Here is a 285,936-nt window from a genome sequence, read left to right as displayed (position 1 = left end):
TGTTGCGTGGTGTCACCGTGCTCTTCTTGAATCCGCCGTGTAACCATGGACCATTGGTTCCATACAGCCGTGTCACAATGGGCTCCTTGATTCCATGATTCCCCACGGTGTCACAATGGAGCCTTGTTTCTAGGAGGTTCTGTACTGTCACAATTGCCTCCTTGATGCCATCAGCCCCTGCAGTGTCACAATGGCTCCTTGGTTCCGTGAGGAACACAATAGCTTGGCATAAGCATTGAGCAACAGCTGCTGAACACACCTGGCAACATCTGCTTGCATCAAAAGAGGGCTTCAAGCTGACAATGGCACCAGCAGCTTCCATCTGCAACAGAGACCCAGGAAAGGACAGGCTGTGCCGGTTTGGACAAATGTGGAGGAAAATATCCTCTGATAGAAGGCAGGTTACACCCAGCCCTCCCCCACCAGGTTTTTGGAAAAAAGAACTTTCCTGGGAAGAAAGTGAAAGAGATAAAAACTATTTTTTTAACAAACACACAGGAAAAGGATAGCAATGCTAAATATTAAAACCTCTCGCTGTGCAGAGAAGGCTGGGATAATTTGAGAGTCCTTCCGTGTTTCGGTGGGGTCTCCTGAAACATCCATAGACAGCGAGGCCCGTGCAAAGAAACAGGGAGCGATTCTTGAGAGAAGTTTCAGAGCTCTTTCTTCTCCAGCCACATGGGCGGGGCACTGCCAAAGAACTGAGCAATCACGGCACAACTAGGGCCCTCCTCACACAGGGCAACACAAAATAACCAGTGCTGAACAGGGTTAGGGCACATGTGAGCAGGGAGCAGGGAGACCCCCGTGCCCAGGCCATGCCTCTACCCCAGGGTCCCCTCTCCCATGACCTCATGGCAGGGGGGAGGAACCCCAACACTTCCGTAGGTGTAGTCTCTCTCCTCCTCCTTGCAGCTGGCTCATGGGCCCACATTCAGGGCCCCCACCTCGGGAGAAAATTCTCCCAATGTGGTCTGATGTTGAAAGAGTCAAGAAGAGAAGAAGGGGAAAAAACCCCCAAAGTCCCAGGAAAACAAAGTTCAACTCTCCATCTCCCCCCAGAGAAAAGGAGCTGAAAACTGGCTAAAAAGAAACCAAGTTGCTTCCTCTGCTCTTGCTGCAAGCAGGATGCAGAGGAGTGTGTATGTGTGTCCTTGAACAAACGCTCTGAGAAGTTTGTCCGGTTTTTTTTCCTCTCCCCCCTCTAAGGCTCAGTTGAAAGGCACAGAAATGCACAAAGTTCACGTCTGGGCATAGAGCAGCGATAGGGGATACACACAATAAAGTCACCCCAAGACACAGGGACAGAGAATTCAGTGGAAAGACTCCGAGAATTCTGCTCCCAGAGATCATTCATTCCTGCTCACACTGACCCTTGTAGAAAGGGGACATCGTTCCAGGCAGCCTGTACTGAGCATGTGGCTCCTGAGTGGGGTTTGTTGTTTAGGAAACCTGCTCCGGCTTTTCCATTCTTTCCTTGCAAACAGGAAAACTTCTCCTGGGGCTGTGTGCAGGCAGAGCCCTGAGGAGAGCAGGTGGCACATGGTGCGCTGGGCTGGGACAGCCAGCTGCAGAGCTCAAGGGAAGAAGCCCAAAGTGTCACAATGGCTCCTTGCCTTCACATGCAACACCTGGGTCACAATGGTCTCCTTGATTCCATGAGGCCCCACTGTGTCACAATGGCTCCTTGGTTCCATCAGGTTCCGCAGTGTCACCATGGTCTCCTTTGATCCGCACTGTCATCATGGACAATTGGTTCCATGAGGCCCCGCAGTGTCACAATGGTCCCTTGCTTCCATAGGTTTGATGTTGTAACAAAGGACTCCTTGCTTCTATGAGCTAGCCTGCTTTTTGCAGAGGTGTCTTTGGTTCCAACAAGGCCCCGCTGTGTCTCAGTGCACCCTGGCTTCCATGTGGATCTGGAGTATCACAAAGGCTCCTTGGTTCCACCAGGTCCTGCTGTGTCACAATGGGTCCTGTGGTCCCTGAGGCCCTCCAAAACCATCGTGGAGGCTTGCTTCCATGAGGTTCCATTATGTGCCAGTGGTCATCTTGGTTCCAGGAGTTTCCTTAGTGTCACAATGCTCTCCATGCTTCCATTAGGCCCTGCTTTGCCACAATGGTCCCCTTGTTTCCATGAGGCCCCGCTGTGTCACAATGGACCTATGGTTCCGTGATGTTGCGTGGTGTCACCGTGCTCTTCTTGAATCCGCCGTGTAACCATGGACCATTGGTTCCATGCAGCTGTGTCACAATGGGCTCCTTGATTCCATGATTCCCCACGGTGTCACAATGGAGCCTTGTTTCTAGGAGGTTCTGTACTGTCACAATTGCCTCCTTGATGCCATCAGCCCCTGCAGTGTCACAATGGCTCCTTGCTTCCATGAGGAACACAATAGCTTGGCATAAGCATTGAGCAACAGCTGCTGAACACACCTGGCAACATCTGCTTGCATCAAAAGAGGGCTTCAAGCTGACAATGGCACCAGCAGCTTCCATCTGCAACAGAGACCCAGGAAAGGACAGGCTGTGCCGGTTTGGACAAATGTGGAGGAAAATATCCTCTGATAGAAGGCAGGTTACACCCAGCCCTCCCCCACCAGGTTTTTGGAAAAAAGAACTTTCCTGGGAAGAAAGTGAAAGAGATAAAAACTATTTTTTTAACAAACACACAGGAAAAGGATAACAATGCTAAATATTAAAAGCTCTCGCTGTGCAGAGAAAGCTGGGATAATTTGAGAGTCCTTCTGTGTTTCGGTGGGGTCTCCTGAAACATCCATAGACAGCGAGGCCCGTGCAAAGAAACAGGGAGCGATTCTTGAGAGAAGTTTCAGAGCTCTTTCTTCTCCAGCCACATGGGCGGGGCACTGCCAAAGAACTGAGCAATCACAGCACAACCAGGGCCCTCCTCGCACAGGGCAACACAAAATAAGCAGTGCTGAACAGGGTTAGGGCACATGTGAGCAGGGAGACCCCCCGTGCCCAGGCCATGCCTCTACCCCAGGGTCCCCTCTCCCATGACCTCATGGCAGGGGGGAGGAACCCCAACACTTCCGTAGGTGTAGTCTCTCTCCTCCTCCTTGCAGCTGGCTCATGGGCCCACATTCAGGGCCCCCACCTCGGGAGAAAATTCTCCCAATGTGCTCTGATGTTGAAAGAGTCAAGAAGAGAAGAAGGGGAAAAAACCCCCAAAGTCCCAGGAAAACAAAGTTCAACTCTTCATCTCCCCCCAGAGAAAAGGAGCTGAAAACTGGCTAAAAAGAAACAAAGTTGCTTCCTCTGCTCTTGCTGCAAGCAGGATGCAGAGGAGTGTGTATGTGTGTCCTTGAACAAACGCTCTGAGAAGTTTGTCCGGTTTTTTTTCCTCTCCCCCCTCTCAGGCTCAGTTGAAAGGCACAGAAATGCACAAAGTTCACTTCTGGGCATAGAGCAGCGATAGGGGATACACATGATAAAGTCACCCCAAGACACAGGGACAGAGAATTCAGTGGAAAGACTCCGAGAATTCTGCTCCCAGAGATCATTCATTCCTGCTCACACTGACCCTTGTAGAAAGGGGACATCGTTCCAGGCAGCCTGTACTGAGCATGTGGCTCCTGAGTGGGGTTTGTTGTTTAGGAAACCTGCTCCGGCTTTTCCATTCTTTCCTTGCAAACAGGAAAACTTCTCCTGGGGCTGTGTGCAGGCAGAGCCCTGAGGAGAGCAGGTGGCACATGGTGCGCTGGGCTGGGACAGCCAGCTGCAGAGCTCAAGGGAAGAAGCCCAAAGTGTCACAATGGCTCCTTGCCTTCACATGCAACACCTGGGTCACAATGGTCTCCTTGATTCCATGAGGCCCCACTGTGTCACAATGGCTCCTTGGTTCCATCAGGTTCCGCAGTGTCACCATGGTCTCCTTTGATCCGCACTGTCATCATGGACAATTGGTTCCATGAGGCCCCGCAGTGTCACAATGGTCCCTTGCTTCCATAGGTTTGATGTTGTAACAAAGGACTCCTTGCTTCTATGAGCTAGCCTGCTTTTTGCAGAGGTGTCTTTGGTTCCAACAAGGCCCCGCTGTGTCTCAGTGCACCCTGGCTTCCATGTGGATCTGGAGTATCACAAAGGCTCCTTGGTTCCACCAGGTCCTGCTGTGTCACAATGGGTCCTGTGGTCCCTGAGGCCCTCCAAAACCATCGTGGAGGCTTGCTTCCATGAGGTTCCATTATGTGCCAGTGGTCATCTTGGTTCCAGGAGTTTCCTTAGTGTCACAATGCTCTCCATGCTTCCATTAGGCCCTGCTTTGCCACAATGGTCCCCTTGTTTCCATGAGGCCCCGCTGTGTCACAATGGACCTATGGTTCCGTGATGTTGCGTGGTGTCACCGTGCTCTTCTTGAATCCGCCGTGTAACCATGGACCATTGGTTCCATGCAGCCGTGTCACAATGGGCTCCTTGATTCCATGATTCCCCACGGTGTCACAATGGAGCCTTGTTTCTAGGAGGTTCTGTACTGTCACAATTGCCTCCTTGATGCCATCAGCCCCTGCAGTGTCACAATGGCTCCTTGGTTCCGTGAGGAACACAATAGCTTGGCATAAGCATTGAGCAACAGCTGCTGAACACACCTGGCAACATCTGCTTGCATCAAAAGAGGGCTTCAAGCTGACAATGGCACCAGCAGCTTCCATCTGCAACAGAGACCCAGGAAAGGACAGGCTGTGCCGGTTTGGACAAATGTGGAGGAAAATATCCTCTGATAGAAGGCAGGTTACACCCAGCCCTCCCCCACCAGGTTTTTGGAAAAAAGAACTTTCCTGGGAAGAAAGTGAAAGAGATAAAAACTATTTTTTTAACAAACACACAGGAAAAGGATAGCAATGCTAAATATTAAAACCTCTCGCTGTGCAGAGAAGGCTGGGATAATTTGAGAGTCCTTCCGTGTTTCGGTGGGGTCTCCTGAAACATCCATAGACAGCGAGGCCCGTGCAAAGAAACAGGGAGCGATTCTTGAGAGAAGTTTCAGAGCTCTTTCTTCTCCAGCCACATGGGCGGGGCACTGCCAAAGAACTGAGCAATCACGGCACAACTAGGGCCCTCCTCACACAGGGCAACACAAAATAACCAGTGCTGAACAGGGTTAGGGCACATGTGAGCAGGGAGCAGGGAGACCCCCGTGCCCAGGCCATGCCTCTACCCCAGGGTCCCCTCTCCCATGACCTCATGGCAGGGGGGAGGAACCCCAACACTTCCGTAGGTGTAGTCTCTCTCCTCCTCCTTGCAGCTGGCTCATGGGCCCACATTCAGGGCCCCCACCTCGGGAGAAAATTCTCCCAATGTGGTCTGATGTTGAAAGAGTCAAGAAGAGAAGAAGGGGAAAAAACCCCCAAAGTCCCAGGAAAACAAAGTTCAACTCTCCATCTCCCCCCAGAGAAAAGGAGCTGAAAACTGGCTAAAAAGAAACCAAGTTGCTTCCTCTGCTCTTGCTGCAAGCAGGATGCAGAGGAGTGTGTATGTGTGTCCTTGAACAAACGCTCTGAGAAGTTTGTCCGGTTTTTTTTCCTCTCCCCCCTCTAAGGCTCAGTTGAAAGGCACAGAAATGCACAAAGTTCACGTCTGGGCATAGAGCAGCGATAGGGGATACACACAATAAAGTCACCCCAAGACACAGGGACAGAGAATTCAGTGGAAAGACTCCGAGAATTCTGCTCCCAGAGATCATTCATTCCTGCTCACACTGACCCTTGTAGAAAGGGGACATCGTTCCAGGCAGCCTGTACTGAGCATGTGGCTCCTGAGTGGGGTTTGTTGTTTAGGAAACCTGCTCCGGCTTTTCCATTCTTTCCTTGCAAACAGGAAAACTTCTCCTGGGGCTGTGTGCAGGCAGAGCCCTGAGGAGAGCAGGTGGCACATGGTGCGCTGGGCTGGGACAGCCAGCTGCAGAGCTCAAGGGAAGAAGCCCAAAGTGTCACAATGGCTCCTTGCCTTCACATGCAACACCTGGGTCACAATGGTCTCCTTGATTCCATGAGGCCCCACTGTGTCACAATGGCTCCTTGGTTCCATCAGGTTCCGCAGTGTCACCATGGTCTCCTTTGATCCGCACTGTCATCATGGACAATTGGTTCCATGAGGCCCCGCAGTGTCACAATGGTCCCTTGCTTCCATAGGTTTGATGTTGTAACAAAGGACTCCTTGCTTCTATGAGCTAGCCTGCTTTTTGCAGAGGTGTCTTTGGTTCCAACAAGGCCCCGCTGTGTCTCAGTGCACCCTGGCTTCCATGTGGATCTGGAGTATCACAAAGGCTCCTTGGTTCCACCAGGTCCTGCTGTGTCACAATGGGTCCTGTGGTCCCTGAGGCCCTCCAAAACCATCGTGGAGGCTTGCTTCCATGAGGTTCCATTATGTGCCAGTGGTCATCTTGGTTCCAGGAGTTTCCTTAGTGTCACAATGCTCTCCATGCTTCCATTAGGCCCTGCTTTGCCACAATGGTCCCCTTGTTTCCATGAGGCCCCGCTGTGTCACAATGGACCTATGGTTCCGTGATGTTGCGTGGTGTCACCGTGCTCTTCTTGAATCCGCCGTGTAACCATGGACCATTGGTTCCATGCAGCTGTGTCACAATGGGCTCCTTGATTCCATGATTCCCCACGGTGTCACAATGGAGCCTTGTTTCTAGGAGGTTCTGTACTGTCACAATTGCCTCCTTGATGCCATCAGCCCCTGCAGTGTCACAATGGCTCCTTGCTTCCATGAGGAACACAATAGCTTGGCATAAGCATTGAGCAACAGCTGCTGAACACACCTGGCAACATCTGCTTGCATCAAAAGAGGGCTTCAAGCTGACAATGGCACCAGCAGCTTCCATCTGCAACAGAGACCCAGGAAAGGACAGGCTGTGCCGGTTTGGACAAATGTGGAGGAAAATATCCTCTGATAGAAGGCAGGTTACACCCAGCCCTCCCCCACCAGGTTTTTGGAAAAAAGAACTTTCCTGGGAAGAAAGTGAAAGAGATAAAAACTATTTTTTTAACAAACACACAGGAAAAGGATAACAATGCTAAATATTAAAAGCTCTCGCTGTGCAGAGAAAGCTGGGATAATTTGAGAGTCCTTCTGTGTTTCGGTGGGGTCTCCTGAAACATCCATAGACAGCGAGGCCCGTGCAAAGAAACAGGGAGCGATTCTTGAGAGAAGTTTCAGAGCTCTTTCTTCTCCAGCCACATGGGCGGGGCACTGCCAAAGAACTGAGCAATCACAGCACAACCAGGGCCCTCCTCGCACAGGGCAACACAAAATAAGCAGTGCTGAACAGGGTTAGGGCACATGTGAGCAGGGAGACCCCCCGTGCCCAGGCCATGCCTCTACCCCAGGGTCCCCTCTCCCATGACCTCATGGCAGGGGGGAGGAACCCCAACACTTCCGTAGGTGTAGTCTCTCTCCTCCTCCTTGCAGCTGGCTCATGGGCCCACATTCAGGGCCCCCACCTCGGGAGAAAATTCTCCCAATGTGCTCTGATGTTGAAAGAGTCAAGAAGAGAAGAAGGGGAAAAAACCCCCAAAGTCCCAGGAAAACAAAGTTCAACTCTTCATCTCCCCCCAGAGAAAAGGAGCTGAAAACTGGCTAAAAAGAAACAAAGTTGCTTCCTCTGCTCTTGCTGCAAGCAGGATGCAGAGGAGTGTGTATGTGTGTCCTTGAACAAACGCTCTGAGAAGTTTGTCCGGTTTTTTTTCCTCTCCCCCCTCTCAGGCTCAGTTGAAAGGCACAGAAATGCACAAAGTTCACTTCTGGGCATAGAGCAGCGATAGGGGATACACATGATAAAGTCACCCCAAGACACAGGGACAGAGAATTCAGTGGAAAGACTCCGAGAATTCTGCTCCCAGAGATCATTCATTCCTGCTCACACTGACCCTTGTAGAAAGGGGACATCGTTCCAGGCAGCCTGTACTGAGCATGTGGCTCCTGAGTGGGGTTTGTTGTTTAGGAAACCTGCTCCGGCTTTTCCATTCTTTCCTTGCAAACAGGAAAACTTCTCCTGGGGCTGTGTGCAGGCAGAGCCCTGAGGAGAGCAGGTGGCACATGGTGCGCTGGGCTGGGACAGCCAGCTGCAGAGCTCAAGGGAAGAAGCCCAAAGTGTCACAATGGCTCCTTGCCTTCACATGCAACACCTGGGTCACAATGGTCTCCTTGATTCCATGAGGCCCCACTGTGTCACAATGGCTCCTTGGTTCCATCAGGTTCCGCAGTGTCACCATGGTCTCCTTTGATCCGCACTGTCATCATGGACAATTGGTTCCATGAGGCCCCGCAGTGTCACAATGGTCCCTTGCTTCCATAGGTTTGATGTTGTAACAAAGGACTCCTTGCTTCTATGAGCTAGCCTGCTTTTTGCAGAGGTGTCTTTGGTTCCAACAAGGCCCCGCTGTGTCTCAGTGCACCCTGGCTTCCATGTGGATCTGGAGTATCACAAAGGCTCCTTGGTTCCACCAGGTCCTGCTGTGTCACAATGGGTCCTGTGGTCCCTGAGGCCCTCCAAAACCATCGTGGAGGCTTGCTTCCATGAGGTTCCATTATGTGCCAGTGGTCATCTTGGTTCCAGGAGTTTCCTTAGTGTCACAATGCTCTCCATGCTTCCATTAGGCCCTGCTTTGCCACAATGGTCCCCTTGTTTCCATGAGGCCCCGCTGTGTCACAATGGACCTATGGTTCCGTGATGTTGCGTGGTGTCACCGTGCTCTTCTTGAATCCGCCGTGTAACCATGGACCATTGGTTCCATGCAGCCGTGTCACAATGGGCTCCTTGATTCCATGATTCCCCACGGTGTCACAATGGAGCCTTGTTTCTAGGAGGTTCTGTACTGTCACAATTGCCTCCTTGATGCCATCAGCCCCTGCAGTGTCACAATGGCTCCTTGCTTCCATGAGGAACACAATAGCTTGGCATAAGCATTGAGCAACAGCTGCTGAACACACCTGGCAACATCTGCTTGCATCAAAAGAGGGCTTCAATCTGACAATGGCACCAGCAGCTTCCATCTGCAACAGAGACCCAGGAAAGGACAGGCTGTGCCGGTTTGGACAAATGTGGAGGAAAATATCCTCTGATAGAAGGCAGGTTACACCCAGCCCTCCCCCACCAGGTTTTTGGAAAAAAGAACTTTCCTGGGAAGAAAGTGAAAGAGATAAAAACTATTTTTTTAACAAACACACAGGAAAACGATAGCAATGCTAAATATTAAAAGCTCTCGCTGTGCAGAGAAAGCTGGGATAATTTGAGAGTCCTTCCGTGTTTCGGTGGGGTCTCCTGAAACATCCATAGACAGCGAGGCCCGTGCAAAGAAACAGGGAGCCATTCTTGAGAGAAGTTTCAGAGCTCTTTCTTCTCCAGCCACATGGGCGGGGCACTGCCAAAGAACTGAGCAATCACGGCACAACCAGGGCCCTCCTCGCACAGGGCAACACAAAATAAGCAGTGCTGAACAGGGTTAGGGCACATGTGAGCAGGGAGCAGGGAGACCCCCGTGCCCAGGCCATGCCTCTACCCCAGGGTCCCCTCTCCCATGACCTCATGGCAGGGGGGAGGAACCCCAACACTTCCGTAGGTGTAGTCTCTCTCCTCCTCCTTGCAGCTGGCTCATGGGCCCACATTCAGGGCCCCCACCTCGGGAGAAAATTCTCCCAATGTGCTCTGATGTTGAAAGAGTCAAGAAGAGAAGAAGGGAAAAAAAACCCCCGAAGTCCCATGAAAACAAAGTTCAACTCTCCATCTCCCCCCAGAGAAAAGGAGCTGAAAACTGGCTAAAAAGAAACCAAGTTGCTTCCTCTGCTCTTGCTGCAAGCAGGATGCAGAGGAGTGTGTATGTGTGTCCTTGAACAAACGCTCTGAGAAGTTTGTCCGGTTTTTTTTCCTCTCCCCCCTCTCAGGCTCAGTTGAAAGGCACAGAAATGCACAAAGTTCACTTCTGGGCATAGAGCAGCAATAGGGGATACACACAATAAAGTCACCCCAAGACACAGGGAGAGAGAATTCAGTGGAAAGACTCCGAGAATTCTGCTCCCAGAGATCATTCATTCCTGCTCACCCTGACCCTTGTAGAAAGGGGACATCGTTCCAGGCAGCCTGTACTGAGCATGTGGCTCCTGAGTGGGGTTTGTTGTTTAGGAAACCTGCTCCGGCTTTTCCATTCTTTCCTTGCAAACAGGAAAACTTCTCCTGGGGCTGTGTGCAGGCAGAGCCCTGAGGAGAGCAGGTGGCACATGGTGCGCTGGGCTGGGACAGCCAGCTGCAGAGCTCAAGGGAAGAAGCCCAAAGTGTCACAATGGCTCCTTGCCTTCACATGCAACACCTGGGTCACAATGGTCTCCTTGATTCCATGAGGCCCCACTGTGTCACAATGGCTCCTTGGTTCCATCAGGTTCCGCAGTGTCACCATGGTCTGCTTTGATCCGCACTGTCATCATGGACAATTGGTTCCATGAGGCCCCGCAGTGTCACAATGGTCCCTTGCTTCCATAGCTTTTACGTTGTAACAATGGACTCCTTGCTTCTATGAGCTAGCCTGCTTTTTGCAGAGGTGTCTTTGGTTCCAACAAGGCCCCGCTGTGTCTCAGTGCACCCTGGCTTCCATGTGGATCTGGAGTATCACAAAGGCTCCTTGGTTCCACCAGGTCCTGCTGTGTCACAATGGGTCCTGTGGTCCCTGAGGCCCTCCAAAGTCATTGTGGAGGCTTGCTTCCATGAGGTTCCATTATGTGCCAGTGGTCATCTTGGTTCCAGGAGTTTCCTTAGTGTCACAATGCCCTCCATGCTTCCATTAGGCCCTGCTTTGCCACAATGGTCCCCTTGTTTCCATGAGGCCCCGCTGTGTCACAATGGACCTATGGTTCCGTGATGTTGCGTGGTGTCACCGTGCTCTTCTTGAATCCGCCGTGTAACCATGGACCATTGGTTCCATGCAGCCGTGTCACAATGGGCTCCTTGATTCCATGATTCCCCACGGTGTCACAATGGAGCCTTGTTTCTAGGAGGTTCTGTACTGTCACAATTGCCTCCTTGATGCCATCAGCCCCTGCAGTGTCACAATGGCTCCTTGGTTCCATGAGGAACACAATAGCTTGGCATAAGCATTGAGCAACAGCTGCTGAACACACCTGGCAACATCTGCTTGCATCAAAAGAGGGCTTCAAGCTGACAATGGCACCAGCAGCTTCCATCTGCAACAGAGACCCAGGAAAGGACAGGCTGTGCCGGTTTGGACAAATGTGGAGGAAAATATCCTCTGATAGAAGGCAGGTTACACCCAGCCCTCCCCCACCAGGTTTTTGGAAAAAAGAACTTTCCTGGGAAGAAAGTGAAAGAGATAAAAACTATTTTTTTAACAAACACACAGGAAAAGGATAGCAATGCTAAATATTAAAAGCTCTCGCTGTGCAGAGAAAGCTGGGATAATTTGAGAGTCCTTCCGTGTTTCGGTGGGGTCTCCTGAAACATCCATAGACAGCGAGGCCCGTGCAAAGAAACAGGGAGCGATTCTTGAGAGAAGTTTCAGAGCTCTTTCTTCTCCAGCCACATGGGCGGGGCACTGCCAAAGAACTGAACAATCACGGCACAACCAGGGCCCTCCTCGCACAAGGCAACACAAAATAAGCAGTGCTGAACAGGGTTAGGGCACATGTGAGCAGGGAGCAGGGAGACCCCCGTGCCCAGGCCATGCCTCTACCCCAGGGTCCCCTCTCCCATGACCTCATGGCAGGGGGGAGGAACCCCAACACTTCCGTAGGTGTAGTCTCTCTCCTCCTCCTTGCAGCTGGCTCATGGGCCCACATTCAGGGCCCCCACCTCGGGAGAAAATTCTCCCAATGTGCTCTGATGTTGAAAGAGTCAAGAAGAGAAGAAGGGAAAAAAAACCCCCGAAGTCCCATGAAAACAAAGTTCAACTCTCCATCTCACCCCAGAGAAAAGGAGCTGAAAACTGGCTAAAAAGAAACAAAGTTGCTTCCTCTGCTCTTGCTGCAAGCAGGATGCAGAGGAGTGTGTATGTGTGTCCTTGAACAAACGCTCTGAGAAGTTTGTCCGGTTTTTTTTCCTCTCCCCCCTCTCAGGCTCAGTTGAAAGGCACAGAAATGCACAAAGTTCACTTCTGGGCATAGAGCAGCAATAGGGGATACACACAATAAAGTCACCACAAGACACAGGGACAGAGAATTCAGTGGAAAGACTCCGAGAATTCTGCTCCCAGAGATCATTCATTCCTGCTCACACTGACCCTTGTAGAAAGGGGACATCGTTCCAGGCAGCCTGTACTGAGCATGTGGCTCCTGAGTGGGGTTTGTTGTTTAGGAAACCTGCTCAGGCTTTTCCATTCTTTCCTTCCAAACAGGAAAACTTCTCCTGGGGCTGTGTGCAGGCAGAGCCCTGAGGAGAGCAGGTGGCACATGGTGCGCTGGGCTGGGACAGCCAGCTGCAGAGCTCAAGGGAAGAAGCCCAAAGTGTCACAATGGCTCCTTGCCTTCACATGCAACACCTGGGTCACAATGGTCTCCTTGATTCCATGAGGCCCCACTGTGTCACAATGGCTCCTTGGTTCCATCAGGTTCCGCAGTGTCACCATGGTCTCCTTTGATCCGCACTGTCATCATGGACAATTGGTTCCATGAGGCCCCGCAGTGTCACAATGGTCCCTTGCTTCCATAGGTTTGATGTTGTAACAAAGGACTCCTTGCTTCTATGAGCTAGCCTGCTTTTTGCAGAGGTGTCTTTGGTTCCAACAAGGCCCCGCTGTGTCTCAGTGCACCCTGGCTTCCATGTGGATCTGGAGTATCACAAAGGCTCCTTGGTTCCACCAGGTCCTGCTGTGTCACAATGGGTCCTGTGGTCCCTGAGGCCCTCCAAAACCATCGTGGAGGCTTGCTTCCATGAGGTTCCATTATGTGCCAGTGGTCATCTTGGTTCCAGGAGTTTCCTTAGTGTCACAATGCCCTCCATGCTTCCATTAGGCCCTGCTTTGCCACAATGGTCCCCTTGTTTCCATGAGGCCCCGCTGTGTCACAATGGACCTATGGTTCCATGATGTTGCGTGGTGTCACCGTGCTCTTCTTGAATCCGCCGTGTAACCATGGACCATTGGTTCCATGCAGCCGTGTCACAATGGGCTCCTTGATTCCATGATTCCCCACGGTGTCACAATGGAGCCTTGTTTCTAGGAGGTTCTGTACTGTCACAATTGCCTCCTTGATGCCATCAGCCCCTGCAGTGTCACAATGGCTCCTTGGTTCCATGAGGAACACAATAGCTTGGCATAAGCATTGAGCAACAGCTGCTGAACACACCTGGCAACATCTGCTTGCATCAAAAGAGGGCTTCAAGCTGACAATGGCACCAGCAGCTTCCATCTGCAACAGAGACCCAGGAAAGGACAGGCTGTGCCGGTTTGGACAAATGTGGAGGAAAATATCCTCTGATAGAAGGCAGGTTACACCCAGCCCTCCCCCACCAGGTTTTTGGAAAAAAGTACTTTCCTGGGAAGAAAGTGAAAGAGATAAAAACTATTTTTTTAACAAACACACAGGAAAAGGATAACAATGCTAAATATTAAAACCTCTCGCTGTGCAGAGAAAGCTGGGATAATTTGAGAGTCCTTCTGTGTTTCGGTGGGGTCTCCTGAAACATCCATAGACAGCGAGGCCCGTGCAAAGAAACAGGGAGCGATTCTTGAGAGAAGTTTCAGAGCTCTTTCTTCTCCAGCCACATGGGCGGGGCACTGCCAAAGAACTGAGCAATCACAGCACAACCAGGGCCCTCCTCGCACAGGGCAACACAAAATAAGCAGTGCTGAACAGGGTTAGGGCACATGTGAGCAGGGAGCAGGGAGATCCCCGTGCCCAGGCCATGCCTCTACCCCAGGGTCCCCTCTCCCATGACCTCATGGCAGGGGGGAGGAACCCCAACACTTCCGTAGGTGTAGTCTCTCTCCTCCTCCTTGCAGCTGGCTCATGGGCCCACATTCAGGGCCCCCACCTCGGGAGAAAATTCTCCCAATGTGGTCTGATGTTGAAAGAGTCAAGAAGAGAAGAAGGGGAAAAAACCCCCAAAGTCCCAGGAAAACAAAGTTCAACTCTCCATCTCCCCCCAGAGAAAAGGAGCTGAAAACTGGCTAAAAAGAAACAAAGTTGCTTCCTCTGCTCTTGCTGCAAGCAGGATGCAGAGGAGTGTGTATGTGTGTCCTTGAACAAACGCTCTGAGAAGTTTGTCTGGCTTTTTTTTCCTCTCCCCCCTCTCAGGCTCAGTTGAAAGGCACAGAAATGCACAAAGTTTACTTCTGGGCATAGAGCAGCAATAGGGGATACACACAATAAAGTCACCCCAAGACACAGGGACAGAGAATTCAGTGGAAAGACTCCGAGAATTCTGCTCCCAGAGATCATTCATTCCTGCTCACACTGACCCTTGTAGAAAGGGGACATCGTTCCCGGCAGCCTGTACTGAGCATGTGGCTCCTGAGTGGGGTTTGTTGTTTAGGAAACCTGCTCAGGCTTTTCCATTCTTTCCTTGCAAACAGGAAAACTTCTCCTGGGGCTGTGTGCAGGCAGAGCCCTGAGGAGAGCAGGTGGCACATGGTGCGCTGGGCTGGGACAGCCAGCTGCAGAGCTCAAGGGAAGAAGCCCAAAGTGTCACAATGGCTCCTTGCCTTCCCATGCAACACCTGGGTCACAATGGTCTCCTTGATTCCATGAGGCCCCACTGTGTCACAATGGCTCCTTGGTTCCATCAGGTTCCGCAGTGTCACCATGGTCTCCTTTGATCCGCACTGTCATCATGGACAATTGGTTCCATGAGGCCCCGCAGTGTCACAATGGTCCCTTGCTTCCATAGGTTTGATGTTGTAACAAAGGACTCCTTGCTTCTATGAGCTAGCCTGCTTTTTGCAGAGGTGTCTTTGGTTCCAACAAGGCCCCGCTGTGTCTCAGTGCACCCTGGCTTCCATGTGGATCTGGAGTATCACAAAGGCTCCTTGGTTCCACCAGGTCCTGCTGTGTCACAATGGGTCCTGTGGTCCCTGAGGCCCTCCAAAACCATCGTGGAGGCTTGCTTCCATGAGGTTCCATTATGTGCCAGTGGTCATCTTGGTTCCAGGAGTTTCCTTAGTGTCACAATGCTCTCCATGCTTCCATTAGGCCCTGCTTTGCCACAATGGTCCCCTTGTTTCCATGAGGCCCCGCTGTGTCACAATGGACCTATGGTTCCGTGATGTTGCGTGGTGTCACCGTGCTCTTCTTGAATCCGCCGTGTAACCATGGACCATTGGTTCCATGCAGCCGTGTCACAATGGGCTCCTTGATTCCATGATTCCCCACGGTGTCACAATGGAGCCTTGTTTCTAGGAGGTTCTGTACTGTCACAATTGCCTCCTTGATGCCATCAGCCCCTGCAGTGTCACAATGGCTCCTTGGTTCCATGAGGAACACAATAGCTTGGCATAAGCATTGAGCAACAGCTGCTGAACACACCTGGCAACATCTGCTTGCATCAAAAGAGGGCTTCAAGCTGACAATGGCACCAGCAGCTTCCATCTGCAACAGAGACCCAGGAAAGGACAGGCTGTGCCGGTTTGGACAAATGTGGAGGAAAATATCCTCTGATAGAAGGCAGGTTACACCCAGCCCTCCCTCACCAGGTTTTTGGAAAAAAGAACTTTCCTGGGAAGAAAGTGAAAGAGATAAAAACTACTTTTTTAACAAACACACAGGAAAAGGATAGCAATGCTAAATATTAAAACCTCTCGCTGTGCAGAGAAAGCTGGGATAATTTGAGAGTCCTTCTGTGTTTCGGTGGGGTCTCCTGAAACATCCATAGACAGCGAGGCCCGTGCAAAGAAACAGGGAGCCATTCTTGAGAGAAGTTTCAGAGCTCTTTCTTCTCCAGCCACATGGGCGGGGCACTGCCAAAGAACTGAGCAATCACAGCACAACCAGGGCCCTCCTCGCACAGGGCAACACAAAATAAGCAGTGCTGAACAGGGTTAGGGCACATGTGAGCAGGGAGCAGGGAGACCCCCGTGCCCAGGCCATGCCTCTACCCCAGGGTCCCCTCTCCCATGACCTCATGGCAGGGGGGAGGAACCCCAACACTTCCGTAGGTGTAGTCTCTCTCCTCCTCCTTGCAGCTGGCTCATGGGCCCACATTCAGGGCCCCCACCTCGGGAGAAAATTCTCCCAATGTGCTCTGATGTTGAAAGAGTCAAGAAGAGAAGAAGGGGAAAAAACCCCCAAAGTCCCAGGAAAACAAAGTTCAACTCTCCATCTCCCCCCAGAGAAAAGGAGCTGAAAACTGGCTAAAAAGAAACAAAGTTGCTTCCTCTGCTCTTGCTGCAAGCAGGATGCAGAGGAGTGTGTATGTGTGTCCTTGAACAAACGCTCTGAGAAGTTTGTCCGGTTTTTTTTCCTCTCCCCCCTCTCAGGCTCAGTTGAAAGGCACAGAAATGCACAAAGTTCACTTCTGGGCATAGAGCAGCAATAGGGGATACACACAATAAAGTCACCCCAAGACACAGGGACAGAGAATTCAGTGGAAAGACTCCGAGAATTCTGCTCCCAGAGATCATTCATTCCTGCTCACACTGACCCTTGTAGAAAGGGGACATCGTTCCAGGCAGCCTGTACTGAGCATGTGGCTCCTGAGTGGGGTTTGTTGTTTAGGAAACCTGCTCCGGCTTTTCCATTCTTTCCTTGCAAACAGGAAAACTTCTCCTGGGGCTGTGTGCAGGCAGAGCCCTGAGGAGAGCAGTGGCACATGGTGCGCTGGGCTGGGACAGCCAGCTGCAGAGCTCAAGGGAAGAAGCCCAAAGTGTCACAATGGCTCCTTGCCTTCACATGCAACACCTGGGTCACAATGGTCTCCTTGATTCCATGAGGCCCCACTGTGTCACAATGGCTCCTTGGTTCCATCAGGTTCCGCAGTGTCACCATGGTCTGCTTTGATCCGCACTGTCATCATGGACAATTGGTTCCATGAGGCCCCGCAGTGTCACAATGGTCCCTTGCTTCCATAGGTTTGATGTTGTAACAAAGGACTCCTTGCTTCTATGAGCTAGCCTGCTTTTTGCAGAGGTGTCTTTGGTTCCAACAAGGCCCCGCTGTGTCTCAGTGCACCCTGGCTTCCATGTGGATCTGGAGTATCACAAAGGCTCCTTGGTTCCACCAGGTCCTGCTGTGTCACAATGGGTCCTGTGGTCCCTGAGGCCCTCCAAAACCATCGTGGAGGCTTGCTTCCATGAGGTTCCATTATGTGCCAGTGGTCATCTTGGTTCCAGGAGTTTCCTTAGTGTCACAATGCTCTCCATGCTTCCATTAGGCCCTGCTTTGCCACAATGGTCCCCTTGTTTCCATGAGGCCCCGCTGTGTCACAATGGACCTATGGTTCCGTGATGTTGCGTGGTGTCACCGTGCTCTTCTTGAATCCGCCGTGTAACCATGGACCATTGGTTCCATGCAGCCGTGTCACAATGGGCTCCTTGATTCCATGATTCCCCACGGTGTCACAATGGAGCCTTGTTTCTAGGAGGTTCTGTACTGTCACAATTGCCTCCTTGATGCCATCAGCCCCTGCAGTGTCACAATGGCTCCTTGGTTCCATGAGGAACACAATAGCTTGGCATAAGCATTGAGCAACAGCTGCTGAACACACCTGGCAACATCTGCTTGCATCAAAAGAGGGCTTCAAGCTGACAATGGCACCAGCAGCTTCCATCTGCAACAGACACCCAGGGAAAGGACAGGCTGTGCCGGTTTGGACAAATGTGGAGGAAAATATCCTCTGATAGAAGGCAGGTTACACCCAGCCCTCCCCCACCAGCTTCGGGAAAAAAGAATTTTCCTGGGAAGAAAGTGAAAGAGATAAAAACTACTTTTTTAACAAACACACAGGAAAAGGATAACAATGCTAAATATTAAAACCTCTCGCTGTGCAGAGAAAGCTGGGATAATTTGAGAGTCCTTCCGTGTTTCGGTGGGGTCTCCTGAAACATCCATAGACAGCGAGGCCCGTGCAAAGAAACAGGGAGCAATTCTTGAGAGAAGTTTCAGAGCTCTTTCTTCTCCAGCCACATGGGCGGGGCACTGCCAAAGAACTGAGCAATCACGGCACAACCAGGGCCCTCCTGGCACAGGGCAACACAAAATAAGCAGTGCTGAACACGATTAGGGCACATGTGAGCAGGGAGCAGGGAGACCCCGTGCCCAGGCCATGCCTCTACCCCAGGGTCCCCTCTCCCATGACCTCATGGCAGGGGGGAGGAACCCCAACACTTCCGTAGGTGTAGTCTCTCTCCTCCTCCTTGCAGCTGGCTCATGGGCCCACATTCAGGGCCCCCACCTCGGGAGAAAATTCTCCCAATGTGCTCTGATGTTGAAAGAGTCAAGAAGAGAAGAAGGGAAAAAAAACCCCCGAAGTCCCAGGAAAACAAAGTTCAACTCTCCATCTCCCTCCAGAGAAAAGGAGCTGAAAACTGGCTAAAAAGAAACAAAGTTGCTTCCTCTGCTCTTGCTGCAAGCAGGATGCAGAGGAGTGTGTATGTGTGTCCTTGAACAAACGCTCTGAGAAGTTTGTCTGGCTTTTTTTTCCTCTCCCCCCTCTCAGGCTCAGTTGAAAGGCACAGAAATGCACAAAGTTCACTTCTGGGCATAGAGCAGCAATAGGGGGATACACATGATAAAGTCACCCCAAGACACAGGGACAGAGAATTCAGTGGAAAGACTCCGAGAATTCTGCTCCCAGAGATCATTCATTCCTGCTCACACTGACCCTTGTAGAAAGGGGACATCGTTCCCGGCAGCCTGTACTGAGCATGTGGCTCCTGAGTGGGGTTTGTTGTTTAGGAAACCTGCTCCGGCTTTTCCATTCTTTCCTTGCAAACAGGAAAACTTCTCCTGGGGCTGTGTGCAGGCAGAGCCCTGAGGAGAGCAGGTGGCACATGGTGCGCTGGGCTGGGACAGCCAGCTGCAGAGCTCAAGGGAAGAAGCCCAAAGTGTCACAATGGCTCCTTGCCTTCCCATGCAACACCTGGGTCACAATGGTCTCCTTGATTCCATGAGGCCCCACTGTGTCACAATGGCTCCTTGGTTCCATCAGGTTCCGCAGTGTCACCATGGTCTCTTTTGATCCGCACTGTCATCATGGACAATTGGTTCCATGAGGCCCCGCAGTGTCACAATGGTCCCTTGCTTCCATAGGTTTGATGTTGTAAGAAAGGACTCCTTGCTTCTATGAGCTAGCCTGCTTTTTGCAGAGGTGTCTTTGGTTCCAACAAGGCCCCACTGTGTCTCAGTGCACCCTGGCTTCCATGTGGATCTGGAGTATCACAAAGGCTCCTTGGTTCCACCAGGTCCTGCTGTGTCACAATGGGTCCTGTGGTCCCTGAGGCCCTCCAAAGTCATCATGGATGCTTGCTTCCATGAGGTTCCATTATGTGCCAGTGGTCATCTTGGTTCCAGGAGTTTCCTTAGTGTCACAATGCTCTCCATGTTTCCATGATTCCCCACAATGTCACAATGCTCTCCAGGCTTCCATTAGGCCCTGCTTTGCCACAATGGTCCCCTTGTTTCCATGAGGCCCCGCTGTGTCACAATGGACTTATGGTTTCGTGATGTTGCGTGGTGTCACCGTGCTCTTCTTGAATCCGCCGTGTAACCATGGACCATTGGTTCCATGCAGCCGTGTCACAATGGGCTCCTTGATTCCATGATTCCCCACGGTGTCACAATGGAGCCTTGTTTCTAGGAGGTTCTGTACTGTCACAATTGCCTCCTTGATGCCATCAGCCCCTGCAGTGTCACAATGGCTCCTTGCTTCCATGAGGAACACAATAGCTTGGCATAAGCATTGAGCAACAGCTGCTGAACACACCTGGCAACATCTGCTTGCATCAAAAGAGGGCTTCAAGCTGACAATGGCACCAGCAGCTTCCATCTGCAACAGACACCCAGGGAAAGGACAGGCTGTGCCGGTTTGGACAAATGTGGAGGAAAATATCCTCTGATAGAAGGCAGGTTACACCCAGCCCTCCCCCACCAGCTTCGGGAAAAAAGAATTTTCCTGGGAAGAAAGTGAAAGAGATAAAAACTACTTTTTTAACAAACACACAGGAAAAGGATAACAATGCTAAATATTAAAACCTCTCGCTGTGCAGAGAAAGCTGGGATAATTTGAGAGTCCTTCCGTGTTTCGGTGGGGTCTCCTGAAACATCCATAGACAGCGAGGCCCGTGCAAAGAAACAGGGAGCAATTCTTGAGAGAAGTTTCAGAGCTCTTTCTTCTCCAGCCACATGGGCGGGGCACTGCCAAAGAACTGAGCAATCACGGCACAACCAGGGCCCTCCTGGCACAGGGCAACACAAAATAAGCAGTGCTGAACACGATTAGGGCACATGTGAGCAGGGAGCAGGGAGACCCCGTGCCCAGGCCATGCCTCTACCCCAGGGTCCCCTCTCCCATGACCTCATGGCAGGGGGGAGGAACCCCAACACTTCCGTAGGTGTAGTCTCTCTCCTCCTCCTTGCAGCTGGCTCATGGGCCCACATTCAGGGCCCCCACCTCGGGAGAAAATTCTCCCAATGTGCTCTGATGTTGAAAGAGTCAAGAAGAGAAGAAGGGAAAAAAAACCCCCGAAGTCCCAGGAAAACAAAGTTCAACTCTCCATCTCCCTCCAGAGAAAAGGAGCTGAAAACTGGCTAAAAAGAAACAAAGTTGCTTCCTCTGCTCTTGCTGCAAGCAGGATGCAGAGGAGTGTGTATGTGTGTCCTTGAACAAACGCTCTGAGAAGTTTGTCTGGCTTTTTTTTCCTCTCCCCCCTCTCAGGCTCAGTTGAAAGGCACAGAAATGCACAAAGTTCACTTCTGGGCATAGAGCAGCAATAGGGGGATACACATGATAAAGTCACCCCAAGACACAGGGACAGAGAATTCAGTGGAAAGACTCCGAGAATTCTGCTCCCAGAGATCATTCATTCCTGCTCACACTGACCCTTGTAGAAAGGGGACATCGTTCCAGGCAGCCTGTACTGAGCATGTGGCTCCTGAGTGGGGTTTGTTGTTTAGGAAACCTGCTCCGGCTTTTCCATTCTTTCCTTGCAAACAGGAAAACTTCTCCTGGGGCTGTGTGCAGGCAGAGCCCTGAGGAGAGCAGGTGGCACATGGTGCGCTGGGCTGGGACAGCCAGCTGCAGAGCTCAAGGGAAGAAGCCCAAAGTGTCACAATGGCTCCTTGCCTTCACATGCAACACCTGGGTCACAATGGTCTCCTTGATTCCATGAGGCCCCACTGTGTCACAATGGCTCCTTGGTTCCATCAGGTTCCGCAGTGTCACCATGGTCTCTTTTGATCCGCACTGTCATCATGGACAATTGGTTCCATGAGGCCCCGCAGTGTCACAATGGTCCCTTGCTTCCATAGCTTTGATGTTGTAACAATGGACTCCTTGCTTCTATGAGCTAGCCTGCTTTTTGCAGAGGTGTCTTTGGTTCCAACAAGGCCCCGCTGTGTCTCAGTGCACCCTGGCTTCCATGTGGATCTGGAGTATCACAAAGGCTCCTTGGTTCCACCAGGTCCTGCTGTGTCACAATGGGTCCTGTGGTCCCTGAGGCCCTCCAAAGTCATCATGGATGCTTGCTTCCATGAGGTTCCATTATGTGCCAGTGGTCATCTTGGTTCCAGGAGTTTCCTTAGTGTCACAATGCTCTCCATGCTTCCATTAGGCCCTGCTTTGCCACAATGGTCCCCTTGTTTCCATGAGGCCCCGCTGTGTCACAATGGACCTATGGTTCCGTGATGTTGCGTGGTGTCACTGTGCTCTTCTTGAATCCGCCGTGTAACCATGGACCATTGGTTCCGTGCAGCCGTGTCACAATGGGCTCCTTGATTCCATGATTCCCCACGGTGTCACAATGGAGCCTTGTTTCTAGGAGGTTCTTTACTGTCACAATTGCCTCATTGATGCCATCAGCCCCTGCAGTGTCACAATGGCTCCTTGGTTCCATGAGGAACACAATAGCTTGGCATAAGCATTGAGCAACAGCTGCTGAACACACCTGGCAACATCTGCTTGCATCAAAAGAGGGCTTCAAGCTGACAATGGCACCAGCAGCTTCCATCTGCAACAGAGACCCAGGAAAGGACAGGCTGTGCCGGTTTGGACAAATGTGGAGGAAAATATCCTCTGATAGAAGGCAGGTTACACCCAGCCCTCCCCCACCAGGTTTTTGGAAAAAAGAACTTTCCTGGGAAGAAAGTGAAAGAGATAAAACCTATTTTTTTAACAAACACACAGGAAAAGGATAACAATGCTAAATATTAAAAGCTCTCGCTGTGCAGAGAAAGCTGGGATAATTTGAGAGTCCTTCTGTGTTTCGGTGGGGTCTCCTGAAACATCCATAGACAGCGAGGCCCGTGCAAAGAAACAGGGAGCGATTCTTGAGAGAAGTTTCAGAGCTCTTTCTTCTCCAGCCACATGGGCGGGGCACTGCCAAAGAACTGAGCAATCACGGCACAACCAGGGCCCTCCTCGCACAGGGCAACACAAAATAAGCAGTGCTGAACAGGGTTAGGGCACATGTGAGCAGGGAGCAGGGAGACCCCCCGTGCCCAGGCCATGCCTCTACCCCAGGGTCCCCTCTCCCATGACCTCATGGCAGGGGGGAGGAACCCCAACACTTCCGTAGGTGTAGTCTCTCTCCTCCTCCTTGCAGCTGGCTCATGGGCCCACATTCAGGGCCCCAACCTCGGGAGAAAATTCTCCCAATGTGGTCTGATGTTGAAAGAGTCAAGAAGAGAAGAAGGGAAAAAAACCCCCGAAGTCCCAGGAAAACAAAGTTCAACTCTCCATCTCCCCCCAGAGAAAAAGAGCTGAAAACTGGCTAAAAAGAAACAAGGTTGCTTCCTCCACTCTTGCTGCAAGCAGGATGCAGAGGAGTGTGTATGTGTGTCCTTGAACAAACGCTCTGAGAAGTTTGTCCGGTTTTTTTTCCTCTCCCCCCTCTCAGGCTCAGTTGAAAGGCACAGAAATGCACAAAGTTCACTTCTGGGCATAGAGCAGCAATAGGGGATACACACAATAAAGTCACCCCAAGACACAGGGACAGAGAATTCAGTGGAAAGACTCCGAGAATTCTGCTCCCAGAGATCATTCATTCCTGCTCACACTGACCCTTGTAGAAAGGGGACATCGTTCCAGGCAGCCTGTACTGAGCATGTGGCTCCTGAGTGGGGTTTGTTGTTTAGGAAACCTGCTCCGGCTTTTCCATTCTTTCCTTGCAAACAGGAAAACTTCTCCTGGGGCTGTGTGCAGGCAGAGCCCTGAGGAGAGCAGGTGGCACATGGTGCGCTGGGCTGGGACAGCCAGCTGCAGAGCTCAAGGGAAGAAGCCCAAAGTGTCACAATGGCTCCTTGCCTTCCCATGCAACACCTGGGTCACAATGGTCTCCTTGATTCCATGAGGCCCCACTGTGTCACAATGGCTCCTTGGTTCCATCAGGTTCCGCAGTGTCACCATGGTCTCCTTTGATCCGCACTGTCATCATGGACAATTGGTTCCATGAGGCCCCGCAGTGTCACAATGGTCCCTTGCTTCCATAGGTTTGATGTTGTAACAATGGACTCCTTGCTTCTATGAGCTAGCCTGCTTTTTGCAGAGGTGTCTTTGGTTCCAACAAGGCCCCGCTGTGTCTCAGTGCACCCTGGCTTCCATGTGGATCTGGAGTATCACAAAGGCTCCTTGGTTCCACCAGGTCCTGCTGTGTCACAATGGGTCCTGTGGTCCCTGAGGCCCTCCAAAACCATCGTGGAGGCTTGCTTCCATGAGGTTCCATTATGTGCCAGTGGTCATCTTGGTTCCAGGAGTTTCCTTAGTGTCACAGTGCTCTCCATGCTTCCATTAGGCCCTGCTTTGCCACAATGGTCCCCTTGTTTCCATGAGGCCCCGCTGTGTCACAATGGACCTATGGTTCCGTGATGTTGCGTGGTGTCACCGTGCTCTTCTTGAATCCGCCGTGTAACCATGGACCATTGGTTCCATGCAGCCGTGTCACAATGGGCTCCTTGATTCCATGATTCCCCACGGTGTCACAATGGAGCCTTGTTTCTAGGAGGTTCTGTACTGTCACAATTGCCTCATTGATGCCATCAGCCCCTGCAGTGTCACAATGGCTCCTTGGTTCCATGAGGAACACAATAGCTTGGCATAAGCATTGAGCAACAGCTGCTGAACACACCTGGCAACATCTGCTTGCATCAAAAGAGTGCTTCAAGCTGACAATGGCACCAGCAGCTTCCATCTGCAACAGAGACCCAGGAAAGGACAGGCTGTGCCGGTTTGGACAAATGTGGAGGAAAATATCCTCTGATAGAAGGCAGGTTACACCCAGCCCTCCCCCACCAGGTTTTTGGAAAAAAGAACATTCCTGGGAAGAAAGTGAAAGAGATAAAAACTATTTTTTTAACAAACACACAGGAAAAGGATAACAATGCTAAATATTAAAAGCTCTCGCTGTGCAGAGAAAGCTGGGATAATTTGAGAGTCCTTCTGTGTTTCGGTGGGGTCTCCTGAAACATCCATAGACAGCGAGGCCCGTGCAAAGAAACAGGGAGCGATTCTTGAGAGAAGTTTCAGAGCTCTTTCTTCTCCAGCCACATGGGCGGGGCACTGCCAAAGAACTGAGCAATCACGGCACAACCAGGGCCCTCCTCACACAGGGCAACACAAAATAAGCAGTGCTGAACAGGGTTAGGGCACATGTGAGCAGGGAGCAGGGAGACCCCCCGTGCCCAGGCCATGCCTCTACCCCAGGGTCCCCTCTCCCATGACCGCATGGCAGGAGGGAGGAACCCCAACACTTCCGTAGGTGTAGTCTCTCTCCTCCTCCTTGCAGCTGGCTCATGGGCCCACATTCAGGGCCCCAACCTCGGGAGAAAATTCTCCCAATGTGGTCTGATGTTGAAAGAGTCAAGAAGAGGAGAAGGGAAAAAAACCCCCGAAGTCCCAGGAAAACAAAGTTCAACTCTCCATCTCCCTCCAGAGAAAAGGAGCTGAAAATTGGCTAAAAAGAAACAAGGTTGCTTCCTCCACTCTTGCTGCAAGCAGGATGCAGAGGAGTGTGTATGTGTGTCCTTGAACAAACGCTCTGAGAAGTTTGTCCGGTTTTTTTTCCTCTCCCCCCTCTCAGGCTCAGTTGAAAGGCACAGAAATGCACAAAGTTCACTTCTGGGCATAGAGCAGCAATAGGGGATACACACAATAAAGTCACCCCAAGACACAGGGACAGAGAATTCAGTGGAAAGACTCCGAGAATTCTGCTCCCAGAGATCATTCATTCCTGCTCACACTGACCCTTGTAGAAAGGGGACATCGTTCCAGGCAGCCTGTACTGAGCATGTGGCTCCTGAGTGGGGTTTGTTGTTTAGGAAACCTGCTCCGGCTTTTCCATTCTTTCCTTGCAAACAGGAAAACTTCTCCTGGGGCTGTGTGCAGGCAGAGCCCTGAGGAGAGCAGGTGGCACATGGTGCGCTGGGCTGGGACAGCCAGCTGCAGAGCTCAAGGGAAGAAGCCCAAAGTGTCACAATGGCTCCTTGCCTTCCCATGCAACACCTGGGTCACAATGGTCTCCTTGATTCCATGAGGCCCCACTGTGTCACAATGGCTCCTTGGTTCCATCAGGTTCCGCAGTGTCACCATGGTCTCCTTTGATCCGCACTGTCATCATGGACAATTGGTTCCATGAGGCCCCGCAGTGTCACAATGGTCCCTTGCTTCCATAGGTTTGATGTTGTAACAAAGGACTCCTTGCTTCTATGAGCTAGCCTGCTTTTTGCAGAGGTGTCTTTGGTTCCAACAAGGCCCCGCTGTGTCTCAGTGCACCCTGGCTTCCATGTGGATCTGGAGTATCACAAAGGCTCCTTGGTTCCACCAGGTCCTGCTGTGTCACAATGGGTCCTGTGGTCCCTGAGGCCCTCCAAAACCATCGTGGAGGCTTGCTTCCATGAGGTTCCATTATGTGCCAGTGGTCATCTTGGTTCCAGGAGTTTCCTTAGTGTCACAATGCCCTCCATGCTTCCATTAGGCCCTGCTTTGCCACAATGGTCCCCTTGTTTCCATGAGGCCCCGCTGTGTCACAATGGACCTATGGTTCCGTGATGTTGCGTGGTGTCACCGTGCTCTTCTTGAATCCGCCATGTAACCATGGACCATTGGTTCCATGCAGCCGTGTCACAATGGGCTCCTTGATTCCATGATTCCCCACGGTGTCACAATGGAGCCTTGTTTCTAGGAGGTTCTGTACTGTCACAATTGCCTCCTTGATGCCATCAGCCCCTGCAGTGTCACAATGGCTCCTTGGTTCCATGAGGAACACAATAGCTTGGCATAAGCATTGAGCAACAGCTGCTGAACACACCTGGCAACATCTGCTTGCATCAAAAGAGTGCTTCAAGCTGACAATGGCACCAGCAGCTTCCATCTGCAACAGAGACCCAGGAAAGGACAGGCTGTGCCGGTTTGGACAAATGTGGAGGAAAATATCCTCTGATAGAAGGCAGGTTACACCCAGCCCTCCCCCACCAGGTTTTTGGAAAAAAGAACTTTCCTGGGAAGAAAGTGAAAGAGATAAAAACTATTTTTTTAACAAACACACAGGAAAAGGATAACAATGCTAAATATTAAAAGCTCTCGCTGTGCAGAGGAAGCTGGGATAATTTGAGAGTCCTTCTGTGTTTCGGTGGGGTCTCCTGAAACATCCATAGATAGCGAGGCCCGTGCAAAGAAACAGGGAGCGATTCTTGAGAGAAGTTTCAGAGCTCTTTCTTCTCCAGCCACATGGGCGGGGCACTGCCAAAGAACTGAGCAATCACGGCACAACCAGGGCCCTCCTGGCACAGGGCAACACAAAATAAGCAGTGCTGAACAGGGTTAGGGCACATGTGAGCAGGGAGCAGGGAGACCCCTGTGCCCAGGCCATGCCTCTACCCCAGGGTCCCCTCTCCCATGACCTCATGGCAGGGGGGAGGAACCCCAACACTTCCGTAGGTGTAGTCTCTCTCCTCCTCCTTGCAGCTGGCTCATGGGCCCACATTCAGGGCCCCCACCTCGGGAGAAAATTCTCCCAATGTGCTCTGATGTTGAAAGAGTCAAGAAGAGAAGAAGGGGAAAAAAACCCCCGAAGTCCCAGGAAAACAAAGTTCAACTCTCCATCTCCCCCCAGAGAAAAGGAGCTGAAAACTGGCTAAAAAGAAACAAGGTTGCTTCCTCCACTCTTGCTGCAAGCAGGATGCAGAGGAGTGTGTATGTGTGTCCTTGAACAAACGCTCTGAGAAGTTTGTCCGGTTTTTTTTCCTCTCCCCCCTCTCAGGCTCAGTTGAAAGGCACAGAAATGCACAAAGTTCACTTCTGGGCATAGAGCAGCAATAGGGGATACACACAATAAAGTCACCCCAAGACACAGGGACAGAGAATTCAGTGGAAAGACTCCGAGAATTCTGCTCCCAGAGATCATTCATTCCTGCTCACACTGACCCTTGTAGAAAGGGGACATCGTTCCAGGCAGCCTGTACTGAGCATGTGGCTCCTGAGTGGGGTTTGTTGTTTAGGAAACCTGCTCCGGCTTTTCCATTCTTTCCTTGCAAACAGGAAAACTTCTCCTGGGGCTGTGTGCAGGCAGAGCCCTGAGGAGAGCAGGTGGCACATGGTGCGCTGGGCTGGGACAGCCAGCTGCAGAGCTCAAGGGAAGAAGCCCAAAGTGTCACAATGGCTCCTTGCCTTCCCATGCAACACCTGGGTCACAATGGTCTCCTTGATTCCATGAGGCCCCACTGTGTCACAATGGCTCCTTGGTTCCATCAGGTTCCGCAGTGTCACCATGGTCTCCTTTGATCCGCACTGTCATCATGGACAATTGGTTCCATGAGGCCCCGCAGTGTCACAATGGTCCCTTGCTTCCATAGGTTTGATGTTGTAACAAAGGACTCCTTGCTTCTATGAGCTAGCCTGCTTTTTGCAGAGGTGTCTTTGGTTCCAACAAGGCCCCGCTGTGTCTCAGTGCACCCTGGCTTCCATGTGGATCTGGAGTATCACAAAGGCTCCTTGGTTCCACCAGGTCCTGCTGTGTCACAATGGGTCCTGTGGTCCCTGAGGCCCTCCAAAACCATCGTGGAGGCTTGCTTCCATGAGGTTCCATTATGTGCCAGTGGTCATCTTGGTTCCAGGAGTTTCCTTAGTGTCACAGTGCTCTCCATGCTTCCATTAGGCCCTGCTTTGCCACAATGGTCCCCTTGTTTCCATGAGGCCCCGCTGTGTCACAATGGACCTATGGTTCCGTGATGTTGCGTGGTGTCACCGTGCTCTTCTTGAATCCGCCGTGTAACCATGGACCATTGGTTCCATGCAGCCGTGTCACAATGGGCTCCTTGATTCCATGATTCCCCACGGTGTCACAATGGAGCCTTGTTTCTAGGAGGTTCTGTACTGTCACAATTGCCTCATTGATGCCATCAGCCCCTGCAGTGTCACAATGGCTCCTTGGTTCCATGAGGAACACAATAGCTTGGCATAAGCATTGAGCAACAGCTGCTGAACACACCTGGCAACATCTGCTTGCATCAAAAGAGTGCTTCAAGCTGACAATGGCACCAGCAGCTTCCATCTGCAACAGAGACCCAGGAAAGGACAGGCTGTGCCGGTTTGGACAAATGTGGAGGAAAATATCCTCTGATAGAAGGCAGGTTACACCCAGCCCTCCCCCACCAGGTTTTTGGAAAAAAGAACATTCCTGGGAAGAAAGTGAAAGAGATAAAAACTATTTTTTTAACAAACACACAGGAAAAGGATAACAATGCTAAATATTAAAAGCTCTCGCTGTGCAGAGAAAGCTGGGATAATTTGAGAGTCCTTCTGTGTTTCGGTGGGGTCTCCTGAAACATCCATAGACAGCGAGGCCCGTGCAAAGAAACAGGGAGCGATTCTTGAGAGAAGTTTCAGAGCTCTTTCTTCTCCAGCCACATGGGCGGGGCACTGCCAAAGAACTGAGCAATCACGGCACAACCAGGGCCCTCCTCACACAGGGCAACACAAAATAAGCAGTGCTGAACAGGGTTAGGGCACATGTGAGCAGGGAGCAGGGAGACCCCCCGTGCCCAGGCCATGCCTCTACCCCAGGGTCCCCTCTCCCATGACCGCATGGCAGGAGGGAGGAACCCCAACACTTCCGTAGGTGTAGTCTCTCTCCTCCTCCTTGCAGCTGGCTCATGGGCCCACATTCAGGGCCCCAACCTCGGGAGAAAATTCTCCCAATGTGGTCTGATGTTGAAAGAGTCAAGAAGAGGAGAAGGGAAAAAAACCCCCGAAGTCCCAGGAAAACAAAGTTCAACTCTCCATCTCCCTCCAGAGAAAAGGAGCTGAAAATTGGCTAAAAAGAAACAAGGTTGCTTCCTCCACTCTTGCTGCAAGCAGGATGCAGAGGAGTGTGTATGTGTGTCCTTGAACAAACGCTCTGAGAAGTTTGTCCGGTTTTTTTTCCTCTCCCCCCTCTCAGGCTCAGTTGAAAGGCACAGAAATGCACAAAGTTCACTTCTGGGCATAGAGCAGCAATAGGGGATACACACAATAAAGTCACCCCAAGACACAGGGACAGAGAATTCAGTGGAAAGACTCCGAGAATTCTGCTCCCAGAGATCATTCATTCCTGCTCACACTGACCCTTGTAGAAAGGGGACATCGTTCCAGGCAGCCTGTACTGAGCATGTGGCTCCTGAGTGGGGTTTGTTGTTTAGGAAACCTGCTCCGGCTTTTCCATTCTTTCCTTGCAAACAGGAAAACTTCTCCTGGGGCTGTGTGCAGGCAGAGCCCTGAGGAGAGCAGGTGGCACATGGTGCGCTGGGCTGGGACAGCCAGCTGCAGAGCTCAAGGGAAGAAGCCCAAAGTGTCACAATGGCTCCTTGCCTTCCCATGCAACACCTGGGTCACAATGGTCTCCTTGATTCCATGAGGCCCCACTGTGTCACAATGGCTCCTTGGTTCCATCAGGTTCCGCAGTGTCACCATGGTCTCCTTTGATCCGCACTGTCATCATGGACAATTGGTTCCATGAGGCCCCGCAGTGTCACAATGGTCCCTTGCTTCCATAGGTTTGATGTTGTAACAAAGGACTCCTTGCTTCTATGAGCTAGCCTGCTTTTTGCAGAGGTGTCTTTGGTTCCAACAAGGCCCCGCTGTGTCTCAGTGCACCCTGGCTTCCATGTGGATCTGGAGTATCACAAAGGCTCCTTGGTTCCACCAGGTCCTGCTGTGTCACAATGGGTCCTGTGGTCCCTGAGGCCCTCCAAAACCATCGTGGAGGCTTGCTTCCATGAGGTTCCATTATGTGCCAGTGGTCATCTTGGTTCCAGGAGTTTCCTTAGTGTCACAATGCCCTCCATGCTTCCATTAGGCCCTGCTTTGCCACAATGGTCCCCTTGTTTCCATGAGGCCCCGCTGTGTCACAATGGACCTATGGTTCCGTGATGTTGCGTGGTGTCACCGTGCTCTTCTTGAATCCGCCATGTAACCATGGACCATTGGTTCCATGCAGCCGTGTCACAATGGGCTCCTTGATTCCATGATTCCCCACGGTGTCACAATGGAGCCTTGTTTCTAGGAGGTTCTGTACTGTCACAATTGCCTCCTTGATGCCATCAGCCCCTGCAGTGTCACAATGGCTCCTTGGTTCCATGAGGAACACAATAGCTTGGCATAAGCATTGAGCAACAGCTGCTGAACACACCTGGCAACATCTGCTTGCATCAAAAGAGTGCTTCAAGCTGACAATGGCACCAGCAGCTTCCATCTGCAACAGAGACCCAGGAAAGGACAGGCTGTGCCGGTTTGGACAAATGTGGAGGAAAATATCCTCTGATAGAAGGCAGGTTACACCCAGCCCTCCCCCACCAGGTTTTTGGAAAAAAGAACTTTCCTGGGAAGAAAGTGAAAGAGATAAAAACTATTTTTTTAACAAACACACAGGAAAAGGATAACAATGCTAAATATTAAAAGCTCTCGCTGTGCAGAGGAAGCTGGGATAATTTGAGAGTCCTTCTGTGTTTCGGTGGGGTCTCCTGAAACATCCATAGATAGCGAGGCCCGTGCAAAGAAACAGGGAGCGATTCTTGAGAGAAGTTTCAGAGCTCTTTCTTCTCCAGCCACATGGGCGGGGCACTGCCAAAGAACTGAGCAATCACGGCACAACCAGGGCCCTCCTGGCACAGGGCAACACAAAATAAGCAGTGCTGAACAGGGTTAGGGCACATGTGAGCAGGGAGCAGGGAGACCCCTGTGCCCAGGCCATGCCTCTACCCCAGGGTCCCCTCTCCCATGACCTCATGGCAGGGGGGAGGAACCCCAACACTTCCGTAGGTGTAGTCTCTCTCCTCCTCCTTGCAGCTGGCTCATGGGCCCACATTCAGGGCCCCCACCTCGGGAGAAAATTCTCCCAATGTGCTCTGATGTTGAAAGAGTCAAGAAGAGAAGAAGGGAAAAAAACCCCCGAAGTCCCAGGAAAACAAAGTTCAACTCTCCATCTCCCCCCAGAGAAAAGGAGCTGAAAACTGGCTAAAAAGAAACAAAGTTGCTTCCCTCTGCTCTTGCTGCAAGCAGGATGCAGAGGAGTGTGTATGTGTGTCCTTGAACAAACGCTCTGAGAAGTTTGTCCGGTTTTTTTTTTCCTCTCCCCCCTCTCAGGCTCAGTTGAAAGGCACAGAAATGCACAAAGTTCACTTCTGGGCATAGAGCAGCGATAGGGGATACACACGATAAAGTCACCCCAAGACACAGGGACAGAGAATTCAGTGGAAAGACTCCGAGAATTCTGCTCCCAGAGATCATTCATTCCTGCTCACACTGACCCTTGTAGAAAGGGGACATCGCTCCAGGCAGCCTGGACTGAGCATGTGGCTCCTGAGTGGGGTTTGTTGTTTAGGAAACCTGCTCCGGCTTTTCCATTCTTTCCTTGCAAACAGGAAAACTTCTCCTGGGGCTGTGCGCAGGCAGAGCCCTGAGGAGAGCAGGTGGCACATGGTGCGCTGGGCTGGGACAGCCAGCTGCAGAGCTCAAGGGAAGAAGCCCAAAGTGTCACAATGGCTCCTTGCCTTCACATGCAACACCTGGGTCACAATGGTCTCCTTGATTCCATGAGGCCCCACTGTGTCACAATGGCTCCTTGGTTCCATCAGGTTCCGCAGTGTCACCATGGTCTCCTTTGATCCGCACTGTCATCATGGACAATTGGTTCCATGAGGCCCCGCAGTGTCACAATGGTCCCTTGCTTCCATAGCTTTTACGTTGTAACAATGGACTCCTTGCTTCTATGAGCTAGCCTGCTTTTTGCAGAGGTGTCTTTGGTTCCAACAAGGCCCCACTGTGTCTCAGTGCACCCTGGCTTCCATGTGGATCTGGAGTATCACAAAGGCTCCTTGGTTCCACCAGGTCCTGCTGTGTCACAATGGGTCCTGTGGTCCCTGAGGCCCTCCAAAGTCATTGTGGAGGCTTGCTTCCATGAGGTTCCATTATGTGCCAGTGGTCATCTTGGTTCCAGGAGTTTCCTTAGTGTCACAATGCCCTCCATGCTTCCATTAGGCCCTGCTTTGCCACAATGGTCCCCTTGTTTCCATGAGGCCCCGCTGTGTCACAATGGACCTATGGTTCCGTGATGTTGCGTGGTGTCACCGTGCTCTTCTTGAATCCGCAGTGTAACCATGGACCATTGGTTCCATGCAGCCGTGTCACAATGGGCTCCTTGATTCCATGATTCCCCACAGTGTCACAATGGAGCCTTGTTTCTAGGAGGTTCTGTACTGTCACAATTGCCTCCTTGATGCCATCAGCCCCTGCAGTGTCACAATGGCTCCTTGGTTCCATGAGGAACACAATAGCTTGGCATAAGCATTGAGCAACAGCTGCTGAACACACCTGGCAACATCTGCTTGCATCAAAAGAGGGCTTCAAGCTGACAATGGCACCAGCAGCTTCCATCTGCAACAGAGACCCAGGAAAGGACAGGCTGTGCCGGTTTGGACAAATGTGGAGGAAAATATCCTCTGATAGAAGGCAGGTTACACCCAGCCCTCCCCCACCAGGTTTTTGGAAAAAAGAACTTTCCTGGGAAGAAAGTGAAAGAGATAAAACCTATTTTTTTAACAAACACACAGGAAAAGGATAACAATGCTAAATATTAAAACCTCTCGCTGTGCAGAGAAAGCTGGGATAATTTGAGAGTCCTTCTGTGTTTCGGTGGGGTCTCCTGAAACATCCATAGACAGCGAGGCCCGTGCAAAGAAACAGGGAGCGATTCTTGAGAGAAGTTTCAGAGCTCTTTCTTCTCCAGCCACATGGGCGGGGCACTGCCAAAGAACTGAGCAATCACGGCACAACCAGGGCCCTCCTCGCACAAGGCAACACAAAATAAGCAGTGCTGAACAGGATTAGGGCACATGTGAGCAGGGAGCAGGGAGACCCCGTGCCCAGGCCATGCCTCTACCCCAGGGTCCCCTCTCCCATGACCTCATGGCAGGGGGGAGGAACCCCAACACTTCCGTAGGTGCAGTCTCTCTCCTCCTCCTTGCAGCTGGCTCATGGGCCCACATTCAGGGCCCCCACCTCGGGAGAAAATTCTCCCAATGTGCTCTGATGTTGAAAGAGTCAAGAAGAGAAGAAGGGAAAAAAAACCCCCAAAGTCCCAGGAAAACAAAGTTCAACTCTCCATCTCCCTCCAGAGAAAAGGAGCTGAAAACTGGCTAAAAAGAAACAAAGTTGCTTCCCTCTGCTCTTGCTGCAAGCAGGATGCAGAGGAGTGTGTATGTGTGTCCTTGAACAAACGCTCTGAGAAGTTTGTCCGGTTTTTTTTCCTCTCCCCCCTCTCAGGCTCAGTTGAAAGGCACAGAAATGCACAAAGTTCACTTCTGGGCATAGAGCAGCAATAGGGGATACACATGATAAAGTCACCCCAAGACACAGGGACAGAGAATTCAGTGGAAAGACTCCGAGAATTCTGCTCCCAGAGATCATTCATTCCTGCTCACCCTGACCCTTGTAGAAAGGGGACATCGTTCCAGGCAGCCTGTACTGAGCATGTGGCTCCTGAGTGGGGTTTGTTGTTTAGGAAACCTGCTCCGGCTTTTCCATTCTTTCCTTGCAAACAGGAAAACTTCTCCTGGGGCTGTGTGCAGGCAGAGCCCTGAGGAGAGCAGGTGGCACATGGTGCGCTGGGCTGGGACAGCCAGCTGCAGAGCTCAAGGGAAGAAGCCCAAAGTGTCACAATGGCTCCTTGCCTTCCCATGCAACACCTGGGTCACAATGGTCTCCTTGATTCCATGAGGCCCCACTGTGTCACAATGGCTCCTTGGTTCCATCAGGTTCCGCAGTGTCACCATGGTCTCCTTTGATCCGCACTGTCATCATGGACAATTGGTTCCATGAGGCCCCGCAGTGTCACAATGGTCCCTTGGTTCCATAGCTTTTACGTTGTAACAATGGACTCCTTGCTTCTATGAGCTAGCCTGCTTTTTGCAGAGGTGTCTTTGGTTCCAACAAGGCCCCACTGTGTCTCAGTGCACCCTGGCTTCCATGTGGATCTGGAGTATCACAAAGGCTCCTTGGTTCCACCAGGTCCTGCTGTGTCACAATGGGTCCTGTGGTCCCTGAGGCCCTCCAAAGTCATCATGGATGCTTGCTTCCATGAGGTTCCATTATGTGCCAGTGGTCATCTTGGTTCCAGGAGTTTCCTTAGTGTCACAATGCCCTCCATGCTTCCATTAGGCCCTGCTTTGCCACAATGGTCCCCTTGTTTCCATGAGGCCCCGCTGTGTCACAATGGACCTATGGTTCCGTGATGTTGCGTGGTGTCACCGTGCTCTTCTTGAATCCGCCGTGTAACCATGGACCATTGGTTCCATGCAGCTGTGTCACAATGGGCTCCTTGATTCCATGATTCCCCACGGTGTCACAATGGAGCCTTGTTTCTAGGAGGTTCTGTACTGTCACAATTGCCTCCTTGATGCCATCAGCCCCTGCAGTGTCACAATGGCTCCTTGGTTCCATGAGGAACACAATAGCTTGGCATAAGCATTGAGCAACAGCTGCTGAACACACCTGGCAACATCTGCTTGCATCAAAAGAGGGCTTCAAGCTGACAATGGCACCAGCAGCTTCCATCTGCAACAGAGACCCAGGAAAGGACAGGCTGTGCCGGTTTGGACAAATGTGGAGGAAAATATCCTCTGATAGAAGGCAGGTTACACCCAGCCCTCCCCCACCAGGTTTTTGGAAAAAAGAACTTTCCTGGGAAGAAAGTGAAAGAGATAAAAACTATTTTTTTAACAAACACACAGGAAAAGGATAGCAATGCTAAATATTAAAAGCTCTCGCTGTGCAGAGAAAGCTGGGATAATTTGAGAGTCCTTCCGTGTTTCGGTGGGGTCTCCTGAAACATCCATAGACAGCGAGGCCCGTGCAAAGAAACAGGGAGCGATTCTTGAGAGAAGTTTCAGAGCTCTTTCTTCTCCAGCCACACGGGCGGGGCACTGCCAAAGAACTGAGCAATCACAGCACAACCAGGGCCCTCCTGGCACAGGGCAACACAAAATAAGCAGTGCTGAACAGGGTTAGGGCACATGTGAGCAGGGAGACCCCCCGTGCCCAGGCCATGCCTCTACCCCAGGGTCCCCTCTCCCATGACCGCATGGCAGGAGGGAGGAACCCCAACACTTCCGTAGGTGTAGTCTCTCTCCTCCTCCTTGCAGCTGGCTCATGGGCCCACATTCAGGGCCCCCACCTCGGGAGAAAATTCTCCCAATGTGCTCTGATGTTGAAAGAGTCAAGAAGAGAAGAAGGGAAAAAAACCCCCGAAGTCCCAGGAAAACAAAGTTCAACTCTCCATCTCCCCCCAGAGAAAAGGAGCTGAAAACTGGCTAAAAAGAAACCAAGTTGCTTCCTCTGCTCTTGCTGCAAGCAGGATGCAGAGGAGTGTGTATGTGTGTCCTTGAACAAACGCTCGGAGAAGTTTGTCCAGTTTTTTTTCCTCTCCCCCCTCTCAGGCTCAGTTGAAAGGCACAGAAATGCACAAAGTTCACTTCTGGGCATAGAGCAGCGATAGGGGATACACATGATAAAGTCACCCCAAGACACAGGGACAGAGAATTCAGTGGAAAGACTCCGAGAATTCTGCTCCCAGAGATCATTCATTCCTGCTCACACTGACCCTTGTAGAAAGGGGACATCGTTCCAGGCAGCCTGTACTGAGCATGTGGCTCCTGAGTGGGGTTTGTTGTTTAGGAAACCTGCTCCGGCTTTTCCATTCTTTCCTTGCAAACAGGAAAACTTCTCCTGGGGCTGTGTGCAGGCAGAGCCCTGAGGAGAGCAGGTGGCACATGGTGCGCTGGGCTGGGACAGCCAGCTGCAGAGCTCAAGGGAAGAAGCCCAAAGTGTCACAATGGCTCCTTGCCTTCACATGCAACACCTGGGTCACAATGGTCTCCTTGATTCCATGAGGCCCCACTGTGTCACAATGGCTCCTTGGTTCCATCAGGTTCCGCAGTGTCACCATGGTCTCCTTTGATCCGCACTGTCATCATGGACAATTGGTTCCATGAGGCCCCGCAGTGTCACAATGGTCCCTTGCTTCCATAGGTTTGATGTTGTAACAAAGGACTCCTTGCTTCTATGAGCTAGCCTGCTTTTTGCAGAGGTGTCTTTGGTTCCAACAAGGCCCCGCTGTGTCTCAGTGCACCCTGGCTTCCATGTGGATCTGGAGTATCACAAAGGCTCCTTGGTTCCACCAGGTCCTGCTGTGTCACAATGGGTCCTGTGGTCCCTGAGGCCCTCCAAAACCATCGTGGAGGCTTGCTTCCATGAGGTTCCATTATGTGCCAGTGGTCATCTTGGTTCCAGGAGTTTCCTTAGTGTCACAATGCCCTCCATGCTTCCATTAGGCCCTGCTTTGCCACAATGGTCCCCTTGTTTCCATGAGGCCCCGCTGTGTCACAATGGACCTATGGTTCCGTGATGTTGCGTGGTGTCACCGTGCTCTTCTTGAATCCGCCGTGTAACCATGGACCATTGGTTCCATGCAGCCGTGTCACAATGGGCTCCTTGATTCCATGATTCCCCACGGTGTCACAATGGAGCCTTGTTTCTAGGAGGTTCTGTACTGTCACAATTGCCTCCTTGATGCCATCAGCCCCTGCAGTGTCACAATGGCTCCTTGCTTCCATGAGGAACACAATAGCTTGGCATAAGCATTGAGCAACAGCTGCTGAACACACCTGGCAACATCTGCTTGCATCAAAAGAGTGCTTCAAGCTGACAATGGCACCAGCAGCTTCCATCTGCAACAGAGACCCAGGAAAGGACAGGCTGTGCCGGTTTGGACAAATGTGGAGGAAAATATCCTCTGATAGAAGGCAGGTTACACCCAGCCCTCCCCCACCAGGTTTTTGGAAAAAAGAACTTTCCTGGGAAGAAAGTGAAAGAGATAAAACTTTTTTTTTTAACAAACACACAGGAAAAGGATAACAATGCTAAATATTAAAAGCTCTCGCTGTGCAGAGAAAGCTGGGATAATTTGAGAGTCCTTCTGTGTTTCGGTGGGGTCTCCTGAAACATCCATAGACAGCGAGGCCCGTGCAAAGAAACAGGGAGCGATTCTTGAGAGAAGTTTCAGAGCTCTTTCTTCTCCAGCCACATGGGCGGGGCACTGCCAAAGAACTGAGCAATCACGGCACAACCAGGGCCCTCCTGGCACAGGGCAACACAAAATAAGCAGTGCTGAACACGATTAGGGCACATGTGAGCAGGGAGCAGGGAGACCCCGTGCCCAGGCCATGCCTCTACCCCAGGGTCCCCTCTCCCATGACCTCATGGCAGGGGGGAGGAACCCCAACACTTCCGTAGGTGTAGTCTCTCTCCTCCTCCTTGCAGCTGGCTCATGGGCCCACATTCAGGGCCCCCACCTCGGGAGAAAATTCTCCCAATGTGCTCTGATGTTGAAAGAGTCAAGAAGAGAAGAAGGGAAAAAAAACCCCCGAAGTCCCAGGAAAACAAAGTTCAACTCTCCATCTCCCTCCAGAGAAAAGGAGCTGAAAACTGGCTAAAAAGAAACAAAGTTGCTTCCTCTGCTCTTGCTGCAAGCAGGATGCAGAGGAGTGTGTATGTGTGTCCTTGAACAAACGCTCTGAGAAGTTTGTCTGGCTTTTTTTTCCTCTCCCCCCTCTCAGGCTCAGTTGAAAGGCACAGAAATGCACAAAGTTCACTTCTGGGCATAGAGCAGCAATAGGGGGATACACATGATAAAGTCACCCCAAGACACAGGGACAGAGAATTCAGTGGAAAGACTCCGAGAATTCTGCTCCCAGAGATCATTCATTCCTGCTCACACTGACCCTTGTAGAAAGGGGACATCGTTCCAGGCAGCCTGTACTGAGCATGTGGCTCCTGAGTGGGGTTTGTTGTTTAGGAAACCTGCTCCGGCTTTTCCATTCTTTCCTTGCAAACAGGAAAACTTCTCCTGGGGCTGTGTGCAGGCAGAGCCCTGAGGAGAGCAGGTGGCACATGGTGCGCTGGGCTGGGACAGCCAGCTGCAGAGCTCAAGGGAAGAAGCCCAAAGTGTCACAATGGCTCCTTGCCTTCACATGCAACACCTGGGTCACAATGGTCTCCTTGATTCCATGAGGCCCCACTGTGTCACAATGGCTCCTTGGTTCCATCAGGTTCCGCAGTGTCACCATGGTCTCTTTTGATCCGCACTGTCATCATGGACAATTGGTTCCATGAGGCCCCGCAGTGTCACAATGGTCCCTTGCTTCCATAGCTTTGATGTTGTAACAATGGACTCCTTGCTTCTATGAGCTAGCCTGCTTTTTGCAGAGGTGTCTTTGGTTCCAACAAGGCCCCGCTGTGTCTCAGTGCACCCTGGCTTCCATGTGGATCTGGAGTATCACAAAGGCTCCTTGGTTCCACCAGGTCCTGCTGTGTCACAATGGGTCCTGTGGTCCCTGAGGCCCTCCAAAGTCATCATGGATGCTTGCTTCCATGAGGTTCCATTATGTGCCAGTGGTCATCTTGGTTCCAGGAGTTTCCTTAGTGTCACAATGCTCTCCATGCTTCCATTAGGCCCTGCTTTGCCACAATGGTCCCCTTGTTTCCATGAGGCCCCGCTGTGTCACAATGGACCTATGGTTCCGTGATGTTGCGTGGTGTCACTGTGCTCTTCTTGAATCCGCCGTGTAACCATGGACCATTGGTTCCGTGCAGCCGTGTCACAATGGGCTCCTTGATTCCATGATTCCCCACGGTGTCACAATGGAGCCTTGTTTCTAGGAGGTTCTTTACTGTCACAATTGCCTCATTGATGCCATCAGCCCCTGCAGTGTCACAATGGCTCCTTGGTTCCATGAGGAACACAATAGCTTGGCATAAGCATTGAGCAACAGCTGCTGAACACACCTGGCAACATCTGCTTGCATCAAAAGAGGGCTTCAAGCTGACAATGGCACCAGCAGCTTCCATCTGCAACAGAGACCCAGGAAAGGACAGGCTGTGCCGGTTTGGACAAATTTGGAGGAAAATATCCTCTGATAGAAGGCAGGTTACACCCAGCCCTCCCCCACCAGGTTTTTGGAAAAAAGAACTTTCCTGGGAAGAAAGTGAAAGAGATAAAACCTATTTTTTTAACAAACACACAGGAAAAGGATAACAATGCTAAATATTAAAAGCTCTCGCTGTGCAGAGAAAGCTGGGATAATTTGAGAGTCCTTCTGTGTTTCGGTGGGGTCTCCTGAAACATCCATAGACAGCGAGGCCCGTGCAAAGAAACAGGGAGCGATTCTTGAGAGAAGTTTCAGAGCTCTTTCTTCTCCAGCCACATGGGCGGGGCACTGCCAAAGAACTGAGCAATCACGGCACAACCAGGGCCCTCCTCGCACAGGGCAACACAAAATAAGCAGTGCTGAACAGGGTTAGGGCACATGTGAGCAGGGAGCAGGGAGACCCCCCGTGCCCAGGCCATGCCTCTACCCCAGGGTCCCCTCTCCCATGACCTCATGGCAGGGGGGAGGAACCCCAACACTTCCGTAGGTGTAGTCTCTCTCCTCCTCCTTGCAGCTGGCTCATGGGCCCACATTCAGGGCCCCAACCTCGGGAGAAAATTCTCCCAATGTGGTCTGATGTTGAAAGAGTCAAGAAGAGAAGAAGGGAAAAAAACCCCCGAAGTCCCAGGAAAACAAAGTTCAACTCTCCATCTCCCCCCAGAGAAAAAGAGCTGAAAACTGGCTAAAAAGAAACAAGGTTGCTTCCTCCACTCTTGCTGCAAGCAGGATGCAGAGGAGTGTGTATGTGTGTCCTTGAACAAACGCTCTGAGAAGTTTGTCCGGTTTTTTTTCCTCTCCCCCCTCTCAGGCTCAGTTGAAAGGCACAGAAATGCACAAAGTTCACTTCTGGGCATAGAGCAGCAATAGGGGATACACACAATAAAGTCACCCCAAGACACAGGGACAGAGAATTCAGTGGAAAGACTCCGAGAATTCTGCTCCCAGAGATCATTCATTCCTGCTCACACTGACCCTTGTAGAAAGGGGACATCGTTCCAGGCAGCCTGTACTGAGCATGTGGCTCCTGAGTGGGGTTTGTTGTTTAGGAAACCTGCTCCGGCTTTTCCATTCTTTCCTTGCAAACAGGAAAACTTCTCCTGGGGCTGTGTGCAGGCAGAGCCCTGAGGAGAGCAGGTGGCACATGGTGCGCTGGGCTGGGACAGCCAGCTGCAGAGCTCAAGGGAAGAAGCCCAAAGTGTCACAATGGCTCCTTGCCTTCCCATGCAACACCTGGGTCACAATGGTCTCCTTGATTCCATGAGGCCCCACTGTGTCACAATGGCTCCTTGGTTCCATCAGGTTCCGCAGTGTCACCATGGTCTCCTTTGATCCGCACTGTCATCATGGACAATTGGTTCCATGAGGCCCCGCAGTGTCACAATGGTCCCTTGCTTCCATAGGTTTGATGTTGTAACAAAGGACTCCTTGCTTCTATGAGCTAGCCTGCTTTTTGCAGAGGTGTCTTTGGTTCCAACAAGGCCCCGCTGTGTCTCAGTGCACCCTGGCTTCCATGTGGATCTGGAGTATCACAAAGGCTCCTTGGTTCCACCAGGTCCTGCTGTGTCACAATGGGTCCTGTGGTCCCTGAGGCCCTCCAAAACCATCGTGGAGGCTTGCTTCCATGAGGTTCCATTATGTGCCAGTGGTCATCTTGGTTCCAGGAGTTTCCTTAGTGTCACAGTGCTCTCCATGCTTCCATTATGCCCTGCTTTGCCACAATGGTCCCCTTGTTTCCATGAGGCCCCGCTGTGTCACAATGGACCTATGGTTCCGTGATGTTGCGTGGTGTCACCGTGCTCTTCTTGAATCCGCCGTGTAACCATGGACCATTGGTTCCATGCAGCCGTGTCACAATGGGCTCCTTGATTCCATGATTCCCCACGGTGTCACAATGGAGCCTTGTTTCTAGGAGGTTCTGTACTGTCACAATTGCCTCATTGATGCCATCAGCCCCTGCAGTGTCACAATGGCTCCTTGGTTCCATGAGGAACACAATAGCTTGGCATAAGCATTGAGCAACAGCTGCTGAACACACCTGGCAACATCTGCTTGCATCAAAAGAGTGCTTCAAGCTGACAATGGCACCAGCAGCTTCCATCTGCAACAGAGACCCAGGAAAGGACAGGCTGTGCCGGTTTGGACAAATGTGGAGGAAAATATCCTCTGATAGAAGGCAGGTTACACCCAGCCCTCCCCCACCAGGTTTTTGGAAAAAAGAACTTTCCTGGGAAGAAAGTGAAAGAGATAAAACCTATTTTTTTAACAAACACACAGGAAAAGGATAACAATGCTAAATATTAAAAGCTCTCGCTGTGCAGAGAAAGCTGGGATAATTTGAGAGTCCTTCTGTGTTTCGGTGGGGTCTCCTGAAACATCCATAGACAGCGAGGCCCGTGCAAAGAAACAGGGAGCGATTCTTGAGAGAAGTTTCAGAGCTCTTTCTTCTCCAGCCACATGGGCGGGGCACTGCCAAAGAACTGAGCAATCACGGCACAACCAGGGCCCTCCTCGCACAGGGCAACACAAAATAAGCAGTGCTGAACAGGGTTAGGGCACATGTGAGCAGGGAGCAGGGAGACCCCCCGTGCCCAGGCCATGCCTCTACCCCAGGGTCCCCTCTCCCATGACCTCATGGCAGGGGGGAGGAACCCCAACACTTCCGTAGGTGTAGTCTCTCTCCTCCTCCTTGCAGCTGGCTCATGGGCCCACATTCAGGGCCCCAACCTCGGGAGAAAATTCTCCCAATGTGGTCTGATGTTGAAAGAGTCAAGAAGAGAAGAAGGGAAAAAAACCCCCGAAGTCCCAGGAAAACAAAGTTCAACTCTCCATCTCCCCCCAGAGAAAAAGAGCTGAAAACTGGCTAAAAAGAAACAAGGTTGCTTCCTCCACTCTTGCTGCAAGCAGGATGCAGAGGAGTGTGTATGTGTGTCCTTGAACAAACGCTCTGAGAAGTTTGTCCGGTTTTTTTTCCTCTCCCCCCTCTCAGGCTCAGTTGAAAGGCACAGAAATGCACAAAGTTCACTTCTGGGCATAGAGCAGCAATAGGGGATACACACAATAAAGTCACCCCAAGACACAGGGACAGAGAATTCAGTGGAAAGACTCCGAGAATTCTGCTCCCAGAGATCATTCATTCCTGCTCACACTGACCCTTGTAGAAAGGGGACATCGTTCCAGGCAGCCTGTACTGAGCATGTGGCTCCTGAGTGGGGTTTGTTGTTTAGGAAACCTGCTCCGGCTTTTCCATTCTTTCCTTGCAAACAGGAAAACTTCTCCTGGGGCTGTGTGCAGGCAGAGCCCTGAGGAGAGCAGGTGGCACATGGTGCGCTGGGCTGGGACAGCCAGCTGCAGAGCTCAAGGGAAGAAGCCCAAAGTGTCACAATGGCTCCTTGCCTTCCCATGCAACACCTGGGTCACAATGGTCTCCTTGATTCCATGAGGCCCCACTGTGTCACAATGGCTCCTTGGTTCCATCAGGTTCCGCAGTGTCACCATGGTCTCCTTTGATCCGCACTGTCATCATGGACAATTGGTTCCATGAGGCCCCGCAGTGTCACAATGGTCCCTTGCTTCCATAGGTTTGATGTTGTAACAAAGGACTCCTTGCTTCTATGAGCTAGCCTGCTTTTTGCAGAGGTGTCTTTGGTTCCAACAAGGCCCCGCTGTGTCTCAGTGCACCCTGGCTTCCATGTGGATCTGGAGTATCACAAAGGCTCCTTGGTTCCACCAGGTCCTGCTGTGTCACAATGGGTCCTGTGGTCCCTGAGGCCCTCCAAAACCATCGTGGAGGCTTGCTTCCATGAGGTTCCATTATGTGCCAGTGGTCATCTTGGTTCCAGGAGTTTCCTTAGTGTCACAATGCTCTCCATGCTTCCATTAGGCCCTGCTTTGCCACAATGGTCCCCTTGTTTCCATGAGGCCCCGCTGTGTCACAATGGACCTATGGTTCCGTGATGTTGCGTGGTGTCACCGTGCTCTTCTTGAATCCGCCGTGTAACCATGGACCATTGGTTCCATGCAGCCGTGTCACAATGGGCTCCTTGATTCCATGATTCCCCACGGTGTCACAATGGAGCCTTGTTTCTAGGAGGTTCTGTACTGTCACAATTGCCTCCTTGATGCCATCAGCCCCTGCAGTGTCACAATGGCTCCTTGGTTCCATGAGGAACACAATAGCTTGGCATAAGCATTGAGCAACAGCTGCTGAACACACCTGGCAACATCTGCTTGCATCAAAAGAGGGCTTCAAGCTGACAATGGCACCAGCAGCTTCCATCTGCAACAGACACCCAGGGAAAGGACAGGCTGTGCCGGTTTGGACAAATGTGGAGGAAAATATCCTCTGATAGAAGGCAGGTTACACCCAGCCCTCCCCCACCAGCTTCGGGAAAAAAGAATTTTCCTGGGAAGAAAGTGAAAGAGATAAAAACTACTTTTTTAACAAACACACAGGAAAAGGATAACAATGCTAAATATTAAAACCTCTCGCTGTGCAGAGAAAGCTGGGATAATTTGAGAGTCCTTCCGTGTTTCGGTGGGGTCTCCTGAAACATCCATAGACAGCGAGGCCCGTGCAAAGAAACAGGGAGCAATTCTTGAGAGAAGTTTCAGAGCTCTTTCTTCTCCAGCCACATGGGCGGGGCACTGCCAAAGAACTGAGCAATCACGGCACAACCAGGGCCCTCCTGGCACAGGGCAACACAAAATAAGCAGTGCTGAACACGATTAGGGCACATGTGAGCAGGGAGCAGGGAGACCCCGTGCCCAGGCCATGCCTCTACCCCAGGGTCCCCTCTCCCATGACCTCATGGCAGGGGGGAGGAACCCCAACACTTCCGTAGGTGTAGTCTCTCTCCTCCTCCTTGCAGCTGGCTCATGGGCCCACATTCAGGGCCCCCACCTCGGGAGAAAATTCTCCCAATGTGCTCTGATGTTGAAAGAGTCAAGAAGAGAAGAAGGGAAAAAAAACCCCCGAAGTCCCAGGAAAACAAAGTTCAACTCTCCATCTCCCTCCAGAGAAAAGGAGCTGAAAACTGGCTAAAAAGAAACAAAGTTGCTTCCTCTGCTCTTGCTGCAAGCAGGATGCAGAGGAGTGTGTATGTGTGTCCTTGAACAAACGCTCTGAGAAGTTTGTCTGGCTTTTTTTTCCTCTCCCCCCTCTCAGGCTCAGTTGAAAGGCACAGAAATGCACAAAGTTCACTTCTGGGCATAGAGCAGCAATAGGGGGATACACATGATAAAGTCACCCCAAGACACAGGGACAGAGAATTCAGTGGAAAGACTCCGAGAATTCTGCTCCCAGAGATCATTCATTCCTGCTCACACTGACCCTTGTAGAAAGGGGACATCGTTCCCGGCAGCCTGTACTGAGCATGTGGCTCCTGAGTGGGGTTTGTTGTTTAGGAAACCTGCTCCGGCTTTTCCATTCTTTCCTTGCAAACAGGAAAACTTCTCCTGGGGCTGTGTGCAGGCAGAGCCCTGAGGAGAGCAGGTGGCACATGGTGCGCTGGGCTGGGACAGCCAGCTGCAGAGCTCAAGGGAAGAAGCCCAAAGTGTCACAATGGCTCCTTGCCTTCCCATGCAACACCTGGGTCACAATGGTCTCCTTGATTCCATGAGGCCCCACTGTGTCACAATGGCTCCTTGGTTCCATCAGGTTCCGCAGTGTCACCATGGTCTCTTTTGATCCGCACTGTCATCATGGACAATTGGTTCCATGAGGCCCCGCAGTGTCACAATGGTCCCTTGCTTCCATAGGTTTGATGTTGTAAGAAAGGACTCCTTGCTTCTATGAGCTAGCCTGCTTTTTGCAGAGGTGTCTTTGGTTCCAACAAGGCCCCACTGTGTCTCAGTGCACCCTGGCTTCCATGTGGATCTGGAGTATCACAAAGGCTCCTTGGTTCCACCAGGTCCTGCTGTGTCACAATGGGTCCTGTGGTCCCTGAGGCCCTCCAAAGTCATCATGGATGCTTGCTTCCATGAGGTTCCATTATGTGCCAGTGGTCATCTTGGTTCCAGGAGTTTCCTTAGTGTCACAATGCTCTCCATGTTTCCATGATTCCCCACAATGTCACAATGCTCTCCAGGCTTCCATTAGGCCCTGCTTTGCCACAATGGTCCCCTTGTTTCCATGAGGCCCCGCTGTGTCACAATGGACTTATGGTTTCGTGATGTTGCGTGGTGTCACCGTGCTCTTCTTGAATCCGCCGTGTAACCATGGACCATTGGTTCCATGCAGCCGTGTCACAATGGGCTCCTTGATTCCATGATTCCCCACGGTGTCACAATGGAGCCTTGTTTCTAGGAGGTTCTGTACTGTCACAATTGCCTCCTTGATGCCATCAGCCCCTGCAGTGTCACAATGGCTCCTTGCTTCCATGAGGAACACAATAGCTTGGCATAAGCATTGAGCAACAGCTGCTGAACACACCTGGCAACATCTGCTTGCATCAAAAGAGGGCTTCAAGCTGACAATGGCACCAGCAGCTTCCATCTGCAACAGACACCCAGGGAAAGGACAGGCTGTGCCGGTTTGGACAAATGTGGAGGAAAATATCCTCTGATAGAAGGCAGGTTACACCCAGCCCTCCCCCACCAGCTTCGGGAAAAAAGAATTTTCCTGGGAAGAAAGTGAAAGAGATAAAAACTACTTTTTTAACAAACACACAGGAAAAGGATAACAATGCTAAATATTAAAACCTCTCGCTGTGCAGAGAAAGCTGGGATAATTTGAGAGTCCTTCCGTGTTTCGGTGGGGTCTCCTGAAACATCCATAGACAGCGAGGCCCGTGCAAAGAAACAGGGAGCAATTCTTGAGAGAAGTTTCAGAGCTCTTTCTTCTCCAGCCACATGGGCGGGGCACTGCCAAAGAACTGAGCAATCACGGCACAACCAGGGCCCTCCTGGCACAGGGCAACACAAAATAAGCAGTGCTGAACACGATTAGGGCACATGTGAGCAGGGAGCAGGGAGACCCCGTGCCCAGGCCATGCCTCTACCCCAGGGTCCCCTCTCCCATGACCTCATGGCAGGGGGGAGGAACCCCAACACTTCCGTAGGTGTAGTCTCTCTCCTCCTCCTTGCAGCTGGCTCATGGGCCCACATTCAGGGCCCCCACCTCGGGAGAAAATTCTCCCAATGTGCTCTGATGTTGAAAGAGTCAAGAAGAGAAGAAGGGAAAAAAAACCCCCGAAGTCCCAGGAAAACAAAGTTCAACTCTCCATCTCCCTCCAGAGAAAAGGAGCTGAAAACTGGCTAAAAAGAAACAAAGTTGCTTCCTCTGCTCTTGCTGCAAGCAGGATGCAGAGGAGTGTGTATGTGTGTCCTTGAACAAACGCTCTGAGAAGTTTGTCTGGCTTTTTTTTCCTCTCCCCCCTCTCAGGCTCAGTTGAAAGGCACAGAAATGCACAAAGTTCACTTCTGGGCATAGAGCAGCAATAGGGGGATACACATGATAAAGTCACCCCAAGACACAGGGACAGAGAATTCAGTGGAAAGACTCCGAGAATTCTGCTCCCAGAGATCATTCATTCCTGCTCACACTGACCCTTGTAGAAAGGGGACATCGTTCCAGGCAGCCTGTACTGAGCATGTGGCTCCTGAGTGGGGTTTGTTGTTTAGGAAACCTGCTCCGGCTTTTCCATTCTTTCCTTGCAAACAGGAAAACTTCTCCTGGGGCTGTGTGCAGGCAGAGCCCTGAGGAGAGCAGGTGGCACATGGTGCGCTGGGCTGGGACAGCCAGCTGCAGAGCTCAAGGGAAGAAGCCCAAAGTGTCACAATGGCTCCTTGCCTTCACATGCAACACCTGGGTCACAATGGTCTCCTTGATTCCATGAGGCCCCACTGTGTCACAATGGCTCCTTGGTTCCATCAGGTTCCGCAGTGTCACCATGGTCTCTTTTGATCCGCACTGTCATCATGGACAATTGGTTCCATGAGGCCCCGCAGTGTCACAATGGTCCCTTGCTTCCATAGCTTTGATGTTGTAACAATGGACTCCTTGCTTCTATGAGCTAGCCTGCTTTTTGCAGAGGTGTCTTTGGTTCCAACAAGGCCCCGCTGTGTCTCAGTGCACCCTGGCTTCCATGTGGATCTGGAGTATCACAAAGGCTCCTTGGTTCCACCAGGTCCTGCTGTGTCACAATGGGTCCTGTGGTCCCTGAGGCCCTCCAAAGTCATCATGGATGCTTGCTTCCATGAGGTTCCATTATGTGCCAGTGGTCATCTTGGTTCCAGGAGTTTCCTTAGTGTCACAATGCTCTCCATGCTTCCATTAGGCCCTGCTTTGCCACAATGGTCCCCTTGTTTCCATGAGGCCCCGCTGTGTCACAATGGACCTATGGTTCCGTGATGTTGCGTGGTGTCACTGTGCTCTTCTTGAATCCGCCGTGTAACCATGGACCATTGGTTCCGTGCAGCCGTGTCACAATGGGCTCCTTGATTCCATGATTCCCCACGGTGTCACAATGGAGCCTTGTTTCTAGGAGGTTCTTTACTGTCACAATTGCCTCATTGATGCCATCAGCCCCTGCAGTGTCACAATGGCTCCTTGGTTCCATGAGGAACACAATAGCTTGGCATAAGCATTGAGCAACAGCTGCTGAACACACCTGGCAACATCTGCTTGCATCAAAAGAGGGCTTCAAGCTGACAATGGCACCAGCAGCTTCCATCTGCAACAGAGACCCAGGAAAGGACAGGCTGTGCCGGTTTGGACAAATGTGGAGGAAAATATCCTCTGATAGAAGGCAGGTTACACCCAGCCCTCCCCCACCAGGTTTTTGGAAAAAAGAACTTTCCTGGGAAGAAAGTGAAAGAGATAAAACCTATTTTTTTAACAAACACACAGGAAAAGGATAACAATGCTAAATATTAAAAGCTCTCGCTGTGCAGAGAAAGCTGGGATAATTTGAGAGTCCTTCTGTGTTTCGGTGGGGTCTCCTGAAACATCCATAGACAGCGAGGCCCGTGCAAAGAAACAGGGAGCGATTCTTGAGAGAAGTTTCAGAGCTCTTTCTTCTCCAGCCACATGGGCGGGGCACTGCCAAAGAACTGAGCAATCACGGCACAACCAGGGCCCTCCTCGCACAGGGCAACACAAAATAAGCAGTGCTGAACAGGGTTAGGGCACATGTGAGCAGGGAGCAGGGAGACCCCCCGTGCCCAGGCCATGCCTCTACCCCAGGGTCCCCTCTCCCATGACCTCATGGCAGGGGGGAGGAACCCCAACACTTCCGTAGGTGTAGTCTCTCTCCTCCTCCTTGCAGCTGGCTCATGGGCCCACATTCAGGGCCCCAACCTCGGGAGAAAATTCTCCCAATGTGGTCTGATGTTGAAAGAGTCAAGAAGAGAAGAAGGGAAAAAAACCCCCGAAGTCCCAGGAAAACAAAGTTCAACTCTCCATCTCCCCCCAGAGAAAAAGAGCTGAAAACTGGCTAAAAAGAAACAAGGTTGCTTCCTCCACTCTTGCTGCAAGCAGGATGCAGAGGAGTGTGTATGTGTGTCCTTGAACAAACGCTCTGAGAAGTTTGTCCGGTTTTTTTTCCTCTCCCCCCTCTCAGGCTCAGTTGAAAGGCACAGAAATGCACAAAGTTCACTTCTGGGCATAGAGCAGCAATAGGGGATACACACAATAAAGTCACCCCAAGACACAGGGACAGAGAATTCAGTGGAAAGACTCCGAGAATTCTGCTCCCAGAGATCATTCATTCCTGCTCACACTGACCCTTGTAGAAAGGGGACATCGTTCCAGGCAGCCTGTACTGAGCATGTGGCTCCTGAGTGGGGTTTGTTGTTTAGGAAACCTGCTCCGGCTTTTCCATTCTTTCCTTGCAAACAGGAAAACTTCTCCTGGGGCTGTGTGCAGGCAGAGCCCTGAGGAGAGCAGGTGGCACATGGTGCGCTGGGCTGGGACAGCCAGCTGCAGAGCTCAAGGGAAGAAGCCCAAAGTGTCACAATGGCTCCTTGCCTTCCCATGCAACACCTGGGTCACAATGGTCTCCTTGATTCCATGAGGCCCCACTGTGTCACAATGGCTCCTTGGTTCCATCAGGTTCCGCAGTGTCACCATGGTCTCCTTTGATCCGCACTGTCATCATGGACAATTGGTTCCATGAGGCCCCGCAGTGTCACAATGGTCCCTTGCTTCCATAGGTTTGATGTTGTAACAATGGACTCCTTGCTTCTATGAGCTAGCCTGCTTTTTGCAGAGGTGTCTTTGGTTCCAACAAGGCCCCGCTGTGTCTCAGTGCACCCTGGCTTCCATGTGGATCTGGAGTATCACAAAGGCTCCTTGGTTCCACCAGGTCCTGCTGTGTCACAATGGGTCCTGTGGTCCCTGAGGCCCTCCAAAACCATCGTGGAGGCTTGCTTCCATGAGGTTCCATTATGTGCCAGTGGTCATCTTGGTTCCAGGAGTTTCCTTAGTGTCACAGTGCTCTCCATGCTTCCATTAGGCCCTGCTTTGCCACAATGGTCCCCTTGTTTCCATGAGGCCCCGCTGTGTCACAATGGACCTATGGTTCCGTGATGTTGCGTGGTGTCACCGTGCTCTTCTTGAATCCGCCGTGTAACCATGGACCATTGGTTCCATGCAGCCGTGTCACAATGGGCTCCTTGATTCCATGATTCCCCACGGTGTCACAATGGAGCCTTGTTTCTAGGAGGTTCTGTACTGTCACAATTGCCTCATTGATGCCATCAGCCCCTGCAGTGTCACAATGGCTCCTTGGTTCCATGAGGAACACAATAGCTTGGCATAAGCATTGAGCAACAGCTGCTGAACACACCTGGCAACATCTGCTTGCATCAAAAGAGTGCTTCAAGCTGACAATGGCACCAGCAGCTTCCATCTGCAACAGAGACCCAGGAAAGGACAGGCTGTGCCGGTTTGGACAAATGTGGAGGAAAATATCCTCTGATAGAAGGCAGGTTACACCCAGCCCTCCCCCACCAGGTTTTTGGAAAAAAGAACATTCCTGGGAAGAAAGTGAAAGAGATAAAAACTATTTTTTTAACAAACACACAGGAAAAGGATAACAATGCTAAATATTAAAAGCTCTCGCTGTGCAGAGAAAGCTGGGATAATTTGAGAGTCCTTCTGTGTTTCGGTGGGGTCTCCTGAAACATCCATAGACAGCGAGGCCCGTGCAAAGAAACAGGGAGCGATTCTTGAGAGAAGTTTCAGAGCTCTTTCTTCTCCAGCCACATGGGCGGGGCACTGCCAAAGAACTGAGCAATCACGGCACAACCAGGGCCCTCCTCACACAGGGCAACACAAAATAAGCAGTGCTGAACAGGGTTAGGGCACATGTGAGCAGGGAGCAGGGAGACCCCCCGTGCCCAGGCCATGCCTCTACCCCAGGGTCCCCTCTCCCATGACCGCATGGCAGGAGGGAGGAACCCCAACACTTCCGTAGGTGTAGTCTCTCTCCTCCTCCTTGCAGCTGGCTCATGGGCCCACATTCAGGGCCCCAACCTCGGGAGAAAATTCTCCCAATGTGGTCTGATGTTGAAAGAGTCAAGAAGAGGAGAAGGGAAAAAAACCCCCGAAGTCCCAGGAAAACAAAGTTCAACTCTCCATCTCCCTCCAGAGAAAAGGAGCTGAAAATTGGCTAAAAAGAAACAAGGTTGCTTCCTCCACTCTTGCTGCAAGCAGGATGCAGAGGAGTGTGTATGTGTGTCCTTGAACAAACGCTCTGAGAAGTTTGTCCGGTTTTTTTTCCTCTCCCCCCTCTCAGGCTCAGTTGAAAGGCACAGAAATGCACAAAGTTCACTTCTGGGCATAGAGCAGCAATAGGGGATACACACAATAAAGTCACCCCAAGACACAGGGACAGAGAATTCAGTGGAAAGACTCCGAGAATTCTGCTCCCAGAGATCATTCATTCCTGCTCACACTGACCCTTGTAGAAAGGGGACATCGTTCCAGGCAGCCTGTACTGAGCATGTGGCTCCTGAGTGGGGTTTGTTGTTTAGGAAACCTGCTCCGGCTTTTCCATTCTTTCCTTGCAAACAGGAAAACTTCTCCTGGGGCTGTGTGCAGGCAGAGCCCTGAGGAGAGCAGGTGGCACATGGTGCGCTGGGCTGGGACAGCCAGCTGCAGAGCTCAAGGGAAGAAGCCCAAAGTGTCACAATGGCTCCTTGCCTTCCCATGCAACACCTGGGTCACAATGGTCTCCTTGATTCCATGAGGCCCCACTGTGTCACAATGGCTCCTTGGTTCCATCAGGTTCCGCAGTGTCACCATGGTCTCCTTTGATCCGCACTGTCATCATGGACAATTGGTTCCATGAGGCCCCGCAGTGTCACAATGGTCCCTTGCTTCCATAGGTTTGATGTTGTAACAAAGGACTCCTTGCTTCTATGAGCTAGCCTGCTTTTTGCAGAGGTGTCTTTGGTTCCAACAAGGCCCCGCTGTGTCTCAGTGCACCCTGGCTTCCATGTGGATCTGGAGTATCACAAAGGCTCCTTGGTTCCACCAGGTCCTGCTGTGTCACAATGGGTCCTGTGGTCCCTGAGGCCCTCCAAAACCATCGTGGAGGCTTGCTTCCATGAGGTTCCATTATGTGCCAGTGGTCATCTTGGTTCCAGGAGTTTCCTTAGTGTCACAATGCCCTCCATGCTTCCATTAGGCCCTGCTTTGCCACAATGGTCCCCTTGTTTCCATGAGGCCCCGCTGTGTCACAATGGACCTATGGTTCCGTGATGTTGCGTGGTGTCACCGTGCTCTTCTTGAATCCGCCATGTAACCATGGACCATTGGTTCCATGCAGCCGTGTCACAATGGGCTCCTTGATTCCATGATTCCCCACGGTGTCACAATGGAGCCTTGTTTCTAGGAGGTTCTGTACTGTCACAATTGCCTCCTTGATGCCATCAGCCCCTGCAGTGTCACAATGGCTCCTTGCTTCCATGAGGAACACAATAGCTTGGCATAAGCATTGAGCAACAGCTGCTGAACACACCTGGCAACATCTGCTTGCATCAAAAGAGTGCTTCAAGCTGACAATGGCACCAGCAGCTTCCATCTGCAACAGAGACCCAGGAAAGGACAGGCTGTGCCGGTTTGGACAAATGTGGAGGAAAATATCCTCTGATAGAAGGCAGGTTACACCCAGCCCTCCCCCACCAGGTTTTTGGAAAAAAGAACTTTCCTGGGAAGAAAGTGAAAGAGATAAAAACTATTTTTTTAACAAACACACAGGAAAAGGATAACAATGCTAAATATTAAAAGCTCTCGCTGTGCAGAGGAAGCTGGGATAATTTGAGAGTCCTTCTGTGTTTCGGTGGGGTCTCCTGAAACATCCATAGATAGCGAGGCCCGTGCAAAGAAACAGGGAGCGATTCTTGAGAGAAGTTTCAGAGCTCTTTCTTCTCCAGCCACATGGGCGGGGCACTGCCAAAGAACTGAGCAATCACGGCACAACCAGGGCCCTCCTGGCACAGGGCAACACAAAATAAGCAGTGCTGAACAGGGTTAGGGCACATGTGAGCAGGGAGCAGGGAGACCCCTGTGCCCAGGCCATGCCTCTACCCCAGGGTCCCCTCTCCCATGACCTCATGGCAGGGGGGAGGAACCCCAACACTTCCGTAGGTGTAGTCTCTCTCCTCCTCCTTGCAGCTGGCTCATGGGCCCACATTCAGGGCCCCCACCTCGGGAGAAAATTCTCCCAATGTGCTCTGATGTTGAAAGAGTCAAGAAGAGAAGAAGGGGAAAAAAACCCCCGAAGTCCCAGGAAAACAAAGTTCAACTCTCCATCTCCCCCCAGAGAAAAGGAGCTGAAAACTGGCTAAAAAGAAACAAGGTTGCTTCCTCCACTCTTGCTGCAAGCAGGATGCAGAGGAGTGTGTATGTGTGTCCTTGAACAAACGCTCTGAGAAGTTTGTCCGGTTTTTTTTCCTCTCCCCCCTCTCAGGCTCAGTTGAAAGGCACAGAAATGCACAAAGTTCACTTCTGGGCATAGAGCAGCAATAGGGGATACACACAATAAAGTCACCCCAAGACACAGGGACAGAGAATTCAGTGGAAAGACTCCGAGAATTCTGCTCCCAGAGATCATTCATTCCTGCTCACACTGACCCTTGTAGAAAGGGGACATCGTTCCAGGCAGCCTGTACTGAGCATGTGGCTCCTGAGTGGGGTTTGTTGTTTAGGAAACCTGCTCCGGCTTTTCCATTCTTTCCTTGCAAACAGGAAAACTTCTCCTGGGGCTGTGTGCAGGCAGAGCCCTGAGGAGAGCAGGTGGCACATGGTGCGCTGGGCTGGGACAGCCAGCTGCAGAGCTCAAGGGAAGAAGCCCAAAGTGTCACAATGGCTCCTTGCCTTCCCATGCAACACCTGGGTCACAATGGTCTCCTTGATTCCATGAGGCCCCACTGTGTCACAATGGCTCCTTGGTTCCATCAGGTTCCGCAGTGTCACCATGGTCTCCTTTGATCCGCACTGTCATCATGGACAATTGGTTCCATGAGGCCCCGCAGTGTCACAATGGTCCCTTGCTTCCATAGGTTTGATGTTGTAACAAAGGACTCCTTGCTTCTATGAGCTAGCCTGCTTTTTGCAGAGGTGTCTTTGGTTCCAACAAGGCCCCGCTGTGTCTCAGTGCACCCTGGCTTCCATGTGGATCTGGAGTATCACAAAGGCTCCTTGGTTCCACCAGGTCCTGCTGTGTCACAATGGGTCCTGTGGTCCCTGAGGCCCTCCAAAACCATCGTGGAGGCTTGCTTCCATGAGGTTCCATTATGTGCCAGTGGTCATCTTGGTTCCAGGAGTTTCCTTAGTGTCACAGTGCTCTCCATGCTTCCATTAGGCCCTGCTTTGCCACAATGGTCCCCTTGTTTCCATGAGGCCCCGCTGTGTCACAATGGACCTATGGTTCCGTGATGTTGCGTGGTGTCACCGTGCTCTTCTTGAATCCGCCGTGTAACCATGGACCATTGGTTCCATGCAGCCGTGTCACAATGGGCTCCTTGATTCCATGATTCCCCACGGTGTCACAATGGAGCCTTGTTTCTAGGAGGTTCTGTACTGTCACAATTGCCTCATTGATGCCATCAGCCCCTGCAGTGTCACAATGGCTCCTTGGTTCCATGAGGAACACAATAGCTTGGCATAAGCATTGAGCAACAGCTGCTGAACACACCTGGCAACATCTGCTTGCATCAAAAGAGTGCTTCAAGCTGACAATGGCACCAGCAGCTTCCATCTGCAACAGAGACCCAGGAAAGGACAGGCTGTGCCGGTTTGGACAAATGTGGAGGAAAATATCCTCTGATAGAAGGCAGGTTACACCCAGCCCTCCCCCACCAGGTTTTTGGAAAAAAGAACATTCCTGGGAAGAAAGTGAAAGAGATAAAAACTATTTTTTTAACAAACACACAGGAAAAGGATAACAATGCTAAATATTAAAAGCTCTCGCTGTGCAGAGAAAGCTGGGATAATTTGAGAGTCCTTCTGTGTTTCGGTGGGGTCTCCTGAAACATCCATAGACAGCGAGGCCCGTGCAAAGAAACAGGGAGCGATTCTTGAGAGAAGTTTCAGAGCTCTTTCTTCTCCAGCCACATGGGCGGGGCACTGCCAAAGAACTGAGCAATCACGGCACAACCAGGGCCCTCCTCACACAGGGCAACACAAAATAAGCAGTGCTGAACAGGGTTAGGGCACATGTGAGCAGGGAGCAGGGAGACCCCCCGTGCCCAGGCCATGCCTCTACCCCAGGGTCCCCTCTCCCATGACCGCATGGCAGGAGGGAGGAACCCCAAAACTTCCGTAGGTGTAGTCTCTCTCCTCCTCCTTGCAGCTGGCTCATGGGCCCACATTCAGGGCCCCAACCTCGGGAGAAAATTCTCCCAATGTGGTCTGATGTTGAAAGAGTCAAGAAGAGGAGAAGGGAAAAAAACCCCCGAAGTCCCAGGAAAACAAAGTTCAACTCTCCATCTCCCTCCAGAGAAAAGGAGCTGAAAATTGGCTAAAAAGAAACAAGGTTGCTTCCTCCACTCTTGCTGCAAGCAGGATGCAGAGGAGTGTGTATGTGTGTCCTTGAACAAACGCTCTGAGAAGTTTGTCCGGTTTTTTTTCCTCTCCCCCCTCTCAGGCTCAGTTGAAAGGCACAGAAATGCACAAAGTTCACTTCTGGGCATAGAGCAGCAATAGGGGATACACACAATAAAGTCACCCCAAGACACAGGGACAGAGAATTCAGTGGAAAGACTCCGAGAATTCTGCTCCCAGAGATCATTCATTCCTGCTCACACTGACCCTTGTAGAAAGGGGACATCGTTCCAGGCAGCCTGTACTGAGCATGTGGCTCCTGAGTGGGGTTTGTTGTTTAGGAAACCTGCTCCGGCTTTTCCATTCTTTCCTTGCAAACAGGAAAACTTCTCCTGGGGCTGTGTGCAGGCAGAGCCCTGAGGAGAGCAGGTGGCACATGGTGCGCTGGGCTGGGACAGCCAGCTGCAGAGCTCAAGGGAAGAAGCCCAAAGTGTCACAATGGCTCCTTGCCTTCCCATGCAACACCTGGGTCACAATGGTCTCCTTGATTCCATGAGGCCCCACTGTGTCACAATGGCTCCTTGGTTCCATCAGGTTCCGCAGTGTCACCATGGTCTCCTTTGATCCGCACTGTCATCATGGACAATTGGTTCCATGAGGCCCCGCAGTGTCACAATGGTCCCTTGCTTCCATAGGTTTGATGTTGTAACAAAGGACTCCTTGCTTCTATGAGCTAGCCTGCTTTTTGCAGAGGTGTCTTTGGTTCCAACAAGGCCCCGCTGTGTCTCAGTGCACCCTGGCTTCCATGTGGATCTGGAGTATCACAAAGGCTCCTTGGTTCCACCAGGTCCTGCTGTGTCACAATGGGTCCTGTGGTCCCTGAGGCCCTCCAAAACCATCGTGGAGGCTTGCTTCCATGAGGTTCCATTATGTGCCAGTGGTCATCTTGGTTCCAGGAGTTTCCTTAGTGTCACAATGCCCTCCATGCTTCCATTAGGCCCTGCTTTGCCACAATGGTCCCCTTGTTTCCATGAGGCCCCGCTGTGTCACAATGGACCTATGGTTCCGTGATGTTGCGTGGTGTCACCGTGCTCTTCTTGAATCCGCCATGTAACCATGGACCATTGGTTCCATGCAGCCGTGTCACAATGGGCTCCTTGATTCCATGATTCCCCACGGTGTCACAATGGAGCCTTGTTTCTAGGAGGTTCTGTACTGTCACAATTGCCTCCTTGATGCCATCAGCCCCTGCAGTGTCACAATGGCTCCTTGGTTCCATGAGGAACACAATAGCTTGGCATAAGCATTGAGCAACAGCTGCTGAACACACCTGGCAACATCTGCTTGCATCAAAAGAGTGCTTCAAGCTGACAATGGCACCAGCAGCTTCCATCTGCAACAGAGACCCAGGAAAGGACAGGCTGTGCCGGTTTGGACAAATGTGGAGGAAAATATCCTCTGATAGAAGGCAGGTTACACCCAGCCCTCCCCCACCAGGTTTTTGGAAAAAAGAACTTTCCTGGGAAGAAAGTGAAAGAGATAAAAACTATTTTTTTAACAAACACACAGGAAAAGGATAACAATGCTAAATATTAAAAGCTCTCGCTGTGCAGAGGAAGCTGGGATAATTTGAGAGTCCTTCTGTGTTTCGGTGGGGTCTCCTGAAACATCCATAGATAGCGAGGCCCGTGCAAAGAAACAGGGAGCGATTCTTGAGAGAAGTTTCAGAGCTCTTTCTTCTCCAGCCACATGGGCGGGGCACTGCCAAAGAACTGAGCAATCACGGCACAACCAGGGCCCTCCTGGCACAGGGCAACACAAAATAAGCAGTGCTGAACAGGGTTAGGGCACATGTGAGCAGGGAGCAGGGAGACCCCTGTGCCCAGGCCATGCCTCTACCCCAGGGTCCCCTCTCCCATGACCTCATGGCAGGGGGGAGGAACCCCAACACTTCCGTAGGTGTAGTCTCTCTCCTCCTCCTTGCAGCTGGCTCATGGGCCCACATTCAGGGCCCCCACCTCGGGAGAAAATTCTCCCAATGTGCTCTGATGTTGAAAGAGTCAAGAAGAGAAGAAGGGGAAAAAAACCCCCGAAGTCCCAGGAAAACAAAGTTCAACTCTCCATCTCCCCCCAGAGAAAAGGAGCTGAAAACTGGCTAAAAAGAAACAAAGTTGCTTCCCTCTGCTCTTGCTGCAAGCAGGATGCAGAGGAGTGTGTATGTGTGTCCTTGAACAAACGCTCTGAGAAGTTTGTCCGGTTTTTTTTTTCCTCTCCCCCCTCTCAGGCTCAGTTGAAAGGCACAGAAATGCACAAAGTTCACTTCTGGGCATAGAGCAGCGATAGGGGATACACACGATAAAGTCACCCCAAGACACAGGGACAGAGAATTCAGTGGAAAGACTCCGAGAATTCTGCTCCCAGAGATCATTCATTCCTGCTCACACTGACCCTTGTAGAAAGGGGACATCGCTCCAGGCAGCCTGGACTGAGCATGTGGCTCCTGAGTGGGGTTTGTTGTTTAGGAAACCTGCTCCGGCTTTTCCATTCTTTCCTTGCAAACAGGAAAACTTCTCCTGGGGCTGTGCGCAGGCAGAGCCCTGAGGAGAGCAGGTGGCACATGGTGCGCTGGGCTGGGACAGCCAGCTGCAGAGCTCAAGGGAAGAAGCCCAAAGTGTCACAATGGCTCCTTGCCTTCACATGCAACACCTGGGTCACAATGGTCTCCTTGATTCCATGAGGCCCCACTGTGTCACAATGGCTCCTTGGTTCCATCAGGTTCCGCAGTGTCACCATGGTCTCCTTTGATCCGCACTGTCATCATGGACAATTGGTTCCATGAGGCCCCGCAGTGTCACAATGGTCCCTTGCTTCCATAGCTTTTACGTTGTAACAATGGACTCCTTGCTTCTATGAGCTAGCCTGCTTTTTGCAGAGGTGTCTTTGGTTCCAACAAGGCCCCACTGTGTCTCAGTGCACCCTGGCTTCCATGTGGATCTGGAGTATCACAAAGGCTCCTTGGTTCCACCAGGTCCTGCTGTGTCACAATGGGTCCTGTGGTCCCTGAGGCCCTCCAAAGTCATTGTGGAGGCTTGCTTCCATGAGGTTCCATTATGTGCCAGTGGTCATCTTGGTTCCAGGAGTTTCCTTAGTGTCACAATGCCCTCCATGCTTCCATTAGGCCCTGCTTTGCCACAATGGTCCCCTTGTTTCCATGAGGCCCCGCTGTGTCACAATGGACCTATGGTTCCGTGATGTTGCGTGGTGTCACCGTGCTCTTCTTGAATCCGCAGTGTAACCATGGACCATTGGTTCCATGCAGCCGTGTCACAATGGGCTCCTTGATTCCATGATTCCCCACAGTGTCACAATGGAGCCTTGTTTCTAGGAGGTTCTGTACTGTCACAATTGCCTCCTTGATGCCATCAGCCCCTGCAGTGTCACAATGGCTCCTTGGTTCCATGAGGAACACAATAGCTTGGCATAAGCATTGAGCAACAGCTGCTGAACACACCTGGCAACATCTGCTTGCATCAAAAGAGGGCTTCAAGCTGACAATGGCACCAGCAGCTTCCATCTGCAACAGAGACCCAGGAAAGGACAGGCTGTGCCGGTTTGGACAAATGTGGAGGAAAATATCCTCTGATAGAAGGCAGGTTACACCCAGCCCTCCCCCACCAGGTTTTTGGAAAAAAGAACTTTCCTGGGAAGAAAGTGAAAGAGATAAAACCTATTTTTTTAACAAACACACAGGAAAAGGATAACAATGCTAAATATTAAAACCTCTCGCTGTGCAGAGAAAGCTGGGATAATTTGAGAGTCCTTCTGTGTTTCGGTGGGGTCTCCTGAAACATCCATAGACAGCGAGGCCCGTGCAAAGAAACAGGGAGCGATTCTTGAGAGAAGTTTCAGAGCTCTTTCTTCTCCAGCCACATGGGCGGGGCACTGCCAAAGAACTGAGCAATCACGGCACAACCAGGGCCCTCCTCGCACAAGGCAACACAAAATAAGCAGTGCTGAACAGGATTAGGGCACATGTGAGCAGGGAGCAGGGAGACCCCGTGCCCAGGCCATGCCTCTACCCCAGGGTCCCCTCTCCCATGACCTCATGGCAGGGGGGAGGAACCCCAACACTTCCGTAGGTGCAGTCTCTCTCCTCCTCCTTGCAGCTGGCTCATGGGCCCACATTCAGGGCCCCCACCTCGGGAGAAAATTCTCCCAATGTGCTCTGATGTTGAAAGAGTCAAGAAGAGAAGAAGGGAAAAAAAACCCCCAAAGTCCCAGGAAAACAAAGTTCAACTCTCCATCTCCCTCCAGAGAAAAGGAGCTGAAAACTGGCTAAAAAGAAACAAAGTTGCTTCCCTCTGCTCTTGCTGCAAGCAGGATGCAGAGGAGTGTGTATGTGTGTCCTTGAACAAACGCTCTGAGAAGTTTGTCCGGTTTTTTTTCCTCTCCCCCCTCTCAGGCTCAGTTGAAAGGCACAGAAATGCACAAAGTTCACTTCTGGGCATAGAGCAGCAATAGGGGATACACATGATAAAGTCACCCCAAGACACAGGGACAGAGAATTCAGTGGAAAGACTCCGAGAATTCTGCTCCCAGAGATCATTCATTCCTGCTCACCCTGACCCTTGTAGAAAGGGGACATCGTTCCAGGCAGCCTGTACTGAGCATGTGGCTCCTGAGTGGGGTTTGTTGTTTAGGAAACCTGCTCCGGCTTTTCCATTCTTTCCTTGCAAACAGGAAAACTTCTCCTGGGGCTGTGTGCAGGCAGAGCCCTGAGGAGAGCAGGTGGCACATGGTGCGCTGGGCTGGGACAGCCAGCTGCAGAGCTCAAGGGAAGAAGCCCAAAGTGTCACAATGGCTCCTTGCCTTCCCATGCAACACCTGGGTCACAATGGTCTCCTTGATTCCATGAGGCCCCACTGTGTCACAATGGCTCCTTGGTTCCATCAGGTTCCGCAGTGTCACCATGGTCTCCTTTGATCCGCACTGTCATCATGGACAATTGGTTCCATGAGGCCCCGCAGTGTCACAATGGTCCCTTGGTTCCATAGCTTTTACGTTGTAACAATGGACTCCTTGCTTCTATGAGCTAGCCTGCTTTTTGCAGAGGTGTCTTTGGTTCCAACAAGGCCCCACTGTGTCTCAGTGCACCCTGGCTTCCATGTGGATCTGGAGTATCACAAAGGCTCCTTGGTTCCACCAGGTCCTGCTGTGTCACAATGGGTCCTGTGGTCCCTGAGGCCCTCCAAAGTCATCATGGATGCTTGCTTCCATGAGGTTCCATTATGTGCCAGTGGTCATCTTGGTTCCAGGAGTTTCCTTAGTGTCACAATGCCCTCCATGCTTCCATTAGGCCCTGCTTTGCCACAATGGTCCCCTTGTTTCCATGAGGCCCCGCTGTGTCACAATGGACCTATGGTTCCGTGATGTTGCGTGGTGTCACCGTGCTCTTCTTGAATCCGCCGTGTAACCATGGACCATTGGTTCCATGCAGCTGTGTCACAATGGGCTCCTTGATTCCATGATTCCCCACGGTGTCACAATGGAGCCTTGTTTCTAGGAGGTTCTGTACTGTCACAATTGCCTCCTTGATGCCATCAGCCCCTGCAGTGTCACAATGGCTCCTTGGTTCCATGAGGAACACAATAGCTTGGCATAAGCATTGAGCAACAGCTGCTGAACACACCTGGCAACATCTGCTTGCATCAAAAGAGGGCTTCAAGCTGACAATGGCACCAGCAGCTTCCATCTGCAACAGAGACCCAGGAAAGGACAGGCTGTGCCGGTTTGGACAAATGTGGAGGAAAATATCCTCTGATAGAAGGCAGGTTACACCCAGCCCTCCCCCACCAGGTTTTTGGAAAAAAGAACTTTCCTGGGAAGAAAGTGAAAGAGATAAAAACTATTTTTTTAACAAACACACAGGAAAAGGATAGCAATGCTAAATATTAAAAGCTCTCGCTGTGCAGAGAAAGCTGGGATAATTTGAGAGTCCTTCCGTGTTTCGGTGGGGTCTCCTGAAACATCCATAGACAGCGAGGCCCGTGCAAAGAAACAGGGAGCGATTCTTGAGAGAAGTTTCAGAGCTCTTTCTTCTCCAGCCACACGGGCGGGGCACTGCCAAAGAACTGAGCAATCACAGCACAACCAGGGCCCTCCTGGCACAGGGCAACACAAAATAAGCAGTGCTGAACAGGGTTAGGGCACATGTGAGCAGGGAGACCCCCCGTGCCCAGGCCATGCCTCTACCCCAGGGTCCCCTCTCCCATGACCGCATGGCAGGAGGGAGGAACCCCAACACTTCCGTAGGTGTAGTCTCTCTCCTCCTCCTTGCAGCTGGCTCATGGGCCCACATTCAGGGCCCCCACCTCGGGAGAAAATTCTCCCAATGTGCTCTGATGTTGAAAGAGTCAAGAAGAGAAGAAGGGAAAAAAACCCCCGAAGTCCCAGGAAAACAAAGTTCAACTCTCCATCTCCCCCCAGAGAAAAGGAGCTGAAAACTGGCTAAAAAGAAACCAAGTTGCTTCCTCTGCTCTTGCTGCAAGCAGGATGCAGAGGAGTGTGTATGTGTGTCCTTGAACAAACGCTCGGAGAAGTTTGTCCAGTTTTTTTTCCTCTCCCCCCTCTCAGGCTCAGTTGAAAGGCACAGAAATGCACAAAGTTCACTTCTGGGCATAGAGCAGCGATAGGGGATACACATGATAAAGTCACCCCAAGACACAGGGACAGAGAATTCAGTGGAAAGACTCCGAGAATTCTGCTCCCAGAGATCATTCATTCCTGCTCACACTGACCCTTGTAGAAAGGGGACATCGTTCCAGGCAGCCTGTACTGAGCATGTGGCTCCTGAGTGGGGTTTGTTGTTTAGGAAACCTGCTCCGGCTTTTCCATTCTTTCCTTGCAAACAGGAAAACTTCTCCTGGGGCTGTGTGCAGGCAGAGCCCTGAGGAGAGCAGGTGGCACATGGTGCGCTGGGCTGGGACAGCCAGCTGCAGAGCTCAAGGGAAGAAGCCCAAAGTGTCACAATGGCTCCTTGCCTTCACATGCAACACCTGGGTCACAATGGTCTCCTTGATTCCATGAGGCCCCACTGTGTCACAATGGCTCCTTGGTTCCATCAGGTTCCGCAGTGTCACCATGGTCTCCTTTGATCCGCACTGTCATCATGGACAATTGGTTCCATGAGGCCCCGCAGTGTCACAATGGTCCCTTGCTTCCATAGGTTTGATGTTGTAACAAAGGACTCCTTGCTTCTATGAGCTAGCCTGCTTTTTGCAGAGGTGTCTTTGGTTCCAACAAGGCCCCGCTGTGTCTCAGTGCACCCTGGCTTCCATGTGGATCTGGAGTATCACAAAGGCTCCTTGGTTCCACCAGGTCCTGCTGTGTCACAATGGGTCCTGTGGTCCCTGAGGCCCTCCAAAACCATCGTGGAGGCTTGCTTCCATGAGGTTCCATTATGTGCCAGTGGTCATCTTGGTTCCAGGAGTTTCCTTAGTGTCACAATGCCCTCCATGCTTCCATTAGGCCCTGCTTTGCCACAATGGTCCCCTTGTTTCCATGAGGCCCCGCTGTGTCACAATGGACCTATGGTTCCGTGATGTTGCGTGGTGTCACCGTGCTCTTCTTGAATCCGCCGTGTAACCATGGACCATTGGTTCCATGCAGCCGTGTCACAATGGGCTCCTTGATTCCATGATTCCCCACGGTGTCACAATGGAGCCTTGTTTCTAGGAGGTTCTGTACTGTCACAATTGCCTCCTTGATGCCATCAGCCCCTGCAGTGTCACAATGGCTCCTTGCTTCCATGAGGAACACAATAGCTTGGCATAAGCATTGAGCAACAGCTGCTGAACACACCTGGCAACATCTGCTTGCATCAAAAGAGTGCTTCAAGCTGACAATGGCACCAGCAGCTTCCATCTGCAACAGAGACCCAGGAAAGGACAGGCTGTGCCGGTTTGGACAAATGTGGAGGAAAATATCCTCTGATAGAAGGCAGGTTACACCCAGCCCTCCCCCACCAGGTTTTTGGAAAAAAGAACTTTCCTGGGAAGAAAGTGAAAGAGATAAAACTTTTTTTTTTAACAAACACACAGGAAAAGGATAACAATGCTAAATATTAAAAGCTCTCGCTGTGCAGAGAAAGCTGGGATAATTTGAGAGTCCTTCTGTGTTTCGGTGGGGTCTCCTGAAACATCCATAGACAGCGAGGCCCGTGCAAAGAAACAGGGAGCGATTCTTGAGAGAAGTTTCAGAGCTCTTTCTTCTCCAGCCACATGGGCGGGGCACTGCCAAAGAACTGAGCAATCACGGCACAACCAGGGCCCTCCTGGCACAGGGCAACACAAAATAAGCAGTGCTGAACACGATTAGGGCACATGTGAGCAGGGAGCAGGGAGACCCCGTGCCCAGGCCATGCCTCTACCCCAGGGTCCCCTCTCCCATGACCTCATGGCAGGGGGGAGGAACCCCAACACTTCCGTAGGTGTAGTCTCTCTCCTCCTCCTTGCAGCTGGCTCATGGGCCCACATTCAGGGCCCCCACCTCGGGAGAAAATTCTCCCAATGTGCTCTGATGTTGAAAGAGTCAAGAAGAGAAGAAGGGAAAAAAAACCCCCGAAGTCCCAGGAAAACAAAGTTCAACTCTCCATCTCCCTCCAGAGAAAAGGAGCTGAAAACTGGCTAAAAAGAAACAAAGTTGCTTCCTCTGCTCTTGCTGCAAGCAGGATGCAGAGGAGTGTGTATGTGTGTCCTTGAACAAACGCTCTGAGAAGTTTGTCTGGCTTTTTTTTCCTCTCCCCCCTCTCAGGCTCAGTTGAAAGGCACAGAAATGCACAAAGTTCACTTCTGGGCATAGAGCAGCAATAGGGGGATACACATGATAAAGTCACCCCAAGACACAGGGACAGAGAATTCAGTGGAAAGACTCCGAGAATTCTGCTCCCAGAGATCATTCATTCCTGCTCACACTGACCCTTGTAGAAAGGGGACATCGTTCCAGGCAGCCTGTACTGAGCATGTGGCTCCTGAGTGGGGTTTGTTGTTTAGGAAACCTGCTCCGGCTTTTCCATTCTTTCCTTGCAAACAGGAAAACTTCTCCTGGGGCTGTGTGCAGGCAGAGCCCTGAGGAGAGCAGGTGGCACATGGTGCGCTGGGCTGGGACAGCCAGCTGCAGAGCTCAAGGGAAGAAGCCCAAAGTGTCACAATGGCTCCTTGCCTTCACATGCAACACCTGGGTCACAATGGTCTCCTTGATTCCATGAGGCCCCACTGTGTCACAATGGCTCCTTGGTTCCATCAGGTTCCGCAGTGTCACCATGGTCTCTTTTGATCCGCACTGTCATCATGGACAATTGGTTCCATGAGGCCCCGCAGTGTCACAATGGTCCCTTGCTTCCATAGCTTTGATGTTGTAACAATGGACTCCTTGCTTCTATGAGCTAGCCTGCTTTTTGCAGAGGTGTCTTTGGTTCCAACAAGGCCCCGCTGTGTCTCAGTGCACCCTGGCTTCCATGTGGATCTGGAGTATCACAAAGGCTCCTTGGTTCCACCAGGTCCTGCTGTGTCACAATGGGTCCTGTGGTCCCTGAGGCCCTCCAAAGTCATCATGGATGCTTGCTTCCATGAGGTTCCATTATGTGCCAGTGGTCATCTTGGTTCCAGGAGTTTCCTTAGTGTCACAATGCTCTCCATGCTTCCATTAGGCCCTGCTTTGCCACAATGGTCCCCTTGTTTCCATGAGGCCCCGCTGTGTCACAATGGACCTATGGTTCCGTGATGTTGCGTGGTGTCACTGTGCTCTTCTTGAATCCGCCGTGTAACCATGGACCATTGGTTCCGTGCAGCCGTGTCACAATGGGCTCCTTGATTCCATGATTCCCCACGGTGTCACAATGGAGCCTTGTTTCTAGGAGGTTCTTTACTGTCACAATTGCCTCATTGATGCCATCAGCCCCTGCAGTGTCACAATGGCTCCTTGGTTCCATGAGGAACACAATAGCTTGGCATAAGCATTGAGCAACAGCTGCTGAACACACCTGGCAACATCTGCTTGCATCAAAAGAGGGCTTCAAGCTGACAATGGCACCAGCAGCTTCCATCTGCAACAGAGACCCAGGAAAGGACAGGCTGTGCCGGTTTGGACAAATTTGGAGGAAAATATCCTCTGATAGAAGGCAGGTTACACCCAGCCCTCCCCCACCAGGTTTTTGGAAAAAAGAACTTTCCTGGGAAGAAAGTGAAAGAGATAAAACCTATTTTTTTAACAAACACACAGGAAAAGGATAACAATGCTAAATATTAAAAGCTCTCGCTGTGCAGAGAAAGCTGGGATAATTTGAGAGTCCTTCTGTGTTTCGGTGGGGTCTCCTGAAACATCCATAGACAGCGAGGCCCGTGCAAAGAAACAGGGAGCGATTCTTGAGAGAAGTTTCAGAGCTCTTTCTTCTCCAGCCACATGGGCGGGGCACTGCCAAAGAACTGAGCAATCACGGCACAACCAGGGCCCTCCTCGCACAGGGCAACACAAAATAAGCAGTGCTGAACAGGGTTAGGGCACATGTGAGCAGGGAGCAGGGAGACCCCCCGTGCCCAGGCCATGCCTCTACCCCAGGGTCCCCTCTCCCATGACCTCATGGCAGGGGGGAGGAACCCCAACACTTCCGTAGGTGTAGTCTCTCTCCTCCTCCTTGCAGCTGGCTCATGGGCCCACATTCAGGGCCCCAACCTCGGGAGAAAATTCTCCCAATGTGGTCTGATGTTGAAAGAGTCAAGAAGAGAAGAAGGGAAAAAAACCCCCGAAGTCCCAGGAAAACAAAGTTCAACTCTCCATCTCCCCCCAGAGAAAAAGAGCTGAAAACTGGCTAAAAAGAAACAAGGTTGCTTCCTCCACTCTTGCTGCAAGCAGGATGCAGAGGAGTGTGTATGTGTGTCCTTGAACAAACGCTCTGAGAAGTTTGTCCGGTTTTTTTTCCTCTCCCCCCTCTCAGGCTCAGTTGAAAGGCACAGAAATGCACAAAGTTCACTTCTGGGCATAGAGCAGCAATAGGGGATACACACAATAAAGTCACCCCAAGACACAGGGACAGAGAATTCAGTGGAAAGACTCCGAGAATTCTGCTCCCAGAGATCATTCATTCCTGCTCACACTGACCCTTGTAGAAAGGGGACATCGTTCCAGGCAGCCTGTACTGAGCATGTGGCTCCTGAGTGGGGTTTGTTGTTTAGGAAACCTGCTCCGGCTTTTCCATTCTTTCCTTGCAAACAGGAAAACTTCTCCTGGGGCTGTGTGCAGGCAGAGCCCTGAGGAGAGCAGGTGGCACATGGTGCGCTGGGCTGGGACAGCCAGCTGCAGAGCTCAAGGGAAGAAGCCCAAAGTGTCACAATGGCTCCTTGCCTTCCCATGCAACACCTGGGTCACAATGGTCTCCTTGATTCCATGAGGCCCCACTGTGTCACAATGGCTCCTTGGTTCCATCAGGTTCCGCAGTGTCACCATGGTCTCCTTTGATCCGCACTGTCATCATGGACAATTGGTTCCATGAGGCCCCGCAGTGTCACAATGGTCCCTTGCTTCCATAGGTTTGATGTTGTAACAAAGGACTCCTTGCTTCTATGAGCTAGCCTGCTTTTTGCAGAGGTGTCTTTGGTTCCAACAAGGCCCCGCTGTGTCTCAGTGCACCCTGGCTTCCATGTGGATCTGGAGTATCACAAAGGCTCCTTGGTTCCACCAGGTCCTGCTGTGTCACAATGGGTCCTGTGGTCCCTGAGGCCCTCCAAAACCATCGTGGAGGCTTGCTTCCATGAGGTTCCATTATGTGCCAGTGGTCATCTTGGTTCCAGGAGTTTCCTTAGTGTCACAGTGCTCTCCATGCTTCCATTATGCCCTGCTTTGCCACAATGGTCCCCTTGTTTCCATGAGGCCCCGCTGTGTCACAATGGACCTATGGTTCCGTGATGTTGCGTGGTGTCACCGTGCTCTTCTTGAATCCGCCGTGTAACCATGGACCATTGGTTCCATGCAGCCGTGTCACAATGGGCTCCTTGATTCCATGATTCCCCACGGTGTCACAATGGAGCCTTGTTTCTAGGAGGTTCTGTACTGTCACAATTGCCTCATTGATGCCATCAGCCCCTGCAGTGTCACAATGGCTCCTTGGTTCCATGAGGAACACAATAGCTTGGCATAAGCATTGAGCAACAGCTGCTGAACACACCTGGCAACATCTGCTTGCATCAAAAGAGTGCTTCAAGCTGACAATGGCACCAGCAGCTTCCATCTGCAACAGAGACCCAGGAAAGGACAGGCTGTGCCGGTTTGGACAAATGTGGAGGAAAATATCCTCTGATAGAAGGCAGGTTACACCCAGCCCTCCCCCACCAGGTTTTTGGAAAAAAGAACTTTCCTGGGAAGAAAGTGAAAGAGATAAAACCTATTTTTTTAACAAACACACAGGAAAAGGATAACAATGCTAAATATTAAAAGCTCTCGCTGTGCAGAGAAAGCTGGGATAATTTGAGAGTCCTTCTGTGTTTCGGTGGGGTCTCCTGAAACATCCATAGACAGCGAGGCCCGTGCAAAGAAACAGGGAGCGATTCTTGAGAGAAGTTTCAGAGCTCTTTCTTCTCCAGCCACATGGGCGGGGCACTGCCAAAGAACTGAGCAATCACGGCACAACCAGGGCCCTCCTCGCACAGGGCAACACAAAATAAGCAGTGCTGAACAGGGTTAGGGCACATGTGAGCAGGGAGCAGGGAGACCCCCCGTGCCCAGGCCATGCCTCTACCCCAGGGTCCCCTCTCCCATGACCTCATGGCAGGGGGGAGGAACCCCAACACTTCCGTAGGTGTAGTCTCTCTCCTCCTCCTTGCAGCTGGCTCATGGGCCCACATTCAGGGCCCCAACCTCGGGAGAAAATTCTCCCAATGTGGTCTGATGTTGAAAGAGTCAAGAAGAGAAGAAGGGAAAAAAACCCCCGAAGTCCCAGGAAAACAAAGTTCAACTCTCCATCTCCCCCCAGAGAAAAAGAGCTGAAAACTGGCTAAAAAGAAACAAGGTTGCTTCCTCCACTCTTGCTGCAAGCAGGATGCAGAGGAGTGTGTATGTGTGTCCTTGAACAAACGCTCTGAGAAGTTTGTCCGGTTTTTTTTCCTCTCCCCCCTCTCAGGCTCAGTTGAAAGGCACAGAAATGCACAAAGTTCACTTCTGGGCATAGAGCAGCAATAGGGGATACACACAATAAAGTCACCCCAAGACACAGGGACAGAGAATTCAGTGGAAAGACTCCGAGAATTCTGCTCCCAGAGATCATTCATTCCTGCTCACACTGACCCTTGTAGAAAGGGGACATCGTTCCAGGCAGCCTGTACTGAGCATGTGGCTCCTGAGTGGGGTTTGTTGTTTAGGAAACCTGCTCCGGCTTTTCCATTCTTTCCTTGCAAACAGGAAAACTTCTCCTGGGGCTGTGTGCAGGCAGAGCCCTGAGGAGAGCAGGTGGCACATGGTGCGCTGGGCTGGGACAGCCAGCTGCAGAGCTCAAGGGAAGAAGCCCAAAGTGTCACAATGGCTCCTTGCCTTCCCATGCAACACCTGGGTCACAATGGTCTCCTTGATTCCATGAGGCCCCACTGTGTCACAATGGCTCCTTGGTTCCATCAGGTTCCGCAGTGTCACCATGGTCTCCTTTGATCCGCACTGTCATCATGGACAATTGGTTCCATGAGGCCCCGCAGTGTCACAATGGTCCCTTGCTTCCATAGGTTTGATGTTGTAACAAAGGACTCCTTGCTTCTATGAGCTAGCCTGCTTTTTGCAGAGGTGTCTTTGGTTCCAACAAGGCCCCGCTGTGTCTCAGTGCACCCTGGCTTCCATGTGGATCTGGAGTATCACAAAGGCTCCTTGGTTCCACCAGGTCCTGCTGTGTCACAATGGGTCCTGTGGTCCCTGAGGCCCTCCAAAACCATCGTGGAGGCTTGCTTCCATGAGGTTCCATTATGTGCCAGTGGTCATCTTGGTTCCAGGAGTTTCCTTAGTGTCACAGTGCTCTCCATGCTTCCATTATGCCCTGCTTTGCCACAATGGTCCCCTTGTTTCCATGAGGCCCCGCTGTGTCACAATGGACCTATGGTTCCGTGATGTTGCGTGGTGTCACCGTGCTCTTCTTGAATCCGCCGTGTAACCATGGACCATTGGTTCCATGCAGCCGTGTCACAATGGGCTCCTTGATTCCATGATTCCCCACGGTGTCACAATGGAGCCTTGTTTCTAGGAGGTTCTGTACTGTCACAATTGCCTCATTGATGCCATCAGCCCCTGCAGTGTCACAATGGCTCCTTGGTTCCATGAGGAACACAATAGCTTGGCATAAGCATTGAGCAACAGCTGCTGAACACACCTGGCAACATCTGCTTGCATCAAAAGAGTGCTTCAAGCTGACAATGGCACCAGCAGCTTCCATCTGCAACAGAGACCCAGGAAAGGACAGGCTGTGCCGGTTTGGACAAATGTGGAGGAAAATATCCTCTGATAGAAGGCAGGTTACACCCAGCCCTCCCCCACCAGGTTTTTGGAAAAAAGAACATTCCTGGGAAGAAAGTGAAAGAGATAAAAACTATTTTTTTAACAAACACACAGGAAAAGGATAACAATGCTAAATATTAAAAGCTCTCGCTGTGCAGAGAAAGCTGGGATAATTTGAGAGTCCTTCTGTGTTTCGGTGGGGTCTCCTGAAACATCCATAGACAGCGAGGCCCGTGCAAAGAAACAGGGAGCGATTCTTGAGAGAAGTTTCAGAGCTCTTTCTTCTCCAGCCACATGGGCGGGGCACTGCCAAAGAACTGAGCAATCACGGCACAACCAGGGCCCTCCTCACACAGGGCAACACAAAATAAGCAGTGCTGAACAGGGTTAGGGCACATGTGAGCAGGGAGCAGGGAGACCCCCCGTGCCCAGGCCATGCCTCTACCCCAGGGTCCCCTCTCCCATGACCGCATGGCAGGAGGGAGGAACCCCAACACTTCCGTAGGTGCAGTCTCTCTCCTCCTCCTTGCAGCTGGCTCATGGGCCCACATTCAGGGCCCCCACCTCGGGAGAAAATTCTCCCAATGTGCTCTGATGTTGAAAGAGTCAAGAAGAGGAGAAGGGAAAAAAACCCCCGAAGTCCCAGGAAAACAAAGTTCAACTCTCCATCTCCCTCCAGAGAAAAGGAGCTGAAAATTGGCTAAAAAGAAACAAGGTTGCTTCCTCCACTCTTGCTGCAAGCAGGATGCAGAGGAGTGTGTATGTGTGTCCTTGAACAAACGCTCTGAGAAGTTTGTCCGGTTTTTTTTCCTCTCCCCCCTCTCAGGCTCAGTTGAAAGGCACAGAAATGCACAAAGTTCACTTCTGGGCATAGAGCAGCAATAGGGGATACACACAATAAAGTCACCCCAAGACACAGGGACAGAGAATTCAGTGGAAAGACTCCGAGAATTCTGCTCCCAGAGATCATTCATTCCTGCTCACACTGACCCTTGTAGAAAGGGGACATCGCTCCAGGCAGCCTGGACTGAGCATGTGGCTCCTGAGTGGGGTTTGTTGTTTAGGAAACCTGCTCCGGCTTTTCCATTCTTTCCTTGCAAACAGGAAAACTTCTCCTGGGGCTGTGTGCAGGCAGAGCCCTGAGGAGAGCAGGTGGCACATGGTGCGCTGGGCTGGGACAGCCAGCTGCAGAGCTCAAGGGAAGAAGCCCAAAGTGTCACAATGGCTCCTTGCCTTCCCATGCAACACCTGGGTCACAATGGTCTCCTTGATTCCATGAGGCCCCACTGTGTCACAATGGCTCCTTGGTTCCATCAGGTTCCGCAGTGTCACCATGGTCTCCTTTGATCCGCACTGTCATCATGGACAATTGGTTCCATGAGGCCCCGCAGTGTCACAATGGTCCCTTGCTTCCATAGGTTTGATGTTGTAACAAAGGACTCCTTGCTTCTATGAGCTAGCCTGCTTTTTGCAGAGGTGTCTTTGGTTCCAACAAGGCCCCGCTGTGTCTCAGTGCACCCTGGCTTCCATGTGGATCTGGAGTATCACAAAGGCTCCTTGGTTCCACCAGGTCCTGCTGTGTCACAATGGGTCCTGTGGTCCCTGAGGCCCTCCAAAACCATCGTGGAGGCTTGCTTCCATGAGGTTCCATTATGTGCCAGTGGTCATCTTGGTTCCAGGAGTTTCCTTAGTGTCACAATGCCCTCCATGCTTCCATTAGGCCCTGCTTTGCCACAATGGTCCCCTTGTTTCCATGAGGCCCCGCTGTGTCACAATGGACCTATGGTTCCGTGATGTTGCGTGGTGTCACCGTGCTCTTCTTGAATCCGCCATGTAACCATGGACCATTGGTTCCATGCAGCCGTGTCACAATGGGCTCCTTGATTCCATGATTCCCCACGGTGTCACAATGGAGCCTTGTTTCTAGGAGGTTCTGTACTGTCACAATTGCCTCCTTGATGCCATCAGCCCCTGCAGTGTCACAATGGCTCCTTGGTTCCATGAGGAACACAATAGCTTGGCATAAGCATTGAGCAACAGCTGCTGAACACACCTGGCAACATCTGCTTGCATCAAAAGAGTGCTTCAAGCTGACAATGGCACCAGCAGCTTCCATCTGCAACAGAGACCCAGGAAAGGACAGGCTGTGCCGGTTTGGACAAATGTGGAGGAAAATATCCTCTGATAGAAGGCAGGTTACACCCAGCCCTCCCCCACCAGGTTTTTGGAAAAAAGAACATTCCTGGGAAGAAAGTGAAAGAGATAAAAACTATTTTTTTAACAAACACACAGGAAAAGGATAACAATGCTAAATATTAAAAGCTCTCGCTGTGCAGAGAAAGCTGGGATAATTTGAGAGTCCTTCTGTGTTTCGGTGGGGTCTCCTGAAACATCCATAGACAGCGAGGCCCGTGCAAAGAAACAGGGAGCGATTCTTGAGAGAAGTTTCAGAGCTCTTTCTTCTCCAGCCACATGGGCGGGGCACTGCCAAAGAACTGAGCAATCACGGCACAACCAGGGCCCTCCTCACACAGGGCAACACAAAATAAGCAGTGCTGAACAGGGTTAGGGCACATGTGAGCAGGGAGCAGGGAGACCCCCCGTGCCCAGGCCATGCCTCTACCCCAGGGTCCCCTCTCCCATGACCGCATGGCAGGAGGGAGGAACCCCAACACTTCCGTAGGTGTAGTCTCTCTCCTCCTCCTTGCAGCTGGCTCATGGGCCCACATTCAGGGCCCCAACCTCGGGAGAAAATTCTCCCAATGTGGTCTGATGTTGAAAGAGTCAAGAAGAGGAGAAGGGAAAAAAACCCCCGAAGTCCCAGGAAAACAAAGTTCAACTCTCCATCTCCCTCCAGAGAAAAGGAGCTGAAAATTGGCTAAAAAGAAACAAGGTTGCTTCCTCCACTCTTGCTGCAAGCAGGATGCAGAGGAGTGTGTATGTGTGTCCTTGAACAAACGCTCTGAGAAGTTTGTCCGGTTTTTTTTCCTCTCCCCCCTCTCAGGCTCAGTTGAAAGGCACAGAAATGCACAAAGTTCACTTCTGGGCATAGAGCAGCAATAGGGGATACACACAATAAAGTCACCCCAAGACACAGGGACAGAGAATTCAGTGGAAAGACTCCGAGAATTCTGCTCCCAGAGATCATTCATTCCTGCTCACACTGACCCTTGTAGAAAGGGGACATCGCTCCAGGCAGCCTGGACTGAGCATGTGGCTCCTGAGTGGGGTTTGTTGTTTAGGAAACCTGCTCCGGCTTTTCCATTCTTTCCTTGCAAACAGGAAAACTTCTCCTGGGGCTGTGTGCAGGCAGAGCCCTGAGGAGAGCAGGTGGCACATGGTGCGCTGGGCTGGGACAGCCAGCTGCAGAGCTCAAGGGAAGAAGCCCAAAGTGTCACAATGGCTCCTTGCCTTCCCATGCAACACCTGGGTCACAATGGTCTCCTTGATTCCATGAGGCCCCACTGTGTCACAATGGCTCCTTGGTTCCATCAGGTTCCGCAGTGTCACCATGGTCTCCTTTGATCCGCACTGTCATCATGGACAATTGGTTCCATGAGGCCCCGCAGTGTCACAATGGTCCCTTGCTTCCATAGGTTTGATGTTGTAACAAAGGACTCCTTGCTTCTATGAGCTAGCCTGCTTTTTGCAGAGGTGTCTTTGGTTCCAACAAGGCCCCGCTGTGTCTCAGTGCACCCTGGCTTCCATGTGGATCTGGAGTATCACAAAGGCTCCTTGGTTCCACCAGGTCCTGCTGTGTCACAATGGGTCCTGTGGTCCCTGAGGCCCTCCAAAACCATCGTGGAGGCTTGCTTCCATGAGGTTCCATTATGTGCCAGTGGTCATCTTGGTTCCAGGAGTTTCCTTAGTGTCACAATGCCCTCCATGCTTCCATTAGGCCCTGCTTTGCCACAATGGTCCCCTTGTTTCCATGAGGCCCCGCTGTGTCACAATGGACCTATGGTTCCGTGATGTTGCGTGGTGTCACCGTGCTCTTCTTGAATCCGCCATGTAACCATGGACCATTGGTTCCATGCAGCCGTGTCACAATGGGCTCCTTGATTCCATGATTCCCCACGGTGTCACAATGGAGCCTTGTTTCTAGGAGGTTCTGTACTGTCACAATTGCCTCCTTGATGCCATCAGCCCCTGCAGTGTCACAATGGCTCCTTGCTTCCATGAGGAACACAATAGCTTGGCATAAGCATTGAGCAACAGCTGCTGAACACACCTGGCAACATCTGCTTGCATCAAAAGAGTGCTTCAAGCTGACAATGGCACCAGCAGCTTCCATCTGCAACAGAGACCCAGGAAAGGACAGGCTGTGCCGGTTTGGACAAATGTGGAGGAAAATATCCTCTGATAGAAGGCAGGTTACACCCAGCCCTCCCCCACCAGGTTTTTGGAAAAAAGAACTTTCCTGGGAAGAAAGTGAAAGAGATAAAAACTATTTTTTTAACAAACACACAGGAAAAGGATAACAATGCTAAATATTAAAAGCTCTCGCTGTGCAGAGGAAGCTGGGATAATTTGAGAGTCCTTCTGTGTTTCGGTGGGGTCTCCTGAAACATCCATAGATAGCGAGGCCCGTGCAAAGAAACAGGGAGCGATTCTTGAGAGAAGTTTCAGAGCTCTTTCTTCTCCAGCCACATGGGCGGGGCACTGCCAAAGAACTGAGCAATCACGGCACAACCAGGGCCCTCCTGGCACAGGGCAACACAAAATAAGCAGTGCTGAACAGGGTTAGGGCACATGTGAGCAGGGAGCAGGGAGACCCCTGTGCCCAGGCCATGCCTCTACCCCAGGGTCCCCTCTCCCATGACCTCATGGCAGGGGGGAGGAACCCCAACACTTCCGTAGGTGTAGTCTCTCTCCTCCTCCTTGCAGCTGGCTCATGGGCCCACATTCAGGGCCCCCACCTCGGGAGAAAATTCTCCCAATGTGCTCTGATGTTGAAAGAGTCAAGAAGAGAAGAAGGGGAAAAAAACCCCCGAAGTCCCAGGAAAACAAAGTTCAACTCTCCATCTCCCCCCAGAGAAAAGGAGCTGAAAACTGGCTAAAAAGAAACAAAGTTGCTTCCCTCTGCTCTTGCTGCAAGCAGGATGCAGAGGAGTGTGTATGTGTGTCCTTGAACAAACGCTCTGAGAAGTTTGTCCGGTTTTTTTTTTCCTCTCCCCCCTCTCAGGCTCAGTTGAAAGGCACAGAAATGCACAAAGTTCACTTCTGGGCATAGAGCAGCGATAGGGGATACACACGATAAAGTCACCCCAAGACACAGGGACAGAGAATTCAGTGGAAAGACTCCGAGAATTCTGCTCCCAGAGATCATTCATTCCTGCTCACACTGACCCTTGTAGAAAGGGGACATCGCTCCAGGCAGCCTGGACTGAGCATGTGGCTCCTGAGTGGGGTTTGTTGTTTAGGAAACCTGCTCCGGCTTTTCCATTCTTTCCTTGCAAACAGGAAAACTTCTCCTGGGGCTGTGTGCAGGCAGAGCCCTGAGGAGAGCAGGTGGCACATGGTGCGCTGGGCTGGGACAGCCAGCTGCAGAGCTCAAGGGAAGAAGCCCAAAGTGTCACAATGGCTCCTTGCCTTCCCATGCAACACCTGGGTCACAATGGTCTCCTTGATTCCATGAGGCCCCACTGTGTCACAATGGCTCCTTGGTTCCATCAGGTTCCGCAGTGTCACCATGGTCTCCTTTGATCCGCACTGTCATCATGGACAATTGGTTCCATGAGGCCCCGCAGTGTCACAATGGTCCCTTGCTTCCATAGCTTTTACGTTGTAACAATGGACTCCTTGCTTCTATGAGCTAGCCTGCTTTTTGCAGAGGTGTCTTTGGTTCCAACAAGGCCCCACTGTGTCTCAGTGCACCCTGGCTTCCATGTGGATCTGGAGTATCACAAAGGCTCCTTGGTTCCACCAGGTCCTGCTGTGTCACAATGGGTCCTGTGGTCCCTGAGGCCCTCCAAAGTCATCATGGATGCTTGCTTCCATGAGGTTCCATTATGTGCCAGTGGTCATCTTGGTTCCAGGAGTTTCCTTAGTGTCACAATGCCCTCCATGCTTCCATTAGGCCCTGCTTTGCCACAATGGTCCCCTTGTTTCCATGAGGCCCCGCTGTGTCACAATGGACCTATGGTTCCGTGATGTTGCGTGGTGTCACCGTGCTCTTCTTGAATCCGCCGTGTAACCATGGACCATTGGTTCCATGCAGCTGTGTCACAATGGGCTCCTTGATTCCATGATTCCCCACGGTGTCACAATGGAGCCTTGTTTCTAGGAGGTTCTGTACTGTCACAATTGCCTCCTTGATGCCATCAGCCCCTGCAGTGTCACAATGGCTCCTTGGTTCCATGAGGAACACAATAGCTTGGCATAAGCATTGAGCAACAGCTGCTGAACACACCTGGCAACATCTGCTTGCATCAAAAGAGGGCTTCAAGCTGACAATGGCACCAGCAGCTTCCATCTGCAACAGAGACCCAGGAAAGGACAGGCTGTGCCGGTTTGGACAAATGTGGAGGAAAATATCCTCTGATAGAAGGCAGGTTACACCCAGCCCTCCCCCACCAGGTTTTTGGAAAAAAGAACTTTCCTGGGAAGAAAGTGAAAGAGATAAAAACTATTTTTTTAACAAACACACAGGAAAAGGATAGCAATGCTAAATATTAAAAGCTCTCGCTGTGCAGAGAAAGCTGGGATAATTTGAGAGTCCTTCCGTGTTTCGGTGGGGTCTCCTGAAACATCCATAGACAGCGAGGCCCGTGCAAAGAAACAGGGAGCGATTCTTGAGAGAAGTTTCAGAGCTCTTTCTTCTCCAGCCACACGGGCGGGGCACTGCCAAAGAACTGAGCAATCACAGCACAACCAGGGCCCTCCTGGCACAGGGCAACACAAAATAAGCAGTGCTGAACAGGGTTAGGGCACATGTGAGCAGGGAGACCCCCCGTGCCCAGGCCATGCCTCTACCCCAGGGTCCCCTCTCCCATGACCTCATGGCAGGAGGGAGGAACCCCAACACTTCCGTAGGTGTAGTCTCTCTCCTCCTCCTTGCAGCTGGCTCATGGGCCCACATTCAGGGCCCCCACCTCGGGAGAAAATTCTCCCAATGTGCTCTGATGTTGAAAGAGTCAAGAAGAGAAGAAGGGAAAAAAACCCCCGAAGTCCCAGGAAAACAAAGTTCAACTCTCCATCTCCCCCCAGAGAAAAGGAGCTGAAAACTGGCTAAAAAGAAACCAAGTTGCTTCCTCTGCTCTTGCTGCAAGCAGGATGCAGAGGAGTGTGTATGTGTGTCCTTGAACAAACGCTCGGAGAAGTTTGTCCGGTTTTTTTTCCTCTCCCCCCTCTCAGGCTCAGTTGAAAGGCACAGAAATGCACAAAGTTCACTTCTGGGCATAGAGCAGCGATAGGGGATACACATGATAAAGTCACCCCAAGACACAGGGACAGAGAATTCAGTGGAAAGACTCCGAGAATTCTGCTCCCAGAGATCATTCATTCCTGCTCACACTGACCCTTGTAGAAAGGGGACATCGTTCCAGGCAGCCTGTACTGAGCATGTGGCTCCTGAGTGGGGTTTGTTGTTTAGGAAACCTGCTCCGGCTTTTCCATTCTTTCCTTGCAAACAGGAAAACTTCTCCTGGGGCTGTGTGCAGGCAGAGCCCTGAGGAGAGCAGGTGGCACATGGTGCGCTGGGCTGGGACAGCCAGCTGCAGAGCTCAAGGGAAGAAGCCCAAAGTGTCACAATGGCTCCTTGCCTTCCCATGCAACACCTGGGTCACAATGGTCTCCTTGATTCCATGAGGCCCCACTGTGTCACAATGGCTCCTTGGTTCCATCAGGTTCCGCAGTGTCACCATGGTCTCCTTTGATCCGCACTGTCATCATGGACAATTGGTTCCATGAGGCCCCGCAGTGTCACAATGGTCCCTTGCTTCCATAGGTTTGATGTTGTAACAAAGGACTCCTTGCTTCTATGAGCTAGCCTGCTTTTTGCAGAGGTGTCTTTGGTTCCAACAAGGCCCCGCTGTGTCTCAGTGCACCCTGGCTTCCATGTGGATCTGGAGTATCACAAAGGCTCCTTGGTTCCACCAGGTCCTGCTGTGTCACAATGGGTCCTGTGGTCCCTGAGGCCCTCCAAAACCATCGTGGAGGCTTGCTTCCATGAGGTTCCATTATGTGCCAGTGGTCATCTTCGTTCCAGGAGTTTCCTTAGTGTCACAATGCCCTCCATGCTTCCATTAGGCCCTGCTTTGCCACAATGGTCCCCTTGTTTCCATGAGGCCCCGCTGTGTCACAATGGACCTATGGTTCCGTGATGTTGCGTGGTGTCACCGTGCTCTTCTTGAATCCGCCGTGTAACCATGGACCATTGGTTCCATGCAGCCGTGTCACAATGGGCTCCTTGATTCCATGATTCCCCACGGTGTCACAATGGAGCCTTGTTTCTAGGAGGTTCTGTACTGTCACAATTGCCTCCTTGATGCCATCAGCCCCTGCAGTGTCACAATGGCTCCTTGCTTCCATGAGGAACACAATAGCTTGGCATAAGCATTGAGCAACAGCTGCTGAACACACCTGGCAACATCTGCTTGCATCAAAAGAGTGCTTCAAGCTGACAATGGCACCAGCAGCTTCCATCTGCAACAGAGACCCAGGAAAGGACAGGCTGTGCCGGTTTGGACAAATGTGGAGGAAAATATCCTCTGATAGAAGGCAGGTTACACCCAGCCCTCCCCCACCAGGTTTTTGGAAAAAAGAACTTTCCTGGGAAGAAAGTGAAAGAGATAAAACTTTTTTTTTTAACAAACACACAGGAAAAGGATAACAATGCTAAATATTAAAAGCTCTCGCTGTGCAGAGAAAGCTGGGATAATTTGAGAGTCCTTCTGTGTTTCGGTGGGGTCTCCTGAAACATCCATAGACAGCGAGGCCCGTGCAAAGAAACAGGGAGCGATTCTTGAGAGAAGTTTCAGAGCTCTTTCTTCTCCAGCCACATGGGCGGGGCACTGCCAAAGAACTGAGCAATCACGGCACAACCAGGGCCCTCCTGGCACAGGGCAACACAAAATAAGCAGTGCTGAACACGATTAGGGCACATGTGAGCAGGGAGCAGGGAGACCCCGTGCCCAGGCCATGCCTCTACCCCAGGGTCCCCTCTCCCATGACCTCATGGCAGGGGGGAGGAACCCCAACACTTCCGTAGGTGTAGTCTCTCTCCTCCTCCTTGCAGCTGGCTCATGGGCCCACATTCAGGGCCCCCACCTCGGGAGAAAATTCTCCCAATGTGCTCTGATGTTGAAAGAGTCAAGAAGAGAAGAAGGGAAAAAAAACCCCCGAAGTCCCAGGAAAACAAAGTTCAACTCTCCATCTCCCTCCAGAGAAAAGGAGCTGAAAACTGGCTAAAAAGAAACAAAGTTGCTTCCTCTGCTCTTGCTGCAAGCAGGATGCAGAGGAGTGTGTATGTGTGTCCTTGAACAAACGCTCTGAGAAGTTTGTCTGGCTTTTTTTTCCTCTCCCCCCTCTCAGGCTCAGTTGAAAGGCACAGAAATGCACAAAGTTCACTTCTGGGCATAGAGCAGCAATAGGGGGATACACATGATAAAGTCACCCCAAGACACAGGGACAGAGAATTCAGTGGAAAGACTCCGAGAATTCTGCTCCCAGAGATCATTCATTCCTGCTCACACTGACCCTTGTAGAAAGGGGACATCGTTCCAGGCAGCCTGTACTGAGCATGTGGCTCCTGAGTGGGGTTTGTTGTTTAGGAAACCTGCTCCGGCTTTTCCATTCTTTCCTTGCAAACAGGAAAACTTCTCCTGGGGCTGTGTGCAGGCAGAGCCCTGAGGAGAGCAGGTGGCACATGGTGCGCTGGGCTGGGACAGCCAGCTGCAGAGCTCAAGGGAAGAAGCCCAAAGTGTCACAATGGCTCCTTGCCTTCACATGCAACACCTGGGTCACAATGGTCTCCTTGATTCCATGAGGCCCCACTGTGTCACAATGGCTCCTTGGTTCCATCAGGTTCCGCAGTGTCACCATGGTCTCTTTTGATCCGCACTGTCATCATGGACAATTGGTTCCATGAGGCCCCGCAGTGTCACAATGGTCCCTTGCTTCCATAGCTTTGATGTTGTAACAATGGACTCCTTGCTTCTATGAGCTAGCCTGCTTTTTGCAGAGGTGTCTTTGGTTCCAACAAGGCCCCGCTGTGTCTCAGTGCACCCTGGCTTCCATGTGGATCTGGAGTATCACAAAGGCTCCTTGGTTCCACCAGGTCCTGCTGTGTCACAATGGGTCCTGTGGTCCCTGAGGCCCTCCAAAGTCATCATGGATGCTTGCTTCCATGAGGTTCCATTATGTGCCAGTGGTCATCTTGGTTCCAGGAGTTTCCTTAGTGTCACAATGCTCTCCATGCTTCCATTAGGCCCTGCTTTGCCACAATGGTCCCCTTGTTTCCATGAGGCCCCGCTGTGTCACAATGGACCTATGGTTCCGTGATGTTGCGTGGTGTCACTGTGCTCTTCTTGAATCCGCCGTGTAACCATGGACCATTGGTTCCGTGCAGCCGTGTCACAATGGGCTCCTTGATTCCATGATTCCCCACGGTGTCACAATGGAGCCTTGTTTCTAGGAGGTTCTTTACTGTCACAATTGCCTCATTGATGCCATCAGCCCCTGCAGTGTCACAATGGCTCCTTGGTTCCATGAGGAACACAATAGCTTGGCATAAGCATTGAGCAACAGCTGCTGAACACACCTGGCAACATCTGCTTGCATCAAAAGAGGGCTTCAAGCTGACAATGGCACCAGCAGCTTCCATCTGCAACAGAGACCCAGGAAAGGACAGGCTGTGCCGGTTTGGACAAATTTGGAGGAAAATATCCTCTGATAGAAGGCAGGTTACACCCAGCCCTCCCCCACCAGGTTTTTGGAAAAAAGAACTTTCCTGGGAAGAAAGTGAAAGAGATAAAACCTATTTTTTTAACAAACACACAGGAAAAGGATAACAATGCTAAATATTAAAAGCTCTCGCTGTGCAGAGAAAGCTGGGATAATTTGAGAGTCCTTCTGTGTTTCGGTGGGGTCTCCTGAAACATCCATAGACAGCGAGGCCCGTGCAAAGAAACAGGGAGCGATTCTTGAGAGAAGTTTCAGAGCTCTTTCTTCTCCAGCCACATGGGCGGGGCACTGCCAAAGAACTGAGCAATCACGGCACAACCAGGGCCCTCCTCGCACAGGGCAACACAAAATAAGCAGTGCTGAACAGGGTTAGGGCACATGTGAGCAGGGAGCAGGGAGACCCCCCGTGCCCAGGCCATGCCTCTACCCCAGGGTCCCCTCTCCCATGACCTCATGGCAGGGGGGAGGAACCCCAACACTTCCGTAGGTGTAGTCTCTCTCCTCCTCCTTGCAGCTGGCTCATGGGCCCACATTCAGGGCCCCAACCTCGGGAGAAAATTCTCCCAATGTGGTCTGATGTTGAAAGAGTCAAGAAGAGAAGAAGGGAAAAAAACCCCCGAAGTCCCAGGAAAACAAAGTTCAACTCTCCATCTCCCCCCAGAGAAAAAGAGCTGAAAACTGGCTAAAAAGAAACAAGGTTGCTTCCTCCACTCTTGCTGCAAGCAGGATGCAGAGGAGTGTGTATGTGTGTCCTTGAACAAACGCTCTGAGAAGTTTGTCCGGTTTTTTTTCCTCTCCCCCCTCTCAGGCTCAGTTGAAAGGCACAGAAATGCACAAAGTTCACTTCTGGGCATAGAGCAGCAATAGGGGATACACACAATAAAGTCACCCCAAGACACAGGGACAGAGAATTCAGTGGAAAGACTCCGAGAATTCTGCTCCCAGAGATCATTCATTCCTGCTCACACTGACCCTTGTAGAAAGGGGACATCGTTCCAGGCAGCCTGTACTGAGCATGTGGCTCCTGAGTGGGGTTTGTTGTTTAGGAAACCTGCTCCGGCTTTTCCATTCTTTCCTTGCAAACAGGAAAACTTCTCCTGGGGCTGTGTGCAGGCAGAGCCCTGAGGAGAGCAGGTGGCACATGGTGCGCTGGGCTGGGACAGCCAGCTGCAGAGCTCAAGGGAAGAAGCCCAAAGTGTCACAATGGCTCCTTGCCTTCCCATGCAACACCTGGGTCACAATGGTCTCCTTGATTCCATGAGGCCCCACTGTGTCACAATGGCTCCTTGGTTCCATCAGGTTCCGCAGTGTCACCATGGTCTCCTTTGATCCGCACTGTCATCATGGACAATTGGTTCCATGAGGCCCCGCAGTGTCACAATGGTCCCTTGCTTCCATAGGTTTGATGTTGTAACAAAGGACTCCTTGCTTCTATGAGCTAGCCTGCTTTTTGCAGAGGTGTCTTTGGTTCCAACAAGGCCCCGCTGTGTCTCAGTGCACCCTGGCTTCCATGTGGATCTGGAGTATCACAAAGGCTCCTTGGTTCCACCAGGTCCTGCTGTGTCACAATGGGTCCTGTGGTCCCTGAGGCCCTCCAAAACCATCGTGGAGGCTTGCTTCCATGAGGTTCCATTATGTGCCAGTGGTCATCTTGGTTCCAGGAGTTTCCTTAGTGTCACAGTGCTCTCCATGCTTCCATTATGCCCTGCTTTGCCACAATGGTCCCCTTGTTTCCATGAGGCCCCGCTGTGTCACAATGGACCTATGGTTCCGTGATGTTGCGTGGTGTCACCGTGCTCTTCTTGAATCCGCCGTGTAACCATGGACCATTGGTTCCATGCAGCCGTGTCACAATGGGCTCCTTGATTCCATGATTCCCCACGGTGTCACAATGGAGCCTTGTTTCTAGGAGGTTCTGTACTGTCACAATTGCCTCATTGATGCCATCAGCCCCTGATGTGTCACAATGGCTCCTTGGTTCCATGAGGAACACAATAGCTTGGCATAAGCATTGAGCAACAGCTGCTGAACACACCTGGCAACATCTGCTTGCATCAAAAGAGTGCTTCAAGCTGACAATGGCACCAGCAGCTTCCATCTGCAACAGAGACCCAGGAAAGGACAGGCTGTGCCGGTTTGGACAAATGTGGAGGAAAATATCCTCTGATAGAAGGCAGGTTACACCCAGCCCTCCCCCACCAGGTTTTTGGAAAAAAGAACATTCCTGGGAAGAAAGTGAAAGAGATAAAAACTATTTTTTTAACAAACACACAGGAAAAGGATAACAATGCTAAATATTAAAAGCTCTCGCTGTGCAGAGAAAGCTGGGATAATTTGAGAGTCCTTCTGTGTTTCGGTGGGGTCTCCTGAAACATCCATAGACAGCGAGGCCCGTGCAAAGAAACAGGGAGCGATTCTTGAGAGAAGTTTCAGAGCTCTTTCTTCTCCAGCCACATGGGCGGGGCACTGCCAAAGAACTGAGCAATCACGGCACAACCAGGGCCCTCCTCACACAGGGCAACACAAAATAAGCAGTGCTGAACAGGGTTAGGGCACATGTGAGCAGGGAGCAGGGAGACCCCCCGTGCCCAGGCCATGCCTCTACCCCAGGGTCCCCTCTCCCATGACCGCATGGCAGGAGGGAGGAACCCCAACACTTCCGTAGGTGTAGTCTCTCTCCTCCTCCTTGCAGCTGGCTCATGGGCCCACATTCAGGGCCCCAACCTCGGGAGAAAATTCTCCCAATGTGGTCTGATGTTGAAAGAGTCAAGAAGAGGAGAAGGGAAAAAAACCCCCGAAGTCCCAGGAAAACAAAGTTCAACTCTCCATCTCCCTCCAGAGAAAAGGAGCTGAAAATTGGCTAAAAAGAAACAAGGTTGCTTCCTCCACTCTTGCTGCAAGCAGGATGCAGAGGAGTGTGTATGTGTGTCCTTGAACAAACGCTCTGAGAAGTTTGTCCGGTTTTTTTTCCTCTCCCCCCTCTCAGGCTCAGTTGAAAGGCACAGAAATGCACAAAGTTCACTTCTGGGCATAGAGCAGCAATAGGGGATACACACAATAAAGTCACCCCAAGACACAGGGACAGAGAATTCAGTGGAAAGACTCCGAGAATTCTGCTCCCAGAGATCATTCATTCCTGCTCACACTGACCCTTGTAGAAAGGGGACATCGCTCCAGGCAGCCTGGACTGAGCATGTGGCTCCTGAGTGGGGTTTGTTGTTTAGGAAACCTGCTCCGGCTTTTCCATTCTTTCCTTGCAAACAGGAAAACTTCTCCTGGGGCTGTGTGCAGGCAGAGCCCTGAGGAGAGCAGGTGGCACATGGTGCGCTGGGCTGGGACAGCCAGCTGCAGAGCTCAAGGGAAGAAGCCCAAAGTGTCACAATGGCTCCTTGCCTTCCCATGCAACACCTGGGTCACAATGGTCTCCTTGATTCCATGAGGCCCCACTGTGTCACAATGGCTCCTTGGTTCCATCAGGTTCCGCAGTGTCACCATGGTCTCCTTTGATCCGCACTGTCATCATGGACAATTGGTTCCATGAGGCCCCGCAGTGTCACAATGGTCCCTTGCTTCCATAGGTTTGATGTTGTAACAAAGGACTCCTTGCTTCTATGAGCTAGCCTGCTTTTTGCAGAGGTGTCTTTGGTTCCAACAAGGCCCCGCTGTGTCTCAGTGCACCCTGGCTTCCATGTGGATCTGGAGTATCACAAAGGCTCCTTGGTTCCACCAGGTCCTGCTGTGTCACAATGGGTCCTGTGGTCCCTGAGGCCCTCCAAAACCATCGTGGAGGCTTGCTTCCATGAGGTTCCATTATGTGCCAGTGGTCATCTTGGTTCCAGGAGTTTCCTTAGTGTCACAATGCCCTCCATGCTTCCATTAGGCCCTGCTTTGCCACAATGGTCCCCTTGTTTCCATGAGGCCCCGCTGTGTCACAATGGACCTATGGTTCCGTGATGTTGCGTGGTGTCACCGTGCTCTTCTTGAATCCGCCATGTAACCATGGACCATTGGTTCCATGCAGCCGTGTCACAATGGGCTCCTTGATTCCATGATTCCCCACGGTGTCACAATGGAGCCTTGTTTCTAGGAGGTTCTGTACTGTCACAATTGCCTCCTTGATGCCATCAGCCCCTGCAGTGTCACAATGGCTCCTTGGTTCCATGAGGAACACAATAGCTTGGCATAAGCATTGAGCAACAGCTGCTGAACACACCTGGCAACATCTGCTTGCATCAAAAGAGTGCTTCAAGCTGACAATGGCACCAGCAGCTTCCATCTGCAACAGAGACCCAGGAAAGGACAGGCTGTGCCGGTTTGGACAAATGTGGAGGAAAATATCCTCTGATAGAAGGCAGGTTACACCCAGCCCTCCCCCACCAGGTTTTTGGAAAAAAGAACATTCCTGGGAAGAAAGTGAAAGAGATAAAAACTATTTTTTTAACAAACACACAGGAAAAGGATAACAATGCTAAATATTAAAAGCTCTCGCTGTGCAGAGAAAGCTGGGATAATTTGAGAGTCCTTCTGTGTTTCGGTGGGGTCTCCTGAAACATCCATAGACAGCGAGGCCCGTGCAAAGAAACAGGGAGCGATTCTTGAGAGAAGTTTCAGAGCTCTTTCTTCTCCAGCCACATGGGCGGGGCACTGCCAAAGAACTGAGCAATCACGGCACAACCAGGGCCCTCCTCACACAGGGCAACACAAAATAAGCAGTGCTGAACAGGGTTAGGGCACATGTGAGCAGGGAGCAGGGAGACCCCCCGTGCCCAGGCCATGCCTCTACCCCAGGGTCCCCTCTCCCATGACCGCATGGCAGGAGGGAGGAACCCCAACACTTCCGTAGGTGTAGTCTCTCTCCTCCTCCTTGCAGCTGGCTCATGGGCCCACATTCAGGGCCCCAACCTCGGGAGAAAATTCTCCCAATGTGGTCTGATGTTGAAAGAGTCAAGAAGAGGAGAAGGGAAAAAAACCCCCGAAGTCCCAGGAAAACAAAGTTCAACTCTCCATCTCCCTCCAGAGAAAAGGAGCTGAAAATTGGCTAAAAAGAAACAAGGTTGCTTCCTCCACTCTTGCTGCAAGCAGGATGCAGAGGAGTGTGTATGTGTGTCCTTGAACAAACGCTCTGAGAAGTTTGTCCGGTTTTTTTTCCTCTCCCCCCTCTCAGGCTCAGTTGAAAGGCACAGAAATGCACAAAGTTCACTTCTGGGCATAGAGCAGCAATAGGGGATACACACAATAAAGTCACCCCAAGACACAGGGACAGAGAATTCAGTGGAAAGACTCCGAGAATTCTGCTCCCAGAGATCATTCATTCCTGCTCACACTGACCCTTGTAGAAAGGGGACATCGCTCCAGGCAGCCTGGACTGAGCATGTGGCTCCTGAGTGGGGTTTGTTGTTTAGGAAACCTGCTCCGGCTTTTCCATTCTTTCCTTGCAAACAGGAAAACTTCTCCTGGGGCTGTGTGCAGGCAGAGCCCTGAGGAGAGCAGGTGGCACATGGTGCGCTGGGCTGGGACAGCCAGCTGCAGAGCTCAAGGGAAGAAGCCCAAAGTGTCACAATGGCTCCTTGCCTTCCCATGCAACACCTGGGTCACAATGGTCTCCTTGATTCCATGAGGCCCCACTGTGTCACAATGGCTCCTTGGTTCCATCAGGTTCCGCAGTGTCACCATGGTCTCCTTTGATCCGCACTGTCATCATGGACAATTGGTTCCATGAGGCCCCGCAGTGTCACAATGGTCCCTTGCTTCCATAGGTTTGATGTTGTAACAAAGGACTCCTTGCTTCTATGAGCTAGCCTGCTTTTTGCAGAGGTGTCTTTGGTTCCAACAAGGCCCCGCTGTGTCTCAGTGCACCCTGGCTTCCATGTGGATCTGGAGTATCACAAAGGCTCCTTGGTTCCACCAGGTCCTGCTGTGTCACAATGGGTCCTGTGGTCCCTGAGGCCCTCCAAAACCATCGTGGAGGCTTGCTTCCATGAGGTTCCATTATGTGCCAGTGGTCATCTTGGTTCCAGGAGTTTCCTTAGTGTCACAATGCCCTCCATGCTTCCATTAGGCCCTGCTTTGCCACAATGGTCCCCTTGTTTCCATGAGGCCCCGCTGTGTCACAATGGACCTATGGTTCCGTGATGTTGCGTGGTGTCACCGTGCTCTTCTTGAATCCGCCATGTAACCATGGACCATTGGTTCCATGCAGCCGTGTCACAATGGGCTCCTTGATTCCATGATTCCCCACGGTGTCACAATGGAGCCTTGTTTCTAGGAGGTTCTGTACTGTCACAATTGCCTCCTTGATGCCATCAGCCCCTGCAGTGTCACAATGGCTCCTTGCTTCCATGAGGAACACAATAGCTTGGCATAAGCATTGAGCAACAGCTGCTGAACACACCTGGCAACATCTGCTTGCATCAAAAGAGTGCTTCAAGCTGACAATGGCACCAGCAGCTTCCATCTGCAACAGAGACCCAGGAAAGGACAGGCTGTGCCGGTTTGGACAAATGTGGAGGAAAATATCCTCTGATAGAAGGCAGGTTACACCCAGCCCTCCCCCACCAGGTTTTTGGAAAAAAGAACATTCCTGGGAAGAAAGTGAAAGAGATAAAAACTATTTTTTTAACAAACACACAGGAAAAGGATAACAATGCTAAATATTAAAAGCTCTCGCTGTGCAGAGGAAGCTGGGATAATTTGAGAGTCCTTCTGTGTTTCGGTGGGGTCTCCTGAAACATCCATAGATAGCGAGGCCCGTGCAAAGAAACAGGGAGCGATTCTTGAGAGAAGTTTCAGAGCTCTTTCTTCTCCAGCCACATGGGCGGGGCACTGCCAAAGAACTGAGCAATCACGGCACAACCAGGGCCCTCCTCACACAGGGCAACACAAAATAAGCAGTGCTGAACAGGGTTAGGGCACATGTGAGCAGGGAGCAGGGAGACCCCCCGTGCCCAGGCCATGCCTCTACCCCAGGGTCCCCTCTCCCATGACCGCATGGCAGGAGGGAGGAACCCCAACACTTCCGTAGGTGTAGTCTCTCTCCTCCTCCTTGCAGCTGGCTCATGGGCCCACATTCAGGGCCCCAACCTCGGGAGAAAATTCTCCCAATGTGGTCTGATGTTGAAAGAGTCAAGAAGAGGAGAAGGGAAAAAAACCCCCGAAGTCCCAGGAAAACAAAGTTCAACTCTCCATCTCCCTCCAGAGAAAAGGAGCTGAAAATTGGCTAAAAAGAAACAAGGTTGCTTCCTCCACTCTTGCTGCAAGCAGGATGCAGAGGAGTGTGTATGTGTGTCCTTGAACAAACGCTCTGAGAAGTTTGTCCGGTTTTTTTTCCTCTCCCCCCTCTCAGGCTCAGTTGAAAGGCACAGAAATGCACAAAGTTCACTTCTGGGCATAGAGCAGCAATAGGGGATACACACAATAAAGTCACCCCAAGACACAGGGACAGAGAATTCAGTGGAAAGACTCCGAGAATTCTGCTCCCAGAGATCATTCATTCCTGCTCACACTGACCCTTGTAGAAAGGGGACATCGCTCCAGGCAGCCTGGACTGAGCATGTGGCTCCTGAGTGGGGTTTGTTGTTTAGGAAACCTGCTCCGGCTTTTCCATTCTTTCCTTGCAAACAGGAAAACTTCTCCTGGGGCTGTGTGCAGGCAGAGCCCTGAGGAGAGCAGGTGGCACATGGTGCGCTGGGCTGGGACAGCCAGCTGCAGAGCTCAAGGGAAGAAGCCCAAAGTGTCACAATGGCTCCTTGCCTTCCCATGCAACACCTGGGTCACAATGGTCTCCTTGATTCCATGAGGCCCCACTGTGTCACAATGGCTCCTTGGTTCCATCAGGTTCCGCAGTGTCACCATGGTCTCCTTTGATCCGCACTGTCATCATGGACAATTGGTTCCATGAGGCCCCGCAGTGTCACAATGGTCCCTTGCTTCCATAGGTTTGATGTTGTAACAAAGGACTCCTTGCTTCTATGAGCTAGCCTGCTTTTTGCAGAGGTGTCTTTGGTTCCAACAAGGCCCCGCTGTGTCTCAGTGCACCCTGGCTTCCATGTGGATCTGGAGTATCACAAAGGCTCCTTGGTTCCACCAGGTCCTGCTGTGTCACAATGGGTCCTGTGGTCCCTGAGGCCCTCCAAAACCATCGTGGAGGCTTGCTTCCATGAGGTTCCATTATGTGCCAGTGGTCATCTTGGTTCCAGGAGTTTCCTTAGTGTCACAATGCCCTCCATGCTTCCATTAGGCCCTGCTTTGCCACAATGGTCCCCTTGTTTCCATGAGGCCCCGCTGTGTCACAATGGACCTATGGTTCCGTGATGTTGCGTGGTGTCACCGTGCTCTTCTTGAATCCGCCATGTAACCATGGACCATTGGTTCCATGCAGCCGTGTCACAATGGGCTCCTTGATTCCATGATTCCCCACGGTGTCACAATGGAGCCTTGTTTCTAGGAGGTTCTGTACTGTCACAATTGCCTCCTTGATGCCATCAGCCCCTGCAGTGTCACAATGGCTCCTTGCTTCCATGAGGAACACAATAGCTTGGCATAAGCATTGAGCAACAGCTGCTGAACACACCTGGCAACATCTGCTTGCATCAAAAGAGTGCTTCAAGCTGACAATGGCACCAGCAGCTTCCATCTGCAACAGAGACCCAGGAAAGGACAGGCTGTGCCGGTTTGGACAAATGTGGAGGAAAATATCCTCTGATAGAAGGCAGGTTACACCCAGCCCTCCCCCACCAGGTTTTTGGAAAAAAGAACTTTCCTGGGAAGAAAGTGAAAGAGATAAAAACTATTTTTTTAACAAACACACAGGAAAAGGATAACAATGCTAAATATTAAAAGCTCTCGCTGTGCAGAGGAAGCTGGGATAATTTGAGAGTCCTTCTGTGTTTCGGTGGGGTCTCCTGAAACATCCATAGATAGCGAGGCCCGTGCAAAGAAACAGGGAGCGATTCTTGAGAGAAGTTTCAGAGCTCTTTCTTCTCCAGCCACATGGGCGGGGCACTGCCAAAGAACTGAGCAATCACGGCACAACCAGGGCCCTCCTGGCACAGGGCAACACAAAATAAGCAGTGCTGAACAGGGTTAGGGCACATGTGAGCAGGGAGCAGGGAGACCCCTGTGCCCAGGCCATGCCTCTACCCCAGGGTCCCCTCTCCCATGACCTCATGGCAGGGGGGAGGAACCCCAACACTTCCGTAGGTGTAGTCTCTCTCCTCCTCCTTGCAGCTGGCTCATGGGCCCACATTCAGGGCCCCCACCTCGGGAGAAAATTCTCCCAATGTGCTCTGATGTTGAAAGAGTCAAGAAGAGAAGAAGGGGAAAAAAACCCCCGAAGTCCCAGGAAAACAAAGTTCAACTCTCCATCTCCCCCCAGAGAAAAGGAGCTGAAAACTGGCTAAAAAGAAACAAAGTTGCTTCCCTCTGCTCTTGCTGCAAGCAGGATGCAGAGGAGTGTGTATGTGTGTCCTTGAACAAACGCTCTGAGAAGTTTGTCCGGTTTTTTTTTTCCTCTCCCCCCTCTCAGGCTCAGTTGAAAGGCACAGAAATGCACAAAGTTCACTTCTGGGCATAGAGCAGCGATAGGGGATACACACGATAAAGTCACCCCAAGACACAGGGACAGAGAATTCAGTGGAAAGACTCCGAGAATTCTGCTCCCAGAGATCATTCATTCCTGCTCACACTGACCCTTGTAGAAAGGGGACATCGCTCCAGGCAGCCTGGACTGAGCATGTGGCTCCTGAGTGGGGTTTGTTGTTTAGGAAACCTGCTCCGGCTTTTCCATTCTTTCCTTGCAAACAGGAAAACTTCTCCTGGGGCTGTGTGCAGGCAGAGCCCTGAGGAGAGCAGGTGGCACATGGTGCGCTGGGCTGGGACAGCCAGCTGCAGAGCTCAAGGGAAGAAGCCCAAAGTGTCACAATGGCTCCTTGCCTTCCCATGCAACACCTGGGTCACAATGGTCTCCTTGATTCCATGAGGCCCCACTGTGTCACAATGGCTCCTTGGTTCCATCAGGTTCCGCAGTGTCACCATGGTCTCCTTTGATCCGCACTGTCATCATGGACAATTGGTTCCATGAGGCCCCGCAGTGTCACAATGGTCCCTTGCTTCCATAGCTTTTACGTTGTAACAATGGACTCCTTGCTTCTATGAGCTAGCCTGCTTTTTGCAGAGGTGTCTTTGGTTCCAACAAGGCCCCACTGTGTCTCAGTGCACCCTGGCTTCCATGTGGATCTGGAGTATCACAAAGGCTCCTTGGTTCCACCAGGTCCTGCTGTGTCACAATGGGTCCTGTGGTCCCTGAGGCCCTCCAAAGTCATCATGGATGCTTGCTTCCATGAGGTTCCATTATGTGCCAGTGGTCATCTTGGTTCCAGGAGTTTCCTTAGTGTCACAATGCCCTCCATGCTTCCATTAGGCCCTGCTTTGCCACAATGGTCCCCTTGTTTCCATGAGGCCCCGCTGTGTCACAATGGACCTATGGTTCCGTGATGTTGCGTGGTGTCACCGTGCTCTTCTTGAATCCGCCGTGTAACCATGGACCATTGGTTCCATGCAGCTGTGTCACAATGGGCTCCTTGATTCCATGATTCCCCACGGTGTCACAATGGAGCCTTGTTTCTAGGAGGTTCTGTACTGTCACAATTGCCTCCTTGATGCCATCAGCCCCTGCAGTGTCACAATGGCTCCTTGGTTCCATGAGGAACACAATAGCTTGGCATAAGCATTGAGCAACAGCTGCTGAACACACCTGGCAACATCTGCTTGCATCAAAAGAGGGCTTCAAGCTGACAATGGCACCAGCAGCTTCCATCTGCAACAGAGACCCAGGAAAGGACAGGCTGTGCCGGTTTGGACAAATGTGGAGGAAAATATCCTCTGATAGAAGGCAGGTTACACCCAGCCCTCCCCCACCAGGTTTTTGGAAAAAAGAACTTTCCTGGGAAGAAAGTGAAAGAGATAAAAACTATTTTTTTAACAAACACACAGGAAAAGGATAGCAATGCTAAATATTAAAAGCTCTCGCTGTGCAGAGAAAGCTGGGATAATTTGAGAGTCCTTCCGTGTTTCGGTGGGGTCTCCTGAAACATCCATAGACAGCGAGGCCCGTGCAAAGAAACAGGGAGCGATTCTTGAGAGAAGTTTCAGAGCTCTTTCTTCTCCAGCCACACGGGCGGGGCACTGCCAAAGAACTGAGCAATCACAGCACAACCAGGGCCCTCCTGGCACAGGGCAACACAAAATAAGCAGTGCTGAACAGGGTTAGGGCACATGTGAGCAGGGAGACCCCCCGTGCCCAGGCCATGCCTCTACCCCAGGGTCCCCTCTCCCATGACCGCATGGCAGGAGGGAGGAACCCCAACACTTCCGTAGGTGTAGTCTCTCTCCTCCTCCTTGCAGCTGGCTCATGGGCCCACATTCAGGGCCCCCACCTCGGGAGAAAATTCTCCCAATGTGCTCTGATGTTGAAAGAGTCAAGAAGAGAAGAAGGGAAAAAAACCCCCGAAGTCCCAGGAAAACAAAGTTCAACTCTCCATCTCCCCCCAGAGAAAAGGAGCTGAAAACTGGCTAAAAAGAAACCAAGTTGCTTCCTCTGCTCTTGCTGCAAGCAGGATGCAGAGGAGTGTGTATGTGTGTCCTTGAACAAACGCTCGGAGAAGTTTGTCCAGTTTTTTTTCCTCTCCCCCCTCTCAGGCTCAGTTGAAAGGCACAGAAATGCACAAAGTTCACTTCTGGGCATAGAGCAGCGATAGGGGATACACATGATAAAGTCACCCCAAGACACAGGGACAGAGAATTCAGTGGAAAGACTCCGAGAATTCTGCTCCCAGAGATCATTCATTCCTGCTCACACTGACCCTTGTAGAAAGGGGACATCGTTCCAGGCAGCCTGTACTGAGCATGTGGCTCCTGAGTGGGGTTTGTTGTTTAGGAAACCTGCTCCGGCTTTTCCATTCTTTCCTTGCAAACAGGAAAACTTCTCCTGGGGCTGTGTGCAGGCAGAGCCCTGAGGAGAGCAGGTGGCACATGGTGCGCTGGGCTGGGACAGCCAGCTGCAGAGCTCAAGGGAAGAAGCCCAAAGTGTCACAATGGCTCCTTGCCTTCCCATGCAACACCTGGGTCACAATGGTCTCCTTGATTCCATGAGGCCCCACTGTGTCACAATGGCTCCTTGGTTCCATCAGGTTCCGCAGTGTCACCATGGTCTCCTTTGATCCGCACTGTCATCATGGACAATTGGTTCCATGAGGCCCCGCAGTGTCACAATGGTCCCTTGCTTCCATAGGTTTGATGTTGTAACAAAGGACTCCTTGCTTCTATGAGCTAGCCTGCTTTTTGCAGAGGTGTCTTTGGTTCCAACAAGGCCCCGCTGTGTCTCAGTGCACCCTGGCTTCCATGTGGATCTGGAGTATCACAAAGGCTCCTTGGTTCCACCAGGTCCTGCTGTGTCACAATGGGTCCTGTGGTCCCTGAGGCCCTCCAAAACCATCGTGGAGGCTTGCTTCCATGAGGTTCCATTATGTGCCAGTGGTCATCTTCGTTCCAGGAGTTTCCTTAGTGTCACAATGCCCTCCATGCTTCCATTAGGCCCTGCTTTGCCACAATGGTCCCCTTGTTTCCATGAGGCCCCGCTGTGTCACAATGGACCTATGGTTCCGTGATGTTGCGTGGTGTCACCGTGCTCTTCTTGAATCCGCCGTGTAACCATGGACCATTGGTTCCATGCAGCCGTGTCACAATGGGCTCCTTGATTCCATGATTCCCCACGGTGTCACAATGGAGCCTTGTTTCTAGGAGGTTCTGTACTGTCACAATTGCCTCCTTGATGCCATCAGCCCCTGCAGTGTCACAATGGCTCCTTGCTTCCATGAGGAACACAATAGCTTGGCATAAGCATTGAGCAACAGCTGCTGAACACACCTGGCAACATCTGCTTGCATCAAAAGAGTGCTTCAAGCTGACAATGGCACCAGCAGCTTCCATCTGCAACAGAGACCCAGGAAAGGACAGGCTGTGCCGGTTTGGACAAATGTGGAGGAAAATATCCTCTGATAGAAGGCAGGTTACACCCAGCCCTCCCCCACCAGGTTTTTGGAAAAAAGAACTTTCCTGGGAAGAAAGTGAAAGAGATAAAACTTTTTTTTTTAACAAACACACAGGAAAAGGATAACAATGCTAAATATTAAAAGCTCTCGCTGTGCAGAGAAAGCTGGGATAATTTGAGAGTCCTTCTGTGTTTCGGTGGGGTCTCCTGAAACATCCATAGACAGCGAGGCCCGTGCAAAGAAACAGGGAGCGATTCTTGAGAGAAGTTTCAGAGCTCTTTCTTCTCCAGCCACATGGGCGGGGCACTGCCAAAGAACTGAGCAATCACGGCACAACCAGGGCCCTCCTGGCACAGGGCAACACAAAATAAGCAGTGCTGAACACGATTAGGGCACATGTGAGCAGGGAGCAGGGAGACCCCTGTGCCCAGGCCATGCCTCTACCCCAGGGTCCCCTCTCCCATGACCTCATGGCAGGGGGGAGGAACCCCAACACTTCCGTAGGTGTAGTCTCTCTCCTCCTCCTTGCAGCTGGCTCATGGGCCCACATTCAGGGCCCCCACCTCGGGAGAAAATTCTCCCAATGTGCTCTGATGTTGAAAGAGTCAAGAAGAGAAGAAGGGAAAAAAAACCCCCGAAGTCCCAGGAAAACAAAGTTCAACTCTCCATCTCCCTCCAGAGAAAAGGAGCTGAAAACTGGCTAAAAAGAAACAAAGTTGCTTCCTCTGCTCTTGCTGCAAGCAGGATGCAGAGGAGTGTGTATGTGTGTCCTTGAACAAACGCTCTGAGAAGTTTGTCTGGCTTTTTTTTCCTCTCCCCCCTCTCAGGCTCAGTTGAAAGGCACAGAAATGCACAAAGTTCACTTCTGGGCATAGAGCAGCAATAGGGGGATACACATGATAAAGTCACCCCAAGACACAGGGACAGAGAATTCAGTGGAAAGACTCCGAGAATTCTGCTCCCAGAGATCATTCATTCCTGCTCACACTGACCCTTGTAGAAAGGGGACATCGTTCCAGGCAGCCTGTACTGAGCATGTGGCTCCTGAGTGGGGTTTGTTGTTTAGGAAACCTGCTCCGGCTTTTCCATTCTTTCCTTGCAAACAGGAAAACTTCTCCTGGGGCTGTGTGCAGGCAGAGCCCTGAGGAGAGCAGGTGGCACATGGTGCGCTGGGCTGGGACAGCCAGCTGCAGAGCTCAAGGGAAGAAGCCCAAAGTGTCACAATGGCTCCTTGCCTTCACATGCAACACCTGGGTCACAATGGTCTCCTTGATTCCATGAGGCCCCACTGTGTCACAATGGCTCCTTGGTTCCATCAGGTTCCGCAGTGTCACCATGGTCTCTTTTGATCCGCACTGTCATCATGGACAATTGGTTCCATGAGGCCCCGCAGTGTCACAATGGTCCCTTGCTTCCATAGCTTTGATGTTGTAACAATGGACTCCTTGCTTCTATGAGCTAGCCTGCTTTTTGCAGAGGTGTCTTTGGTTCCAACAAGGCCCCGCTGTGTCTCAGTGCACCCTGGCTTCCATGTGGATCTGGAGTATCACAAAGGCTCCTTGGTTCCACCAGGTCCTGCTGTGTCACAATGGGTCCTGTGGTCCCTGAGGCCCTCCAAAGTCATCATGGATGCTTGCTTCCATGAGGTTCCATTATGTGCCAGTGGTCATCTTGGTTCCAGGAGTTTCCTTAGTGTCACAATGCTCTCCATGCTTCCATTAGGCCCTGCTTTGCCACAATGGTCCCCTTGTTTCCATGAGGCCCCGCTGTGTCACAATGGACCTATGGTTCCGTGATGTTGCGTGGTGTCACTGTGCTCTTCTTGAATCCGCCGTGTAACCATGGACCATTGGTTCCGTGCAGCCGTGTCACAATGGGCTCCTTGATTCCATGATTCCCCACGGTGTCACAATGGAGCCTTGTTTCTAGGAGGTTCTTTACTGTCACAATTGCCTCATTGATGCCATCAGCCCCTGCAGTGTCACAATGGCTCCTTGGTTCCATGAGGAACACAATAGCTTGGCATAAGCATTGAGCAACAGCTGCTGAACACACCTGGCAACATCTGCTTGCATCAAAAGAGGGCTTCAAGCTGACAATGGCACCAGCAGCTTCCATCTGCAACAGAGACCCAGGAAAGGACAGGCTGTGCCGGTTTGGACAAATTTGGAGGAAAATATCCTCTGATAGAAGGCAGGTTACACCCAGCCCTCCCCCACCAGGTTTTTGGAAAAAAGAACTTTCCTGGGAAGAAAGTGAAAGAGATAAAACCTATTTTTTTAACAAACACACAGGAAAAGGATAACAATGCTAAATATTAAAAGCTCTCGCTGTGCAGAGAAAGCTGGGATAATTTGAGAGTCCTTCTGTGTTTCGGTGGGGTCTCCTGAAACATCCATAGACAGCGAGGCCCGTGCAAAGAAACAGGGAGCGATTCTTGAGAGAAGTTTCAGAGCTCTTTCTTCTCCAGCCACATGGGCGGGGCACTGCCAAAGAACTGAGCAATCACGGCACAACCAGGGCCCTCCTCGCACAGGGCAACACAAAATAAGCAGTGCTGAACAGGGTTAGGGCACATGTGAGCAGGGAGCAGGGAGACCCCCCGTGCCCAGGCCATGCCTCTACCCCAGGGTCCCCTCTCCCATGACCTCATGGCAGGGGGGAGGAACCCCAACACTTCCGTAGGTGTAGTCTCTCTCCTCCTCCTTGCAGCTGGCTCATGGGCCCACATTCAGGGCCCCAACCTCGGGAGAAAATTCTCCCAATGTGGTCTGATGTTGAAAGAGTCAAGAAGAGAAGAAGGGAAAAAAACCCCCGAAGTCCCAGGAAAACAAAGTTCAACTCTCCATCTCCCCCCAGAGAAAAAGAGCTGAAAACTGGCTAAAAAGAAACAAGGTTGCTTCCTCCACTCTTGCTGCAAGCAGGATGCAGAGGAGTGTGTATGTGTGTCCTTGAACAAACGCTCTGAGAAGTTTGTCCGGTTTTTTTTCCTCTCCCCCCTCTCAGGCTCAGTTGAAAGGCACAGAAATGCACAAAGTTCACTTCTGGGCATAGAGCAGCAATAGGGGATACACACAATAAAGTCACCCCAAGACACAGGGACAGAGAATTCAGTGGAAAGACTCCGAGAATTCTGCTCCCAGAGATCATTCATTCCTGCTCACACTGACCCTTGTAGAAAGGGGACATCGTTCCAGGCAGCCTGTACTGAGCATGTGGCTCCTGAGTGGGGTTTGTTGTTTAGGAAACCTGCTCCGGCTTTTCCATTCTTTCCTTGCAAACAGGAAAACTTCTCCTGGGGCTGTGTGCAGGCAGAGCCCTGAGGAGAGCAGGTGGCACATGGTGCGCTGGGCTGGGACAGCCAGCTGCAGAGCTCAAGGGAAGAAGCCCAAAGTGTCACAATGGCTCCTTGCCTTCCCATGCAACACCTGGGTCACAATGGTCTCCTTGATTCCATGAGGCCCCACTGTGTCACAATGGCTCCTTGGTTCCATCAGGTTCCGCAGTGTCACCATGGTCTCTTTTGATCCGCACTGTCATCATGGACAATTGGTTCCATGAGGCCCCGCAGTGTCACAATGGTCCCTTGCTTCCATAGCTTTGATGTTGTAACAATGGACTCCTTGCTTCTATGAGCTAGCCTGCTTTTTGCAGAGGTGTCTTTGGTTCCAACAAGGCCCCGCTGTGTCTCAGTGCACCCTGGCTTCCATGTGGATCTGGAGTATCACAAAGGCTCCTTGGTTCCACCAGGTCCTGCTGTGTCACAATGGGTCCTGTGGTCCCTGAGGCCCTCCAAAGTCATCATGGATGCTTGCTTCCATGAGGTTCCATTATGTGCCAGTGGTCATCTTGGTTCCAGGAGTTTCCTTAGTGTCACAATGCTCTCCATGCTTCCATTAGGCCCTGCTTTGCCACAATGGTCCCCTTGTTTCCATGAGGCCCCGCTGTGTCACAATGGACCTATGGTTCCGTGATGTTGCGTGGTGTCACTGTGCTCTTCTTGAATCCGCCGTGTAACCATGGACCATTGGTTCCGTGCAGCCGTGTCACAATGGGCTCCTTGATTCCATGATTCCCCACGGTGTCACAATGGAGCCTTGTTTCTAGGAGGTTCTTTACTGTCACAATTGCCTCATTGATGCCATCAGCCCCTGCAGTGTCACAATGGCTCCTTGGTTCCATGAGGAACACAATAGCTTGGCATAAGCATTGAGCAACAGCTGCTGAACACACCTGGCAACATCTGCTTGCATCAAAAGAGGGCTTCAAGCTGACAATGGCACCAGCAGCTTCCATCTGCAACAGAGACCCAGGAAAGGACAGGCTGTGCCGGTTTGGACAAATTTGGAGGAAAATATCCTCTGATAGAAGGCAGGTTACACCCAGCCCTCCCCCACCAGGTTTTTGGAAAAAAGAACTTTCCTGGGAAGAAAGTGAAAGAGATAAAACCTATTTTTTTAACAAACACACAGGAAAAGGATAACAATGCTAAATATTAAAAGCTCTCGCTGTGCAGAGAAAGCTGGGATAATTTGAGAGTCCTTCTGTGTTTCGGTGGGGTCTCCTGAAACATCCATAGACAGCGAGGCCCGTGCAAAGAAACAGGGAGCGATTCTTGAGAGAAGTTTCAGAGCTCTTTCTTCTCCAGCCACATGGGCGGGGCACTGCCAAAGAACTGAGCAATCACGGCACAACCAGGGCCCTCCTCGCACAGGGCAACACAAAATAAGCAGTGCTGAACAGGGTTAGGGCACATGTGAGCAGGGAGCAGGGAGACCCCCCGTGCCCAGGCCATGCCTCTACCCCAGGGTCCCCTCTCCCATGACCTCATGGCAGGGGGGAGGAACCCCAACACTTCCGTAGGTGTAGTCTCTCTCCTCCTCCTTGCAGCTGGCTCATGGGCCCACATTCAGGGCCCCAACCTCGGGAGAAAATTCTCCCAATGTGGTCTGATGTTGAAAGAGTCAAGAAGAGAAGAAGGGAAAAAAACCCCCGAAGTCCCAGGAAAACAAAGTTCAACTCTCCATCTCCCCCCAGAGAAAAAGAGCTGAAAACTGGCTAAAAAGAAACAAGGTTGCTTCCTCCACTCTTGCTGCAAGCAGGATGCAGAGGAGTGTGTATGTGTGTCCTTGAACAAACGCTCTGAGAAGTTTGTCCGGTTTTTTTTCCTCTCCCCCCTCTCAGGCTCAGTTGAAAGGCACAGAAATGCACAAAGTTCACTTCTGGGCATAGAGCAGCAATAGGGGATACACACAATAAAGTCACCCCAAGACACAGGGACAGAGAATTCAGTGGAAAGACTCCGAGAATTCTGCTCCCAGAGATCATTCATTCCTGCTCACACTGACCCTTGTAGAAAGGGGACATCGTTCCAGGCAGCCTGTACTGAGCATGTGGCTCCTGAGTGGGGTTTGTTGTTTAGGAAACCTGCTCCGGCTTTTCCATTCTTTCCTTGCAAACAGGAAAACTTCTCCTGGGGCTGTGTGCAGGCAGAGCCCTGAGGAGAGCAGGTGGCACATGGTGCGCTGGGCTGGGACAGCCAGCTGCAGAGCTCAAGGGAAGAAGCCCAAAGTGTCACAATGGCTCCTTGCCTTCCCATGCAACACCTGGGTCACAATGGTCTCCTTGATTCCATGAGGCCCCACTGTGTCACAATGGCTCCTTGGTTCCATCAGGTTCCGCAGTGTCACCATGGTCTCCTTTGATCCGCACTGTCATCATGGACAATTGGTTCCATGAGGCCCCGCAGTGTCACAATGGTCCCTTGCTTCCATAGGTTTGATGTTGTAACAAAGGACTCCTTGCTTCTATGAGCTAGCCTGCTTTTTGCAGAGGTGTCTTTGGTTCCAACAAGGCCCCGCTGTGTCTCAGTGCACCCTGGCTTCCATGTGGATCTGGAGTATCACAAAGGCTCCTTGGTTCCACCAGGTCCTGCTGTGTCACAATGGGTCCTGTGGTCCCTGAGGCCCTCCAAAACCATCGTGGAGGCTTGCTTCCATGAGGTTCCATTATGTGCCAGTGGTCATCTTGGTTCCAGGAGTTTCCTTAGTGTCACAGTGCTCTCCATGCTTCCATTATGCCCTGCTTTGCCACAATGGTCCCCTTGTTTCCATGAGGCCCCGCTGTGTCACAATGGACCTATGGTTCCGTGATGTTGCGTGGTGTCACCGTGCTCTTCTTGAATCCGCCGTGTAACCATGGACCATTGGTTCCATGCAGCCGTGTCACAATGGGCTCCTTGATTCCATGATTCCCCACGGTGTCACAATGGAGCCTTGTTTCTAGGAGGTTCTGTACTGTCACAATTGCCTCATTGATGCCATCAGCCCCTGATGTGTCACAATGGCTCCTTGGTTCCATGAGGAACACAATAGCTTGGCATAAGCATTGAGCAACAGCTGCTGAACACACCTGGCAACATCTGCTTGCATCAAAAGAGTGCTTCAAGCTGACAATGGCACCAGCAGCTTCCATCTGCAACAGAGACCCAGGAAAGGACAGGCTGTGCCGGTTTGGACAAATGTGGAGGAAAATATCCTCTGATAGAAGGCAGGTTACACCCAGCCCTCCCCCACCAGGTTTTTGGAAAAAAGAACATTCCTGGGAAGAAAGTGAAAGAGATAAAAACTATTTTTTTAACAAACACACAGGAAAAGGATAACAATGCTAAATATTAAAAGCTCTCGCTGTGCAGAGAAAGCTGGGATAATTTGAGAGTCCTTCTGTGTTTCGGTGGGGTCTCCTGAAACATCCATAGACAGCGAGGCCCGTGCAAAGAAACAGGGAGCGATTCTTGAGAGAAGTTTCAGAGCTCTTTCTTCTCCAGCCACATGGGCGGGGCACTGCCAAAGAACTGAGCAATCACGGCACAACCAGGGCCCTCCTCACACAGGGCAACACAAAATAAGCAGTGCTGAACAGGGTTAGGGCACATGTGAGCAGGGAGCAGGGAGACCCCCCGTGCCCAGGCCATGCCTCTACCCCAGGGTCCCCTCTCCCATGACCGCATGGCAGGAGGGAGGAACCCCAACACTTCCGTAGGTGTAGTCTCTCTCCTCCTCCTTGCAGCTGGCTCATGGGCCCACATTCAGGGCCCCAACCTCGGGAGAAAATTCTCCCAATGTGGTCTGATGTTGAAAGAGTCAAGAAGAGGAGAAGGGAAAAAAACCCCCGAAGTCCCAGGAAAACAAAGTTCAACTCTCCATCTCCCTCCAGAGAAAAGGAGCTGAAAATTGGCTAAAAAGAAACAAGGTTGCTTCCTCCACTCTTGCTGCAAGCAGGATGCAGAGGAGTGTGTATGTGTGTCCTTGAACAAACGCTCTGAGAAGTTTGTCCGGTTTTTTTTCCTCTCCCCCCTCTCAGGCTCAGTTGAAAGGCACAGAAATGCACAAAGTTCACTTCTGGGCATAGAGCAGCAATAGGGGATACACACAATAAAGTCACCCCAAGACACAGGGACAGAGAATTCAGTGGAAAGACTCCGAGAATTCTGCTCCCAGAGATCATTCATTCCTGCTCACACTGACCCTTGTAGAAAGGGGACATCGCTCCAGGCAGCCTGGACTGAGCATGTGGCTCCTGAGTGGGGTTTGTTGTTTAGGAAACCTGCTCCGGCTTTTCCATTCTTTCCTTGCAAACAGGAAAACTTCTCCTGGGGCTGTGTGCAGGCAGAGCCCTGAGGAGAGCAGGTGGCACATGGTGCGCTGGGCTGGGACAGCCAGCTGCAGAGCTCAAGGGAAGAAGCCCAAAGTGTCACAATGGCTCCTTGCCTTCCCATGCAACACCTGGGTCACAATGGTCTCCTTGATTCCATGAGGCCCCACTGTGTCACAATGGCTCCTTGGTTCCATCAGGTTCCGCAGTGTCACCATGGTCTCCTTTGATCCGCACTGTCATCATGGACAATTGGTTCCATGAGGCCCCGCAGTGTCACAATGGTCCCTTGCTTCCATAGGTTTGATGTTGTAACAAAGGACTCCTTGCTTCTATGAGCTAGCCTGCTTTTTGCAGAGGTGTCTTTGGTTCCAACAAGGCCCCGCTGTGTCTCAGTGCACCCTGGCTTCCATGTGGATCTGGAGTATCACAAAGGCTCCTTGGTTCCACCAGGTCCTGCTGTGTCACAATGGGTCCTGTGGTCCCTGAGGCCCTCCAAAACCATCGTGGAGGCTTGCTTCCATGAGGTTCCATTATGTGCCAGTGGTCATCTTGGTTCCAGGAGTTTCCTTAGTGTCACAATGCCCTCCATGCTTCCATTAGGCCCTGCTTTGCCACAATGGTCCCCTTGTTTCCATGAGGCCCCGCTGTGTCACAATGGACCTATGGTTCCGTGATGTTGCGTGGTGTCACCGTGCTCTTCTTGAATCCGCCATGTAACCATGGACCATTGGTTCCATGCAGCCGTGTCACAATGGGCTCCTTGATTCCATGATTCCCCACGGTGTCACAATGGAGCCTTGTTTCTAGGAGGTTCTGTACTGTCACAATTGCCTCCTTGATGCCATCAGCCCCTGCAGTGTCACAATGGCTCCTTGGTTCCATGAGGAACACAATAGCTTGGCATAAGCATTGAGCAACAGCTGCTGAACACACCTGGCAACATCTGCTTGCATCAAAAGAGTGCTTCAAGCTGACAATGGCACCAGCAGCTTCCATCTGCAACAGAGACCCAGGAAAGGACAGGCTGTGCCGGTTTGGACAAATGTGGAGGAAAATATCCTCTGATAGAAGGCAGGTTACACCCAGCCCTCCCCCACCAGGTTTTTGGAAAAAAGAACATTCCTGGGAAGAAAGTGAAAGAGATAAAAACTATTTTTTTAACAAACACACAGGAAAAGGATAACAATGCTAAATATTAAAAGCTCTCGCTGTGCAGAGAAAGCTGGGATAATTTGAGAGTCCTTCTGTGTTTCGGTGGGGTCTCCTGAAACATCCATAGACAGCGAGGCCCGTGCAAAGAAACAGGGAGCGATTCTTGAGAGAAGTTTCAGAGCTCTTTCTTCTCCAGCCACATGGGCGGGGCACTGCCAAAGAACTGAGCAATCACGGCACAACCAGGGCCCTCCTCACACAGGGCAACACAAAATAAGCAGTGCTGAACAGGGTTAGGGCACATGTGAGCAGGGAGCAGGGAGACCCCCCGTGCCCAGGCCATGCCTCTACCCCAGGGTCCCCTCTCCCATGACCGCATGGCAGGAGGGAGGAACCCCAACACTTCCGTAGGTGTAGTCTCTCTCCTCCTCCTTGCAGCTGGCTCATGGGCCCACATTCAGGGCCCCAACCTCGGGAGAAAATTCTCCCAATGTGGTCTGATGTTGAAAGAGTCAAGAAGAGGAGAAGGGAAAAAAACCCCCGAAGTCCCAGGAAAACAAAGTTCAACTCTCCATCTCCCTCCAGAGAAAAGGAGCTGAAAATTGGCTAAAAAGAAACAAGGTTGCTTCCTCCACTCTTGCTGCAAGCAGGATGCAGAGGAGTGTGTATGTGTGTCCTTGAACAAACGCTCTGAGAAGTTTGTCCGGTTTTTTTTCCTCTCCCCCCTCTCAGGCTCAGTTGAAAGGCACAGAAATGCACAAAGTTCACTTCTGGGCATAGAGCAGCAATAGGGGATACACACAATAAAGTCACCCCAAGACACAGGGACAGAGAATTCAGTGGAAAGACTCCGAGAATTCTGCTCCCAGAGATCATTCATTCCTGCTCACACTGACCCTTGTAGAAAGGGGACATCGCTCCAGGCAGCCTGGACTGAGCATGTGGCTCCTGAGTGGGGTTTGTTGTTTAGGAAACCTGCTCCGGCTTTTCCATTCTTTCCTTGCAAACAGGAAAACTTCTCCTGGGGCTGTGTGCAGGCAGAGCCCTGAGGAGAGCAGGTGGCACATGGTGCGCTGGGCTGGGACAGCCAGCTGCAGAGCTCAAGGGAAGAAGCCCAAAGTGTCACAATGGCTCCTTGCCTTCCCATGCAACACCTGGGTCACAATGGTCTCCTTGATTCCATGAGGCCCCACTGTGTCACAATGGCTCCTTGGTTCCATCAGGTTCCGCAGTGTCACCATGGTCTCCTTTGATCCGCACTGTCATCATGGACAATTGGTTCCATGAGGCCCCGCAGTGTCACAATGGTCCCTTGCTTCCATAGGTTTGATGTTGTAACAAAGGACTCCTTGCTTCTATGAGCTAGCCTGCTTTTTGCAGAGGTGTCTTTGGTTCCAACAAGGCCCCGCTGTGTCTCAGTGCACCCTGGCTTCCATGTGGATCTGGAGTATCACAAAGGCTCCTTGGTTCCACCAGGTCCTGCTGTGTCACAATGGGTCCTGTGGTCCCTGAGGCCCTCCAAAACCATCGTGGAGGCTTGCTTCCATGAGGTTCCATTATGTGCCAGTGGTCATCTTGGTTCCAGGAGTTTCCTTAGTGTCACAATGCCCTCCATGCTTCCATTAGGCCCTGCTTTGCCACAATGGTCCCCTTGTTTCCATGAGGCCCCGCTGTGTCACAATGGACCTATGGTTCCGTGATGTTGCGTGGTGTCACCGTGCTCTTCTTGAATCCGCCATGTAACCATGGACCATTGGTTCCATGCAGCCGTGTCACAATGGGCTCCTTGATTCCATGATTCCCCACGGTGTCACAATGGAGCCTTGTTTCTAGGAGGTTCTGTACTGTCACAATTGCCTCCTTGATGCCATCAGCCCCTGCAGTGTCACAATGGCTCCTTGCTTCCATGAGGAACACAATAGCTTGGCATAAGCATTGAGCAACAGCTGCTGAACACACCTGGCAACATCTGCTTGCATCAAAAGAGTGCTTCAAGCTGACAATGGCACCAGCAGCTTCCATCTGCAACAGAGACCCAGGAAAGGACAGGCTGTGCCGGTTTGGACAAATGTGGAGGAAAATATCCTCTGATAGAAGGCAGGTTACACCCAGCCCTCCCCCACCAGGTTTTTGGAAAAAAGAACTTTCCTGGGAAGAAAGTGAAAGAGATAAAAACTATTTTTTTAACAAACACACAGGAAAAGGATAACAATGCTAAATATTAAAAGCTCTCGCTGTGCAGAGGAAGCTGGGATAATTTGAGAGTCCTTCTGTGTTTCGGTGGGGTCTCCTGAAACATCCATAGATAGCGAGGCCCGTGCAAAGAAACAGGGAGCGATTCTTGAGAGAAGTTTCAGAGCTCTTTCTTCTCCAGCCACATGGGCGGGGCACTGCCAAAGAACTGAGCAATCACGGCACAACCAGGGCCCTCCTCACACAGGGCAACACAAAATAAGCAGTGCTGAACAGGGTTAGGGCACATGTGAGCAGGGAGACCCCTGTGCCCAGGCCATGCCTCTACCCCAGGGTCCCCTCTCCCATGACCTCATGGCAGGGGGGAGGAACCCCAACACTTCCGTAGGTGTAGTCTCTCTCCTCCTCCTTGCAGCTGGCTCATGGGCCCACATTCAGGGCCCCCACCTCGGGAGAAAATTCTCCCAATGTGCTCTGATGTTGAAAGAGTCAAGAAGAGAAGAAGGGGAAAAAAACCCCCGAAGTCCCAGGAAAACAAAGTTCAACTCTCCATCTCCCCCCAGAGAAAAGGAGCTGAAAACTGGCTAAAAAGAAACAAAGTTGCTTCCCTCTGCTCTTGCTGCAAGCAGGATGCAGAGGAGTGTGTATGTGTGTCCTTGAACAAACGCTCTGAGAAGTTTGTCCGGTTTTTTTTTTCCTCTCCCCCCTCTCAGGCTCAGTTGAAAGGCACAGAAATGCACAAAGTTCACTTCTGGGCATAGAGCAGCGATAGGGGATACACACGATAAAGTCACCCCAAGACACAGGGACAGAGAATTCAGTGGAAAGACTCCGAGAATTCTGCTCCCAGAGATCATTCATTCCTGCTCACACTGACCCTTGTAGAAAGGGGACATCGCTCCAGGCAGCCTGGACTGAGCATGTGGCTCCTGAGTGGGGTTTGTTGTTTAGGAAACCTGCTCCGGCTTTTCCATTCTTTCCTTGCAAACAGGAAAACTTCTCCTGGGGCTGTGTGCAGGCAGAGCCCTGAGGAGAGCAGGTGGCACATGGTGCGCTGGGCTGGGACAGCCAGCTGCAGAGCTCAAGGGAAGAAGCCCAAAGTGTCACAATGGCTCCTTGCCTTCACATGCAACACCTGGGTCACAATGGTCTCCTTGATTCCATGAGGCCCCACTGTGTCACAATGGCTCCTTGGTTCCATCAGGTTCCGCAGTGTCACCATGGTCTCCTTTGATCCGCACTGTCATCATGGACAATTGGTTCCATGAGGCCCCGCAGTGTCACAATGGTCCCTTGCTTCCATAGCTTTTACGTTGTAACAATGGACTCCTTGCTTCTATGAGCTAGCCTGCTTTTTGCAGAGGTGTCTTTGGTTCCAACAAGGCCCCACTGTGTCTCAGTGCACCCTGGCTTCCATGTGGATGTGGAGTATCACAAAGGCTCCTTGGTTCCACCAGGTCCTGCTGTGTCACAATGGGTCCTGTGGTCCCTGAGGCCCTCCAAAGTCATTGTGGAGGCTTGCTTCCATGAGGTTCCATTATGTGCCAGTGGTCATCTTGGTTCCAGGAGTTTCCTTAGTGTCACAATGCCCTCCATGCTTCCATTAGGCCCTGCTTTGCCACAATGGTCCCCTTGTTTCCATGAGGCCCCGCTGTGTCACAATGGACCTATGGTTCCGTGATGTTGCGTGGTGTCACCGTGCTCTTCTTGAATCCGCAGTGTAACCATGGACCATTGGTTCCATGCAGCCGTGTCACAATGGGCTCCTTGATTCCATGATTCCCCACGGTGTCACAATGGAGCCTTGTTTCTAGGAGGTTCTGTACTGTCACAATTGCCTCCTTGATGCCATCAGCCCCTGCAGTGTCACAATGGCTCCTTGGTTCCATGAGGAACACAATAGCTTGGCATAAGCATTGAGCAACAGCTGCTGAACACACCTGGCAACATCTGCTTGCATCAAAAGAGGGCTTCAAGCTGACAATGGCACCAGCAGCTTCCATCTGCAACAGAGACCCAGGAAAGGACAGGCTGTGCCGGTTTGGACAAATGTGGAGGAAAATATCCTCTGATAGAAGGCAGGTTACACCCAGCCCTCCCCCACCAGGTTTTTGGAAAAAAGAACTTTCCTGGGAAGAAAGTGAAAGAGATAAAACCTATTTTTTTAACAAACACACAGGAAAAGGATAACAATGCTAAATATTAAAAGCTCTCGCTGTGCAGAGAAAGCTGGGATAATTTGAGAGTCCTTCTGTGTTTCGGTGGGGTCTCCTGAAACATCCATAGACAGCGAGGCCCGTGCAAAGAAACAGGGAGCGATTCTTGAGAGAAGTTTCAGAGCTCTTTCTTCTCCAGCCACATGGGCGGGGCACTGCCAAAGAACTGAGCAATCACGGCACAACCAGGGCCCTCCTCGCACAAGGCAACACAAAATAAGCAGTGCTGAACAGGATTAGGGCACATGTGAGCAGGGAGCAGGGAGACCCCGTGCCCAGGCCATGCCTCTACCCCAGGGTCCCCTCTCCCATGACCTCATGGCAGGGGGGAGGAACCCCAACACTTCCGTAGGTGCAGTCTCTCTCCTCCTCCTTGCAGCTGGCTCATGGGCCCACATTCAGGGCCCCCACCTCGGGAGAAAATTCTCCCAATGTGCTCTGATGTTGAAAGAGTCAAGAAGAGAAGAAGGGAAAAAAAACCCCCAAAGTCCCAGGAAAACAAAGTTCAACTCTCCATCTCCCTCCAGAGAAAAGGAGCTGAAAACTGGCTAAAAAGAAACAAAGTTGCTTCCCTCTGCTCTTGCTGCAAGCAGGATGCAGAGGAGTGTGTATGTGTGTCCTTGAACAAACGCTCTGAGAAGTTTGTCCGGTTTTTTTTCCTCTCCCCCCTCTCAGGCTCAGTTGAAAGGCACAGAAATGCACAAAGTTCACTTCTGGGCATAGAGCAGCAATAGGGGATACACATGATAAAGTCACCCCAAGACACAGGGACAGAGAATTCAGTGGAAAGACTCCGAGAATTCTGCTCCCAGAGATCATTCATTCCTGCTCACCCTGACCCTTGTAGAAAGGGGACATCGTTCCAGGCAGCCTGTACTGAGCATGTGGCTCCTGAGTGGGGTTTGTTGTTTAGGAAACCTGCTCCGGCTTTTCCATTCTTTCCTTGCAAACAGGAAAACTTCTCCTGGGGCTGTGTGCAGGCAGAGCCCTGAGGAGAGCAGGTGGCACATGGTGCGCTGGGCTGGGACAGCCAGCTGCAGAGCTCAAGGGAAGAAGCCCAAAGTGTCACAATGGCTCCTTGCCTTCCCATGCAACACCTGGGTCACAATGGTCTCCTTGATTCCATGAGGCCCCACTGTGTCACAATGGCTCCTTGGTTCCATCAGGTTCCGCAGTGTCACCATGGTCTCCTTTGATCCGCACTGTCATCATGGACAATTGGTTCCATGAGGCCCCGCAGTGTCACAATGGTCCCTTGCTTCCATAGGTTTGATGTTGTAACAAAGGACTCCTTGCTTCTATGAGCTAGCCTGCTTTTTGCAGAGGTGTCTTTGGTTCCAACAAGGCCCCGCTGTGTCTCAGTGCACCCTGGCTTCCATGTGGATCTGGAGTATCACAAAGGCTCCTTGGTTCCACCAGGTCCTGCTGTGTCACAATGGGTCCTGTGGTCCCTGAGGCCCTCCAAAGTCATCATGGATGCTTGCTTCCATGAGGTTCCATTATGTGCCAGTGGTCATCTTGGTTCCAGGAGTTTCCTTAGTGTCACAATGCCCTCCATGCTTCCATTAGGCCCTGCTTTGCCACAATGGTCCCCTTGTTTCCATGAGGCCCCGCTGTGTCACAATGGACCTATGGTTCCGTGATGTTGCGTGGTGTCACCGTGCTCTTCTTGAATCCGCCGTGTAACCATGGACCATTGGTTCCATGCAGCTGTGTCACAATGGGCTCCTTGATTCCATGATTCCCCACGGTGTCACAATGGAGCCTTGTTTCTAGGAGGTTCTGTACTGTCACAATTGCCTCCTTGATGCCATCAGCCCCTGCAGTGTCACAATGGCTCCTTGGTTCCATGAGGAACACAATAGCTTGGCATAAGCATTGAGCAACAGCTGCTGAACACACCTGGCAACATCTGCTTGCATCAAAAGAGGGCTTCAAGCTGACAATGGCACCAGCAGCTTCCATCTGCAACAGAGACCCAGGAAAGGACAGGCTGTGCCGGTTTGGACAAATGTGGAGGAAAATATCCTCTGATAGAAGGCAGGTTACACCCAGCCCTCCCCCACCAGGTTTTTGGAAAAAAGAACTTTCCTGGGAAGAAAGTGAAAGAGATAAAAACTATTTTTTTAACAAACACACAGGAAAAGGATAGCAATGCTAAATATTAAAAGCTCTCGCTGTGCAGAGAAAGCTGGGATAATTTGAGAGTCCTTCCGTGTTTCGGTGGGGTCTCCTGAAACATCCATAGACAGCGAGGCCCGTGCAAAGAAACAGGGAGCGATTCTTGAGAGAAGTTTCAGAGCTCTTTCTTCTCCAGCCACACGGGCGGGGCACTGCCAAAGAACTGAGCAATCACAGCACAACCAGGGCCCTCCTGGCACAGGGCAACACAAAATAAGCAGTGCTGAACAGGGTTAGGGCACATGTGAGCAGGGAGACCCCCCGTGCCCAGGCCATGCCTCTACCCCAGGGTCCCCTCTCCCATGACCGCATGGCAGGAGGGAGGAACCCCAACACTTCCGTAGGTGTAGTCTCTCTCCTCCTCCTTGCAGCTGGCTCATGGGCCCACATTCAGGGCCCCCACCTCGGGAGAAAATTCTCCCAATGTGCTCTGATGTTGAAAGAGTCAAGAAGAGAAGAAGGGAAAAAAACCCCCGAAGTCCCAGGAAAACAAAGTTCAACTCTCCATCTCCCCCCAGAGAAAAGGAGCTGAAAACTGGCTAAAAAGAAACCAAGTTGCTTCCTCTGCTCTTGCTGCAAGCAGGATGCAGAGGAGTGTGTATGTGTGTCCTTGAACAAACGCTCGGAGAAGTTTGTCCAGTTTTTTTTCCTCTCCCCCCTCTCAGGCTCAGTTGAAAGGCACAGAAATGCACAAAGTTCACTTCTGGGCATAGAGCAGCGATAGGGGATACACATGATAAAGTCACCCCAAGACACAGGGACAGAGAATTCAGTGGAAAGACTCCGAGAATTCTGCTCCCAGAGATCATTCATTCCTGCTCACCCTGACCCTTGTAGAAAGGGGACATCGTTCCAGGCAGCCTGTACTGAGCATGTGGCTCCTGAGTGGGGTTTGTTGTTTAGGAAACCTGCTCCGGCTTTTCCATTCTTTCCTTGCAAACAGGAAAACTTCTCCTGGGGCTGTGTGCAGGCAGAGCCCTGAGGAGAGCAGGTGGCACATGGTGCGCTGGGCTGGGACAGCCAGCTGCAGAGCTCAAGGGAAGAAGCCCAAAGTGTCACAATGGCTCCTTGCCTTCACATGCAACACCTGGGTCACAATGGTCTCCTTGATTCCATGAGGCCCCACTGTGTCACAATGGCTCCTTGGTTCCATCAGGTTCCGCAGTGTCACCATGGTCTCCTTTGATCCGCACTGTCATCATGGACAATTGGTTCCATGAGGCCCCGCAGTGTCACAATGGTCCCTTGCTTCCATAGGTTTGATGTTGTAACAAAGGACTCCTTGCTTCTATGAGCTAGCCTGCTTTTTGCAGAGGTGTCTTTGGTTCCAACAAGGCCCCGCTGTGTCTCAGTGCACCCTGGCTTCCATGTGGATCTGGAGTATCACAAAGGCTCCTTGGTTCCACCAGGTCCTGCTGTGTCACAATGGGTCCTGTGGTCCCTGAGGCCCTCCAAAACCATCGTGGAGGCTTGCTTCCATGAGGTTCCATTATGTGCCAGTGGTCATCTTGGTTCCAGGAGTTTCCTTAGTGTCACAATGCCCTCCATGCTTCCATTAGGCCCTGCTTTGCCACAATGGTCCCCTTGTTTCCATGAGGCCCCGCTGTGTCACAATGGACCTATGGTTCCGTGATGTTGCGTGGTGTCACCGTGCTCTTCTTGAATCCGCCATGTAACCATGGACCATTGGTTCCATGCAGCCGTGTCACAATGGGCTCCTTGATTCCATGATTCCCCACGGTGTCACAATGGAGCCTTGTTTCTAGGAGGTTCTGTACTGTCACAATTGCCTCCTTGATGCCATCAGCCCCTGCAGTGTCACAATGGCTCCTTGCTTCCATGAGGAACACAATAGCTTGGCATAAGCATTGAGCAACAGCTGCTGAACACACCTGGCAACATCTGCTTGCATCAAAAGAGTGCTTCAAGCTGACAATGGCACCAGCAGCTTCCATCTGCAACAGAGACCCAGGAAAGGACAGGCTGTGCCGGTTTGGACAAATGTGGAGGAAAATATCCTCTGATAGAAGGCAGGTTACACCCAGCCCTCCCCCACCAGGTTTTTGGAAAAAAGAACTTTCCTGGGAAGAAAGTGAAAGAGATAAAACCTATTTTTTTAACAAACACACAGGAAAAGGATAACAATGCTAAATATTAAAAGCTCTCGCTGTGCAGAGAAAGCTGGGATAATTTGAGAGTCCTTCTGTGTTTCGGTGGGGTCTCCTGAAACATCCATAGACAGCGAGGCCCGTGCAAAGAAACAGGGAGCGATTCTTGAGAGAAGTTTCAGAGCTCTTTCTTCTCCAGCCACATGGGCGGGGCACTGCCAAAGAACTGAACAATCACAGCACAACCAGGGCCCTCCTCGCACAAGGCAACACAAAATAAGCAGTGCTGAACAGGATTAGGGCACATGTGAGCAGGGAGCAGGGAGACCCCCGTGCCCAGGCCATGCCTCTACCCCAGGGTCCCCTCTCCCATGACCTCATGGCAGGGGGGAGGAACCCCAACACTTCCGTAGGTGTAGTCTCTCTCCTCCTCCTTGCAGCTGGCTCATGGGCCCACATTCAGGGCCCCCACCTCGGGAGAAAATTCTCCCAATGTGCTCTGATGTTGAAAGAGTCAAGAAGAGAAGAAGGGAAAAAAAACCCCCGAAGTCCCATGAAAACAAAGTTCAACTCTCCATCTCCCCCCAGAGAAAAGGAGCTGAAAACTGGCTAAAAAGAAACCAAGTTGCTTCCTCTGCTCTTGCTGCAAGCAGGATGCAGAGGAGTGTGTATGTGTGTCCTTGAACAAACGCTCTGAGAAGTTTGTCCGGTTTTTTTTCCTCTCCCCCCTCTCAGGCTCAGTTGAAAGGCACAGAAATGCACAAAGTTCACTTCTGGGCATAGAGCAGCGATAGGGGATACACACAATAAAGTCACCACAAGACACAGGGACAGAGAATTCAGTGGAAAGACTCCGAGAATTCTGCTCCCAGAGATCATTCATTCCTGCTCACCCTGACCCTTGTAGAAAGGGGACATCGTTCCAGGCAGCCTGTACTGAGCATGTGGCTCCTGAGTAGGGTTTGTTGTTTAGGAAACCTGCTCCGGCTTTTCCATTCTTTCCTTGCAAACAGGAAAACTTCTCCTGGGGCTGTGTGCAGGCAGAGCCCTGAGGAGAGCAGGTGGCACATGGTGCGCTGGGCTGGGACAGCCAGCTGCAGAGCTCAAGGGAAGAAGCCCAAAGTGTCACAATGGCTCCTTGCCTTCACATGCAACACCTGGGTCACAATGGTCTCCTTGATTCCATGAGGCCCCACTGTGTCACAATGGCTCCTTGGTTCCATCAGGTTCCGCAGTGTCACCATGGTCTCCTTTGATCCGCATTGTCATCATGGACAATTGGTTCCATGAGGCCCCGCAGTGTCACAATGGTCCCTTGCTTCCATAGCTTTTACGTTGTAACAATGGACTCCTTGCTTCTATGAGCTAGCCTGCTTTTTGCAGAGGTGTCTTTGGTTCCAACAAGGCCCCGCTGTGTCTCAGTGCACCCTGGCTTCCATGTGGATGTGGAGTATCACAAAGGCTCCTTGGTTCCACCAGGTCCTGCTGTGTCACAATGGGTCCTGTGGTCCCTGAGGCCCTCCAAAGTCATTGTGGAGGCTTGCTTCCATGAGGTTCCATTATGTGCCAGTGGTCATCTTGGTTCCAGGAGTTTCCTTAGTGTCACAATGCTCTCCATGCTTCCATTAGGCCCTGCTTTGCCACAATGGTCCCCTTGTTTCCATGAGGCCCCGCTGTGTCACAATGGACCTATGGTTCCATGATGTTGCGTGGTGTCACCGTGCTCTTCTTGAATCCGCCGTGTAACCATGGACCATTGGTTCCATACAGCCGTGTCACAATGGGCTCCTTGATTCCATGATTCCCCACGGTGTCACAATGGAGCCTTGTTTCTAGGAGGTTCTGTACTGTCACAATTGCCTCCTTGATGCCATCAGCCCCTGCAGTGTCACAATGGCTCCTTGGTTCCGTGAGGAACACAATAGCTTGGCATAAGCATTGAGCAACAGCTGCTGAACACACCTGGCAACATCTGCTTGCATCAAAAGAGGGCTTCAAGCTGACAATGGCACCAGCAGCTTCCATCTGCAACAGAGACCCAGGAAAGGACAGGCTGTGCCGGTTTGGACAAATGTGGAGGAAAATATCCTCTGATAGAAGGCAGGTTACACCCAGCCCTCCCCCACCAGGTTTTTGGAAAAAAGAACTTTCCTGGGAAGAAAGTGAAAGAGATAAAAACTATTTTTTTAACAAACACACAGGAAAAGGATAGCAATGCTAAATATTAAAACCTCTCGCTGTGCAGAGAAGGCTGGGATAATTTGAGAGTCCTTCCGTGTTTCGGTGGGGTCTCCTGAAACATCCATAGACAGCGAGGCCCGTGCAAAGAAACAGGGAGCGATTCTTGAGAGAAGTTTCAGAGCTCTTTCTTCTCCAGCCACATGGGCGGGGCACTGCCAAAGAACTGAGCAATCACGGCACAACTAGGGCCCTCCTCACACAGGGCAACACAAAATAACCAGTGCTGAACAGGGTTAGGGCACATGTGAGCAGGGAGCAGGGAGACCCCCGTGCCCAGGCCATGCCTCTACCCCAGGGTCCCCTCTCCCATGACCTCATGGCAGGGGGGAGGAACCCCAACACTTCCGTAGGTGTAGTCTCTCTCCTCCTCCTTGCAGCTGGCTCATGGGCCCACATTCAGGGCCCCCACCTCGGGAGAAAATTCTCCCAATGTGGTCTGATGTTGAAAGAGTCAAGAAGAGAAGAAGGGGAAAAAACCCCCAAAGTCCCAGGAAAACAAAGTTCAACTCTCCATCTCCCCCCAGAGAAAAGGAGCTGAAAACTGGCTAAAAAGAAACCAAGTTGCTTCCTCTGCTCTTGCTGCAAGCAGGATGCAGAGGAGTGTGTATGTGTGTCCTTGAACAAACGCTCTGAGAAGTTTGTCCGGTTTTTTTTCCTCTCCCCCCTCTAAGGCTCAGTTGAAAGGCACAGAAATGCACAAAGTTCACGTCTGGGCATAGAGCAGCGATAGGGGATACACACAATAAAGTCACCCCAAGACACAGGGACAGAGAATTCAGTGGAAAGACTCCGAGAATTCTGCTCCCAGAGATCATTCATTCCTGCTCACACTGACCCTTGTAGAAAGGGGACATCGTTCCAGGCAGCCTGTACTGAGCATGTGGCTCCTGAGTGGGGTTTGTTGTTTAGGAAACCTGCTCCGGCTTTTCCATTCTTTCCTTGCAAACAGGAAAACTTCTCCTGGGGCTGTGTGCAGGCAGAGCCCTGAGGAGAGCAGGTGGCACATGGTGCGCTGGGCTGGGACAGCCAGCTGCAGAGCTCAAGGGAAGAAGCCCAAAGTGTCACAATGGCTCCTTGCCTTCACATGCAACACCTGGGTCACAATGGTCTCCTTGATTCCATGAGGCCCCACTGTGTCACAATGGCTCCTTGGTTCCATCAGGTTCCGCAGTGTCACCATGGTCTCCTTTGATCCGCACTGTCATCATGGACAATTGGTTCCATGAGGCCCCGCAGTGTCACAATGGTCCCTTGCTTCCATAGGTTTGATGTTGTAACAAAGGACTCCTTGCTTCTATGAGCTAGCCTGCTTTTTGCAGAGGTGTCTTTGGTTCCAACAAGGCCCCGCTGTGTCTCAGTGCACCCTGGCTTCCATGTGGATCTGGAGTATCACAAAGGCTCCTTGGTTCCACCAGGTCCTGCTGTGTCACAATGGGTCCTGTGGTCCCTGAGGCCCTCCAAAACCATCGTGGAGGCTTGCTTCCATGAGGTTCCATTATGTGCCAGTGGTCATCTTGGTTCCAGGAGTTTCCTTAGTGTCACAATGCTCTCCATGCTTCCATTAGGCCCTGCTTTGCCACAATGGTCCCCTTGTTTCCATGAGGCCCCGCTGTGTCACAATGGACCTATGGTTCCGTGATGTTGCGTGGTGTCACCGTGCTCTTCTTGAATCCGCCGTGTAACCATGGACCATTGGTTCCATGCAGCTGTGTCACAATGGGCTCCTTGATTCCATGATTCCCCACGGTGTCACAATGGAGCCTTGTTTCTAGGAGGTTCTGTACTGTCACAATTGCCTCCTTGATGCCATCAGCCCCTGCAGTGTCACAATGGCTCCTTGCTTCCATGAGGAACACAATAGCTTGGCATAAGCATTGAGCAACAGCTGCTGAACACACCTGGCAACATCTGCTTGCATCAAAAGAGGGCTTCAAGCTGACAATGGCACCAGCAGCTTCCATCTGCAACAGAGACCCAGGAAAGGACAGGCTGTGCCGGTTTGGACAAATGTGGAGGAAAATATCCTCTGATAGAAGGCAGGTTACACCCAGCCCTCCCCCACCAGGTTTTTGGAAAAAAGAACTTTCCTGGGAAGAAAGTGAAAGAGATAAAAACTATTTTTTTAACAAACACACAGGAAAAGGATAACAATGCTAAATATTAAAAGCTCTCGCTGTGCAGAGAAAGCTGGGATAATTTGAGAGTCCTTCTGTGTTTCGGTGGGGTCTCCTGAAACATCCATAGACAGCGAGGCCCGTGCAAAGAAACAGGGAGCGATTCTTGAGAGAAGTTTCAGAGCTCTTTCTTCTCCAGCCACATGGGCGGGGCACTGCCAAAGAACTGAGCAATCACAGCACAACCAGGGCCCTCCTGGCACAGGGCAACACAAAATAAGCAGTGCTGAACAGGGTTAGGGCACATGTGAGCAGGGAGACCCCCCGTGCCCAGGCCATGCCTCTACCCCAGGGTCCCCTCTCCCATGACCTCATGGCAGGGGGGAGGAACCCCAACACTTCCGTAGGTGTAGTCTCTCTCCTCCTCCTTGCAGCTGGCTCATGGGCCCACATTCAGGGCCCCCACCTCGGGAGAAAATTCTCCCAATGTGCTCTGATGTTGAAAGAGTCAAGAAGAGAAGAAGGGGAAAAAACCCCCAAAGTCCCAGGAAAACAAAGTTCAACTCTTCATCTCCCCCCAGAGAAAAGGAGCTGAAAACTGGCTAAAAAGAAACAAAGTTGCTTCCTCTGCTCTTGCTGCAAGCAGGATGCAGAGGAGTGTGTATGTGTGTCCTTGAACAAACGCTCTGAGAAGTTTGTCCGGTTTTTTTTCCTCTCCCCCCTCTCAGGCTCAGTTGAAAGGCACAGAAATGCACAAAGTTCACTTCTGGGCATAGAGCAGCGATAGGGGATACACATGATAAAGTCACCCCAAGACACAGGGACAGAGAATTCAGTGGAAAGACTCCGAGAATTCTGCTCCCAGAGATCATTCATTCCTGCTCACACTGACCCTTGTAGAAAGGGGACATCGTTCCAGGCAGCCTGTACTGAGCATGTGGCTCCTGAGTAGGGTTTGTTGTTTAGGAAACCTGCTCAGGCTTTTCCATTCTTTCCTTGCAAACAGGAAAACTTCTCCTGGGGCTGTGTGCAGGCAGAGCCCTGAGGAGAGCAGGTGGCACATGGTGCGCTGGGCTGGGACAGCCAGCTGCAGAGCTCAAGGGAAGAAGCCCAAAGTGTCACAATGGCTCCTTGCCTTCACATGCAACACCTGGGTCACAATGGTCTCCTTGATTCCATGAGGCCCCACTGTGTCACAATGGCTCCTTGGTTCCATCAGGTTCCGCAGTGTCACCATGGTCTGCTTTGATCCGCACTGTCATCATGGACAATTGGTTCCATGAGGCCCCGCAGTGTCACAATGGTCCCTTGCTTCCATAGCTTTTACGTTGTAACAATGGACTCCTTGCTTCTATGAGCTAGCCTGCTTTTTGCAGAGGTGTCTTTGGTTCCAACAAGGCCCCACTGTGTCTCAGTGCACCCTGGCTTCCATGTGGATGTGGAGTATCACAAAGGCTCCTTGGTTCCACCAGGTCCTGCTGTGTCACAATGGGTCCTGTGGTCCCTGAGGCCCTCCAAAGTCATTGTGGAGGCTTGCTTCCATGAGGTTCCATTATGTGCCAGTGGTCATCTTGGTTCCAGGAGTTTCCTTAGTGTCACAATGCTCTCCATGTTTCCATTAGGCCCTGCTTTGCCACAATGGTCCCCTTGTTTCCATGAGGCCCCGCTGTGTCACAATGGACCTATGGTTCCGTGATGTTGCGTGGTGTCACCGTGCTCTTCTTGAATCCGCCGTGTAACCATGGACCATTGGTTCCATGCAGCCGTGTCACAATGGGCTCCTTGATTCCATGATTCCCCACGGTGTCACAATGGAGCCTTGTTTCTAGGAGGTTCTGTACTGTCACAATTGCCTCCTTGATGCCATCAGCCCCTGCAGTGTCACAATGGCTCCTTGCTTCCATGAGGAACACAATAGCTTGGCATAAGCATTGAGCAACAGCTGCTGAACACACCTGGCAACATCTGCTTGCATCAAAAGAGGGCTTCAAGCTGACAATGGCACCAGCAGCTTCCATCTGCAACAGAGACCCAGGAAAGGACAGGCTGTGCCGGTTTGGACAAATGTGGAGGAAAATATCCTCTGATAGAAGGCAGGTTACACCCAGCCCTCCCCCACCAGGTTTTTGGAAAAAAGAACTTTCCTGGGAAGAAAGTGAAAGAGATAAAAACTATTTTTTTAACAAACACACAGGAAAAGGATAGCAATGCTAAATATTAAAACCTCTCGCTGTGCAGAGAAAGCTGGGATAATTTGAGAGTCCTTCCGTGTTTCGGTGGGGTCTCCTGAAACATCCATAGACAGCGAGGCCCGTGCAAAGAAACAGGGAGCCATTCTTGAGAGAAGTTTCAGAGCTCTTTCTTCTCCAGCCACATGGGCGGGGCACTGCCAAAGAACTGAGCAATCACGGCACAACCAGGGCCCTCCTCGCACAGGGCAACACAAAATAAGCAGTGCTGAACAGGGTTAGGGCACATGTGAGCAGGGAGCAGGGAGACCCCCGTGCCCAGGCCATGCCTCTACCCCAGGGTCCCCTCTCCCATGACCTCATGGCAGGGGGGAGGAACCCCAACACTTCCGTAGGTGTAGTCTCTCTCCTCCTCCTTGCAGCTGGCTCATGGGCCCACATTCAGGGCCCCCACCTCGGGAGAAAATTCTCCCAATGTGCTCTGATGTTGAAAGAGTCAAGAAGAGAAGAAGGGAAAAAAAACCCCCGAAGTCCCATGAAAACAAAGTTCAACTCTCCATCTCCCCCCAGAGAAAAGGAGCTGAAAACTGGCTAAAAAGAAACCAAGTTGCTTCCTCTGCTCTTGCTGCAAGCAGGATGCAGAGGAGTGTGTATGTGTGTCCTTGAACAAACGCTCTGAGAAGTTTGTCCGGTTTTTTTTCCTCTCCCCCCTCTCAGGCTCAGTTGAAAGGCACAGAAATGCACAAAGTTCACTTCTGGGCATAGAGCAGCAATAGGGGATACACACAATAAAGTCACCACAAGACACAGGGACAGAGAATTCAGTGGAAAGACTCCGAGAATTCTGCTCCCAGAGATCATTCATTCCTGCTCACCCTGACCCTTGTAGAAAGGGGACATCGTTCCAGGCAGCCTGTACTGAGCATGTGGCTCCTGAGTGGGGTTTGTTGTTTAGGAAACCTGCTCCGGCTTTTCCATTCTTTCCTTGCAAACAGGAAAACTTCTCCTGGGGCTGTGTGCAGGCAGAGCCCTGAGGAGAGCAGGTGGCACATGGTGCGCTGGGCTGGGACAGCCAGCTGCAGAGCTCAAGGGAAGAAGCCCAAAGTGTCACAATGGCTCCTTGCCTTCACATGCAACACCTGGGTCACAATGGTCTCCTTGATTCCATGAGGCCCCACTGTGTCACAATGGCTCCTTGGTTCCATCAGGTTCCGCAGTGTCACCATGGTCTGCTTTGATCCGCACTGTCATCATGGACAATTGGTTCCATGAGGCCCCGCAGTGTCACAATGGTCCCTTGCTTCCATAGGTTTGATGTTGTAACAAAGGACTCCTTGCTTCTATGAGCTAGCCTGCTTTTTGCAGAGGTGTCTTTGGTTCCAACAAGGCCCCGCTGTGTCTCAGTGCACCCTGGCTTCCATGTGGATCTGGAGTATCACAAAGGCTCCTTGGTTCCACCAGGTCCTGCTGTGTCACAATGGGTCCTGTGGTCCCTGAGGCCCTCCAAAGTCATTGTGGAGGCTTGCTTCCATGAGGTTCCATTATGTGCCAGTGGTCATCTTGGTTCCAGGAGTTTCCTTAGTGTCACAATGCCCTCCATGCTTCCATTAGGCCCTGCTTTGCCACAATGGTCCCCTTGTTTCCATGAGGCCCCGCTGTGTCACAATGGACCTATGGTTCCGTGATGTTGCGTGGTGTCACCGTGCTCTTCTTGAATCCGCCGTGTAACCATGGACCATTGGTTCCATGCAGCCGTGTCACAATGGGCTCCTTGATTCCATGATTCCCCACGGTGTCACAATGGAGCCTTGTTTCTAGGAGGTTCTGTACTGTCACAATTGCCTCCTTGATGCCATCAGCCCCTGCAGTGTCACAATGGCTCCTTGCTTCCATGAGGAACACAATAGCTTGGCATAAGCATTGAGCAACAGCTGCTGAACACACCTGGCAACATCTGCTTGCATCAAAAGAGGGCTTCAAGCTGACAATGGCACCAGCAGCTTCCATCTGCAACAGAGACCCAGGAAAGGACAGGCTGTGCCGGTTTGGACAAATGTGGAGGAAAATATCCTCTGATAGAAGGCAGGTTACACCCAGCCCTCCCCCACCAGGTTTTTGGAAAAAAGAACTTTCCTGGGAAGAAAGTGAAAGAGATAAAAACTATTTTTTTAACAAACACACAGGAAAAGGATAGCAATGCTAAATATTAAAAGCTCTCGCTGTGCAGAGAAAGCTGGGATAATTTGAGAGTCCTTCCGTGTTTCGGTGGGGTCTCCTGAAACATCCATAGACAGCGAGGCCCGTGCAAAGAAACAGGGAGCGATTCTTGAGAGAAGTTTCAGAGCTCTTTCTTCTCCAGCCACATGGGCGGGGCACTGCCAAAGAACTGAACAATCACGGCACAACCAGGGCCCTCCTCGCACAAGGCAACACAAAATAAGCAGTGCTGAACAGGGTTAGGGCACATGTGAGCAGGGAGCAGGGAGACCCCCGTGCCCAGGCCATGCCTCTACCCCAGGGTCCCCTCTCCCATGACCTCATGGCAGGGGGGAGGAACCCCAACACTTCCGTAGGTGTAGTCTCTCTCCTCCTCCTTGCAGCTGGCTCATGGGCCCACATTCAGGGCCCCAACCTCGGGAGAAAATTCTCCCAATGTGCTCTGATGTTGAAAGAGTCAAGAAGAGAAGAAGGGAAAAAAAACCCCCGAAGTCCCATGAAAACAAAGTTCAACTCTCCATCTCCCCCCAGAGAAAAGGAGCTGAAAACTGGCTAAAAAGAAACCAAGTTGCTTCCTCTGCTCTTGCTGCAAGCAGGATGCAGAGGAGTGTGTATGTGTGTCCTTGAACAAACGCTCTGAGAAGTTTGTCCGGTTTTTTTTCCTCTCCCCCCTCTCAGGCTCAGTTGAAAGGCACAGAAATGCACAAAGTTCACTTCTGGGCATAGAGCAGCAATAGGGGATACACACAATAAAGTCACCACAAGACACAGGGACAGAGAATTCAGTGGAAAGACTCCGAGAATTCTGCTCCCAGAGATCATTCATTCCTGCTCACACTGACCCTTGTAGAAAGGGGACATCGTTCCAGGCAGCCTGTACTGAGCATGTGGCTCCTGAGTGGGGTTTGTTGTTTAGGAAACCTGCTCAGGCTTTTCCATTCTTTCCTTCCAAACAGGAAAACTTCTCCTGGGGCTGTGTGCAGGCAGAGCCCTGAGGAGAGCAGGTGGCACATGGTGCGCTGGGCTGGGACAGCCAGCTGCAGAGCTCAAGGGAAGAAGCCCAAAGTGTCACAATGGCTCCTTGCCTTCACATGCAACACCTGGGTCACAATGGTCTCCTTGATTCCATGAGGCCCCACTGTGTCACAATGGCTCCTTGGTTCCATCAGGTTCCGCAGTGTCACCATGGTCTCCTTTGATCCGCACTGTCATCATGGACAATTGGTTCCATGAGGCCCCGCAGTGTCACAATGGTCCCTTGCTTCCATAGGTTTGATGTTGTAACAAAGGACTCCTTGCTTCTATGAGCTAGCCTGCTTTTTGCAGAGGTGTCTTTGGTTCCAACAAGGCCCCGCTGTGTCTCAGTGCACCCTGGCTTCCATGTGGATCTGGAGTATCACAAAGGCTCCTTGGTTCCACCAGGTCCTGCTGTGTCACAATGGGTCCTGTGGTCCCTGAGGCCCTCCAAAACCATCGTGGAGGCTTGCTTCCATGAGGTTCCATTATGTGCCAGTGGTCATCTTGGTTCCAGGAGTTTCCTTAGTGTCACAATGCCCTCCATGCTTCCATTAGGCCCTGCTTTGCCACAATGGTCCCCTTGTTTCCATGAGGCCCCGCTGTGTCACAATGGACCTATGGTTCCATGATGTTGCGTGGTGTCACCGTGCTCTTCTTGAATCCGCCGTGTAACCATGGACCATTGGTTCCATGCAGCCGTGTCACAATGGGCTCCTTGATTCCATGATTCCCCACGGTGTCACAATGGAGCCTTGTTTCTAGGAGGTTCTGTACTGTCACAATTGCCTCCTTGATGCCATCAGCCCCTGCAGTGTCACAATGGCTCCTTGGTTCCATGAGGAACACAATAGCTTGGCATAAGCATTGAGCAACAGCTGCTGAACACACCTGGCAACATCTGCTTGCATCAAAAGAGGGCTTCAAGCTGACAATGGCACCAGCAGCTTCCATCTGCAACAGAGACCCAGGAAAGGACAGGCTGTGCCGGTTTGGACAAATGTGGAGGAAAATATCCTCTGATAGAAGGCAGGTTACACCCAGCCCTCCCCCACCAGGTTTTTGGAAAAAAGTACTTTCCTGGGAAGAAAGTGAAAGAGATAAAAACTATTTTTTTAACAAACACACAGGAAAAGGATAACAATGCTAAATATTAAAACCTCTCGCTGTGCAGAGAAAGCTGGGATAATTTGAGAGTCCTTCTGTGTTTCGGTGGGGTCTCCTGAAACATCCATAGACAGCGAGGCCCGTGCAAAGAAACAGGGAGCGATTCTTGAGAGAAGTTGCAGAGCTCTTTCTTCTCCAGCCACATGGGCGGGGCACTGCCAAAGAACTGAGCAATCACAGCACAACCAGGGCCCTCCTCGCACAGGGCAACACAAAATAAGCAGTGCTGAACAGGGTTAGGGCACATGTGAGCAGGGAGCAGGGAGACCCCCGTGCCCAGGCCATGCCTCTACCCCAGGGTCCCCTCTCCCATGACCTCATGGCAGGGGGGAGGAACCCCAACACTTCCGTAGGTGTAGTCTCTCTCCTCCTCCTTGCAGCTGGCTCATGGGCCCACATTCAGGGCCCCCACCTCGGGAGAAAATTCTCCCAATGTGCTCTGATGTTGAAAGAGTCAAGAAGAGAAGAAGGGGAAAAAACCCCCAAAGTCCCAGGAAAACAAAGTTCAACTCTCCATCTCCCCCCAGAGAAAAGGAGCTGAAAACTGGCTAAAAAGAAACAAAGTTGCTTCCTCTGCTCTTGCTGCAAGCAGGATGCAGAGGAGTGTGTATGTGTGTCCTTGAACAAACGCTCTGAGAAGTTTGTCTGGCTTTTTTTTCCTCTCCCCCCTCTCAGGCTCAGTTGAAAGGCACAGAAATGCACAAAGTTTACTTCTGGGCATAGAGCAGCAATAGGGGATACACACAATAAAGTCACCCCAAGACACAGGGACAGAGAATTCAGTGGAAAGACTCCGAGAATTCTGCTCCCAGAGATCATTCATTCCTGCTCACACTGACCCTTGTAGAAAGGGGACATCGTTCCAGGCAGCCTGTACTGAGCATGTGGCTCCTGAGTGGGGTTTGTTGTTTAGGAAACCTGCTCAGGCTTTTCCATTCTTTCCTTGCAAACAGGAAAACTTCTCCTGGGGCTGTGTGCAGGCAGAGCCCTGAGGAGAGCAGGTGGCACATGGTGCGCTGGGCTGGGACAGCCAGCTGCAGAGCTCAAGGGAAGAAGCCCAAAGTGTCACAATGGCTCCTTGCCTTCCCATGCAACACCTGGGTCACAATGGTCTCCTTGATTCCATGAGGCCCCACTGTGTCACAATGGCTCCTTGGTTCCATCAGGTTCCGCAGTGTCACCATGGTCTCCTTTGATCCGCACTGTCATCATGGACAATTGGTTCCATGAGGCCCCGCAGTGTCACAATGGTCCCTTGCTTCCATAGGTTTGATGTTGTAACAAAGGACTCCTTGCTTCTATGAGCTAGCCTGCTTTTTGCAGAGGTGTCTTTGGTTCCAACAAGGCCCCGCTGTGTCTCAGTGCACCCTGGCTTCCATGTGGATGTGGAGTATCACAAAGGCTCCTTGGTTCCACCAGGTCCTGCTGTGTCACAATGGGTCCTGTGGTCCCTGAGGCCCTCCAAAACCATCGTGGAGGCTTGCTTCCATGAGGTTCCATTATGTGCCAGTGGTCATCTTGGTTCCAGGAGTTTCCTTAGTGTCACAATGCTCTCCATGCTTCCATTAGGCCCTGCTTTGCCACAATGGTCCCCTTGTTTCCATGAGGCCCCGCTGTGTCACAATGGACCTATGGTTCCGTGATGTTGCGTGGTGTCACCGTGCTCTTCTTGAATCCGCCGTGTAACCATGGACCATTGGTTCCATGCAGCCGTGTCACAATGGGCTCCTTGATTCCATGATTCCCCACGGTGTCACAATGGAGCCTTGTTTCTAGGAGGTTCTGTACTGTCACAATTGCCTCCTTGATGCCATCAGCCCCTGCAGTGTCACAATGGCTCCTTGCTTCCATGAGGAACACAATAGCTTGGCATAAGCATTGAGCAACAGCTGCTGAACACACCTGGCAACATCTGCTTGCATCAAAAGAGGGCTTCAAGCTGACAATGGCACCAGCAGCTTCCATCTGCAACAGAGACCCAGGAAAGGACAGGCTGTGCCGGTTTGGACAAATGTGGAGGAAAATATCCTCTGATAGAAGGCAGGTTACACCCAGCCCTCCCTCACCAGGTTTTTGGAAAAAAGAACTTTCCTGGGAAGAAAGTGAAAGAGATAAAAACTACTTTTTTAACAAACACACAGGAAAAGGATAACAATGCTAAATATTAAAACCTCTCGCTGTGCAGAGAAAGCTGGGATAATTTGAGAGTCCTTCTGTGTTTCGGTGGGGTCTCCTGAAACATCCATAGACAGCGAGGCCCGTGCAAAGAAACAGGGAGCCATTCTTGAGAGAAGTTTCAGAGCTCTTTCTTCTCCAGCCACATGGGTGGGGCACTGCCAAAGAACTGAGCAATCACAGCACAACCAGGGCCCTCCTCGCACAGGGCAACACAAAATAAGCAGTGCTGAACAGGGTTAGGGCACATGTGAGCAGGGAGCAGGGAGACCCCCGTGCCCAGGCCATGCCTCTACCCCAGGGTCCCCTCTCCCATGACCTCATGGCAGGGGGGAGGAACCCCAACACTTCCGTAGGTGTAGTCTCTCTCCTCCTCCTTGCAGCTGGCTCATGGGCCCACATTCAGGGCCCCCACCTCGGGAGAAAATTCTCCCAATGTGCTCTGATGTTGAAAGAGTCAAGAAGAGAAGAAGGGGAAAAAACCCCCAAAGTCCCAGGAAAACAAAGTTCAACTCTCCATCTCCCCCCAGAGAAAAGGAGCTGAAAACTGGCTAAAAAGAAACAAAGTTGCTTCCTCTGCTCTTGCTGCAAGCAGGATGCAGAGGAGTGTGTATGTGTGTCCTTGAACAAACGCTCTGAGAAGTTTGTCCGGTTTTTTTTCCTCTCCCCCCTCTCAGGCTCAGTTGAAAGGCACAGAAATGCACAAAGTTCACTTCTGGGCATAGAGCAGCAATAGGGGATACACACAATAAAGTCACCCCAAGACACAGGGACAGAGAATTCAGTGGAAAGACTCCGAGAATTCTGCTCCCAGAGATCATTCATTCCTGCTCACACTGACCCTTGTAGAAAGGGGACATCGTTCCAGGCAGCCTGTACTGAGCATGTGGCTCCTGAGTGGGGTTTGTTGTTTAGGAAACCTGCTCCGGCTTTTCCATTCTTTCCTTGCAAACAGGAAAACTTCTCCTGGGGCTGTGTGCAGGCAGAGCCCTGAGGAGAGCAGTGGCACATGGTGCGCTGGGCTGGGACAGCCAGCTGCAGAGCTCAAGGGAAGAAGCCCAAAGTGTCACAATGGCTCCTTGCCTTCACATGCAACACCTGGGTCACAATGGTCTCCTTGATTCCATGAGGCCCCACTGTGTCACAATGGCTCCTTGGTTCCATCAGGTTCCGCAGTGTCACCATGGTCTGCTTTGATCCGCACTGTCATCATGGACAATTGGTTCCATGAGGCCCCGCAGTGTCACAATGGTCCCTTGCTTCCATAGGTTTGATGTTGTAACAAAGGACTCCTTGCTTCTATGAGCTAGCCTGCTTTTTGCAGAGGTGTCTTTGGTTCCAACAAGGCCCCGCTGTGTCTCAGTGCACCCTGGCTTCCATGTGGATCTGGAGTATCACAAAGGCTCCTTGGTTCCACCAGGTCCTGCTGTGTCACAATGGGTCCTGTGGTCCCTGAGGCCCTCCAAAACCATCGTGGAGGCTTGCTTCCATGAGGTTCCATTATGTGCCAGTGGTCATCTTGGTTCCAGGAGTTTCCTTAGTGTCACAATGCCCTCCATGCTTCCATTAGGCCCTGCTTTGCCACAATGGTCCCCTTGTTTCCATGAGGCCCCGCTGTGTCACAATGGACCTATGGTTCCATGATGTTGCGTGGTGTCACCGTGCTCTTCTTGAATCCGCCGTGTAACCATGGACCATTGGTTCCATGCAGCCGTGTCACAATGGGCTCCTTGATTCCATGATTCCCCACGGTGTCACAATGGAGCCTTGTTTCTAGGAGGTTCTGTACTGTCACAATTGCCTCCTTGATGCCATCAGCCCCTGCAGTGTCACAATGGCTCCTTGGTTCCATGAGGAACACAATAGCTTGGCATAAGCATTGAGCAACAGCTGCTGAACACACCTGGCAACATCTGCTTGCATCAAAAGAGGGCTTCAAGCTGACAATGGCACCAGCAGCTTCCATCTGCAACAGAGACCCAGGAAAGGACAGGCTGTGCCGGTTTGGACAAATGTGGAGGAAAATATCCTCTGATAGAAGGCAGGTTACACCCAGCCCTCCCCCACCAGGTTTTTGGAAAAAAGAACTTTCCTGGGAAGAAAGTGAAAGAGATAAAAACTATTTTTTTAACAAACACACAGGAAAAGGATAACAATGCTAAATATTAAAACCTCTCGCTGTGCAGAGAAAGCTGGGATAATTTGAGAGTCCTTCTGTGTTTCGGTGGGGTCTCCTGAAACATCCATAGACAGCGAGGCCCGTGCAAAGAAACAGGGAGCGATTCTTGAGAGAAGTTTCAGAGCTCTTTCTTCTCCAGCCACATGGGCGGGGCACTGCCAAAGAACTGAGCAATCACAGCACAACCAGGGCCCTCCTCGCACAGGGCAACACAAAATAAGCAGTGCTGAACAGGATTAGGGCACATGTGAGCAGGGAGCAGGGAGACCCCCGTGCCCAGGCCATGCCTCTACCCCAGGGTCCCCTCTCCCATGACCTCATGGCAGGGGGGAGGAACCCCAACACTTCCGTAGGTGTAGTCTCTCTCCTCCTCCTTGCAGCTGGCTCATGGGCCCACATTCAGGGCCCCCACCTCGGGAGAAAATTCTCCCAATGTGGTCTGATGTTGAAAGAGTCAAGAAGAGAAGAAGGGGAAAAAACCCCCAAAGTCCCAGGAAAACAAAGTTCAACTCTCCATCTCCCCCCAGAGAAAAGGAGCTGAAAACTGGCTAAAAAGAAACAAAGTTGCTTCCTCTGCTCTTGCTGCAAGCAGGATGCAGAGGAGTGTGTATGTGTGTCCTTGAACAAACGCTCTGAGAAGTTTGTCTGGCTTTTTTTTCCTCTCCCCCCTCTCAGGCTCAGTTGAAAGGCACAGAAATGCACAAAGTTTACTTCTGGGCATAGAGCAGCAATAGGGGATACACACAATAAAGTCACCCCAAGACACAGGGACAGAGAATTCAGTGGAAAGACTCCGAGAATTCTGCTCCCAGAGATCATTCATTCCTGCTCACACTGACCCTTGTAGAAAGGGGACATCGTTCCAGGCAGCCTGTACTGAGCATGTGGCTCCTGAGTGGGGTTTGTTGTTTAGGAAACCTGCTCAGGCTTTTCCATTCTTTCCTTCCAAACAGGAAAACTTCTCCTGGGGCTGTGTGCAGGCAGAGCCCTGAGGAGAGCAGGTGGCACATGGTGCGCTGGGCTGGGACAGCCAGCTGCAGAGCTCAAGGGAAGAAGCCCAAAGTGTCACAATGGCTCCTTGCCTTCCCATGCAACACCTGGGTCACAATGGTCTCCTTGATTCCATGAGGCCCCACTGTGTCACAATGGCTCCTTGGTTCCATCAGGTTCCGCAGTGTCACCATGGTCTCCTTTGATCCGCACTGTCATCATGGACAATTGGTTCCATGAGGCCCCGCAGTGTCACAATGGTCCCTTGCTTCCATAGGTTTGATGTTGTAACAAAGGACTCCTTGCTTCTATGAGCTAGCCTGCTTTTTGCAGAGGTGTCTTTGGTTCCAACAAGGCCCCGCTGTGTCTCAGTGCACCCTGGCTTCCATGTGGATCTGGAGTATCACAAAGGCTCCTTGGTTCCACCAGGTCCTGCTGTGTCACAATGGGTCCTGTGGTCCCTGAGGCCCTCCAAAACCATCGTGGAGGCTTGCTTCCATGAGGTTCCATTATGTGCCAGTGGTCATCTTGGTTCCAGGAGTTTCCTTAGTGTCACAATGCTCTCCATGCTTCCATTAGGCCCTGCTTTGCCACAATGGTCCCCTTGTTTCCATGAGGCCCCGCTGTGTCACAATGGACCTATGGTTCCGTGATGTTGCGTGGTGTCACCGTGCTCTTCTTGAATCCGCCGTGTAACCATGGACCATTGGTTCCATGCAGCCGTGTCACAATGGGCTCCTTGATTCCATGATTCCCCACGGTGTCACAATGGAGCCTTGTTTCTAGGAGGTTCTGTACTGTCACAATTGCCTCCTTGATGCCATCAGCCCCTGCAGTGTCACAATGGCTCCTTGGTTCCATGAGGAACACAATAGCTTGGCATAAGCATTGAGCAACAGCTGCTGAACACACCTGGCAACATCTGCTTGCATCAAAAGAGGGCTTCAAGCTGACAATGGCACCAGCAGCTTCCATCTGCAACAGAGACCCAGGAAAGGACAGGCTGTGCCGGTTTGGACAAATGTGGAGGAAAATATCCTCTGATAGAAGGCAGGTTACACCCAGCCCTCCCTCACCAGGTTTTTGGAAAAAAGAACTTTCCTGGGAAGAAAGTGAAAGAGATAAAAACTACTTTTTTAACAAACACACAGGAAAAGGATAACAATGCTAAATATTAAAACCTCTCGCTGTGCAGAGAAAGCTGGGATAATTTGAGAGTCCTTCTGTGTTTCGGTGGGGTCTCCTGAAACATCCATAGACAGCGAGGCCCGTGCAAAGAAACAGGGAGCCATTCTTGAGAGAAGTTTCAGAGCTCTTTCTTCTCCAGCCACATGGGCGGGGCACTGCCAAAGAACTGAGCAATCACAGCACAACCAGGGCCCTCCTCGCACAGGGCAACACAAAATAAGCAGTGCTGAACAGGGTTAGGGCACATGTGAGCAGGGAGACCCCCCGTGCCCAGGCCATGCCTCTACCCCAGGGTCCCCTCTCCCATGACCTCATGGCAGGGGGGAGGAACCCCAACACTTCCGTAGGTGTAGTCTCTCTCCTCCTCCTTGCAGCTGGCTCATGGGCCCACATTCAGGGCCCCCACCTCGGGAGAAAATTCTCCCAATGTGCTCTGATGTTGAAAGAGTCAAGAAGAGAAGAAGGGGAAAAAACCCCCAAAGTCCCAGGAAAACAAAGTTCAACTCTCCATCTCCCCCCAGAGAAAAGGAGCTGAAAACTGGCTAAAAAGAAACAAAGTTGCTTCCTCTGCTCTTGCTGCAAGCAGGATGCAGAGGAGTGTGTATGTGTGTCCTTGAACAAACGCTCTGAGAAGTTTGTCCGGTTTTTTTTCCTCTCCCCCCTCTCAGGCTCAGTTGAAAGGCACAGAAATGCACAAAGTTCACTTCTGGGCATAGAGCAGCGATAGGGGATACACATGATAAAGTCACCCCAAGACACAGGGACAGAGAATTCAGTGGAAAGACTCCGAGAATTCTGCTCCCAGAGATCATTCATTCCTGCTCACACTGACCCTTGTAGAAAGGGGACATCGTTCCAGGCAGCCTGTACTGAGCATGTGGCTCCTGAGTAGGGTTTGTTGTTTAGGAAACCTGCTCAGGCTTTTCCATTCTTTCCTTGCAAACAGGAAAACTTCTCCTGGGGCTGTGTGCAGGCAGAGCCCTGAGGAGAGCAGGTGGCACATGGTGCGCTGGGCTGGGACAGCCAGCTGCAGAGCTCAAGGGAAGAAGCCCAAAGTGTCACAATGGCTCCTTGCCTTCACATGCAACACCTGGGTCACAATGGTCTCCTTGATTCCATGAGGCCCCACTGTGTCACAATGGCTCCTTGGTTCCATCAGGTTCCGCAGTGTCACCATGGTCTGCTTTGATCCGCACTGTCATCATGGACAATTGGTTCCATGAGGCCCCGCAGTGTCACAATGGTCCCTTGCTTCCATAGCTTTTACGTTGTAACAATGGACTCCTTGCTTCTATGAGCTAGCCTGCTTTTTGCAGAGGTGTCTTTGGTTCCAACAAGGCCCCACTGTGTCTCAGTGCACCCTGGCTTCCATGTGGATGTGGAGTATCACAAAGGCTCCTTGGTTCCACCAGGTCCTGCTGTGTCACAATGGGTCCTGTGGTCCCTGAGGCCCTCCAAAGTCATTGTGGAGGCTTGCTTCCATGAGGTTCCATTATGTGCCAGTGGTCATCTTGGTTCCAGGAGTTTCCTTAGTGTCACAATGCTCTCCATGCTTCCATTAGGCCCTGCTTTGCCACAATGGTCCCCTTGTTTCCATGAGGCCCCGCTGTGTCACAATGGACCTATGGTTCCGTGATGTTGCGTGGTGTCACCGTGCTCTTCTTGAATCCGCCGTGTAACCATGGACCATTGGTTCCATGCAGCCGTGTCACAATGGGCTCCTTGATTCCATGATTCCCCACGGTGTCACAATGGAGCCTTGTTTCTAGGAGGTTCTGTACTGTCACAATTGCCTCCTTGATGCCATCAGCCCCTGCAGTGTCACAATGGCTCCTTGCTTCCATGAGGAACACAATAGCTTGGCATAAGCATTGAGCAACAGCTGCTGAACACACCTGGCAACATCTGCTTGCATCAAAAGAGGGCTTCAAGCTGACAATGGCACCAGCAGCTTCCATCTGCAACAGAGACCCAGGAAAGGACAGGCTGTGCCGGTTTGGACAAATGTGGAGGAAAATATCCTCTGATAGAAGGCAGGTTACACCCAGCCCTCCCCCACCAGGTTTTTGGAAAAAAGAACTTTCCTGGGAAGAAAGTGAAAGAGATAAAAACTATTTTTTTAACAAACACACAGGAAAAGGATAGCAATGCTAAATATTAAAACCTCTCGCTGTGCAGAGAAAGCTGGGATAATTTGAGAGTCCTTCCGTGTTTCGGTGGGGTCTCCTGAAACATCCATAGACAGCGAGGCCCGTGCAAAGAAACAGGGAGCCATTCTTGAGAGAAGTTTCAGAGCTCTTTCTTCTCCAGCCACATGGGCGGGGCACTGCCAAAGAACTGAGCAATCACGGCACAACCAGGGCCCTCCTCGCACAGGGCAACACAAAATAAGCAGTGCTGAACAGGGTTAGGGCACATGTGAGCAGGGAGCAGGGAGACCCCCGTGCCCAGGCCATGCCTCTACCCCAGGGTCCCCTCTCCCATGACCTCATGGCAGGGGGGAGGAACCCCAACACTTCCGTAGGTGTAGTCTCTCTCCTCCTCCTTGCAGCTGGCTCATGGGCCCACATTCAGGGCCCCCACCTCGGGAGAAAATTCTCCCAATGTGCTCTGATGTTGAAAGAGTCAAGAAGAGAAGAAGGGAAAAAAAACCCCCGAAGTCCCATGAAAACAAAGTTCAACTCTCCATCTCCCCCCAGAGAAAAGGAGCTGAAAACTGGCTAAAAAGAAACCAAGTTGCTTCCTCTGCTCTTGCTGCAAGCAGGATGCAGAGGAGTGTGTATGTGTGTCCTTGAACAAACGCTCTGAGAAGTTTGTCCGGTTTTTTTTCCTCTCCCCCCTCTCAGGCTCAGTTGAAAGGCACAGAAATGCACAAAGTTCACTTCTGGGCATAGAGCAGCAATAGGGGATACACACAATAAAGTCACCACAAGACACAGGGACAGAGAATTCAGTGGAAAGACTCCGAGAATTCTGCTCCCAGAGATCATTCATTCCTGCTCACCCTGACCCTTGTAGAAAGGGGACATCGTTCCAGGCAGCCTGTACTGAGCATGTGGCTCCTGAGTGGGGTTTGTTGTTTAGGAAACCTGCTCCGGCTTTTCCATTCTTTCCTTGCAAACAGGAAAACTTCTCCTGGGGCTGTGTGCAGGCAGAGCCCTGAGGAGAGCAGGTGGCACATGGTGCGCTGGGCTGGGACAGCCAGCTGCAGAGCTCAAGGGAAGAAGCCCAAAGTGTCACAATGGCTCCTTGCCTTCACATGCAACACCTGGGTCACAATGGTCTCCTTGATTCCATGAGGCCCCACTGTGTCACAATGGCTCCTTGGTTCCATCAGGTTCCGCAGTGTCACCATGGTCTGCTTTGATCCGCACTGTCATCATGGACAATTGGTTCCATGAGGCCCCGCAGTGTCACAATGGTCCCTTGCTTCCATAGGTTTGATGTTGTAACAAAGGACTCCTTGCTTCTATGAGCTAGCCTGCTTTTTGCAGAGGTGTCTTTGGTTCCAACAAGGCCCCGCTGTGTCTCAGTGCACCCTGGCTTCCATGTGGATCTGGAGTATCACAAAGGCTCCTTGGTTCCACCAGGTCCTGCTGTGTCACAATGGGTCCTGTGGTCCCTGAGGCCCTCCAAAGTCATTGTGGAGGCTTGCTTCCATGAGGTTCCATTATGTGCCAGTGGTCATCTTGGTTCCAGGAGTTTCCTTAGTGTCACAATGCCCTCCATGCTTCCATTAGGCCCTGCTTTGCCACAATGGTCCCCTTGTTTCCATGAGGCCCCGCTGTGTCACAATGGACCTATGGTTCCGTGATGTTGCGTGGTGTCACCGTGCTCTTCTTGAATCCGCCGTGTAACCATGGACCATTGGTTCCATGCAGCCGTGTCACAATGGGCTCCTTGATTCCATGATTCCCCACGGTGTCACAATGGAGCCTTGTTTCTAGGAGGTTCTGTACTGTCACAATTGCCTCCTTGATGCCATCAGCCCCTGCAGTGTCACAATGGCTCCTTGCTTCCATGAGGAACACAATAGCTTGGCATAAGCATTGAGCAACAGCTGCTGAACACACCTGGCAACATCTGCTTGCATCAAAAGAGGGCTTCAAGCTGACAATGGCACCAGCAGCTTCCATCTGCAACAGAGACCCAGGAAAGGACAGGCTGTGCCGGTTTGGACAAATGTGGAGGAAAATATCCTCTGATAGAAGGCAGGTTACACCCAGCCCTCCCCCACCAGGTTTTTGGAAAAAAGAACTTTCCTGGGAAGAAAGTGAAAGAGATAAAAACTATTTTTTTAACAAACACACAGGAAAAGGATAGCAATGCTAAATATTAAAAGCTCTCGCTGTGCAGAGAAAGCTGGGATAATTTGAGAGTCCTTCCGTGTTTCGGTGGGGTCTCCTGAAACATCCATAGACAGCGAGGCCCGTGCAAAGAAACAGGGAGCGATTCTTGAGAGAAGTTTCAGAGCTCTTTCTTCTCCAGCCACATGGGCGGGGCACTGCCAAAGAACTGAACAATCACGGCACAACCAGGGCCCTCCTCGCACAAGGCAACACAAAATAAGCAGTGCTGAACAGGGTTAGGGCACATGTGAGCAGGGAGCAGGGAGACCCCCGTGCCCAGGCCATGCCTCTACCCCAGGGTCCCCTCTCCCATGACCTCATGGCAGGGGGGAGGAACCCCAACACTTCCGTAGGTGTAGTCTCTCTCCTCCTCCTTGCAGCTGGCTCATGGGCCCACATTCAGGGCCCCAACCTCGGGAGAAAATTCTCCCAATGTGCTCTGATGTTGAAAGAGTCAAGAAGAGAAGAAGGGAAAAAAAACCCCCGAAGTCCCATGAAAACAAAGTTCAACTCTCCATCTCCCCCCAGAGAAAAGGAGCTGAAAACTGGCTAAAAAGAAACCAAGTTGCTTCCTCTGCTCTTGCTGCAAGCAGGATGCAGAGGAGTGTGTATGTGTGTCCTTGAACAAACGCTCTGAGAAGTTTGTCCGGTTTTTTTTCCTCTCCCCCCTCTCAGGCTCAGTTGAAAGGCACAGAAATGCACAAAGTTCACTTCTGGGCATAGAGCAGCAATAGGGGATACACACAATAAAGTCACCACAAGACACAGGGACAGAGAATTCAGTGGAAAGACTCCGAGAATTCTGCTCCCAGAGATCATTCATTCCTGCTCACACTGACCCTTGTAGAAAGGGGACATCGTTCCAGGCAGCCTGTACTGAGCATGTGGCTCCTGAGTGGGGTTTGTTGTTTAGGAAACCTGCTCAGGCTTTTCCATTCTTTCCTTCCAAACAGGAAAACTTCTCCTGGGGCTGTGTGCAGGCAGAGCCCTGAGGAGAGCAGGTGGCACATGGTGCGCTGGGCTGGGACAGCCAGCTGCAGAGCTCAAGGGAAGAAGCCCAAAGTGTCACAATGGCTCCTTGCCTTCACATGCAACACCTGGGTCACAATGGTCTCCTTGATTCCATGAGGCCCCACTGTGTCACAATGGCTCCTTGGTTCCATCAGGTTCCGCAGTGTCACCATGGTCTCCTTTGATCCGCACTGTCATCATGGACAATTGGTTCCATGAGGCCCCGCAGTGTCACAATGGTCCCTTGCTTCCATAGGTTTGATGTTGTAACAAAGGACTCCTTGCTTCTATGAGCTAGCCTGCTTTTTGCAGAGGTGTCTTTGGTTCCAACAAGGCCCCGCTGTGTCTCAGTGCACCCTGGCTTCCATGTGGATCTGGAGTATCACAAAGGCTCCTTGGTTCCACCAGGTCCTGCTGTGTCACAATGGGTCCTGTGGTCCCTGAGGCCCTCCAAAACCATCGTGGAGGCTTGCTTCCATGAGGTTCCATTATGTGCCAGTGGTCATCTTGGTTCCAGGAGTTTCCTTAGTGTCACAATGCCCTCCATGCTTCCATTAGGCCCTGCTTTGCCACAATGGTCCCCTTGTTTCCATGAGGCCCCGCTGTGTCACAATGGACCTATGGTTCCATGATGTTGCGTGGTGTCACCGTGCTCTTCTTGAATCCGCCGTGTAACCATGGACCATTGGTTCCATGCAGCCGTGTCACAATGGGCTCCTTGATTCCATGATTCCCCACGGTGTCACAATGGAGCCTTGTTTCTAGGAGGTTCTGTACTGTCACAATTGCCTCCTTGATGCCATCAGCCCCTGCAGTGTCACAATGGCTCCTTGGTTCCATGAGGAACACAATAGCTTGGCATAAGCATTGAGCAACAGCTGCTGAACACACCTGGCAACATCTGCTTGCATCAAAAGAGGGCTTCAAGCTGACAATGGCACCAGCAGCTTCCATCTGCAACAGAGACCCAGGAAAGGACAGGCTGTGCCGGTTTGGACAAATGTGGAGGAAAATATCCTCTGATAGAAGGCAGGTTACACCCAGCCCTCCCCCACCAGGTTTTTGGAAAAAAGTACTTTCCTGGGAAGAAAGTGAAAGAGATAAAAACTATTTTTTTAACAAACACACAGGAAAAGGATAACAATGCTAAATATTAAAACCTCTCGCTGTGCAGAGAAAGCTGGGATAATTTGAGAGTCCTTCTGTGTTTCGGTGGGGTCTCCTGAAACATCCATAGACAGCGAGGCCCGTGCAAAGAAACAGGGAGCGATTCTTGAGAGAAGTTGCAGAGCTCTTTCTTCTCCAGCCACATGGGCGGGGCACTGCCAAAGAACTGAGCAATCACAGCACAACCAGGGCCCTCCTCGCACAGGGCAACACAAAATAAGCAGTGCTGAACAGGGTTAGGGCACATGTGAGCAGGGAGCAGGGAGACCCCCGTGCCCAGGCCATGCCTCTACCCCAGGGTCCCCTCTCCCATGACCTCATGGCAGGGGGGAGGAACCCCAACACTTCCGTAGGTGTAGTCTCTCTCCTCCTCCTTGCAGCTGGCTCATGGGCCCACATTCAGGGCCCCCACCTCGGGAGAAAATTCTCCCAATGTGGTCTGATGTTGAAAGAGTCAAGAAGAGAAGAAGGGGAAAAAACCCCCAAAGTCCCAGGAAAACAAAGTTCAACTCTCCATCTCCCCCCAGAGAAAAGGAGCTGAAAACTGGCTAAAAAGAAACAAAGTTGCTTCCTCTGCTCTTGCTGCAAGCAGGATGCAGAGGAGTGTGTATGTGTGTCCTTGAACAAACGCTCTGAGAAGTTTGTCTGGCTTTTTTTTCCTCTCCCCCCTCTCAGGCTCAGTTGAAAGGCACAGAAATGCACAAAGTTTACTTCTGGGCATAGAGCAGCAATAGGGGATACACACAATAAAGTCACCCCAAGACACAGGGACAGAGAATTCAGTGGAAAGACTCCGAGAATTCTGCTCCCAGAGATCATTCATTCCTGCTCACACTGACCCTTGTAGAAAGGGGACATCGTTCCAGGCAGCCTGTACTGAGCATGTGGCTCCTGAGTGGGGTTTGTTGTTTAGGAAACCTGCTCAGGCTTTTCCATTCTTTCCTTGCAAACAGGAAAACTTCTCCTGGGGCTGTGTGCAGGCAGAGCCCTGAGGAGAGCAGGTGGCACATGGTGCGCTGGGCTGGGACAGCCAGCTGCAGAGCTCAAGGGAAGAAGCCCAAAGTGTCACAATGGCTCCTTGCCTTCCCATGCAACACCTGGGTCACAATGGTCTCCTTGATTCCATGAGGCCCCACTGTGTCACAATGGCTCCTTGGTTCCATCAGGTTCCGCAGTGTCACCATGGTCTCCTTTGATCCGCACTGTCATCATGGACAATTGGTTCCATGAGGCCCCGCAGTGTCACAATGGTCCCTTGCTTCCATAGGTTTGATGTTGTAACAAAGGACTCCTTGCTTCTATGAGCTAGCCTGCTTTTTGCAGAGGTGTCTTTGGTTCCAACAAGGCCCCGCTGTGTCTCAGTGCACCCTGGCTTCCATGTGGATCTGGAGTATCACAAAGGCTCCTTGGTTCCACCAGGTCCTGCTGTGTCACAATGGGTCCTGTGGTCCCTGAGGCCCTCCAAAACCATCGTGGAGGCTTGCTTCCATGAGGTTCCATTATGTGCCAGTGGTCATCTTGGTTCCAGGAGTTTCCTTAGTGTCACAATGCTCTCCATGCTTCCATTAGGCCCTGCTTTGCCACAATGGTCCCCTTGTTTCCATGAGGCCCCGCTGTGTCACAATGGACCTATGGTTCCGTGATGTTGCGTGGTGTCACCGTGCTCTTCTTGAATCCGCCGTGTAACCATGGACCATTGGTTCCATGCAGCCGTGTCACAATGGGCTCCTTGATTCCATGATTCCCCACGGTGTCACAATGGAGCCTTGTTTCTAGGAGGTTCTGTACTGTCACAATTGCCTCCTTGATGCCATCAGCCCCTGCAGTGTCACAATGGCTCCTTGCTTCCATGAGGAACACAATAGCTTGGCATAAGCATTGAGCAACAGCTGCTGAACACACCTGGCAACATCTGCTTGCATCAAAAGAGGGCTTCAAGCTGACAATGGCACCAGCAGCTTCCATCTGCAACAGAGACCCAGGAAAGGACAGGCTGTGCCGGTTTGGACAAATGTGGAGGAAAATATCCTCTGATAGAAGGCAGGTTACACCCAGCCCTCCCTCACCAGGTTTTTGGAAAAAAGAACTTTCCTGGGAAGAAAGTGAAAGAGATAAAAACTACTTTTTTAACAAACACACAGGAAAAGGATAACAATGCTAAATATTAAAACCTCTCGCTGTGCAGAGAAAGCTGGGATAATTTGAGAGTCCTTCTGTGTTTCGGTGGGGTCTCCTGAAACATCCATAGACAGCGAGGCCCGTGCAAAGAAACAGGGAGCCATTCTTGAGAGAAGTTTCAGAGCTCTTTCTTCTCCAGCCACATGGGTGGGGCACTGCCAAAGAACTGAGCAATCACAGCACAACCAGGGCCCTCCTCGCACAGGGCAACACAAAATAAGCAGTGCTGAACAGGGTTAGGGCACATGTGAGCAGGGAGCAGGGAGACCCCCGTGCCCAGGCCATGCCTCTACCCCAGGGTCCCCTCTCCCATGACCTCATGGCAGGGGGGAGGAACCCCAACACTTCCGTAGGTGTAGTCTCTCTCCTCCTCCTTGCAGCTGGCTCATGGGCCCACATTCAGGGCCCCCACCTCGGGAGAAAATTCTCCCAATGTGCTCTGATGTTGAAAGAGTCAAGAAGAGAAGAAGGGGAAAAAACCCCCAAAGTCCCAGGAAAACAAAGTTCAACTCTCCATCTCCCCCCAGAGAAAAGGAGCTGAAAACTGGCTAAAAAGAAACAAAGTTGCTTCCTCTGCTCTTGCTGCAAGCAGGATGCAGAGGAGTGTGTATGTGTGTCCTTGAACAAACGCTCTGAGAAGTTTGTCCGGTTTTTTTTCCTCTCCCCCCTCTCAGGCTCAGTTGAAAGGCACAGAAATGCACAAAGTTCACTTCTGGGCATAGAGCAGCAATAGGGGATACACACAATAAAGTCACCCCAAGACACAGGGACAGAGAATTCAGTGGAAAGACTCCGAGAATTCTGCTCCCAGAGATCATTCATTCCTGCTCACACTGACCCTTGTAGAAAGGGGACATCGTTCCAGGCAGCCTGTACTGAGCATGTGGCTCCTGAGTGGGGTTTGTTGTTTAGGAAACCTGCTCCGGCTTTTCCATTCTTTCCTTGCAAACAGGAAAACTTCTCCTGGGGCTGTGTGCAGGCAGAGCCCTGAGGAGAGCAGTGGCACATGGTGCGCTGGGCTGGGACAGCCAGCTGCAGAGCTCAAGGGAAGAAGCCCAAAGTGTCACAATGGCTCCTTGCCTTCACATGCAACACCTGGGTCACAATGGTCTCCTTGATTCCATGAGGCCCCACTGTGTCACAATGGCTCCTTGGTTCCATCAGGTTCCGCAGTGTCACCATGGTCTGCTTTGATCCGCACTGTCATCATGGACAATTGGTTCCATGAGGCCCCGCAGTGTCACAATGGTCCCTTGCTTCCATAGGTTTGATGTTGTAACAAAGGACTCCTTGCTTCTATGAGCTAGCCTGCTTTTTGCAGAGGTGTCTTTGGTTCCAACAAGGCCCCGCTGTGTCTCAGTGCACCCTGGCTTCCATGTGGATCTGGAGTATCACAAAGGCTCCTTGGTTCCACCAGGTCCTGCTGTGTCACAATGGGTCCTGTGGTCCCTGAGGCCCTCCAAAACCATCGTGGAGGCTTGCTTCCATGAGGTTCCATTATGTGCCAGTGGTCATCTTGGTTCCAGGAGTTTCCTTAGTGTCACAATGCCCTCCATGCTTCCATTAGGCCCTGCTTTGCCACAATGGTCCCCTTGTTTCCATGAGGCCCCGCTGTGTCACAATGGACCTATGGTTCCATGATGTTGCGTGGTGTCACCGTGCTCTTCTTGAATCCGCCGTGTAACCATGGACCATTGGTTCCATGCAGCCGTGTCACAATGGGCTCCTTGATTCCATGATTCCCCACGGTGTCACAATGGAGCCTTGTTTCTAGGAGGTTCTGTACTGTCACAATTGCCTCCTTGATGCCATCAGCCCCTGCAGTGTCACAATGGCTCCTTGGTTCCATGAGGAACACAATAGCTTGGCATAAGCATTGAGCAACAGCTGCTGAACACACCTGGCAACATCTGCTTGCATCAAAAGAGGGCTTCAAGCTGACAATGGCACCAGCAGCTTCCATCTGCAACAGAGACCCAGGAAAGGACAGGCTGTGCCGGTTTGGACAAATGTGGAGGAAAATATCCTCTGATAGAAGGCAGGTTACACCCAGCCCTCCCCCACCAGGTTTTTGGAAAAAAGAACTTTCCTGGGAAGAAAGTGAAAGAGATAAAAACTATTTTTTTAACAAACACACAGGAAAAGGATAACAATGCTAAATATTAAAAGCTCTCGCTGTGCAGAGAAAGCTGGGATAATTTGAGAGTCCTTCTGTGTTTCGGTGGGGTCTCCTGAAACATCCATAGACAGCGAGGCCCGTGCAAAGAAACAGGGAGCGATTCTTGAGAGAAGTTTCAGAGCTCTTTCTTCTCCAGCCACATGGGCGGGGCACTGCCAAAGAACTGAGCAATCACAGCACAACCAGGGCCCTCCTCGCACAGGGCAACACAAAATAAGCAGTGCTGAACAGGATTAGGGCACATGTGAGCAGGGAGCAGGGAGACCCCCGTGCCCAGGCCATGCCTCTACCCCAGGGTCCCCTCTCCCATGACCTCATGGCAGGGGGGAGGAACCCCAACACTTCCGTAGGTGTAGTCTCTCTCCTCCTCCTTGCAGCTGGCTCATGGGCCCACATTCAGGGCCCCCACCTCGGGAGAAAATTCTCCCAATGTGGTCTGATGTTGAAAGAGTCAAGAAGAGAAGAAGGGGAAAAAACCCCCAAAGTCCCAGGAAAACAAAGTTCAACTCTCCATCTCCCCCCAGAGAAAAGGAGCTGAAAACTGGCTAAAAAGAAACAAAGTTGCTTCCTCTGCTCTTGCTGCAAGCAGGATGCAGAGGAGTGTGTATGTGTGTCCTTGAACAAACGCTCTGAGAAGTTTGTCTGGCTTTTTTTTCCTCTCCCCCCTCTCAGGCTCAGTTGAAAGGCACAGAAATGCACAAAGTTTACTTCTGGGCATAGAGCAGCAATAGGGGATACACACAATAAAGTCACCCCAAGACACAGGGACAGAGAATTCAGTGGAAAGACTCCGAGAATTCTGCTCCCAGAGATCATTCATTCCTGCTCACACTGACCCTTGTAGAAAGGGGACATCGTTCCAGGCAGCCTGTACTGAGCATGTGGCTCCTGAGTGGGGTTTGTTGTTTAGGAAACCTGCTCAGGCTTTTCCATTCTTTCCTTCCAAACAGGAAAACTTCTCCTGGGGCTGTGTGCAGGCAGAGCCCTGAGGAGAGCAGGTGGCACATGGTGCGCTGGGCTGGGACAGCCAGCTGCAGAGCTCAAGGGAAGAAGCCCAAAGTGTCACAATGGCTCCTTGCCTTCCCATGCAACACCTGGGTCACAATGGTCTCCTTGATTCCATGAGGCCCCACTGTGTCACAATGGCTCCTTGGTTCCATCAGGTTCCGCAGTGTCACCATGGTCTCCTTTGATCCGCACTGTCATCATGGACAATTGGTTCCATGAGGCCCCGCAGTGTCACAATGGTCCCTTGCTTCCATAGGTTTGATGTTGTAACAAAGGACTCCTTGCTTCTATGAGCTAGCCTGCTTTTTGCAGAGGTGTCTTTGGTTCCAACAAGGCCCCGCTGTGTCTCAGTGCACCCTGGCTTCCATGTGGATCTGGAGTATCACAAAGGCTCCTTGGTTCCACCAGGTCCTGCTGTGTCACAATGGGTCCTGTGGTCCCTGAGGCCCTCCAAAACCATCGTGGAGGCTTGCTTCCATGAGGTTCCATTATGTGCCAGTGGTCATCTTGGTTCCAGGAGTTTCCTTAGTGTCACAATGCTCTCCATGCTTCCATTAGGCCCTGCTTTGCCACAATGGTCCCCTTGTTTCCATGAGGCCCCGCTGTGTCACAATGGACCTATGGTTCCGTGATGTTGCGTGGTGTCACCGTGCTCTTCTTGAATCCGCCGTGTAACCATGGACCATTGGTTCCATGCAGCCGTGTCACAATGGGCTCCTTGATTCCATGATTCCCCACGGTGTCACAATGGAGCCTTGTTTCTAGGAGGTTCTGTACTGTCACAATTGCCTCCTTGATGCCATCAGCCCCTGCAGTGTCACAATGGCTCCTTGGTTCCATGAGGAACACAATAGCTTGGCATAAGCATTGAGCAACAGCTGCTGAACACACCTGGCAACATCTGCTTGCATCAAAAGAGGGCTTCAAGCTGACAATGGCACCAGCAGCTTCCATCTGCAACAGAGACCCAGGAAAGGACAGGCTGTGCCGGTTTGGACAAATGTGGAGGAAAATATCCTCTGATAGAAGGCAGGTTACACCCAGCCCTCCCTCACCAGGTTTTTGGAAAAAAGAACTTTCCTGGGAAGAAAGTGAAAGAGATAAAAACTACTTTTTTAACAAACACACAGGAAAAGGATAACAATGCTAAATATTAAAACCTCTCGCTGTGCAGAGAAAGCTGGGATAATTTGAGAGTCCTTCTGTGTTTCGGTGGGGTCTCCTGAAACATCCATAGACAGCGAGGCCCGTGCAAAGAAACAGGGAGCCATTCTTGAGAGAAGTTTCAGAGCTCTTTCTTCTCCAGCCACATGGGCGGGGCACTGCCAAAGAACTGAGCAATCACAGCACAACCAGGGCCCTCCTCGCACAGGGCAACACAAAATAAGCAGTGCTGAACAGGGTTAGGGCACATGTGAGCAGGGAGCAGGGAGACCCCCGTGCCCAGGCCATGCCTCTACCCCAGGGTCCCCTCTCCCATGACCTCATGGCAGGGGGGAGGAACCCCAACACTTCCGTAGGTGTAGTCTCTCTCCTCCTCCTTGCAGCTGGCTCATGGGCCCACATTCAGGGCCCCCACCTCGGGAGAAAATTCTCCCAATGTGCTCTGATGTTGAAAGAGTCAAGAAGAGAAGAAGGGGAAAAAACCCCCAAAGTCCCAGGAAAACAAAGTTCAACTCTCCATCTCCCCCCAGAGAAAAGGAGCTGAAAACTGGCTAAAAAGAAACAAAGTTGCTTCCTCTGCTCTTGCTGCAAGCAGGATGCAGAGGAGTGTGTATGTGTGTCCTTGAACAAACGCTCTGAGAAGTTTGTCCGGTTTTTTTTCCTCTCCCCCCTCTCAGGCTCAGTTGAAAGGCACAGAAATGCACAAAGTTCACTTCTGGGCATAGAGCAGCAATAGGGGATACACACAATAAAGTCACCCCAAGACACAGGGACAGAGAATTCAGTGGAAAGACTCCGAGAATTCTGCTCCCAGAGATCATTCATTCCTGCTCACACTGACCCTTGTAGAAAGGGGACATCGCTCCAGGCAGCCTGTACTGAGCATGTGGCTCCTGAGTGGGGTTTGTTGTTTAGGAAACCTGCTCCGGCTTTTCCATTCTTTCCTTGCAAACAGGAAAACTTCTCCTGGGGCTGTGTGCAGGCAGAGCCCTGAGGAGAGCAGTGGCACATGGTGCGCTGGGCTGGGACAGCCAGCTGCAGAGCTCAAGGGAAGAAGCCCAAAGTGTCACAATGGCTCCTTGCCTTCACATGCAACACCTGGGTCACAATGGTCTCCTTGATTCCATGAGGCCCCACTGTGTCACAATGGCTCCTTGGTTCCATCAGGTTCCGCAGTGTCACCATGGTCTGCTTTGATCCGCACTGTCATCATGGACAATTGGTTCCATGAGGCCCCGCAGTGTCACAATGGTCCCTTGCTTCCATAGGTTTGATGTTGTAACAAAGGACTCCTTGCTTCTATGAGCTAGCCTGCTTTTTGCAGAGGTGTCTTTGGTTCCAACAAGGCCCCGCTGTGTCTCAGTGCACCCTGGCTTCCATGTGGATCTGGAGTATCACAAAGGCTCCTTGGTTCCACCAGGTCCTGCTGTGTCACAATGGGTCCTGTGGTCCCTGAGGCCCTCCAAAACCATCGTGGAGGCTTGCTTCCATGAGGTTCCATTATGTGCCAGTGGTCATCTTGGTTCCAGGAGTTTCCTTAGTGTCACAATGCCCTCCATGCTTCCATTAGGCCCTGCTTTGCCACAATGGTCCCCTTGTTTCCATGAGGCCCCGCTGTGTCACAATGGACCTATGGTTCCATGATGTTGCGTGGTGTCACCGTGCTCTTCTTGAATCCGCCGTGTAACCATGGACCATTGGTTCCATGCAGCCGTGTCACAATGGGCTCCTTGATTCCATGATTCCCCACGGTGTCACAATGGAGCCTTGTTTCTAGGAGGTTCTGTACTGTCACAATTGCCTCCTTGATGCCATCAGCCCCTGCAGTGTCACAATGGCTCCTTGGTTCCATGAGGAACACAATAGCTTGGCATAAGCATTGAGCAACAGCTGCTGAACACACCTGGCAACATCTGCTTGCATCAAAAGAGGGCTTCAAGCTGACAATGGCACCAGCAGCTTCCATCTGCAACAGAGACCCAGGAAAGGACAGGCTGTGCCGGTTTGGACAAATGTGGAGGAAAATATCCTCTGATAGAAGGCAGGTTACACCCAGCCCTCCCCCACCAGGTTTTTGGAAAAAAGAACTTTCCTGGGAAGAAAGTGAAAGAGATAAAAACTACTTTTTTAACAAACACACAGGAAAAGGATAACAATGCTAAATATTAAAACCTCTCGCTGTGCAGAGAAAGCTGGGATAATTTGAGAGTCCTTCTGTGTTTCGGTGGGGTCTCCTGAAACATCCATAGACAGCGAGGCCCGTGCAAAGAAACAGGGAGCGATTCTTGAGAGAAGTTTCAGAGCTCTTTCTTCTCCAGCCACATGGGCGGGGCACTGCCAAAGAACTGAGCAATCACAGCACAACCAGGGCCCTCCTCGCACAGGGCAACACAAAATAAGCAGTGCTGAACAGGATTAGGGCACATGTAAGCAGGGAGACCCCCCGTGCCCAGGCCATGCCTCTACCCCAGGGTCCCCTCTCCCATGACCTCATGGCAGGGGGGAGGAACCCCAACACTTCCGTAGGTGTAGTCTCTCTCCTCCTCCTTGCAGCTGGCTCATGGGCCCACATTCAGGGCCCCCACCTCGGGAGAAAATTCTCCCAATGTGGTCTGATGTTGAAAGAGTCAAGAAGAGAAGAAGGGGAAAAAACCCCCAAAGTCCCAGGAAAACAAAGTTCAACTCTCCATCTCCCCCCAGAGAAAAGGAGCTGAAAACTGGCTAAAAAGAAACAAAGTTGCTTCCTCTGCTCTTGCTGCAAGCAGGATGCAGAGGAGTGTGTATGTGTGTCCTTGAACAAACGCTCTGAGAAGTTTGTCTGGCTTTTTTTTCCTCTCCCCCCTCTCAGGCTCAGTTGAAAGGCACAGAAATGCACAAAGTTTACTTCTGGGCATAGAGCAGCAATAGGGGATACACACAATAAAGTCACCCCAAGACACAGGGACAGAGAATTCAGTGGAAAGACTCCGAGAATTCTGCTCCCAGAGATCATTCATTCCTGCTCACACTGACCCTTGTAGAAAGGGGACATCGTTCCAGGCAGCCTGTACTGAGCATGTGGCTCCTGAGTGGGGTTTGTTGTTTAGGAAACCTGCTCAGGCTTTTCCATTCTTTCCTTGCAAACAGGAAAACTTCTCCTGGGGCTGTGTGCAGGCAGAGCCCTGAGGAGAGCAGGTGGCACATGGTGCGCTGGGCTGGGACAGCCAGCTGCAGAGCTCAAGGGAAGAAGCCCAAAGTGTCACAATGGCTCCTTGCCTTCACATGCAACACCTGGGTCACAATGGTCTCCTTGATTCCATGAGGCCCCACTGTGTCACAATGGCTCCTTGGTTCCATCAGGTTCCGCAGTGTCACCATGGTCTCCTTTGATCCGCACTGTCATCATGGACAATTGGTTCCATGAGGCCCCGCAGTGTCACAATGGTCCCTTGCTTCCATAGGTTTGATGTTGTAACAAAGGACTCCTTGCTTCTATGAGCTAGCCTGCTTTTTGCAGAGGTGTCTTTGGTTCCAACAAGGCCCCGCTGTGTCTCAGTGCACCCTGGCTTCCATGTGGATCTGGAGTATCACAAAGGCTCCTTGGTTCCACCAGGTCCTGCTGTGTCACAATGGGTCCTGTGGTCCCTGAGGCCCTCCAAAACCATCGTGGAGGCTTGCTTCCATGAGGTTCCATTATGTGCCAGTGGTCATCTTGGTTCCAGGAGTTTCCTTAGTGTCACAATGCTCTCCATGCTTCCATTAGGCCCTGCTTTGCCACAATGGTCCCCTTGTTTCCATGAGGCCCCGCTGTGTCACAATGGACCTATGGTTCCGTGATGTTGCGTGGTGTCACCGTGCTCTTCTTGAATCCGCCGTGTAACCATGGACCATTGGTTCCATGCAGCCGTGTCACAATGGGCTCCTTGATTCCATGATTCCCCACGGTGTCACAATGGAGCCTTGTTTCTAGGAGGTTCTGTACTGTCACAATTGCCTCCTTGATGCCATCAGCCCCTGCAGTGTCACAATGGCTCCTTGGTTCCATGAGGAACACAATAGCTTGGCATAAGCATTGAGCAACAGCTGCTGAACACACCTGGCAACATCTGCTTGCATCAAAAGAGGGCTTCAAGCTGACAATGGCACCAGCAGCTTCCATCTGCAACAGAGACCCAGGAAAGGACAGGCTGTGCCGGTTTGGACAAATGTGGAGGAAAATATCCTCTGATAGAAGGCAGGTTACACCCAGCCCTCCCTCACCAGGTTTTTGGAAAAAAGAACTTTCCTGGGAAGAAAGTGAAAGAGATAAAAACTACTTTTTTAACAAACACACAGGAAAAGGATAACAATGCTAAATATTAAAACCTCTCGCTGTGCAGAGAAAGCTGGGATAATTTGAGAGTCCTTCTGTGTTTCGGTGGGGTCTCCTGAAACATCCATAGACAGCGAGGCCCGTGCAAAGAAACAGGGAGCCATTCTTGAGAGAAGTTTCAGAGCTCTTTCTTCTCCAGCCACATGGGCGGGGCACTGCCAAAGAACTGAGCAATCACAGCACAACCAGGGCCCTCCTCGCACAAGGCAACACAAAATAAGCAGTGCTGAACAGGATTAGGGCACATGTGAGCAGGGAGCAGGGAGACCCCGTGCCCAGGCCATGCCTCTACCCCAGGGTCCCCTCTCCCATGACCTCATGGCAGGAGGGAGGAACCCCAACACTTCCGTAGGTGCAGTCTCTCTCCTCCTCCTTGCAGCTGGCTCATGGGCCCACATTCAGGGCCCCCACCTCGGGAGAAAATTCTCCCAATGTGCTCTGATGTTGAAAGAGTCAAGAAGAGAAGAAGGGAAAAAAACCCCCCGAAGTCCCAGGAAAACAAAGTTCAACTCTCCATCTCCCTCCAGAGAAAAGGAGCTGAAAACTGGCTAAAAAGAAACAAAGTTGCTTCCTCTGCTCTTGCTGCAAGCAGGATGCAGAGGAGTGTGTATGTGTGTCCTTGAACAAACGCTCTGAGAAGTTTGTCCGGTTTTTTTTCCTCTCCCCCCTCTCAGGCTCAGTTGAAAGGCACAGAAATGCACAAAGTTCACTTCTGGGCATAGAGCAGCAATAGGGGATACACATGATAAAGTCACCCCAAGACACAGGGAGAGAGAATTCAGTGGAAAGACTCCGAGAATTCTGCTCCCAGAGATCATTCATTCCTGCTCACACTGACCCTTGTAGAAAGGGGACATCGTTCCAGGCAGCCTGTACTGAGCATGTGGCTCCTGAGTGGGGTTTGTTGTTTAGGAAACCTGCTCCGGCTTTTCCATTCTTTCCTTGCAAACAGGAAAACTTCTCCTGGGGCTGTGTGCAGGCAGAGCCCTGAGGAGAGCAGGTGGCACATGGTGCGCTGGGCTGGGACAGCCAGCTGCAGAGCTCAAGGGAAGAAGCCCAAAGTGTCACAATGGCTCCTTGCCTTCACATGCAACACCTGGGTCACAATGGTCTCCTTGATTCCATGAGGCCCCATTGTGTCACAATGGCTCCTTGGTTCCATCAGGTTCCGCAGTGTCACCATGGTCTGCTTTGATCCGCACTGTCATCATGGACAATTGGTTCCATGAGGCCCCGCAGTGTCACAATGGTCCCTTGCTTCCATAGGTTTGATGTTGTAACAAAGGACTCCTTGCTTCTATGAGCTAGCCTGCTTTTTGCAGAGGTGTCTTTGGTTCCAACAAGGCCCCGCTGTGTCTCAGTGCACCCTGGCTTCCATGTGGATCTGGAGTATCACAAAGGCTCCTTGGTTCCACCAGGTCCTGCTGTGTCACAATGGGTCCTGTGGTCCCTGAGGCCCTCCAAAGTCATCATGGATGCTTGCTTCCATGAGGTTCCATTATGTGCCAGTGGTCATCTTGGTTCCAGGAGTTTCCTTAGTGTCACAATGCTCTCCATGTTTCCATGATTCCCCACAATGTCACAATGCTCTCCAGGCTTCCATTAGGCCCTGCTTTGCCACAATGGTCCCCTTGTTTCCATGCGGCCCCGCTGTGTCACAATGGACCTATGGTTCCATGATGTTGCGTGGTGTCACCGTGCTCTTCTTGAATCCGCCGTGTAACCATGGACCATTGGTTCCATGCAGCCGTGTCACAATGGGCTCCTTGATTCCATGATTCCCCACGGTGTCACAATGGAGCCTTGTTTCTAGGAGGTTCTGTACTGTCACAATTGCCTCCTTGATGCCATCAGCCCCTGCAGTGTCACAATGGCTCCTTGGTTCCATGAGGAACACAATAGCTTGGCATAAGCATTGAGCAACAGCTGCTGAACACACCTGGCAACATCTGCTTGCATCAAAAGAGGGCTTCAAGCTGACAATGGCACCAGCAGCTTCCATCTGCAACAGAGACCCAGGAAAGGACAGGCTGTGCCGGTTTGGACAAATGTGGAGGAAAATATCCTCTGATAGAAGGCAGGTTACACCCAGCCCTCCCCCACCAGGTTTTTGGAAAAAAGTACTTTCCTGGGAAGAAAGTGAAAGAGATAAAAACTATTTTTTTAACAAACACACAGGAAAAGGATAACAATGCTAAATATTAAAACCTCTCGCTGTGCAGAGAAAGCTGGGATAATTTGAGAGTCCTTCTGTGTTTCGGTGGGGTCTCCTGAAACATCCATAGACAGCGAGGCCCGTGCAAAGAAACAGGGAGCGATTCTTGAGAGAAGTTTCAGAGCTCTTTCTTCTCCAGCCACATGGGCGGGGCACTGCCAAAGAACTGAGCAATCACAGCACAACCAGGGCCCTCCTCGCACAGGGCAACACAAAATAAGCAGTGCTGAACAGGGTTAGGGCACATGTGAGCAGGGAGCAGGGAGACCCCCGTGCCCAGGCCATGCCTCTACCCCAGGGTCCCCTCTCCCATGACCTCATGGCAGGGGGGAGGAACCCCAACACTTCCGTAGGTGTAGTCTCTCTCCTCCTCCTTGCAGCTGGCTCATGGGCCCACATTCAGGGCCCCCACCTCGGGAGAAAATTCTCCCAATGTGGTCTGATGTTGAAAGAGTCAAGAAGAGAAGAAGGGGAAAAAACCCCCAAAGTCCCAGGAAAACAAAGTTCAACTCTCCATCTCCCCCCAGAGAAAAGGAGCTGAAAACTGGCTAAAAAGAAACAAAGTTGCTTCCTCTGCTCTTGCTGCAAGCAGGATGCAGAGGAGTGTGTATGTGTGTCCTTGAACAAACGCTCTGAGAAGTTTGTCTGGCTTTTTTTTCCTCTCCCCCCTCTCAGGCTCAGTTGAAAGGCACAGAAATGCACAAAGTTTACTTCTGGGCATAGAGCAGCAATAGGGGATACACACAATAAAGTCACCCCAAGACACAGGGACAGAGAATTCAGTGGAAAGACTCCGAGAATTCTGCTCCCAGAGATCATTCATTCCTGCTCACACTGACCCTTGTAGAAAGGGGACATCGTTCCAGGCAGCCTGTACTGAGCATGTGGCTCCTGAGTGGGGTTTGTTGTTTAGGAAACCTGCTCAGGCTTTTCCATTCTTTCCTTGCAAACAGGAAAACTTCTCCTGGGGCTGTGTGCAGGCAGAGCCCTGAGGAGAGCAGGTGGCACATGGTGCGCTGGGCTGGGACAGCCAGCTGCAGAGCTCAAGGGAAGAAGCCCAAAGTGTCACAATGGCTCCTTGCCTTCCCATGCAACACCTGGGTCACAATGGTCTCCTTGATTCCATGAGGCCCCACTGTGTCACAATGGCTCCTTGGTTCCATCAGCTTCCGCAGTGTCACCATGGTCTCCTTTGATCCGCACTGTCATCATGGACAATTGGTTCCATGAGGCCCCGCAGTGTCACAATGGTCCCTTGCTTCCATAGGTTTGATGTTGTAACAAAGGACTCCTTGCTTCTATGAGCTAGCCTGCTTTTTGCAGAGGTGTCTTTGGTTCCAACAAGGCCCCGCTGTGTCTCAGTGCACCCTGGCTTCCATGTGGATCTGGAGTATCACAAAGGCTCCTTGGTTCCACCAGGTCCTGCTGTGTCACAATGGGTCCTGTGGTCCCTGAGGCCCTCCAAAACCATCGTGGAGGCTTGCTTCCATGAGGTTCCATTATGTGCCAGTGGTCATCTTGGTTCCAGGAGTTTCCTTAGTGTCACAATGCTCTCCATGCTTCCATTAGGCCCTGCTTTGCCACAATGGTCCCCTTGTTTCCATGAGGCCCCGCTGTGTCACAATGGACCTATGGTTCCGTGATGTTGCGTGGTGTCACCGTGCTCTTCTTGAATCCGCCGTGTAACCATGGACCATTGGTTCCATGCAGCCGTGTCACAATGGGCTCCTTGATTCCATGATTCCCCACGGTGTCACAATGGAGCCTTGTTTCTAGGAGGTTCTGTACTGTCACAATTGCCTCCTTGATGCCATCAGCCCCTGCAGTGTCACAATGGCTCCTTGGTTCCATGAGGAACACAATAGCTTGGCATAAGCATTGAGCAACAGCTGCTGAACACACCTGGCAACATCTGCTTGCATCAAAAGAGGGCTTCAAGCTGACAATGGCACCAGCAGCTTCCATCTGCAACAGAGACCCAGGAAAGGACAGGCTGTGCCGGTTTGGACAAATGTGGAGGAAAATATCCTCTGATAGAAGGCAGGTTACACCCAGCCCTCCCTCACCAGGTTTTTGGAAAAAAGAACTTTCCTGGGAAGAAAGTGAAAGAGATAAAAACTACTTTTTTAACAAACACACAGGAAAAGGATAACAATGCTAAATATTAAAACCTCTCGCTGTGCAGAGAAAGCTGGGATAATTTGAGAGTCCTTCTGTGTTTCGGTGGGGTCTCCTGAAACATCCATAGACAGCGAGGCCCGTGCAAAGAAACAGGGAGCCATTCTTGAGAGAAGTTTCAGAGCTCTTTCTTCTCCAGCCACATGGGCGGGGCACTGCCAAAGAACTGAGCAATCACAGCACAACCAGGGCCCTCCTCGCACAGGGCAACACAAAATAAGCAGTGCTGAACAGGGTTAGGGCACATGTGAGCAGGGAGCAGGGAGACCCCCGTGCCCAGGCCATGCCTCTACCCCAGGGTCCCCTCTCCCATGACCTCATGGCAGGGGGGAGGAACCCCAACACTTCCGTAGGTGTAGTCTCTCTCCTCCTCCTTGCAGCTGGCTCATGGGCCCACATTCAGGGCCCCCACCTCGGGAGAAAATTCTCCCAATGTGCTCTGATGTTGAAAGAGTCAAGAAGAGAAGAAGGGGAAAAAACCCCCAAAGTCCCAGGAAAACAAAGTTCAACTCTCCATCTCCCCCCAGAGAAAAGGAGCTGAAAACTGGCTAAAAAGAAACAAAGTTGCTTCCTCTGCTCTTGCTGCAAGCAGGATGCAGAGGAGTGTGTATGTGTGTCCTTGAACAAACGCTCTGAGAAGTTTGTCCGGTTTTTTTTCCTCTCCCCCCTCTCAGGCTCAGTTGAAAGGCACAGAAATGCACAAAGTTCACTTCTGGGCATAGAGCAGCAATAGGGGATACACACAATAAAGTCACCCCAAGACACAGGGACAGAGAATTCAGTGGAAAGACTCCGAGAATTCTGCTCCCAGAGATCATTCATTCCTGCTCACACTGACCCTTGTAGAAAGGGGACATCGTTCCAGGCAGCCTGTACTGAGCATGTGGCTCCTGAGTGGGGTTTGTTGTTTAGGAAACCTGCTCCGGCTTTTCCATTCTTTCCTTGCAAACAGGAAAACTTCTCCTGGGGCTGTGTGCAGGCAGAGCCCTGAGGAGAGCAGTGGCACATGGTGCGCTGGGCTGGGACAGCCAGCTGCAGAGCTCAAGGGAAGAAGCCCAAAGTGTCACAATGGCTCCTTGCCTTCACATGCAACACCTGGGTCACAATGGTCTCCTTGATTCCATGAGGCCCCACTGTGTCACAATGGCTCCTTGGTTCCATCAGGTTCCGCAGTGTCACCATGGTCTCCTTTGATCCGCACTGTCATCATGGACAATTGGTTCCATGAGGCCCCGCAGTGTCACAATGGTCCCTTGCTTCCATAGGTTTGATGTTGTAACAAAGGACTCCTTGCTTCTATGAGCTAGCCTGCTTTTTGCAGAGGTGTCTTTGGTTCCAACAAGGCCCCGCTGTGTCTCAGTGCACCCTGGCTTCCATGTGGATCTGGAGTATCACAAAGGCTCCTTGGTTCCACCAGGTCCTGCTGTGTCACAATGGGTCCTGTGGTCCCTGAGGCCCTCCAAAACCATCGTGGAGGCTTGCTTCCATGAGGTTCCATTATGTGCCAGTGGTCATCTTGGTTCCAGGAGTTTCCTTAGTGTCACAATGCCCTCCATGCTTCCATTAGGCCCTGCTTTGCCACAATGGTCCCCTTGTTTCCATGAGGCCCCGCTGTGTCACAATGGACCTATGGTTCCATGATGTTGCGTGGTGTCACCGTGCTCTTCTTGAATCCGCCGTGTAACCATGGACCATTGGTTCCATGCAGCCGTGTCACAATGGGCTCCTTGATTCCATGATTCCCCACGGTGTCACAATGGAGCCTTGTTTCTAGGAGGTTCTGTACTGTCACAATTGCCTCCTTGATGCCATCAGCCCCTGCAGTGTCACAATGGCTCCTTGGTTCCATGAGGAACACAATAGCTTGGCATAAGCATTGAGCAACAGCTGCTGAACACACCTGGCAACATCTGCTTGCATCAAAAGAGGGCTTCAAGCTGACAATGGCACCAGCAGCTTCCATCTGCAACAGAGACCCAGGAAAGGACAGGCTGTGCCGGTTTGGACAAATGTGGAGGAAAATATCCTCTGATAGAAGGCAGGTTACACCCAGCCCTCCCCCACCAGGTTTTTGGAAAAAAGAACTTTCCTGGGAAGAAAGTGAAAGAGATAAAAACTATTTTTTTAACAAACACACAGGAAAAGGATAACAATGCTAAATATTAAAACCTCTCGCTGTGCAGAGAAAGCTGGGATAATTTGAGAGTCCTTCTGTGTTTCGGTGGGGTCTCCTGAAACATCCATAGACAGCGAGGCCCGTGCAAAGAAACAGGGAGCGATTCTTGAGAGAAGTTTCAGAGCTCTTTCTTCTCCAGCCACATGGGCGGGGCACTGCCAAAGAACTGAGCAATCACAGCACAACCAGGGCCCTCCTCGCACAGGGCAACACAAAATAAGCAGTGCTGAACAGGGTTAGGGCACATGTGAGCAGGGAGCAGGGAGACCCCCGTGCCCAGGCCATGCCTCTACCCCAGGGTCCCCTCTCCCATGACCTCATGGCAGGGGGGAGGAACCCCAACACTTCCGTAGGTGTAGTCTCTCTCCTCCTCCTTGCAGCTGGCTCATGGGCCCACATTCAGGGCCCCCACCTCGGGAGAAAATTCTCCCAATGTGGTCTGATGTTGAAAGAGTCAAGAAGAGAAGAAGGGGAAAAAACCCCCAAAGTCCCAGGAAAACAAAGTTCAACTCTCCATCTCCCCCCAGAGAAAAGGAGCTGAAAACTGGCTAAAAAGAAACAAAGTTGCTTCCTCTGCTCTTGCTGCAAGCAGGATGCAGAGGAGTGTGTATGTGTGTCCTTGAACAAACGCTCTGAGAAGTTTGTCTGGCTTTTTTTTCCTCTCCCCCCTCTCAGGCTCAGTTGAAAGGCACAGAAATGCACAAAGTTTACTTCTGGGCATAGAGCAGCAATAGGGGATACACACAATAAAGTCACCCCAAGACACAGGGACAGAGAATTCAGTGGAAAGACTCCGAGAATTCTGCTCCCAGAGATCATTCATTCCTGCTCACACTGACCCTTGTAGAAAGGGGACATCGTTCCAGGCAGCCTGTACTGAGCATGTGGCTCCTGAGTGGGGTTTGTTGTTTAGGAAACCTGCTCAGGCTTTTCCATTCTTTCCTTGCAAACAGGAAAACTTCTCCTGGGGCTGTGTGCAGGCAGAGCCCTGAGGAGAGCAGGTGGCACATGGTGCGCTGGGCTGGGACAGCCAGCTGCAGAGCTCAAGGGAAGAAGCCCAAAGTGTCACAATGGCTCCTTGCCTTCACATGCAACACCTGGGTCACAATGGTCTCCTTGATTCCATGAGGCCCCACTGTGTCACAATGGCTCCTTGGTTCCATCAGGTTCCGCAGTGTCACCATGGTCTCCTTTGATCCGCACTGTCATCATGGACAATTGGTTCCATGAGGCCCCGCAGTGTCACAATGGTCCCTTGCTTCCATAGGTTTGATGTTGTAACAAAGGACTCCTTGCTTCTATGAGCTAGCCTGCTTTTTGCAGAGGTGTCTTTGGTTCCAACAAGGCCCCGCTGTGTCTCAGTGCACCCTGGCTTCCATGTGGATCTGGAGTATCACAAAGGCTCCTTGGTTCCACCAGGTCCTGCTGTGTCACAATGGGTCCTGTGGTCCCTGAGGCCCTCCAAAACCATCGTGGAGGCTTGCTTCCATGAGGTTCCATTATGTGCCAGTGGTCATCTTGGTTCCAGGAGTTTCCTTAGTGTCACAATGCTCTCCATGCTTCCATTAGGCCCTGCTTTGCCACAATGGTCCCCTTGTTTCCATGAGGCCCCGCTGTGTCACAATGGACCTATGGTTCCGTGATGTTGCGTGGTGTCACCGTGCTCTTCTTGAATCCGCCGTGTAACCATGGACCATTGGTTCCATGCAGCCGTGTCACAATGGGCTCCTTGATTCCATGATTCCCCACGGTGTCACAATGGAGCCTTGTTTCTAGGAGGTTCTGTACTGTCACAATTGCCTCCTTGATGCCATCAGCCCCTGCAGTGTCACAATGGCTCCTTGGTTCCATGAGGAACACAATAGCTTGGCATAAGCATTGAGCAACAGCTGCTGAACACACCTGGCAACATCTGCTTGCATCAAAAGAGGGCTTCAAGCTGACAATGGCACCAGCAGCTTCCATCTGCAACAGAGACCCAGGAAAGGACAGGCTGTGCCGGTTTGGACAAATGTGGAGGAAAATATCCTCTGATAGAAGGCAGGTTACACCCAGCCCTCCCTCACCAGGTTTTTGGAAAAAAGAACTTTCCTGGGAAGAAAGTGAAAGAGATAAAAACTACTTTTTTAACAAACACACAGGAAAAGGATAACAATGCTAAATATTAAAACCTCTCGCTGTGCAGAGAAAGCTGGGATAATTTGAGAGTCCTTCTGTGTTTCGGTGGGGTCTCCTGAAACATCCATAGACAGCGAGGCCCGTGCAAAGAAACAGGGAGCCATTCTTGAGAGAAGTTTCAGAGCTCTTTCTTCTCCAGCCACATGGGCGGGGCACTGCCAAAGAACTGAGCAATCACAGCACAACCAGGGCCCTCCTCGCACAAGGCAACACAAAATAAGCAGTGCTGAACAGGATTAGGGCACATGTGAGCAGGGAGCAGGGAGACCCCGTGCCCAGGCCATGCCTCTACCCCAGGGTCCCCTCTCCCATGACCTCATGGCAGGAGGGAGGAACCCCAACACTTCCGTAGGTGCAGTCTCTCTCCTCCTCCTTGCAGCTGGCTCATGGGCCCACATTCAGGGCCCCCACCTCGGGAGAAAATTCTCCCAATGTGCTCTGATGTTGAAAGAGTCAAGAAGAGAAGAAGGGAAAAAAAACCCCCGAAGTCCCAGGAAAACAAAGTTCAACTCTCCATCTCCCTCCAGAGAAAAGGAGCTGAAAACTGGCTAAAAAGAAACAAAGTTGCTTCCTCTGCTCTTGCTGCAAGCAGGATGCAGAGGAGTGTGTATGTGTGTCCTTGAACAAACGCTCTGAGAAGTTTGTCTGGCTTTTTTTTCCTCTCCCCCCTCTCAGGCTCAGTTGAAAGGCACAGAAATGCACAAAGTTTACTTCTGGGCATAGAGCAGCAATAGGGGGATACACATGATAAAGTCACCCCAAGACACAGGGACAGAGAATTCAGTGGAAAGACTCCGAGAATTCTGCTCCCAGAGATCATTCATTCCTGCTCACACTGACCCTTGTAGAAAGGGGACATCGTTCCAGGCAGCCTGTACTGAGCATGTGGCTCCTGAGTGGGGTTTGTTGTTTAGGAAACCTGCTCCGGCTTTTCCATTCTTTCCTTGCAAACAGGAAAACTTCTCCTGGGGCTGTGTGCAGGCAGAGCCCTGAGGAGAGCAGTGGCACATGGTGCGCTGGGCTGGGACAGCCAGCTGCAGAGCTCAAGGGAAGAAGCCCAAAGTGTCACAATGGCTCCTTGCCTTCACATGCAACACCTGGGTCACAATGGTCTCCTTGATTCCATGAGGCCCCACTGTGTCACAATGGCTCCTTGGTTCCATCAGGTTCCGCAGTGTCACCATGGTCTCCTTTGATCCGCACTGTCATCATGGACAATTGGTTCCATGAGGCCCCGCAGTGTCACAATGGTCCCTTGCTTCCATAGGTTTGATGTTGTAACAAAGGACTCCTTGCTTCTATGAGCTAGCCTGCTTTTTGCAGAGGTGTCTTTGGTTCCAACAAGGCCCCGCTGTGTCTCAGTGCACCCTGGCTTCCATGTGGATCTGGAGTATCACAAAGGCTCCTTGGTTCCACCAGGTCCTGCTGTGTCACAATGGGTCCTGTGGTCCCTGAGGCCCTCCAAAACCATCGTGGAGGCTTGCTTCCATGAGGTTCCATTATGTGCCAGTGGTCATCTTGGTTCCAGGAGTTTCCTTAGTGTCACAATGCCCTCCATGCTTCCATTAGGCCTTGCTTTGCCACAATGGTCCCCTTGTTTCCATGAGGCCCCGCTGTGTCACAATGGACCTATGGTTCCATGATGTTGCGTGGTGTCACCGTGCTCTTCTTGAATCCGCCGTGTAACCATGGACCATTGGTTCCATGCAGCCGTGTCACAATGGGCTCCTTGATTCCATGATTCCCCACGGTGTCACAATGGAGCCTTGTTTCTAGGAGGTTCTGTACTGTCACAATTGCCTCCTTGATGCCATCAGCCCCTGCAGTGTCACAATGGCTCCTTGGTTCCATGAGGAACACAATAGCTTGGCATAAGCATTGAGCAACAGCTGCTGAACACACCTGGCAACATCTGCTTGCATCAAAAGAGGGCTTCAAGCTGACAATGGCACCAGCAGCTTCCATCTGCAACAGAGACCCAGGAAAGGACAGGCTGTGCCGGTTTGGACAAATGTGGAGGAAAATATCCTCTGATAGAAGGCAGGTTACACCCAGCCCTCCCCCACCAGGTTTTTGGAAAAAAGAACTTTCCTGGGAAGAAAGTGAAAGAGATAAAAACTATTTTTTTAACAAACACACAGGAAAAGGATAACAATGCTAAATATTAAAACCTCTCGCTGTGCAGAGAAAGCTGGGATAATTTGAGAGTCCTTCTGTGTTTCGGTGGGGTCTCCTGAAACATCCATAGACAGCGAGGCCCGTGCAAAGAAACAGGGAGCGATTCTTGAGAGAAGTTTCAGAGCTCTTTCTTCTCCAGCCACATGGGCGGGGCACTGCCAAAGAACTGAGCAATCACAGCACAACCAGGGCCCTCCTCGCACAGGGCAACACAAAATAAGCAGTGCTGAACAGGGTTAGGGCACATGTGAGCAGGGAGCAGGGAGACCCCCGTGCCCAGGCCATGCCTCTACCCCAGGGTCCCCTCTCCCATGACCTCATGGCAGGGGGGAGGAACCCCAACACTTCCGTAGGTGTAGTCTCTCTCCTCCTCCTTGCAGCTGGCTCATGGGCCCACATTCAGGGCCCCCACCTCGGGAGAAAATTCTCCCAATGTGGTCTGATGTTGAAAGAGTCAAGAAGAGAAGAAGGGGAAAAAACCCCCAAAGTCCCAGGAAAACAAAGTTCAACTCTCCATCTCCCCCCAGAGAAAAGGAGCTGAAAACTGGCTAAAAAGAAACAAAGTTGCTTCCTCTGCTCTTGCTGCAAGCAGGATGCAGAGGAGTGTGTATGTGTGTCCTTGAACAAACGCTCTGAGAAGTTTGTCTGGCTTTTTTTTCCTCTCCCCCCTCTCAGGCTCAGTTGAAAGGCACAGAAATGCACAAAGTTTACTTCTGGGCATAGAGCAGCAATAGGGGATACACACAATAAAGTCACCCCAAGACACAGGGACAGAGAATTCAGTGGAAAGACTCCGAGAATTCTGCTCCCAGAGATCATTCATTCCTGCTCACACTGACCCTTGTAGAAAGGGGACATCGTTCCAGGCAGCCTGTACTGAGCATGTGGCTCCTGAGTGGGGTTTGTTGTTTAGGAAACCTGCTCAGGCTTTTCCATTCTTTCCTTGCAAACAGGAAAACTTCTCCTGGGGCTGTGTGCAGGCAGAGCCCTGAGGAGAGCAGGTGGCACATGGTGCGCTGGGCTGGGACAGCCAGCTGCAGAGCTCAAGGGAAGAAGCCCAAAGTGTCACAATGGCTCCTTGCCTTCACATGCAACACCTGGGTCACAATGGTCTCCTTGATTCCATGAGGCCCCACTGTGTCACAATGGCTCCTTGGTTCCATCAGGTTCCGCAGTGTCACCATGGTCTCCTTTGATCCGCACTGTCATCATGGACAATTGGTTCCATGAGGCCCCGCAGTGTCACAATGGTCCCTTGCTTCCATAGGTTTGATGTTGTAACAAAGGACTCCTTGCTTCTATGAGCTAGCCTGCTTTTTGCAGAGGTGTCTTTGGTTCCAACAAGGCCCCGCTGTGTCTCAGTGCACCCTGGCTTCCATGTGGATCTGGAGTATCACAAAGGCTCCTTGGTTCCACCAGGTCCTGCTGTGTCACAATGGGTCCTGTGGTCCCTGAGGCCCTCCAAAACCATCGTGGAGGCTTGCTTCCATGAGGTTCCATTATGTGCCAGTGGTCATCTTGGTTCCAGGAGTTTCCTTAGTGTCACAATGCTCTCCATGCTTCCATTAGGCCCTGCTTTGCCACAATGGTCCCCTTGTTTCCATGAGGCCCCGCTGTGTCACAATGGACCTATGGTTCCGTGATGTTGCGTGGTGTCACCGTGCTCTTCTTGAATCCGCCGTGTAACCATGGACCATTGGTTCCATGCAGCCGTGTCACAATGGGCTCCTTGATTCCATGATTCCCCACGGTGTCACAATGGAGCCTTGTTTCTAGGAGGTTCTGTACTGTCACAATTGCCTCCTTGATGCCATCAGCCCCTGCAGTGTCACAATGGCTCCTTGGTTCCATGAGGAACACAATAGCTTGGCATAAGCATTGAGCAACAGCTGCTGAACACACCTGGCAACATCTGCTTGCATCAAAAGAGGGCTTCAAGCTGACAATGGCACCAGCAGCTTCCATCTGCAACAGAGACCCAGGAAAGGACAGGCTGTGCCGGTTTGGACAAATGTGGAGGAAAATATCCTCTGATAGAAGGCAGGTTACACCCAGCCCTCCCTCACCAGGTTTTTGGAAAAAAGAACTTTCCTGGGAAGAAAGTGAAAGAGATAAAAACTACTTTTTTAACAAACACACAGGAAAAGGATAACAATGCTAAATATTAAAACCTCTCGCTGTGCAGAGAAAGCTGGGATAATTTGAGAGTCCTTCTGTGTTTCGGTGGGGTCTCCTGAAACATCCATAGACAGCGAGGCCCGTGCAAAGAAACAGGGAGCCATTCTTGAGAGAAGTTTCAGAGCTCTTTCTTCTCCAGCCACATGGGCGGGGCACTGCCAAAGAACTGAGCAATCACAGCACAACCAGGGCCCTCCTCGCACAAGGCAACACAAAATAAGCAGTGCTGAACAGGATTAGGGCACATGTGAGCAGGGAGCAGGGAGACCCCGTGCCCAGGCCATGCCTCTACCCCAGGGTCCCCTCTCCCATGACCTCATGGCAGGAGGGAGGAACCCCAACACTTCCGTAGGTGCAGTCTCTCTCCTCCTCCTTGCAGCTGGCTCATGGGCCCACATTCAGGGCCCCCACCTCGGGAGAAAATTCTCCCAATGTGCTCTGATGTTGAAAGAGTCAAGAAGAGAAGAAGGGAAAAAAAACCCCCGAAGTCCCAGGAAAACAAAGTTCAACTCTCCATCTCCCTCCAGAGAAAAGGAGCTGAAAACTGGCTAAAAAGAAACAAAGTTGCTTCCTCTGCTCTTGCTGCAAGCAGGATGCAGAGGAGTGTGTATGTGTGTCCTTGAACAAACGCTCTGAGAAGTTTGTCTGGCTTTTTTTTCCTCTCCCCCCTCTCAGGCTCAGTTGAAAGGCACAGAAATGCACAAAGTTCACTTCTGGGCATAGAGCAGCAATAGGGGGATACACATGATAAAGTCACCCCAAGACACAGGGACAGAGAATTCAGTGGAAAGACTCCGAGAATTCTGCTCCCAGAGATCATTCATTCCTGCTCACACTGACCCTTGTAGAAAGGGGACATCGTTCCCGGCAGCCTGTACTGAGCATGTGGCTCCTGAGTGGGGTTTGTTGTTTAGGAAACCTGCTCCGGCTTTTCCATTCTTTCCTTGCAAACAGGAAAACTTCTCCTGGGGCTGTGTGCAGGCAGAGCCCTGAGGAGAGCAGGTGGCACATGGTGCGCTGGGCTGGGACAGCCAGCTGCAGAGCTCAAGGGAAGAAGCCCAAAGTGTCACAATGGCTCCTTGCCTTCCCATGCAACACCTGGGTCACAATGGTCTCCTTGATTCCATGAGGCCCCACTGTGTCACAATGGCTCCTTGGTTCCATCAGGTTCCGCAGTGTCACCATGGTCTCTTTTGATCCGCACTGTCATCATGGACAATTGGTTCCATGAGGCCCCGCAGTGTCACAATGGTCCCTTGGTTGCATAGCTTTTACGTTGTAACAATGGACTCCTTGCTTCTATGAGCTAGCCTGCTTTTTGCAGAGGTGTCTTTGGTTCCAACAAGGCCCCGCTGTGTCTCAGTGCACCCTGGCTTCCATGTGGATGTGGAGTATCACAAAGGCTCCTTGGTTCCACCAGGTCCTGCTGTGTCACAATGGGTCCTGTGGTCCCTGAGGCCCTCCAAAACCATCGTGGAGGCTTGCTTCCATGAGGTTCCATTATGTGCCAGTGGTCATCTTGGTTCCAGGAGTTTCCTTAGTGTCACAATGCTCTCCATGCTTCCATTAGGCCCTGCTTTGCCACAATGGTCCCCTTGTTTCCATGAGGCCCCGCTGTGTCACAATGGAACTATGGTTCCGTGATGTTGCGTGGTGTCACCGTGCTCTTCTTGAATCCGCCGTGTAACCATGGACCATTGGTTCCATGCAGCCGTGTCACAATGGGCTCCTTGATTCCATGATTCCCCACGGTGTCACAATGGAGCCTTGTTTCTAGGAGGTTCTGTACTGTCACAATTGCCTCCTTGATGCCATCAGCCCCTGCAGTGTCACAATGGCTCCTTGGTTCCATGAGGAACACAATAGCTTGGCATAAGCATTGAGCAACAGCTGCTGAACACACCTGGCAACATCTGCTTGCATCAAAAGAGGGCTTCAAGCTGACAATGGCACCAGCAGCTTCCATCTGCAACAGAGACCCAGGAAAGGACAGGCTGTGCCGGTTTGGACAAATTTGGAGGAAAATATCCTCTTATAGAAGGCAGGTTACACCCAGCCCTCCCCCACCAGGTTTTTGGAAAAAAGAACTTTCCTGGGAAGAAAGTGAAAGAGATAAAACCTATTTTTTTAACAAACACACAGGAAAAGGATAACAATGCTAAATATTAAAAGCTCTCGCTGTGCAGAGAAAGCTGGGATAATTTGAGAGTCCTTCTGTGTTTCGGTGGGGTCTCCTGAAACATCCATAGACAGCGAGGCCCGTGCAAAGAAACAGGGAGCCATTCTTGAGAGAAGTTTCAGAGCTCTTTCTTCTCCAGCCACATGGGCGGGGCACTGCCAAAGAACTGAGCAATCACAGCACAACCAGGGCCCTCCTCGCACAAGGCAACACAAAATAAGCAGTGCTGAACAGGATTAGGGCACATGTGAGCAGGGAGCAGGGAGACCCCGTGCCCAGGCCATGCCTCTACCCCAGGGTCCCCTCTCCCATGACCTCATGGCAGGGGGGAGGAACCCCAACACTTCCGTAGGTGCAGTCTCTCTCCTCCTCCTTGCAGCTGGCTCATGGGCCCACATTCAGGGCCCCCACCTCGGGAGAAAATTCTCCCAATGTGCTCTGATGTTGAAAGAGTCAAGAAGAGAAGAAGGGAAAAAAACCCCCCGAAGTCCCAGGAAAACAAAGTTCAACTCTCCATCTCCCTCCAGAGAAAAGGAGCTGAAAACTGGCTAAAAAGAAACAAAGTTGCTTCCTCTGCTCTTGCTGCAAGCAGGATGCAGAGGAGTGTGTATGTGTGTCCTTGAACAAACGCTCTGAGAAGTTTGTCCGGTTTTTTTTCCTCTCCCCCCTCTCAGGCTCAGTTGAAAGGCACAGAAATGCACAAAGTTCACTTCTGGGCATAGAGCAGCAATAGGGGATACACATGATAAAGTCACCCCAAGACACAGGGAGAGAGAATTCAGTGGAAAGACTCCGAGAATTCTGCTCCCAGAGATCATTCCTGCTCACACTGACCCTTGTAGAAAGGGGACATCGTTCCAGGCAGCCTGTACTGAGCATGTGGCTCCTGAGTGGGGTTTGTTGTTTAGGAAACCTGCTCCGGCTTTTCCATTCTTTCCTTGCAAACAGGAAAACTTCTCCTGGGGCTGTGTGCAGGCAGAGCCCTGAGGAGAGCAGGTGGCACATGGTGCGCTGGGCTGGGACAGCCAGCTGCAGAGCTCAAGGGAAGAAGCCCAAAGTGTCACAATGGCTCCTTGCCTTCACATGCAACACCTGGGTCACAATGGTCTCCTTGATTCCATGAGGCCCCACTGTGTCACAATGGCTCCTTGGTTCCATCAGGTTCCGCAGTGTCACCATGGTCTCCTTTGATCCGCATTGTCATCATGGACAATTGGTTCCATGAGGCCCCGCAGTGTCACAATGGTCCCTTGGTTCCATAGCTTTTACGTTGTAACAATGGACTCCTTGCTTCTATGAGCTAGCCTGCTTTTTGCAGAGGTGTCTTTGGTTCCAACAAGGCCCCACTGTGTCTCAGTGCACCCTGGCTTCCATGTGGATCTGGAGTATCACAAAGGCTCCTTGGTTCCACCAGGTCCTGCTGTGTCACAATGGGTCCTGTGGTCCCTGAGGCCCTCCAAAGTCATCATGGATGCTTGCTTCCATGAGGTTCCATTATGTGCCAGTGGTCATCTTGGTTCCAGGAGTTTCCTTAGTGTCACAATGCTCTCCATGTTTCCATGATTCCCCACAATGTCACAATGCTCTCCAGGCTTCCATTAGGCCCTGCTTTGCCACAATGGTCCCCTTGTTTCCATGAGGCCCCGCTGTGTCACAATGGACGTACGGTTCCATGATGTTGCGTGGTGTCACCGTGCTCTTCTTGAATCCGCCGTGTAACCATGGACCATTGGTTCCATGCAGCCGTGTCACAATGGGCTCCTTGATTCCATGATTCCCCACGGTGTCACAATGGAGCCTTGTTTCTAGGAGGTTCTGTACTGTCACAATTGCCTCCTTGATGCCATCAGCCCCTGCAGTGTCACAATGGCTCCTTGGTTCCATGAGGAACACAATAGCTTGGCATAAGCATTGAGCAACAGCTGCTGAACACACCTGGCAACATCTGCTTGCATCAAAAGAGGGCTTCAAGCTGACAATGGCACCAGCAGCTTCCATCTGCAACAGACACCCAGGGAAAGGACAGGCTGTGCCGGTTTGGACAAATGTGGAGGAAAATATCCTCTGATAGAAGGCAGGTTACACCCAGCCCTCCCCCACCAGGTTTTTGGAAAAAAGAACTTTCTTGGGAAGAAAGTGAAAGAGATAAAAACTACTTTTTTAACAAACACACAGGAAAAGGATAACAATGCTAAATATTAAAACCTCTCGCTGTGCAGAGAAAGCTGGGATAATTTGAGAGTCCTTCCGTGTTTCGGTGGGGTCTCCTGAAACATCCATAGACAGCGAGGCCCGTGCAAAGAAACAGGGAGCGATTCTTGAGAGAAGTTGCAGAGCTCTTTCTTCTCCAGCCACATGGGCGGGGCACTGCCAAAGAACTGAGCAATCACAGCACAACCAGGGCCCTCCTGGCACAGGGCAACACCAATAAGCAGTGCTGAACAGGATTAGGGCACATGTGAGCAGGGAGCAGGGAGACCCCGTGCCCAGGCCATGCCTCTACCCCAGGGTCCCCTCTCCCATGACCTCATGGCAGGAGGGAGGAACCCCAACACTTCCGTAGGTGTAGTCTCTCTCCTCCTCCTTGCAGCTGGCTCATGGGCCCACATTCAGGGCCCCCACCTCGGGAGAAAATTCTCCCAATGTGCTCTGATGTTGAAAGAGTCAAGAAGAGTAGAAGGGAAAAAAAACCCCCGAAGTCCCAGGAAAACAAAGTTCAACTCTCCATCTCCCCCCAGAGAAAAGGAGCTGAAAACTGGCTAAAAAGAAACCAAGTTGCTTCCTCTGCTCTTGCTGCAAGCAGGATGCAGAGGAGTGTGTATGTGTGTCCTTGAACAAACGCTCTGAGAAGTTTGTCCGGTTTTTTTCCTCTCCCCCCTCTCAGGCTCAGTTGAAAGGCACAGAAACGCACAAAGTTCACTTCTGGGCATAGAGCAGCAATAGGGGATACACACGATAAAGTCACCCCAAGACACAGGGACAGAGAATTCAGTGGAAAGACTCCGAGAATTCTGCTCCCAGAGATCATTCCTGCTCACACTGACCCTTGTAGAAAGGGGACATCGTTCCAGGCAGCCTGTACTGAGCATGTGGCTCCTGAGTGGGGTTTGTTGTTTAGGAAACCTGCTCCGGCTTTTCCATTCTTTCCTTGCAAACAGGAAAACTTCTCCTGGGGCTGTGTGCAGGCAGAGCCCTGAGGAGAGCAGGTGGCACATGGTGCGCTGGGCTGGGACAGCCAGCTGCAGAGCTCAAGGGAAGAAGCCCAAAGTGTCACAATGGCTCCTTGCCTTCACATGCAACACCTGGGTCACAATGGTCTCCTTGATTCCATGAGGCCCCACTGTGTCACAATGGCTCCTTGGTTCCATCAGGTTCCGCAGTGTCACCATGGTCTCTTTTGATCCGCACTGTCATCATGGACAATTGGTTCCATGAGGCCCCGCAGTGTCACAATGGTCCCTTGCTTCCATAGGTTTGATGTTGTAACAATGGACTCCTTGCTTCTATGAGCTAGCCTGCTTTTTGCAGAGGTGTCTTTGGTTCCAACAAGGCCCCGCTGTGTCTCAGTGCACCCTGGCTTCCATGTGGATGTGGAGTATCACAAAGGCTCCTTGGTTCCACCAGGTCCTGCTGTGTCACAATGGGTCCTGTGGTCCCTGAGGCCCTCCAAAACCATCGTGGAGGCTTGCTTCCATGAGGTTCCATTATGTGCCAGTGGTCATCTTGGTTCCAGGAGTTTCCTTAGTGTCACAATGCTCTCCATGTTTCCATGATTCCCCACAATGTCACAATGCTCTCCAGGCTTCCATTAGGCCCTGCTTTGCCACAATGGTCCCCTTGTTTCCATGCGGCCCCGCTGTGTCACAATGGACGTACGGTTCCATGATGTTGCGTGGTGTCACCGTGCTCTTCTTGAATCCGCCGTGTAACCATGGACCATTGGTTCCATGCAGCCGTGTCACAATGGGCTCCTTGATTCCATGATTCCCCACGGTGTCACAATGGAGCCTTGTTTCTAGGAGGTTCTGTACTGTCACAATTGCCTCCTTGATGCCATCAGCCCCTGCAGTGTCACAATGGCTCCTTGGTTCCATGAGGAACACAATAGCTTGGCATAAGCATTGAGCAACAGCTGCTGAACACACCTGGCAACATCTGCTTGCATCAAAAGAGGGCTTCAAGCTGACAATGGCACCAGCAGCTTCCATCTGCAACAGAGACCCAGGAAAGGACAGGCTGTGCCGGTTTGGACAAATGTGGAGGAAAATATCCTCTGATAGAAGGCAGGTTACACCCAGCCCTCCCTCACCAGGTTTTTGGAAAAAAGAACTTTCCTGGGAAGAAAGTGAAAGAGATAAAACCTATTTTTTTAACAAACACACAGGAAAAGGATAACAATGCTAAATATTAAAACCTCTCGCTGTGCAGAGAAAGCTGGGATAATTTGAGAGTCCTTCTGTGTTTCGGTGGGGTCTCCTGAAACATCCATAGACAGCGAGGCCCGTGCAAAGAAACAGGGAGCGATTCTTGAGAGAAGTTTCAGAGCTCTTTCTTCTCCAGCCACATGGGCGGGGCACTGCCAAAGAACTGAGCAATCACAGCACAACCAGGGCCCTCCTCGCACAAGGCAACACAAAATAAGCAGTGCTGAACAGGATTAGGGCACATGTGAGCAGGGAGCAGGGAGACCCCGTGCCCAGGCCATGCCTCTACCCCAGGGTCCCCTCTCCCATGACCTCATGGCAGGAGGGAGGAACCCCAACACTTCCGTAGGTGCAGTCTCTCTCCTCCTCCTTGCAGCTGGCTCATGGGCCCACATTCAGGGCCCCCACCTCGGGAGAAAATTCTCCCAATGTGCTCTGATGTTGAAAGAGTCAAGAAGAGAAGAAGGGAAAAAAAACCCCCGAAGTCCCAGGAAAACAAAGTTCAACTCTCCATCTCCCTCCAGAGAAAAGGAGCTGAAAACTGGCTAAAAAGAAACAAAGTTGCTTCCTCTGCTCTTGCTGCAAGCAGGATGCAGAGGAGTGTGTATGTGTGTCCTTGAACAAACGCTCTGAGAAGTTTGTCTGGCTTTTTTTTCCTCTCCCCCCTCTCAGGCTCAGTTGAAAGGCACAGAAATGCACAAAGTTCACTTCTGGGCATAGAGCAGCAATAGGGGGATACACATGATAAAGTCACCCCAAGACACAGGGACAGAGAATTCAGTGGAAAGACTCCGAGAATTCTGCTCCCAGAGATCATTCATTCCTGCTCACACTGACCCTTGTAGAAAGGGGACATCGTTCCCGGCAGCCTGTACTGAGCATGTGGCTCCTGAGTGGGGTTTGTTGTTTAGGAAACCTGCTCCGGCTTTTCCATTCTTTCCTTGCAAACAGGAAAACTTCTCCTGGGGCTGTGTGCAGGCAGAGCCCTGAGGAGAGCAGGTGGCACATGGTGCGCTGGGCTGGGACAGCCAGCTGCAGAGCTCAAGGGAAGAAGCCCAAAGTGTCACAATGGCTCCTTGCCTTCCCATGCAACACCTGGGTCACAATGGTCTCCTTGATTCCATGAGGCCCCACTGTGTCACAATGGCTCCTTGGTTCCATCAGGTTCCGCAGTGTCACCATGGTCTCTTTTGATCCGCACTGTCATCATGGACAATTGGTTCCATGAGGCCCCGCAGTGTCACAATGGTCCCTTGGTTGCATAGCTTTTACGTTGTAACAATGGACTCCTTGCTTCTATGAGCTAGCCTGCTTTTTGCAGAGGTGTCTTTGGTTCCAACAAGGCCCCGCTGTGTCTCAGTGCACCCTGGCTTCCATGTGGATGTGGAGTATCACAAAGGCTCCTTGGTTCCACCAGGTCCTGCTGTGTCACAATGGGTCCTGTGGTCCCTGAGGCCCTCCAAAACCATCGTGGAGGCTTGCTTCCATGAGGTTCCATTATGTGCCAGTGGTCATCTTGGTTCCAGGAGTTTCCTTAGTGTCACAATGCTCTCCATGCTTCCATTAGGCCCTGCTTTGCCACAATGGTCCCCTTGTTTCCATGAGGCCCCGCTGTGTCACAATGGAACTATGGTTCCGTGATGTTGCGTGGTGTCACCGTGCTCTTCTTGAATCCGCCGTGTAACCATGGACCATTGGTTCCATGCAGCCGTGTCACAATGGGCTCCTTGATTCCATGATTCCCCACGGTGTCACAATGGAGCCTTGTTTCTAGGAGGTTCTGTACTGTCACAATTGCCTCCTTGATGCCATCAGCCCCTGCAGTGTCACAATGGCTCCTTGGTTCCATGAGGAACACAATAGCTTGGCATAAGCATTGAGCAACAGCTGCTGAACACACCTGGCAACATCTGCTTGCATCAAAAGAGGGCTTCAAGCTGACAATGGCACCAGCAGCTTCCATCTGCAACAGAGACCCAGGAAAGGACAGGCTGTGCCGGTTTGGACAAATTTGGAGGAAAATATCCTCTTATAGAAGGCAGGTTACACCCAGCCCTCCCCCACCAGGTTTTTGGAAAAAAGAACTTTCCTGGGAAGAAAGTGAAAGAGATAAAACCTATTTTTTTAACAAACACACAGGAAAAGGATAACAATGCTAAATATTAAAACCTCTCGCTGTGCAGAGAAAGCTGGGATAATTTGAGAGTCCTTCTGTGTTTCGGTGGGGTCTCCTGAAACATCCATAGACAGCGAGGCCCGTGCAAAGAAACAGGGAGCGATTCTTGAGAGAAGTTGCAGAGCTCTTTCTTCTCCAGCCACATGGGCGGGGCACTGCCAAAGAACTGAGCAATCACAGCACAACCAGGGCCCTCCTCGCACAGGGCAACACAAAATAAGCAGTGCTGAACAGGGTTAGGGCACATGTGAGCAGGGAGCAGGGAGACCCCGTGCCCAGGCCATGCCTCTACCCCAGGGTCCCCTCTCCCATGACCTCATGGCAGGAGGGAGGAACCCCAAACTTCCGTAGGTGCAGTCTCTCTCCTCCTCCTTGCAGCTGGCTCATGGGCCCACATTCAGGGCCCCCACCTCGGGAGAAAATTCTCCCAATGTGCTCTGATGTTGAAAGAGTCAAGAAGAGAAGAAGGGAAAAAAAACCCCCAAAGTCCCAGGAAAACAAAGTTCAACTCTCCATCTCCCTCCAGAGAAAAGGAGCTGAAAACTGGCTAAAAAGAAACAAAGTTGCTTCCTCTGCTCTTGCTGCAAGCAGGATGCAGAGGAGTGTGTATGTGTGTCCTTGAACAAACGCTCTGAGAAGTTTGTCCGGTTTTTTTTCCTCTCCCCCCTCTCAGGCTCAGTTGAAAGGCACAGAAATGCACAAAGTTCACTTCTGGGCATAGAGCAGCAATAGGGGATACACATGATAAAGTCACCCCAAGACACAGGGACAGAGAATTCAGTGGAAAGACTCCGAGAATTCTGCTCCCAGAGATCATTCATTCCTGCTCACACTGACCCTTGTAGAAAGGGGACATCGTTCCAGGCAGCCTGTACTGAGCATGTGGCTCCTGAGTGGGGTTTGTTGTTTAGGAAACCTGCTCAGGCTTTTCCATTCTTTCCTTGCAAACAGGAAAACTTCTCCTGGGGCTGTGTGCAGGCAGAGCCCTGAGGAGAGCAGGTGGCACATGGTGCGCTGGGCTGGGACAGCCAGCTGCAGAGCTCAAGGGAAGAAGCCCAAAGTGTCACAATGGCTCCTTGCCTTCACATGCAACACCTGGGTCACAATGGTCTCCTTGATTCCATGAGGCCCCATTGTGTCACAATGGCTCCTTGGTTCCATCAGGTTCCGCAGTGTCACCATGGTCTGCTTTGATCCGCACTGTCATCATGGACAATTGGTTCCATGAGGCCCCGCAGTGTCACAATGGTCCCTTGCTTCCATAGGTTTGATGTTGTAACAAAGGACTCCTTGCTTCTATGAGCTAGCCTGCTTTTTGCAGAGGTGTCTTTGGTTCCAACAAGGCCCCGCTGTGTCTCAGTGCACCCTGGCTTCCATGTGGATCTGGAGTATCACAAAGGCTCCTTGGTTCCACCAGGTCCTGCTGTGTCACAATGGGTCCTGTGGTCCCTGAGGCCCTCCAAAGTCATCATGGATGCTTGCTTCCATGAGGTTCCATTATGTGCCAGTGGTCATCTTGGTTCCAGGAGTTTCCTTAGTGTCACAATGCTCTCCATGTTTCCATGATTCCCCACAATGTCACAATGCTCTCCAGGCTTCCATTAGGCCCTGCTTTGCCACAATGGTCCCCTTGTTTCCATGCGGCCCCGCTGTGTCACAATGGACCTATGGTTCCATGATGTTGCGTGGTGTCACCGTGCTCTTCTTGAATCCGCCGTGTAACCATGGACCATTGGTTCCATGCAGCCGTGTCACAATGGGCTCCTTGATTCCATGATTCCCCACGGTGTCACAATGGAGCCTTGTTTCTAGGAGGTTCTGTACTGTCACAATTGCCTCCTTGATGCCATCAGCCCCTGCAGTGTCACAATGGCTCCTTGCTTCCATGAGGAACACAATAGCTTGGCATAAGCATTGAGCAACAGCTGCTGAACACACCTGGCAACATCTGCTTGCATCAAAAGAGGGCTTCAAGCTGACAATGGCACCAGCAGCTTCCATCTGCAACAGACACCCAGGGAAAGGACAGGCTGTGCCGGTTTGGACAAATGTGGAGGAAAATATCCTCTGATAGAAGGCAGGTTACACCCAGCCCTCCCCCACCAGGTTTTTGGAAAAAAGAACTTTCCTGGGAAGAAAGTGAAAGAGATAAAAACTACTTTTTTAACAAACACACAGGAAAAGGATAACAATGCTAAATATTAAAAGCTCTCGCTGTGCAGAGAAAGCTGGGATAATTTGAGAGTCCTTCCGTGTTTCGGTGGGGTCTCCTGAAACATCCATAGACAGCGAGGCCCGTGCAAAGAAACAGGGAGCGATTCTTGAGAGAAGTTGCAGAGCTCTTTCTTCTCCAGCCACATGGGCGGGGCACTGCCAAAGAACTGAGCAATCACAGCACAACCAGGGCCCTCCTCGCACAGGGCAACACAAAATAAGCAGTGCTGAACAGGGTTAGGGCACATGTGAGCAGGGAGCAGGGAGACCCCCTGTGCCCAGGCCATGCCTCTACCCCAGGGTCCCCTCTCCCATGACCTCATGGCAGGGGGGAGGAACCCCAACACTTCCGTAGGTGTAGTCTCTCTCCTCCTCCTTGCAGCTGGCTCATGGGCCCACATTCAGGGCCCCCACCTCGGGAGAAAATTCTCCCAATGTGCTCTGATGTTGAAAGAGTCAAGAAGAGAAAAGGGGAAAAAACCCCCAAAGTCCCAGGAAAACAAAGTTCAACTCTCCATCTCCCCCCAGAGAAAAGGAGCTGAAAACTGGCTAAAAAGAAACAAAGTTGCTTCCTCTGCTCTTGCTGCAAGCAGGATGCAGAGGAGTGTGTATGTGTGTCCTTGAACAAACGCTCTGAGAAGTTTGTCCGGTTTTTTTTCCTCTCCCCCCTCTCAGGCTCAGTTGAAAGGCACAGAAATGCACAAAGTTCACTTCTGGGCATAGAGCAGCAATAGGGGGATACACATGATAAAGTCACCCCAAGACACAGGGACAGAGAATTCAGTGGAAAGACTCCGAGAATTCTGCTCCCAGAGATCATTCATTCCTGCTCACACTGACCCTTGTAGAAAGGGGACATCGTTCCCGGCAGCCTGTACTGAGCATGTGGCTCCTGAGTGGGGTTTGTTGTTTAGGAAACCTGCTCCGGCTTTTCCATTCTTTCCTTGCAAACAGGAAAACTTCTCCTGGGGCTGTGTGCAGGCAGAGCCCTGAGGAGAGCAGGTGGCACATGGTGCGCTGGGCTGGGACAGCCAGCTGCAGAGCTCAAGGGAAGAAGCCCAAAGTGTCACAATGGCTCCTTGCCTTCCCATGCAACACCTGGGTCACAATGGTCTCCTTGATTCCATGAGGCCCCACTGTGTCACAATGGCTCCTTGGTTCCATCAGGTTCCGCAGTGTCACCATGGTCTCTTTTGATCCGCACTGTCATCATGGACAATTGGTTCCATGAGGCCCCGCAGTGTCACAATGGTCCCTTGCTTCCATAGGTTTGATGTTGTAACAATGGACTCCTTGCTTCTATGAGCTAGCCTGCTTTTTGCAGAGGTGTCTTTGGTTCCAACAAGGCCCCGCTGTGTCTCAGTGCACCCTGGCTTCCATGTGGATGTGGAGTATCACAAAGGCTCCTTGGTTCCACCAGGTCCTGCTGTGTCACAATGGGTCCTGTGGTCCCTGAGGCCCTCCAAAACCATCGTGGAGGCTTGCTTCCATGAGGTTCCATTATGTGCCAGTGGTCATCTTGGTTCCAGGAGTTTCCTTAGTGTCACAATGCTCTCCATGCTTCCATTAGGCCCTGCTTTGCCACAATGGTCCCCTTGTTTCCATGAGGCCCCGCTGTGTCACAATGGAACTATGGTTCCGTGATGTTGCGTGGTGTCACCGTGCTCTTCTTGAATCCGCCGTGTAACCATGGACCATTGGTTCCATGCAGCCGTGTCACAATGGGCTCCTTGATTCCATGATTCCCCACGGTGTCACAATGGAGCCTTGTTTCTAGGAGGTTCTGTACTGTCACAATTGCCTCCTTGATGCCATCAGCCCCTGCAGTGTCACAATGGCTCCTTGGTTCCATGAGGAACACAATAGCTTGGCATAAGCATTGAGCAACAGCTGCTGAACACACCAGGCAACATATGCTTGCATCAAAAGAGGGCTTCAAGCTGACAATGGCACCAGCAGCTTCCATCTGCAACAGAGACCCAGGAAAGGACAGGCTGTGCCGGTTTGGACAAATTTGGAGGAAAATATCCTCTTATAGAAGGCAGGTTACACCCAGCCCTCCCCCACCAGGTTTTTGGAAAAAAGAACTTTCCTGGGAAGAAAGTGAAAGAGATAAAACCTATTTTTTTAACAAACACACAGGAAAAGGATAACAATGCTAAATATTAAAACCTCTCGCTGTGCAGAGAAAGCTGGGATAATTTGAGAGTCCTTCTGTGTTTCGGTGGGGTCTCCTGAAACATCCATAGACAGCGAGGCCCGTGCAAAGAAACAGGGAGCGATTCTTGAGAGAAGTTTCAGAGCTCTTTCTTCTCCAGCCACATGGGCGGGGCACTGCCAAAGAACTGAGCAATCACAGCACAACCAGGGCCCTCCTCGCACAAGGCAACACAAAATAAGCAGTGCTGAACAGGATTAGGGCACATGTGAGCAGGGAGCAGGGAGACCCCGTGCCCAGGCCATGCCTCTACCCCAGGGTCCCCTCTCCCATGACCTCATGGCAGGGGGGAGGAACCCCAACACTTCCGTAGGTGCAGTCTCTCTCCTCCTCCTTGCAGCTGGCTCATGGGCCCACATTCAGGGCCCCCACCTCGGGAGAAAATTCTCCCAATGTGCTCTGATGTTGAAAGAGTCAAGAAGAGAAGAAGGGAAAAAAACCCCCCGAAGTCCCAGGAAAACAAAGTTCAACTCTCCATCTCCCTCCAGAGAAAAGGAGCTGAAAACTGGCTAAAAAGAAACAAAGTTGCTTCCTCTGCTCTTGCTGCAAGCAGGATGCAGAGGAGTGTGTATGTGTGTCCTTGAACAAACGCTCTGAGAAGTTTGTCCGGTTTTTTTTCCTCTCCCCCCTCTCAGGCTCAGTTGAAAGGCACAGAAATGCACAAAGTTCACTTCTGGGCATAGAGCAGCAATAGGGGATACACATGATAAAGTCACCCCAAGACACAGGGAGAGAGAATTCAGTGGAAAGACTCCGAGAATTCTGCTCCCAGAGATCATTCCTGCTCACACTGACCCTTGTAGAAAGGGGACATCGTTCCAGGCAGCCTGTACTGAGCATGTGGCTCCTGAGTGGGGTTTGTTGTTTAGGAAACCTGCTCCGGCTTTTCCATTCTTTCCTTGCAAACAGGAAAACTTCTCCTGGGGCTGTGTGCAGGCAGAGCCCTGAGGAGAGCAGGTGGCACATGGTGCGCTGGGCTGGGACAGCCAGCTGCAGAGCTCAAGGGAAGAAGCCCAAAGTGTCACAATGGCTCCTTGCCTTCACATGCAACACCTGGGTCACAATGGTCTCCTTGATTCCATGAGGCCCCACTGTGTCACAATGGCTCCTTGGTTCCATCAGGTTCCGCAGTGTCACCATGGTCTCCTTTGATCCGCATTGTCATCATGGACAATTGGTTCCATGAGGCCCCGCAGTGTCACAATGGTCCCTTGCTTCCATAGCTTTTACGTTGTAACAATGGACTCCTTGCTTCTATGAGCTAGCCTGCTTTTTGCAGAGGTGTCTTTGGTTCCAACAAGGCCCCACTGTGTCTCAGTGCACCCTGGCTTCCATGTGGATCTGGAGTATCACAAAGGCTCCTTGGTTCCACCAGGTCCTGCTGTGTCACAATGGGTCCTGTGGTCCCTGAGGCCCTCCAAAGTCATCATGGATGCTTGCTTCCATGAGGTTCCATTATGTGCCAGTGGTCATCTTGGTTCCAGGAGTTTCCTTAGTGTCACAATGCTCTCCATGTTTCCATGATTCCCCACAATGTCACAATGCTCTCCAGGCTTCCATTAGGCCCTGCTTTGCCACAATGGTCCCCTTGTTTCCATGCGGCCTTGCTGTGTCACAATGGACGTACGGTTCCATGATGTTGCGTGGTGTCACCGTGCTCTTCTTGAATCCGCCGTGTAACCATGGACCATTGGTTCCATGCAGCCGTGTCACAATGGGCTCCTTGATTCCATGATTCCCCACGGTGTCACAATGGAGCCTTGTTTCTAGGAGGTTCTGTACTGTCACAATTGCCTCCTTGATGCCATCAGCCCCTGCAGTGTCACAATGGCTCCTTGGTTCCATGAGGAACACAATAGCTTGGCATAAGCATTGAGCAACAGCTGCTGAACACACCTGGCAACATCTGCTTGCATCAAAAGAGGGCTTCAAGCTGACAATGGCACCAGCAGCTTCCATCTGCAACAGACACCCAGGGAAAGGACAGGCTGTGCCGGTTTGGACAAATGTGGAGGAAAATATCCTCTGATAGAAGGCAGGTTACACCCAGCCCTCCCCCACCAGGTTTTTGGAAAAAAGAACTTTCTTGGGAAGAAAGTGAAAGAGATAAAAACTACTTTTTTAACAAACACACAGGAAAAGGATAACAATGCTAAATATTAAAACCTCTCGCTGTGCAGAGAAAGCTGGGATAATTTGAGAGTCCTTCCGTGTTTCGGTGGGGTCTCCTGAAACATCCATAGACAGCGAGGCCCGTGCAAAGAAACAGGGAGCGATTCTTGAGAGAAGTTGCAGAGCTCTTTCTTCTCCAGCCACATGGGCGGGGCACTGCCAAAGAACTGAGCAATCACAGCACAACCAGGGCCCTCCTGGCACAGGGCAACACCAATAAGCAGTGCTGAACAGGATTAGGGCACATGTGAGCAGGGAGCAGGGAGACCCCGTGCCCAGGCCATGCCTCTACCCCAGGGTCCCCTCTCCCATGACCTCATGGCAGGAGGGAGGAACCCCAACACTTCCGTAGGTGTAGTCTCTCTCCTCCTCCTTGCAGCTGGCTCATGGGCCCACATTCAGGGCCCCCACCTCGGGAGAAAATTCTCCCAATGTGCTCTGATGTTGAAAGAGTCAAGAAGAGTAGAAGGGAAAAAAAACCCCCGAAGTCCCAGGAAAACAAAGTTCAACTCTCCATCTCCCCCCAGAGAAAAGGAGCTGAAAACTGGCTAAAAAGAAACCAAGTTGCTTCCTCTGCTCTTGCTGCAAGCAGGATGCAGAGGAGTATGTATGTGTGTCCTTGAACAAACGCTCTGAGAAGTTTGTCCGGTTTTTTTCCTCTCCCCCCTCTCAGGCTCAGTTGAAAGGCACAGAAACGCACAAAGTTCACTTCTGGGCATAGAGCAGCAATAGGGGATACACACGATAAAGTCACCCCAAGACACAGGGACAGAGAATTCAGTGGAAAGACTCCGAGAATTCTGCTCCCAGAGATCATTCCTGCTCACACTGACCCTTGTAGAAAGGGGACATCGTTCCAGGCAGCCTGTACTGAGCATGTGGCTCCTGAGTGGGGTTTGTTGTTTAGGAAACCTGCTCCGGCTTTTCCATTCTTTCCTTGCAAACAGGAAAACTTCTCCTGGGGCTGTGTGCAGGCAGAGCCCTGAAGTGAGCAGGTGGCACATGGTGCGCTGGGCTGGGACAGCCAGCTGCAGAGCTCAAGGGAAGAAGCCCAAAGTGTCACAATGGCTCCTTGCCTTCACATGCAACACCTGGGTCACAATGGTCTCCTTGATTCCATGAGGCCCCACTGTGTCACAATGGCTCCTTGGTTCCATCAGGTTCCGCAGTGTCACCATGGTCTCCTTTGATCCGCACTGTCATCATGGACAATTGGTTCCATGAGGCCCCGCAGTGTCACAATGGTCCCTTGGTTGCATAGCTTTTACGTTGTAACAAAGGACTCCTTGCTTCTATGAGCTAGCCTGCTTTTTGCAGAGGTGTCTTTGGTTCCAACAAGGCCCCACTGTGTCTCAGTGCACCCTGGCTTCCATGTGGATGTGGAGTATCACAAAGGCTCCTTGGTTCCACCTGGTCCTGCTGTGTCACAATGGGTCCTGTGGTCCCTGAGGCCTTCCAAAGTCATCATGGATGCTTGCTTCCATGAGGTTCCATTATGTGCCAGTGGTCATCTTGGTTCCAGGAGTTTCCTTAGTGTCACAATGCTCTCCATGTTTCCATGATTCCCCACAATGTCACAATGCTCTCCAGGCTTCCATTAGGCCCTGCTTTGCCACAATGGTCCCCTTGTTTCCATGCGGCCCCGCTGTGTCACAATGGACGTACGGTTCCATGATGTTGCGTGGTGTCACCGTGCTCTTCTTGAATCCGCCGTGTAACCATGGACCATTGGTTCCATGCAGCCGTGTCACAATGGGCTCCTTGATTCCATGATTCCCCACGGTGTCACAATGGAGCCTTGTTTCTAGGAGGTTCTGTACTGTCACAATTGCCTCCTTGATGCCATCAGCCCCTGCAGTGTCACAATGGCTCCTTGGTTCCATGAGGAACACAATAGCTTGGCATAAGCATTGAGCAACAGCTGCTGAACACACCTGGCAACATCTGCTTGCATCAAAAGAGGGCTTCAAGCTGACAATGGCACCAGCAGCTTCCATCTGCAACAGACACCCAGGGAAAGGACAGGCTGTGCCGGTTTGGACAAATGTGGAGGAAAATATCCTCTGATAGAAGGCAGGTTACACCCAGCCCTCCCCCACCAGCTTCGGGAAAAAAGAATTTTCCTGGGAAGAAAGTGAAAGAGATAAAAACTACTTTTTTAACAAACACACAGGAAAAGGATAACAATGCTAAATATTAAAACCTCTCGCTGTGCAGAGAAAGCTGGGATAATTTGAGAGTCCTTCTGTGTTTCGGTGGGGTCTCCTGAAACATCCATAGACAGCGAGGCCCGTGCAAAGAAACAGGGAGCGATTCTTGAGAGAAGTTTCAGAGCTCTTTCTTCTCCAGCCACATGGGCGGGGCACTGCCAAAGAACTGAGCAATCACAGCACAACCAGGGCCCTCCTGGCACAGGGCAACACAAAATAAGCAGTGCTGAACAGGATTAGGGCACATGTGAGCAGGGAGCAGGGAGACCCCGTGCCCAGGCCATGCCTCTACCCCAGGGTCCCCTCTCCCATGACCTCATGGCAGGGGGGAGGAACCCCAACACTTCCGGAGGTGCAGTCTCTCTCCTCCTCCTTGCAGCTGGCTCATGGGCCCACATTCAGGGCCCCCACCTCAGGAGAAAATTCTCCCAATGTGGTCTGATGTTGAAAGAGTCAAGAAGAGAAGAAGGGAAAAAAACCCCCCGAAGTCCCAGGAAAAGAAAGTTCAACTCTCCATCTCCCCCCAGAGAAAAGGAGCTGAAAACTGGCTAAAAAGAAACCAAGTTGCTTCCTCTGCTCTTGCTGCAAGCAGGATGCAGAGGAGTGTGTATGTGTGTCCTTGAACAAACGCTCTGAGAAGTTTGTCCGGTTTTTTTCCTCTCCCCCCTCTCAGGCTCAGTTGAAAGGCACAGAAACGCACAAAGTTCACTTCTGGGCATAGAGCAGCAATAGGGGATACACACAATAAAGTCACCCCAAGACACAGGGAGAGAGAATTCAGTGGAAAGACTCCGAGAATTCTGCTCCCAGAGATCATTCCTGCTCACACTGACCCTTGTAGAAAGGGGACATCGTTCCCGGCAGCCTGTACTGAGCATGTGGCTCCTGAGTGGGGTTTGTTGTTTAGGAAACCTGCTCCGGCTTTTCCATTCTTTCCTTGCAAACAGGAAAACTTCTCCTGGGGCTGTGTGCAGGCAGAGCCCTGAAGTGAGCAGGTGGCACATGGTGCGCTGGGCTGGGACAGCCAGCTGCAGAGCTCAAGGGAAGAAGCCCAAAGTGTCACAATGGCTCCTTGCCTTCCCATGCAACACCTGGGTCACAATGGTCTCCTTGATTCCATGAGGCCCCACTGTGTCACAATGGCTCCTTGGTTCCATCAGGTTCCGCAGTGTCACCATGGTCTCCTTTGATCCGCACTGTCATCATGGACAATTGGTTCCATGAGGCCCCGCAGTGTCACAATGGTCCCTTGGTTCCATAGCTTTTACGTTGTAACAAAGGACTCCTTGCTTCTATGAGCTAGCCTGCTTTTTGCAGAGGTGTCTTTGGTTCCAACAAGGCCCCACTGTGTCTCAGTGCACCCTGGCTTCCATGTGGATGTGGAGTATCACAAAGGCTCCTTGGTTCCACCTGGTCCTGCTGTGTCACAATGGGTCCTGTGGTCCCTGAGGCCTTCCAAAGTCATCATGGATGCTTGCTTCCATGAGGTTCCATTATGTGCCAGTGGTCATCTTGGTTCCAGGAGTTTCCTTAGTGTCACAATGCTCTCCATGTTTCCATGATTCCCCACAATGTCACAATGCTCTCCAGGCTTCCATTAGGCCCTGCTTTGCCACAATGGTCCCCTTGTTTCCATGCGGCCCCGCTGTGTCACAATGGACGTACGGTTCCATGATGTTGCGTGGTGTCACCGTGCTCTTCTTGAATCCGCCGTGTAACAATGGACCATTGGTTCCATGCAGCCATGTCACAATGGGCTCCTTGATTCCATGATTCCCCACGGTGTCACAATGGAGCCTTGTTTCTAGGAGGTTCTGTACTGTCACAATTGCCTCCTTGATGCCATCAGCCCCTGCAGTGTCACAATGGCTCCTTGGTTCCATGAGGAACACAATAGCTTGGCATAAGCATTGAGCAACAGCTGCTGAACACACCTGGCAACATCTGCTTGCATCAAAAGAGGGCTTCAAGCTGACAATGGCACCAGCAGCTTCCATCTGCAACAGACACCCAGGGAAAGGACAGGCTGTGCCGGTTTGGACAAATGTGGAGGAAAATATTCTCTGATAGAAGGCAGGTTACACCCAGCCCTCCCCCACCAGCTTCGGGCAAAAAGAATTTTCCTGGGAAGAAAGTGAAAGAGATAAAAACTACTTTTTTAACAAACACACAGGAAAAGGATAACAATGCTAAATATTAAAACCTCTCGCTGTGCAGAGAAAGCTGGGATAATTTGAGAGTCCTTCTGTGTTTCGGTGGGGTCTCCTGAAACATCCATAGACAGCGAGGCCCGTGCAAAGAAACAGGGAGCGATTCTTGAGAGAAGTTTCAGAGCTCTTTCTTCTCCAGCCACATGGGCGGGGCACTGCCAAAGAACTGAGCAATCACAGCACAACCAGGGCCCTCCTGGCACAGGGCAACACAAAATAAGCAGTGCTGAACAGGATTAGGGCACATGTGAGCAGGGAGCAGGGAGACCCCGTGCCCAGGCCATGCCTCTACCCCAGGGTCCCCTCTCCCATGACCTCATGGCAGGGGGGAGGAACCCCAACACTTCCGTAGGTGCAGTCTCTCTCCTCCTCCTTGCAGCTGGCTCATGGGCCCACATTCAGGGCCCCCACCTCAGGAGAAAATTCTCCCAATGTGGTCTGATGTTGAAAGAGTCAAGAAGAGAAGAAGGGAAAAAAAACCCCCGAAGTCCCAGGAAAACAAAGTTCAACTCTCCATCTCCCCCCAGAGAAAAGGAGCTGAAAACTGGCTAAAAAGAAACCAAGTTGCTTCCTCTGCTCTTGCTGCAAGCAGGATGCAGAGGAGTGTGTATGTGTGTCCTTGAACAAACGCTCTGAGAAGTTTGTCCGGTTTTTTTCCTCTCCCCCCTCTCAGGCTCAGTTGAAAGGCACAGAAATGCACAAAGTTCACTTCTGGGCATAGAGCAGCAATAGGGGGATACACATGATAAAGTCACCCCAAGACACAGGGACAGAGAATTCAGTGGAAAGACTCCGAGAATTCTGCTCCCAGAGATCATTCATTCCTGCTCACACTGACCCTTGTAGAAAGGGGACATCGTTCCCGGCAGCCTGTACTGAGCATGTGGCTCCTGAGTGGGGTTTGTTGTTTAGGAAACCTGCTCCGGCTTTTCCATTCTTTCCTTGCAAACAGGAAAACTTCTCCTGGGGCTGTGTGCAGGCAGAGCCCTGAGGAGAGCAGGTGGCACATGGTGCGCTGGGCTGGGACAGCCAGCTGCAGAGCTCAAGGGAAGAAGCCCAAAGTGTCACAATGGCTCCTTGCCTTCCCATGCAACACCTGGGTCACAATGGTCTCCTTGATTCCATGAGGCCCCACTGTGTCACAATGGCTCCTTGGTTCCATCAGGTTCCGCAGTGTCACCATGGTCTCTTTTGATCCGCACTGTCATCATGGACAATTGGTTCCATGAGGCCCCGCAGTGTCACAATGGTCCCTTGCTTCCATAGGTTTGATGTTGTAACAATGGACTCCTTGCTTCTATGAGCTAGCCTGCTTTTTGCAGAGGTGTCTTTGGTTCCAACAAGGCCCCGCTGTGTCTCAGTGCACCCTGGCTTCCATGTGGATGTGGAGTATCACAAAGGCTCCTTGGTTCCACCAGGTCCTGCTGTGTCACAATGGGTCCTGTGGTCCCTGAGGCCCTCCAAAACCATCGTGGAGGCTTGCTTCCATGAGGTTCCATTATGTGCCAGTGGTCATCTTGGTTCCAGGAGTTTCCTTAGTGTCACAATGCTCTCCATGCTTCCATTAGGCCCTGCTTTGCCACAATGGTCCCCTTGTTTCCATGAGGCCCCGCTGTGTCACAATGGACCTATGGTTCCATGATGTTGCGTGGTGTCACCGTGCTCTTCTTGAATCCGCCGTGTAACCATGGACCATTGGTTCCATGCAGCCGTGTCACAATGGGCTCCTTGATTCCATGATTCCCCACGGTGTCACAATGGAGCCTTGTTTCTAGGAGGTTCTGTACTGTCACAATTGCCTCCTTGATGCCATCAGCCCCTGCAGTGTCACAATGGCTCCTTGGTTCCATGAGGAACACAATAGCTTGGCATAAGCATTGAGCAACAGCTGCTGAACACACCAGGCAACATCTGCTTGCATCAAAAGAGGGCTTCAAGCTGACAATGGCACCAGCAGCTTCCATCTGCAACAGAGACCCAGGAAAGGACAGGCTGTGCCGGTTTGGACAAATTTGGAGGAAAATATCCTCTTATAGAAGGCAGGTTACACCCAGCCCTCCCCCACCAGGTTTTTGGAAAAAAGAACTTTCCTGGGAAGAAAGTGAAAGAGATAAAACCTATTTTTTTAACAAACACACAGGAAAAGGATAACAATGCTAAATATTAAAACCTCTCGCTGTGCAGAGAAAGCTGGGATAATTTGAGAGTCCTTCTGTGTTTCGGTGGGGTCTCCTGAAACATCCATAGACAGCGAGGCCCGTGCAAAGAAACAGGGAGCGATTCTTGAGAGAAGTTTCAGAGCTCTTTCTTCTCCAGCCACATGGGCGGGGCACTGCCAAAGAACTGAGCAATCACAGCACAACCAGGGCCCTCCTCGCACAAGGCAACACAAAATAAGCAGTGCTGAACAGGATTAGGGCACATGTGAGCAGGGAGCAGGGAGACCCCGTGCCCAGGCCATGCCTCTACCCCAGGGTCCCCTCTCCCATGACCTCATGGCAGGGGGGAGGAACCCCAACACTTCCGTAGGTGCAGTCTCTCTCCTCCTCCTTGCAGCTGGCTCATGGGCCCACATTCAGGGCCCCCACCTCGGGAGAAAATTCTCCCAATGTGCTCTGATGTTGAAAGAGTCAAGAAGAGAAGAAGGGAAAAAAACCCCCCGAAGTCCCAGGAAAACAAAGTTCAACTCTCCATCTCCCTCCAGAGAAAAGGAGCTGAAAACTGGCTAAAAAGAAACCAAGTTGCTTCCTCTGCTCTTGCTGCAAGCAGGATGCAGAGGAGTGTGTATGTGTGTCCTTGAACAAACGCTCTGAGAAGTTTGTCCGGTTTTTTTTCCTCTCCCCCCTCTCAGGCTCAGTTGAAAGGCACAGAAATGCACAAAGTTCACTTCTGGGCATAGAGCAGCAATAGGGGATACACATGATAAAGTCACCCCAAGACACAGGGAGAGAGAATTCAGTGGAAAGACTCCGAGAATTCTGCTCCCAGAGATCATTCCTGCTCACACTGACCCTTGTAGAAAGGGGACATCGTTCCCGGCAGCCTGTACTGAGCATGTGGCTCCTGAGTGGGGTTTGTTGTTTAGGAAACCTGCTCCGGCTTTTCCATTCTTTCCTTGCAAACAGGAAAACTTCTCCTGGGGCTGTGTGCAGGCAGAGCCCTGAGGAGAGCAGGTGGCACATGGTGCGCTGGGCTGGGACAGCCAGCTGCAGAGCTCAAGGGAAGAAGCCCAAAGTGTCACAATGGCTCCTTGCCTTCACATGCAACACCTGGGTCACAATGGTCTCCTTGATTCCATGAGGCCCCACTGTGTCACAATGGCTCCTTGGTTCCATCAGGTTCCGCAGTGTCACCATGGTCTCTTTTGATCCGCATTGTCATCATGGACAATTGGTTCCATGAGGCCCCGCAGTGTCACAATGGTCCCTTGGTTCCATAGCTTTTACGTTGTAACAATGGACTCCTTGCTTCTATGAGCTAGCCTGCTTTTTGCAGAGGTGTCTTTGGTTCCAACAAGGCCCCACTGTGTCTCAGTGCACCCTGGCTTCCATGTGGATCTGGAGTATCACAAAGGCTCCTTGGTTCCACCAGGTCCTGCTGTGTCACAATGGGTCCTGTGGTCCCTGAGGCCCTCCAAAGTCATCATGGATGCTTGCTTCCATGAGGTTCCATTATGTGCCAGTGGTCATCTTGGTTCCAGGAGTTTCCTTAGTGTCACAATGCTCTCCATGTTTCCATGATTCCCCACAATGTCACAATGCTCTCCAGGCTTCCATTAGGCCCTGCTTTGCCACAATGGTCCCCTTGTTTCCATGCGGCCTTGCTGTGTCACAATGGACGTACGGTTCCATGATGTTGCGTGGTGTCACCGTGCTCTTCTTGAATCCGCCGTGTAACCATGGACCATTGGTTCCATGCAGCCGTGTCACAATGGGCTCCTTGATTCCATGATTCCCCACGGTGTCACAATGGAGCCTTGTTTCTAGGAGGTTCTGTACTGTCACAATTGCCTCCTTGATGCCATCAGCCCCTGCAGTGTCACAATGGCTCCTTGGTTCCATGAGGAACACAATAGCTTGGCATAAGCATTGAGCAACAGCTGCTGAACACACCTGGCAACATCTGCTTGCATCAAAAGAGGGCTTCAAGCTGACAATGGCACCAGCAGCTTCCATCTGCAACAGACACCCAGGGAAAGGACAGGCTGTGCCGGTTTGGACAAATGTGGAGGAAAATATCCTCTGATAGAAGGCAGGTTACACCCAGCCCTCCCCCACCAGGTTTTTGGAAAAAAGAACTTTCCTGGGAAGAAAGTGAAAGAGATAAAAACTACTTTTTTAACAAACACACAGGAAAAGGATAACAATGCTAAATATTAAAACCTCTCGCTGTGCAGAGAAAGCTGGGATAATTTGAGAGTCCTTCCGTGTTTCGGTGGGGTCTCCTGAAACATCCATAGACAGCGAGGCCCGTGCAAAGAAACAGGGAGCGATTCTTGAGAGAAGTTGCAGAGCTCTTTCTTCTCCAGCCACATGGGCGGGGCACTGCCAAAGAACTGAGCAATCACAGCACAACCAGGGCCCTCCTCGCACAGGGCAACACCAATAAGCAGTGCTGAACAGGATTAGGGCACATGTGAGCAGGGAGCAGGGAGACCCCGTGCCCAGGCCATGCCTCTACCCCAGGGTCCCCTCTCCCATGACCTCATGGCAGGGGGGAGGAACCCCAACACTTCCGGAGGTGCAGTCTCTCTCCTCCTCCTTGCAGCTGGCTCATGGGCCCACATTCAGGGCCCCCACCTCAGGAGAAAATTCTCCCAATGTGGTCTGATGTTGAAAGAGTCAAGAAGAGAAGAAGGGAAAAAAACCCCCCGAAGTCCCAGGAAAAGAAAGTTCAACTCTCCATCTCCCCCCAGAGAAAAGGAGCTGAAAACTGGCTAAAAAGAAACCAAGTTGCTTCCTCTGCTCTTGCTGCAAGCAGGATGCAGAGGAGTGTGTATGTGTGTCCTTGAACAAACGCTCTGAGAAGTTTGTCCGGTTTTTTTCCTCTCCCCCCTCTCAGGCTCAGTTGAAAGGCACAGAAACGCACAAAGTTCACTTCTGGGCATAGAGCAGCAATAGGGGATACACACAATAAAGTCACCCCAAGACACAGGGAGAGAGAATTCAGTGGAAAGACTCCGAGAATTCTGCTCCCAGAGATCATTCCTGCTCACACTGACCCTTGTAGAAAGGGGACATCGTTCCCGGCAGCCTGTACTGAGCATGTGGCTCCTGAGTGGGGTTTGTTGTTTAGGAAACCTGCTCCGGCTTTTCCATTCTTTCCTTGCAAACAGGAAAACTTCTCCTGGGGCTGTGTGCAGGCAGAGCCCTGAAGTGAGCAGGTGGCACATGGTGCGCTGGGCTGGGACAGCCAGCTGCAGAGCTCAAGGGAAGAAGCCCAAAGTGTCACAATGGCTCCTTGCCTTCCCATGCAACACCTGGGTCACAATGGTCTCCTTGATTCCATGAGGCCCCACTGTGTCACAATGGCTCCTTGGTTCCATCAGGTTCCGCAGTGTCACCATGGTCTCCTTTGATCCGCACTGTCATCATGGACAATTGGTTCCATGAGGCCCCGCAGTGTCACAATGGTCCCTTGGTTCCATAGCTTTTACGTTGTAACAAAGGACTCCTTGCTTCTATGAGCTAGCCTGCTTTTTGCAGAGGTGTCTTTGGTTCCAACAAGGCCCCACTGTGTCTCAGTGCACCCTGGCTTCCATGTGGATGTGGAGTATCACAAAGGCTCCTTGGTTCCACCTGGTCCTGCTGTGTCACAATGGGTCCTGTGGTCCCTGAGGCCTTCCAAAGTCATCATGGATGCTTGCTTCCATGAGGTTCCATTATGTGCCAGTGGTCATCTTGGTTCCAGGAGTTTCCTTAGTGTCACAATGCTCTCCATGTTTCCATGATTCCCCACAATGTCACAATGCTCTCCAGGCTTCCATTAGGCCCTGCTTTGCCACAATGGTCCCCTTGTTTCCATGCGGCCCCGCTGTGTCACAATGGACGTACGGTTCCATGATGTTGCGTGGTGTCACCGTGCTCTTCTTGAATCCGCCGTGTAACAATGGACCATTGGTTCCATGCAGCCGTGTCACAATGGGCTCCTTGATTCCATGATTCCCCACGGTGTCACAATGGAGCCTTGTTTCTAGGAGGTTCTGTACTGTCACAATTGCCTCCTTGATGCCATCAGCCCCTGCAGTGTCACAATGGCTCCTTGCTTCCATGAGGAACACAATAGCTTGGCATAAGCATTGAGCAACAGCTGCTGAACACACCTGGCAACATCTGCTTGCATCAAAAGAGGGCTTCAAGCTGACAATGGCACCAGCAGCTTCCATCTGCAACAGACACCCAGGGAAAGGACAGGCTGTGCCGGTTTGGACAAATGTGGAGGAAAATATCCTCTGATAGAAGGCAGGTTACACCCAGCCCTCCCCCACCAGCTTCGGGAAAAAAGAATTTTCCTGGGAAGAAAGTGAAAGAGATAAAAACTACTTTTTTAACAAACACACAGGAAAAGGATAACAATGCTAAATATTAAAACCTCTCGCTGTGCAGAGAAAGCTGGGATAATTTGAGAGTCCTTCTGTGTTTCGGTGGGGTCTCCTGAAACATCCATAGACAGCGAGGCCCGTGCAAAGAAACAGGGAGCGATTCTTGAGAGAAGTTTCAGAGCTCTTTCTTCTCCAGCCACATGGGCGGGGCACTGCCAAAGAACTGAGCAATCACAGCACAACCAGGGCCCTCCTGGCACAGGGCAACACAAAATAAGCAGTGCTGAACAGGATTAGGGCACATGTGAGCAGGGAGCAGGGAGACCCCGTGCCCAGGCCATGCCTCTACCCCAGGGTCCCCTCTCCCATGACCTCATGGCAGGGGGGAGGAACCCCAACACTTCCGTAGGTGCAGTCTCTCTCCTCCTCCTTGCAGCTGGCTCATGGGCCCACATTCAGGGCCCCCACCTCGGGAGAAAATTCTCCCAATGTGCTCTGATGTTGAAAGAGTCAAGAAGAGAAGAAGGGAAAAAAAACCCCCGAAGTCCCAGGAAAACAAAGTTCAACTCTCCATCTCCCTCCAGAGAAAAGGAGCTGAAAACTGGCTAAAAAGAAACAAAGTTGCTTCCTCTGCTCTTGCTGCAAGCAGGATGCAGAGGAGTGTGTATGTGTGTCCTTGAACAAACGCTCTGAGAAGTTTGTCTGGCTTTTTTTTCCTCTCCCCCCTCTCAGGCTCAGTTGAAAGGCACAGAAATGCACAAAGTTCACTTCTGGGCATAGAGCAGCAATAGGGGGATACACATGATAAAGTCACCCCAAGACACAGGGACAGAGAATTCAGTGGAAAGACTCCGAGAATTCTGCTCCCAGAGATCATTCATTCCTGCTCACACTGACCCTTGTAGAAAGGGGACATCGTTCCCGGCAGCCTGTACTGAGCATGTGGCTCCTGAGTGGGGTTTGTTGTTTAGGAAACCTGCTCCGGCTTTTCCATTCTTTCCTTGCAAACAGGAAAACTTCTCCTGGGGCTGTGTGCAGGCAGAGCCCTGAGGAGAGCAGGTGGCACATGGTGCGCTGGGCTGGGACAGCCAGCTGCAGAGCTCAAGGGAAGAAGCCCAAAGTGTCACAATGGCTCCTTGCCTTCCCATGCAACACCTGGGTCACAATGGTCTCCTTGATTCCATGAGGCCCCACTGTGTCACAATGGCTCCTTGGTTCCATCAGGTTCCGCAGTGTCACCATGGTCTCCTTTGATCCGCACTGTCATCATGGACAATTGGTTCCATGAGGCCCCGCAGTGTCACAATGGTCCCTTGGTTCCATAGCTTTTACGTTGTAACAAAGGACTCCTTGCTTCTATGAGCTAGCCTGCTTTTTGCAGAGGTGTCTTTGGTTCCAACAAGGCCCCACTGTGTCTCAGTGCACCCTGGCTTCCATGTGGATGTGGAGTATCACAAAGGCTCCTTGGTTCCACCTGGTCCTGCTGTGTCACAATGGGTCCTGTGGTCCCTGAGGCCTTCCAAAGTCATCATGGATGCTTGCTTCCATGAGGTTCCATTATGTGCCAGTGGTCATCTTGGTTCCAGGAGTTTCCTTAGTGTCACAATGCTCTCCATGTTTCCATGATTCCCCACAATGTCACAATGCTCTCCAGGCTTCCATTAGGCCCTGCTTTGCCACAATGGTCCCCTTGTTTCCATGCGGCCCCGCTGTGTCACAATGGACGTACGGTTCCATGATGTTGCGTGGTGTCACCGTGCTCTTCTTGAATCCGCTGTGTAACAATGGACCATTGGTTCCATGCAGCCGTGTCACAATGGGCTCCTTGATTCCATGATTCCCCACGGTGTCACAATGGAGCCTTGTTTCTAGGAGGTTCTGTACTGTCACAATTGCCTCCTTGATGCCATCAGCCCCTGCAGTGTCACAATGGCTCCTTGGTTCCATGAGGAACACAATAGCTTGGCATAAGCATTGAGCAACAGCTGCTGAACACACCTGGCAACATCTGCTTGCATCAAAAGAGGGCTTCAAGCTGACAATGGCACCAGCAGCTTCCATCTGCAACAGACACCCAGGGAAAGGACAGGCTGTGCCGGTTTGGACAAATGTGGAGGAAAATATCCTCTGATAGAAGGCAGGTTACACCCAGCCCTCCCCCACCAGCTTCGGGAAAAAAGAATTTTCCTGGGAAGAAAGTGAAAGAGATAAAAACTACTTTTTTAACAAACACACAGGAAAAGGATAACAATGCTAAATATTAAAACCTCTCGCTGTGCAGAGAAAGCTGGGATAATTTGAGAGTCCTTCTGTGTTTCGGTGGGGTCTCCTGAAACATCCATAGACAGCGAGGCCCGTGCAAAGAAACAGGGAGCGATTCTTGAGAGAAGTTTCAGAGCTCTTTCTTCTCCAGCCACATGGGCGGGGCACTGCCAAAGAACTGAGCAATCACAGCACAACCAGGGCCCTCCTGGCACAGGGCAACACAAAATAAGCAGTGCTGAACAGGATTAGGGCACATGTGAGCAGGGAGCAGGGAGACCCCGTGCCCAGGCCATGCCTCTACCCCAGGGTCCCCTCTCCCATGACCTCATGGCAGGGGGGAGGAACCCCAACACTTCCGTAGGTGCAGTCTCTCTCCTCCTCCTTGCAGCTGGCTCATGGGCCCACATTCAGGGCCCCCACCTCGGGAGAAAATTCTCCCAATGTGCTCTGATGTTGAAAGAGTCAAGAAGAGAAGAAGGGAAAAAAAACCCCCGAAGTCCCAGGAAAACAAAGTTCAACTCTCCATCTCCCTCCAGAGAAAAGGAGCTGAAAACTGGCTAAAAAGAAACAAAGTTGCTTCCTCTGCTCTTGCTGCAAGCAGGATGCAGAGGAGTGTGTATGTGTGTCCTTGAACAAACGCTCTGAGAAGTTTGTCTGGCTTTTTTTTCCTCTCCCCCCTCTCAGGCTCAGTTGAAAGGCACAGAAATGCACAAAGTTCACTTCTGGGCATAGAGCAGCAATAGGGGGATACACATGATAAAGTCACCCCAAGACACAGGGACAGAGAATTCAGTGGAAAGACTCCGAGAATTCTGCTCCCAGAGATCATTCATTCCTGCTCACACTGACCCTTGTAGAAAGGGGACATCGTTCCCGGCAGCCTGTACTGAGCATGTGGCTCCTGAGTGGGGTTTGTTGTTTAGGAAACCTGCTCCGGCTTTTCCATTCTTTCCTTGCAAACAGGAAAACTTCTCCTGGGGCTGTGTGCAGGCAGAGCCCTGAGGAGAGCAGGTGGCACATGGTGCGCTGGGCTGGGACAGCCAGCTGCAGAGCTCAAGGGAAGAAGCCCAAAGTGTCACAATGGCTCCTTGCCTTCCCATGCAACACCTGGGTCACAATGGTCTCCTTGATTCCATGAGGCCCCACTGTGTCACAATGGCTCCTTGGTTCCATCAGGTTCCGCAGTGTCACCATGGTCTCCTTTGATCCGCACTGTCATCATGGACAATTGGTTCCATGAGGCCCCGCAGTGTCACAATGGTCCCTTGGTTCCATAGCTTTTACGTTGTAACAAAGGACTCCTTGCTTCTATGAGCTAGCCTGCTTTTTGCAGAGGTGTCTTTGGTTCCAACAAGGCCCCACTGTGTCTCAGTGCACCCTGGCTTCCATGTGGATGTGGAGTATCACAAAGGCTCCTTGGTTCCACCTGGTCCTGCTGTGTCACAATGGGTCCTGTGGTCCCTGAGGCCTTCCAAAGTCATCATGGATGCTTGCTTCCATGAGGTTCCATTATGTGCCAGTGGTCATCTTGGTTCCAGGAGTTTCCTTAGTGTCACAATGCTCTCCATGTTTCCATGATTCCCCACAATGTCACAATGCTCTCCAGGCTTCCATTAGGCCCTGCTTTGCCACAATGGTCCCCTTGTTTCCATGCGGCCCCGCTGTGTCACAATGGACGTACGGTTCCATGATGTTGCGTGGTGTCACCGTGCTCTTCTTGAATCCGCTGTGTAACAATGGACCATTGGTTCCATGCAGCCGTGTCACAATGGGCTCCTTGATTCCATGATTCCCCACGGTGTCACAATGGAGCCTTGTTTCTAGGAGGTTCTGTACTGTCACAATTGCCTCCTTGATGCCATCAGCCCCTGCAGTGTCACAATGGCTCCTTGGTTCCATGAGGAACACAATAGCTTGGCATAAGCATTGAGCAACAGCTGCTGAACACACCTGGCAACATCTGCTTGCATCAAAAGAGGGCTTCAAGCTGACAATGGCACCAGCAGCTTCCATCTGCAACAGACACCCAGGGAAAGGACAGGCTGTGCCGGTTTGGACAAATGTGGAGGAAAATATCCTCTGATAGAAGGCAGGTTACACCCAGCCCTCCCCCACCAGCTTCGGGAAAAAAGAATTTTCCTGGGAAGAAAGTGAAAGAGATAAAAACTACTTTTTTAACAAACACACAGGAAAAGGATAACAATGCTAAATATTAAAACCTCTCGCTGTGCAGAGAAAGCTGGGATAATTTGAGAGTCCTTCTGTGTTTCGGTGGGGTCTCCTGAAACATCCATAGACAGCGAGGCCCGTGCAAAGAAACAGGGAGCGATTCTTGAGAGAAGTTTCAGAGCTCTTTCTTCTCCAGCCACATGGGCGGGGCACTGCCAAAGAACTGAGCAATCACAGCACAACCAGGGCCCTCCTGGCACAGGGCAACACAAAATAAGCAGTGCTGAACAGGATTAGGGCACATGTGAGCAGGGAGCAGGGAGACCCCGTGCCCAGGCCATGCCTCTACCCCAGGGTCCCCTCTCCCATGACCTCATGGCAGGGGGGAGGAACCCCAACACTTCCGTAGGTGCAGTCTCTCTCCTCCTCCTTGCAGCTGGCTCATGGGCCCACATTCAGGGCCCCCACCTCAGGAGAAAATTCTCCCAATGTGCTCTGATGTTGAAAGAGTCAAGAAGAGAAGAAGGGAAAAAAACCCCCGAAGTCCCAGGAAAACAAAGTTCAACTCTCCATCTCCCCCCAGAGAAAAGGAGCTGAAAACTGGCTAAAAAGAAACCAAGTTGCTTCCTCTGCTCTTGCTGCAAGCAGGATGCAGAGGAGTGTGTATGTGTGTCCTTGAACAAACGCTCTGAGAAGTTTGTCCGGTTTTTTTCCTCTCCCCCCTCTCAGGCTCAGTTGAAAGGCACAGAAACGCACAAAGTTCACTTCTGGGCATAGAGCAGCAATAGGGGATACACACAATAAAGTCACCCCAAGACACAGGGAGAGAGAATTCAGTGGAAAGACTCCGAGAATTCTGCTCCCAGAGATCATTCCTGCTCACACTGACCCTTGTAGAAAGGGGACATCGTTCCCGGCAGCCTGTACTGAGCATGTGGCTCCTGAGTGGGGTTTGTTGTTTAGGAAACCTGCTCCGGCTTTTCCATTCTTTCCTTGCAAACAGGAAAACTTCTCCTGGGGCTGTGTGCAGGCAGAGCCCTGAAGTGAGCAGGTGGCACATGGTGCGCTGGGCTGGGACAGCCAGCTGCAGAGCTCAAGGGAAGAAGCCCAAAGTGTCACAATGGCTCCTTGCCTTCCCATGCAACACCTGGGTCACAATGGTCTCCTTGATTCCATGAGGCCCCACTGTGTCACAATGGCTCCTTGGTTCCATCAGGTTCCGCAGTGTCACCATGGTCTCCTTTGATCCGCACTGTCATCATGGACAATTGGTTCCATGAGGCCCCGCAGTGTCACAATGGTCCCTTGGTTCCATAGCTTTTACGTTGTAACAAAGGACTCCTTGCTTCTATGAGCTAGCCTGCTTTTTGCAGAGGTGTCTTTGGTTCCAACAAGGCCCCACTGTGTCTCAGTGCACCCTGGCTTCCATGTGGATGTGGAGTATCACAAAGGCTCCTTGGTTCCACCTGGTCCTGCTGTGTCACAATGGGTCCTGTGGTCCCTGAGGCCTTCCAAAGTCATCATGGATGCTTGCTTCCATGAGGTTCCATTATGTGCCAGTGGTCATCTTGGTTCCAGGAGTTTCCTTAGTGTCACAATGCTCTCCATGTTTCCATGATTCCCCACAATGTCACAATGCTCTCCAGGCTTCCATTAGGCCCTGCTTTGCCACAATGGTCCCCTTGTTTCCATGCGGCCCCGCTGTGTCACAATGGACGTACGGTTCCATGATGTTGCGTGGTGTCACCGTGCTCTTCTTGAATCCGCCGTGTAACAATGGACCATTGGTTCCATGCAGCCGTGTCACAATGGGCTCCTTGATTCCATGATTCCCCACGGTGTCACAATGGAGCCTTGTTTCTAGGAGGTTCTGTACTGTCACAATTGCCTCCTTGATGCCATCAGCCCCTGCAGTGTCACAATGGCTCCTTGGTTCCATGAGGAACACAATAGCTTGGCATAAGCATTGAGCAACAGCTGCTGAACACACCTGGCAACATCTGCTTGCATCAAAAGAGGGCTTCAAGCTGACAATGGCACCAGCAGCTTCCATCTGCAACAGACACCCAGGAAAGGACAGGCTGTGCCGGTTTGGACAAATGTGGAGGAAAATATCCTCTGATAGAAGGCAGGTTACACCCAGCCCTCCCCCACCAGCTTCGGGAAAAAAGAATTTTCCTGGGAAGAAAGTGAAAGAGATAAAAACTACTTTTTTAACAAACACACAGGAAAAGGATAACAATGCTAAATATTAAAACCTCTCGCTGTGCAGAGAAAGCTGGGATAATTTGAGAGTCCTTCTGTGTTTCGGTGGGGTCTCCTGAAACATCCATAGACAGCGAGGCCCGTGCAAAGAAACAGGGAGCGATTCTTGAGAGAAGTTTCAGAGCTCTTTCTTCTCCAGCCACATGGGCGGGGCACTGCCAAAGAACTGAGCAATCACAGCACAACCAGGGCCCTCCTGGCACAGGGCAACACAAAATAAGCAGTGCTGAACAGGATTAGGGCACATGTGAGCAGGGAGCAGGGAGACCCCGTGCCCAGGCCATGCCTCTACCCCAGGGTCCCCTCTCCCATGACCTCATGGCAGGGGGGAGGAACCCCAACACTTCCGTAGGTGCAGTCTCTCTCCTCCTCCTTGCAGCTGGCTCATGGGCCCACATTCAGGGCCCCCACCTCAGGAGAAAATTCTCCCAATGTGGTCTGATGTTGAAAGAGTCAAGAAGAGAAGAAGGGAAAAAAAAACCCCGAAGTCCCAGGAAAACAAAGTTCAACTCTCCATCTCCCCCCAGAGAAAAGGAGCTGAAAACTGGCTAAAAAGAAACAAAGTTGCTTCCCTCTGCTCTTGCTGCAAGCAGGATGCAGAGGAGTGTGTATGTGTGTCCTTGAACAAACGCTCTGAGAAGTTTGTCCGGTTTTTTTCCTCTCCCCCCTCTCAGGCTCAGTTGAAAGGCACAGAAACGCACAAAGTTCACTTCTGGGCATAGAGCAGCAATAGGGGATACACACAATAAAGTCACCCCAAGACACAGGGAGAGAGAATTCAGTGGAAAGACTCCGAGAATTCTGCTCCCAGAGATCATTCCTGCTCACACTGACCCTTGTAGAAAGGGGACATCGTTCCCGGCAGCCTGTACTGAGCATGTGGCTCCTGAGTGGGGTTTGTTGTTTAGGAAACCTGCTCCGGCTTTTCCATTCTTTCCTTGCAAACAGGAAAACTTCTCCTGGGGCTGTGTGCAGGCAGAGCCCTGAAGTGAGCAGGTGGCACATGGTGCGCTGGGCTGGGACAGCCAGCTGCAGAGCTCAAGGGAAGAAGCCCAAAGTGTCACAATGGCTCCTTGCCTTCCCATGCAACACCTGGGTCACAATGGTCTCCTTGATTCCATGAGGCCCCACTGTGTCACAATGGCTCCTTGGTTCCATCAGGTTCCGCAGTGTCACCATGGTCTCCTTTGATCCGCACTGTCATCATGGACAATTGGTTCCATGAGGCCCCGCAGTGTCACAATGGTCCCTTGGTTCCATAGCTTTTACGTTGTAACAAAGGACTCCTTGCTTCTATGAGCTAGCCTGCTTTTTGCAGAGGTGTCTTTGGTTCCAACAAGGCCCCACTGTGTCTCAGTGCACCCTGGCTTCCATGTGGATGTGGAGTATCACAAAGGCTCCTTGGTTCCACCTGGTCCTGCTGTGTCACAATGGGTCCTGTGGTCCCTGAGGCCTTCCAAAGTCATCATGGATGCTTGCTTCCATGAGGTTCCATTATGTGCCAGTGGTCATCTTGGTTCCAGGAGTTTCCTTAGTGTCACAATGCTCTCCATGTTTCCATGATTCCCCACAATGTCACAATGCTCTCCAGGCTTCCATTAGGCCCTGCTTTGCCACAATGGTCCCCTTGTTTCCATGCGGCCCCGCTGTGTCACAATGGACGTACGGTTCCATGATGTTGCGTGGTGTCACCGTGCTCTTCTTGAATCCGCCGTGTAACAATGGACCATTGGTTCCATGCAGCCGTGTCACAATGGGCTCCTTGATTCCATGATTCCCCACGGTGTCACAATGGAGCCTTGTTTCTAGGAGGTTCTGTACTGTCACAATTGCCTCCTTGATGCCATCAGCCCCTGCAGTGTCACAATGGCTCCTTGGTTCCATGAGGAACACAATAGCTTGGCATAAGCATTGAGCAACAGCTGCTGAACACACCTGGCAACATCTGCTTGCATCAAAAGAGGGCTTCAAGCTGACAATGGCACCAGCAGCTTCCATCTGCAACAGACACCCAGGGAAAGGACAGGCTGTGCCGGTTTGGACAAATGTGGAGGAAAATATCCTCTGATAGAAGGCAGGTTACACCCAGCCCTCCCCCACCAGCTTCGGGAAAAAAGAATTTTCCTGGGAAGAAAGTGAAAGAGATAAAAACTACTTTTTTAACAAACACACAGGAAAAGGATAACAATGCTAAATATTAAAACCTCTCGCTGTGCAGAGAAAGCTGGGATAATTTGAGAGTCCTTCTGTGTTTCGGTGGGGTCTCCTGAAACATCCATAGACAGCGAGGCCCGTGCAAAGAAACAGGGAGCGATTCTTGAGAGAAGTTGCAGAGCTCTTTCTTCTCCAGCCACATGGGCGGGGCACTGCCAAAGAACTGAGCAATCACAGCACAACCAGGGCCCTCCTGGCACAGGGCAACACAAAATAAGCAGTGCTGAACAGGATTAGGGCACATGTGAGCAGGGAGCAGGGAGACCCCGTGCCCAGGCCATGCCTCTACCCCAGGGTCCCCTCTCCCATGACCTCATGGCAGGGGGGAGGAACCCCAACACTTCCGTAGGTGCAGTCTCTCTCCTCCTCCTTGCAGCTGGCTCATGGGCCCACATTCAGGGCCCCCACCTCAGGAGAAAATTCTCCCAATGTGGTCTGATGTTGAAAGAGTCAAGAAGAGAAGAAGGGAAAAAAAACCCCCGAAGTCCCAGGAAAACAAAGTTCAACTCTCCATCTCCCCCCAGAGAAAAGGAGCTGAAAACTGGCTAAAAAGAAACAAAGTTGCTTCCCTCTGCTCTTGCTGCAAGCAGGATGCAGAGGAGTGTGTATGTGTGTCCTTGAACAAACGCTCTGAGAAGTTTGTCCGGTTTTTTTTCCTCTCCCCCCTCTCAGGCTCAGTTGAAAGGCACAGAAATGCACAAAGTTCACTTCTGGGCATAGAGCAGCAATAGGGGATACACACAATAAAGTCACCCCAAGACACAGGGAGAGAGAATTCAGTGGAAAGACTCCGAGAATTCTGCTCCCAGAGATCATTCCTGCTCACACTGACCCTTGTAGAAAGGGGACATCGTTCCCGGCAGCCTGTACTGAGCATGTGGCTCCTGAGTGGGGTTTGTTGTTTAGGAAACCTGCTCCGGCTTTTCCATTCTTTCCTTGCAAACAGGAAAACTTCTCCTGGGGCTGTGTGCAGGCAGAGCCCTGAAGTGAGCAGGTGGCACATGGTGCGCTGGGCTGGGACAGCCAGCTGCAGAGCTCAAGGGAAGAAGCCCAAAGTGTCACAATGGCTCCTTGCCTTCCCATGCAACACCTGGGTCACAATGGTCTCCTTGATTCCATGAGGCCCCACTGTGTCACAATGGCTCCTTGGTTCCATCAGCTTCCGCAGTGTCACCATGGTCTCCTTTGATCCGCACTGTCATCATGGACAATTGGTTCCATGAGGCCCCGCAGTGTCACAATGGTCCCTTGGTTCCATAGGTTTGATGTTGTAACAAAGGACTCCTTGCTTCTATGAGCTAGCCTGCTTTTTGCAGAGGTGTCTTAGGTTCCAACAAGGCCCCACTGTGTCTCAGTGCACCCTGGCTTCCATGTGGATCTGGAGTATCACAAAGGCTCCTTGGTTCCACCAGGTCCTGCTGTGTCACAATGGGTCCTGTGGTCCCTGAGGCCTTCCAAAGTCATCATGGATGCTTGCTTCCATGAGGTTCCATTATGTGCCAGTGGTCATCTTGGTTCCAGGAGTTTCCTTAGTGTCACAATGCTCTCCATGTTTCCATGATTCCCCACAATGTCACAATGCTCTCCAGGCTTCCATTAGGCCCTGCTTTGCCACAATGGTCCCCTTGTTTCCATGCGGCCCCGCTGTGTCACAATGGACGTACGGTTCCATGATGTTGCGTGGTGTCACCGTGCTCTTCTTGAATCCGCCGTGTAACAATGGACCATTGGTTCCATGCAGCCGTGTCACAATGGGCTCCTTGATTCCATGATTCCCCACGGTGTCACAATGGAGCCTTGTTTCTAGGAGGTTCTGTACTGTCACAATTGCCTCCTTGATGCCATCAGCCCCTGCAGTGTCACAATGGCTCCTTGGTTCCATGAGGAACACAATAGCTTGGCATAAGCATTGAGCAACAGCTGCTGAACACACCTGGCAACATCTGCTTGCATCAAAAGAGGGCTTCAAGCTGACAATGGCACCAGCAGCTTCCATCTGCAACAGACACCCAGGAAAGGACAGGCTGTGCCGGTTTGGACAAATGTGGAGGAAAATATCCTCTGATAGAAGGCAGGTTACACCCAGCCCTCCCCCACCAGCTTCGGGAAAAAAGAATTTTCCTGGGAAGAAAGTGAAAGAGATAAAAACTACTTTTTTAACAAACACACAGGAAAAGGATAACAATGCTAAATATTAAAACCTCTCGCTGTGCAGAGAAAGCTGGGATAATTTGAGAGTCCTTCCGTGTTTCGGTGGGGTCTCCTGAAACATCCATAGACAGCGAGGCCCGTGCAAAGAAACAGGGAGCGATTCTTGAGAGAAGTTGCAGAGCTCTTTCTTCTCCAGCCACATGGGCGGGGCACTGCCAAAGAACTGAGCAATCACGGCACAACCAGGGCCCTCCTCGCACAGGGCAACACAAAATAAGCAGTGCTGAACAGGGTTAGGGCACATGTGAGCAGGGAGCAGGGAGACCCCGTGCCCAGGCCATGCCTCTACCCCAGGGTCCCCTCTCCCATGACCTCATGGCAGGGGGGAGGAACCCCAACACTTCCGTAGGTGTAGTCTCTCTCCTCCTCCTTGCAGCTGGCTCATGGGCCCACATTCAGGGCCCCCACCTCGGGAGAAAATTCTCCCAATGTGCTCTGATGTTGAAAGAGTCAAGAAGAGAAGAAGGGAAAAAAAAACCCCGAAGTCCCAGGAAAACAAAGTTCAACTCTCCATCTCCCTCCAGAGAAAAGGAGCTGAAAACTGGCTAAAAAGAAACAAAGTTGCTTCCTCTGCTCTTGCTGCAAGCAGGATGCAGAGGAGTGTGTATGTGTGTCCTTGAACAAACGCTCTGAGAAGTTTGTCTGGCTTTTTTTTCCTCTCCCCCCTCTCAGGCTCAGTTGAAAGGCACAGAAATGCACAAAGTTCACTTCTGGGCATAGAGCAGCAATAGGGGATACACATGATAAAGTCACCACAAGACACAGGGACAGAGAATTCAGTGGAAAGACTCCGAGAATTCTGCTCCCAGAGATCATTCATTCCTGCTCACACTGACCCTTGTAGAAAGGGGACATCGTTCCCGGCAGCCTGTACTGAGCATGTGGCTCCTGAGTGGGGTTTGTTGTTTAGGAAACCTTCTCCGGCTTTTCCATTCTTTCCTTGCAAACAGGAAAACTTCTCCTGGGGCTGTGTGCAGGCAGAGCCCTGAGGAGAGCAGGTGGCACATGGTGCGCTGGGCTGGGACAGCCAGCTGCAGAGCTCAAGGGAAGAAGCCCAAAGTGTCACAATGGCTCCTTGCCTTCACATGCAACACCTGGGTCACAATGGTCTCCTTGATTCCATGAGGCCCCACTGTGTCACAATGGCTCCTTGGTTCCATCAGGTTCCGCAGTGTCACCATGGTCTCTTTTGATCCGCACTGTCATCATGGACAATTGGTTCCATGAGGCCCCGCAGTGTCACAATGGTCCCTTGCTTCCATAGGTTTGATGTTGTAACAAAGGACTCCTTGCTTCTATGAGCTAGCCTGCTTTTTGCAGAGGTGTCTTTGGTTCCAACAAGGCCCCACTGTGTCTCAGTGCACCCTGGCTTCCATGTGGATCTGGAGTATCACAAAGGCTCCTTGGTTCCACCAGGTCCTGCTGTGTCACAATGGGTCCTGTGGTCCCTGAGGCCCTCCAAAGTCATCATGGATGCTTGCTTCCATGAGGTTCCATTATGTGCCAGTGGTCATCTTGGTTCCAGGAGTTTCCTTAGTGTCACAATGCTCTCCATGTTTCCATGATTCCCCACAATGTCACAATGCTCTCCAGGCTTCCATTAGGCCCTGCTTTGCCACAATGGTCCCCTTGTTTCCATGCGGCCTTGCTGTGTCACAATGGACGTACGGTTCCATGATGTTGCGTGGTGTCACCGTGCTCTTCTTGAATCCGCCGTGTAACCATGGACCATTGGTTCCATGCAGCCGTGTCACAATGGGCTCCTTGATTCCATGATTCCCCACGGTGTCACAATGGAGCCTTGTTTCTAGGAGGTTCTGTACTGTCACAATTGCCTCCTTGATGCCATCAGCCCCTGCAGTGTCACAATGGCTCCTTGGTTCCATGAGGAACACAATAGCTTGGCATAAGCATTGAGCAACAGCTGCTGAACACACCTGGCAACATCTGCTTGCATCAAAAGAGGGCTTCAAGCTGACAATGGCACCAGCAGCTTCCATCTGCAACAGAGACCCAGGAAAGGACAGGCTGTGCCGGTTTGGACAAATGTGGAGGAAAATATCCTCTGATAGAAGGCAGGTTACACCCAGCCCTCCCCCACCAGCTTCGGGAAAAAAGAATTTTCCTGGGAAGAAAGTGAAAGAGATAAAAACTACTTTTTTAACAAACACACAGGAAAAGGATAACAATGCTAAATATTAAAACCTCTCGCTGTGCAGAGAAAGCTGGGATAATTTGAGAGTCCTTCCGTGTTTCGGTGGGGTCTCCTGAAACATCCATAGACAGCGAGGCCCGTGCAAAGAAACAGGGAGCGATTCTTGAGAGAAGTTGCAGAGCTCTTTCTTCTCCAGCCACATGGGCGGGGCACTGCCAAAGAACTGAGCAATCACGGCACAACCAGGGCCCTCCTGGCACAGGGCAACACAAAATAAGCAGTGCTGAACAGGGTTAGGGCACATGTGAGCAGGGAGCAGGGAGACCCCGTGCCCAGGCCATGCCTCTACCCCAGGGTCCCCTCTCCCATGACCTCATGGCAGGGGGGAGGAACCCCAACACTTCCGTAGGTGTAGTCTCTCTCCTCCTCCTTGCAGCTGGCTCATGGGCCCACATTCAGGGCCCCCACCTCGGGAGAAAATTCTCCCAATGTGCTCTGATGTTGAAAGAGTCAAGAAGAGAAGAAGGGAAAAAAAAACCCCCAAAGTCCCAGGAAAACAAAGTTCAACTCTCCATCTCCCTCCAGAGAAAAGGAGCTGAAAACTGGCTAAAAAGAAACAAAGTTGCTTCCTCTGCTCTTGCTGCAAGCAGGATGCAGAGGAGTGTGTATGTGTGTCCTTGAACAAACGCTCTGAGAAGTTTGTCTGGCTTTTTTTTCCTCTCCCCCCTCTCAGGCTCAGTTGAAAGGCACAGAAATGCACAAAGTTCACTTCTGGGCATAGAGCAGCAATAGGGGGATACACATGATAAAGTCACCCCAAGACACAGGGACAGAGAATTCAGTGGAAAGACTCCGAGAATTCTGCTCCCAGAGATCATTCATTCCTGCTCACACTGACCCTTGTAGAAAGGGGACATCGTTCCCGGCAGCCTGTACTGAGCATGTGGCTCCTGAGTGGGGTTTGTTGTTTAGGAAACCTTCTCCGGCTTTTCCATTCTTTCCTTGCAAACAGGAAAACTTCTCCTGGGGCTGTGTGCAGGCAGAGCCCTGAGGAGAGCAGGTGGCACATGGTGCGCTGGGCTGGGACAGCCAGCTGCAGAGCTCAAGGGAAGAAGCCCAAAGTGTCACAATGGCTCCTTGCCTTCACATGCAACACCTGGGTCACAATGGTCTCCTTGATTCCATGAGGCCCCACTGTGTCACAATGGCTCCTTGGTTCCATCAGGTTCCGCAGTGTCACCATGGTCTCCTTTGATCCGCACTGTCATCATGGACAATTGGTTCCATGAGGCCCCGCAGTGTCACAATGGTCCCTTGCTTCCATAGGTTTGATGTTGTAACAAAGGACTCCTTGCTTCTATGAGCTAGCCTGCTTTTTGCAGAGGTGTCTTTGGTTCCAACAAGGCCCCACTGTGTCTCAGTGCACCCTGGCTTCCATGTGGATCTGGAGTATCACAAAGGCTCCTTGGTTCCACCAGGTCCTGCTGTGTCACAATGGGTCCTGTGGTCCCTGAGGCCCTCCAAAGTCATCATGGATGCTTGCTTCCATGAGGTTCCATTATGTGCCAGTGGTCATCTTGGTTCCAGGAGTTTCCTTAGTGTCACAATGCTCTCCATGTTTCCATGATTCCCCACAATGTCACAATGCTCTCCAGGCTTCCATTAGGCCCTGCTTTGCCACAATGGTCCCCTTGTTTCCATGCGGCCCCGCTGTGTCACAATGGACGTACGGTTCCATGATGTTGCGTGGTGTCACCGTGCTCTTCTTGAATCCGCCGTGTAACAATGGACCATTGGTTCCATGCAGCCGTGTCACAATGGGCTCCTTGATTCCATGATTCCCCACGGTGTCACAATGGAGCCTTGTTTCTAGGAGGTTCTGTACTGTCACAATTGCCTCCTTGATGCCATCAGCCCCTGCAGTGTCACAATGGCTCCTTGGTTCCATGAGGAACACAATAGCTTGGCATAAGCATTGAGCAACAGCTGCTGAACACACCTGGCAACATCTGCTTGCATCAAAAGAGGGCTTCAAGCTGACAATGGCACCAGCAGCTTCCATCTGCAACAGAGACCCAGGAAAGGACAGGCTGTGCCGGTTTGGACAAATGTGGAGGAAAATATCCTCTGATAGAAGGCAGGTTACACCCAGCCCTCCCCCACCAGCTTCGGGAAAAAAGAATTTTCCTGGGAAGAAAGTGAAAGAGATAAAAACTACTTTTTTAACAAACACACAGGAAAAGGATAACAATGCTAAATATTAAAACCTCTCGCTGTGCAGAGAAAGCTGGGATAATTTGAGAGTCCTTCCGTGTTTCGGTGGGGTCTCCTGAAACATCCATAGACAGCGAGGCCCGTGCAAAGAAACAGGGAGCGATTCTTGAGAGAAGTTGCAGAGCTCTTTCTTCTCCAGCCACATGGGCGGGGCACTGCCAAAGAACTGAGCAATCACGGCACAACCAGGGCCCTCCTCGCACAGGGCAACACAAAATAAGCAGTGCTGAACAGGGTTAGGGCACATGTGAGCAGGGAGCAGGGAGACCCCGTGCCCAGGCCATGCCTCTACCCCAGGGTCCCCTCTCCCATGACCTCATGGCAGGGGGGAGGAACCCCAACACTTCCGTAGGTGTAGTCTCTCTCCTCCTCCTTGCAGCTGGCTCATGGGCCCACATTCAGGGCCCCCACCTCGGGAGAAAATTCTCCCAATGTGCTCTGATGTTGAAAGAGTCAAGAAGAGAAGAAGGGAAAAAAAAACCCCGAAGTCCCAGGAAAACAAAGTTCAACTCTCCATCTCCCTCCAGAGAAAAGGAGCTGAAAACTGGCTAAAAAGAAACAAAGTTGCTTCCTCTGCTCTTGCTGCAAGCAGGATGCAGAGGAGTGTGTATGTGTGTCCTTGAACAAACGCTCTGAGAAGTTTGTCTGGCTTTTTTTTCCTCTCCCCCCTCTCAGGCTCAGTTGAAAGGCACAGAAATGCACAAAGTTCACTTCTGGGCATAGAGCAGCAATAGGGGATACACATGATAAAGTCACCCCAAGACACAGGGACAGAGAATTCAGTGGAAAGACTCCGAGAATTCTGCTCCCAGAGATCATTCATTCCTGCTCACACTGACCCTTGTAGAAAGGGGACATCGTTCCCGGCAGCCTGTACTGAGCATGTGGCTCCTGAGTGGGGTTTGTTGTTTAGGAAACCTTCTCCGGCTTTTCCATTCTTTCCTTGCAAACAGGAAAACTTCTCCTGGGGCTGTGTGCAGGCAGAGCCCTGAGGAGAGCAGGTGGCACATGGTGCGCTGGGCTGGGACAGCCAGCTGCAGAGCTCAAGGGAAGAAGCCCAAAGTGTCACAATGGCTCCTTGCCTTCACATGCAACACCTGGGTCACAATGGTCTCCTTGATTCCATGAGGCCCCACTGTGTCACAATGGCTCCTTGGTTCCATCAGGTTCCGCAGTGTCACCATGGTCTCTTTTGATCCGCACTGTCATCATGGACAATTGGTTCCATGAGGCCCCGCAGTGTCACAATGGTCCCTTGCTTCCATAGGTTTGATGTTGTAACAAAGGACTCCTTGCTTCTATGAGCTAGCCTGCTTTTTGCAGAGGTGTCTTTGGTTCCAACAAGGCCCCACTGTGTCTCAGTGCACCCTGGCTTCCATGTGGATCTGGAGTATCACAAAGGCTCCTTGGTTCCACCAGGTCCTGCTGTGTCACAATGGGTCCTGTGGTCCCTGAGGCCCTCCAAAGTCATCATGGATGCTTGCTTCCATGAGGTTCCATTATGTGCCAGTGGTCATCTTGGTTCCAGGAGTTTCCTTAGTGTCACAATGCTCTCCATGTTTCCATGATTCCCCACAATGTCACAATGCTCTCCAGGCTTCCATTAGGCCCTGCTTTGCCACAATGGTCCCCTTGTTTCCATGCGGCCTTGCTGTGTCACAATGGACGTACGGTTCCATGATGTTGCGTGGTGTCACCGTGCTCTTCTTGAATCCGCCGTGTAACCATGGACCATTGGTTCCATGCAGCCGTGTCACAATGGGCTCCTTGATTCCATGATTCCCCACGGTGTCACAATGGAGCCTTGTTTCTAGGAGGTTCTGTACTGTCACAATTGCCTCCTTGATGCCATCAGCCCCTGCAGTGTCACAATGGCTCCTTGCTTCCATGAGGAACACAATAGCTTGGCATAAGCATTGAGCAACAGCTGCTGAACACACCTGGCAACATCTGCTTGCATCAAAAGAGGGCTTCAAGCTGACAATGGCACCAGCAGCTTCCATCTGCAACAGAGACCCAGGAAAGGACAGGCTGTGCCGGTTTGGACAAATGTGGAGGAAAATATCCTCTGATAGAAGGCAGGTTACACCCAGCCCTCCCCCACCAGCTTCGGGAAAAAAGAATTTTCCTGGGAAGAAAGTGAAAGAGATAAAAACTACTTTTTTAACAAACACACAGGAAAAGGATAACAATGCTAAATATTAAAACCTCTCGCTGTGCAGAGAAAGCTGGGATAATTTGAGAGTCCTTCCGTGTTTCGGTGGGGTCTCCTGAAACATCCATAGACAGCGAGGCCCGTGCAAAGAAACAGGGAGCGATTCTTGAGAGAAGTTGCAGAGCTCTTTCTTCTCCAGCCACATGGGCGGGGCACTGCCAAAGAACTGAGCAATCACGGCACAACCAGGGCCCTCCTGGCACAGGGCAACACAAAATAAGCAGTGCTGAACAGGGTTAGGGCACATGTGAGCAGGGAGCAGGGAGACCCCGTGCCCAGGCCATGCCTCTACCCCAGGGTCCCCTCTCCCATGACCTCATGGCAGGGGGGAGGAACCCCAACACTTCCGTAGGTGTAGTCTCTCTCCTCCTCCTTGCAGCTGGCTCATGGGCCCACATTCAGGGCCCCCACCTCGGGAGAAAATTCTCCCAATGTGCTCTGATGTTGAAAGAGTCAAGAAGAGAAGAAGGGAAAAAAAAACCCCCAAAGTCCCAGGAAAACAAAGTTCAACTCTCCATCTCCCTCCAGAGAAAAGGAGCTGAAAACTGGCTAAAAAGAAACAAAGTTGCTTCCTCTGCTCTTGCTGCAAGCAGGATGCAGAGGAGTGTGTATGTGTGTCCTTGAACAAACGCTCTGAGAAGTTTGTCTGGCTTTTTTTTCCTCTCCCCCCTCTCAGGCTCAGTTGAAAGGCACAGAAATGCACAAAGTTCACTTCTGGGCATAGAGCAGCAATAGGGGGATACACATGATAAAGTCACCCCAAGACACAGGGACAGAGAATTCAGTGGAAAGACTCCGAGAATTCTGCTCCCAGAGATCATTCATTCCTGCTCACACTGACCCTTGTAGAAAGGGGACATCGTTCCCGGCAGCCTGTACTGAGCATGTGGCTCCTGAGTGGGGTTTGTTGTTTAGGAAACCTTCTCCGGCTTTTCCATTCTTTCCTTGCAAACAGGAAAACTTCTCCTGGGGCTGTGTGCAGGCAGAGCCCTGAGGAGAGCAGGTGGCACATGGTGCGCTGGGCTGGGACAGCCAGCTGCAGAGCTCAAGGGAAGAAGCCCAAAGTGTCACAATGGCTCCTTGCCTTCACATGCAACACCTGGGTCACAATGGTCTCCTTGATTCCATGAGGCCCCACTGTGTCACAATGGCTCCTTGGTTCCATCAGGTTCCGCAGTGTCACCATGGTCTCTTTTGATCCGCACTGTCATCATGGACAATTGGTTCCATGAGGCCCCGCAGTGTCACAATGGTCCCTTGCTTCCATAGGTTTGATGTTGTAACAAAGGACTCCTTGCTTCTATGAGCTAGCCTGCTTTTTGCAGAGGTGTCTTTGGTTCCAACAAGGCCCCACTGTGTCTCAGTGCACCCTGGCTTCCATGTGGATCTGGAGTATCACAAAGGCTCCTTGGTTCCACCAGGTCCTGCTGTGTCACAATGGGTCCTGTGGTCCCTGAGGCCCTCCAAAGTCATCATGGATGCTTGCTTCCATGAGGTTCCATTATGTGCCAGTGGTCATCTTGGTTCCAGGAGTTTCCTTAGTGTCACAATGCTCTCCATGTTTCCATGATTCCCCACAATGTCACAATGCTCTCCAGGCTTCCATTAGGCCCTGCTTTGCCACAATGGTCCCCTTGTTTCCATGCGGCCTTGCTGTGTCACAATGGACGTACGGTTCCATGATGTTGCGTGGTGTCACCGTGCTCTTCTTGAATCCGCCGTGTAACCATGGACCATTGGTTCCATGCAGCCGTGTCACAATGGGCTCCTTGATTCCATGATTCCCCACGGTGTCACAATGGAGCCTTGTTTCTAGGAGGTTCTGTACTGTCACAATTGCCTCCTTGATGCCATCAGCCCCTGCAGTGTCACAATGGCTCCTTGGTTCCATGAGGAACACAATAGCTTGGCATAAGCATTGAGCAACAGCTGCTGAACACACCTGGCAACATCTGCTTGCATCAAAAGAGGGCTTCAAGCTGACAATGGCACCAGCAGCTTCCATCTGCAACAGAGACCCAGGAAAGGACAGGCTGTGCCGGTTTGGACAAATGTGGAGGAAAATATCCTCTGATAGAAGGCAGGTTACACCCAGCCCTCCCCCACCAGCTTCGGGCAAAAAGAATTTTCCTGGGAAGAAAGTGAAAGAGATAAAAACTACTTTTTTAACAAACACACAGGAAAAGGATAACAATGCTAAATATTAAAAGCTCTCGCTGTGCAGAGAAAGCTGGGATAATTTGAGAGTCCTTCCGTGTTTCGGTGGGGTCTCCTGAAACATCCATAGACAGCGAGGCCCGTGCAAAGAAACAGGGAGCGATTCTTGAGAGAAGTTGCAGAGCTCTTTCTTCTCCAGCCACATGGGCGGGGCACTGCCAAAGAACTGAGCAATCACGGCACAACCAGGGCCCTCCTGGCACAGGGCAACACAAAATAAGCAGTGCTGAACAGGGTTAGGGCACATGTGAGCAGGGAGCAGGGAGACCCCGTGCCCAGGCCATGCCTCTACCCCAGGGTCCCCTCTCCCATGACCTCATGGCAGGGGGGAGGAACCCCAACACTTCCGTAGGTGTAGTCTCTCTCCTCCTCCTTGCAGCTGGCTCATGGGCCCACATTCAGGGCCCCCACCTCGGGAGAAAATTCTCCCAATGTGCTCTGATGTTGAAAGAGTCAAGAAGAGAAGAAGGGAAAAAAAACCCCCAAAGTCCCAGGAAAACAAAGTTCAACTCTCCATCTCCCTCCAGAGAAAAGGAGCTGAAAACTGGCTAAAAAGAAACAAAGTTGCTTCCTCTGCTCTTGCTGCAAGCAGGATGCAGAGGAGTGTGTATGTGTGTCCTTGAACAAATGCTCTGAGAAGTTTGTCTGGCTTTTTTTTCCTCTCCCCCCTCTCAGGCTCAGTTGAAAGGCACAGAAATGCACAAAGTTCACTTCTGGGCATAGAGCAGCAATAGGGGGATACACATGATAAAGTCACCACAAGACACAGGGACAGAGAATTCAGTGGAAAGACTCCGAGAATTCTGCTCCCAGAGATCATTCATTCCTGCTCACACTGACCCTTGTAGAAAGGGGACATCGTTCCCGGCAGCCTGTACTGAGCATGTGGCTCCTGAGTGGGGTTTGTTGTTTAGGAAACCTTCTCCGGCTTTTCCATTCTTTCCTTGCAAACAGGAAAACTTCTCCTGGGGCTGTGTGCAGGCAGAGCCCTGAGGAGAGCAGGTGGCACATGGTGCGCTGGGCTGGGACAGCCAGCTGCAGAGCTCAAGGGAAGAAGCCCAAAGTGTCACAATGGCTCCTTGCCTTCACATGCAACACCTGGGTCACAATGGTCTCCTTGATTCCATGAGGCCCCACTGTGTCACAATGGCTCCTTGGTTCCATCAGGTTCCGCAGTGTCACCATGGTCTCTTTTGATCCGCACTGTCATCATGGACAATTGGTTCCATGAGGCCCCGCAGTGTCACAATGGTCCCTTGCTTCCATAGGTTTGATGTTGTAACAAAGGACTCCTTGCTTCTATGAGCTAGCCTGCTTTTTGCAGAGGTGTCTTTGGTTCCAACAAGGCCCCACTGTGTCTCAGTGCACCCTGGCTTCCATGTGGATCTGGAGTATCACAAAGGCTCCTTGGTTCCACCAGGTCCTGCTGTGTCACAATGGGTCCTGTGGTCCCTGAGGCCCTCCAAAGTCATCATGGATGCTTGCTTCCATGAGGTTCCATTATGTGCCAGTGGTCATCTTGGTTCCAGGAGTTTCCTTAGTGTCACAATGCTCTCCATGTTTCCATGATTCCCCACAATGTCACAATGCTCTCCAGGCTTCCATTAGGCCCTGCTTTGCCACAATGGTCCCCTTGTTTCCATGCGGCCTTGCTGTGTCACAATGGACGTACGGTTCCATGATGTTGCGTGGTGTCACCGTGCTCTTCTTGAATCCGCCGTGTAACCATGGACCATTGGTTCCATGCAGCCGTGTCACAATGGGCTCCTTGATTCCATGATTCCCCACGGTGTCACAATGGAGCCTTGTTTCTAGGAGGTTCTGTACTGTCACAATTGCCTCCTTGATGCCATCAGCCCCTGCAGTGTCACAATGGCTCCTTGGTTCCATGAGGAACACAATAGCTTGGCATAAGCATTGAGCAACAGCTGCTGAACACACCTGGCAACATCTGCTTGCATCAAAAGAGTGCTTCAAGCTGACAATGGCACCAGCAGCTTCCATCTGCAACAGAGACCCAGGAAAGGACAGGCTGTGCCGGTTTGGACAAATGTGGAGGAAAATATCCTCTGATAGAAGGCAGGTTACACCCAGCCCTCCCCCACCAGCTTCGGGCAAAAAGAATTTTCCTGGGAAGAAAGTGAAAGAGATAAAAACTACTTTTTTAACAAACACACAGGAAAAGGATAACAATGCTAAATATTAAAACCTCTCGCTGTGCAGAGAAAGCTGGGATAATTTGAGAGTCCTTCCGTGTTTCGGTGGGGTCTCCTGAAACATCCATAGACAGCGAGGCCCGTGCAAAGAAACAGGGAGCGATTCTTGAGAGAAGTTGCAGAGCTCTTTCTTCTCCAGCCACATGGGCGGGGCACTGCCAAAGAACTGAGCAATCACGGCACAACCAGGGCCCTCCTGGCACAGGGCAACACAAAATAAGCAGTGCTGAACAGGGTTAGGGCACATGTGAGCAGGGAGCAGGGAGACCCCGTGCCCAGGCCATGCCTCTACCCCAGGGTCCCCTCTCCCATGACCTCATGGCAGGGGGGAGGAACCCCAACACTTCCGTAGGTGTAGTCTCTCTCCTCCTCCTTGCAGCTGGCTCATGGGCCCACATTCAGGGCCCCCACCTCGGGAGAAAATTCTCCCAATGTGCTCTGATGTTGAAAGAGTCAAGAAGAGAAGAAGGGAAAAAAAAACCCCGAAGTCCCAGGAAAACAAAGTTCAACTCTCCATCTCCCTCCAGAGAAAAGGAGCTGAAAACTGGCTAAAAAGAAACAAAGTTGCTTCCTCTGCTCTTGCTGCAAGCAGGATGCAGAGGAGTGTGTATGTGTGTCCTTGAACAAACGCTCTGAGAAGTTTGTCTGGCTTTTTTTTCCTCTCCCCCCTCTCAGGCTCAGTTGAAAGGCACAGAAATGCACAAAGTTCACTTCTGGGCATAGAGCAGCAATAGGGGGATACACATGATAAAGTCACCACAAGACACAGGGACAGAGAATTCAGTGGAAAGACTCCGAGAATTCTGCTCCCAGAGATCATTCATTCCTGCTCACACTGACCCTTGTAGAAAGGGGACATCGTTCCCGGCAGCCTGTACTGAGCATGTGGCTCCTGAGTGGGGTTTGTTGTTTAGGAAACCTTCTCCGGCTTTTCCATTCTTTCCTTGCAAACAGGAAAACTTCTCCTGGGGCTGTGTGCAGGCAGAGCCCTGAGGAGAGCAGGTGGCACATGGTGCGCTGGGCTGGGACAGCCAGCTGCAGAGCTCAAGGGAAGAAGCCCAAAGTGTCACAATGGCTCCTTGCCTTCACATGCAACACCTGGGTCACAATGGTCTCCTTGATTCCATGAGGCCCCACTGTGTCACAATGGCTCCTTGGTTCCATCAGGTTCCGCAGTGTCACCATGGTCTCTTTTGATCCGCACTGTCATCATGGACAATTGGTTCCATGAGGCCCCGCAGTGTCACAATGGTCCCTTGCTTCCATAGGTTTGATGTTGTAACAAAGGACTCCTTGCTTCTATGAGCTAGCCTGCTTTTTGCAGAGGTGTCTTTGGTTCCAACAAGGCCCCACTGTGTCTCAGTGCACCCTGGCTTCCATGTGGATCTGGAGTATCACAAAGGCTCCTTGGTTCCACCAGGTCCTGCTGTGTCACAATGGGTCCTGTGGTCCCTGAGGCCCTCCAAAGTCATCATGGATGCTTGCTTCCATGAGGTTCCATTATGTGCCAGTGGTCATCTTGGTTCCAGGAGTTTCCTTAGTGTCACAATGCTCTCCATGTTTCCATGATTCCCCACAATGTCACAATGCTCTCCAGGCTTCCATTAGGCCCTGCTTTGCCACAATGGTCCCCTTGTTTCCATGCGGCCTTGCTGTGTCACAATGGACGTACGGTTCCATGATGTTGCGTGGTGTCACCGTGCTCTTCTTGAATCCGCCGTGTAACCATGGACCATTGGTTCCATGCAGCCGTGTCACAATGGGCTCCTTGATTCCATGATTCCCCACGGTGTCACAATGGAGCCTTGTTTCTAGGAGGTTCTGTACTGTCACAATTGCCTCCTTGATGCCATCAGCCCCTGCAGTGTCACAATGGCTCCTTGGTTCCATGAGGAACACAATAGCTTGGCATAAGCATTGAGCAACAGCTGCTGAACACACCTGGCAACATCTGCTTGCATCAAAAGAGGGCTTCAAGCTGACAATGGCACCAGCAGCTTCCATCTGCAACAGAGACCCAGGAAAGGACAGGCTGTGCCGGTTTGGACAAATGTGGAGGAAAATATCCTCTGATAGAAGGCAGGTTACACCCAGCCCTCCCCCACCAGCTTCGGGCAAAAAGAATTTTCCTGGGAAGAAAGTGAAAGAGATAAAAACTACTTTTTTAACAAACACACAGGAAAAGGATAACAATGCTAAATATTAAAACCTCTCGCTGTGCAGAGAAAGCTGGGATAATTTGAGAGTCCTTCCGTGTTTCGGTGGGGTCTCCTGAAACATCCATAGACAGCGAGGCCCGTGCAAAGAAACAGGGAGCGATTCTTGAGAGAAGTTGCAGAGCTCTTTCTTCTCCAGCCACATGGGCGGGGCACTGCCAAAGAACTGAGCAATCACGGCACAACCAGGGCCCTCCTGGCACAGGGCAACACAAAATAAGCAGTGCTGAACAGGGTTAGGGCACATGTGAGCAGGGAGCAGGGAGACCCCGTGCCCAGGCCATGCCTCTACCCCAGGGTCCCCTCTCCCATGACCTCATGGCAGGGGGGAGGAACCCCAACACTTCCGTAGGTGTAGTCTCTCTCCTCCTCCTTGCAGCTGGCTCATGGGCCCACATTCAGGGCCCCCACCTCGGGAGAAAATTCTCCCAATGTGCTCTGATGTTGAAAGAGTCAAGAAGAGAAGAAGGGAAAAAAAAACCCCGAAGTCCCAGGAAAACAAAGTTCAACTCTCCATCTCCCTCCAGAGAAAAGGAGCTGAAAACTGGCTAAAAAGAAACAAAGTTGCTTCCTCTGCTCTTGCTGCAAGCAGGATGCAGAGGAGTGTGTATGTGTGTCCTTGAACAAACGCTCTGAGAAGTTTGTCTGGCTTTTTTTTCCTCTCCCCCCTCTCAGGCTCAGTTGAAAGGCACAGAAATGCACAAAGTTCACTTCTGGGCATAGAGCAGCAATAGGGGGATACACATGATAAAGTCACCACAAGACACAGGGACAGAGAATTCAGTGGAAAGACTCCGAGAATTCTGCTCCCAGAGATCATTCATTCCTGCTCACACTGACCCTTGTAGAAAGGGGACATCGTTCCCGGCAGCCTGTACTGAGCATGTGGCTCCTGAGTGGGGTTTGTTGTTTAGGAAACCTTCTCCGGCTTTTCCATTCTTTCCTTGCAAACAGGAAAACTTCTCCTGGGGCTGTGTGCAGGCAGAGCCCTGAGGAGAGCAGGTGGCACATGGTGCGCTGGGCTGGGACAGCCAGCTGCAGAGCTCAAGGGAAGAAGCCCAAAGTGTCACAATGGCTCCTTGCCTTCACATGCAACACCTGGGTCACAATGGTCTCCTTGATTCCATGAGGCCCCACTGTGTCACAATGGCTCCTTGGTTCCATCAGCTTCCGCAGTGTCACCATGGTCTCTTTTGATCCGCACTGTCATCATGGACAATTGGTTCCATGAGGCCCCGCAGTGTCACAATGGTCCCTTGCTTCCATAGGTTTGATGTTGTAACAAAGGACTCCTTGCTTCTATGAGCTAGCCTGCTTTTTGCAGAGGTGTCTTTGGTTCCAACAAGGCCCCACTGTGTCTCAGTGCACCCTGGCTTCCATGTGGATCTGGAGTATCACAAAGGCTCCTTGGTTCCACCAGGTCCTGCTGTGTCACAATGGGTCCTGTGGTCCCTGAGGCCCTCCAAAGTCATCATGGATGCTTGCTTCCATGAGGTTCCATTATGTGCCAGTGGTCATCTTGGTTCCAGGAGTTTCCTTAGTGTCACAATGCTCTCCATGTTTCCATGATTCCCCACAATGTCACAATGCTCTCCAGGCTTCCATTAGGCCCTGCTTTGCCACAATGGTCCCCTTGTTTCCATGCGGCCTTGCTGTGTCACAATGGACGTACGGTTCCATGATGTTGCGTGGTGTCACCGTGCTCTTCTTGAATCCGCCGTGTAACCATGGACCATTGGTTCCATGCAGCCGTGTCACAATGGGCTCCTTGATTCCATGATTCCCCACGGTGTCACAATGGAGCCTTGTTTCTAGGAGGTTCTGTACTGTCACAATTGCCTCCTTGATGCCATCAGCCCCTGCAGTGTCACAATGGCTCCTTGCTTCCATGAGGAACACAATAGCTTGGCATAAGCATTGAGCAACAGCTGCTGAACACACCTGGCAACATCTGCTTGCATCAAAAGAGGGCTTCAAGCTGACAATGGCACCAGCAGCTTCCATCTGCAACAGAGACCCAGGAAAGGACAGGCTGTGCCGGTTTGGACAAATGTGGAGGAAAATATCCTCTGATAGAAGGCAGGTTACACCCAGCCCTCCCCCACCAGCTTCGGGAAAAAAGAATTTTCCTGGGAAGAAAGTGAAAGAGATAAAAACTACTTTTTTAACAAACACACAGGAAAAGGATAACAATGCTAAATATTAAAACCTCTCGCTGTGCAGAGAAAGCTGGGATAATTTGAGAGTCCTTCTGTGTTTCGGTGGGGTCTCCTGAAACATCCATAGACAGCGAGGCCCGTGCAAAGAAACAGGGAGCGATTCTTGAGAGAAGTTGCAGAGCTCTTTCTTCTCCAGCCACATGGGCGGGGCACTGCCAAAGAACTGAGCAATCACGGCACAACCAGGGCCCTCCTGGCACAGGGCAACACAAAATAAGCAGTGCTGAACAGGGTTAGGGCACATGTGAGCAGGGAGCAGGGAGACCCCGTGCCCAGGCCATGCCTCTACCCCAGGGTCCCCTCTCCCATGACCTCATGGCAGGAGGGAGGAACCCCAACACTTCCCTAGGTGCAGTCTCTCTCCTCCTCCTTGCAGCTGGCTCATGGGCCCACATTCAGGGCCCCCACCTCGGGAGAAAATTCTCCCAATGTGCTCTGATGTTGAAAGAGTCAAGAAGAGAAGAAGGGAAAAAAAAACCCCCAAAGTCCCAGGAAAACAAAGTTCAACTCTCCATCTCCCTCCAGAGAAAAGGAGCTGAAAACTGGCTAAAAAGAAACAAAGTTGCTTCCTCTGCTCTTGCTGCAAGCAGGATGCAGAGGAGTGTGTATGTGTGTCCTTGAACAAACGCTCTGAGAAGTTTGTCTGGCTTTTTTTTCCTCTCCCCCCTCTCAGGCTCAGTTGAAAGGCACAGAAATGCACAAAGTTCACTTCTGGGCATAGAGCAGCAATAGGGGGATACACATGATAAAGTCACCCCAAGACACAGGGACAGAGAATTCAGTGGAAAGACTCCGAGAATTCTGCTCCCAGAGATCATTCATTCCTGCTCACACTGACCCTTGTAGAAAGGGGACATCGTTCCCGGCAGCCTGTACTGAGCATGTGGCTCCTGAGTGGGGTTTGTTGTTTAGGAAACCTTCTCCGGCTTTTCCATTCTTTCCTTGCAAACAGGAAAACTTCTCCTGGGGCTGTGTGCAGGCAGAGCCCTGAGGAGAGCAGGTGGCACATGGTGCGCTGGGCTGGGACAGCCAGCTGCAGAGCTCAAGGGAAGAAGCCCAAAGTGTCACAATGGCTCCTTGCCTTCACATGCAACACCTGGGTCACAATGGTCTCCTTGATTCCATGAGGCCCCACTGTGTCACAATGGCTCCTTGGTTCCATCAGGTTCCGCAGTGTCACCATGGTCTCTTTTGATCCGCACTGTCATCATGGACAATTGGTTCCATGAGGCCCCGCAGTGTCACAATGGTCCCTTGCTTCCATAGGTTTGATGTTGTAACAAAGGACTCCTTGCTTCTATGAGCTAGCCTGCTTTTTGCAGAGGTGTCTTTGGTTCCAACAAGGCCCCACTGTGTCTCAGTGCACCCTGGCTTCCATGTGGATCTGGAGTATCACAAAGGCTCCTTGGTTCCACCAGGTCCTGCTGTGTCACAATGGGTCCTGTGGTCCCTGAGGCCCTCCAAAGTCATCATGGATGCTTGCTTCCATGAGGTTCCATTATGTGCCAGTGGTCATCTTGGTTCCAGGAGTTTCCTTAGTGTCACAATGCTCTCCATGTTTCCATGATTCCCCACAATGTCACAATGCTCTCCAGGCTTCCATTAGGCCCTGCTTTGCCACAATGGTCCCCTTGTTTCCATGCGGCCTTGCTGTGTCACAATGGACGTACGGTTCCATGATGTTGCGTGGTGTCACCGTGCTCTTCTTGAATCCGCCGTGTAACCATGGACCATTGGTTCCATGCAGCCGTGTCACAATGGGCTCCTTGATTCCATGATTCCCCACGGTGTCACAATGGAGCCTTGTTTCTAGGAGGTTCTGTACTGTCACAATTGCCTCCTTGATGCCATCAGCCCCTGCAGTGTCACAATGGCTCCTTGCTTCCATGAGGAACACAATAGCTTGGCATAAGCATTGAGCAACAGCTGCTGAACACACCTGGCAACATCTGCTTGCATCAAAAGAGGGCTTCAAGCTGACAATGGCACCAGCAGCTTCCATCTGCAACAGAGACCCAGGAAAGGACAGGCTGTGCCGGTTTGGACAAATGTGGAGGAAAATATCCTCTGATAGAAGGCAGGTTACACCCAGCCCTCCCCCACCAGCTTCGGGAAAAAAGAATTTTCCTGGGAAGAAAGTGAAAGAGATAAAAACTACTTTTTTAACAAACACACAGGAAAAGGATAACAATGCTAAATATTAAAAGCTCTCGCTGTGCAGAGAAAGCTGGGATAATTTGAGAGTCCTTCCGTGTTTCGGTGGGGTCTCCTGAAACATCCATAGACAGCGAGGCCCGTGCAAAGAAACAGGGAGCGATTCTTGAGAGAAGTTGCAGAGCTCTTTCTTCTCCAGCCACATGGGCGGGGCACTGCCAAAGAACTGAGCAATCACGGCACAACCAGGGCCCTCCTGGCACAGGGCAACACAAAATAAGCAGTGCTGAACAGGGTTAGGGCACATGTGAGCAGGGAGCAGGGAGACCCCGTGCCCAGGCCATGCCTCTACCCCAGGGTCCCCTCTCCCATGACCTCATGGCAGGGGGGAGGAACCCCAACACTTCCGTAGGTGTAGTCTCTCTCCTCCTCCTTGCAGCTGGCTCATGGGCCCACATTCAGGGCCCCCACCTCGGGAGAAAATTCTCCCAATGTGCTCTGATGTTGAAAGAGTCAAGAAGAGAAGAAGGGAAAAAAAAACCCCCAAAGTCCCAGGAAAACAAAGTTCAACTCTCCATCTCCCTCCAGAGAAAAGGAGCTGAAAACTGGCTAAAAAGAAACAAAGTTGCTTCCTCTGCTCTTGCTGCAAGCAGGATGCAGAGGAGTGTGTATGTGTGTCCTTGAACAAACGCTCTGAGAAGTTTGTCTGGCTTTTTTTTCCTCTCCCCCCTCTCAGGCTCAGTTGAAAGGCACAGAAATGCACAAAGTTCACTTCTGGGCATAGAGCAGCAATAGGGGGATACACATGATAAAGTCACCACAAGACACAGGGACAGAGAATTCAGTGGAAAGACTCCGAGAATTCTGCTCCCAGAGATCATTCATTCCTGCTCACACTGACCCTTGTAGAAAGGGGACATCGTTCCCGGCAGCCTGTACTGAGCATGTGGCTCCTGAGTGGGGTTTGTTGTTTAGGAAACCTTCTCCGGCTTTTCCATTCTTTCCTTGCAAACAGGAAAACTTCTCCTGGGGCTGTGTGCAGGCAGAGCCCTGAGGAGAGCAGGTGGCACATGGTGCGCTGGGCTGGGACAGCCAGCTGCAGAGCTCAAGGGAAGAAGCCCAAAGTGTCACAATGGCTCCTTGCCTTCACATGCAACACCTGGGTCACAATGGTCTCCTTGATTCCATGAGGCCCCACTGTGTCACAATGGCTCCTTGGTTCCATCAGCTTCCGCAGTGTCACCATGGTCTCTTTTGATCCGCACTGTCATCATGGACAATTGGTTCCATGAGGCCCCGCAGTGTCACAATGGTCCCTTGCTTCCATAGGTTTGATGTTGTAACAAAGGACTCCTTGCTTCTATGAGCTAGCCTGCTTTTTGCAGAGGTGTCTTTGGTTCCAACAAGGCCCCACTGTGTCTCAGTGCACCCTGGCTTCCATGTGGATCTGGAGTATCACAAAGGCTCCTTGGTTCCACCAGGTCCTGCTGTGTCACAATGGGTCCTGTGGTCCCTGAGGCCCTCCAAAGTCATCATGGATGCTTGCTTCCATGAGGTTCCATTATGTGCCAGTGGTCATCTTGGTTCCAGGAGTTTCCTTAGTGTCACAATGCTCTCCATGTTTCCATGATTCCCCACAATGTCACAATGCTCTCCAGGCTTCCATTAGGCCCTGCTTTGCCACAATGGTCCCCTTGTTTCCATGCGGCCTTGCTGTGTCACAATGGACGTACGGTTCCATGATGTTGCGTGGTGTCACCGTGCTCTTCTTGAATCCGCCGTGTAACCATGGACCATTGGTTCCATGCAGCCGTGTCACAATGGGCTCCTTGATTCCATGATTCCCCACGGTGTCACAATGGAGCCTTGTTTCTAGGAGGTTCTGTACTGTCACAATTGCCTCCTTGATGCCATCAGCCCCTGCAGTGTCACAATGGCTCCTTGCTTCCATGAGGAACACAATAGCTTGGCATAAGCATTGAGCAACAGCTGCTGAACACACCTGGCAACATCTGCTTGCATCAAAAGAGGGCTTCAAGCTGACAATGGCACCAGCAGCTTCCATCTGCAACAGAGACCCAGGAAAGGACAGGCTGTGCCGGTTTGGACAAATGTGGAGGAAAATATCCTCTGATAGAAGGCAGGTTACACCCAGCCCTCCCCCACCAGCTTCGGGAAAAAAGAATTTTCCTGGGAAGAAAGTGAAAGAGATAAAAACTACTTTTTTAACAAACACACAGGAAAAGGATAACAATGCTAAATATTAAAACCTCTCGCTGTGCAGAGAAAGCTGGGATAATTTGAGAGTCCTTCTGTGTTTCGGTGGGGTCTCCTGAAACATCCATAGACAGCGAGGCCCGTGCAAAGAAACAGGGAGCGATTCTTGAGAGAAGTTGCAGAGCTCTTTCTTCTCCAGCCACATGGGCGGGGCACTGCCAAAGAACTGAGCAATCACGGCACAACCAGGGCCCTCCTGGCACAGGGCAACACAAAATAACCAGTGCTGAACAGGGTTAGGGCACATGTGAGCAGGGAGCAGGGAGACCCCGTGCCCAGGCCATGCCTCTACCCCAGGGTCCCCTCTCCCATGACCTCATGGCAGGAGGGAGGAACCCCAACACTTCCCTAGGTGCAGTCTCTCTCCTCCTCCTTGCAGCTGGCTCATGGGCCCACATTCAGGGCCCCCACCTCGGGAGAAAATTCTCCCAATGTGCTCTGATGTTGAAAGAGTCAAGAAGAGAAGAAGGGAAAAAAAAACCCCCAAAGTCCCAGGAAAACAAAGTTCAACTCTCCATCTCCCTCCAGAGAAAAGGAGCTGAAAACTGGCTAAAAAGAAACAAAGTTGCTTCCTCTGCTCTTGCTGCAAGCAGGATGCAGAGGAGTGTGTATGTGTGTCCTTGAACAAACGCTCTGAGAAGTTTGTCTGGCTTTTTTTTCCTCTCCCCCCTCTCAGGCTCAGTTGAAAGGCACAGAAATGCACAAAGTTCACTTCTGGGCATAGAGCAGCAATAGGGGGATACACATGATAAAGTCACCCCAAGACACAGGGACAGAGAATTCAGTGGAAAGACTCCGAGAATTCTGCTCCCAGAGATCATTCATTCCTGCTCACACTGACCCTTGTAGAAAGGGGACATCGTTCCCGGCAGCCTGTACTGAGCATGTGGCTCCTGAGTGGGGTTTGTTGTTTAGGAAACCTTCTCCGGCTTTTCCATTCTTTCCTTGCAAACAGGAAAACTTCTCCTGGGGCTGTGTGCAGGCAGAGCCCTGAGGAGAGCAGGTGGCACATGGTGCGCTGGGCTGGGACAGCCAGCTGCAGAGCTCAAGGGAAGAAGCCCAAAGTGTCACAATGGCTCCTTGCCTTCACATGCAACACCTGGGTCACAATGGTCTCCTTGATTCCATGAGGCCCCACTGTGTCACAATGGCTCCTTGGTTCCATCAGGTTCCGCAGTGTCACCATGGTCTCTTTTGATCCGCACTGTCATCATGGACAATTGGTTCCATGAGGCCCCGCAGTGTCACAATGGTCCCTTGCTTCCATAGGTTTGATGTTGTAACAAAGGACTCCTTGCTTCTATGAGCTAGCCTGCTTTTTGCAGAGGTGTCTTTGGTTCCAACAAGGCCCCACTGTGTCTCAGTGCACCCTGGCTTCCATGTGGATCTGGAGTATCACAAAGGCTCCTTGGTTCCACCAGGTCCTGCTGTGTCACAATGGGTCCTGTGGTCCCTGAGGCCCTCCAAAGTCATCATGGATGCTTGCTTCCATGAGGTTCCATTATGTGCCAGTGGTCATCTTGGTTCCAGGAGTTTCCTTAGTGTCACAATGCTCTCCATGTTTCCATGATTCCCCACAATGTCACAATGCTCTCCAGGCTTCCATTAGGCCCTGCTTTGCCACAATGGTCCCCTTGTTTCCATGCGGCCTTGCTGTGTCACAATGGACGTACGGTTCCATGATGTTGCGTGGTGTCACCGTGCTCTTCTTGAATCCGCCGTGTAACCATGGACCATTGGTTCCATGCAGCCGTGTCACAATGGGCTCCTTGATTCCATGATTCCCCACGGTGTCACAATGGAGCCTTGTTTCTAGGAGGTTCTGTACTGTCACAATTGCCTCCTTGATGCCATCAGCCCCTGCAGTGTCACAATGGCTCCTTGGTTCCATGAGGAACACAATAGCTTGGCATAAGCATTGAGCAACAGCTGCTGAACACACCTGGCAACATCTGCTTGCATCAAAAGAGGGCTTCAAGCTGACAATGGCACCAGCAGCTTCCATCTGCAACAGAGACCCAGGAAAGGACAGGCTGTGCCGGTTTGGACAAATGTGGAGGAAAATATCCTCTGATAGAAGGCAGGTTACACCCAGCCCTCCCCCACCAGCTTCGGGAAAAAAGAATTTTCCTGGGAAGAAAGTGAAAGAGATAAAAACTACTTTTTTAACAAACACACAGGAAAAGGATAACAATGCTAAATATTAAAAGCTCTCGCTGTGCAGAGAAAGCTGGGATAATTTGAGAGTCCTTCCGTGTTTCGGTGGGGTCTCCTGAAACATCCATAGACAGCGAGGCCCGTGCAAAGAAACAGGGAGCGATTCTTGAGAGAAGTTGCAGAGCTCTTTCTTCTCCAGCCACATGGGCGGGGCACTGCCAAAGAACTGAGCAATCACGGCACAACCAGGGCCCTCCTGGCACAGGGCAACACAAAATAAGCAGTGCTGAACAGGGTTAGGGCACATGTGAGCAGGGAGCAGGGAGACCCCGTGCCCAGGCCATGCCTCTACCCCAGGGTCCCCTCTCCCATGACCTCATGGCAGGGGGGAGGAACCCCAACACTTCCGTAGGTGTAGTCTCTCTCCTCCTCCTTGCAGCTGGCTCATGGGCCCACATTCAGGGCCCCCACCTCGGGAGAAAATTCTCCCAATGTGCTCTGATGTTGAAAGAGTCAAGAAGAGAAGAAGGGAAAAAAAAACCCCCAAAGTCCCAGGAAAACAAAGTTCAACTCTCCATCTCCCTCCAGAGAAAAGGAGCTGAAAACTGGCTAAAAAGAAACAAAGTTGCTTCCTCTGCTCTTGCTGCAAGCAGGATGCAGAGGAGTGTGTATGTGTGTCCTTGAACAAATGCTCTGAGAAGTTTGTCTGGCTTTTTTTTCCTCTCCCCCCTCTCAGGCTCAGTTGAAAGGCACAGAAATGCACAAAGTTCACTTCTGGGCATAGAGCAGCAATAGGGGGATACACATGATAAAGTCACCCCAAGACACAGGGACAGAGAATTCAGTGGAAAGACTCCGAGAATTCTGCTCCCAGAGATCATTCATTCCTGCTCACACTGACCCTTGTAGAAAGGGGACATCGTTCCCGGCAGCCTGTACTGAGCATGTGGCTCCTGAGTGGGGTTTGTTGTTTAGGAAACCTTCTCCGGCTTTTCCATTCTTTCCTTGCAAACAGGAAAACTTCTCCTGGGGCTGTGTGCAGGCAGAGCCCTGAGGAGAGCAGGTGGCACATGGTGCGCTGGGCTGGGACAGCCAGCTGCAGAGCTCAAGGGAAGAAGCCCAAAGTGTCACAATGGCTCCTTGCCTTCACATGCAACACCTGGGTCACAATGGTCTCCTTGATTCCATGAGGCCCCACTGTGTCACAATGGCTCCTTGGTTCCATCAGGTTCCGCAGTGTCACCATGGTCTCTTTTGATCCGCACTGTCATCATGGACAATTGGTTCCATGAGGCCCCGCAGTGTCACAATGGTCCCTTGCTTCCATAGGTTTGATGTTGTAACAAAGGACTCCTTGCTTCTATGAGCTAGCCTGCTTTTTGCAGAGGTGTCTTTGGTTCCAACAAGGCCCCACTGTGTCTCAGTGCACCCTGGCTTCCATGTGGATCTGGAGTATCACAAAGGCTCCTTGGTTCCACCAGGTCCTGCTGTGTCACAATGGGTCCTGTGGTCCCTGAGGCCCTCCAAAGTCATCATGGATGCTTGCTTCCATGAGGTTCCATTATGTGCCAGTGGTCATCTTGGTTCCAGGAGTTTCCTTAGTGTCACAATGCTCTCCATGTTTCCATGATTCCCCACAATGTCACAATGCTCTCCAGGCTTCCATTAGGCCCTGCTTTGCCACAATGGTCCCCTTGTTTCCATGCGGCCTTGCTGTGTCACAATGGACGTACGGTTCCATGATGTTGCGTGGTGTCACCGTGCTCTTCTTGAATCCGCCGTGTAACCATGGACCATTGGTTCCATGCAGCCGTGTCACAATGGGCTCCTTGATTCCATGATTCCCCACGGTGTCACAATGGAGCCTTGTTTCTAGGAGGTTCTGTACTGTCACAATTGCCTCCTTGATGCCATCAGCCCCTGCAGTGTCACAATGGCTCCTTGGTTCCATGAGGAACACAATAGCTTGGCATAAGCATTGAGCAACAGCTGCTGAACACACCTGGCAACATCTGCTTGCATCAAAAGAGGGCTTCAAGCTGACAATGGCACCAGCAGCTTCCATCTGCAACAGAGACCCAGGAAAGGACAGGCTGTGCCGGTTTGGACAAATGTGGAGGAAAATATCCTCTGATAGAAGGCAGGTTACACCCAGCCCTCCCCCACCAGCTTCGGGCAAAAAGAATTTTCCTGGGAAGAAAGTGAAAGAGATAAAAACTACTTTTTTAACAAACACACAGGAAAAGGATAACAATGCTAAATATTAAAACCTCTCGCTGTGCAGAGAAAGCTGGGATAATTTGAGAGTCCTTCCGTGTTTCGGTGGGGTCTCCTGAAACATCCATAGACAGCGAGGCCCGTGCAAAGAAACAGGGAGCGATTCTTGAGAGAAGTTGCAGAGCTCTTTCTTCTCCAGCCACATGGGCGGGGCACTGCCAAAGAACTGAGCAATCACAGCACAACCAGGGCCCTCCTGGCACAGGGCAACACAAAATAAGCAGTGCTGAACAGGGTTAGGGCACATGTGAGCAGGGAGCAGGGAGACCCCGTGCCCAGGCCATGCCTCTACCCCAGGGTCCCCTCTCCCATGACCTCATGGCAGGAGGGAGGAACCCCAACACTTCCGTAGGTGCAGTCTCTCTCCTCCTCCTTGCAGCTGGCTCATGGGCCCACATTCAGGGCCCCCACCTCGGGAGAAAATTCTCCCAATGTGCTCTGATGTTGAAAGAGTCAAGAAGAGAAGAAGGGAAAAAAAAACCCCCAAAGTCCCAGGAAAACAAAGTTCAACTCTCCATCTCCCTCCAGAGAAAAGGAGCTGAAAACTGGCTAAAAAGAAACAAAGTTGCTTCCTCTGCTCTTGCTGCAAGCAGGATGCAGAGGAGTGTGTATGTGTGTCCTTGAACAAACGCTCTGAGAAGTTTGTCTGGCTTTTTTTTCCTCTCCCCCCTCTCAGGCTCAGTTGAAAGGCACAGAAATGCACAAAGTTCACTTCTGGGCATAGAGCAGCAATAGGGGGATACACATGATAAAGTCACCCCAAGACACAGGGACAGAGAATTCAGTGGAAAGACTCCGAGAATTCTGCTCCCAGAGATCATTCATTCCTGCTCACACTGACCCTTGTAGAAAGGGGACATCGTTCCCGGCAGCCTGTACTGAGCATGTGGCTCCTGAGTGGGGTTTGTTGTTTAGGAAACCTTCTCCGGCTTTTCCATTCTTTCCTTGCAAACAGGAAAACTTCTCCTGGGGCTGTGTGCAGGCAGAGCCCTGAGGAGAGCAGGTGGCACATGGTGCGCTGGGCTGGGACAGCCAGCTGCAGAGCTCAAGGGAAGAAGCCCAAAGTGTCACAATGGCTCCTTGCCTTCCCATGCAACACCTGGGTCACAATGGTCTCCTTGATTCCATGAGGCCCCACTGTGTCACAATGGCTCCTTGGTTCCATCAGGTTCCGCAGTGTCACCATGGTCTCTTTTGATCCGCACTGTCATCATGGACAATTGGTTCCATGAGGCCCCGCAGTGTCACAATGGTCCCTTGCTTCCATAGGTTTGATGTTGTAACAAAGGACTCCTTGCTTCTATGAGCTAGCCTGCTTTTTGCAGAGGTGTCTTTGGTTCCAACAAGGCCCCACTGTGTCTCAGTGCACCCTGGCTTCCATGTGGATCTGGAGTATCACAAAGGCTCCTTGGTTCCACCAGGTCCTGCTGTGTCACAATGGGTCCTGTGGTCCCTGAGGCCCTCCAAAGTCATCATGGATGCTTGCTTCCATGAGGTTCCATTATGTGCCAGTGGTCATCTTGGTTCCAGGAGTTTCCTTAGTGTCACAATGCTCTCCATGTTTCCATGATTCCCCACAATGTCACAATGCTCTCCAGGCTTCCATTAGGCCCTGCTTTGCCACAATGGTCCCCTTGTTTCCATGCGGCCTTGCTGTGTCACAATGGACGTACGGTTCCATGATGTTGCGTGGTGTCACCGTGCTCTTCTTGAATCCGCCGTGTAACCATGGACCATTGGTTCCATGCAGCCGTGTCACAATGGGCTCCTTGATTCCATGATTCCCCACGGTGTCACAATGGAGCCTTGTTTCTAGGAGGTTCTGTACTGTCACAATTGCCTCCTTGATGCCATCAGCCCCTGCAGTGTCACAATGGCTCCTTGGTTCCATGAGGAACACAATAGCTTGGCATAAGCATTGAGCAACAGCTGCTGAACACACCTGGCAACATCTGCTTGCATCAAAAGAGGGCTTCAAGCTGACAATGGCACCAGCAGCTTCCATCTGCAACAGAGACCCAGGAAAGGACAGGCTGTGCCGGTTTGGACAAATGTGGAGGAAAATATCCTCTGATAGAAGGCAGGTTACACCCAGCCCTCCCCCACCAGCTTCGGGAAAAAAGAATTTTCCTGGGAAGAAAGTGAAAGAGATAAAAACTACTTTTTTAACAAACACACAGGAAAAGGATAACAATGCTAAATATTAAAACCTCTCGCTGTGCAGAGAAAGCTGGGATAATTTGAGAGTCCTTCTGTGTTTCGGTGGGGTCTCCTGAAACATCCATAGACAGCGAGGCCCGTGCAAAGAAACAGGGAGCGATTCTTGAGAGAAGTTTCAGAGCTCTTTCTTCTCCAGCCACATGGGCGGGGCACTGCCAAAGAACTGAGCAATCACAGCACAACCAGGGCCCTCCTGGCACAGGGCAACACAAAATAAGCAGTGCTGAACAGGATTAGGGCACATGTGAGCAGGGAGCAGGGAGACCCCGTGCCCAGGCCATGCCTCTACCCCAGGGTCCCCTCTCCCATGACCTCATGGCAGGGGGGAGGAACCCCAACACTTCCGTAGGTGCAGTCTCTCTCCTCCTCCTTGCAGCTGGCTCATGGGCCCACATTCAGGGCCCCCACCTCAGGAGAAAATTCTCCCAATGTGGTCTGATGTTGAAAGAGTCAAGAAGAGAAGAAGGGAAAAAAAACCCCCGAAGTCCCAGGAAAACAAAGTTCAACTCTCCATCTCCCCCCAGAGAAAAGGAGCTGAAAACTGGCTAAAAAGAAACAAAGTTGCTTCCTCTGCTCTTGCTGCAAGCAGGATGCAGAGGAGTGTGTATGTGTGTCCTTGAACAAACGCTCTGAGAAGTTTGTCCGGTTTTTTTCCTCTCCCCCCTCTCAGGCTCAGTTGAAAGGCACAGAAACGCACAAAGTTCACTTCTGGGCATAGAGCAGCAATAGGGGATACACACAATAAAGTCACCCCAAGACACAGGGAGAGAGAATTCAGTGGAAAGACTCCGAGAATTCTGCTCCCAGAGATCATTCCTGCTCACACTGACCCTTGTAGAAAGGGGACATCGTTCCCGGCAGCCTGTACTGAGCATGTGGCTCCTGAGTGGGGTTTGTTGTTTAGGAAACCTGCTCCGGCTTTTCCATTCTTTCCTTGCAAACAGGAAAACTTCTCCTGGGGCTGTGTGCAGGCAGAGCCCTGAAGTGAGCAGGTGGCACATGGTGCGCTGGGCTGGGACAGCCAGCTGCAGAGCTCAAGGGAAGAAGCCCAAAGTGTCACAATGGCTCCTTGCCTTCCCATGCAACACCTGGGTCACAATGGTCTCCTTGATTCCATGAGGCCCCACTGTGTCACAATGGCTCCTTGGTTCCATCAGCTTCCGCAGTGTCACCATGGTCTCCTTTGATCCGCACTGTCATCATGGACAATTGGTTCCATGAGGCCCCGCAGTGTCACAATGGTCCCTTGGTTCCATAGCTTTTACGTTGTAACAAAGGACTCCTTGCTTCTATGAGCTAGCCTGCTTTTTGCAGAGGTGTCTTTGGTTCCAACAAGGCCCCACTGTGTCTCAGTGCACCCTGGCTTCCATGTGGATGTGGAGTATCACAAAGGCTCCTTGGTTCCACCAGGTCCTGCTGTGTCACAATGGGTCCTGTGGTCCCTGAGGCCTTCCAAAGTCATCATGGATGCTTGCTTCCATGAGGTTCCATTATGTGCCAGTGGTCATCTTGGTTCCAGGAGTTTCCTTAGTGTCACAATGCTCTCCATGTTTCCATGATTCCCCACAATGTCACAATGCTCTCCAGGCTTCCATTAGGCCCTGCTTTGCCACAATGGTCCCCTTGTTTCCATGCGGCCCCGCTGTGTCACAATGGACCTATGGTTCCATGATGTTGCGTGGTGTCACCGTGCTCTTCTTGAATCCGCAGTGTAACCATGGACCATTGGTTCCATGCAGCCGTGTCACAATGGGCTCCTTGATTCCATGATTCCCCACGGTGTCACAATGGAGCCTTGTTTCTAGGAGGTTCTGTACTGTCACAATTGCCTCCTTGATGCCATCAGCCCCTGCAGTGTCACAATGGCTCCTTGGTTCCATGAGGAACACAAGAGCTTGGCATAAGCATTGAGCAACAGCTGCTGAACACACCTGGCAACATCTGCTTGCATCAAAAGAGGGCTTCAAGCTGACAATGGCACCAGCAGCTTCCATCTGCAACAGAGACCCAGGAAAGGACAGGCTGTGCCGGTTTGGACAAATGTGGAGGAAAATATCCTCTGATAGAAGGCAGGTTACACCCAGCCCTCCCCCACCAGGTTTTTGGAAAAAAGAACTTTCCTGGGAAGAAAGTGAAAGAGATAAAACCTATTTTTTTAACAAACACACAGGAAAAGGATAACAATGCTAAATATTAAAACCTCTCGCTGTGCAGAGAAAGCTGGGATAATTTGAGAGTCCTTCTGTGTTTCGGTGGGGTCTCCTGAAACATCCATAGACAGCGAGGCCCGTGCAAAGAAACAGGGAGCGATTCTTGAGAGAAGTTGCAGAGCTCTTTCTTCTCCAGCCACATGGGCGGGGCACTGCCAAAGAACTGAGCAATCACAGCACAACCAGGGCCCTCCTCGCACAGGGCAACACAAAATAAGCAGTGCTGAACAGGGTTAGGGCACATGTGAGCAGGGAGCAGGGAGACCCCCCGTGCCCAGGCCATGCCTCTACCCCAGGGTCCCCTCTCCCATGACCTCATGGCAGGGGGGAGGAACCCCAACACTTCCGTAGGTGCAGTCTCTCTCCTCCTCCTTGCAGCTGGCTCATGGGCCCACATTCAGGGCCCCCACCTCAGGAGAAAATTCTCCCAATGTGCTCTGATGTTGAAAGAGTCAAGAAGAGAAGAAGGGAAAAAAAACCCCCGAAGTCCCAGGAAAACAAAGTTCAACTCTCCATCTCCCCCCAGAGAAAAGGAGCTGAAAACTGGCTAAAAAGAAACAAAGTTGCTTCCCTCTGCTCTTGCTGCAAGCAGGATGCAGAGGAGTGTGTATGTGTGTCCTTGAACAAACGCTCTGAGAAGTTTGTCCGTTTTTTTTTCCTCTCCCCCCTCTCAGGCTCAGTTGAAAGGCACAGAAATGCACAAAGTTCACTTCTGGGCATAGAGCAGCAATAGGGGATACACATGATAAAGTCACCCCAAGACACAGGGACAGAGAATTCAGTGGAAAGACTCTGAGAATTCTGCTCCCAGAGATCATTCCTGCTCACACTGACCCTTGTAGAAAGGGGACATCGTTCCAGGCAGCCTGTACTGAGCATGTGGCTCCTGAGTGGGGTTTGTTGTTTAGGAAACCTGCTCCGGCTTTTCCATTCTTTCCTTGCAAACAGGAAAACTTCTCCTGGGGCTGTGTGCAGGCAGAGCCCTGAGGAGAGCAGGTGGCACATGGTGCGCTGGGCTGGGACAGCCAGCTGCAGAGCTCAAGGGAAGAAGCCCAAAGTGTCACAATGGCTCCTTGCCTTCCCATGCAACACCTGGGTCACAATGGTCTCCTTGATTCCATGAGGCCCCACTGTGTCACAATGGCTCCTTGGTTCCATCAGGTTCTGCAGTGTCACCATGGTCTCCTTTGATCCGCACTGTCATCATGGACAATTGGTTCCATGAGGCCCCGCAGTGTCACAATGGTCCCTTGCTTCCATAGGTTTGATGTTGTAACAAAGGACTCCTTGCTTCTATGAGCTAGCCTGCTTTTTGCAGAGGTGTCTTTGGTTCCAACAAGGCCCCACTGTGTCTCAGTGCACCCTGGCTTCCATGTGGATGTGGAGTATCACAAAGGCTCCTTGGTTCCACCAGGTCCTGCTGTGTCACAATGGGTCCTGTGGTCCCTGAGGCCCTCCAAAGTCATCATGGATGCTTGCTTCCATGAGGTTCCATTATGTGCCAGTGGTCATCTTGGTTCCAGGAGTTTCCTTAGTGTCACAATGCTCTCCATGTTTCCATGATTCCCCACAATGTCACAATGCTCTCCAGGCTTCCATTAGGCCCTGCTTTGCCACAATGGTCCCCTTGTTTCCATGCGGCCTTGCTGTGTCACAATGGACCTATGGTTCCATGATGTTGCGTGGTGTCACCGTGCTCTTCTTGAATCCGCCGTGTAACCATGGACCATTGGTTCCATGCAGCCGTGTCACAATGGGCTCCTTGATTCCATGATTCCCCACGGTGTCACAATGGAGCCTTGTTTCTAGGAGGTTCTGTACTGTCACAATTGCCTCCTTGATGCCATCAGCCCCTGCAGTGTCACAATGGCTCCTTGGTTCCATGAGGAACACAATAGCTTGGCATAAGCATTGAGCAACAGCTGCTGAACACACCTGGCAACATCTGCTTGCATCAAAAGAGTGCTTCAAGCTGACAATGGCACCAGCAGCTTCCATCTGCAACAGAGACCCAGGAAAGGACAGGCTGTGCCGGTTTGGACAAATGTGGAGGAAAATATCCTCTGATAGAAGGCAGGTTACACCCAGCCCTCCCCCACCAGGTTTTTGGAAAAAAGAACTTTCCTGGGAAGAAAGTGAAAGAGATAAAAACTACTTTTTTAACAAACACACAGGAAAAGGATAACAATGCTAAATATTAAAACCTCTCGCTGTGCAGAGAAAGCTGGGATAATTTGAGAGTCCTTCCGTGTTTCGGTGGGGTCTCCTGAAACATCCATAGACAGCGAGGCCCGTGCAAAGAAACAGGGAGCGATTCTTGAGAGAAGTTGCAGAGCTCTTTCTTCTCCAGCCACATGGGCGGGGCACTGCCAAAGAACTGAGCAATCACAGCACAACCAGGGCCCTCCTGGCACAGGGCAACACAAAATAAGCAGTGCTGAACAGGATTAGGGCACATGTGAGCAGGGAGCAGGGAGACCCCGTGCCCAGGCCATGCCTCTACCCCAGGGTCCCCTCTCCCATGACCTCATGGCAGGGGGGAGGAACCCCAACACTTCCGTAGGTGCAGTCTCTCTCCTCCTCCTTGCAGCTGGCTCATGGGCCCACATTCAGGGCCCCCACCTCGGGAGAAAATTCTCCCAATGTGCTCTGATGTTGAAAGAGTCAAGAAGAGAAGAAGGGAAAAAAAACCCCCGAAGTCCCAGGAAAACAAAGTTCAACTCTCCATCTCCCTCCAGAGAAAAGGAGCTGAAAACTGGCTAAAAAGAAACCAAGTTGCTTCCTCTGCTCTTGCTGCAAGCAGGATGCAGAGGAGTGTGTATGTGTGTCCTTGAACAAACGCTCTGAGAAGTTTGTCTGGCTTTTTTTCCTCTCCCCCCTCTCAGGCTCAGTTGAAAGGCACAGAAATGCACAAAGTTCACTTCTGGGCATAGAGCAGCAATAGGGGATACACATGATAAAGTCACCCCAAGACACAGGGACAGAGAATTCAGTGGAAAGACTCCGAGAATTCTGCTCCCAGAGATCATTCCTGCTCACACTGACCCTTGTAGAAAGGGGACATCGTTCCAGGCAGCCTGTACTGAGCATGTGGCTCCTGAGTGGGGTTTGTTGTTTAGGAAACCTGCTCCGGCTTTTCCATTCTTTCCTTGCAAACAGGAAAACTTCTCCTGGGGCTGTGTGCAGGCAGAGCCCTGAGGAGAGCAGGTGGCACATGGTGCGCTGGGCTGGGACAGCCAGCTGCAGAGCTCAAGGGAAGAAGCCCAAAGTGTCACAATGGCTCCTTGCCTTCCCATGCAACACCTGGGTCACAATGGTCTCCTTGATTCCATGAGGCCCCACTGTGTCACAATGGCTCCTTGGTTCCATCAGGTTCTGCAGTGTCACCATGGTCTCCTTTGATCCGCACTGTCATCATGGACAATTGGTTCCATGAGGCCCCGCAGTGTCACAATGGTCCCTTGCTTCCATAGGTTTGATGTTGTAACAAAGGACTCCTTGCTTCTATGAGCTAGCCTGCTTTTTGCAGAGGTGTCTTTGGTTCCAACAAGGCCCCACTGTGTCTCAGTGCACCCTGGCTTCCATGTGGATCTGGAGTATCACAAAGGCTCCTTGGTTCCACCAGGTCCTGCTGTGTCACAATGGGTCCTGTGGTCCCTGAGGCCCTCCAAAGTCATCATGGATGCTTGCTTCCATGAGGTTCCATTATGTGCCAGTGGTCATCTTGGTTCCAGGAGTTTCCTTAGTGTCACAATGCTCTCCATGTTTCCATGATTCCCCACAATGTCACAATGCTCTCCAGGCTTCCATTAGGCCCTGCTTTGCCACAATGGTCCCCTTGTTTCCATGCGGCCTTGCTGTGTCACAATGGACGTACGGTTCCATGATGTTGCGTGGTGTCACCGTGCTCTTCTTGAATCCGCCGTGTAACCATGGACCATTGGTTCCATGCAGCCGTGTCACAATGGGCTCCTTGATTCCATGATTCCCCACGGTGTCACAATGGAGCCTTGTTTCTAGGAGGTTCTGTACTGTCACAATTGCCTCCTTGATGCCATCAGCCCCTGCAGTGTCACAATGGCTCCTTGGTTCCATGAGGAACACAATAGCTTGGCATAAGCATTGAGCAACAGCTGCTGAACACACCTGGCAACATCTGCTTGCATCAAAAGAGTGCTTCAAGCTGACAATGGCACCAGCAGCTTCCATCTGCAACAGAGACCCAGGAAAGGACAGGCTGTGCCGGTTTGGACAAATGTGGAGGAAAATATCCTCTGATAGAAGGCAGGTTACACCCAGCCCTCCCCCACCAGGTTTTTGGAAAAAAGAACTTTCCTGGGAAGAAAGTGAAAGAGATAAAAACTACTTTTTTAACAAACACACAGGAAAAGGATAACAATGCTAAATATTAAAACCTCTCGCTGTGCAGAGAAAGCTGGGATAATTTGAGAGTCCTTCCGTGTTTCGGTGGGGTCTCCTGAAACATCCATAGACAGCGAGGCCCGTGCAAAGAAACAGGGAGCGATTCTTGAGAGAAGTTGCAGAGCTCTTTCTTCTCCAGCCACATGGGCGGGGCACTGCCAAAGAACTGAGCAATCACAGCACAACCAGGGCCCTCCTCGCACAGGGCAACACAAAATAAGCAGTGCTGAACAGGATTAGGGCACATGTGAGCAGGGAGCAGGGAGACCCCGTGCCCAGGCCATGCCTCTACCCCAGGGTCCCCTCTCCCATGACCTCATGGCAGGGGGGAGGAACCCCAACACTTCCGTAGGTGCAGTCTCTCTCCTCCTCCTTGCAGCTGGCTCATGGGCCCACATTCAGGGCCCCCACCTCGGGAGAAAATTCTCCCAATGTGCTCTGATGTTGAAAGAGTCAAGAAGAGAAGAAGGGAAAAAAAACCCCCGAAGTCCCAGGAAAACAAAGTTCAACTCTCCATCTCCCTCCAGAGAAAAGGAGCTGAAAACTGGCTAAAAAGAAACAAAGTTGCTTCCTCTGCTCTTGCTGCAAGCAGGATGCAGAGGAGTGTGTATGTGTGTCCTTGAACAAACGCTCTGAGAAGTTTGTCTGGCTTTTTTTCCTCTCCCCCCTCTCAGGCTCAGTTGAAAGGCACAGAAATGCACAAAGTTCACTTCTGGGCATAGAGCAGCAATAGGGGGATACACATGATAAAGTCACCCCAAGACACAGGGACAGAGAATTCAGTGGAAAGACTCCGAGAATTCTGCTCCCAGAGATCATTCATTCCTGCTCACACTGACCCTTGTAGAAAGGGGACATCGTTCCAGGCAGCCTGTACTGAGCATGTGGCTCCTGAGTGGGGTTTGTTGTTTAGGAAACCTGCTCCGGCTTTTCCATTCTTTCCTTGCAAACAGGAAAACTTCTCCTGGGGCTGTGTGCAGGCAGAGCCCTGAGGAGAGCAGGTGGCACATGGTGCGCTGGGCTGGGACAGCCAGCTGCAGAGCTCAAGGGAAGAAGCCCAAAGTGTCACAATGGCTCCTTGCCTTCCCATGCAACACCTGGGTCACAATGGTCTCCTTGATTCCATGAGGCCCCACTGTGTCACAATGGCTCCTTGGTTCCATCAGGTTCCGCAGTGTCACCATGGTCTCCTTTGATCCGCACTGTCATCATGGACAATTGGTTCCATGAGGCCCCGCAGTGTCACAATGGTCCCTTGGTTGCATAGCTTTTACGTTGTAACAATGGACTCCTTGCTTCTATGAGCTAGCCTGCTTTTTGCAGAGGTGTCTTTGGTTCCAACAAGGCCCCGCTGTGTCTCAGTGCACCCTGGCTTCCATGTGGATCTGGAGTATCACAAAGGCTCCTTGGTTCCACCAGGTCCTGCTGTGTCACAATGGGTCCTGTGGTCCCTGAGGCCCTCCAAAGTCATCATGGATGCTTGCTTCCATGAGGTTCCATTATGTGCCAGTGGTCATCTTGGTTCCAGGAGTTTCCTTAGTGTCACAATGCTCTCCATGTTTCCATGATTCCCCACAATGTCACAATGCTCTCCATGCTTCCATTAGGCCCTGCTTTGCCACAATGGTCCCCTTGTTTCCATGAGGCCCCGCTGTGTCACAATGGACCTATGATTCCGTGATGTTGCGTGGTGTCACCGTGCTCTTCTTGAATCCGCCGTGTAACCATGGACCATTGGTTCCATGCAGCCGTGTCACAATGGGCTCCTTGATTCCATGATTCCCCACGGTGTCACAATGGAGCCTTGTTTCTAGGAGGTTCTGTACTGTCACAATTGCCTCCTTGATGCCATCAGCCCCTGCAGTGTCACAATGGCTCCTTGGTTCCATGAGGAACACAATAGCTTGGCATAAGCATTGAGCAACAGCTGCTGAACACACCTGGCAACATCTGCTTGCATCAAAAGAGGGCTTCAAGCTGACAATGGCACCAGCAGCTTCCATCTGCAACAGACACCCAGGGAAAGGACAGGCTGTGCCGGTTTGGACAAATGTGGAGGAAAATATCCTCTGATAGAAGGCAGGTTACACCCAGCCCTCCCCCACCAGCTTCGGGAAAAAAGAATTTTCCTGGGAAGAAAGTGAAAGAGATAAAAACTACTTTTTTAACAAACACACAGGAAAAGGATAACAATGCTAAATATTAAAACCTCTCGCTGTGCAGAGAAAGCTGGGATAATTTGAGAGTCCTTCCGTGTTTCGGTGGGGTCTCCTGAAACATCCATAGACAGCGAGGCCCGTGCAAAGAAACAGGGAGCGATTCTTGAGAGAAGTTGCAGAGCTCTTTCTTCTCCAGCCACATGGGCGGGGCACTGCCAAAGAACTGAGCAATCACAGCACAACCAGGGCCCTCCTCGCACAGGGCAACACAAAATAAGCAGTGCTGAACAGGATTAGGGCACATGTGAGCAGGGAGCAGGGAGACCCCGTGCCCAGGCCATGCCTCTACCCCAGGGTCCCCTCTCCCATGACCTCATGGCAGGGGGGAGGAACCCCAACACTTCCGTAGGTGCAGTCTCTCTCCTCCTCCTTGCAGCTGGCTCATGGGCCCACATTCAGGGCCCCCACCTCGGGAGAAAATTCTCCCAATGTGCTCTGATGTTGAAAGAGTCAAGAAGAGAAGAAGGGAAAAAAAAACCCCGAAGTCCCAGGAAAACAAAGTTCAACTCTCCATCTCCCCCCAGAGAAAAGGAGCTGAAAACTGGCTAAAAAGAAACAAAGTTGCTTCCCTCTGCTCTTGCTGCAAGCAGGATGCAGAGGAGTGTGTATGTGTGTCCTTGAACAAACGCTCTGAGAAGTTTGTCCGGTTTTTTTTCCTCTCCCCCCTCTCAGGCTCAGTTGAAAGGCACAGAAATGCACAAAGTTCACTTCTGGGCATAGAGCAGCAATAGGGGATACACATGATAAAGTCACCCCAAGACACAGGGACAGAGAATTCAGTGGAAAGACTCCGAGAATTCTGCTCCCAGAGATCATTCATTCCTGCTCACACTGACCCTTGTAGAAAGGGGACATCGTTCCAGGCAGCCTGTACTGAGCATGTGGCTCCTGAGTGGGGTTTGTTGTTTAGGAAACCTGCTCCGGCTTTTCCATTCTTTCCTTGCAAACAGGAAAACTTCTCCTGGGGCTGTGTGCAGGCAGAGCCCTGAGGAGAGCAGGTGGCACATGGTGCGCTGGGCTGGGACAGCCAGCTGCAGAGCTCAAGGGAAGAAGCCCAAAGTGTCACAATGGCTCCTTGCCTTCCCATGCAACACCTGGGTCACAATGGTCTCCTTGATTCCATGAGGCCCCACTGTGTCACAATGGCTCCTTGGTTCCATCAGGTTCCGCAGTGTCACCATGGTCTCTTTTGATCCGCACTGTCATCATGGACAATTGGTTCCATGAGGCCCCGCAGTGTCACAATGGTCCCTTGCTTCCATAGGTTTGATGTTGTAACAAAGGACTCCTTGCTTCTATGAGCTAGCCTGCTTTTTGCAGAGGTGTCTTTGGTTCCAACAAGGCCCCGCTGTGTCTCAGTGCACCCTGGCTTCCATGTGGATGTGGAGTATCACAAAGGCTCCTTGGTTCCACCAGGTCCTGCTGTGTCACAATGGGTCCTGTGGTCCCTGAGGCCCTCCAAAACCATCGTGGAGGCTTGCTTCCATGAGGTTCCATTATGTGCCAGTGGTCATCTTGGTTCCAGGAGTTTCATTAGTGTCACAATGCTCTCCATGTTTCCATGATTCCCCACAATGTCACAATGCTCTCCAGGCTTCCATTAGGCCCTGCTTTGCCACAATGGTCCCCTTGTTTCCATGCGGCCCCGCTGTGTCACAATGGACCTATGGTTCCGTGATGTTGCGTGGTGTCACCGTGCTCTTCTTGAATCCGCAGTGTAACCATGGACCATTGGTTCCATGCAGCCGTGTCACAATGGGCTCCTTGATTCCATGATTCCCCACGGTGTCACAATGGAGCCTTGTTTCTAGGAGGTTCTGTACTGTCACAATTGCCTCCTTGATGCCATCAGCCCCTGCAGTGTCACAATGGCTCCTTGGTTCCATGAGGAACACAAGAGCTTGGCATAAGCATTGAGCAACAGCTGCTGAACACACCTGGCAACATCTGCTTGCATCAAAAGAGGGCTTCAAGCTGACAATGGCACCAGCAGCTTCCATCTGCAACAGAGACCCAGGAAAGGACAGGCTGTGCCGGTTTGGACAAATGTGGAGGAAAATATCCTCTGATAGAAGGCAGGTTACACCCAGCCCTCCCCCACCAGGTTTTTGGAAAAAAGAACTTTCCTGGGAAGAAAGTGAAAGAGATAAAACCTATTTTTTTAACAAACACACAGGAAAAGGATAACAATGCTAAATATTAAAACCTCTCGCTGTGCAGAGAAAGCTGGGATAATTTGAGAGTCCTTCTGTGTTTCGGTGGGGTCTCCTGAAACATCCATAGACAGCGAGGCCCGTGCAAAGAAACAGGGAGCGATTCTTGAGAGAAGTTGCAGAGCTCTTTCTTCTCCAGCCACATGGGCGGGGCACTGCCAAAGAACTGAGCAATCACAGCACAACCAGGGCCCTCCTCGCACAGGGCAACACAAAATAAGCAGTGCTGAACAGGGTTAGGGCACATGTGAGCAGGGAGCAGGGAGACCCCCCGTGCCCAGGCCATGCCTCTACCCCAGGGTCCCCTCTCCCATGACCTCATGGCAGGGGGGAGGAACCCCAACACTTCCGTAGGTGCAGTCTCTCTCCTCCTCCTTGCAGCTGGCTCATGGGCCCACATTCAGGGCCCCCACCTCGGGAGAAAATTCTCCCAATGTGCTCTGATGTTGAAAGAGTCAAGAAGAGAAGAAGGGAAAAAAAACCCCCGAAGTCCCAGGAAAACAAAGTTCAACTCTCCATCTCCCCCCAGAGAAAAGGAGCTGAAAACTGGCTAAAAAGAAACAAAGTTGCTTCCCTCTGCTCTTGCTGCAAGCAGGATGCAGAGGAGTGTGTATGTGTGTCCTTGAACAAACGCTCTGAGAAGTTTGTCCGTTTTTTTTTCCTCTCCCCCCTCTCAGGCTCAGTTGAAAGGCACAGAAATGCACAAAGTTCACTTCTGGGCATAGAGCAGCAATAGGGGATACACATGATAAAGTCACCCCAAGACACAGGGACAGAGAATTCAGTGGAAAGACTCTGAGAATTCTGCTCCCAGAGATCATTCCTGCTCACACTGACCCTTGTAGAAAGGGGACATCGTTCCAGGCAGCCTGTACTGAGCATGTGGCTCCTGAGTGGGGTTTGTTGTTTAGGAAACCTGCTCCGGCTTTTCCATTCTTTCCTTGCAAACAGGAAAACTTCTCCTGGGGCTGTGTGCAGGCAGAGCCCTGAGGAGAGCAGGTGGCACATGGTGCGCTGGGCTGGGACAGCCAGCTGCAGAGCTCAAGGGAAGAAGCCCAAAGTGTCACAATGGCTCCTTGCCTTCCCATGCAACACCTGGGTCACAATGGTCTCCTTGATTCCATGAGGCCCCACTGTGTCACAATGGCTCCTTGGTTCCATCAGGTTCTGCAGTGTCACCATGGTCTCCTTTGATCCGCACTGTCATCATGGACAATTGGTTCCATGAGGCCCCGCAGTGTCACAATGGTCCCTTGCTTCCATAGGTTTGATGTTGTAACAAAGGACTCCTTGCTTCTATGAGCTAGCCTGCTTTTTGCAGAGGTGTCTTTGGTTCCAACAAGGCCCCACTGTGTCTCAGTGCACCCTGGCTTCCATGTGGATGTGGAGTATCACAAAGGCTCCTTGGTTCCACCAGGTCCTGCTGTGTCACAATGGGTCCTGTGGTCCCTGAGGCCCTCCAAAGTCATCATGGATGCTTGCTTCCATGAGGTTCCATTATGTGCCAGTGGTCATCTTGGTTCCAGGAGTTTCCTTAGTGTCACAATGCTCTCCATGTTTCCATGATTCCCCACAATGTCACAATGCTCTCCAGGCTTCCATTAGGCCCTGCTTTGCCACAATGGTCCCCTTGTTTCCATGCGGCCTTGCTGTGTCACAATGGACCTATGGTTCCATGATGTTGCGTGGTGTCACCGTGCTCTTCTTGAATCCGCCGTGTAACCATGGACCATTGGTTCCATGCAGCCGTGTCACAATGGGCTCCTTGATTCCATGATTCCCCACGGTGTCACAATGGAGCCTTGTTTCTAGGAGGTTCTGTACTGTCACAATTGCCTCCTTGATGCCATCAGCCCCTGCAGTGTCACAATGGCTCCTTGGTTCCATGAGGAACACAATAGCTTGGCATAAGCATTGAGCAACAGCTGCTGAACACACCTGGCAACATCTGCTTGCATCAAAAGAGTGCTTCAAGCTGACAATGGCACCAGCAGCTTCCATCTGCAACAGAGACCCAGGAAAGGACAGGCTGTGCCGGTTTGGACAAATGTGGAGGAAAATATCCTCTGATAGAAGGCAGGTTACACCCAGCCCTCCCCCACCAGGTTTTTGGAAAAAAGAACTTTCCTGGGAAGAAAGTGAAAGAGATAAAAACTACTTTTTTAACAAACACACAGGAAAAGGATAACAATGCTAAATATTAAAACCTCTCGCTGTGCAGAGAAAGCTGGGATAATTTGAGAGTCCTTCCGTGTTTCGGTGGGGTCTCCTGAAACATCCATAGACAGCGAGGCCCGTGCAAAGAAACAGGGAGCGATTCTTGAGAGAAGTTGCAGAGCTCTTTCTTCTCCAGCCACATGGGCGGGGCACTGCCAAAGAACTGAGCAATCACAGCACAACCAGGGCCCTCCTGGCACAGGGCAACACAAAATAAGCAGTGCTGAACAGGATTAGGGCACATGTGAGCAGGGAGCAGGGAGACCCCGTGCCCAGGCCATGCCTCTACCCCAGGGTCCCCTCTCCCATGACCTCATGGCAGGGGGGAGGAACCCCAACACTTCCGTAGGTGCAGTCTCTCTCCTCCTCCTTGCAGCTGGCTCATGGGCCCACATTCAGGGCCCCCACCTCGGGAGAAAATTCTCCCAATGTGCTCTGATGTTGAAAGAGTCAAGAAGAGAAGAAGGGAAAAAAAACCCCCGAAGTCCCAGGAAAACAAAGTTCAACTCTCCATCTCCCTCCAGAGAAAAGGAGCTGAAAACTGGCTAAAAAGAAACCAAGTTGCTTCCTCTGCTCTTGCTGCAAGCAGGATGCAGAGGAGTGTGTATGTGTGTCCTTGAACAAACGCTCTGAGAAGTTTGTCTGGCTTTTTTTCCTCTCCCCCCTCTCAGGCTCAGTTGAAAGGCACAGAAATGCACAAAGTTCACTTCTGGGCATAGAGCAGCAATAGGGGATACACATGATAAAGTCACCCCAAGACACAGGGACAGAGAATTCAGTGGAAAGACTCCGAGAATTCTGCTCCCAGAGATCATTCCTGCTCACACTGACCCTTGTAGAAAGGGGACATCGTTCCAGGCAGCCTGTACTGAGCATGTGGCTCCTGAGTGGGGTTTGTTGTTTAGGAAACCTGCTCCGGCTTTTCCATTCTTTCCTTGCAAACAGGAAAACTTCTCCTGGGGCTGTGTGCAGGCAGAGCCCTGAGGAGAGCAGGTGGCACATGGTGCGCTGGGCTGGGACAGCCAGCTGCAGAGCTCAAGGGAAGAAGCCCAAAGTGTCACAATGGCTCCTTGCCTTCCCATGCAACACCTGGGTCACAATGGTCTCCTTGATTCCATGAGGCCCCACTGTGTCACAATGGCTCCTTGGTTCCATCAGGTTCTGCAGTGTCACCATGGTCTCCTTTGATCCGCACTGTCATCATGGACAATTGGTTCCATGAGGCCCCGCAGTGTCACAATGGTCCCTTGCTTCCATAGGTTTGATGTTGTAACAAAGGACTCCTTGCTTCTATGAGCTAGCCTGCTTTTTGCAGAGGTGTCTTTGGTTCCAACAAGGCCCCACTGTGTCTCAGTGCACCCTGGCTTCCATGTGGATCTGGAGTATCACAAAGGCTCCTTGGTTCCACCAGGTCCTGCTGTGTCACAATGGGTCCTGTGGTCCCTGAGGCCCTCCAAAGTCATCATGGATGCTTGCTTCCATGAGGTTCCATTATGTGCCAGTGGTCATCTTGGTTCCAGGAGTTTCCTTAGTGTCACAATGCTCTCCATGTTTCCATGATTCCCCACAATGTCACAATGCTCTCCAGGCTTCCATTAGGCCCTGCTTTGCCACAATGGTCCCCTTGTTTCCATGCGGCCTTGCTGTGTCACAATGGACGTACGGTTCCATGATGTTGCGTGGTGTCACCGTGCTCTTCTTGAATCCGCCGTGTAACCATGGACCATTGGTTCCATGCAGCCGTGTCACAATGGGCTCCTTGATTCCATGATTCCCCACGGTGTCACAATGGAGCCTTGTTTCTAGGAGGTTCTGTACTGTCACAATTGCCTCCTTGATGCCATCAGCCCCTGCAGTGTCACAATGGCTCCTTGGTTCCATGAGGAACACAATAGCTTGGCATAAGCATTGAGCAACAGCTGCTGAACACACCTGGCAACATCTGCTTGCATCAAAAGAGTGCTTCAAGCTGACAATGGCACCAGCAGCTTCCATCTGCAACAGAGACCCAGGAAAGGACAGGCTGTGCCGGTTTGGACAAATGTGGAGGAAAATATCCTCTGATAGAAGGCAGGTTACACCCAGCCCTCCCCCACCAGGTTTTTGGAAAAAAGAACTTTCCTGGGAAGAAAGTGAAAGAGATAAAAACTACTTTTTTAACAAACACACAGGAAAAGGATAACAATGCTAAATATTAAAACCTCTCGCTGTGCAGAGAAAGCTGGGATAATTTGAGAGTCCTTCCGTGTTTCGGTGGGGTCTCCTGAAACATCCATAGACAGCGAGGCCCGTGCAAAGAAACAGGGAGCGATTCTTGAGAGAAGTTGCAGAGCTCTTTCTTCTCCAGCCACATGGGCGGGGCACTGCCAAAGAACTGAGCAATCACAGCACAACCAGGGCCCTCCTCGCACAGGGCAACACAAAATAAGCAGTGCTGAACAGGATTAGGGCACATGTGAGCAGGGAGCAGGGAGACCCCGTGCCCAGGCCATGCCTCTACCCCAGGGTCCCCTCTCCCATGACCTCATGGCAGGGGGGAGGAACCCCAACACTTCCGTAGGTGCAGTCTCTCTCCTCCTCCTTGCAGCTGGCTCATGGGCCCACATTCAGGGCCCCCACCTCGGGAGAAAATTCTCCCAATGTGCTCTGATGTTGAAAGAGTCAAGAAGAGAAGAAGGGAAAAAAAACCCCCGAAGTCCCAGGAAAACAAAGTTCAACTCTCCATCTCCCTCCAGAGAAAAGGAGCTGAAAACTGGCTAAAAAGAAACAAAGTTGCTTCCTCTGCTCTTGCTGCAAGCAGGATGCAGAGGAGTGTGTATGTGTGTCCTTGAACAAACGCTCTGAGAAGTTTGTCTGGCTTTTTTTCCTCTCCCCCCTCTCAGGCTCAGTTGAAAGGCACAGAAATGCACAAAGTTCACTTCTGGGCATAGAGCAGCAATAGGGGGATACACATGATAAAGTCACCCCAAGACACAGGGACAGAGAATTCAGTGGAAAGACTCCGAGAATTCTGCTCCCAGAGATCATTCATTCCTGCTCACACTGACCCTTGTAGAAAGGGGACATCGTTCCAGGCAGCCTGTACTGAGCATGTGGCTCCTGAGTGGGGTTTGTTGTTTAGGAAACCTGCTCCGGCTTTTCCATTCTTTCCTTGCAAACAGGAAAACTTCTCCTGGGGCTGTGTGCAGGCAGAGCCCTGAGGAGAGCAGGTGGCACATGGTGCGCTGGGCTGGGACAGCCAGCTGCAGAGCTCAAGGGAAGAAGCCCAAAGTGTCACAATGGCTCCTTGCCTTCCCATGCAACACCTGGGTCACAATGGTCTCCTTGATTCCATGAGGCCCCACTGTGTCACAATGGCTCCTTGGTTCCATCAGGTTCCGCAGTGTCACCATGGTCTCCTTTGATCCGCACTGTCATCATGGACAATTGGTTCCATGAGGCCCCGCAGTGTCACAATGGTCCCTTGGTTGCATAGCTTTTACGTTGTAACAATGGACTCCTTGCTTCTATGAGCTAGCCTGCTTTTTGCAGAGGTGTCTTTGGTTCCAACAAGGCCCCGCTGTGTCTCAGTGCACCCTGGCTTCCATGTGGATCTGGAGTATCACAAAGGCTCCTTGGTTCCACCAGGTCCTGCTGTGTCACAATGGGTCCTGTGGTCCCTGAGGCCCTCCAAAGTCATCATGGATGCTTGCTTCCATGAGGTTCCATTATGTGCCAGTGGTCATCTTGGTTCCAGGAGTTTCCTTAGTGTCACAATGCTCTCCATGTTTCCATGATTCCCCACAATGTCACAATGCTCTCCATGCTTCCATTAGGCCCTGCTTTGCCACAATGGTCCCCTTGTTTCCATGAGGCCCCGCTGTGTCACAATGGACCTATGATTCCGTGATGTTGCGTGGTGTCACCGTGCTCTTCTTGAATCCGCCGTGTAACCATGGACCATTGGTTCCATGCAGCCGTGTCACAATGGGCTCCTTGATTCCATGATTCCCCACGGTGTCACAATGGAGCCTTGTTTCTAGGAGGTTCTGTACTGTCACAATTGCCTCCTTGATGCCATCAGCCCCTGCAGTGTCACAATGGCTCCTTGGTTCCATGAGGAACACAATAGCTTGGCATAAGCATTGAGCAACAGCTGCTGAACACACCTGGCAACATCTGCTTGCATCAAAAGAGGGCTTCAAGCTGACAATGGCACCAGCAGCTTCCATCTGCAACAGACACCCAGGGAAAGGACAGGCTGTGCCGGTTTGGACAAATGTGGAGGAAAATATCCTCTGATAGAAGGCAGGTTACACCCAGCCCTCCCCCACCAGCTTCGGGAAAAAAGAATTTTCCTGGGAAGAAAGTGAAAGAGATAAAAACTACTTTTTTAACAAACACACAGGAAAAGGATAACAATGCTAAATATTAAAACCTCTCGCTGTGCAGAGAAAGCTGGGATAATTTGAGAGTCCTTCCGTGTTTCGGTGGGGTCTCCTGAAACATCCATAGACAGCGAGGCCCGTGCAAAGAAACAGGGAGCGATTCTTGAGAGAAGTTGCAGAGCTCTTTCTTCTCCAGCCACATGGGCGGGGCACTGCCAAAGAACTGAGCAATCACAGCACAACCAGGGCCCTCCTCGCACAGGGCAACACAAAATAAGCAGTGCTGAACAGGATTAGGGCACATGTGAGCAGGGAGCAGGGAGACCCCGTGCCCAGGCCATGCCTCTACCCCAGGGTCCCCTCTCCCATGACCTCATGGCAGGGGGGAGGAACCCCAACACTTCCGTAGGTGCAGTCTCTCTCCTCCTCCTTGCAGCTGGCTCATGGGCCCACATTCAGGGCCCCCACCTCGGGAGAAAATTCTCCCAATGTGCTCTGATGTTGAAAGAGTCAAGAAGAGAAGAAGGGAAAAAAAAACCCCGAAGTCCCAGGAAAACAAAGTTCAACTCTCCATCTCCCCCCAGAGAAAAGGAGCTGAAAACTGGCTAAAAAGAAACAAAGTTGCTTCCCTCTGCTCTTGCTGCAAGCAGGATGCAGAGGAGTGTGTATGTGTGTCCTTGAACAAACGCTCTGAGAAGTTTGTCCGGTTTTTTTTCCTCTCCCCCCTCTCAGGCTCAGTTGAAAGGCACAGAAATGCACAAAGTTCACTTCTGGGCATAGAGCAGCAATAGGGGATACACATGATAAAGTCACCCCAAGACACAGGGACAGAGAATTCAGTGGAAAGACTCCGAGAATTCTGCTCCCAGAGATCATTCATTCCTGCTCACACTGACCCTTGTAGAAAGGGGACATCGTTCCAGGCAGCCTGTACTGAGCATGTGGCTCCTGAGTGGGGTTTGTTGTTTAGGAAACCTGCTCCGGCTTTTCCATTCTTTCCTTGCAAACAGGAAAACTTCTCCTGGGGCTGTGTGCAGGCAGAGCCCTGAGGAGAGCAGGTGGCACATGGTGCGCTGGGCTGGGACAGCCAGCTGCAGAGCTCAAGGGAAGAAGCCCAAAGTGTCACAATGGCTCCTTGCCTTCCCATGCAACACCTGGGTCACAATGGTCTCCTTGATTCCATGAGGCCCCACTGTGTCACAATGGCTCCTTGGTTCCATCAGGTTCCGCAGTGTCACCATGGTCTCTTTTGATCCGCACTGTCATCATGGACAATTGGTTCCATGAGGCCCCGCAGTGTCACAATGGTCCCTTGCTTCCATAGGTTTGATGTTGTAACAAAGGACTCCTTGCTTCTATGAGCTAGCCTGCTTTTTGCAGAGGTGTCTTTGGTTCCAACAAGGCCCCGCTGTGTCTCAGTGCACCCTGGCTTCCATGTGGATGTGGAGTATCACAAAGGCTCCTTGGTTCCACCAGGTCCTGCTGTGTCACAATGGGTCCTGTGGTCCCTGAGGCCCTCCAAAACCATCGTGGAGGCTTGCTTCCATGAGGTTCCATTATGTGCCAGTGGTCATCTTGGTTCCAGGAGTTTCCTTAGTGTCACAATGCTCTCCATGCTTCCATTAGGCCCTGCTTTGCCACAATGGTCCCCTTGTTTCCATGAGGCCCCGCTGTGTCACAATGGACCTATGGTTCCGTGATGTTGCGTGGTGTCACCGTGCTCTTCTTGAATCCGCCGTGTAACCATGGACCATTGGTTCCATGCAGCCGTGTCACAATGGGCTCCTTGATTCCATGATTCCCCACGGTGTCACAATGGAGCCTTGTTTCTAGGAGGTTCTGTACTGTCACAATTGCCTCCTTGATGCCATCAGCCCCTGCAGTGTCACAATGGCTCCTTGGTTCCATGAGGAACACAAGAGCTTGGCATAAGCATTGAGCAACAGCTGCTGAACACACCTGGCAACATCTGCTTGCATCAAAAGAGGGCTTCAAGCTGACAATGGCACCAGCAGCTTCCATCTGCAACAGAGACCCAGGAAAGGACAGGCTGTGCCGGTTTGGACAAATGTGGAGGAAAATATCCTCTTATAGAAGGCAGGTTACACCCAGCCCTCCCCCACCAGGTTTTTGGAAAAAAGAATTTTCCTGGGAAGAAAGTGAAAGAGATAAAACCTATTTTTTTAACAAACACACAGGAAAAGGATAACAATGCTAAATATTAAAACCTCTCGCTGTGCAGAGAAAGCTGGGATAATTTGAGAGTCCTTCCGTGTTTCGGTGGGGTCTCCTGAAACATCCATAGACAGCGAGGCCCGTGCAAAGAAACAGGGAGCGATTCTTGAGAGAAGTTGCAGAGCTCTTTCTTCTCCAGCCACATGGGCGGGGCACTGCCAAAGAACTGAGCAATCACAGCACAACCAGGGCCCTCCTCGCACAGGGCAACACAAAATAAGCAGTGCTGAACAGGATTAGGGCACATGTGAGCAGGGAGCAGGGAGACCCCGTGCCCAGGCCATGCCTCTACCCCAGGGTCCCCTCTCCCATGACCTCATGGCAGGGGGGAGGAACCCCAACACTTCCGTAGGTGTAGTCTCTCTCCTCCTCCTTGCAGCTGGCTCATGGGCCCACATTCAGGGCCCCCACCTCGGGAGAAAATTCTCCCAATGTGCTCTGATGTTGAAAGAGTCAAGAAGAGAAGAAGGGAAAAAAACCCCCCGAAGTCCCAGGAAAAGAAAGTTCAACTCTCCATCTCCCCCCAGAGAAAAGGAGCTGAAAACTGGCTAAAAAGAAACCAAGTTGCTTCCTCTGCTCTTGCTGCAAGCAGGATGCAGAGGAGTGTGTATGTGTGTCCTTGAACAAACGCTCTGAGAAGTTTGTCCGGTTTTTTTTCCTCTCCCCCCTTTCAGGCTCAGTAGAAAGGCACAGAAATGCACAAAGTTCACTTCTGGGCATAGAGCAGCAATAGGGGATACACATGATAAAGTCACCCCAAGACACAGGGACAGAGAATTCAGTGGAAAGACTCCGAGAATTCTGCTCCCAGAGATCATTCATTCCTGCTCACACTGACCCTTGTAGAAAGGGGACATCGTTCCAGGCAGCCTGTACTGAGCATGTGGCTCCTGAGTGGGGTTTGTTGTTTAGGAAACCTGCTCCGGCTTTTCCATTCTTTCCTTGCAAACAGGAAAACTTCTCCTGGGGCTGTGTGCAGGCAGAGCCCTGAGGAGAGCAGGTGGCACATGGTGCGCTGGGCTGGGACAGCCAGCTGCAGAGCTCAAGGGAAGAAGCCCAAAGTGTCACAATGGCTCCTTGCCTTCCCATGCAACACCTGGGTCACAATGGTCTCCTTGATTCCATGAGGCCCCACTGTGTCACAATGGCTCCTTGGTTCCATCAGGTTCCGCAGTGTCACCATGGTCTCCTTTGATCCGCACTGTCATCATGGACAATTGGTTCCATGAGGCCCCGCAGTGTCACAATGGTCCCTTGGTTGCATAGCTTTTACGTTGTAACAATGGACTCCTTGCTTCTATGAGCTAGCCTGCTTTTTGCAGAGGTGTCTTTGGTTCCAACAAGGCCCCACTGTGTCTCAGTGCACCCTGGCTTCCATGTGGATCTGGAGTATCACAAAGGCTCCTTGGTTCCACCAGGTCCTGCTGTGTCACAATGGGTCCTGTGGTCCCTGAGGCCCTCCAAAGTCATCATGGATGCTTGCTTCCATGAGGTTCCATTATGTGCCAGTGGTCATCTTGGTTCCAGGAGTTTCCTTAGTGTCACAATGCTCTCCACGTTTCCATGATTCCCCACAATGTCACAATGCTCTCCAGGCTTCCATTAGGCCCTGCTTTGCCACAATGGTCCCCTTGTTTCCATGAGGCCCCGCTGTGTCACAATGGACCTATGGTTCCGTGATGTTGCGTGGTGTCACCGTGCTCTTCTTGAATCCGCCGTGTAACCATGGACCATTGGTTCCATGCAGCCGTGTCACAATGGGCTCCTTGATTCCATGATTCCCCACGGTGTCACAATGGAGCCTTGTTTCTAGGAGGTTCTGTACTGTCACAATTGCCTCCTTGATGCCATCAGCCCCTGCAGTGTCACAATGGCTCCTTGGTTCCATGAGGAACACAATAGCTTGGCATAAGCATTGAGCAACAGCTGCTGAACACACCTGGCAACATCTGCTTGCATCAAAAGAGGGCTTCAAGCTGACAATGGCACCAGCAGCTTCCATCTGCAACAGACACCCAGGGAAAGGACAGGCTGTGCCGGTTTGGACAAATGTGGAGGAAAATATCCTCTGATAGAAGGCAGGTTACACCCAGCCCTCCCCCACCAGCTTCGGGAAAAAAGAATTTTCCTGGGAAGAAAGTGAAAGAGATAAAAACTACTTTTTTAACAAACACACAGGAAAAGGATAACAATGCTAAATATTAAAACCTCTCGCTGTGCAGAGAAAGCTGGGATAATTTGAGAGTCCTTCCGTGTTTCGGTGGGGTCTCCTGAAACATCCATAGACAGCGAGGCCCGTGCAAAGAAACAGGGAGCGATTCTTGAGAGAAGTTGCAGAGCTCTTTCTTCTCCAGCCACATGGGCGGGGCACTGCCAAAGAACTGAGCAATCACAGCACAACCAGGGCCCTCCTCGCACAGGGCAACACAAAATAAGCAGTGCTGAACAGGATTAGGGCACATGTCAGCAGGGAGCAGGGAGACCCCGTGCCCAGGCCATGCCTCTACCCCAGGGTCCCCTCTCCCATGACCTCATGGCAGGGGGGAGGAACCCCAACACTTCCGTAGGTGTAGTCTCTCTCCTCCTCCTTGCAGCTGGCTCATGGGCCCACATTCAGGGCCCCCACCTCGGGAGAAAATTCTCCCAATGTGCTCTGATGTTGAAAGAGTCAAGAAGAGAAGAAGGGGAAAAAACCCCCAAAGTCCCAGGAAAACAAAGTTCAACTCTCCATCTCCCTCCAGAGAAAAGGAGCTGAAAACTGGCTCAAAAGAAACAAAGTTGCTTCCTCTGCTCTTGCTGCAAGCAGGATGCAGAGGAGTGTGTATGTGTGTCCTTGAACAAACGCTCTGAGAAGTTTGTCTGGCTTTTTTTTCCTCTCCCCCCTCTCAGGCTCAGTTGAAAGGCACAGAAATGCACAAAGTTCACTTCTGGGCATAGAGCAGCAATAGGGGGATACACATGTTAAAGTCACCCCAAGACACAGGGACAGAGAATTCAGTGGAAAGACTCCGAGAATTCTGCTCCCAGAGATCATTCATTCCTGCTCACACTGACCCTTGTAGAAAGGGGACATCGTTCCAGGCAGCCTGTACTGAGCATGTGGCTCCTGAGTGGGGTTTGTTGTTTAGGAAACCTGCTCCGGCTTTTCCATTCTTTCCTTGCAAACAGGAAAACTTCTCCTGGGGCTGTGTGCAGGCAGAGCCCTGAGGAGAGCAGGTGGCACATGGTGCGCTGGGCTGGGACAGCCAGCTGCAGAGCTCAAGGGAAGAAGCCCAAAGTGTCACAATGGCTCCTTGCCTTCCCATGCAACACCTGGGTCACAATGGTCTCCTTGATTCCATGAGGCCCCACTGTGTCACAATGGCTCCTTGGTTCCATCAGGTTCCGCAGTGTCACCATGGTCTCCTTTGATCCGCACTGTCATCATGGACAATTGGTTCCATGAGGCCCCGCAGTGTCACAATGGTCCCTTGGTTGCATAGCTTTTACGTTGTAACAATGGACTCCTTGCTTCTATGAGCTAGCCTGCTTTTTGCAGAGGTGTCTTTGGTTCCAACAAGGCCCCACTGTGTCTCAGTGCACCCTGGCTTCCATGTGGATGTGGAGTATCACAAAGGCTCCTTGGTTCCACCAGGTCCTGCTGTGTCACAATGGGTCCTGTGGTCCCTGAGGCCCTCCAAAGTCATCATGGATGCTTGCTTCCATGAGGTTCCATTATGTGCCAGTGGTCATCTTGGTTCCAGGAGTTTCCTTAGTGTCACAATGCTCTCCATGTTTCCATGATTCCCCACAATGTCACAATGCTCTCCAGGCTTCCATTAGGCCCTGCTTTGCCACAATGGTCCCCTTGTTTCCATGAGGCCCCGCTGTGTCACAATGGACCTATGGTTCCGTGATGTTGCGTGGTGTCACCGTGCTCTTCTTGAATCCGCCGTGTAACCATGGACCATTGGTTCCATGCAGCCGTGTCACAATGGGCTCCTTGATTCCATGATTCCCCACGGTGTCACAATGGAGCCTTGTTTCTAGGAGGTTCTGTACTGTCACAATTGCCTCCTTGATGCCATCAGCCCCTGCAGTGTCACAATGGCTCCTTGGTTCCATGAGGAACACAATAGCTTGGCATAAGCATTGAGCAACAGCTGCTGAACACACCTGGCAACATCTGCTTGCATCAAAAGAGGGCTTCAAGCTGACAATGGCACCAGCAGCTTCCATCTGCAACAGACACCCAGGGAAAGGACAGGCTGTGCCGGTTTGGACAAATGTGGAGGAAAATATCCTCTGATAGAAGGCAGGTTACACCCAGCCCTCCCCCACCAGCTTCGGGAAAAAAGAATTTTCCTGGGAAGAAAGTGAAAGAGATAAAAACTACTTTTTTAACAAACACACAGGAAAAGGATAACAATGCTAAATATTAAAACCTCTCGCTGTGCAGAGAAAGCTGGGATAATTTGAGAGTCCTTCCGTGTTTCGGTGGGGTCTCCTGAAACATCCATAGACAGCGAGGCCCGTGCAAAGAAACAGGGAGCGATTCTTGAGAGAAGTTGCAGAGCTCTTTCTTCTCCAGCCACATGGGCGGGGCACTGCCAAAGAACTGAGCAATCACGGCACAACCAGGGCCCTCCTGGCACAGGGCAACACAAAATAACCAGTGCTGAACAGGATTAGGGCACATGTGAGCAGGGAGCAGGGAGACCCCGTGCCCAGGCCATGCCTCTACCCCAGGGTCCCCTCTCCCATGACCTCATGGCAGGGGGGAGGAACCCCAACACTTCCGTAGGTGTAGTCTCTCTCCTCCTCCTTGCAGCTGGCTCATGGGCCCACATTCAGGGCCCCCACCTCGGGAGAAAATTCTCCCAATGTGCTCTGATGTTGAAAGAGTCAAGAAGAGAAGAAGGGGAAAAAACCCCCAAAGTCCCAGGAAAACAAAGTTCAACTCTCCATCTCCCTCCAGAGAAAAGGAGCTGAAAACTGGCTAAAAAGAAACAAAGTTGCTTCCTCTGCTCTTGCTGCAAGCAGGATGCAGAGGAGTGTGTATGTGTGTCCTTGAACAAACGCTCTGAGAAGTTTGTCTGGCTTTTTTTTCCTCTCCCCCCTCTCAGGCTCAGTTGAAAGGCACAGAAATGCACAAAGTTCACTTCTGGGCATAGAGCAGCAATAGGGGGATACACATGTTAAAGTCACCCCAAGACACAGGGACAGAGAATTCAGTGGAAAGACTCCGAGAATTCTGCTCCCAGAGATCATTCATTCCTGCTCACACTGACCCTTGTAGAAAGGGGACATCGTTCCAGGCAGCCTGTACTGAGCATGTGGCTCCTGAGTGGGGTTTGTTGTTTAGGAAACCTGCTCCGGCTTTTCCATTCTTTCCTTGCAAACAGGAAAACTTCTCCTGGGGCTGTGTGCAGGCAGAGCCCTGAGGAGAGCAGGTGGCACATGGTGCGCTGGGCTGGGACAGCCAGCTGCAGAGCTCAAGGGAAGAAGCCCAAAGTGTCACAATGGCTCCTTGCCTTCCCATGCAACACCTGGGTCACAATGGTCTCCTTGATTCCATGAGGCCCCACTGTGTCACAATGGCTCCTTGGTTCCATCAGGTTCCGCAGTGTCACCATGGTCTCCTTTGATCCGCACTGTCATCATGGACAATTGGTTCCATGAGGCCCCGCAGTGTCACAATGGTCCCTTGGTTGCATAGCTTTTACGTTGTAACAATGGACTCCTTGCTTCTATGAGCTAGCCTGCTTTTTGCAGAGGTGTCTTTGGTTCCAACAAGGCCCCACTGTGTCTCAGTGCACCCTGGCTTCCATGTGGATCTGGAGTATCACAAAGGCTCCTTGGTTCCACCAGGTCCTGCTGTGTCACAATGGGTCCTGTGGTCCCTGAGGCCCTCCAAAGTCATCATGGATGCTTGCTTCCATGAGGTTCCATTATGTGCCAGTGGTCATCTTGGTTCCAGGAGTTTCCTTAGTGTCACAATGCTCTCCATGTTTCCATGATTCCCCACAATGTCACAATGCTCTCCAGGCTTCCATTAGGCCCTGCTTTGCCACAATGGTCCCCTTGTTTCCATGAGGCCCCGCTGTGTCACAATGGACCTATGGTTCCGTGATGTTGCGTGGTGTCACCGTGCTCTTCTTGAATCCGCCGTGTAACCATGGACCATTGGTTCCATGCAGCCGTGTCACAATGGGCTCCTTGATTCCATGATTCCCCACGGTGTCACAATGGAGCCTTGTTTCTAGGAGGTTCTGTACTGTCACAATTGCCTCCTTGATGCCATCAGCCCCTGCAGTGTCACAATGGCTCCTTGGTTCCATGAGGAACACAATAGCTTGGCATAAGCATTGAGCAACAGCTGCTGAACACACCTGGCAACATCTGCTTGCATCAAAAGAGGGCTTCAAGCTGACAATGGCACCAGCAGCTTCCATCTGCAACAGACACCCAGGGAAAGGACAGGCTGTGCCGGTTTGGACAAATGTGGAGGAAAATATCCTCTGATAGAAGGCAGGTTACACCCAGCCCTCCCCCACCAGCTTCGGGAAAAAAGAATTTTCCTGGGAAGAAAGTGAAAGAGATAAAAACTACTTTTTTAACAAACACACAGGAAAAGGATAACAATGCTAAATATTAAAACCTCTCGCTGTGCAGAGAAAGCTGGGATAATTTGAGAGTCCTTCCGTGTTTCGGTGGGGTCTCCTGAAACATCCATAGACAGCGAGGCCCGTGCAAAGAAACAGGGAGCGATTCTTGAGAGAAGTTGCAGAGCTCTTTCTTCTCCAGCCACATGGGCGGGGCACTGCCAAAGAACTGAGCAATCACAGCACAACCAGGGCCCTCCTCGCACAGGGCAACACAAAATAAGCAGTGCTGAACAGGATTAGGGCACATGTGAGCAGGGAGCAGGGAGACCCCGTGCCCAGGCCATGCCTCTACCCCAGGGTCCCCTCTCCCATGACCTCATGGCAGGGGGGAGGAACCCCAACACTTCCGTAGGTGCAGTCTCTCTCCTCCTCCTTGCAGCTGGCTCATGGGCCCACATTCAGGGCCCCCACCTCGGGAGAAAATTCTCCCAATGTGCTCTGATGTTGAAAGAGTCAAGAAGAGAAGAAGGGAAAAAAAAACCCCGAAGTCCCAGGAAAACAAAGTTCAACTCTCCATCTCCCCCCAGAGAAAAGGAGCTGAAAACTGGCTAAAAAGAAACAAAGTTGCTTCCCTCTGCTCTTGCTGCAAGCAGGATGCAGAGGAGTGTGTATGTGTGTCCTTGAACAAACGCTCTGAGAAGTTTGTCCGGTTTTTTTTCCTCTCCCCCCTCTCAGGCTCAGTTGAAAGGCACAGAAATGCACAAAGTTCACTTCTGGGCATAGAGCAGCAATAGGGGATACACATGATAAAGTCACCCCAAGACACAGGGACAGAGAATTCAGTGGAAAGACTCCGAGAATTCTGCTCCCAGAGATCATTCATTCCTGCTCACACTGACCCTTGTAGAAAGGGGACATCGTTCCAGGCAGCCTGTACTGAGCATGTGGCTCCTGAGTGGGGTTTGTTGTTTAGGAAACCTGCTCCGGCTTTTCCATTCTTTCCTTGCAAACAGGAAAACTTCTCCTGGGGCTGTGTGCAGGCAGAGCCCTGAGGAGAGCAGGTGGCACATGGTGCGCTGGGCTGGGACAGCCAGCTGCAGAGCTCAAGGGAAGAAGCCCAAAGTGTCACAATGGCTCCTTGCCTTCCCATGCAACACCTGGGTCACAATGGTCTCCTTGATTCCATGAGGCCCCACTGTGTCACAATGGCTCCTTGGTTCCATCAGGTTCCGCAGTGTCACCATGGTCTCTTTTGATCCGCACTGTCATCATGGACAATTGGTTCCATGAGGCCCCGCAGTGTCACAATGGTCCCTTGCTTCCATAGGTTTGATGTTGTAACAAAGGACTCCTTGCTTCTATGAGCTAGCCTGCTTTTTGCAGAGGTGTCTTTGGTTCCAACAAGGCCCCGCTGTGTCTCAGTGCACCCTGGCTTCCATGTGGATGTGGAGTATCACAAAGGCTCCTTGGTTCCACCAGGTCCTGCTGTGTCACAATGGGTCCTGTGGTCCCTGAGGCCCTCCAAAACCATCGTGGAGGCTTGCTTCCATGAGGTTCCATTATGTGCCAGTGGTCATCTTGGTTCCAGGAGTTTCCTTAGTGTCACAATGCTCTCCATGCTTCCATTAGGCCCTGCTTTGCCACAATGGTCCCCTTGTTTCCATGAGGCCCCGCTGTGTCACAATGGACCTATGGTTCCGTGATGTTGCGTGGTGTCACCGTGCTCTTCTTGAATCCGCCGTGTAACCATGGACCATTGGTTCCATGCAGCCGTGTCACAATGGGCTCCTTGATTCCATGATTCCCCACGGTGTCACAATGGAGCCTTGTTTCTAGGAGGTTCTGTACTGTCACAATTGCCTCCTTGATGCCATCAGCCCCTGCAGTGTCACAATGGCTCCTTGGTTCCATGAGGAACACAAGAGCTTGGCATAAGCATTGAGCAACAGCTGCTGAACACACCTGGCAACATCTGCTTGCATCAAAAGAGGGCTTCAAGCTGACAATGGCACCAGCAGCTTCCATCTGCAACAGAGACCCAGGAAAGGACAGGCTGTGCCGGTTTGGACAAATGTGGAGGAAAATATCCTCTTATAGAAGGCAGGTTACACCCAGCCCTCCCCCACCAGGTTTTTGGAAAAAAGAATTTTCCTGGGAAGAAAGTGAAAGAGATAAAACCTATTTTTTTAACAAACACACAGGAAAAGGATAACAATGCTAAATATTAAAACCTCTCGCTGTGCAGAGAAAGCTGGGATAATTTGAGAGTCCTTCCGTGTTTCGGTGGGGTCTCCTGAAACATCCATAGACAGCGAGGCCCGTGCAAAGAAACAGGGAGCGATTCTTGAGAGAAGTTGCAGAGCTCTTTCTTCTCCAGCCACATGGGCGGGGCACTGCCAAAGAACTGAGCAATCACAGCACAACCAGGGCCCTCCTCGCACAGGGCAACACAAAATAAGCAGTGCTGAACAGGATTAGGGCACATGTGAGCAGGGAGCAGGGAGACCCCGTGCCCAGGCCATGCCTCTACCCCAGGGTCCCCTCTCCCATGACCTCATGGCAGGGGGGAGGAACCCCAACACTTCCGTAGGTGTAGTCTCTCTCCTCCTCCTTGCAGCTGGCTCATGGGCCCACATTCAGGGCCCCCACCTCGGGAGAAAATTCTCCCAATGTGCTCTGATGTTGAAAGAGTCAAGAAGAGAAGAAGGGAAAAAAACCCCCCGAAGTCCCAGGAAAAGAAAGTTCAACTCTCCATCTCCCCCCAGAGAAAAGGAGCTGAAAACTGGCTAAAAAGAAACCAAGTTGCTTCCTCTGCTCTTGCTGCAAGCAGGATGCAGAGGAGTGTGTATGTGTGTCCTTGAACAAACGCTCTGAGAAGTTTGTCCGGTTTTTTTTCCTCTCCCCCCTTTCAGGCTCAGTAGAAAGGCACAGAAATGCACAAAGTTCACTTCTGGGCATAGAGCAGCAATAGGGGATACACATGATAAAGTCACCCCAAGACACAGGGACAGAGAATTCAGTGGAAAGACTCCGAGAATTCTGCTCCCAGAGATCATTCATTCCTGCTCACACTGACCCTTGTAGAAAGGGGACATCGTTCCAGGCAGCCTGTACTGAGCATGTGGCTCCTGAGTGGGGTTTGTTGTTTAGGAAACCTGCTCCGGCTTTTCCATTCTTTCCTTGCAAACAGGAAAACTTCTCCTGGGGCTGTGTGCAGGCAGAGCCCTGAGGAGAGCAGGTGGCACATGGTGCGCTGGGCTGGGACAGCCAGCTGCAGAGCTCAAGGGAAGAAGCCCAAAGTGTCACAATGGCTCCTTGCCTTCCCATGCAACACCTGGGTCACAATGGTCTCCTTGATTCCATGAGGCCCCACTGTGTCACAATGGCTCCTTGGTTCCATCAGGTTCCGCAGTGTCACCATGGTCTCCTTTGATCCGCACTGTCATCATGGACAATTGGTTCCATGAGGCCCCGCAGTGTCACAATGGTCCCTTGGTTGCATAGCTTTTACGTTGTAACAATGGACTCCTTGCTTCTATGAGCTAGCCTGCTTTTTGCAGAGGTGTCTTTGGTTCCAACAAGGCCCCACTGTGTCTCAGTGCACCCTGGCTTCCATGTGGATCTGGAGTATCACAAAGGCTCCTTGGTTCCACCAGGTCCTGCTGTGTCACAATGGGTCCTGTGGTCCCTGAGGCCCTCCAAAGTCATCATGGATGCTTGCTTCCATGAGGTTCCATTATGTGCCAGTGGTCATCTTGGTTCCAGGAGTTTCCTTAGTGTCACAATGCTCTCCACGTTTCCATGATTCCCCACAATGTCACAATGCTCTCCAGGCTTCCATTAGGCCCTGCTTTGCCACAATGGTCCCCTTGTTTCCATGAGGCCCCGCTGTGTCACAATGGACCTATGGTTCCGTGATGTTGCGTGGTGTCACCGTGCTCTTCTTGAATCCGCCGTGTAACCATGGACCATTGGTTCCATGCAGCCGTGTCACAATGGGCTCCTTGATTCCATGATTCCCCACGGTGTCACAATGGAGCCTTGTTTCTAGGAGGTTCTGTACTGTCACAATTGCCTCCTTGATGCCATCAGCCCCTGCAGTGTCACAATGGCTCCTTGGTTCCATGAGGAACACAATAGCTTGGCATAAGCATTGAGCAACAGCTGCTGAACACACCTGGCAACATCTGCTTGCATCAAAAGAGGGCTTCAAGCTGACAATGGCACCAGCAGCTTCCATCTGCAACAGACACCCAGGGAAAGGACAGGCTGTGCCGGTTTGGACAAATGTGGAGGAAAATATCCTCTGATAGAAGGCAGGTTACACCCAGCCCTCCCCCACCAGCTTCGGGAAAAAAGAATTTTCCTGGGAAGAAAGTGAAAGAGATAAAAACTACTTTTTTAACAAACACACAGGAAAAGGATAACAATGCTAAATATTAAAACCTCTCGCTGTGCAGAGAAAGCTGGGATAATTTGAGAGTCCTTCCGTGTTTCGGTGGGGTCTCCTGAAACATCCATAGACAGCGAGGCCCGTGCAAAGAAACAGGGAGCGATTCTTGAGAGAAGTTGCAGAGCTCTTTCTTCTCCAGCCACATGGGCGGGGCACTGCCAAAGAACTGAGCAATCACAGCACAACCAGGGCCCTCCTCGCACAGGGCAACACAAAATAAGCAGTGCTGAACAGGATTAGGGCACATGTCAGCAGGGAGCAGGGAGACCCCGTGCCCAGGCCATGCCTCTACCCCAGGGTCCCCTCTCCCATGACCTCATGGCAGGGGGGAGGAACCCCAACACTTCCGTAGGTGTAGTCTCTCTCCTCCTCCTTGCAGCTGGCTCATGGGCCCACATTCAGGGCCCCCACCTCGGGAGAAAATTCTCCCAATGTGCTCTGATGTTGAAAGAGTCAAGAAGAGAAGAAGGGGAAAAAACCCCCAAAGTCCCAGGAAAACAAAGTTCAACTCTCCATCTCCCTCCAGAGAAAAGGAGCTGAAAACTGGCTCAAAAGAAACAAAGTTGCTTCCTCTGCTCTTGCTGCAAGCAGGATGCAGAGGAGTGTGTATGTGTGTCCTTGAACAAACGCTCTGAGAAGTTTGTCTGGCTTTTTTTTCCTCTCCCCCCTCTCAGGCTCAGTTGAAAGGCACAGAAATGCACAAAGTTCACTTCTGGGCATAGAGCAGCAATAGGGGGATACACATGTTAAAGTCACCCCAAGACACAGGGACAGAGAATTCAGTGGAAAGACTCCGAGAATTCTGCTCCCAGAGATCATTCATTCCTGCTCACACTGACCCTTGTAGAAAGGGGACATCGTTCCAGGCAGCCTGTACTGAGCATGTGGCTCCTGAGTGGGGTTTGTTGTTTAGGAAACCTGCTCCGGCTTTTCCATTCTTTCCTTGCAAACAGGAAAACTTCTCCTGGGGCTGTGTGCAGGCAGAGCCCTGAGGAGAGCAGGTGGCACATGGTGCGCTGGGCTGGGACAGCCAGCTGCAGAGCTCAAGGGAAGAAGCCCAAAGTGTCACAATGGCTCCTTGCCTTCCCATGCAACACCTGGGTCACAATGGTCTCCTTGATTCCATGAGGCCCCACTGTGTCACAATGGCTCCTTGGTTCCATCAGGTTCCGCAGTGTCACCATGGTCTCCTTTGATCCGCACTGTCATCATGGACAATTGGTTCCATGAGGCCCCGCAGTGTCACAATGGTCCCTTGGTTGCATAGCTTTTACGTTGTAACAATGGACTCCTTGCTTCTATGAGCTAGCCTGCTTTTTGCAGAGGTGTCTTTGGTTCCAACAAGGCCCCACTGTGTCTCAGTGCACCCTGGCTTCCATGTGGATGTGGAGTATCACAAAGGCTCCTTGGTTCCACCAGGTCCTGCTGTGTCACAATGGGTCCTGTGGTCCCTGAGGCCCTCCAAAGTCATCATGGATGCTTGCTTCCATGAGGTTCCATTATGTGCCAGTGGTCATCTTGGTTCCAGGAGTTTCCTTAGTGTCACAATGCTCTCCATGTTTCCATGATTCCCCACAATGTCACAATGCTCTCCAGGCTTCCATTAGGCCCTGCTTTGCCACAATGGTCCCCTTGTTTCCATGAGGCCCCGCTGTGTCACAATGGACCTATGGTTCCGTGATGTTGCGTGGTGTCACCGTGCTCTTCTTGAATCCGCCGTGTAACCATGGACCATTGGTTCCATGCAGCCGTGTCACAATGGGCTCCTTGATTCCATGATTCCCCACGGTGTCACAATGGAGCCTTGTTTCTAGGAGGTTCTGTACTGTCACAATTGCCTCCTTGATGCCATCAGCCCCTGCAGTGTCACAATGGCTCCTTGGTTCCATGAGGAACACAATAGCTTGGCATAAGCATTGAGCAACAGCTGCTGAACACACCTGGCAACATCTGCTTGCATCAAAAGAGGGCTTCAAGCTGACAATGGCACCAGCAGCTTCCATCTGCAACAGACACCCAGGGAAAGGACAGGCTGTGCCGGTTTGGACAAATGTGGAGGAAAATATCCTCTGATAGAAGGCAGGTTACACCCAGCCCTCCCCCACCAGCTTCGGGAAAAAAGAATTTTCCTGGGAAGAAAGTGAAAGAGATAAAAACTACTTTTTTAACAAACACACAGGAAAAGGATAACAATGCTAAATATTAAAACCTCTCGCTGTGCAGAGAAAGCTGGGATAATTTGAGAGTCCTTCCGTGTTTCGGTGGGGTCTCCTGAAACATCCATAGACAGCGAGGCCCGTGCAAAGAAACAGGGAGCGATTCTTGAGAGAAGTTGCAGAGCTCTTTCTTCTCCAGCCACATGGGCGGGGCACTGCCAAAGAACTGAGCAATCACGGCACAACCAGGGCCCTCCTGGCACAGGGCAACACAAAATAACCAGTGCTGAACAGGATTAGGGCACATGTGAGCAGGGAGCAGGGAGACCCCGTGCCCAGGCCATGCCTCTACCCCAGGGTCCCCTCTCCCATGACCTCATGGCAGGGGGGAGGAACCCCAACACTTCCGTAGGTGTAGTCTCTCTCCTCCTCCTTGCAGCTGGCTCATGGGCCCACATTCAGGGCCCCCACCTCGGGAGAAAATTCTCCCAATGTGCTCTGATGTTGAAAGAGTCAAGAAGAGAAGAAGGGGAAAAAACCCCCAAAGTCCCAGGAAAACAAAGTTCAACTCTCCATCTCCCTCCAGAGAAAAGGAGCTGAAAACTGGCTAAAAAGAAACAAAGTTGCTTCCTCTGCTCTTGCTGCAAGCAGGATGCAGAGGAGTGTGTATGTGTGTCCTTGAACAAACGCTCTGAGAAGTTTGTCTGGCTTTTTTTTCCTCTCCCCCCTCTCAGGCTCAGTTGAAAGGCACAGAAATGCACAAAGTTCACTTCTGGGCATAGAGCAGCAATAGGGGGATACACATGTTAAAGTCACCCCAAGACACAGGGACAGAGAATTCAGTGGAAAGACTCCGAGAATTCTGCTCCCAGAGATCATTCATTCCTGCTCACACTGACCCTTGTAGAAAGGGGACATCGTTCCAGGCAGCCTGTACTGAGCATGTGGCTCCTGAGTGGGGTTTGTTGTTTAGGAAACCTGCTCCGGCTTTTCCATTCTTTCCTTGCAAACAGGAAAACTTCTCCTGGGGCTGTGTGCAGGCAGAGCCCTGAGGAGAGCAGGTGGCACATGGTGCGCTGGGCTGGGACAGCCAGCTGCAGAGCTCAAGGGAAGAAGCCCAAAGTGTCACAATGGCTCCTTGCCTTCCCATGCAACACCTGGGTCACAATGGTCTCCTTGATTCCATGAGGCCCCACTGTGTCACAATGGCTCCTTGGTTCCATCAGGTTCCGCAGTGTCACCATGGTCTCCTTTGATCCGCACTGTCATCATGGACAATTGGTTCCATGAGGCCCCGCAGTGTCACAATGGTCCCTTGGTTGCATAGCTTTTACGTTGTAACAATGGACTCCTTGCTTCTATGAGCTAGCCTGCTTTTTGCAGAGGTGTCTTTGGTTCCAACAAGGCCCCACTGTGTCTCAGTGCACCCTGGCTTCCATGTGGATCTGGAGTATCACAAAGGCTCCTTGGTTCCACCAGGTCCTGCTGTGTCACAATGGGTCCTGTGGTCCCTGAGGCCCTCCAAAGTCATCATGGATGCTTGCTTCCATGAGGTTCCATTATGTGCCAGTGGTCATCTTGGTTCCAGGAGTTTCCTTAGTGTCACAATGCTCTCCATGTTTCCATGATTCCCCACAATGTCACAATGCTCTCCAGGCTTCCATTAGGCCCTGCTTTGCCACAATGGTCCCCTTGTTTCCATGAGGCCCCGCTGTGTCACAATGGACCTATGGTTCCGTGATGTTGCGTGGTGTCACCGTGCTCTTCTTGAATCCGCCGTGTAACCATGGACCATTGGTTCCATGCAGCCGTGTCACAATGGGCTCCTTGATTCCATGATTCCCCACGGTGTCACAATGGAGCCTTGTTTCTAGGAGGTTCTGTACTGTCACAATTGCCTCCTTGATGCCATCAGCCCCTGCAGTGTCACAATGGCTCCTTGGTTCCATGAGGAACACAATAGCTTGGCATAAGCATTGAGCAACAGCTGCTGAACACACCTGGCAACATCTGCTTGCATCAAAAGAGGGCTTCAAGCTGACAATGGCACCAGCAGCTTCCATCTGCAACAGACACCCAGGGAAAGGACAGGCTGTGCCGGTTTGGACAAATGTGGAGGAAAATATCCTCTGATAGAAGGCAGGTTACACCCAGCCCTCCCCCACCAGCTTCGGGAAAAAAGAATTTTCCTGGGAAGAAAGTGAAAGAGATAAAAACTACTTTTTTAACAAACACACAGGAAAAGGATAACAATGCTAAATATTAAAACCTCTCGCTGTGCAGAGAAAGCTGGGATAATTTGAGAGTCCTTCCGTGTTTCGGTGGGGTCTCCTGAAACATCCATAGACAGCGAGGCCCGTGCAAAGAAACAGGGAGCGATTCTTGAGAGAAGTTGCAGAGCTCTTTCTTCTCCAGCCACATGGGCGGGGCACTGCCAAAGAACTGAGCAATCACAGCACAACCAGGGCCCTCCTCGCACAGGGCAACACAAAATAAGCAGTGCTGAACAGGATTAGGGCACATGTGAGCAGGGAGCAGGGAGACCCCGTGCCCAGGCCATGCCTCTACCCCAGGGTCCCCTCTCCCATGACCTCATGGCAGGGGGGAGGAACCCCAACACTTCCGTAGGTGCAGTCTCTCTCCTCCTCCTTGCAGCTGGCTCATGGGCCCACATTCAGGGCCCCCACCTCGGGAGAAAATTCTCCCAATGTGCTCTGATGTTGAAAGAGTCAAGAAGAGAAGAAGGGAAAAAAAAACCCCGAAGTCCCAGGAAAACAAAGTTCAACTCTCCATCTCCCCCCAGAGAAAAGGAGCTGAAAACTGGCTAAAAAGAAACAAAGTTGCTTCCCTCTGCTCTTGCTGCAAGCAGGATGCAGAGGAGTGTGTATGTGTGTCCTTGAACAAACGCTCTGAGAAGTTTGTCCGGTTTTTTTTCCTCTCCCCCCTCTCAGGCTCAGTTGAAAGGCACAGAAATGCACAAAGTTCACTTCTGGGCATAGAGCAGCAATAGGGGATACACATGATAAAGTCACCCCAAGACACAGGGACAGAGAATTCAGTGGAAAGACTCCGAGAATTCTGCTCCCAGAGATCATTCATTCCTGCTCACACTGACCCTTGTAGAAAGGGGACATCGTTCCAGGCAGCCTGTACTGAGCATGTGGCTCCTGAGTGGGGTTTGTTGTTTAGGAAACCTGCTCCGGCTTTTCCATTCTTTCCTTGCAAACAGGAAAACTTCTCCTGGGGCTGTGTGCAGGCAGAGCCCTGAGGAGAGCAGGTGGCACATGGTGCGCTGGGCTGGGACAGCCAGCTGCAGAGCTCAAGGGAAGAAGCCCAAAGTGTCACAATGGCTCCTTGCCTTCCCATGCAACACCTGGGTCACAATGGTCTCCTTGATTCCATGAGGCCCCACTGTGTCACAATGGCTCCTTGGTTCCATCAGGTTCCGCAGTGTCACCATGGTCTCTTTTGATCCGCACTGTCATCATGGACAATTGGTTCCATGAGGCCCCGCAGTGTCACAATGGTCCCTTGCTTCCATAGGTTTGATGTTGTAACAAAGGACTCCTTGCTTCTATGAGCTAGCCTGCTTTTTGCAGAGGTGTCTTTGGTTCCAACAAGGCCCCGCTGTGTCTCAGTGCACCCTGGCTTCCATGTGGATGTGGAGTATCACAAAGGCTCCTTGGTTCCACCAGGTCCTGCTGTGTCACAATGGGTCCTGTGGTCCCTGAGGCCCTCCAAAACCATCGTGGAGGCTTGCTTCCATGAGGTTCCATTATGTGCCAGTGGTCATCTTGGTTCCAGGAGTTTCCTTAGTGTCACAATGCTCTCCATGCTTCCATTAGGCCCTGCTTTGCCACAATGGTCCCCTTGTTTCCATGAGGCCCCGCTGTGTCACAATGGACCTATGGTTCCGTGATGTTGCGTGGTGTCACCGTGCTCTTCTTGAATCCGCCGTGTAACCATGGACCATTGGTTCCATGCAGCCGTGTCACAATGGGCTCCTTGATTCCATGATTCCCCACGGTGTCACAATGGAGCCTTGTTTCTAGGAGGTTCTGTACTGTCACAATTGCCTCCTTGATGCCATCAGCCCCTGCAGTGTCACAATGGCTCCTTGGTTCCATGAGGAACACAAGAGCTTGGCATAAGCATTGAGCAACAGCTGCTGAACACACCTGGCAACATCTGCTTGCATCAAAAGAGGGCTTCAAGCTGACAATGGCACCAGCAGCTTCCATCTGCAACAGAGACCCAGGAAAGGACAGGCTGTGCCGGTTTGGACAAATGTGGAGGAAAATATCCTCTTATAGAAGGCAGGTTACACCCAGCCCTCCCCCACCAGGTTTTTGGAAAAAAGAATTTTCCTGGGAAGAAAGTGAAAGAGATAAAACCTATTTTTTTAACAAACACACAGGAAAAGGATAACAATGCTAAATATTAAAACCTCTCGCTGTGCAGAGAAAGCTGGGATAATTTGAGAGTCCTTCCGTGTTTCGGTGGGGTCTCCTGAAACATCCATAGACAGCGAGGCCCGTGCAAAGAAACAGGGAGCGATTCTTGAGAGAAGTTGCAGAGCTCTTTCTTCTCCAGCCACATGGGCGGGGCACTGCCAAAGAACTGAGCAATCACAGCACAACCAGGGCCCTCCTCGCACAGGGCAACACAAAATAAGCAGTGCTGAACAGGATTAGGGCACATGTGAGCAGGGAGCAGGGAGACCCCGTGCCCAGGCCATGCCTCTACCCCAGGGTCCCCTCTCCCATGACCTCATGGCAGGGGGGAGGAACCCCAACACTTCCGTAGGTGTAGTCTCTCTCCTCCTCCTTGCAGCTGGCTCATGGGCCCACATTCAGGGCCCCCACCTCGGGAGAAAATTCTCCCAATGTGCTCTGATGTTGAAAGAGTCAAGAAGAGAAGAAGGGAAAAAAACCCCCCGAAGTCCCAGGAAAAGAAAGTTCAACTCTCCATCTCCCCCCAGAGAAAAGGAGCTGAAAACTGGCTAAAAAGAAACCAAGTTGCTTCCTCTGCTCTTGCTGCAAGCAGGATGCAGAGGAGTGTGTATGTGTGTCCTTGAACAAACGCTCTGAGAAGTTTGTCCGGTTTTTTTTCCTCTCCCCCCTTTCAGGCTCAGTAGAAAGGCACAGAAATGCACAAAGTTCACTTCTGGGCATAGAGCAGCAATAGGGGATACACATGATAAAGTCACCCCAAGACACAGGGACAGAGAATTCAGTGGAAAGACTCCGAGAATTCTGCTCCCAGAGATCATTCATTCCTGCTCACACTGACCCTTGTAGAAAGGGGACATCGTTCCAGGCAGCCTGTACTGAGCATGTGGCTCCTGAGTGGGGTTTGTTGTTTAGGAAACCTGCTCCGGCTTTTCCATTCTTTCCTTGCAAACAGGAAAACTTCTCCTGGGGCTGTGTGCAGGCAGAGCCCTGAGGAGAGCAGGTGGCACATGGTGCGCTGGGCTGGGACAGCCAGCTGCAGAGCTCAAGGGAAGAAGCCCAAAGTGTCACAATGGCTCCTTGCCTTCCCATGCAACACCTGGGTCACAATGGTCTCCTTGATTCCATGAGGCCCCACTGTGTCACAATGGCTCCTTGGTTCCATCAGGTTCCGCAGTGTCACCATGGTCTCCTTTGATCCGCACTGTCATCATGGACAATTGGTTCCATGAGGCCCCGCAGTGTCACAATGGTCCCTTGGTTGCATAGCTTTTACGTTGTAACAATGGACTCCTTGCTTCTATGAGCTAGCCTGCTTTTTGCAGAGGTGTCTTTGGTTCCAACAAGGCCCCACTGTGTCTCAGTGCACCCTGGCTTCCATGTGGATCTGGAGTATCACAAAGGCTCCTTGGTTCCACCAGGTCCTGCTGTGTCACAATGGGTCCTGTGGTCCCTGAGGCCCTCCAAAGTCATCATGGATGCTTGCTTCCATGAGGTTCCATTATGTGCCAGTGGTCATCTTGGTTCCAGGAGTTTCCTTAGTGTCACAATGCTCTCCACGTTTCCATGATTCCCCACAATGTCACAATGCTCTCCAGGCTTCCATTAGGCCCTGCTTTGCCACAATGGTCCCCTTGTTTCCATGAGGCCCCGCTGTGTCACAATGGACCTATGGTTCCGTGATGTTGCGTGGTGTCACCGTGCTCTTCTTGAATCCGCCGTGTAACCATGGACCATTGGTTCCATGCAGCCGTGTCACAATGGGCTCCTTGATTCCATGATTCCCCACGGTGTCACAATGGAGCCTTGTTTCTAGGAGGTTCTGTACTGTCACAATTGCCTCCTTGATGCCATCAGCCCCTGCAGTGTCACAATGGCTCCTTGGTTCCATGAGGAACACAATAGCTTGGCATAAGCATTGAGCAACAGCTGCTGAACACACCTGGCAACATCTGCTTGCATCAAAAGAGGGCTTCAAGCTGACAATGGCACCAGCAGCTTCCATCTGCAACAGACACCCAGGGAAAGGACAGGCTGTGCCGGTTTGGACAAATGTGGAGGAAAATATCCTCTGATAGAAGGCAGGTTACACCCAGCCCTCCCCCACCAGCTTCGGGAAAAAAGAATTTTCCTGGGAAGAAAGTGAAAGAGATAAAAACTACTTTTTTAACAAACACACAGGAAAAGGATAACAATGCTAAATATTAAAACCTCTCGCTGTGCAGAGAAAGCTGGGATAATTTGAGAGTCCTTCCGTGTTTCGGTGGGGTCTCCTGAAACATCCATAGACAGCGAGGCCCGTGCAAAGAAACAGGGAGCGATTCTTGAGAGAAGTTGCAGAGCTCTTTCTTCTCCAGCCACATGGGCGGGGCACTGCCAAAGAACTGAGCAATCACAGCACAACCAGGGCCCTCCTCGCACAGGGCAACACAAAATAAGCAGTGCTGAACAGGATTAGGGCACATGTCAGCAGGGAGCAGGGAGACCCCGTGCCCAGGCCATGCCTCTACCCCAGGGTCCCCTCTCCCATGACCTCATGGCAGGGGGGAGGAACCCCAACACTTCCGTAGGTGTAGTCTCTCTCCTCCTCCTTGCAGCTGGCTCATGGGCCCACATTCAGGGCCCCCACCTCGGGAGAAAATTCTCCCAATGTGCTCTGATGTTGAAAGAGTCAAGAAGAGAAGAAGGGGAAAAAACCCCCAAAGTCCCAGGAAAACAAAGTTCAACTCTCCATCTCCCTCCAGAGAAAAGGAGCTGAAAACTGGCTCAAAAGAAACAAAGTTGCTTCCTCTGCTCTTGCTGCAAGCAGGATGCAGAGGAGTGTGTATGTGTGTCCTTGAACAAACGCTCTGAGAAGTTTGTCTGGCTTTTTTTTCCTCTCCCCCCTCTCAGGCTCAGTTGAAAGGCACAGAAATGCACAAAGTTCACTTCTGGGCATAGAGCAGCAATAGGGGGATACACATGTTAAAGTCACCCCAAGACACAGGGACAGAGAATTCAGTGGAAAGACTCCGAGAATTCTGCTCCCAGAGATCATTCATTCCTGCTCACACTGACCCTTGTAGAAAGGGGACATCGTTCCAGGCAGCCTGTACTGAGCATGTGGCTCCTGAGTGGGGTTTGTTGTTTAGGAAACCTGCTCCGGCTTTTCCATTCTTTCCTTGCAAACAGGAAAACTTCTCCTGGGGCTGTGTGCAGGCAGAGCCCTGAGGAGAGCAGGTGGCACATGGTGCGCTGGGCTGGGACAGCCAGCTGCAGAGCTCAAGGGAAGAAGCCCAAAGTGTCACAATGGCTCCTTGCCTTCCCATGCAACACCTGGGTCACAATGGTCTCCTTGATTCCATGAGGCCCCACTGTGTCACAATGGCTCCTTGGTTCCATCAGGTTCCGCAGTGTCACCATGGTCTCCTTTGATCCGCACTGTCATCATGGACAATTGGTTCCATGAGGCCCCGCAGTGTCACAATGGTCCCTTGGTTGCATAGCTTTTACGTTGTAACAATGGACTCCTTGCTTCTATGAGCTAGCCTGCTTTTTGCAGAGGTGTCTTTGGTTCCAACAAGGCCCCACTGTGTCTCAGTGCACCCTGGCTTCCATGTGGATGTGGAGTATCACAAAGGCTCCTTGGTTCCACCAGGTCCTGCTGTGTCACAATGGGTCCTGTGGTCCCTGAGGCCCTCCAAAGTCATCATGGATGCTTGCTTCCATGAGGTTCCATTATGTGCCAGTGGTCATCTTGGTTCCAGGAGTTTCCTTAGTGTCACAATGCTCTCCATGTTTCCATGATTCCCCACAATGTCACAATGCTCTCCAGGCTTCCATTAGGCCCTGCTTTGCCACAATGGTCCCCTTGTTTCCATGAGGCCCCGCTGTGTCACAATGGACCTATGGTTCCGTGATGTTGCGTGGTGTCACCGTGCTCTTCTTGAATCCGCCGTGTAACCATGGACCATTGGTTCCATGCAGCCGTGTCACAATGGGCTCCTTGATTCCATGATTCCCCACGGTGTCACAATGGAGCCTTGTTTCTAGGAGGTTCTGTACTGTCACAATTGCCTCCTTGATGCCATCAGCCCCTGCAGTGTCACAATGGCTCCTTGGTTCCATGAGGAACACAATAGCTTGGCATAAGCATTGAGCAACAGCTGCTGAACACACCTGGCAACATCTGCTTGCATCAAAAGAGGGCTTCAAGCTGACAATGGCACCAGCAGCTTCCATCTGCAACAGACACCCAGGGAAAGGACAGGCTGTGCCGGTTTGGACAAATGTGGAGGAAAATATCCTCTGATAGAAGGCAGGTTACACCCAGCCCTCCCCCACCAGCTTCGGGAAAAAAGAATTTTCCTGGGAAGAAAGTGAAAGAGATAAAAACTACTTTTTTAACAAACACACAGGAAAAGGATAACAATGCTAAATATTAAAACCTCTCGCTGTGCAGAGAAAGCTGGGATAATTTGAGAGTCCTTCCGTGTTTCGGTGGGGTCTCCTGAAACATCCATAGACAGCGAGGCCCGTGCAAAGAAACAGGGAGCGATTCTTGAGAGAAGTTGCAGAGCTCTTTCTTCTCCAGCCACATGGGCGGGGCACTGCCAAAGAACTGAGCAATCACGGCACAACCAGGGCCCTCCTGGCACAGGGCAACACAAAATAACCAGTGCTGAACAGGATTAGGGCACATGTGAGCAGGGAGCAGGGAGACCCCGTGCCCAGGCCATGCCTCTACCCCAGGGTCCCCTCTCCCATGACCTCATGGCAGGGGGGAGGAACCCCAACACTTCCGTAGGTGTAGTCTCTCTCCTCCTCCTTGCAGCTGGCTCATGGGCCCACATTCAGGGCCCCCACCTCGGGAGAAAATTCTCCCAATGTGCTCTGATGTTGAAAGAGTCAAGAAGAGAAGAAGGGGAAAAAACCCCCAAAGTCCCAGGAAAACAAAGTTCAACTCTCCATCTCCCTCCAGAGAAAAGGAGCTGAAAACTGGCTAAAAAGAAACAAAGTTGCTTCCTCTGCTCTTGCTGCAAGCAGGATGCAGAGGAGTGTGTATGTGTGTCCTTGAACAAACGCTCTGAGAAGTTTGTCTGGCTTTTTTTTCCTCTCCCCCCTCTCAGGCTCAGTTGAAAGGCACAGAAATGCACAAAGTTCACTTCTGGGCATAGAGCAGCAATAGGGGGATACACATGTTAAAGTCACCCCAAGACACAGGGACAGAGAATTCAGTGGAAAGACTCCGAGAATTCTGCTCCCAGAGATCATTCATTCCTGCTCACACTGACCCTTGTAGAAAGGGGACATCGTTCCAGGCAGCCTGTACTGAGCATGTGGCTCCTGAGTGGGGTTTGTTGTTTAGGAAACCTGCTCCGGCTTTTCCATTCTTTCCTTGCAAACAGGAAAACTTCTCCTGGGGCTGTGTGCAGGCAGAGCCCTGAGGAGAGCAGGTGGCACATGGTGCGCTGGGCTGGGACAGCCAGCTGCAGAGCTCAAGGGAAGAAGCCCAAAGTGTCACAATGGCTCCTTGCCTTCCCATGCAACACCTGGGTCACAATGGTCTCCTTGATTCCATGAGGCCCCACTGTGTCACAATGGCTCCTTGGTTCCATCAGGTTCCGCAGTGTCACCATGGTCTCCTTTGATCCGCACTGTCATCATGGACAATTGGTTCCATGAGGCCCCGCAGTGTCACAATGGTCCCTTGGTTGCATAGCTTTTACGTTGTAACAATGGACTCCTTGCTTCTATGAGCTAGCCTGCTTTTTGCAGAGGTGTCTTTGGTTCCAACAAGGCCCCACTGTGTCTCAGTGCACCCTGGCTTCCATGTGGATCTGGAGTATCACAAAGGCTCCTTGGTTCCACCAGGTCCTGCTGTGTCACAATGGGTCCTGTGGTCCCTGAGGCCCTCCAAAGTCATCATGGATGCTTGCTTCCATGAGGTTCCATTATGTGCCAGTGGTCATCTTGGTTCCAGGAGTTTCCTTAGTGTCACAATGCTCTCCATGTTTCCATGATTCCCCACAATGTCACAATGCTCTCCAGGCTTCCATTAGGCCCTGCTTTGCCACAATGGTCCCCTTGTTTCCATGAGGCCCCGCTGTGTCACAATGGACCTATGGTTCCGTGATGTTGCGTGGTGTCACCGTGCTCTTCTTGAATCCGCCGTGTAACCATGGACCATTGGTTCCATGCAGCCGTGTCACAATGGGCTCCTTGATTCCATGATTCCCCACGGTGTCACAATGGAGCCTTGTTTCTAGGAGGTTCTGTACTGTCACAATTGCCTCCTTGATGCCATCAGCCCCTGCAGTGTCACAATGGCTCCTTGGTTCCATGAGGAACACAATAGCTTGGCATAAGCATTGAGCAACAGCTGCTGAACACACCTGGCAACATCTGCTTGCATCAAAAGAGGGCTTCAAGCTGACAATGGCACCAGCAGCTTCCATCTGCAACAGACACCCAGGGAAAGGACAGGCTGTGCCGGTTTGGACAAATGTGGAGGAAAATATCCTCTGATAGAAGGCAGGTTACACCCAGCCCTCCCCCACCAGCTTCGGGAAAAAAGAATTTTCCTGGGAAGAAAGTGAAAGAGATAAAAACTACTTTTTTAACAAACACACAGGAAAAGGATAACAATGCTAAATATTAAAACCTCTCGCTGTGCAGAGAAAGCTGGGATAATTTGAGAGTCCTTCCGTGTTTCGGTGGGGTCTCCTGAAACATCCATAGACAGCGAGGCCCGTGCAAAGAAACAGGGAGCGATTCTTGAGAGAAGTTGCAGAGCTCTTTCTTCTCCAGCCACATGGGCGGGGCACTGCCAAAGAACTGAGCAATCACGGCACAACCAGGCCCCTCCTCACACAGGGCAACACAAAATAAGAAGTGCTGAACAGGATTAGGGCACATGTGAGCAGGGAGCAGGGAGACCCCGTGCCCAGGCCATGCCTCTACCCCAGGGTCCCCTCTCCCATGACCTCATGGCAGGGGGGAGGAACCCCAACACTTCCGTAGGTGTAGTCTCTCTCCTCCTCCTTGCAGCTGGCTCATGGGCCCACATTCAGGGCCCCCACCTCGGGAGAAAATTCTCCCAATGTGCTCTGATGTTGAAAGAGTCAAGAAGAGAAGAAGGGAAAAAAAACCCCCGAAGTCCCAGGAAAACAAAGTTCAACTCTCCATCTCCCCCCAGAGAAAAGGAGCTGAAAACTGGCTAAAAAGAAACAAAGTTGCTTCCTCTGCTCTTGCTGCAAGCAGGATGCAGAGGAGTGTGTATGTGTGTCCTTGAACAAACGCTCTGAGAAGTTTGTCTGGCTTTTTTTTCCTCTCCCCCCTCTCAGGCTCAGTTGAAAGGCACAGAAATGCACAAAGTTCACTTCTGGGCATAGAGCAGCAATAGGGGGATACACATGATAAAGTCACCCCAAGACACAGGGACAGAGAATTCAGTGGAAAGACTCCGAGAATTCTGCTCCCAGAGATCATTCATTCCTGCTCACACTGACCCTTGTAGAAAGGGGACATTGTTCCAGGCAGCCTGTACTGAGCATGTGGCTCCTGAGTGGGGTTTGTTGTTTAGGAAACCTGCTCCGGCTTTTCCATTCTTTCCTTGCAAACAGGAAAACTTCTCCTGGGGCTGTGTGCAGGCAGAGCCCTGAGGAGAGCAGGTGGCACATGGTGCGCTGGGCTGGGACAGCCAGCTGCAGAGCTCAAGGGAAGAAGCCCAAAGTGTCACAATGGCTCCTTGCCTTCCCATGCAACACCTGGGTCACAATGGTCTCCTTGATTCCATGAGGCCCCACTGTGTCACAATGGCTCCTTGGTTCCATCAGGTTCCGCAGTGTCACCATGGTCTCCTTTGATCCGCACTGTCATCATGGACAATTGGTTCCATGAGGCCCCGCAGTGTCACAATGGTCCCTTGCTTCCATAGGTTTGATGTTGTAACAATGGACTCCTTGCTTCTATGAGCTAGCCTGCTTTTTGCAGAGGTGTCTTTGGTTCCAACAAGGCCCCGCTGTGTCTCAGTGCACCCTGGCTTCCATGTGGATCTGGAGTATCACAAAGGCTCCTTGGTTCCACCAGGTCCTGCTGTGTCACAATGGGTCCTGTGGTCCCTGAGGCCCTCCAAAACCATCGTGGAGGCTTGCTTCCATGAGGTTCCATTATGTGCCAGTGGTCATCTTCGTTCCAGGAGTTTCCTTAGTGTCACAATGCTCTCCATGTTTCCATGATTCCCCACAATGTCACAATGCTCTCCAGGCTTCCATTAGGCCCTGCTTTGCCACAATGGTCCCCTTGTTTCCATGAGGCCCCGCTGTGTCACAATGGACCTATGGTTCCGTGATGTTGCGTGGTGTCACCGTGCTCTTCTTGAATCCGCCGTGTAACCATGGACCATTGGTTCCATGCAGCCGTGTCACAATGGGCTCCTTGATTCCATGATTCCCCACGGTGTCACAATGGAGCCTTGTTTCTAGGAGGTTCTGTACTGTCACAATTGCCTCCTTGATGCCATCAGCCCCTGCAGTGTCACAATGGCTCCTTGGTTCCATGAGGAACACAATAGCTTGGCATAAGCATTGAGCAACAGCTGCTGAACACACCTGGCAACATCTGCTTGCATCAAAAGAGGGCTTCAAGCTGACAATGGCACCAGCAGCTTCCATCTGCAACAGACACCCAGGGAAAGGACAGGCTGTGCCGGTTTGGACAAATGTGGAGGAAAATATCCTCTGATAGAAGGCAGGTTACACCCAGCCCTCCCCCACCAGCTTCGGGAAAAAAGAATTTTCCTGGGAAGAAAGTGAAAGAGATAAAAACTACTTTTTTAACAAACACACAGGAAAAGGATAACAATGCTAAATATTAAAACCTCTCGCTGTGCAGAGAAAGCTGGGATAATTTGAGAGTCCTTCCGTGTTTCGGTGGGGTCTCCTGAAACATCCATAGACAGCGAGGCCCGTGCAAAGAAACAGGGAGCGATTCTTGAGAGAAGTTGCAGAGCTCTTTCTTCTCCAGCCACATGGGCGGGGCACTGCCAAAGAACTGAGCAATCACGGCACAACCAGGGCCCTCCTGGCACAGGGCAACACAAAATAACCAGTGCTGAACAGGATTAGGGCACATGTGAGCAGGGAGCAGGGAGACCCCGTGCCCAGGCCATGCCTCTACCCCAGGGTCCCCTCTCCCATGACCTCATGGCAGGGGGGAGGAACCCCAACACTTCCGTAGGTGTAGTCTCTCTCCTCCTCCTTGCAGCTGGCTCATGGGCCCACATTCAGGGCCCCCACCTCGGGAGAAAATTCTCCCAATGTGCTCTGATGTTGAAAGAGTCAAGAAGAGAAGAAGGGGAAAAAACCCCCAAAGTCCCAGGAAAACAAAGTTCAACTCTCCATCTCCCTCCAGAGAAAAGGAGCTGAAAACTGGCTAAAAAGAAACAAAGTTGCTTCCTCTGCTCTTGCTGCAAGCAGGATGCAGAGGAGTGTGTATGTGTGTCCTTGAACAAACGCTCTGAGAAGTTTGTCTGGCTTTTTTTTCCTCTCCCCCCTCTCAGGCTCAGTTGAAAGGCACAGAAATGCACAAAGTTCACTTCTGGGCATAGAGCAGCAATAGGGGGATACACATGTTAAAGTCACCCCAAGACACAGGGACAGAGAATTCAGTGGAAAGACTCCGAGAATTCTGCTCCCAGAGATCATTCATTCCTGCTCACACTGACCCTTGTAGAAAGGGGACATCGTTCCAGGCAGCCTGTACTGAGCATGTGGCTCCTGAGTGGGGTTTGTTGTTTAGGAAACCTGCTCCGGCTTTTCCATTCTTTCCTTGCAAACAGGAAAACTTCTCCTGGGGCTGTGTGCAGGCAGAGCCCTGAGGAGAGCAGGTGGCACATGGTGCGCTGGGCTGGGACAGCCAGCTGCAGAGCTCAAGGGAAGAAGCCCAAAGTGTCACAATGGCTCCTTGCCTTCCCATGCAACACCTGGGTCACAATGGTCTCCTTGATTCCATGAGGCCCCACTGTGTCACAATGGCTCCTTGGTTCCATCAGGTTCCGCAGTGTCACCATGGTCTCTTTTGATCCACACTGTCATCATGGACAATTGGTTCCATGAGGCCCCGCAGTGTCACAATGGTCCCTTGCTTCCATAGCTTTGATGTTGTAACAAAGGACTCCTTGCTTCTATGAGCTAGCCTGCTTTTTGCAGAGGTGTCTTTGGTTCCAACAAGGCCCCGCTGTGTCTCAGTGCACCCTGGCTTCCATGTGGATGTGGAGTATCACAAAGGCTCCTTGGTTCCACCAGATCCTGCTGTGTCACAATGGGTCCTGTGGTCCCTGAGGCCCTCCAAAACCATCGTGGAGGCTTGCTTCCATGAGGTTCCATTATGTGCCAGTGGTCATCTTGGTTCCAGGAGTTTCCTTAGTGTCACAATGCTCTCCATGCTTCCATTAGGCCCTGCTTTGCCACAATGGTCCCCTTGTTTCCATGAGGCCCCGCTGTGTCACAATGGACCTATGGTTCCGTGATGTTGCGTGGTGTCACCGTGCTCTTCTTGAATCCGCCGTGTAACCATGGACCATTGGTTCCATGCAGCCGTGTCACAATGGGCTCCTTGATTCCATGATTCCCCACGGTGTCACAATGGAGCCTTGTTTCTAGGAGGTTCTGTACTGTCACAATTGCCTCCTTGATGCCATCAGCCCCTGCAGTGTCACAATGGCTCCTTGGTTCCATGAGGAACACAATAGCTTGGCATAAGCATTGAGCAACAGCTGCTGAACACACCTGGCAACATCTGCTTGCATCAAAAGAGGGCTTCAAGCTGACAATGGCACCAGCAGCTTCCATCTGCAACAGAGACCCAGGAAAGGACAGGCTGTGCCGGTTTGGACAAATGTGGAGGAAAATATCCTCTGATAGAAGGCAGGTTACACCCAGCCCTCCCCCACCAGGTTTTTGGAAAAAAGAATTTTCCTGGGAAGAAAGTGAAAGAGATAAAAACTATTTTTTTAACAAACACACAGGAAAAGGATAACAATGCTAAATATTAAAAGCTCTCGCTGTGCAGAGAAAGCTGGGATAATTTGAGAGTCCTTCCGTGTTTCGGTGGGGTCTCCTGAAACATCCATAGACAGCGAGGCCCGTGCAAAGAAACAGGGAGCGATTCTTGAGAGAAGTTTCAGAGCTCTTTCTTCTCCAGCCACATGGGCGGGGCACTGCCAAAGAACTGAGCAATCACAGCACAACCAGGGCCCTCCTCGCACAGGGCAACACAAAATAAGCAGTGCTGAACAGGATTAGGGCACATGTGAGCAGGGAGCAGGGAGACCCCGTGCCCAGGCCATGCCTCTACCCCAGGGTCCCCTCTCCCATGACCTCATGGCAGGGGGGAGGAACCCCAACACTTCCGTAGGTGCAGTCTCTCTCCTCCTCCTTGCAGCTGGCTCATGGGCCCACATTCAGGGCCCCCACCTCGGGAGAAAATTCTCCCAATGTGCTCTGATGTTGAAAGAGTCAAGAAGAGAAGAAGGGAAAAAAAACCCCCGAAGTCCCAGGAAAACAAAGTTCAACTCTCCATCTCCCCCCAGAGAAAAGGAGCTGAAAACTGGCTAAAAAGAAACAAAGTTGCTTCCTCTGCTCTTGCTGCAAGCAGGATGCAGAGGAGTGTGTATGTGTGTCCTTGAACAAACGCTCTGAGAAGTTTGTCTGGCTTTTTTTTCCTCTCCCCCCTCTCAGGCTCAGTTGAAAGGCACAGAAATGCACAAAGTTCACTTCTGGGCATAGAGCAGCAATAGGGGGATACACATGTTAAAGTCACCCCAAGACACAGGGAGAGAGAATTCAGTGGAAAGACTCCGAGAATTCTGCTCCCAGAGATCATTCATTCCTGCTCACACTGACCCTTGTAGAAAGGGGACATCGTTCCCGGCAGCCTGTACTGAGCATGTGGCTCCTGAGTGGGGTTTGTTGTTTAGGAAACCTGCTCCGGCTTTTCCATTCTTTCCTTGCAAACAGGAAAACTTCTCCTGGGGCTGTGTGCAGGCAGAGCCCTGAGGAGAGCAGGTGGCACATGGTGCGCTGGGCTGGGACAGCCAGCTGCAGAGCTCAAGGGAAGAAGCCCAAAGTGTCACAATGGCTCCTTGCCTTCCCATGCAACACCTGGGTCACAATGGTCTCCTTGATTCCATGAGGCCCCACTGTGTCACAATGGCTCCTTGGTTCCATCAGGTTCCGCAGTGTCACCATGGTCTCTTTTGATCCGCACTGTCATCATGGACAATTGGTTCCATGAGGCCCCGCAGTGTCACAATGGTCCCTTGCTTCCATAGGTTTGATGTTGTAACAATGGACTCCTTGCTTCTATGAGCTGGCCTGCTTTTTGCAGAGGTGTCTTTGGTTCCAACAAGGCCCCGCTGTGTCTCAGTGCACCCTGGCTTCCATGTGGATCTGGAGTATCACAAAGGCTCCTTGGTTCCACCAGGTCCTGCTGTGTCACAATGGGTCCTGTGGTCCCTGAGGCCCTCCAAAACCATCGTGGAGGCTTGCTTCCATGAGGTTCCATTATGTGCCAGTGGTCATCTTGGTTCCAGGAGTTTCCTTAGTGTCACAATGCCCTCCATGCTTCCATTAGGCCCTGCTTTGCCACAATGGTCCCCTTGTTTCCATGAGGCCCCGCTGTGTCACAATGGACCTATGGTTCCGTGATGTTGCGTGGTGTCACCGTGCTCTTCTTGAATCCGCCGTGTAACCATGGACCATTGGTTCCATGCAGCCGTGTCACAATGGGCTCCTTGATTCCATGATTCCCCACGGTGTCACAATGGAGCCTTGTTTCTAGGAGGTTCTGTACTGTCACAATTGCCTCATTGATGCCATCAGCCCCTGCAGTGTCACAATGGCTCCTTGGTTCCATGAGGAACACAATAGCTTGGCATAAGCATTGAGCAACAGCTGCTGAACACACCTGGCAACATCTGCTTGCATCAAAAGAGGGCTTCAAGCTGACAATGGCACCAGCAGCTTCCATCTGCAACAGAGACCCAGGAAAGGACAGGCTGTGCCGGTTTGGACAAATGTGGAGGAAAATATCCTCTGATAGAAGGCAGGTTACACCCAGCCCTCCCCCACCAGGTTTTTGGAAAAAAGAACTTTCCTGGGAAGAAAGTGAAAGAGATAAAAACTATTTTTTTAACAAACACACAGGAAAAGGATAACAATGCTAAATATTAAAACCTCTCGCTGTGCAGAGAAAGCTGGGATAATTTGAGAGTCCTTCTGTGTTTCGGTGGGGTCTCCTGAAACATCCATAGACAGCGAGGCCCGTGCAAAGAAACAGGGAGCGATTCTTGAGAGAAGTTTCAGAGCTCTTTCTTCTCCAGCCACATGGGCGGGGCACTGCCAAAGAACTGAGCAATCACGGCACAACCAGGGCCCTCCTCACACAGGGCAACACAAAATAAGCAGTGCTGAACAGGGTTAGGGCACATGTGAGCAGGGAGCAGGGAGACCCCCCGTGCCCAGGCCATGCCTCTACCCCAGGGTCCCCTCTCCCATGACCGCATGGCAGGAGGGAGGAACCCCAACACTTCCGTAGGTGTAGTCTCTCTCCTCCTCCTTGCAGCTGGCTCATGGGCCCACATTCAGGGCCCCCACCTCGGGAGAAAATTCTCCCAATGTGGTCTGATGTTGAAAGAGTCAAGAAGAGAAGAAGGGAAAAAACCCCCAAAGTCCCAGGAAAACAAAGTTCAACTCTCCATCTCCCCCCAGAGAAAAAGAGCTGAAAACTGGCTAAAAAGAAACAAAGTTGCTTCCTCTGCTCTTGCTGCAAGCAGGATGCAGAGGAGTGTGTATGTGTGTCCTTGAACAAACGCTCTGAGAAGTTTGTCCGGTTTTTTTTCCTCTCCCCCCTCTCAGGCTCAGTTGAAAGGCACAGAAATGCACAAAGTTCACTTCTGGGCATAGAGCAGCAATAGGGGATACACACAATAAAGTCACCCCAAGACACAGGGACAGAGAATTCAGTGGAAAGACTCCGAGAATTCTGCTCCCAGAGATCATTCCTGCTCACACTGACCCTTGTAGAAAGGGGACATCGTTCCAGGCAGCCTGTACTGAGCATGTGGCTCCTGAGTGGGGTTTGTTGTTTAGGAAACCTGCTCCGGCTTTTCCATTCTTTCCTTGCAAACAGGAAAACTTCTCCTGGGGCTGTGTGCAGGCAGAGCCCTGAGGAGAGCAGGTGGCACATGGTGCGCTGGGCTGGGACAGCCAGCTGCAGAGCTCAAGGGAAGAAGCCCAAAGTGTCACAATGGCTCCTTGCCTTCCCATGCAACACCTGGGTCACAATGGTCTCCTTGATTCCATGAGGCCCCACTGTGTCACAATGGCTCCTTGGTTCCATCAGGTTCCGCAGTGTCACCATGGTCTCCTTTGATCCGCACTGTCATCATGGACAATTGGTTCCATGAGGCCCCGCAGTGTCACAATGGTCCCTTGCTTCCATAGCTTTTACGTTGTAACAATGGACTCCTTGCTTCTATGAGCTAGCCTGCTTTTTGCAGAGGTGTCTTTGGTTCCAACAAGGCCCCACTGTGTCTCAGTGCACCCTGGCTTCCATGTGGATCTGGAGTATCACAAAGGCTCCTTGGTTCCACCAGGTCCTGCTGTGTCACAATGGGTCCTGTGGTCCCTGAGGCCCTCCAAAGTCATCATGGATGCTTGCTTCCATGAGGTTCCATTATGTGCCAGTGGTCATCTTGGTTCCAGGAGTTTCCTTAGTGTCACAATGCTCTCCATGTTTCCATGATTCCCCACAATGTCACAATGCTCTCCAGGCTTCCATTAGGCCCTGCTTTGCCACAATGGTCCCCTTGTTTCCATGCGGCCTTGCTGTGTCACAATGGACGTACGGTTCCATGATGTTGCGTGGTGTCACCGTGCTCTTCTTGAATCCGCCGTGTAACCATGGACCATTGGTTCCATGCAGCCGTGTCACAATGGGCTCCTTGATTCCATGATTCCCCACGGTGTCACAATGGAGCCTTGTTTCTAGGAGGTTCTGTACTGTCACAATTGCCTCCTTGATGCCATCAGCCCCTGCAGTGTCACAATGGCTCCTTGGTTCCATGAGGAACACAATAGCTTGGCATAAGCATTGAGCAACAGCTGCTGAACACACCTGGCAACATCTGCTTGCATCAAAAGAGGGCTTCAAGCTGACAATGGCACCAGCAGCTTCCATCTGCAACAGACACCCAGGGAAAGGACAGGCTGTGCCGGTTTGGACAAATGTGGAGGAAAATATCCTCTGATAGAAGGCAGGTTACACCCAGCCCTCCCCCACCAGCTTCGGGAAAAAAGAATTTTCCTGGGAAGAAAGTGAAAGAGATAAAAACTACTTTTTTAACAAACACACAGGAAAAGGATAACAATGCTAAATATTAAAAGCTCTCGCTGTGCAGAGAAAGCTGGGATAATTTGAGAGTCCTTCCGTGTTTCGGTGGGGTCTCCTGAAACATCCATAGACAGCGAGGCCCGTGCAAAGAAACAGGGAGCAATTCTTGAGAGAAGTTTCAGAGCTCTTTCTTCTCCAGCCACATGGGCGGGGCACTGCCAAAGAACTGAGCAATCACAGCACAACCAGGGCCCTCCTGGCACAGGGCAACACAAAATAAGCAGTGCTGAACAGGATTAGGGCACATGTGAGCAGGGAGCAGGGAGACCCCGTGCCCAGGCCATGCCTCTACCCCAGGGTCCCCTCTCCCATGACCTCATGGCAGGGGGGAGGAACCCCAACACTTCCGTAGGTGTAGTCTCTCTCCTCCTCCTTGCAGCTGGCTCATGGGCCCACATTCAGGGCCCCCACCTCGGGAGAAAATTCTCCCAATGTGCTCTGATGTTGAAAGAGTCAAGAAGAGAAGAAGGGAAAAAAAACCCCCGAAGTCCCAGGAAAACAAAGTTCAACTCTCCATCTCCCTCCAAAGAAAAGGAGCTGAAAACTGGCTAAAAAGAAACAAAGTTGCTTCCTCTGCTCTTGCTGCAAGCAGGATGCAAAGGAGTGTGTATGTGTGTCCTTGAACAAACGCTCTGAGAAGTTTGTCTGGCTTTTTTTTCCTCTCCCCCCTCTCAGGCTCAGTTGAAAGGCACAGAAATGCACAAAGTTCACTTCTGGGCATAGAGCAGCAATAGGGGGATACACATGATAAAGTCACCCCAAGACACAGGGACAGAGAATTCAGTGGAAAGACTCCGAGAATTCTGCTCCCAGAGATCATTCATTCCTGCTCTCACTGACCCTTGTAGAAAGGGGACATCGTTCCCGGCAGCCTGTACTGAGCATGTGGCTCCTGAGTGGGGTTTGTTGTTTAGGAAACCTGCTCCGGCTTTTCCATTCTTTCCTTGCAAACAGCAAAACTTCTCCTGGGGCTGTGTGCAGGCAGAGCCCTGAGGAGAGCAGGTGGCACATGGTGCGCTGGGCTGGGACAGCCAGCTGCAGAGCTCAAGGGAAGAAGCCCAAAGTGTCACAATGGCTCCTTGCCTTCCCATGCAACACCTGGGTCACAATGGTCTCCTTGATTCCATGAGGCCCCACTGTGTCACAATGGCTCCTTGGTTCCATCAGGTTCCGCAGTGTCACCATGGTCTCTTTTGATCCGCACTGTCATCATGGACAATTGGTTCCATGAGGCCCCGCAGTGTCACAATGGTCCCTTGGTTGCATAGCTTTTACGTTGTAACAATGGACTCCTTGCTTCTATGAGCTAGCCTGCTTTTTGCAGAGGTGTCTTTGGTTCCAACAAGGCCCCACTGTGTCTCAGTGCACCCTGGCTTCCATGTGGATCTGGAGTATCACAAAGGCTCCTTGGTTCCACCAGGTCCTGCTGTGTCACAATGGGTCCTGTGGTCCCTGAGGCCCTCCAAAGTCATCGTGGAGGCTTGGTTCCATGAGGTTCCATTATGTGCCAGTGGTCATCTTGGTTCCAGGAGTTTCCTTAGTGTCACAATGCTCTCCATGTTTCCATGATTCCCCACAATGTCACAATGCTCTCCAGGCTTCCATTAGGCCCTGCTTTGCCACAATGGTCCCCTTGTTTCCATGCGGCCTTGCTGTGTCACAATGGACCTATGGTTCCATGATGTTGCGTGGTGTCACCGTGCTCTTCTTGAATCCGCCGTGTAACCATGGACCATTGGTTCCATGCAGCCGTGTCACAATGGGCTCCTTGATTCCATGATTCCCCACGGTGTCACAATGGAGCCTTGTTTCTAGGAGGTTCTGTACTGTCACAATTGCCTCCTTGATGCCATCAGCCCCTGCAGTGTCACAATGGCTCCTTGGTTCCATGAGGAACACAATAGCTTGGCATAAGCATTGAGCAACAGCTGCTGAACACACCTGGCAACATCTGCTTGCATCAAAAGAGGGCTTCAAGCTGACAATGGCACCAGCAGCTTCCATCTGCAACAGACACCCAGGGAAAGGACAGGCTGTGCCGGTTTGGACAAATGTGGAGGAAAATATCCTCTGATAGAAGGCAGGTTACACCCAGCCCTCCCCCACCAGCTTCGGGAAAAAAGAATTTTCCTGGGAAGAAAGTGAAAGAGATAAAAACTACTTTTTTAACAAACACACAGGAAAAGGATAACAATGCTAAATATTAAAACCTCTCGCTGTGCAGAGAAAGCTGGGATAATTTGAGAGTCCTTCTGTGTTTCGGTGGGGTCTCCTGAAACATCCATAGACAGCGAGGCCCGTGCAAAGAAACAGGGAGCGATTCTTGAGAGAAGTTTCAGAGCTCTTTCTTCTCCAGCCACATGGGCGGGGCACTGCCAAAGAACTGAGCAATCACGGCACAACCAGGGCCCTCCTGGCACAGGGCAACACAAAATAAGCAGTGCTGAACAGGGTTAGGGCACATGTGAGCAGGGAGCAGGGAGACCCCCCGTGCCCAGGCCATGCCTCTACCCCAGGGTCCCCTCTCCCATGACCTCATGGCAGGGGGGAGGAACCCCAACACTTCCGTAGGTGTAGTCTCTCTCCTCCTCCCTGCAGCTGGCTCATGGGCCCACATTCAGGGCCCCCACCTCGGGAGAAAATTCTCCCAATGTGCTCTGATGTTGAAAGAGTCAAGAAGAGAAGAAGGGAAAAAAAACCCCCGAAGTCCCAGGAAAACAAAGTTCAACTCTCCATCTCCCTCCAGAGAAAAGGAGCTGAAAACTGGCTAAAAAGAAACAAAGTTGCTTCCTCTGCTCTTGCTGCAAGCAGGATGCAGAGGAGTGTGTATGTGTGTCCTTGAACAAACGCTCTGAGAAGTTTGTCTGGCTTTTTTTTCCTCTCCCCCCTCTCAGGCTCAGTTGAAAGGCACAGAAATGCACAAAGTTCACTTCTGGGCATAGAGCAGCAATAGGGGGATACACATGATAAAGTCACCCCAAGACACAGGGACAGAGAATTCAGTGGAAAGACTCCGAGAATTCTGCTCCCAGAGATCATTCATTCCTGCTCACACTGACCCTTGTAGAAAGGGGACATCGTTCCAGGCAGCCTGTACTGAGCATGTGGCTCCTGAGTGGGGTTTGTTGTTTAGGAAACCTGCTCCGGCTTTTCCATTCTTTCCTTGCAAACAGGAAAACTTCTCCTGGGGCTGTGTGCAGGCAGAGCCCTGAGGAGAGCAGGTGGCACATGGTGCGCTGGGCTGGGACAGCCAGCTGCAGAGCTCAAGGGAAGAAGCCCAAAGTGTCACAATGGCTCCTTGCCTTCCCATGCAACACCTGGGTCACAATGGTCTCCTTGATTCCATGAGGCCCCACTGTGTCACAATGGCTCCTTGGTTCCATCAGGTTCCGCAGTGTCACCATGGTCTCCTTTGATCCGCACTGTCATCATGGACAATTGGTTCCATGAGGCCCCGCAGTGTCACAATGGTCCCTTGCTTCCATAGGTTTGATGTTGTAACAATGGACTCCTTGCTTCTATGAGCTAGCCTGCTTTTTGCAGAGGTGTCTTTGGTTCCAACAAGGCCCCGCTGTGTCTCAGTGCACCCTGGCTTCCATGTGGATCTGGAGTATCACAAAGGCTCCTTGGTTCCACCAGGTCCTGCTGTGTCACAATGGGTCCTGTGGTCCCTGAGGCCCTCCAAAACCATCGTGGAGGCTTGCTTCCATGAGGTTCCATTATGTGCCAGTGGTCATCTTGGTTCCAGGAGTTTCCTTAGTGTCACAATGCTCCCCATGCTTCCATTAGGCCCTGCTTTGCCACAATGGTCCCCTTGTTTCCATGCGGCCCCGCTGTGTCACAATGGACCTTTGGTTCCGTGATGTTGCGTGGTGTCACCGTGCTCTTCTTGAATCCGCCGTGTAACCATGGACCATTGGTTCCGTGCAGCCGTGTCACAATGGGCTCCTTGATTCCATGATTCCCCACGGTGTCACAATGGAGCCTTGTTTCTAGGAGGTTCTGTACTGTCACAATTGCCTCCTTGATGCCATCAGCCCCTGCAGTGTCACAATGGCTCCTTGGTTCCATGAGGAACACAATAGCTTGGCATAAGCATTGAGCAACAGCTGCTGAACACACCTGGCAACATCTGCTTGCATCAAAAGAGGGCTTCAAGCTGACAATGGCACCAGCAGCTTCCATCTGCAACAGAGACCCAGGAAAGGACAGGCTGTGCCGGTTTGGACAAATGTGGAGGAAAATATCCTCTGATAGAAGGCAGGTTACACCCAGCCCTCCCCCACCAGGTTTTTGGAAAAAAGAACTTTCCTGGGAAGAAAGTGAAAGAGATAAAACCTATTTTTTTAACAAACACACAGGAAAAGGATAACAATGCTAAATATTAAAACCTCTCGCTGTGCAGAGAAAGCTGGGATAATTTGAGAGTCCTTCTGTGTTTCGGTGGGGTCTCCTGAAACATCCATAGACAGCGAGGCCCGTGCAAAGAAACAGGGAGCGATTCTTGAGAGAAGTTTCAGAGCTCTTTCTTCTCCAGCCACATGGGCGGGGCACTGCCAAAGAACTGAGCAATCACAGCACAACCAGGGCCCTCCTCACACAGGGCAACACAAAATAAGCAGTGCTGAACAGGATTAGGGCACATGTGAGCAGGGAGCAGGGAGACCCCCCGTGCCCAGGCCATGCCTCTACCCCAGGGTCCCCTCTCCCATGACCTCATGGCAGGGGGGAGGAACCCCAACACTTCCGTAGGTGCAGTCTCTCTCCTCCTCCTTGCAGCTGGCTCATGGGCCCACATTCAGGGCCCCCACCTCGGGAGAAAATTCTCCCAATGTGCTCTGATGTTGAAAGAGTCAAGAAGAGAAGAAGGGAAAAAAAACCCCCGAAGTCCCAGGAAAACAAAGTTCAACTCTCCATCTCCCCCCAGAGAAAAGGAGCTGAAAACTGGCTAAAAAGAAACAAAGTTGCTTCCCTCTGCTCTTGCTGCAAGCAGGATGCAGAGGAGTGTGTATGTGTGTCCTTGAACAAACGCTCTGAGAAGTTTGTCCGGTTTTTTTTCCTCTCCCCCCTCTCAGGCTCAGTTGAAAGGCACAGAAATGCACAAAGTTCACTTCTGGGCATAGAGCAGCAATAGGGGATACACATGATAAAGTCACCCCAAGACACAGGGACAGAGAATTCAGTGGAAAGACTCTGAGAATTCTGCTCCCAGAGATCATTCCTGCTCACACTGACCCTTGTAGAAAGGGGACATCGTTCCAGGCAGCCTGTACTGAGCATGTGGCTCCTGAGTGGGGTTTGTTGTTTAGGAAACCTGCTCCGGCTTTTCCATTCTTTCCTTGCAAACAGGAAAACTTCTCCTGGGGCTGTGTGCAGGCAGAGCCCTGAGGAGAGCAGGTGGCACATGGTGCGCTGGGCTGGGACAGCCAGCTGCAGAGCTCAAGGGAAGAAGCCCAAAGTGTCACAATGGCTCCTTGCCTTCCCATGCAACACCTGGGTCACAATGGTCTCCTTGATTCCATGAGGCCCCACTGTGTCACAATGGCTCCTTGGTTCCATCAGGTTCCGCAGTGTCACCATGGTCTCCTTTGATCCGCACTGTCATCATGGACAATTGGTTCCATGAGGCCCCGCAGTGTCACAATGGTCCCTTGGTTCCATAGCTTTGATGTTGTAACAAAGGACTCCTTGCTTCTATGAGCTAGCCTGCTTTTTGCAGAGGTGTCTTTGGTTCCAACAAGGCCCCGCTGTGTCTCAGTGCACCCTGGCTTCCATGTGGATCTGGAGTATCACAAAGGCTCCTTGGTTCCACCAGGTCCTGCTGTGTCACAATGGGTCCTGTGGTCCCTGAGGCCCTCCAAAACCATCGTGGAGGCTTGGTTCCATGAGGTTCCATTATGTGCCAGTGGTCATCTTGGTTCCAGGAGTTTCCTTAGTGTCACAATGCTCTCCATGTTTCCATGATTCCCCACAATGTCACAATGCTCTCCAGGCTTCCATTAGGCCCTGCTTTGCCACAATGGTCCCCTTGTTTCCATGCGGCCTTGCTGTGTCACAATGGACCTATGGTTCTGTGATGTTGCGTGGTGTCACCGTGTTCTTCTTGAATCCGCCGTGTAACCATGGACCATTGGTTCCATGCAGCCGTGTCACAATGGGCTCCGTGATTCCATGATTCCCCACGGTGTCACAATGGAGCCTTGTTTCTAGGAGGTTCTGTACTGTCACAATTGCCTCCTTGATGCCATCAGCCCCTGCAGTGTCACAATGGCTCCTTGGTTCCATGAGGAACACAATAGCTTGGCATAAGCATTGAGCAACAGCTGCTGAACACACCTGGCAACATCTGCTTGCATCAAAAGAGGGCTTCAAGCTGACAATGGCACCAGCAGCTTCCATCTGCAACAGAGACCCAGGAAAGGACAGGCTGTGCCGGTTTGGACAAATGTGGAGGAAAATATCCTCTGATAGAAGGCAGGTTACACCCAGCCCTCCCCCACCAGGTTTTTGGAAAAAAGAACTTTCCTGGGAAGAAAGTGAAAGAGATAAAAACTATTTTTTTAACAAACACACAGGAAAAGGATAACAATGCTAAATATTAAAAGCTCTCGCTGTGCAGAGAAAGCTGGGATAATTTGAGAGTCCTTCTGTGTTTCGGTGGGGTCTCCTGAAACATCCATAGACAGCGAGGCCCGTGCAAAGAAATAGGGAGCGATTCTTGAGAGAAGTTTCAGAGCTCTTTCTTCTCCAGCCACATGGGCGGGGCACTGCCAAAGAACTGAGCAATCAAGGGACAACCAGGGCCCTCCTCGCACAGGGCAACACCAATAAGCAGTGCTGAACAGGATTAGGGCACATGTGAGCAGGGAGCAGGGAGACCCCGTGCCCAGGCCATGCCTCTACCCCAGGGTCCCCTCTCCCATGACCTCATGGCAGGGGGGAGGAACCCCAACACTTCCGTAGGTGTAGTCTCTCTCCTCCTCCTTGCAGCTGGCTCATGGGCCCACATTCAGGGCCCCCACCTCGGGAGAAAATTCTCCCAATGTGCTCTGATGTTGAAAGAGTCAAGAAGAGTAGAAGGGAAAAAAAACCCCCGAAGTCCCAGGAAAACAAAGTTCAACTCTCCATCTCCCCCCAGAGAAAAGGAGCTGAAAACTGGCTAAAAAGAAACCAAGTTGCTTCCTCTGATCTTGCTGCAAGCAGGATGCAGAGGAGTGTGTATGTGTGTCCTTGAACAAACGCTCTGAGAAGTTTGTCCGGTTTTTTTCCTCTCCCCCCTCTCAGGCTCAGTTGAAAGGCACAGAAACGCACAAAGTTCACTTCTGGGCATAGAGCAGCAATAGGGGATACACACGATAAAGTCACCCCAAGACACAGGGACAGAGAATTCAGTGGAAAGACTCCGAGAATTCTGCTCCCAGAGATCATTCATTCCTGCTCACACTGACCCTTGTAGAAAGGGGACATCGTTCCAGGCAGCCTGTACTGAGCATGTGGCTCCTGAGTGGGGTTTGTTGTTTAGGAAACCTGCTCCGGCTTTTCCATTCTTTCCTTCCAAACAGGAAAACTTCTCCTGGGGCTGTGTGCAGGCAGAGCCCTGAGGAGAGCAGGTGGCACATGGTGCGCTGGGCTGGGACAGCCCGCTGCAGAGCTCAAGGGAAGAAGCCCAAAGTGTCACAATGGCTCCTTGCCTTCCCATGCAACACCTGGGTCACAATGGTCTCCTTGATTCCATGAGGCCCCACTGTGTCACAATGGCTCCTTGGTTCCATCAGGTTCCGCAGTGTCACCATGGTCTCCTTTGATCCGCACTGTCATCATGGACAATTGGTTCCATGAGGCCCCGCAGTGTCACAATGGTCCCTTGGTTCCATAGGTTTGATGTTGTAACAAAGGACTCCTTGCTTCTATGAGCTAGCCTGCTTTTTGCAGAGGTGTCTTTGGTTCCAACAAGGCCCCGCTGTGTCTCAGTGCACCCTGGCTTCCATGTGGATGTGGAGTATCACAAAGGCTCCTTGGTTCCACCAGGTCCTGCTGTGTCACAATGGGTCCTGTGGTCCCTGAGGCCCTCCAAAACCATCGTGGAGGCTTGCTTCCATGAGGTTCCATTATGTGCCAGTGGTCATCTTGGTTCCAGGAGTTTCCTTAGTGTCACAATGCTCTCCATGTTTCCATGATTCCCCACAATGTCACAATGCTCTCCAGGCTTCCATTAGGCCCTGCTTTGCCACAATGGTCCCCTTGTTTCCATGCGGCCTTGCTGTGTCACAATGGACGTACGGTTCCATGATGTTGCGTGGTGTCACCGTGCTCTTCTTGAATCCGCCGTGTAACCATGGACCATTGGTTCCATGCAGCCGTGTCACAATGGGCTCCGTGATTCCATGATTCCCCACGGTGTCACAATGGAGCCTTGTTTCTAGGAGGTTCTGTACTGTCACAATTGCCTCCTTGATGCCATCAGCCCCTGCAGTGTCACAATGGCTCCTTGGTTCCATGAGGAACACAATAGCTTGGCATAAGCATTGAGCAACAGCTGCTGAACACACCTGGCAACATCTGCTTGCATCAAAAGAGGGCTTCAAGCTGACAATGGCACCAGCAGCTTCCATCTGCAACAGAGACCCAGGAAAGGACAGGCTGTGCCGGTTTGGACAAATGTGGAGGAAAATATCCTCTGATAGAAGGCAGGTTACACCCAGCCCTCCCCCACCAGGTTTTTGGAAAAAAGAACTTTCCTGGGAAGAAAGTGAAAGAGATAAAAACTATTTTTTTAACAAACACACAGGAAAAGGATAACAATGCTAAATATTAAAAGCTCTCGCTGTGCAGAGAAACCTGGGATAATTTGAGAGTCCTTCTGTGTTTCGGTGGGGTCTCCTGAAACATCCATAGACAGCGAGGCCCGTGCAAAGAAACAGGGAGCGATTCTTGAGAGAAGTTTCAGAGCTCTTTCTTCTCCAGCCACATGGGCGGGGCACTGCCAAAGAACTGAGCAATCACGGCACAACCAGGGCCCTCCTGGCACAGGGCAACACAAAATAAGCAGTGCTGAACAGGATTAGGGCACATGTCAGCAGGGAGACCCCCGTGCCCAGGCCATGCCTCTACCCCAGGGTCCCCTCTCCCATGACCTCATGGCAGGGGGGAGGAACCCCAACACTTCCGTAGGTGTAGTCTCTCTCCTCCTCCTTGCAGCTGGCTCATGGGCCCACATTCAGGGCCCCCACCTCGGGAGAAAATTCTCCCAATGTGGTCTGATGTTGAAAGAGTCAAGAAGAGAAGAAGGGAAAAAAACCCCCAAAGTCCCAGGAAAACAAAGTTCAACTC

The sequence above is a fragment of the Aphelocoma coerulescens genome, unplaced genomic scaffold (genome assembly GCF_041296385.1).
Source record: "Aphelocoma coerulescens isolate FSJ_1873_10779 unplaced genomic scaffold, UR_Acoe_1.0 HiC_scaffold_76, whole genome shotgun sequence".
Classification (NCBI taxonomy): domain Eukaryota; kingdom Metazoa; phylum Chordata; class Aves; order Passeriformes; family Corvidae; genus Aphelocoma; species Aphelocoma coerulescens.
Note: the sequence above shows the minus strand (reverse complement) of the source record.